This window comes from Triturus cristatus, chromosome 5_2 (assembly GCF_964204655.1).
Source record: "Triturus cristatus chromosome 5_2, aTriCri1.1, whole genome shotgun sequence".
NCBI classification, from domain to species: Eukaryota; Metazoa; Chordata; class Amphibia; order Caudata; family Salamandridae; genus Triturus; species Triturus cristatus.
In genome coordinates this window covers 799847766-800136123 of record NC_140588.1, presented here as the reverse complement: position 1 = coordinate 800136123, position 288358 = coordinate 799847766, and positions in this window count along the sequence as shown.

The window sequence follows — 288358 nt, the reverse complement described above, 5'->3', positions numbered from 1 at the left end:
TCCAATAGCATTCTTCCTGGTTTGTGTGCCTCTGTCCTATGTGGAAGGACTGGGTCAGGGATGATCCAAGATTCATCCAGATCCTTATTTTTGTGGACTTTTAATGAGGCGTTTGACATTTTTGCATTGCAATCACGAATTATTATATGAGAATTTTCTCCAGACTCAAGGTTGAACTCTATTAATTCAAGTATCTCATTTAACAGTGGATTATACTGCAGTCTAGAAGCAACATTAATATTAAATAATAATAAAATATCCGTGGAGTAGATTCTTGTTTTAGGTAGTTTTATCTTGATGAACTGAATATTATTACATGGAAGGTGTATTATTTCACAATCCCAATGGATCTCAACTGAGTGGAGGATAGAAAGGCCACCCCTGGTATGGCATTTCCTAACACTTAGAGCTGGAACATCGATTGCATAATAATCTCCCCAGTCAAATTTTGCTGTGGATCAAGTCTCTTTGAGACAAATAATTTTCAGGTTAAATCTCAGCAGTCTATTCAACTTATCTTTTTCCAGACCAGCCAAATTCCAGGAGATAATCTCCAAATTATCTTTAAAAAAGGGAGCGTGGAAATACTGTTACATTTATTTTCATTCAAATTCCTCAAAAGACAGGACTGGGAGATATCAACATTTTTATTATCCTCTGAGAAAAGGCTTTGGCTTCTTATTTGTCTTCCTCCTTGGTCAATATAGACTGTGAGTGTATCTTTAGAACCTCTATTATGCACATGGTCATTCAGATAAGATAGGGAAGACAAGGGAGAATCTACCCAATTTGGCACTTGTCTTAGATTCTGAGGTGAGAGAGGTTTATGGTGTATTCCTTCGACATCAAAACCATTTATGTGAAGCCTTTCACTGTCCTGTAGCACTATTGTGGAAATTAGGTTTGACCAAAATTCTACTTGCACTGTTGATGGGTCATGCTTATTAGGATACAAGACCACCTTTATTAGTGTGGAATAGGTCCATAATCTTGTGAACTCGAAATGTATTGTGAGTAAGCTCTACCTTTGTTAACTCGCTTGTGGAATTTACTGCTGAAACAACCTACTTTCCATAGAGAGTTTAGCTCTAGTGAATTCAGGAGAAAGCGCATAATGGAGCTTGAATTTCCTTTATAAATAATAGAGGGAAAATAGGAAATACGTGGCCATCCTGGGTAATTGTCTTTTTAAATGTTCTTCCGCTAACTCCATTCATTTCGGAATTAAAGTGGCCGCATATCTGTGTTCGAGACCTTCTTTTAGGGATTCTACGATTTAACTTTTTCCTTTTCCTCCTGTTACTCTTTTCCTTTACCTTAGTACTAATGGCTTTTCTTGATGTAACTTAATTTGTTGTTGGAGCGCCTTGAGATAAAATGGAGGAATTTCCTTGGTCATTGGAACTTTTGTGAATGTTAAAAATTGGATAGCAGGGAAGCAGAGCTGAGTCAGAACGCACCTCTTGATTTGAAGATGGTTCAGAAAATAACTTATGCAGGGAGTAAACTGTTCCTTTCTCATTCTCCCACTTTCTTTTAATTTTATCTTACCTGTTTGAGTTGCTCTTGACTTTTAATGAGAGTTCCCATCTGATTTCAATTCTGTGACAATAGTTTCCTTACTTATTTGGGTTCCAATTTCATTATTTAATCTTGCAACAGACATAAAAACATTTGAATTGGTTAAAGATATTCATATTACAGTTTGAATTTCTAATGTGTAATCAGAATTAGAAATTGCCTTTTCCAGTAGTGTTAAAATGGATTCAAGTATCCTTTGTAATACTTGCAAGGACTCATAAATGTGGACATCTTTTGTAGGATGTAATGATGATGAAAGGGAAAAATCAGGCGAGCAGTAAAAATGTACCACATTCTCAGAGACATTGCTCGGTGTAAGAATGAAGAGTTCTAATCAGCGGCGGCCATCAGAAACAAAGGGTGGTGGGGTGGGGGGGTTGCACGGGGGCGTCACACGGGAGGCACTACGCGGAGGAATACAATATGAAAAAAGCTTTTGCCACCAGCCGTCAGCCACTGCCAGCTTTGCGTCTCGTCGTGCCATCCCTCCTCTTCTTCCTGGGTCCCAGTAGCCCCTGTCCAATCTCTGTGCTGCAGCACGGGGTTTGGTCTGAGCAGGCAGGAAAGACACGGTGCTTAGACCAAGGAGTCTGTTGGGTTTCTCCAGCCCGGCTGCTCAATGCAGCTGGGCTGGAGAAAACCTAAGTGCGCATGTGTGTTGTGGTCGGCCTGAGACGGCCGGCCAAACACACATGAGCACTTAGAGAGTGGAGTGCACTAGCACTCCTCCTCCCAGCTCCAATGCCTTTGGCCTCCCCCTGTCAACACGGCTGGGTAAGAGGCGGCAAATATAAAATAAATCAACTAGAACATCGTTTTATTTTACATTTGGTTCCTCTGAGCCAGTCAGTGGGCCGATGCTCCTTCGACATTGCGGAGGGGCCGCCACTGGTGCTAATGTCTCTTTCAAATGTTTATTTCTTACATTATGGGGTAAGTGCCTCAAATCTATATCTGGTGAGGTATAATCCATTGGAGGTGCATAGATTAAAACAACCTCTGGAGTTATCTGCTGCATGATGTTTTTCAGTGGATAGACAAATGTGTATTTCTGGGTCTAAAGAATACTTTGCAACTGGATCATTCTTGTTTGTTGTTGAGGCGTCATTCTGATCAGTAACGATCATTGTGTTCCCATCTTTTGTGACATTTTCATTTAATACTGCATGCAGTCATTTTGGAAACAATATGGGCATAGATTTTAAACCTTGTAATGCACCGATGAGCGCAGATGTTTTCTTCCCTCTCTTTACTGTTTGCACTGTCCCTTGCTGCTTCATTGCAATAATACGAATTATATGGTTTTTTAACTGTCATAGTAGAAAGAAGGCCTTTTCTTCCCATATGATAATGATCGCTGCCTCCACCCACACACATGGAGTGTTCAAAACCTTTGATGTTAATACACACAGTCTTTCAGGAGCCTTGTTATTAAAGTTAGCTTTTCCTGTGGAATCTGTCCATTGGAAAATTGAATAAGGTTATAAACAGTGTAAAATGGGAAAAGTGCCCAGGGGCCAGCAGTAACCACAAAGTGCAAGGCGTCACACCTGGCTTCCCAAGTGTGGTGCACTGCTAGTCACACTAGACCCCCGGTCCTCACCTCACTTCCGGAATCAGTGTGGCAGCACTCCTCAATGTCCACAAGAGCAGCTTAGGTCCGCAGCAAGATGCAACTGTCTTCATTCACCACTGAAAAAACTGTGATACCCCCGGAGAATGTTCTCCTTCGCCGTCCTCAGCATCAAAGCAGGAGAGTAGAGGAGGCACTCCAACAACAAATTAAGTTACATCAAGAAAAGCCATTAGTACTAAGGTAAAGGAATAGAGTAACAGGAGGAAAAGGAAAAAGTTAAATCGTAGAATCCCTAAAAGAAGGTCTCGAACACAGATATGCGGCCACTTTAATGTCCTCAGCATCAAAGCAGGAGCGTAGATACAGGACACTGCTTGGTTCCTGTTCCCAGCACGCTCCATCCTCTGCCCTCGTCACTGTGGTGTCTACACAGCACCTGCACAGCATGTAGCATGCTCCCTGTCTCTCAGTGCAGAACAATCTCTTTCCCCGGGTGCACGTAGAGGGCCAGATAGATCCTTGATGGCTTATGGTGGTGTTGCCGGCTATTATGCTTGAACCTTTAACTTCTAACTGTCCATCAATTGGGTGCAGTACAACTTAATAGCACAGGAGGCAGGTGACAAGTTTTCCCTAATGCAGACAGTATTTGGAAGAAGAGAGTGGGATGAAAGGGTAAGGGAGGAGCATGCACCTTTCCCACAAGCTGCACTACCATCTATCGGGCCGCTTCCATGCGACTGGGTTCAACCCTGTGTGGTGCCACTAAGCGACCACCCTACCGCCCTACTGCCACTTACCACAGCTCCCAAGTTGATCCATGGCTCTCCTTTGTGCACTGAGCAGCATTCAGCAAGGAGCTATGGCCAGCTGAACAACCTATGAATCACTTCTTCGCAGCACTCTCTTGCCCCATAGGTGACAGACGGCAAGTCCAGTGGAGTGACCCCCCTCGCAACTCTACTTAGCCCATACAGCGACTAAGTGCAAGTGTCACCCAACCAAGCAGGGATCAGGGGCCAGGCATGGGCTAAAAGCCGCAAGCTGCAGGATGGGGGGAGGTGTGGGGGATCACAAAGGGTGTTAGCAGGATCAAAGAAAAGTGGGGTCGGGGACAGAGACGCGCTCACCAGTCACTGCACTTGTCGACCCACTCAGAACTTGCAGTGCATCACATGTAACACATAACAAATCACCATGCTATCAATGGATAGGCCTGTGCATCTAGCAAATCTTCTTCCACTCTGAACCTTGCACTTCCTGCAGAGAGTTCTCGACAATCTCAGTCACCTCACGTGGCCGCCATTGCGTTTGTCAACACCATTGCTGTATGGGTTCCGAGAGGAACGGGGGAAGTCTGACTTGCTGTGTTCTACCGGTGAGGAATGAAAGGATCTAGTCCAGGGTTTTGTCATGAATGCCGGTGTCATGGAGTCTCATGATTAGGATACGATGATAGACGGTGTCAAAGGCAGCTGAGAGGTCAAGGAGAATGAGGGCTGTTGTTTCTCCCCAGTCGAGAATGGAGTGCATATCGTTGGTGGCGGATGAGGAGGGCAGTCTGGGTGCAGTGGTTGCTTCAGAGTCCTGATTGAGATGAGTCCAGGGTGTGGTTGGCTTCGATGATCTCGGAGAGTTGAGCGTTGTTGGCCTTCTCAATGACCATGGCTGGGAAGGGCAGCAGGGAGATCGGTCTGAAGTTCTTGAGGTCTGTCAGTCGGCATACAGTTTCTTCAGCAGGGGGTTGATCTCAGTGTGTTTCCAGTCATCAGGGACGGTCTCAATGGAGCAGTTGATGGTGCGGCGTACTTCGGGAGTGATGATGGTGGCAGCTCTGTGGAAGATGTGGTGTGGGAAGGGTCCGAGGGGGCTCCGGAGTGAATGCTGTTCATGGTCTTGGGAGTGTTGTCTGTTGAGAGTGGTGTCCAGTTGAGCAGAGTCTGTTGAGGGACAGTGTTATCTGGAAAAGTGGTGGCGGGAATGATGGGCAGGTCTTGTGTGTCGAAGCTGTCATAGATCTACTTGATCTTGGGGTGAAAGTAGGTGCAAGGTTTGTTGCAGAGGTCTTGGGAGGGTGGAACTTCTGTGGTCTCGCTGTGGGGTTTGGTGAACTCCTTGAAGATGGCAAAGAGTTCTTTACTGTGGTGTGCTTTGGCATTGATTCTGACTTGTAGGGCCATTTTCTTCGCGGTTTTGAGGAGGGTGTGGTGTGCGAAGGCAGCGGCTTTGAAGGATGTGTGGGTTTCTGGAGTTGTTTTGTTTCTCCATCTCTTCTCAATCCATCTACAGGTGTGAATGGACTAGTGGAGGGCGGGAATGTTGTGTAGTTCCTACAAATCTATATAGGATCTGCGTGTTTAGGCAACATAAACTAAGGGATTGGTGTCCAGACTGCTTCCAAACACCCCCAAATGATATGTTAGTCTGTATACCAGCTTGCTCACACTGCCACTACAAGCCCCAAAACCTTACCAAGAAGCGAATCGTTTCAGGCAACTATCAAACATGATAACCCTGACCCCTCAGGAATTGTGGAAACAGTACAGTACTTTCCGCCTTACCTCCTAGAGGCATTAATTCATTCGGAAGTATTCTTGTTCGTATTGTTCGTATTGCAAAAATGCTTGTGTTTTTAATGTAGAATCAAATTTGTAGTCTACATCTGTTGCAGTGAGTGAATTAGCCCATTGTATCCATCGTGGATGCAGTGCTTTAGTGTTAGAAACGTTTGCATTAGTAGCAGCCTCTAAGGTTGGTACTGGAGTTACGACAATTATTTGTTTCCCCTGAGCCAATGCTTTTTTTCTCACTACAGCAGTCTCTACTGCTGTCACACTGTTTTCAGTGGATGCAAAACGCATTTCAGCGTTCATGTACAAATGTGATTTGTATGCAATGGGTACAGTTTCCCCTTTATTGAAGGTTAGTTAAGGGTATCCTGATCGACCCGCAACTACATGGATCACCAAATTTGTAGTATTTACACGTGTATGTAAATGTTTGGAAGTTATCGTGTCTGCTTGTAGGCAACAGAGAATCTCTGTGTGTTCCTGTGTCCAATGTTGAACAGAAAAATAAGGTCTTATTAAGTCATAAAAAGGTTTTACTTTTTCTGCGGAATCCAAAAGGCGTGCTCTGCCAAAATGTAGGAATCCTAAAATGGATTTGAGGTTTTTCAGAGTTTTAGGAGGTTGAAGCAGCGCACATTTTTCTAATGAATTAGCTGCTAGGCTTTTCCCTATACTTGAGAGCTCATATCCTAAGACTTGAACATTGAGGTGGGCAATTTTCGATTTTTTTAAGTTAAATTTGTAGCCTTCAGAGGTGAACCCCAAAATGATGTTGTTCACCCTGTTCAAATGATCCAATAGTTCATTGTCCGTCAGATAAATATCAGCTACATAGGATAATGCCTCCTCATCAAAATTTTGAAGTAATTCTGGTACTCTTGCAGGGAACAACCCCAGGCTATTCTTATACTCTTGGGGCAGTCTACAGAATTGACGCTGAGAGCCTAGTGCCGAAAACACTGTCAAATACTCTCAGGTGCTATATTCTGGCAAAAGATTCCATTTGAGATATCTAGTGTTGTTTTGTATTTTTTCCGCACAATGTTATTCATTAATGATGCCCTATGTGCACTCTGCACTGCAAATGTTTTTGTGCATGTGTTCAAATGCCTATAGTCTAAAACTAGATGGTATGGATTGTCAGGTTTCATTATGGGAAACAAATAATTATTCATGGAGGAGGTGTAATTCTCTATTACACCTTAGTATTCAAGTTGATCCAAGAGCTCCCTGACTTGCTTTTTCTCATCATGTTTTATTCGTTACTGTCTCTGTGGAGTTGGAGCCATTTTTACTGGGATTACATGATGAGGTTACTCAGCATTCCACCCTACATGTTTGTGGTATAATGTAGGAGCTAGTGCTAACACCCACTCATGTGCGTATGAATGTTTTAAGGATTCTGGAACAAGGTCAGAGAAGGCTGGTAAAATTACAGTTTCTCCCTTTGGGCAGTCCATTACAAACTCAGGAGGCCAATCTTTTTCAGCCAAAAGGATATCGTAGCGAAAAGTCAGGTTCTCCCAAAAGAGACCCTTCACCTTCCAGGGTATGTCCCCCTCCATATAGAGTGCAGTTTCATATAACCGGTGTGGGATATTTCTTAGAATTGAAATGTGTTGCAGTCACATCACTCATGCTTTACTTTGTATTATGTTAGCATTTTTGTAGCTATTTCATAATAATCTTTATTGCATAGATATGTAACCAATCCCTGCAAATACTGTGGATTAAGTTAGCATCTGTGCTGCCATTTTCTCTCATACAGCCTCCATTTCACCCTATGATTGAAACTAAGCTTTTGTCTCATGTTGCTTGCCTCAGCAGAATGCTGCTGGGATGCATTTGCATCTCCAAGGTTAGGCCTCACTGAAGCATGAGAAAGTTGCTTGTTGCTTGTTGACCCATACCTTTTCCTGAAATAGAGGGTCCTCCCACTATTCCAGCTGCAAGCACAGACTGTATGACCTTGCCAGAGAGATAGTGTGTGCCCGGTCTCAGACTCTTAGCTCATCCTTCAGTGCCTCCCTTTTGTTCAGTGTTTGCCCAAGCTGTATTTTTCCATCAGGGGCGGGACATGGGAGGTGTGGAGAAGTTTATTCTGTGTTACCAAGTGTTCTGAAGTCAGTCCCTCAACAGCCATTCCATAGGGATGGTCAGACTGGACTCCAATGTAGTGTATTTACTAATAAACTAGTTAGTTTGTGTTCTCTACTGCATCATCGACTCTTTATTTCTTGAAAGGCTAGAGGAGGTTGTGAGTGACACGGGTGACCCTAGTTGGGTCACTTCCTTCACACTTATCCCAGTATCAGGTGTTTCCACCATGATATGCTCATTCAATTTCCGCTGTCACCAGAAATTCCATCAGGTTCTGGTAAGCTATTGTTACTTCTGCTGCACTGTCTAGCATCGTCAGAGCCCATTCTCCATTCAGAAGTTGAGTCCTCAGTAGCCTAGGCTTTTCTTATTTTGAGGCCAGCTACTTTCTTCTTTTTAAATTGAGGTTTGGATCTTGGTTTATCATCTTTTTTGAAAATATAGTCTGAAGTGCGATGTGTATCTCTTGATTTTGCTCGCTCGTCTGATCTGTGTCTGACTGTCCCTCCCTCTCAGAGTGTTTTGATGAACCCTAAAAGGAACAAGAGAAACGTGTATCAATATTCTAAGGTTATACCTCCTGTCAGAGGGCTCCTGTTGAGGAAACCCACCCCGTGATTGTAATCTATTCTCTCTCTTCTTTTGTTGTTCATTATCCCATTTTTTTTTTTAGAAGAATAAGGTGCTTGCTTGGAGTTATCCTTTTGAGGACTACCCATTACTTGTGGTTTCGCAGGTCTAGCTCCCAAATTATCTCTACCTAATTAAGCATGGGTATCTTCAATAATTTTAGGTAATTCTCGCTCCTGTTGTGCAGGAGTGCATTCCCTGAGGCATTGGCATATCGCCACCACTGCTGCCTCCCCTTTTATGTTTGTCAACATAACCGTGGATACCTGGGAAAAATTGCCTATTGTTTTCATCCCTAAGTTCGGAGCAGGTTCTACCCTGCACTCATTTTATATTTGTCTTAATACCTCTGGTATCACTGCTATTGAAGGGGTTCCATGAGTCCTTGTATAAATGGCAACGAAAACTGTGCCCCGAGCGGTACAGTCCTCTATCTGGGAAGCTTTTCCCTTTGGTAAACAGATTGTTAATATTCTGTGTTTTTCTTGGGGGTCTGTGTGCAGAAACACTGCTTTTAGCTGTGATATTTTCTGTGCTCTTCAGAATGGCATTTACTCACATTTAGTGGGCATTCTTCCCATAACTGCGTTCAGTGTTTGTGGGGTAATTTTAGTTGCGTTCCCTGGCCTACTGGAGCAACCCTTGTAGGTGGAAGTGTGCGTGTTCTCATAACGAACTGTGTCAGATTTCTGTAAAGTTTTATTATATCTTTGTGTAGTGGATTTAAGTCTGCTATTGTCAATGTGTCAATTTATGGATGCGGTGTGTAAGCAGCTAGGACCGGCCAAGTCGCTCTGTTTCTGCTGAGCGGACCAAGTCTCACATTTTCTGTAGTGTGTGGGAGGGCACCTTTAAACTAATTTATATACTCTTGGCACGTGAGCGGAACTTCTATGTCCTCGTATGGGCGGTACTCTTCAGGTATTACATCCACAGTGTAAGAATAAAATGTATTTGTACGTGCATCTGCAGGTGGGAATTTAACCCATGAATAGAATAGCTCTGTCCTGAATGACTTGTGTGCCTCAATCACGAATGTTACGGGTTCCTCCTAATGCTGAGAGACCAAAATGTTCTCATTTTGCTCCAAGTGCCTTTCTGCAATTTTCTGAAATGTTTGTAGCATTTCCAGTTCAGCTTCCTCCCTATGAGCAGTACTAGCATTGACATCAGCCGCAGTGTTTGCTGTCGGAGACATTATTGGTAGAAGTTTTATAGAAAAGATAAGGGTTATGCACAATGTCGGGAACTTTAATCCTTCAAGCTTGAATAAACCTACAGCCAATATATAGGGTATACCTACTCAGATGCGGCAGATTTTTCCTTCCCACTCTAGACGTCTCTGGGTAGATGTCAGTAGGGGTCTCTGAGAAAGCATGACTGAACTACTCAGATTTGAATGTTAAATAAGAACAAAACCAACGTTGGCAGCACCATGCCGTGTACTTCCTACAAATCTATATAGGACGGTGTGTTTAGGTAACATAAACTAAGGGATTGGTGTCCAGACTGCTTCCAGACACCCCCAAATGATATGTTAGTCTGTAGACCAGCTAGCTCACACTGCCACTACAAGCCCCAAAACCTTACCAAGAAGCGAATCGTTTCAGGCAACTATCAAAAATGACAACCCTGACCCCTCAGGAATTGTGGAAACAGTACAGTACTTTCCGCCTTACCTCCTAGAGGCATTACTTCATTCAGAAGTATTCTTGTTCGTATTGTTCGTATTGCAAAAATGCTTGTGTTTTTAATGTAGAATCAAATTTGTAGTCTACATCTGTTGCAGTGAGTGAATTAGCCCATTGTATCCATCGTGGATGCAGTGCTTTAGTGTTAGTAACGCTTGCTTTAGTAGCAGCCTCTAAGGTTGGTACTGGAGTTACGACAATTATTTGTTTCCCCTGGGCCAATGCTTTTTATCTCACTACAGCAGTCTCTACTGCTGTCACAATGTTTTCAGTGGATGCAAAACGCATTTCAGCGTTCATGTACAAATGTGATTTGTATGCAATGGGTACAGTTTCCCCTTTATTGAAGGTTAGGTAAGGGTATCCTGATCGACCCGCAACTACATGGATCACCAAATTTGTAGTATTTACACGTGTATGTAAATGTTTGGATGTTATCGTGTCTGCTTGTAGGCAACAGAGAATCTCTGTGTGTTCCTGTGTCCAATGTTGAACAGAAAAATAAGGTCTTATTAAGTCATAAAAAGGTTTTACTTTTTCTGCGGAATCCAAAAGGCATGCTCTGCCAAAATTTAGGAATCCTAAATTGGATTTGAGGTTTTTCAGAGTTTTAGGAGGTTGAAGCAGCGCACATTTTTCTAATGAATTAGCTGCTAGGCTTTTCCCTTCACTTGAGAGCTCATATCCTAAGAATTGAACATTGAGGTGGGCAATTTTTGATTTTTTTAAGTTAAATTTGTAGCCTTCAGAGGTGAACCCCAAAATTATGTTGTTCACCCTGTTCAAATGATCCAATAGTTCATTGTCCGTCAGATAAATATCAGCTACATAGGATAATGCCTCCTCATCAAAATTTTGAAGTAATTCTGGTACTCTAGCTTGGGAACAACCCCAGGCTATTCTTATACTCTTGGGGCTGTCTACAGAATTGACGCTGAGAGCCTAGTGCCGTAAACAATGTCAAATATCTGCTCTCAGGTGCTATATTCTGGCAAAAGATTCAATTTGAGATATCTAGTGTTGTTTTGTATTTTTTCCGCACAATGTTATTCATTAATGATGACCTGTGTGCACTCTGCACTGCAAATGTTTTTGTGCATGTGTTCAAATGCCTATAGTCTAAAACTATATGGTATGAATTGTCAGGTTTCATTATGGGAAACAAATAATTATTCATGGAGGAGGTGTAATTTCCTATTATACCTTAGTATTCAACTTGATCCAAGAGCTCCCTGACTTGCTTATTCTCATCATGTTTTATTCGGTACTGTCTCTGTGGAGTTGGAGCCATTTTTACGAGGATTACATGAAGAGGTTACTCAGCATTCCACCCTACATGTTTGTGGTATAATGTAGGAGCTAGTGCTAACACCCACTCACGTGCGTATGAATGTTTTAAGGATTCTGGAACAAGGTCAGAGAAGGCTGGTAAAATTGCAATTTCTCCCTTTGGGCAGTCCATTACAAACTCAGGAGGCTAATCTTTTTCAGCCAAAAGGATATCATAGCGAAAAGTCAGGTTCTCCCAAAAGAGACCCTTCACCTTCCAGGGTATGTCCCCCTCCATATAGAGTGCAGTTTCATATAACCGGTGTGGGATACTTCTTAGAATTGAAATGTGTTGCAGTCACATCACTCATGCTTTACTTTGTATTATGTTAGCATTTCTGTAGCTATTTCATAATAATCTTTATTGCATAGATATGTAACCAATCCCTGCAAATACTGTGGGATTAAGGTAGCATCTGTGCTGCCATTTTCCCTCATACAGCCTCCATTTCACCCTATGATTGAAACTAAGCTTTTGTATCATGTTGCTTGCCTCAGCAGAAAGCTGCTGGGATGTATTTGCATCTCCAAGGTTAGGCCTCACTGAAGCATGAGAAAGTTGCTTGTTAACCCATACCTTTTCCTGAAATAGTGGGTGCTCCCACTATTCCAGCTGCAAGCACAGACTGTATGACCTTGCCAGAGAGATAGTGTGTGCCCAGTCTCAGACTCTTAGCTCATCCTTCAGTGCCTCCCTTTTGTTCAATGGTTGCCCAAGCTGTATTTTTCCATCAGGGGCGGGACATGGGAGGTGTGGAGAAGTTTATTCTGTGTTACCAAGTGTTCTGAAGTCAGTCCCTCAACAGCCATTCCATAGGGATGGTCAGACTGGACTCCAATGTAGTGTATTTACTAATAAACTAGTTAGTTTGTGTTCTCTACTGCATCATCGACTCTTTATTTCTTGAAAGGCTAGAGGAGGTTGTGAGTGACACGGGTGACCCTAGTTGGGTCACTTCCTTCACACTTATCCCAGTATCAGGTGTTTCCACCATGATATGCTCATTCAATTTCCGCTGTCACCAGAAATTCCATCAGGTTCTGGTAAGCTATTGTTACTTCTGCTGCACAGTCTAGCATCGTCAGAGCCCATTCTCCATTCAGAAGTTGAGTCCTCACTAGCCTAGGCTTTTCTCATTTTGAGGCCAGCTACTTTCTTCTTTTTAAATTGAGGTTTGGATCTTGGTTTATCATCTTTTTTGAAAATATAGTCTGAAGTGCGATGTGTATCTCTTGATTTTGCTCGCTCGTCTGATTTGTGTCTGACTGTCCCTCCCTCTCAGAGTGTTTTGATGAACCCTAAAAGGAACAAGAGAAACGTGTATCAATATTCTAAGGCTATACCTCCTGTCAGAGGGCTCCTGTTGAGGAGACCCACCCCGTGATTGTAATCTATTCTCTCTATTCTTTTGTTGCTCATTATCCCATTTCTTTTTTTAGAAGAATTAGGTGCTTGCTTGGAGTTATCCTTTTGAGGACTACCCATTACTTGTGGTTTCGCAGGTATAGCTCCCAAATTATCTCTACCTAATGAAGCATGGGTATCTTCAATAATTTTAGGTAATTCTCGCTCCTGTTGTGCATATCGCCACCACTGCTGCCTCCCCTTTTATGTTTGCCAACATAACCGTGGATACCTGGGAAAAATTGCCTATTATTTTCATCCCTATGTTCGGAGCAGGTTCTACCCTGCACTCATTTTATATTTGTCTTAATACCTCTGGTATCACTGCTATTGAAGGGGTTCCATGAGTCCTTGTATAAATGGCAATGAAAACTGTGCCCCAAGTGGTACAGTCCTCTATCTGGGAAGCTTTTCCCTTTGGTAAACAGATTGTTAATATTCTGTGTTTTTCTTGTGGGTCTGTGTGCAGAAACACTGCTTTTAGCTGTGATATTGTCTGTGCTCTTCAGAATGGCATTTACTCACATTTAGTGGGCATTCTTCCCATAACTGTGTTCAGTGTTTGTGGGGTAATTTTAGTTGCGGTCCTGAAGAACCAGAACCTTTTGGGTCTGGCGGCGCAGGGTACGCCTTCATCTCCTGGGTTCTCCTGCTTCAGCTAACAGAGACACGGGGACACTCTGTCAGCGTAAAAGAACAGATTTTATTAGCTGCAGCTAGTACAGTTGTCCTAGAAGTACACACGGTATGTTCTCAGGAGACTGCCACTTCACTCCGTGGCGTACAATTTTATATAGTGTATAGAAGACATATACATTAACCAGAAAACACACCCAGCGCACACATCGAGAACCAATGAGGGGAGTTTAAGATAGGATAGAGCCAATAGAGAAGGTTGAAAAACAAAGTATCGAGTAACCCGAAGAAGCCTCTCCTTCAACTGTGTTTGTCGCTCCTCCTTACGGGTTAATCTATTAACGTGTCCGTAGCTGACTCGCAGGTGGCGAGATAGTATGAGTGTTTTGGAGGACAGTTGTGAAACGAGACAATACGAGCAGACGACAGCGAAGGCCCGAAGATAAGATAAAGTCAGAAGAGAATAGTGTGAACCAACAGATAGTTGAGACAGGGAGTAGAAAAACCAGACAGGGATTAGTGTACTCGGCCAGTCTCTAACACCAGCTTTGTAAACAGAGGCAGAAGGCTATTTTGACACAATATTGCAGGAAAAGCAGAAAAGACTTCGTTCGCAGTGCTGCCTGAGTGAGGGCAACACAAAATGGCGGCGGTTTACAAAATGGCGGGTCAATACGATCGAGATCGAAAATCGAATTTCCTCAGTTCCTGGCCTACTGGAGCAACCCTTGTAGGTGGAAGTGTGCGTGTTCTCATAACGAACTGTGTCAGATTTCTGTAAAGTTTTATTATATCTTTGTGTAGTGGATTTAAGTCTGATATTGTCAATGTGTCAATTTATGGATGCGGTGTGTAAGCAGCTAGGACCGGCCAAGTCGCTGTTTCTGCTGAGCGGACCAAGTCTCAAAATTTTCTGTAGTGTGTGGGTGGGGACCTTTAAACTAATTTATATACTCTTGGCACATGAGCGGAACTTCTATGTCCTCGTATGGGCAGTACTCTTCAGGTATTTCATCCACAGTGTAAGAATAAAATGTATTTGTACGTGCATCTGCAGGTGGGAATTTAACCCATGAATAGAATAGCTCTGTCCTGAATGACTCGTGTGCCTCAATCACAAATGTTACGGGTTCCTCCTAATGCTGAGAGACCAAAATGTTCTAATTTTGCTCCAAGTGCCTTTCTGCAATTTTCTGAAATGTTTGTAGCATTTCCTGTTCAGCTTCCTCCCTATGAGTAGTACTAGCATTGACATCAGCCGTAGTGTTTGCTGTCTGAGACATTATTGGTAGAAGTTTTATAGAAAAGATAAGGGTTATGCACAATGTCGGGAACTTTAATCCTTCAAGCTTGAATAAACCTACAGCCAATATAAAGGGTATACCTACTCAGATGCGGCAGATTTTCCCTTCCCACTCTAGACGTCTCTGGGTAGATATCAGTAGGAGTCTCTGAGAAAGCATGACTGAACTACTCAGATTTGAATGTTAAATAAGAACGAAACCAACGTTGGCAGCACCATGCCGTGTACTTCCTACAAATCTATATAGGACGGTGTGTTTAGACAACATAAACTAAGTTATTGCTGTCCAGACTGATTCCAGACACCCCCAAAGGACTGTAGACCAGCTAGCACATGGTGCCACTACAAGCCCCACAACTTTTCTAAGGAGCAAATAGTTTCTGGCAACTATCGAACATGACAACCCTGACCCTTCAGGGATTGTGGAAACAGTACAGTACTTTTCGCTCAGTCACTCGTGCTCACTTTGTCTCACAGAATAAATGGTGGGGACGTTTTCAATAAGCATTTATTGAACCAGCGTCATTCTGGTATAAAATACGTGTGTTGCAACAACCATTAGACAGAAACAGATGTATATGGTTATAAGCATCAACAGAGTAAAGAAAAGGTAGAATTCTACCATGGTGCTAAAACAGTGAAAATATGCATGCATATAGATACATGAAAGTAATAATGCGTACTCCTACGATGCTTACCCAAACTAGATATACCTAAGTGTACCTAGCATGTATGTAGATGTATAGCCAAGAATCCCCCTAGGAAAGAGCCGAACCCCATTACCTAAGGTGAGAGAACCAAGGACCCCGTCTTGGTCTCGAGCTGGACACCCCGCGAGGGATGTCAGACCTCTGCGCACTGGAGTGTTTGCGTGCAGGGATCTCAGAGTCTCGTGTCAGCCTATCAGCATGGAAGCTTCTTCTCCTCTGATTTGCCCAGCGAAGATGTGGTACCTACATACCCCAAAGGTACCCTCAGGGGTTCTACCTAGATGTGTCATGGTACTGTGGGCATGTCGGCCAAGGATGACGATAGTGGTGACCCTGATACAGAGTTATTATGCAGAGTATGGTAATCCTGCTGTGATACTGAGAATCCTCATGCATAATTAATGAGGCTAGTTTTCGAAGAACACCACATGACATCTATGCAGCACCTAACTAATTAAAAGGTCAGCGCCAGAACCGTTATGTAGAACAATAGTAGGACAAATGTAGGTAAAAGGTCGTGCAACTACCTATGCCTATTGCGGGGTAAAGTGGCGTTCATAACAGGAGTGAACCAGTTGGCTATCTTGAACTGTTGCTTGCCGGGTGCTATCTTGAGGGGCACAAGCGTGTCGGAGCAGTTGGAGATCCATCGATGGAAGTTAAAAGCTGAGGTATTGACATCTGTGGATATCGGTGGTATGGTAGTGCTAAAGGAGGCGTGAGATGTTCTTCTGTGACCTTGCTCCAGTTGCGGCGTGGGGGCAGTGGCTGCATTGGTGTGCAGTGGGTTTGGTGAAGGCAAAGTGGATGAAGTGGTGGTTCGTCCAGAGCATTTCGGAGGTGTGGCTGTAGAGGATGTTTTTGCTGGCGAAGAAGACGGGTTTGAGCGTGTGTCCCGCTGCATAGGTCGGAGAGGAAGCTGGTTGAGTTCATTGTTGACGAGGTTCTCCAAAGGGATGCTGTGTTCTGGTTGTTGGGGTTGTCCAGGTGTAAGTTGAGGTCACTGAGTGATGGTGTCAGTGAAGGCCGTGCAGGGGCCAGGAGGTCTGTAGATGAGGATCCTGTGGAGGATGGTTTGGGGGTTGGTCTGGGCCTGGAAGGGGAGCTGTTCCATGGTTGCCGTGGGGTCCACAGAGTGGGTGGTCAGGCAGAGGGAGTAGTTGTAGACGATGGTAGGTCGGTGCGGTACTTGTGGTTGATCTTGTATCCTTCTGGAATACCGATGGCGATATCCGGGCCTGACCCTGGGATCATTCAGGTTTCCATGAGGATGGCAATGTCGGGGGAGACAGAGTCTAGGGGGCCCCAGATTTCTGTGGCATGTCGGTGAAGGGAGCGCATGTTGAGGAGGATGCAGCTGAACTGGTCAGGTGTGCTGTGGATCGGCCGGGCAACGGGTAGAGCTGGAGTGCGGAATTGGGTGAGAGTGCCGCAGCAGTTTTGGGAGGAGAGAAGTCCTTGGGTGTCCTTTGACAACGTGAGGTGGCAGGCGGCGTGGCGTTCGGTGTTTAGGGCGAGGAGGGTGTTGGCATCTATTAGTGGAAGGCCCGAGAATAAGGGTCCGTGTCGCTGGGCAAGGTCCAGGCACAGACGGGCTTGTCCCTTTGCGCAGCCGCGCACTAGCCACCATGAAGTAGTGAGAGGGGAGGGTTGGACAGCTAGGAGTCGGGAGTGGGAAGTGGGAAACATGGTGCTAGGAAGGGGGCAGGGCTGCAGGGGTCGAGCAGCGGCAGGGCCATGTCGTGAATATGTGTAAAGTGAAAAAAAGCAAAAAAGGGTGATGAGAGAAAGAAAAGCTGAAAAGAGTGCAAAGAGGCAGAAAGCAAAGGACTGAAGGCAGACCCGCAGCAGAGCAAAGATGCTCCCCATTAGACCACTAGGGATGAGGCACAGGCGAGAGCCTGCAGGTGGAGGAGGGCCCCAAACCATCGACCAGCAAGGGTCAGAGAGCCTGTAAGGGGTAGCAGCTACCAGGCAGAGGTGTGCAGGAAGAGATTAAGGAGCCAAAGTAGATGAACTATTTTTTTTAAAAAGCTCCATGCAGATTCATCGAACTGTGACAAAGTTATTAAGAAAACAAAAATCCCTTCCTATGACAAGTCTGACATACCCATAACTAGGAGGACTTGAGGAAGGACCTCAAAATTTGGATGTTACACCAATTAGACTACAGGCAGCATGAGCTTGGTCCCCCAGCGCCTCGAGACGCTCACGGGTGATGCAGCCGCGCCTTACAAATCTTGTTTGAAATCTTGATTCATTGAACTACTCGTGTACCAAAGTTATTAAGAAAACAAAAATTCCTTTCCTATGGAAAGTCTCACATACTTACAACTACTCCTGGCGCTATAGCCGCTCGAGTATATACTGGCAGTGATGATGCCAGAGTGGTCATAGGTATGTCAGACTTTCCATATTTTTGTGTTCTAATTAATGTTGGCGCAGTTTGACTAATCTGCATGAATCTTTAAAAAAATCAGCCACTTGGCTCTTTTATGGAAAGTTTCATATTGATCTGGCACACAAGGTCCAAGAAAAACGGAGGTACCTAAATGTGGATTCCCCACTATATAAATCAAATTCTTCATGCTAGTTTTTAAGCACACTCTATATTTGTGTTCACAAATGGTATAGGTCAATAGGTTAATGTGCCCTATATAGATATCTGTGTGCAACTTGCAAATCACAGCTTTGACTTCAGGGAGATCCACTCAGCTTTTCATCCTTCCAAGGTTGATAAGAGTTCCTTAGTGGAGTTCACCAAAGAGTTTGACAGGACTTGATTACCCGTTTCAGGTATGCTGTGGATGAGTTAGTTTAGTGCTTCTGTTTACGCCCCAGTCCCTGTTGTTGTTTAGAACAGAGATTTGGAAGAGACAGTGTTGGCCTTGTGGACCACCTGCAGCCCGACCCCACCTGCTGTTGTGGTGGACGGCGCCATCTAGCTGTTCCCTCGAGCTGGAGGTTGAGTTTGTCATTAGGATAGGAGGAACGTTTCTTTCCACCTTAATGGAAAACACATTTCAGGAGCATAGTGATTTCAATGATTCCAAACGCTCGACCCTATTTGTCCTATGATAAAGTCATTACTTCATATTAAATATCTGTAATAGGGCTTCTTTTGAGAGTACCTGACAATGATCAAACCCTCCTTTGTGCTTTTCTCACACTCGGTGCACTCAGCGCAAAAAAACCTAAGACCCTGCAATTGACACTGAATTTATTCTGTGGCTATTGTAATGATAAACGGAGCCTGGTATTCCAGAAATAACACAACGAAAAGAAAGAGTTTTAAAAGTCAGGACAACTGATGCAGATTTTTTATTTTATTTACTTTTTTCAGTTTTTATAAATAAATCTTTGAAATAGTTTTAAGAGTCGGGTATTTCAATCATATTTGCTTCGGACAGTAAAAACTGACTGTGGTCTAACACAAAATGACGATCTCACCCTCTTACATATCTCACAGATATACATTGGTCTTTCGATGAATGGGGGGGGTCCATAAAGCTGCCCCCCTCCCCCACCTCCGCGCCGCAGGGGCCTGTATTATGCCCCTGTAAACCGGAAAGTACTTTTATTTGTACACACCGCGTACTCTGGACATGATGTCACCCTTTTTCTTTAGGGCTAGGCTTGTGGTCTCTAATGGACAATAAAACTCAGTTAGCTTTCAGAGTAACAATTGCAATAATCCTTCACTGACACTTATAGGGGCAGATTTACGACTTCTGGCGCATCACTGCTAATCAGCAGAGATGCGCCAGAAGAGTTGCGACGCATCTGCCCACCCGTGCGCCACTACTGATGCGCCGCATTTACAATGCGGCGCACCGTGGCGCTCGGATGGGCAGATGCGTGACTCATCCCCGTGAGAAAGGCGGCGCATTGCTGGTTGCGCTCCAGCAAGGCTCGGGGGTGCCCTATCCCTAACATGCTGCGTCAATCCTTACGCCTGCTTCAAGCAGGCGCAGGGTTTTGACGCAGCATGGCCTTAAAAGTTCCTGAGTGAAATCTTGTAGATTTCACTCAGCCACTTTTAGGAGGCGTTCCTGCGCCGGAACACCACCCCCTGCGCTCGGAACGCCTACATGTGGCGCAGGGCTTTACAACGTGACGCATCTCCCAGATGCGTCACGTTGTAAATACCCCACAGCATGGCGCTGGCTTTATGCCGCCGCTGCATCACAAAAGTGACGCATCGGCGGCGTAAAAGAGGCGCAAGGGGCATGTAAATCTGCCCCATTATGTTTAAATGTTTCTCATACATAATTATTGTATAGCCTATAAAACTGAACTGAAATTAAGTATTCGGCAGCTCAAAAGAAGAAGGAAGCTTTTTGGGCAATTCCAAGCGGGCTAGAACCGTGGGTGAAAAGAATGCACCTGGTAATTATTGTTTTTGAACGGTGTGATAATGCGGTGATTAGCGAGTTTTCTTTCATTTCCTTTTCTATAACAGACATGTAATTGATCCATTCGTATGAGTGCAAACATGAAGCACCTTAAAATATGTCCTAAACAGACATTAAACAAACAGTTTTTTTAATCACAATGCAGTAAAATTGCCACGTGGTAAACCTGTTACCGCAATTTACCGGTTAATGTTTTTGCACATTGTGAGACGCTGGCCTAGTACATGATGTATACTTATGTAAGTGGACACCTTGTGTAGGAGAGTAGGATCTGCTTCACATGGGTACCCCCACTTTTTGCTGGTGTTTCACTGTTTTTCGACCTTAGTCTGGCTGTGGCCCTGCTAATCAGGCCCACAGCCTAGATGCTTCCTCTCTAAAATGGTTTGCATGTACATTAGGTACATATCTAATTGGATTCTGGAGTGCCTTATAAGCCCCTAGTACATGGTATACTATGTACCTAGGGCATAGGTACCTCAGAGGCCTACCAGGGGCTGAATCATGTATTATGCCACCCCTGGAAAGCACTCCAAAATGGCATCACAGGTCTGCTACTGCAGCCTGGGTAAGGGTGTGCTTGCACCCCTTATAGTGGTATAGGCTACCTATATCCACCTATCTATACAGACACATATAAACCTATAAGTCACTCCTATGGCAGGCCTTGACAATCCTGAAGGCAGAGTGCTTGGTTTTATGTGAGAGGGTGCTCAAGCATGAGCTGAGCCCCTCTGCAGCTTTCGGAAATACTTCCTTATGGCTGTTCTGTGATATAGCCATACCATATACTCTTAAGTGCATTATAACCTCGCGGTAAATGCTAACTTTGGAATGGCTGCATCAAAACATGTCGTGTTTGGTGTCAAACATCTTGGAATACTACCCCCTCGCCAGTTCTGGCAGCGGGGGTAGCATTCCACCCTTCTAGAGGGAAAGCCGTGACTTACCGTTGCCAAGGCTTGTTGGGTCCAATCTGGTCGCCGATACTGCAGCCCTCAACAGACTTCGTGGGACAGCTCGAATCCAGCTCATGGACTTGGTCGACACCCCCTGGACCTCGTGGCTGAAGAGTCAAGACACCCATCAACTCACCTGAAGCACCCAACATCTGTGGGCATTGGTCCATCCTGCCCTCGGTCACTGGCTAGTGACACAGACTCTGTCCCCTCTGCTTTCAGGTTCCTTCCATCCTAGATCCAGGCTTGGATCTCTTCGGGCACTTCTCCTCTTCACGGCAGCAGCAGTTCTTTACAGGCTTACATTGCAATCGACGACGCGATCCGACACCAAAAGACACCTATGCACCCGGCTTCCCTGGGTGAGGTAACTCGAGTATTCCGGTGCTCCCGTGGGTGCTAGCCCTAGAACTTCTTAAGTCCAAAAGGGTTTGGTCCTGACTCGATTCTAAGTGTCCCTAATCTTTCAATTTCCAACCGCGACATTGCCCAAGGAAGATAACGGGAACCCGCGGTTGTGTTCACACACTGCATACAGTCCCCATGGGTCCCTTGTGTCACTACCTTGGGTGGTTCCTTGGGGTCCCAGCGATTCTACAGTCTCTAGGCCTTGTGTCTAGTTCAGTCGTAGTTCTTATACAACTTATTTGGTATATGTTTGGTACGCCCCGAGGGCCCAAACGTGTATTTGTGCTTTTACTGTTGATTGCTAACTTGAGAATTAAGTACTTCGAACTCCAGTCTCATAAAGAGACTAGAGGGGTGTGTTTTATGCTAAATACATATTTTGAATATATACCTGGTGCGTTGTCCTTTCATTTGATCATTCAAGAGATTATAGACTGGTAAAACAAGCTGCTTTACATTCCTTTAAGACCTCTCCATAGCTACCACTAGGATAGCTTTCAATAAAGGTTGTCTTTAACCATTCAACATAAGGGGTTGTTTGGACTGATACCAGGTGCCCACTAGAACTAGTGGACAGCATATATCAGGCCACCTTCTCACACCTTGCACCAGTCCAGACAACCCTTATGGTGATTTGAGAGGTCTTGGACAACTTTAGAAAGTTCTCTAAGTGGTAGCTGTGGAGAGCAGTCTTCAGGCTTAGTCCAGAAGGAGAGTAAAGCAGCTTGTTTTACCAGAATGCAATATTATAGTATAGATTAAGTGAAAAAGAACCACACAAAGGGGCCGATTCCAATCCTGGAAAAAGGCCGTACGAATCGTCGTACGGAGCGTTTTCTCCGTACGACTTGTACCCCCTAAACTTTCCGTACAACCTAGGAAGTACGATTCGTACAGAAAGACTATTTCCGTACGTTTCGTACAAAAGACCGTACGGGTAAAAAAAACCTACGAATCTGATCCGGAACAGCCTGTACGCGACGTCCGTACGTATATAAGCAGCGATTCGTCCCTACGTCACTCCGTCCGGCTCTGTTTTAACGGGAGCCAACAACAGCCGTAAAAGCTGAGTCCCCAGGGGTACGAGTCGTACAGGCATACACCCCTGTGCGTGGTGTATGTATGCACCGTACCCCCAGCGCGTATGTACGCACCGTACCCCCAGCGCGTATGTACGCACCGTAGCCCCAGCGCAAAGGTACGGTGCGTACACCCAGCGCGGATGTATGGTGTGTAACCCCAGTGCGAATGTATGGTGCGTACCCCCAGTGCAAATGTATGGTGCATACCCCCAGTGCGAATGTACGGTGTGTACCCCCAGTGCGAATGTACGGTGCGTACATACGCAATGTTTTTGTAAGGTGCGTACATATGCATGGGGGGGCCTGTACGACTTTTCCCGGGATTCGAGTCGTACAAACTTTGCTTCGTAGCGGGTAAATTCATTCCCCGTGTACGGGACGTTTTCCGTACGAATCGCACATCGGAAAGCCGGTCCGGATCGTACTTGTACGCTCGGACTGTATTTTTACGATTCGTACGGAAAAGTGTCCGGGTCCGTCTCATACAACTTTTCCCGATCCGTATGTATTTTTCCCGTACGAATCGCACTTCACGGGTCGGACGTGACTTGTACGATTTGTACGGAAAAAAATACGGATACTAGTCGTACGGGAAAAAAAATACAGGATCAGAATCGACCCCAAAGTATTTATAGAAGTATGTATTTATTATATAATAATCTCTAACACATAGAAATATTCCCTACCCAGAGATATGCAGAATGCACACAATACTGTAGCAAAGAAACACAGTAAATAGCATAACATACACAGTGGACCCCAGGGAGGGACCAAACCACATACTAGGAAAGTGGTATAAGAACCACAACTTGGGTCAAGACAATGTCGAGAGGACGGAGAAGTTCTGGGGACCCAAGGAACCACCCAAGGTGAGTAGATAGAAACCCCATGGAGAGCATGTGCAGTGTGGGAACACAACTGCGTGCTCTGTACAACTCTATGTGTAAGTCGCTGTTGGATTTTTAAAGATTAAGGACCCTTCCCAGCGGACCCTGAAGAAACCCCATGGGAGACAGAAGGTTGGAGAGTCACCCCACCTGTGGACACCCTAGTTGCCATGTCACCTACACCAGGGAAGCCAGGTGCATAAGTGTGAAGTGGTGTCGGAAACTGCAGTCGAACCCAATGGAGGACTTCAGGAAAGTGCTGTTGCTGCTGAAGGATAAAGTGTACGGTGGAATCCTAAGGTGGATTCTAGGTGAGAGGTACCTGCAAGCAGAAGGGACAGAGTCTATGTCACTCAGGAGTGACCAGGAGACTTGGAAGACGAATGCCCTCGATGTCGGGTGTTGTGGGTTGGATGACGATTACATTGACTCTGCAGCTGTGAGGACTAGGCAACGCTGAGGAGGACCAGGAGCCCTGCACGAGCTGTCCCCCGAAGGATGTCGAGTACTGAGGGGTTGGTGTCCGGTGGGAGCACCAACAAGCCTTGGCAAATGCAACCAATGCAGGGATCGAAGAAGGAGCAATGTCGGGACCAGCAAGTTCCAGGGGACTCACCAAAAGCAGGGGAGCCAGGGCAGGCCCTGAGCAATCAGTGGAGACCAAAAGAAACAAGTGTGACCGTACAATTAAAGGATACAATAAACAAACATGAAGTTCCATGCACTATTCTCTTATTACTGCAGCGTGGCTGTGCAATGGCGCAGTGAGGAAGATCGCACTCAAATTTACCCTATAGCCGAGTGAACTAACTACTTAAAAGCTGTGAGATTACTGTATGCATTATCTCTAAAGATTCACAAAAGAATTTTGCCTTGGCTAAAATGGAGGCTTTCAATAGGAGGTCCCAAAATGGACAGCCCAATCGACCTGTTCTAAACTGTTTCTAAATAATTAATTATGAGCCAATCTCTAATGTTGTACATACACTTTACATTAGCACACCACTGTCGTTAGATGGGTGAAACAAAAGTGTTTAATATTAGCCTATTTGAAACTGGTGCAAATTCAAGCAAAATATATAACATTTATCATTCAACAAATAATAGAAAATGGCAAGGATCGGGACAAGGAATTGATACCAAACATCAGAACGGAGATAAGGCACCTCTTTCTGAAGCAGTAGTTGCTGAGAGTATCAGTTCCCTAACTCGATCCTTGCCATAGGGAAAAACTATACCATAAACTTTTTCAGTGGTTGGATGTCACAATATCAGGTGACAAACATCATCCTATTGAATTTATGAGAACTCAATATTAAGTTCCACAATATTGTAAAGGTACATATACAGAGATAAGAATATGTTAGAAATGGCGGTCTCTAGTTGGCAGAGGTATGCAACTTGTCCAAGTAGGGACCCTTGCTTATAGTCAGGATAAATGAGTTACACACTTTAGGTAAATCTGTTATATTCCACATAGGTACCCTATTTAGGCACAGGTAACATTGCAATATTTCACCTATGCTCTTCCCTACATTACATACGTTCTTAGGGACTGACCATTTACCTAGATACAACACTGCATTCAGCACGCAGGTTTTCCCTAGTTTGAATCTCATACATTATGCATGAGGCTTCATGGAAGGACAGCAGGTCTAACATCTCCTGTATAATATCTCTGTATAAAGTTCAGGCCCGACTTCATCCTTTAGGCCGACATAGTAACACAGCAAGGTAGGATGCCTGGGGATACCTATGGGTATATATACATCACGTCTTGCTTAGAAAGACAGAGGAGACCGAGACTTCCCAGCTGACACACTGACCAGAGTTACTGAGGTTCCTGCATCTAGACACTCTAGGTAGCAGTGGTCAAACATCCCTCATGGGGTGTCCAACTCGAGACCAGGACGGGGTCCCATAGACTCTCATTCTCAGGTAATGGGGTTGACTAGATCCTAGAGGCATTCTTGGCATAGCACCTACACAGATGCTAGGTACATTTAGGTACATCTAGTTAGGGAGGCATCGTAGGACCATGCACTTTTATCATGTGTTTTATATACTTGCATGTATTCATGATTATTTCAAGATGGTAGAGCTATACCATCCATTTACTTTCTTAGTGCTTCTAATCATATATCTCTGCTACTGTCTAACGGTTGTTGCAGCTCATATGTTCTACACTAAAATAACAACTGTTCAATAAATTCTTAATGAAAAATCCCAGGCTGTTTATTCTGTGTATCTCTCTGAGACAAACTAAGTGAGCACAAGTGACTAAACGAAAGGTAGTATATTGTTTCCACGATTATGAGGTGTTAGAACTGGGGTCACCAATTTCGACGTGGTAGCTTGGCGCAAGGTAGGAAGGCACCCGAAGGCAATGTGTAAAGCAGTTGTGCAGCACTCACTCTCACGGATTCAGCCTTGCGCACACAATGAAGGACACGACACCAAGTGGTTTGATGAAAACAAAATTCGTTATCTACTTCGAAGTGGGGAAAATCAATTAATTTCAGGAATAGGCGGGCAGATGCAAGGCAACCATAAATTCATTCCAGTCAATGGATCAATACTTGTCGAAGAAACAATCAATGTATTCAGGGATAATGCAGGTAATTCAAAGTAGCAGTCAATTAATTTAAGTAACTAAACCGATGTTTGCAGGGCCACAATTAATTCCTTCCTGCAACTAGAGCAATGCAATTCAGTCCAACAGTTAATTCATCCCGGTGGATAAAACAGTGCATTTCAATACAACATTTAATTCATTCCTGTGCATCAAGTAGGGCAATTCACTACAACAATTGATTCATTCCTGTGCATCAACTTCCTCCTGCAGGTAACCTGTGGAAAAGGCAATACATTCCTTGGTAACAACTGCTTCATTTCTGCAATAGACCAATGCATTTCAGGGCAGCATCTAAATCATTTCTACAATAGCACAATGCATTTCAGGGTAGCATCTAAATCACCTCTGCAATAGCACAATGCATTTCAGGGCAGCATCTAAATAACCTCTGCAATAGCACAATGCATTTCACGGCAGCTTCTAAATCACCTCTGCAATAGCACAATGCATTTCAGGGCAGCATCTAAATCAGCAGGCCACCTGTGCCAGGAAAGCAGTCTACTTGTTCCAGTCATCCGCTTGGGCAGCCTGATGGTTACTTTAGCCCAGCAGCGGGGGAATTCAGTGTACCTGGGGGGCCTCCAGGCCTGGTTGCGGTCCCGGGAAGATGAGGGGCGGTCGCAGGGCTGCCACGCGGCTTGCGCGATGCTCCTTAGCAGCCCTGCCGTCCCCTCCGAGTTCAGAGCCCTCCTGGGGGAGTTGCCGGTAGCTCCGCCTCCCCAAAGGGGTCTCACGGCTCTGTCTTGGCCTGGGGGTAGGTCAGGGCTCCCGTGGGCTTCGGACCCCCCGCGACGATGCCAGAGGCGGCCTCAGGGGTGTTCCCTCGGCCCAGGAACCAATCAGTCAGCAGCTTGGCGAGGGTGCGGTCCCCCCGGGCCAATGGGGCCACGTCTTCCGCGAAGAACCGCCGATGTCACTCCTCGGGCCCAGCGCAGCCTCCCTCGAGGATATGGCGGCCCTCCCGGGCTTTGGGGCCGCGGCGGCAGATCTTCTGTGCGGTAGCGCCAGGGGCAGGGGCGCTGGGGGCCACGATGGCGGACTCCTCAAGGTGAGCTCTCCCAGCGGCACGGCACCCGTGCGTGGGTCCAGGGTCGCGGCGTTGATTCGGGGCAGTTGGCGCTACACTCCCACAGCGCTAGGCTGACACCACACTTGAAGGCACAGCACTGGGTTGACACCGCGCTTGGGGGCACACAGCGCTTAAAGGCACAGCGCTGGGTTGACACAGCGCTTGGGGGCACACTGCGCTTCGGGATGGGGCAGAGAGGTAGCGCTGAAATGTGATACAGCGCGCAACAGCAGACAGCTTCTCTCTCAGGGGCCTAGTTCTGGCAGCACAGCGCTTGGGGGTCACTGAGCTTTACCTGCAGTTCTTGGAGGGCCCACAGTGACAGTCCAGGTCAGCACTTGTCTTAGGGGGAATAGAGATGGCTGGTCCCCCCGGTAGGCTTATTAGGGGAAGAAGGGGGTGGAGTTGGCAGGCATCAGAGGCAGGGTGAGTCCCTGCAGCACACTGGAGAAGGTCCCCTGGGTTGCCCCCTCACCAGGCAAGATCAGCAGACAGGCAGAGTCCCTCATCTAACTTGGGTACAGCAGGGCCTGACTCAGTCAGTCCCAGTAGTGTAGGTTTCTCCCCTAGGCCCAACTAACTAGTCAGGTTTCCCTCCTTTCCTCTTATACCCCCAGGTCAGGTGACCCTCTTGCAAAGGCGTCAAAGCATAATCCCTCCCAGAGCTGGAAGGTTCCAGGAGCTTCCACATAACAGTCTATGGGACAAAAAGGCGGGATAGAAAAAGATACTGTATCAGAATGTCCCAGCCTGCTCCGAACCACTAGTGTGTGTATGCAATGGCCACTCCGCAGTAGCAGGGGCCTGTGGCAGCCATGTTGTTAGGAGAGAGCACCTGCACCTCAGCACTGTTTAGCAGTGGTAAGGCGCCCAGAGACCTAGGGCCAACAAAAAGATGGCGGCAAAAAGGAGGCGACAAGGGCAAAAAAAAACGGGGTAAACCACCCTAGGGCTGACAGGTCTAAAATGAGGGATCAGGGTTGTCATGTTCGAAGGTTGCAAAGAACTATTCTCTCCCCGATAAGAGGAGATTCTAGTGGCACTGTGAGCTAGCTGATACAGAAAGCCAACATACCTGGTGGGGGTGTGCAGAGTTATTCTGACACCAATCCAGCAGTGTATGGTATGGTATTGAAACGCGCAGAACCTATATAGTTATTTAGGAACTACACGACATGGCACCGCCAACATTGGTTGGGTACTTATTTAACAGTAGAATCTGAGTAGTTCAGTCGTGCTATTCTCAGAGACACCTACTCACAATACTAGAGACACCTGGAGTTGGTGGGCACAAACTCCGGCACAGCTCAGTAAGTGAAAAATCCTATTTATTGGCTGTTGGTTAATCAAGCTTGAAGGACAATTGGTTCCTAAAATTGTGCAAAACACCTTATCTTGGTTCCCTTGAAAAGTTATTTGGGGCCTCATGTAGGAAGCCAAATACCGGTCGGTAACGGCCGATTTTCGGTAATTATACCGTTACCGACTTGTATTTTGGCTTTTGGTATGTAGGGGGACAATTTCTGTATTCGGAATTTACCGAATCGGTAAAATTACCGAATCGGTAATTTTACCGATTCTGTAAATTCCGAATACAGAAATGAGATGTAGGGGGAGTGTGTGGGTGATGTTTGGAGTCGGTATTTACCACCAACTAATAGTTGGTGGTAAATAAAGTATGGATGGTGAAATGCATTTCATAGCGCCTACAAGTGTGCAATGTGGCAGACATACATGCCCTTCGGGCATGTATGTGTGCCACATGTGCACACATGGCCGTTTCAGGGGTGCAACAGGGTGTCAATGTGACACCCTGCCACCCTTGCATGTGTTCCCCCCATTACCGAATCGGTATTTACCGATTCGGTAATGAGGCATACCTTCCCATCAATGGGAAGGTATGCCTCATTACCGAATCAGTAAATACCGATTCGGTAATTACCGAATTATTCCGAATCGGTAATATTTACCGACCAATTACCTACATATCATTTACCACTTCATAAATACCGAATCGGTAAAATTCGGTATTTATGAAGTGGTAAATGTGTCCCTACCTACATATGGCCCTTAGTGTTCTAAAAACAATGACTAACCAGGTCTTAGACCCACTGCAACAAACACTGCCCCTGTTGGAAGACGAGGAAGATGCAAACGCAATACACATTGCACCAAATATAAGAAATACAGTCACCCTGAAACTGCTAGAGCATGGTTTAACATCTAGGGGTGGCATAGTAGCTTTCGTGATCGAGACACACAAATCATACAGAACAGAGGTGTTTTATTCATGGATTACATTCCTAGCAGCTAATGCAAGAACAAAAACATTTCACTTCTAAACAACACAAAGAATTGATAAAAATTTACAGAAACTTGACACAATTCGTAAGGAGGACACTTACAGTCCAGCCTGCAATGGTTAGAACAAATGGAACTCAAGCTCAGAGTACAGCAACTAAAATAACACCACAAGCATTACAAGCAGTGATAGGTAAAATGTCCACAAAACATGAACAAATGTCATTCTTGGTAGCTCAGAAAAGAACACAGCTAGAGGCAGTATTCCCGAATACTACCTCATATGAAAAACACAGAATGCTAACAATCTGCTTGCCCCTGGGGATATGCCCATGAGGATTGTACCACTTGGGGTACAGCCTTTGCTGCCATGTACACCAGAACACATGGTATCCCGTCTTAGCTGTGATACCGGATGTATTAAGACAAATACAAAATGAGTACGGAGTAGAACCTGCTCTGAACTTAGGGATGAAGTTACTAGGTACCGATGCCCAGGTATAAGCCATGAAATTAGCTAATATTAAAGGGGAAACAAGATTCAGTGGCTATCTGCCAACGCCTAAGGGAGTTTTGTCCTTTAGAACAGGAACACAAACTACCGAAAATTATTGAAACTGCATATGCAGAATTAGGCAGAGACAGTTTTGGGGAAAAGCATTAAAACCACAACTGATGGGTATAACCTTAGCAATAGGGATAATATTAGGAAACCTGACAGGTATCAGAATACTGATACACGTTCCTCTCGTTCATTTCAGGGTTCATCGAAAAACTCAGAGAGGGAAGGATGGCCAGACAGACAAGAAAAGCGTACAAAGTCTAGAGACAAACAGCACGCTCAAGATTATACTTCCAAAAAAAGAAGATCAACCAAATCAAAAGCCACAGTTCAAAAAGAAGAAGGTTGCAGGTCTAAAGATCAGACATGCCCAGAATTCTGAGGACTCGACTACTGAACGGGGAATGGGCTCTGACGATGCTAGACAGTGCTGTGTGAACAACTCTGGGTGTGGCTCTAATCAGCAAGGCTGAGCCCAATAACAGAGAGAACAAAGAATTGCCAATGCTGATGAATAAATTCAAAAACCTTCTATTCAACATGGAAGAAAAAATCAAACAACCATGGAAGTACTACTTGATAGTATTTATTACGAAAAATTATTTTTCTGATTTGTATGAGAAGTTTTTTTTTTATACAAAATTTAGAAGCCGTCAAAACAACTTAAAGTACAAGACCATACAAACATTTAAAGCAAAAACATTTTGAAGAAGGACAGAATTATTGAAAGGGGGACTACACTACACTCATCTGTCGGGGAGACAGACTTAAAATTATAAACAACCATTCATACACCACTCCTCATACATCCAAACAAACAATCAAACCCTCTTTCCTTCGGTTGATAAATGTTATTCAAATTTACCAAAGGGCCAACCAAACCTGGTGAGATTTTAACGAAACTGTTTAGAGGTGCATATCCGTCATTGTTAATCTGATCATCCACAGTTAAGAAAAATTATTATGAATGCACCAAGTTTTTATATTGACACCAGTGTTTGTGAACACAGAAAACAAAAGGTCGACGCGTTTCGAACCCCTGATCCTTGGTTACAGGTGGGGGGTTCTCCTCAGGACCAAGATTCAGAGTGGCAGCGTGAATCAAGCCTCTTCAAACTTAGCCAAAGCTAAGGCGCAAGTGGTAACTTGGGAGGCTGATGAGTTTCTTTGTGAAATGGAGGCGAGTCACATAGTTGGAAATGGAGCAGGGCGGCTCTGGGATATCACTTTAACCCGAAGCACTGGAATCTTTACAAGTGAGGACGGCGCCGCCGAATCTTATTTTCGGCAGAAAGCGCTAATCTTGCGGCAGGATGCGGAACCTTTGCTAGACAGTGCGGCAGAAGTAACAATAGCTCGCCAGAACCTAATAACAATGGTGGAGGGTTTCGTTGGATTTGAGGAAGAATGGCGCTCAGGCGTGTGCGACGTGGGTGTCACTAGAATTGGGTGATTACGGTGCTAGCAGGTCAGGGGAAACAAACCCAAGGAAAAAACCCTTGCAAATGAGTGGGTCAAGACCCACATCAACAACTAGAAATGAGGTCCTGTGCACACGTGGAGCCCTCTAACAGGAAGTATAACCTTAGAATATTGATACACGTTTCTCTTGTTCCTTTTAGGGTTCATCAAAACACTCTGAGAGAGAGGGAGAGTCAGACACAGATCAGACAAGCGAGCAAAATCAAGATATACACATCGCACTTCAGACTATATTTTCAAAAAAGATGATAAACCAAGATCCAAACCTCAATTTAAAAAGAAGAAAGTATCTGGCCTCAAAATAAGAAATGCCTGTTGTAAATTAAGGCAGAATGTGATTAAGCATTTACTGAAAACATTAGTGTTTCCCTTTTATCGTGTTTTCCCCATTATGTTGGCCGAAGTCCGGACTCCATTTTGTATTGACATGCTGCCATGTGTTCACCACGAGGAGAGTCCGACTTCTGTGTTAGTTGCTCTTGTAATCTGCCTAGCAACAGGTTATAAATAGCCCTCCCTTGTCCGTCTGGCGCATGCCCAGACTTGACCACATCTGTTATAATTAGCTTTGCTTGACCATGTGTTTTCGCGGGCCCAAGGAGTGTGTTAGCTCCGCCCATGTATTGATTCGGTATCGAGAATGACCCTAAATGGTAATGTTCTTCAACTTAGTGGTATCCACCCACTCATGAGCCCCTTCGCTGTGTATAAAAGGGGACTGTGTATGCAAGTTCTTTGTGCTACTCCTTGCAATACTGAAGAGTGTTGTGTGGATTGTAGGACCACCCTTAAGGGTTAATAAACGTTGTTTTTGTACTTTGCAGTTTCCGTGCCAACTTCCTTATAGATTTCGTTACAGAAGAGCGAACCCTTGTCTCTTGCGGGCCTAGCTGGGGCTTGTATTCATCAATTGGTGCCCGTCACGTGGGGCTCATCGGCGACTCGGATGCTCGAAGGACTGGTCGCGACGAAGGTGAGGAGTTTGGCCAGGGACGTGATCACTGCCAGCGGCGTCTTAGCCTTGGCATCCCGAGGTTTTTCTTCCTTCCCTTCCGAGCTGACCATCTGGGTGGCGCCGGTCATCGACTGAGACCTCTTCTGTCGGTCCTGCCGTGAGAGCCGTTTGGGCGATTGTGGAGCTTGGCAGTTGGAACCTGGACTCTTGATTGGTAAGAACCGTTGTACGGTACTTGCTCCGAGTTTTGAAGCCTGGTCTGGCTATTTGAGTTTGATTGATGGTGACTAGTCATATTTTGAATTTGTCTTTGTGAAAATATATGCGTTGCAACACATATATGTGAGAAAGTGCCATCTTTCTTGCATGGTATGCCCCCACTTTTTGCTAAATTGCTGAATGTACTTCGAGTGAGTGTACCCTGGGTTCCTGCCAATCAGGTGCCCAGGGCCTATGTTCCTTCCTTAAACCACACAAACTCCAAATTGGCAAACCCTAGCCACATGTCAGCCCCTAGTAAATGGTACCCTAGGTACCCAGGGCCTTGTGACCAGGGAAGGCCTCTAAGGGCTGCAGCACTCATTGTGCCACCCTCAGAGGCCCTGTACCCTTACACACACACACTGCCCTTGCAGGCTGAGTGTCTGGGTGCAGGACAAAACAAAGAGTCGACATGGCACACATCACTGTGTACCATGCCCATCACCTACACTGCCAAGGCATATGCCAGCCACCCCTCTAGCTGGGTGCATTACGCCTATGGTGTGGGCACAGGAGCAGGAGCCCTGTGCCCCTACAGTACCCGGGTCCATTCCTGGGCACTGTAAGTGCAGTGCTGTCATTTAAGGATACATGGTGCTGAGAGCTTGTCAAACACGAGCTCCACAGCACCATACTGGCAACACTGAAGCCTGGGAAGTTTGGTATCAAACTTCTCAGCACATTGAACCCACACTGATGCCAGTGTGGGATTTAATGTACTAAGCACCCCAGAGGGCATCTTAGAAGATGCCCCCTTACAGCTAACTTGCAATCCACGTCTGCTCTGAGGCTGCCCAGGCTGCCACACAGCAGACACGTTGCTGGACCCCTGGGTGGGAGAGCCCCTGCTCTCCCGGGCCTGCAACAATGCACATCCTGGGTGAGGTGAGAAATCTCCTCCCCCAGGATGAGCAAAGGGAAGCTTCAAAGGCATGCCGCCAGTTGGAGTTTCCCCAGGCCACTGCAACCCCCCACTCTGGCGGGAAGCTTGGCCGGAAACCCCATACAAGGACAGGGGATGTGCCAGCCTGCCCACCCCACCCCTCAGGTGGGGGAGGCGAGGTGAAGCACATCTCCGGGCTCTCGCCATCTTGAAGATGGGAGGCCCTACCCTATCAGGATTAGGCTACTGCCCCCCTCCCACAGGAGAGAGGCAGGATAGGGGGTGTACCCACCCCAGGACAAGGACCCATTGGTCCCTGGCCTTCACCTACCTGTAACGCCCCTAAATCTAGTATTTAGGGGCCCCCTGAACCTTCCTTCCCCAGATTCCAGATAGAAAAACGACAAGAAGAGCAAGAAGAACAAAGACCTGCCCTGCAGCTGCTAAAAAGAGAAGAAGACACCAACTGCTTTGGCCCCAGCCCTACCGGCCTGTCGACTCTCGAACCTGCACCAGCGCGGCATCCCACGTGGCCAGCAACCTCACCAACCCCGGAGGACCTGGCTACCCTTTAGCTCTAAGCCCCTGGGACTCCCACGAGTAGAGGCTCTACTCAAGAAACCTACTTGCTATCCCTGGCACCAGCCCGGGACCGCGGACCCAACACACTCTGCACCAGCCAAGCCTGGCCAGTGCCGGAGTGGACAAAGACCCTGAGGACGACCCCACGGCGACTGTGACCCCGAGTCCGGCACCCAAGGACCCCCCTCGACATCCCAGAAGAAGCCTGCAGCCTCAGAACCAAGTGCCACCCCAACCGCGATCAACCAGAGGGTAAGATTCCCGACGTCAAAAGGCACCCCTGCACCCGGCGCCCTGCGACCCCCTGTGCCCAATCCCGGGGTACCCACCTAACCTACAACTACCCAACTTACCTCTCGAAGTGGTGGTGGCACCTGAAACATCCTCGTCCCCGAGCCTGCAGCCTCTTTCCAAACCGGAACATTCCCATTGATTTCCATTGAGCGCCCTAAGGCTCAAAAGCACCCTGCACCCAGCCGCCCGAGTGGCCCTGGCAGTGCCCTCTCTACTCTAACCTACTTCCCCACTTGCCCTGAGTAAGTGACCAGGAGCCCAGCTCCCACAGCCGCGTGGCTTGCCAGACAGCAGCCACCAACCAAGGCCCCCCTATCCCTCATAGGATAACATTGGGCCCAACTCTCTCTGCACCCGGCCGTCCTGAAACCGCTGAGGGTGAACCAACTGTGCTTACCTGACACTGGGGGACCCCTGAGTCCATGCCCGGAATTTCAACATTACCAGTCGAGTACTTACCCTTAAACCGCTAACTTCATTTTCCTCATAGGGTAACATTGACTGGCTTTTTCTTCAAAAATCTTCTAAGTGTGAACTTTTCAAAACTGCAAAAATTCACCAAAAATCAGCCAAGTGACAAAAACGAATTTACTCACCTGCTCCTAGGTGAGCTCCCAGTGCTGGATCTTGGTGCCCAGCCCTGACTCTGAAAAGTGTTCACAACTATACTTACTTCTAACTCATTTTTCTCCCATAGGAAACCATTGTCTGCTTTTCTGTGAAATTTCTTCTAAGTGTCTACTTTTGCAAATTTGAAATATTCTTTTAAAATCGTACCATTTCTGCAAACGAAATTACTTACCTGCTTTTGATAAGGACCCCAGTCCTGGGTCTAGGCACCCAGTCCTGGATTACTAAAGTAACGATAAAGTACTCTACCTGCAATTTGAATTTCTTGCCATAGAGATCCATTGAATGTTTTCTGTGAAATATTTTCTAAGTGCTAACTTTTGAAATAGCTAAATATTATCTAAAAATCCTTACAGTTATTAAGTCGACTTTCCTCACTTGATTCTGAATACTGACCCCAGGCTGGTTCTAGGATCCAGACCTGGAATTCCAAAAGTAATCTGAAAAGTAATTTATTACAAATAACCTGAATTTACCATTGAGCTCAATGCATTGTTATGTTTAGGAAATAGGATTGTTTATTGCAACCAACTGTGACTGTTTTACAAATTTATTGCTTGAAACAAAAGTATTTATATTCAACCTCTCATTCTGAGAAAGTATATTTTTATCCCCTTGTGGTTCTAAAAATAAAACAAGCATATATTTTATATATACAAATCATTGGCCTAGAGTTCAGTTATTGAGTGTGTGAAACCATTTGCTGACTGAGTGTGTACAATAAATGCTTTACACTGTCCTCTGGTACTGCCTTACTGCTCGACCAAGCTACCACTTTTGAGAGTAAGGTCATACCTAACTTTGACCTCTATCAGCCTCTGGGGGACTGTGGACTCTGTACACCCTGTACCTATTAGGGAACAGTATATACAGAGCCACTTTCTCACAATATAGGCAGGTAATGTGGAGAAATTTCTCCGGAGCTGTGTAAACTTTGAACGGCGCAACGATTAAGTGCCATTTTTCTTGATAATACTGCATATTTTGCATTATTCCTAGCATGCCTGCTTTTAGCGCACTTCGTAAGTGGTGCTGCTGTCTTAGGAATCGGTTGAACCTCGAGGAATCTGCTCCAGCTCCCCCAGAGGGGACTCCTAATAGGGATATGTACGTGAAGCATGGTCTTTCTTCCATAATGTACAGCACGTTATGAAGGAAATATACTAGGAAGGATCCTGAGTTGCGATGGCCTTTGTATGGATCGTTTGATATACGTAAGATTGAGTATGTGGAACAGTGTATGTGTAAGCGACGTGCTCGTCAGGATATGTTTGAGTGTGTGCGATTATGGGTGAAGGAAGTGCGTGAGCGAGAGAAACGTGAGAAAGCGCTGTTTGATAAGGAGCAGCGAAAGAATGATCATGTGCGAGCGCAGGAAGCGAAGCGTCGGGAGGATAAAGAGCAAACGGACAGACAAGAGAAAGAGCGTAGGCTACAAGTTTCGGGTCAATATGTTGTTCGTCAGCCGCTTTATCCTGTCCTTAATAATCCTGATGACGATTTTTATTTACTAGATCGCTCTCCGCCCCCTTATGTTGGCGCATCTGCTCCACGGCCGCAAGATTCTGGCCCGGCTCCGGGTAAGGTCGACACACGGTCCATGTTATCGGCCGAGCATATGGCTGAGCTCCGGAAACTTTCCCTTCGTGCACTTAAGGGCAAGATGTCTATGGATGAGTTGTTCCATGCTTGGGGGTCGTGGCAAGATAGAGAGAGGGTGTATTTTCTGTCTCATTTTTCAGAAGAAGTAATCGCAGCTTTCCGAAAATATTCTAGTGTCTTTGAGCCTGACGACGTGTCTTTGGATGCCGGAGCATTACGTAATGGTGTTTTTTCTCCCCCTAAGGCTTCTGAGGCGGCTCGGCGGCTGTTCGCTTTGCGGGACGAGGTACTGGCCCTTAGAGAGAAAGCACGTCAACAAACGGAGGAGGAGAAGCAGTCGGATTCGTCTGCAGCAGGGGGCCACCCATCCGCCTCCCAGTCAGATAAGGATGACATAGTGCATGCTAAACCAATGCGAGAGGCGGCGCCTTTGTATGTTCCTCCTAAAGGAGCGGGGACTAGCTCGGATGTTAACTCCGCCGATGCAAGGGGATATTTTGTATATAACTGGGTTTATACTCCATGGCATAGGGCCGATGTTATGGCATTAAAGAATGCGCTGCCTGACCCCCGCAAGAATCCAGCGGCCTTCTATGAAGAAGTCGAGGGGGCCTTGAATTCTTGCATTATGACCTTGGCGGATATAGACCTGTTCTTTGGCCTTATCCTACCGCCGGATACGTGGCGCTCTGTCCGGAAGGTAGATGATGCGGTTGCCTTCAAGGCCCGGTGGTCTGACCTTGAGGATGAGGATAGGGAACGGAAGCCCGCACAGAAACCACCCCAGAATATTTTAGATCTCCCTGCGGCTATTGTGGCTAAGTTGAAGACGATTATCCCCCCTAAAAAGATTGACTGGAATATGTTAGCAGCATGTAAACAGAAAGTTGACGAGTCAGTCGCGGACTTCTTTACGCGTTTTGAGGAAACGTTCCATGATTTTAGTGGCCAGTCGCTTACTGACGATACGGGCCGCCACCTTTTCGCGGACAAATATGTGGCTAATCTGCTGCCGGCAGTTGCGGCCCGGTTAAAAGCGAGTGAGAGTTCTTGGTCCTCCGCGACACCGACGGCCCTTCTGACCATTGCCCAGTATTATGAGCGTCAGGAGCACGAGGCGAAGGGCCAGGAGGAGAAGAAATCGAAAGATCTTAAAACCAAAGTGATGTTAGCACAAGTATATGGCCCGCCCCGCCGGGGTAATAATAATAGAGGAAGGGGCGGATCTTATGGTCCCCCTTCGGGCCGATCTGATTTGAATAGGAACCAGTGTGCGTATTGCAAGCAGTTGGGCCATTGGGCCAGGGATTGCCCAGCGTTGCGTGCTTCGCGTCAGGGGCACACTCCGGGTGGGCCGAGAGGTAGAGGGGGCTTCTCGAACTTTAGAGGGAATTCCAACGATAATGTCCGTTTCGATACTGCCGGACAGCACCGAGATAGCTCAAATGTTTTCGATCGCCAGCACCAGTATCATGTATCGGACAGCGATCGATTGGGATATCACGATTCTCAGCATGCATAGGAATGCGTAGGATGGGGGTCCGAATCAGTTGAGGTGCCGGTCGATCAGACGGGTCCTTATGTATCGGCTGAGGTTTTAGGTTCTACTGATCAGTTCCTAGTGGATACAGGAGCGACACGTAGTGCATTGTCTAGGTACTTGGTTCCGGGGGCTCCCCCATCCGGCTCAATAGTTACATCGGTAGGGTTTGACGGTACACTTTCCCGAAGCCCTCTTTCACAGCCCCTTGCATTTAAAGTTGATTGTTTTTCTGCGCCTTGTCCGTTTCTGCTTGCTCCGTACACACCGGATAACATTATGGGCCTTGATATGTTAAAGCATTTTAGGGCTACAATTCGCTGTTCCCCTGAGGGTGTGAGGGTGATTTTAAATGACAACTACCCCCGATCTGGGCGGATGTGTACGATCTCAGAGGATGCGTTGTTGGCTACCCTCCCCCAAACTTTATGGGCAACATCGGACACAGATGTCGGACAAATGGTGATTCCTCCGGTCCACATTAGTGTCCAGGAGGGGGCGGTACTACCGCGCCTCCCACAGTATCGTATTTCCCAGGAGGGCGAGGAGGCTCTCATACAGATTGTGCAAGACTTGATCGCAGTGGGGGTAGTGGAAGAAGTTCCCTATAATATCTGTAACAGTCCGATTCTCCCTATTCTGAAAAAGGACACGGATGCAAAGGTTTATCGGTTCATAATTGATTTGAGGGAGGTGAACAAGATCGTGATACCTCAGTATCCGGTGGTTTCCGATATCACGACGTTGCTTACCTTGGTCCCGCCTCCGGCGACCGTGTTCTCGGTGATTGATTTGAAAAATGCCTTCTTCTCTATTCCCATTCACCCTGATAGCCGATTTATTTTTGGGTTCACATTAAACAATAGATCTTATCGTTTTTGTAGAATTCCCCAGGGCTATACAGAAAGCCCTAGTATTTATAGTCAGGCTTTGAAGCGGCAGTTGGATTCCTTTGCCTTACTCGAGGGGGTCGCCCTCATTCAATATGTTGATGACATCCTGTTGGCGGCTGACACCCTGGAGTTGTGTGAGAAAAGTACGATAGCCTTACTTTCTTTTTTAGCGTCCCACAATCATAAGGTCTCTAGGAAGAAATTGCAATTCTGTAGACCAAAGGTGACTTATTTGGGTCACCTTTTGTCTAAGGAGGGGCGTGCACTCACACCAGATCGTATCCAAGTAATTTTGGACACACCAAGGCCATCCACGCAGAAGGATGTGCGTGCATTTTTGGGTCTTGTTTCTTTTTGTAGACAGTGGATATTGGGGTTTTCACACATAGCTAAGCCATTACTAGCGCTCTTGACAAAAGACACGCCCATCCCGATCCCCTGGTCAGATGAATGTGACGCTGCTTTTCAGCAATTACGACAGGCCCTTTGTTCAGCACCAGTGTTAGGGACCCCTGATTATGCAAAACCCTTTTCGTTGTATGTGCATGAGAAAGATGGATGTGCATTATCAGTCTTAGTGCAGATGCACGGCGATAAGCAGCGCCCTTGTGCATACTTTTCGGCTGTGCTTGATCCTGTCGCCCGAGCACTACCAGGGTGTTTTCGCTCGGTTGCGGCGACAGCTGTGTCAATACGCCAAAGTGAGGGAATTGTATTGTCCCATAAACTGTTGGTGTTAGTTCCCCACGCTGTTGATGCCCTGCTTAATCAAACAAAGACGCAGCATTTGACCAGTGCCCGTTTAACGGGATATGAGTTGACGCTTTTAGCTCCTCACATTACGTTAAAAAGGTGCGTGACATTAAACCCGGCCACATTGTTGCCATACCCCGAGACCCAGCCTGAGGCACAGAAAGCGCATGATTGTATTCTTGTGACTGAGGAACAAACAAAGGGTCGTATTGATCTCCAGGATACGCCCTTTTCAGATGTAGATGGAGAGTTGTGGGTAGATGGATCATGCCTGAAGCTACCAGATGGTACGACTTCAGCAGCATATGCAATTACTACGTTACAGACGATAGTGGAGACAGCACGCATACCACAGAAATCAGCTCAAGCAGCGGAACTGATAGCGTTAACACGAGCGTGTGAGCTCAGTACAGGATTGTGTGTGAATGTTTACACAGACAGCCGCTATGCCTTCGGAGTAGCGCACGATTTCGGCCTACTCTGGAAGGAGAGAGGGTTTCTAACGTCACATGGGGTACAGATAATGCATGGGGAGTTAGTTCACAACCTTTTAACTGCATTGACATACCCAAAGAAAATCGCCATTGTTAAGTGTAGCGCCCATAGGAAAGTGGTTGATAAGGTTGGAGAAGGGAATGCGTTAGCGGATCGAGTAGCGCGGGAGACTGCGATGCAGCCCGGCACTACTGCCATGTATGTAGTGAAGTCACAGGTGGAGAGATGGCATGATGCGAAGGAGCAAGTGCGAGAAATACAAAAGACCGCTTCTGACAAAGAGCGGGAACAATGGGTTAGCGAAGGAGAACTGGATGACGAGGGTTGCTGGAGAAATAAGCAGATGGATAGATGGAAGTTACCCACGGCTTTTGTACAACCTATGGTCCAGATGGCACATGGGCTAGCACATGTTGGAGCTTCCGCAATTGTGAAATTGCTTACCCAAGTCTGGGAGCATCCAGAGATTGCTAGCACAGCAAAGAGGGTGGTGCAGACCTGTATGATCTGTCTGAAGTATAACCCAGGGAAAGGTACGCGAACTCCAGCAGGAGGATTTGCGACACCCACTGCACCCTTTGAGGTTCTGCAGATGGATTACATCCAGCTTGAGCGCTGTAACAATTTGAAGTATGTTCTAGTAGTGGTTTGCGCCTTCAGTAAATGGGTTGAGGCGTACCCTGCGAAAGACAATACTGCAATGACTACAGCGAAGCTATTGCTGAAAGAGTTTTTCCCCCGATACGGCGTCTGTAGACTTCTGTGGAGTGATAATGGCCCTCACTTTGTAGCAGATGTTATAAAGTATGTCTTGAAGGGCCTAGGCATCACCCAGAAGTTCCACGCCGTGTTCCACCCTCAGTCTGCAGGACTAGTCGAGAAGTATAATGGTACACTGAAGCTTAAGATCGCCAAAATTCAAGCTTCAACATCTTTGACTTGGCCAGACGCCTTGCCACTGGCGTTATTGTCAATTAGGTCGGTGCCACACTCTCGAACCGGCCTTACACCCAATGAGATTGTATTTGGACGCCCAATGAATATTTGGGGTCCACCAAGGCCTAAGGCTGTGTATGATGTACCTTGTGTGATGATGGGTGATTATCTGGCACAGTTAACGGATAACTTGGTTTCTATTCATCAACAGGTCCGAGAGGCGCTCCCTGATCGGTCTACCGGTGAAGGACATGGTCTCCGGCCTGGGGATCATGTCATGCTGAAGGTCTTCGACAGAACGAACAGTTTGGAGCCGAGATGGGTCGGACCTGAGCAAGTCCTTCTTGCAACGAGGACGGCAGTGCGAGTCTCGAACAGGAAGAATTGGATCCATTCCTTGCACTGTCGAAAGGTACCGCCCGGATTGGTGGAGTCTGCCGTGCTGACCGATCAACGAGACATCCTAGCAGCAGAGACAGGCCGTGCTGCAGAGCCAAACGACACTGAGGAGCTTTTTCCGGACCATACGACTTCTGGAGGAAGGCGATATCATCTGCGACCAAGGAAGTGAGGTTTCCAGTACCGGGACATACTGTCAGAACGGCCCTTGGGTTAGTGAAACGGAGAGCCGATGAGGCAAGGGGGGGGGGATCAGCCCTGCATTAGTGTAGTGACACCCGTCTTGGCCCGCTGGTGAAGAAATCAACCGCTGCCCAAGGGGAAGAGTTCTGACAGACTTTTAGTTTCAGGAAGATATCAGGGTATTATTTCCTTTGACATGGAGAAGAAGAAAATTCTTTGTGCGTTGGGGTTCATGCTAACAGTAGCTATTGTTGGTATAACCACATGGTTTGTGGAGGAGGCAACTCCTGCTCGAAAGACGCTTGTGTTGACGACTCCAGTGCCTGCGGAGCACTATTTTTACACATTGCCATACCAAGAGTTGAAGCATCGGCAATCCTATTTGAATAACACTTTCATTCAGATGCTGCATCACACCCACGTTGCTACAAACGCTACGAACTGTTGGATATGTGGGATGATGCCAGCCCATCAGAAGAAAGGAGGTACGCCATTCATACCACTTCCTTTCTCTCACAATGGCTCCTGTAGAGCATGGTACACTCTGTTGTTTGCCACTCGAAAACCGACAGTGGGACGATTGCTTTTCAGACTTAATAAAGAATGCCATCAGGACAAGAATGGATATCCACAAGCGAATGGGACAATTTGGGAATGGGAAGAATACCGACCGGACAATGAATCCATTCCCTATATCTTCACGAACACCAGAGACACTATGGGAAGAGATAAATTTGTAATTCAAGTAGCACAAGCTCAAGCGGACTTGTGTGTCCAGAGTGTGGGTTTCATCCCTGTTGGTGTCAGTGATTGCCTTACTGTTCTAAACATTGATGGGTTGAACAACAGCACCTTCCTAGCGTCCCATAATACCTATTTTGTGTGCGGAAATAAAGGTTATTACCGTCTGCCGGCTGGGTGGTCTGGGGTATGCTATGTATCATTCCTATTACCTCCTGTATTCCTAGCACCTGCATCGTATCATAAAGACTTGAAATTGTTGAATAATGTGACTGTAAATAGGTATAAACGTACTTTATCGATCGATGATGTGGATCAAACTGATACCAGTTTGCAACAGTATATTGATTTTAATTTAGGACTGTTTTTCTTTGTCGGAGCCGCTTTGAATAGTAGGAAGATCCGAAGATTAACAAGAGTGGTAGAAGCTGTGACAAATCAGACTGCTGCTGCTCTTGGGAATCTTACGGAAGAGTTACAGATTACCAGAATTGTTGCATTGCAGAACCGTATGGTATTGGATGTAATGCTAGCTGATCGAGGAGGAGCCTGTAAAATTATTGGAAGTAGCTGCTGTGTGTTCATTCCTGATCATACGCCATCCGTTTATAACGCCATTAATAAGCTGCATAAAATAGCAGCTGAAATCCACACGGAAAACGGCACTTGGTCCTTTTCTGGATGGCTTTGGGCATTGGTTACTGCCTGGGGATGGAAGGTCTTAACTGGTCTCTGCATTATTATAGCAATTCTGTTCTTTCTCTGTATGTGTATTCAATGTGGACCATTGTGCTGTTCTGTATGCATTTCATTCTGCATTCCAGATAAGAAAGCTATTGCCGAAGTTGCCCGCCAGAAGGGTCTAGCTAAAGAGGTTAAAGGAATGATGATAATTGACATATACGATGATTATTCTTGGAGGCCAGATGTCTTCAGTAAATGCTGAAAGGGTCGTCTGTTGTAAATTAAGGCAGAATGTGATTAAGCATTTACTGAAAACATTAGTGTTTCCCTTTTATCGTGTTTTCCCCATTATGTTGGCCGAAGTCCGGACTCCATTTTGTATTGACATGCTGCCATGTGTTCACCACGAGGAGAGTCCGACTTCTGTGTTAGTTGCTCTTGTAATCTGCCTAGCAACAGGTTATAAATAGCCCTCCCTTGTCCGTCTGGCGCATGCCCAGACTTGACCACATCTGTTATAATTAGCTTTGCTTGACCATGTGTTTTCGCGGGCCCAAGGAGTGTGTTAGCTCCGCCCATGTATTGATTCGGTATCGAGAATGACCCTAAATGGTAATGTTCTTCAACTTAGTGGTATCCACCCACTCATGAGCCCCTTCGCTGTGTATAAAAGGGGACTGTGTATGCAAGTTCTTTGTGCTACTCCTTGCAATACTGAAGAGTGTTGTGTGGATTGTAGGACCACCCTTAAGGGTTAATAAACGTTGTTTTTGTACTTTGCAGTTTCCGTGCCAACTTCCTTATAGATTTCGTTACAGAAGAGCGAACCCTTGTCTCTTGCGGGCCTAGCTGGGGCTTGTATTCATCATGCCTAGGCTACTGAGGACTCAACTTCTGAATGGGGAATGGGCTCTGACGATGCTAGACAGTGCAGCAGAAGTAACACTAGCTCGCCAGAACCTAATGGAATTTCTGGTGATAGCAGACTTGAATGATTATATCATGGTAGAAACACCTGATACTAGTGTAAGTGTTCCACATAATTTATATGACATAACACTCAAAATGGAGGGGGACAAATTCAGGACAGTTAGAGGTCTCTTTTGGGAGAACCTGACGTTTGGCTATTACATTTTGTAATAGTAATTTTACCGGCATTCACAGACCATATTCCCAAGCACCTAAAACACACATATGCGCAGGAGTGGTTGGTAGCCCAATCCCCTGCACTATACAAAAACCATGTTGGATGGGATGAGGATTCAACCCACCACATAATTTCTTTAAAAAATACTCCAACTGCACAGAGGCAGTATCCAATAAAGCAAGAAGCTAAACAACAGGTCAGGTAGATCTTAGATCAACTTGAATACCAAGGGGTGATCGAAAATTGCAGCTCATCGATGAATAATCCTTTGTTTCCCACTATGAAACCCGATAATTCATACCGTATTGTTTTAGACTACAGACATTTAAACACTTGCACAAAGACATTTGCAGTCCAAAATGCACACAGTGCCGCATTAAGGAATAACATTGTTCGGAAAAAATATATATCTCAAATGGATTTTTTTGCCAAAATATAGCACCTGAAAGCAGGTATCTAACTGCATTCTCAGCGTTGGGGTCCAAGGTCAATTTTTTCAACTCCCCCAAGGGTATGAGAACAGCCTGAGGTTGTTTTCGGTTAGAGTAACTGTGTTACTTCAAAAATTGGATGAAGAGGCATTGTCCTATGTGGATGATATTTATCTAATGGACGATGACCTAGAGGAGCACTTGAACAGAGTGAATACCATCATTTTGGGATTTGCATCTGAGGGCTACAAATTCAACTTTAAAAAATCAAAAATTGCCCACCTCAGTGTCCTGATTTTGGTATATGAGCTCTCAAGTGAAGGGAAAAGTCTGGCAGCTAATTTTTTAGAAAAAGGCACGCTGCTCCAAACTCCGAAATCATTGAAAAATGTACAATCAATCCTGGGATTCCTAAATTTTGGTAGAACATACATTTTAGATTACGCAGAAAGAGTAAAACCTTTTTACGATTTAATAAAACCTAACTTTTCAGTTAGACAATGTGCACAGGAACACACAGATATCCTTCGTTCCCTACAAGCTGACATGATAGCTTCCAAACACTTACAGACATGCATAAACGTACGCAACCCGGTGATCCGTATAGTTGCGGGTCAGTCAGGGTACACTTACCTAACATATAATGAAGGTGAAACAGTACCAATTGCATACACATCACATTTGTACACAAATGCTGAGATGCGCTTTGCATCTACAGAAAAGATTCTGACAGCAGTACAGACTGCTGTAGTAAGAGAAAGAGCACTGGCTCAGGGGAAACGAATAATAGTATTGACTCCAGTTCCAGCCGTAGAGGCTGCAACAAAGGTGAGCGTTCCTAACGCTAAAGCCTTACAACCGAGATGGATACAATGGGCTAATTCTCTCACGGCAAAAGATGTAGAACACACGTACGACCCAAACTTAAAGACACAAGCATTTCTGCAACAAGAACAAGAATATCTTCTACCAAACAAAATAATGTTTCTAGATCAATATGAATACATAATTTACACTGATGGATCTGCTCAACCAGCGATAGGAAGTAAGCAACAATATAGCGGGGCAGGCACAATTATTAAAGGTCGCATGCAGGATGGAAAGTTACACCCAAGTTGCACAAAAACGCAATCTCTGAGAGACTGCACTGCACAGCTGGCAGAGTTAAAAGCGTTGATAATGGCACTGGTAAATGTGGATGGGGAATTCCCCACACTAATTGTGTGCGATTCCTTTTACTGTGTGCAGTCATATAATAAATATTTGCAGCTCTGGTTCAAAACGGGTTCGAGGATGCAAAAGGTGGCTCAATTAAGCACAAAATTCTATGGGAACAGGTAGTGGAGTTGAAAAACGAACTACCAAGAGCTCACATGATACATATACTGAGTCACCAGCGTGATGGCGTTTTGAAGGGAATTCATTGGCTGACGAAGCTACAAAGGGGGCTCTATGCACGGCTTCCATAGCTGCAATTACTCATTAAAAAAACGAGAATAGACGGTGAGATTATGGTGGTTGTCATTACTACACGCAAAAACAGCACATCAGTACCGAAAAGGTTTCCACTCAAGTATTCCTACAAGTTAGATGCCAATAACATTCCATTTGCTCAGATTCCTGGAGTGGGGAAGAGAGTAATTTCAAACATGGATCGTAGGTTAGGTTTAATTCTAGCAGCACACAAAGGTATAGGTTCTGCACATGCAGGAGTTACGGTGACTGTTTCTTTATTGAAACAACGCTATTGAAGGAAGCAGAATAAAGACAATGTCTTGAAATGCGACATCGGCTAGCAGATGAAAGGTTCCACAGTAACATGTCTAGCACAGACACCTTTGTTAATATGAGACAAACCACTATGATGTGTTAACTTGGACCACTGCAGCCCCTTACAAAGAGATGGGGCTTACAGGTATCTCATGGTTGCAGTGGATTCCTGCTCATGATTCCTATGGGTGTGGCCCCAATGCTCGGCTGATGCTCGAACTGTTATAAAAGATTTGAGAGTCTTTATAGGGACATATGCAGTTGGCACCTTACATTCTGACCATGGCCCTGCATTTAGCTCTTGGGCTTACAAGGAGGCCATGCGAGGGTTGGGTGTAGCATTGCAGTACTCCTCTCCATATCATCTCGAGGAAAATTTGGCCGTAGAGAGGAAAAACTGGGACTTAAAGCAATCTTTAACAGCTAGAGTATTAGGCACGGGTGAGAGTTGTGTAAAACATCTGTATAGAGTACAGCGAGCATTGAATAACATGCCAAGAAGTTCTCTAGGGGGTCACTCCATATGAGGTCCTATTTGGGACAAGAATGTGGGTACCTGATCTTGATTGTGAAGGCACAGTGGCAGATGCAAAGCCTTTTGACATCCATGATCGTCTGACCTGTCTGGATACCAAAAATCGGGGATCTGGTCAGAGAGAAAATAGCGAACAAGGAAGAAGTTGGGCTATCATACAGAAAGCCTGTACTGGTCCTAGCAGTTGAAGGAACAAGAACTGTACTTGTACCGCCTCTTGCCAGAAAAAAGGAGGAAAGATTTGTCTCAATTGACCTAATCAAATCACACTATGTGGCCAATACTGAGTAGTAGGCCACGTGGACACCAGAGTAGCAGATGTCCTCCTCTCCCTACAATTGAAGAAGTTCAAACAGAAAGACACATCATGTTCGAAAAGTCCCCTGCACGGAATGATGTTCCTCTTGAACCTGAGGTTTAAATTCAAAATCAAAATGAAAGACCCATTTCAATTCGACCAAATACAGATGTCTACGTCAACATGCCTTAAAAAGAGCAAACTATGATTTCTACAAATCCTGATGCAATACCAACAATTGATTGAACCGCTTCTGGCTACTTCATAAACTTTTATACGTTTTCTTTGGATCCAAGTGAACCTGAAACGACGCCAGCCGGAAAATCGCGCAAGCAGCAAGTTAAAGACTTTCTGAACTTTCTTAAAAAGACTTACCTGGTATCACCTTGGGTAGAAGTAGCGGTAATTACCTGGATACTTTTCTTTCTTTTCTGGTTAGGCTTAGTAATAGTTTTTAGCATGCTTGTTAATGGAAAATACCTTCGACAAAGCTCTGCAGCCCAAAAGGTGAATTTAATTTTGAAACCACACCAATCAGCTCATCCAGAACAAAGAGACTTGTTATTAGTAAACATTGCAGCAGTTCGTATACCTGATGGTATAGTTTGGGACAACGTCATTTCAAATGAATTTGGTCCGACCGAACTTTTAAGAATTTCTCGTTTTAAAAAAAATATCATTGAGTGATATCATTACCTCGAGTACATTTTCCAATGATTGGGATTTTGAAACTGTAAGTAATATGTTGACTGATTTAGCAAAATCTGCTGCATTTTCTGATAGTGAAGCATTGGAAAGCACATCAGATTTCGAAACAATGTATTGTTATCAACACTACGGTCCTTATTTTCTTCAAAAATCTGCTAATCCTAGAAACGTGTTCACTTATCACCAGTGGGAACATTGCCAACACCGCCGAAAAGCAGTTCAAAAACATTTGCACAAAAGTTTCCATATTTTTTTTCTTCTTTCTAAGCATTTTTTTATTGGTTTTCTTGAATTACAATATACATACAACTTAGGACACAATTACGTCATATCGAGGCATACCAGTACACATGGTTATTAATACTCAAAAACATGAATCAGGCATTTAAGGGACTCCGTTTGAACAATTACATTCATTAAAACAAATCGCTACCCACACAGTTTTTACTATTCTGATTTGCTGACCAGAGTCAAACGTGAGGTCCGAAGCTTATTCAGTGGCCCAGCTGATGAAACCCTGCCACAAACTGTGGACTCCATACTCATCTATGTTCCTACCTCCTGTGACATTGCCTCATTATCAGTGAGCTGTGGGTCTGAATTTGCACTAGAAGTTTTACTTAAGAGATATGTTTGGTAGAGTCCCCAGCAGCTCTTGGGACGGCTTCTTGGTAAGAGCAGTTTGTTATACACATCGACCTGTGTATTACTATACAGCATATCAGCATGCCATTCTTTAAGCAGTGGGCCGCCCATCCAGCGAATTGCTATACAGCGTTTGGCCAGGAGAAATCTGATGGCTAGCAACGGTCGCACTGTCTTGTCTATAGAAAGATCCCACCCTAACAGTGCGATCTTTGGGTCCAGCTCTAGATCTGCACTAATAATAGTTCCCAGCTCCTGAAACACTTTGCCCCAGAATAGCTGAATCCCAGGGCATTGCCAAGCTAGATGCCAGAATCCCGCTTCTTCCACACCACATCTTTGGCAGCGGGAGTTCTCTACCAACCCACACCAAAACTGGCGCTCAAGGGTGCAGTAAGCTCTATGTAAGAATTTAAAGTGGATAAGTCTGTGTCTCCCATTAAGAGAGACCAACCGGGTGCGGGAGCAGCAATACTGCCACTCTTTGTCACTTAGTGGGATGCCCAAATCACTCTGCCAATCCAGTCTAACTCTAAGAACTTCAGATCAACGAGTTTCCTGCAAACTGGTGTAAAATTTAGTGATCAGTTTAGGGCTTCCTTGACCGTAAGAAGGTGGTGAATGCCCCCATAGCCTGTGGTTCCAGCAAATCTTTGCCCAGGAGGGCGTGCCAAGTATGTCTGGCCCTAAAGAAATGGAACAATGCTGTGCCCACTGGCTGTATACCTGGCCAGTGCAAAGACTCCCAAGTAACTAGTGTACCCTCCTTTAAGAAGTTTCCCATTGTATTGATGCCTACAGTTTGCAGTGCCTGCCTTGTCCCCATGTCTTGACCCAGCGGGAACCACAAACACCAATGAAGAGGCATCTCTGGAGAGTACAGGAAAGCCCCTGCTTGCATGTGTAATAGTGTCTGCCAGGCTTGTGCAGTGACAGCTAGGGAATCAAATACGCTCAGTCGCCGGGAGGCCGAATGAGTAAGTGTCTGGGGTAGCGTGCACAGTTACGTTTCAATATAAAAAAGGTGTATTCTGTGGGCCATGTATCCAGTAATGGGCAAAAGTACTGTTTGCAGCTCTGTAGTACTTCTCTAAATCTGGGGCCCCCAACCCACCTAACTCGTAGGGCAAAGGGAGGGTATCCCACCATATTCAAGGCTGTTTACCAGCCCAGGCGAGCCATATCAACTGTGTACACCAACATTTGAATAGGTGTTTTGGCAGGAGAATAGGTATATTTTGGAACAAAAAGAGAAATCGAGGAATAATCACCATTTTCATAACAGCGATTCTCTCCATTAATGAGAGTGGGAGCCTGATCCATTTATCTACGTCGTCCATCAGCCGTTATGTGGCCCTAACGTAATTTTCCCGAATCACTAACGCTGGGTCGCAATGAAATTGGATGCCTAAGTACCGCACCGCCTCAGTAGTCCAGTGCAGCGGAAACTCCATGGTCGGTTCCACAGTGGCAGGAGTGAGGGGAAATATGATGGACTTTTCCCAATTTATTCGTAATCCAGAGTTACCACCAAACTGGACCACCTCTCGCAGTATGGGGGACAGGTTAACCTCTGAGTTATAAATGTATAGCAAAGTGTCATCTGCGTAGGCGGAAATATTCAGTGTATACTTGTGAAATCCTAGCCCTCTATGTGTGTGATATTCGTGGATGGCACAGGCCAATGGTTCAGCCACTATCGCGTACAATAGCGGGGACAAAGGGCAATGACTGGGAAACCTCATCCTCAACCCTCACTCTGGCAGTGGGCGATGTATATAACACTGACACTAAGCAAAGGAATACATTCCCAACCCCAAACCTGCGCAACACCGCAAACATGAAGCCCCACTCGACAGAGTCAGAAACTTTCTCGGCCGAGAAAGACTGTCGCGCTTTGACTTCTGGGGTCAATCTCTGCACCAATCCAAACAAGGTTCTCAGATTTTGAGACAAGTTGCGACTAGGATCAAACCCAGCCTGTTCTGGCCGGATAATACCGGGCAGTAATGGAGCCAGCCTATTGGCCAAGATTTTAGCGTAGACATTGGTATCCACATTAAGCAGAGACAAGGTTCTGTATGAGGAGCAATTACTAGGCGACTTTCCCGGCTTTAACAGCGTAACAATGACAGCTTCATGCATAGAGGGCGGCATAATTCCAGACTCCGCCATCTCTTCATAAAGCATTTTAAGTTAAGGAATCAGAAGACCAACGAGAATCCATCCGCCCCGGTGCTTTCCCAGCTGCCATCCCACGCAGCGCGTTGCATATCTCATTGGACTTCAGAAGTGCCATCAAGTGCTCCCTATGTTCAGTCACTAGCCACAGCATTTTAATATATGACAGGTACTCCTCCAGGGCATCGCTATCCGTAGAGATTTGGGAAGAGTACAACGTCTAATAAGAAGAGCGCAAATGAGCTGCAATTTCTTCAGTGGTGCGCAACAGACTCCCATTTTAGTCCATCATCCCTACCATTTTATCTAATTCCCTTTTGGGCCTCAGTATCCCTGCCAACATGGTGCCTGGTCTCTCCCACTCCCCATAACTGCATGCTGTGGCATATTTCTCCATATGCTTGAGGTCCTCATTAGCTGTGTCTAGGAACTCTGCAAATTTCTGCTTGAGGTTTGCAGTAGTTTGGGCAGCACCCGCCCCGTTCAGATCCCGTTCTATGTGTTTTATTTCCCATTCTAAAGTCTTCAACCTGTCCCGAATAGAGCGCAGTACTCCCGCATGTGTGGAAATCACCCCTCACCTAATATATACCTTAAATGTTTCCCAGACTGTGGCAAATGATTTGACCGAGCCTAGGTTATTTGTGAAGAAGTCTTCTATCGCCGTTGTTAGCCCCACTTTGAGCACAGTGTCTAATAATGAGTACGGTGGAAAACGCCTCATATATACAGGAATTTGTGGCGTGCTGAATCGTAATGCAAGCTCAACTAGGGAGTGGTCAGAATATGTTCGGGGAAGATGCGCACAGGTCATGACTCTGGCATCCAACCCCACGGATTTTAACCAAAAATCTATATGAGTGTGAGTGTCATAGACAAAAGAATAATGTGTGTAGCCCCTCTCCATGGGAGAGCTATGTCTCCAGATGTCTATGAGGCCTTCTGAGTGCATTATATCCTTTAATGCTACTGCAGCAGCCGCTAGGAACCCTGGGCGGGCCTTGGGATCTATCTACATTTGGGTCCATTATGCAATTAAAATCACCTCTTCACACCTGTGAGACACCTTTCCACTGCAGCAGTTTAGCTGCAAGTGAATTGTTAAAATTGGAGATCATCATAATTCGGGCCCTACACTCCCACCAAAAGAAATTTAAAATCACCCTTTTTGCAGGGGGCTACACAAACCTACCCTGTGAATCTCTGAGCAAACCTGTCATCTCCACTCCCGCCTTTTTATCTATCCATATCAGGACCCCTCTTGCATGGGAGGTGTAGTCTGCAGAGTAGCATTTCCCTTGTAATTTACGGTGTATCTCCCCACTGCGCTACGTGGTGAGATGCGTCTCCTGCAGGATCGCAATAGTCTCAGAGTGTCTTTAAGTAGGCACATACTCTTCGAACCTTCCTGTTATCATTTAGGCCATGAACATTCCAAGTCATAAGGCAAAGACCCTGTATTCTCTCACCCTCAGAGGCCATTTGCTGGGTATAGCCACTACAGTGAATGGACCCCTATGCCTGCGGTATGTGCTGTGTAGTAATGTTGCAGCAAATCTTCTACAGTATACTCAACCATACATACAAATCTAACCTTCCCTCCCACGCCACGAGAACCCACCACAGTCAAGGCTATGTGAATCCCCCCCCCTCCCTGTTCCCAAGACAAATACAGAAATCCCAAAGAAAACAATGCAAATAGTGTGATACACTTGTGGGAAGAGGTGGGAAGAGGTTGCCATCACTTCTGTCTCCCTGCGCCACCCTATCCACCCCCTCATTCGCCAACAACCAAAGCAAGAATCGCTGTGAGGGACATCATGATATATTCTTTGCACCTAGTGGTGTTGTACCTGTGTCGATCAATCAGCCGCTTAACCCGAGAAAGCTTTGCAGGCCCTCCCCAACCAATACTCTAGAAACACTACACAACAAATGAATGCCTACCTCCCCAGTGCCACATGGCGCGCTTTTTACCCTCATTCTCTCATTTTTCTCTTTGTTTCGTCCATCTCAGCACTGTCCACTCAGTCAATCTTCTTGTCCTGCTCTTCGTTAATGCCCGGGGAGTCCTCTGTGTGTGACCGAGAGGTACCAGGCAAACTCTGCTGTTTCAAGAACTGTTCTTTATCTTTAATAAAGCGCAGGACAGCTTAAGGGTCAGTGAAGAAATGCATTTTACCGTCCATTCTGACCCTTAATTTAGCAGGATAAAGCATGCTGTACTCCAGATTCAGGCCACAAAGTCTCTTTTTCACTGGGATAAAGAGCCATCGCGTTTCCTGCACCTGCATTGTGAAATCAGGGAATAGAGATATTTCTGCACCCTTGTGACGGAGAGTTCCCAGTTCATGGCATTTTGTAAGGCCGCGTCTCGATCCCTATAGTTCAACCACCTTGCTATTATAGGGCAACGGGCCGCCCCTGGAATCAGCCTAGGCGCCAAGGAGCGATGGGCTCGTTCTACGATGAGAATTTCCGAGAAATTGTTCTGGCCAAGTAGTTTGATGAGCAACTTCTCTACATACTGTTCCATGTTGCCGATATTTGACAACTCTGCCACCCCCAAAATACGAACATTGTTCCGCTTGGATCTCGCTTCAAGATCCTCCGCTTTTGCCTGCAGTGTTCGCAGAATCCTTTCTTTGTCGGTCTCTGCATGTGCTCATACAATATCTTCCATGTCAGATATGCACTGTTCCTCCATGTCAAACCTGTCCCTGTGCTTGTCCAGCCTTTCTCACATCCCGTCCATTTGGAACGATAATGCATCGATTTTACTGTCTATTTTTTAAAGTCTTTGCTGTATGGTGCGGAATGCTTGCTTCACATCTCTATCTGCTACTTCTTCCTGATCTAGGGGTTTTATGTAGATCGAAGTGTAATTTAGACTGGAACTTGTCCATTTTGCCCATGATGTAGCAGGGACCTATTCATCTGGGGCACGCCTTGCAGGATACCACACCATGCCTCGAATTAGTGCTTTCCGGGGGCCTAGTTTTGCCAATTTTCGAGGATTGTGTTGGCCCTCAGGGCCGCTCACCGTACTCGCCCTTCGACTCACACAGCTCGCCTTCCTTGCCCTTCAGTGGGAGAAGTAAAAGTCCCCTCAATGGTTTCTGGCAACGACACCACAGCATTATCTCACCCTCGAAAGCGCCATCGCGTATAGACCTGAGCAGAACTGTCCAGCTTTCACACCGCTATACTACTAGGCCGCTCTCTCCGGGTTCCCTGGGACTTGATGTGCATTCTACTTCAGCTCCCGTGCACTCAAGAGTCCTATCCGGTTATCCTAGGCAACTCATGCACCCCTGCATTAGCCAGTGCCGGCCCGGCTCTTGGCTCGATGCGTACCATGGAGCTGTCCCAGCCTTCATTCCTCTCAGTGCCGGGCCCTTGCTTCGGTGCTGGTGTGTCAGTGCATCCACCCCAGGGGGCACCACGACCCACGGGAACAGAGTTGCTGCTGAATGGAGGCTGCCCTCTGGTAAGCGCTCTCACTTACAGTTCAAGCGGATACCTCTGGTTTGGCCCCCAACCCATACTCTCAGCCACTTCCAGCGCCCTCTGGCTCTGGGCATGTCGATCGCCGCATTTCCTCGTTCACTGCTGTTGCGTCAGGCTTACCGCAAATGACTCTCTCGAGGCTCGCATTGCCTCACAGAGGGGACACTCTCCCAGCCTTCTCGCTTCAAGATAGGGTGTATACAAAACAGAGATTGAAGTGGATATGCTGAAACGATCTGCACATCATTATTTGTACATCTATAGAATACATTTCCAACAATATATTTTAAAGCAACAATATTGGGTGCTAAAACAGAGCCGAATACTCATCCACTTAAAGTATTAAATTCTTCTTTATGACTAAACCTAGTCCAAAGAATTAAATCCACTTGATAGGCAACGTAGCACACCACAAAGTCACAGTAATATCACAACTTTTCCACTTAACAGATCATATCCATCCAAACATATAGTTTACGTAAGATTATAGATCATTGTCCAGTTCTTCATTTTGATGCTGTATTCAATATTTATTTCCAATTTTATTTCCAATTTCAACACAGCAAGATAGGGTGTAATTACTGGATGCGTAGTCAGAGGGCCCATCGTTCCTCTGCGGCCGATGTGCGTCACTGGTGAAAACTCCTGTTTGACCACACCAATTTGAAAACCTCCGGGTGCATTGAGTAGCTCTTAACAGTGGCAAGTCAGTGGTCCCTCTCAGCAGGGTTGCACTCAGAATTTGTGCTAGGATTTTGACGGATTAATGGTGGTGATCAGGAGAGCTACCCTAACTCGTGGCCATTTTGGAGTCAGGTAAGCTCCACCCCCAAAAGTTTCCATATTTTTCAGAGTTTAAGATGTCAGACCCAGCCTTGTATTATTATAAGGTTGCACCAACATCAGCACAGAAAAATATGTGAACAAACACCAAACAGATTTACTCTGCTTCCTTTATTGCCAAGTTGTCTAAACAAGGTTTCGACTTATGGAAAGACACAATAGACTTAAAATAAGTCTGGGGTACTAGAGAATGGCAAGTTCAGGGAACGAAAGCTTTATTTAGAGCATGCCTCATCCCTCTGCAGATCATGTTTTTGAATGAGACAGTGCAACATACGTAATGACATACTACAATACAACAGATCAGACCCCGATTGGAAGAAATGGTTGTCAGGTGAGATTCATGGGTAAAACCAAAGGGTTTAGTATCCATAGGCCAGCTCTACATTATGTACCAAGAGAACATCCAGGGGTAGTGACATCCTACAGTGTTGGGAAGTTGTGCCATGATTGGCTAAAAACCTCAACACTCATAAAGGTGAAGCAACACTTATCCTTACTGTCACAGGATGTGGATCTCAGGGATTTTTTACTACGTCCCAGGAAGAGACGCCAGAAACGTTTTATTTATGCTTTCTACAATTAAATTTGGAAAATATCCCAACAAGAGGCCGCAGAGAGATTCCGTGAAATAGACTGTATAAATCTAGAAAAATCTCTAGCAGTGGAAGACAATGGGTTAACTACATTGACCTCCAGGATATATTCCTTAGGTAACATTGTATCTTCTGCGATGGACATGTTAGAACAAGATTTGGCCATATTACAACACGGGCAATCTCAATTGCGTTCTAGTTATGTTGTTAAGCTAGACGCTGCAATCATTTTGTGCAGGCTATGATCCTTGGCATCTCTGTTCTCTAAATACAATCTAACAGATAAACAGATAGAAATGACACAAAGGGGAGCAACGAGAGGTCAGCTACTAGCATGCTAATTGCATGGGAAGCCTTCTTATAGTGGCTATGGTACTCAACATTAGTTCGGTGTGGTGCCAGGAAATCGATAGCTGGAGTACTGACAACACCAGATAAAACACTGAGGGCCTCATGTAGGTAGCCAAATACCGGTCGGTAACGGCCGATTTTCGGTAATTATACCGTTACCGACCGGTATTTAGGCTTTTGGTATGTAGGGGGACAATTTCTGTATTCGGAATTTACCGAATCGGTAAAATTACTGATTCGGTAATTTTACCGATTCGGTAAATTCCGAATACAGAAATGAGATGTAGGGGGAGTGTGTGGGTGATGTTTGGAGTCGGTATTTACCACCAACTAATAGTTGGTGGTAAATGAAGAATGGATGTGGAAATGCATTTCAAAGCGCCTACAAGTGTGCAATGTGGCAGACATACATGCCCTTAGGGCATGTATGTGTGCCACATGTGCACACATGGCCGTTTCAGGGGTGCAACAGGGTGTCATTGTGACACCCTGCCACCCTTGCATGTGTTCCCCCCATTACCGAATCGGTATTTACCGATTCGGTAATGAGGCATACCTTCCCATCAATGGGAAGGTATGCCTCATTACCGAATCGGTAAATACCGATTCGGTAATTACCGAATTTTAACGAATCGGTAATAATTACCGACTCATTACCTACATAGCATTTACCACTTCATAAATACCGAATCGGTATGATTCGGTATTTATGAAGTGGTAAATGCAAGCCCACCTACATAAGGCCCTAGCCTTATATAGGTGGGCTTGCATTTACCACTTCATAAATACCGAATCATACCGATTCGGTATTTATGAAGTGGTAAATGCTATGTAGGTAATGAGTCGGTAATTATTACCGATTCGTTAAAATTCGGTAATTACCGAATCGGTATTTACCGATTCGGTAATGAGGCATACCTTCCCATTGATGGGAAGGTATGCCTCATTACCGAATCGGTAATTTTACCGATTCGGTAAATTCCGAATACAGAAATTGTCCCCCTACATACCAAAAGCCTAAATACCGGTCGGTAACGGTATAATTACCGAAAATCGGCCGTTACCGACCGGTATTTGGCTACCTACATGAGGCCCTCAGTGTTTAAAGATCAAGCTAAAGAAATGCACAGGCCCTGCCTTAACCCATGTACATTTTATATGTGTTTATGTTTTCAATGCACCTTAGGCATGATCGCCTCAAAACAAAAGAAATAGAAAAAGAACAGACGTTACATGATTCCAGAATACAGCAAGTAGCACCCACTTGTTCATTTTTCTTGCATATACATTACAGCTCATTGTCTTCTATATGTAGTTTAGATTTCTTTTCTTGTGACTGCCTTCATTGGCTAGATACATTATTTCATAAATTGCATTATTAGATTGTCATTTAACTGCATTATTTATCTTTAACTTTTTGACTCTTTGTCGAAATGTTAAAAGGGTTGGTGAAAATAAGTGTGCTTTTCAAATGATAACTGACATAATTTCCTTCTAGATCTTTGATTGTAATTACCTAGAAACAGTACATGTTAAAAACACCTTGTTTCTATACATCTGATGGCAGTCTTTGCTCAAGTTTCTCTGATTAACCCATCTGCTCCTTGCAATTCCCCATGGTGAATTTTCATGCCTGGGTGTTGTTCTGGGTATTTCTTTGATGCTGCCTGTTCACTTCATTCGAAGCATCACTGCCGTCATCCATCATTATTAGCCTACACTTTAAAGATAAGTAAAAAAAAAACTGTTGCCATAGTAACTGATGTTATGCGTACCAAAAGCTATGTTTAGTGATATGAAAAACATTTTTAAAGGATCAAAGAAGTCATCCCTGTAACAAGCAACTTCCTGAAGTCTGCATGGTATTTGCATACTTCTGAGGCTTCGAAAATCCAGGGAACTAGGATGCCCGGGGGCAAGCTTATTAAGACTTTGCCCAGTTGTAAAGTCACATAAGTCGCGCATACCTTGCTGATATTTACTTCCAGTGCAAAACTTGTTTTGTACTAGAAATGTGTCAAAAAGTAATGCGAATAGCTGTTCACACTACTTTCCGTTACTTTGCGTTAAGGGAGTATTCCATGGGTGGTACATTGCCGTTCCAATGCAACCAACCCATGTGTTTTTTTACGTGAAACCCTATCTACTAATCTACTAACGTTGGTAGACAAGGCTTTGCCTAAAAATAGCACCACCTCGAGGCAGGTGTTAAAAAGGAGAAATATTTTTATTTCTCCTAACTTTGCCGACATTGCATGTCCGTTTTGCTGCACAGCACATATCGAATGTGGGGAAATATTTTAAGTTTGTCTAAGCATAGGATTTTGCATTGGAATGATACCCTTCTAGTACAAAACCTTTGGTAGACATGACACTTTCACCCTTGCACTGCAGTGCATGAGTGGGTGTATGGCGACAGCAGGCTCAAAGAGCTCCATAGCTAGGGGCGAGAGAAACGGCACCATATCTTTGTAGATGTGGCGCTGTCTTGCTCTTTTGCTCAACATGGTGCATCAACTTTGATTGCCGCTCTGCTTTGCATGACCAGCACTTAATTAGAGCCAGTGGATGCCGGTGGGGGCCACCGGCACTCATTCTTGTGGACCGACACTTATTTGTTGCAGCAGAGTTTTAAAGAGAGCAAGAGAAGGAAAGCACAAAAAGAAGAGAGAAAGGTGAAAAACCGTTACATAAGCAGAATTGGGCTCACCACCATAAGCTTATTATGTTTACATTTTTTATTAACTACTTCAAGAGTAATTGTGCATTACAAACTGAATGTCCAAGGGAACACACTTGTCCTCAAAATACATCTACCTTTACTTCTGGCTAACTTTCACTTTCACAGCACCGTTTGAATCACACAATAGCTAATCATAACATCGCTCCTCCGAATGAGGGGGCAGAGGGGTGACACAAAACACTGGTGACACCCTCCTCAACAGAATCGATGTTGCAGTCTATCCTTGCTAAGTTTCCTTAGACAGCTGGAATGCTCAACGGAGACCCCCAAGCAGAGATCACAAGTGAAAGTTTGCGTTAATAATTGAATGGCACAGTCACCAGGCCCGTTTCCGCCATTAGGCAAGACTAGGCGGGCGCCTAGGGCGGCAAAAGGGGGAGGGCAGCAAAAACATGAATTTGGGAATCCCCTTGAATGGCCTTCGACCTCGAAAGTGCATTGGGTAGCACCTTCTACAATTCGGCGTGACGCGACGTCACTTTCGGCGCCATGGGCAGGGGCCGTCACGCCCTGTGCGCCGCTATAAATATGCGACATCAGATTTCGCTCTCGACCTGATCGGAGTCGGACCTCTGTGCTCGCTACCTGTGCTGACCCCAAGGTGCCTGCCCCCTTCAAGGAGCATCAGTTCTTCTGAGAGGTAACCTTCCTGCCTCACCGCCCCAGACTCTAAGCATCTACACCTCAGTTATAACTTCCACAGTCCTGTCCACCCTGCTTCCCTGGAACGGCAGCGCCCTCTTCAACATGTTCACCAGTCCGCAGGGCCAGCGCTTCCATAACACGAGGTAAGGCTTTAAGGCGCCAACTAAAGGCTCTGGCAATTTACAAAAAAGACACCTGGAAAAGGCCTTTTTATCACTGTATGGGGATCAGCCAAGCAGGCAAAATGCTGTTTTGCCTGCCATACAAATCCAGCCTGTGCGCCAGTCGATCCTGTCAGTGCTTGAGCGATCAGTCACTCTTTCTCTATGAAACTCCCTTTGAGCGTTCCATATGTACCAGCGACCCATCGAAGGGCTTTACTTACAGACCCCTCTTGTCTGGCCAAATAAAGCCCGTCCCCCATCCTTTGATCTCCGTAGCCTCATCTTTGACCGACTCATTTTTTGCTTCTCCTCTCACTGCCTGGTCACTCTCCATCACTCCCTCTAGTGTTTCCTCCCTACTGCTGACCATCATCACCTCCCCCCTGGACCTCCCCCTCCACTGGGCTCATCATCCACAACTCTGTGACCCTTAGGGTCACAGGGCCAGCCATGGACTGGTTCTCATCCTACCTCTCTATTGAACCCTCCCTCTAATCTGTCAATCATCTCTCTCCACTCTTTCTACTTCTCGTAAATTCAAATGTTCTCACTTTTCACTCACCCCTTTAAGACTCCCGGCCCTGAATGTCTTGTTGGGTGACTCATGCTGAGCAGTAGTGGGGCTCCCTACTAGGGACTATTCACCACTCTGCTCCGAGGGAAGGGGGTGAGAGGGGTCAGCAAATTAATGAGGAGAGGCAATGCAGTCTGTTTGAGAGTCAGAGCACAAGCTGAGCCATCCATCAGCCTGTCCAGTTTTCAGTGTATATTTTGTTGTGAATTTCAGTGGTGTTTTATCAGTGTTTTCCAATATTTTGAAATCTATGCTTATCAGTGTTTGTTGAGGTGCCAAACCCCTACAATAGACAACAACTATGTTTTCCAAAAAAACATGATCTTTTTGCAGTGATTGTTATAAAGCTCGTAATTAATTCAAAGGAGAAGTAATGCAGGGTATGTAGAGCCTAGACTGTTTCATAGCATAGACAGTCGGTGGCTTCTTAAATTTTTCGGTAATACTGTTCCAATTTTCTAATGCAAGGGGGGGAGAGTGATGGTCGTAAAAGGGAGGGGGAGGCATTTTTCAATTATCGCCTAGGGCGGCAAAACACATAGAAACGGCCCTGACAGTCACCCTTCCTTTCAAGTGAATATAGCTTTGCAGTACATTTCTCAAGGTTTCTTTTTTGCATAATCATCAACTCCGTGGGTCCAACGTCAAATTAATTTTATTCTCCTCAGAAAAATTCTCTTTTTCAAATTCCTCTTCGTTCAGGTTTTTACAAAGACAGCATGTCTACCCATATCTTAGCATCACAAGAAGAGACTTAACGGTCCCAGGACATTTCCTATGCCCACATGTGCTCTCCTATGGCCCCTCCTTTACCCATTATAACCTTAAAACCCCATCCCCTCCCCCTCTCCCACGCACACAAACTCAGTTGTTCACTTGGTTTGAAGTGTGAAAATACAACACTACACAGGTTCTGCCAGAATTCCTCTACAACACCTGGATGAGCCCAACTAGTCAAAGAGGTGTGGCACCTTCTTTACCCATTATAACCTTAAAACCCCATCACCTCCCCCACGCACACAAACTCAGTTGTTCACTTGGTTTGAAGTGTGAAAATACAACACTACACAGGTTCTGCCAGAACTCCTCTACAACACCTGGATAAGCCCAACTAGTCAAAGAGGTGTGGCAACTTCATCAATGGTGGACATATCACCCCTTAGTTTTCTTTCAAGATACAAAGAATCACTGCTGGGCAAATATTGAGGAATTCAGTTTTATTGCAATTGGCATGGGCAAAGGTTCTCACTATCACCCTCCTTTTCCACATTTTCAAATGTCACTGCTACAATGGCAGGACCTACTTCCTCTCTTGACATGAGATCGGCTAATCCTTTACATATTGTGGGCATCTTTCTGACAGTCTCACTTCCCTGGTATTAAGGTGACTCATCGTTGATGCACTGTGGGCATTCTCAATGACATTCTAGCTACTTCTGCAAAACAGTGTCCCATGTTTGACATATTGTGAGCATGCCTACTGACATTGTGGCTATCTCTTGAATAATAGTGACACATTCTTGACAGACATATTGTGGGCATTCCTGAAAACCATCTGGATGTAGCTGGAGTAAAGTTGGCCCAAACTCTATATATTGTGGGTCATCTTGGCATTATCTCAACTACCATGGAAGAATAGTGGCTCATCCATGATGTGCTTTGAAAATGCTTGGCAATATTCTATGAATGGGAAAAGATTATCCTTCCTTGATATATTATAGAAATTGTTTGAAAAATTATGGCTACTACTTGTCGCATCCACCCTAGCTCTGGAGCACGGAAATGGCCACGCCGCACACAGAGCTCTGAAATACACGTCTTTATTCTTTGGCATGCAACCGTTAACTGAACACACTATGTCATAAATGTTATTGACCACACCCAGACACAACCAGATACGGTGGCTGCCGGCATGGATCGGTGGTGGCGGGGCGGGGCAGGGAGGCGGGCCGGGGACAGACGGACGAGGTGTAAATAAAAAGAATAAAAAAATTAAATTCAACTTACCTCCTCGCCGCATCCTCCCTTGCCGCGTCTCTCTTCTGCTGGCTGCAACAAGGCACCAGAAGCACCCAGGCTGAAGCTTCCCTGAGCCAATCACAATGCTGCAGTGCAGCATTGTGATTGGTTTGAGCGCCAAACCACAGTGGTTAGACAGGGATAGGGAGCCTGGGTATGTTCTCCACCCAGGCTGTATTGCATGCTGGGTGGCGAACATGCTAAGTACGCATGAATGTTTGGCCAGCTCCAGAGGGCTGATTAAACATTTATGCGCAATTTAGGGAGTGCAAACCACTGCTCCCCTGCTCTGTCAGCAGAGCAGCCCTGCTCTGTCCCACTTAACAAAGATGCCATGCCTGCATTATGAAAAAATAAAATGATAATAACTTTAATTTATTATCATTTTATTCTTTCTTCCACTGCTGAAAACCAGTGGGCGATGCTCCTCTGGCTTAGCGGAGGAGCCGCCACTGCCCAGATACCTCCCAACTGATTACATGACTTTGTAAGGAGTACAGCAAGGACCACTTGAGTCCCACTGCACATGATCACATGACACTACATCTCCCCCATTTGTTAAATAAAAAGTATGGACAACATAAATACATCAGAGTTCCTCAATGAATTGTCGAGGTGCTCGCACCAATCTTCCAGATCAAGTCATGTGAGGTAAAGGAGTTACACTGTCATCTGGCATCTTAGCTATAGACGCAGATGCTTGAGTTGGACACTCAGGTGGACTTGTCTCACTCGTGATGTCTGGAGCTGACGAACTTCGAAGCCGATGCTTGAAACGTGACGAGTCTCTCGTAATGGACTTTTTGGGACATTGAGTGGTCACCATATATCCTTTAATTGTCATGACTCTCAATGGATTAGCATCAAACGATGCGTCAGTCTTGCGTTTCCAGTTTTGTTTGACTAGGACCTGGTCTCCTTCTTTTGAAACCGTGTCCCTAGCGCATCGGCGCGTATCTGCATAGGTCTTAATCTTGCTTTTGTGAGAAGTGTCCATGACATGAATCTCATCAGTGTCTATTACTCAGCTTGTGGTCCATTGTGGTAACTGTGCCCAGTGGATCTCCCAGTCAGCAAGGTGGCAGGGCTTTCACCTTTTGTAGAATGGGTAGTTGACAGATAGGCACTAAGGGCTGGACATGAGGCTGACCTGAGATTGATTCATTCAAGTGCAGAGTGCTGAGACACTTTCTTCAGGGTGCCCCTAAATAGTTCAACAACTCCATTTGCTTGTGGCCAGAGAGGTGTGCTTTTCTTGATGCTTGACATTTAAGCAGATAAGAAAGTCTTTAAACTCTCTGCTGTTGAAGGGTGGACCACTGTCAGATTTGAGAATGGAGGGAACACCCTAAGCTGTGAAAATATCATCCAGGCTCTCGATGACTTTGCTGTGGGTGGTCGATGATAAATGTTCCACTAAGGGAAAACATGAGTAGTCATCAATAACTACCATGTGATGATCACCACAGAGTTGAAAGAAATTAACTGCAATTTCTTCCCATGCTTGTTTAGGTAGGTCAGACAAATTTAGTGGATGCTGTGTTGTCTTGGGAGATAAGTAGTTAGACAGGTGAAATGCTTTCAGTTCCTAGTCAACTTGTTCATCAAGGTGAGGAGACCACACTCGGTCGCTGAGTGCTCTCTTGGTGGCTACAATGCCACTATGTCCTTTGTGTCAGTTCAATGCATTGGTGCCCTGAAGTTCTTAGATATGACAATTTTGAAACCTCTTAGTATAATACCTACTTGAGTGACAGGAAGTTCTTCCGGCATATTTTTGAATTTTTGATATTCAACGTCATAAGTGAAAGGTCGAGTATGTTTTCTTCATGGTTGTGTTGCAATGAAATCCTTGAGTGTGCCCATGTATCTGTCTGTGTTGGTAGCAGCAACGTTCTGCTTAACGGATAGAACTGCATGGGTGTTGGACTTTATTATGAAATTGATATACTCTTCAGCCTTTTTAGATGTTGCACTTTGATGATGTAACAGCACTCGTGAGACATAATCTGTGGGGTTTTGATCCTCTGCAGGTTTATGCTCAATAGTGTAGTCATACTCTTGCAATCACAACCCTCTCTTTTTGATGTGAGATGGTATCTTGGCTTTCAGATTTCTGGAAACAGTGAGCAATGCCTGATGGTTGCTGACATGGGTGAAGTGCTTTCCATACAGAAACACATGAACATTTTCACATGACCACACTACAGCCACGCTCTCTTTTGCTGGCTGATAATAGGGAATTTCTCTCTAGTATAGACTTCTGCAAGCATAAGCCACAATGTGTCTTTGAGCATTTGGATGTTCATTGTGTTGAGCAAGGATCGTGCCCAACCACACTGGGCTTGCGCCTACTATGATCTCAGTTTGTAACTTTGGGTCAAAATAAGTCATTTCAGTTGCATTCTCAGTTTTTTATAAAGCTCTAGTCATATTCAGAGGACCACTGAAAGGGAAGATTTTTATTTGTCAACTCTCCTAATGGGACACTAATTGTAGCAAAGTCACAAATGTATCTGAAAAGCTATGCCTAAGAAGGATTGCAGCATAGTTACATCTTACAGGAGACAAGCGAATGACAATGCTTGTAATTTTTCAGGGTCCTGAGTCAAAGAATTTGAGTTTGGTTTTGTGAAACTCACTCTTACCTACATCAGAGAGCAGATGGCTAACTTGTTTTAAGAGCTTTGTCTTGCTCCTTTCATGTGGCCCCAAACACTAGTATTTCATCACTGTAGTTAAAAGCATGTGTGACAGGTTGAATTACTTGGAGAATGATATCCCGAAAGATTTCTGCAGCTGATGACACACCAAAACTGAGTCTTTCCAGTTGCCATGTTTTCGTACTCATTCTGATCGCCGGAGCGAGAGAGGAGCAAGAGAGCGAGAGAGAAGGAGGTGCGGATGCTGTACTGCTGTGGGTAAGCTTTCAGTTTTTCGGCTCCCAACGCTTTCGGCTCTCCGTCTCCTCGCTGACCCCCCTTCTTCACATCTTCATTGGGGGGTCACCAGTGATCCAACGCCGCCCAGCCTGCATCCACCCACATCCAGCCGCATGCTACATCAGCACAAGCCTAGCAGCTGTAGGCGGTAGGATTAAAGCACCAGCAACAAAGCGAAAGGCAAAGGAAATGGGGAAAGCAGAGCAGAGACGCTGTGCGGGGGGCCAGCAGGCCCAATAACAAGCTGCTCGTGATAAGCAGCTTGTGACGAACGGAAACTGCTGAGGAAGGTGACAGTGGCGGTAAGCGGTGGTTGGGGGCAGTACTGCATTCACTCCCCAGCTATACCCCCCACCCGCAACCGAGCGAACCAACTAGCCTGCATACAACAACTCGCCAATAGAGGTGCGCTGTGGTGCACTGGGAGGCCACGGTACAAGGGAGAGGCAGCCCACCTCAACGAAAAGCACCCCAGCAAGATAAGGCAAGGTGGCAATAGCACAACGGGTGGCAAGTGCGAAAAGCGGGATAAGCGGAGCCAGGTGAGGCGAGCGTGGCCACCTCTAGGCACGGGCACGGAGTGTGAGCCCGGTGAGCCCACGGAGGCAGTCCAACAAAGTTGGGTGCAGCTTGCGGACCACCAGCGTGCCCTGCTCGCTCTCTTGTGCCCTGCTCACTCTCGTACCACCAGCGCACCCCCCCAACCGGCATATAGCCTGCAATTTGCCTGTAACAAACCGTACCTTACCTTCCTCAGCAAGCTCTCAAGCTTTTCAGCAATCATGATCATCCACCTGATTCTTCTATAACCTCGTCTTCAACTCACAGTCCCTCAACATTAAAGCTCACAAGTGACATAAAAGCACCCTACAGTAGCATTAAAACTCCTGTACAGTATCTAACCAGTCCGCCATTTGCCATCTGTCTGTCTCTAGGACCTGCGCGCAGCTGGCATATACTTTAAAAAGACGTTGCCTGTTCAACAAAACGCTGCAATCCACAGACGGCTCAGTAACACAACTTCTGACGTGAGCCTTTCCAACATTTGAAATTCGTGGACAGAGCTGGGGATCTCCTCCTTAACCCAGTCCCAAACTCCCCTTTCATTTACCTCCAATTCCATTACTTCTCAAACCACCAGAACCTTAACTGTACTTGGGATCTTATAGGTCTACAAGGATAAAGGGCAGTAAAACATCGGCGTGCAACTAAAGTGCAGGGAAGAGAGGTGCACAGAGAGCAAAGGAGACAGAGGAGCTAGCAATGCACAAGGAAGGACTAGGATCCTAAGAGGCAAGAGACAATCAATAGGGGAGCTCCGCCCGAGGGGAAATGAGATCAGGCAGGGTGAGAGGGTGCCAGCCCCAGACAAAAACAAAAAAACGCAAAAGAGGGTCCTTGTCGCCAAAGGGCTGCACGGCTGAACCCCATCCAAAAACTGGAGCAAACGACATCATTCCAGGTATGGGCCTGTTATGGGGGACAAACAACCTGAGACGAAAACCATCCAGAAACGCCCTTCACTGACACAGCCCAAGATCCACACAAACTTTCAGTTTCTAAAAAACGTGGGCGACGCTCTTCTATCAAGCACAATTGCAGCCCAAGGTCTAAGAACACCGCTTACACCTTTGAAGTCGCAAAACCGTGGAAACAGCAGCAGCCAGGCTTCCAACCAAAGCACAACACTTGACATAAAAACTGACCCTGGGCCTGTTGTCTCACTACCCTCCTTACCCTCCCTGCCTAATGCTATTGTTTTGATATCAGACTCACAAAGCAACGCCATACCCCTATCATGAGACCTTCAGTGCCTCGCTGAGCTACACATGACAAAAGCAAAACCACCTAACGAACAAGAAGCAATAACTAAGCTGACAAAGACTCCTAAACAACTGGGAAGAGGACTCTTAGAACTATGGAACGAGGGGGCCATAATGGGAAAACAAAGAACAACTGCACCGCAGTCAAGGATTTGTCTATAATAGAGTTAGGTGCATCGCTCAATCTCACCAATGAAGCAAAGCCCAACTGGACTCTAATGTTTGATTCTCGCATGCCACTAACATCAACGCCACCTAGGGCAGAACCTGCATCAGAACAGGAGAAAGGAGACTCTGAGCAGTTCTCTAATATCGATGCTGGGGAGTGGGAGGAATTACTGACAACTCACATACAACAATCATCAGCGAAGCTTAAGACGAACTCCCAAAATCTCTCCATACTGAAGCACTTGGAGCATCCGGAGTCAAACAGATTCCAAGGAACAGAGGCCCTGATATTGGGGTCTGATTTGAAAAACTCAACCAAGCACCAGTAAAAATTGGACTCTGAGAGCGCTTGGGCCAGTTTACTCAAAACAGTGCAACTCCTGGTGGCCCTCCAGTATCAATCGGATAAAATGGACACTTAGTTGACCTTATTAACTACATTGGCAGTGTTCGTGGTAGCGATTGATGGGAAACTCAGAGCTCTAAACACTCTTCTCCAGAACACAAGGGGCAAACCACAAGACAGGGAGCCAAGCTATGGGTGCGGTCCAGTAGTTGATAAATTAGCCTCCCTCCCCTCAATGCTGAGCAACTTGTGTGCACAAATAAGGACTCAACACGGAGCTCCACCGACCTTAAATTAAAGGGAGCTCCTCCCATTGAGGACCAAACCGGAACATGGGCACATGGCATGGCAAGTTAGTCTCACAGGCCCTTCATCCTCAATTCATCAATCAGAGGCAAAGCCAAAAACGACGGAAGTAATAAGACCAATGTACCAGCAACTGAACCCGTCAGGAGGCTTGAGTTGGAGTTGGCTGGCCAAGGAACAACATTAAATGACAACCTGAATGCAAAAGAACGACGTGCTCAAAGGAGGAAGGGTCAGAATCAAAAGACAACTTCCAAACAGGGAGACTTTGCCCGCCTCTTCAGATTGACATGACACGAAATGTCTGAAACATCTGAACTTCCAAACCAACCTTCTCCAGCGGAAAAGGGCGTATGCCGCAAACATTCCACGTCAGTCAACAAGGGGGCGGCCCCCAACTCTAACTCCAACTCTAATTTACAATCCACCACCACAGGGTCCTCATGGCAAGTAACGCAGGCTGAAGTGGAAGAAAAACCTATCCCCAATCATAACAACTTGGGAAGGGTGGCGGGTGCACACCAACAAATGCTAAGCAGAATGAGGCCTGAAGTAACAGCTCTGCATGGCTGCTCTTCCACTCTAACAACAGCTTTGCCTCCCGATAAAGGTGCTAAGAAATCGCAGAATGCCTTGGTCACCTCTAACAGTCAATCCAAATACCAAATGGAAAGAGATCTTCAACACCCGCCCAACTAAGTTTTAACTAACGCAGTGGATGAGCGACCAGTAAACTTTACTGCATCAAAATATGGCAGATAATCAACAACGGCAGCCCCGGCTGAAAATATGGAGCACCTGCCACACACTCGGCAAGCCGCAAACAAAACTCATATTGAAGAAGGACCATCACCAGTAGTCAAACCTGGCACCATTCACAATCAGTCCATTAACAATCACCAATCAGCCAATCAAGTGGAAAACCCTAATAAGGTTGGGACAATGGTTCTTACCAACCTACAGATCAAGAAGGGCACACGATACACTGAATCGAGGTAACATCCTACATTTACTGTCACATATACCAACAGAGATTACCATTACAGACTTAGATTCAGTGGAATTTACCAACCATGGTGTCTCCCAGGGGGGCGAGGTCACACTGACCACTTGGAAACAGGCAACCATTGTGCATAAAATATTGCTTGAAAACACGATCTTTAAAAACTAGGGCATAGAGATAAAACCAATCAATACACCTGGCTATCCTGCTCCGCTAGCCCAGCAGAATGCAGAAAGAACAATAGCCCGGAAAAACACCCCAAGGTTTGTATTGAGAGGGGCAAGAGAGTGTTCGCTGCTCACAATGAAGCAATCACTGGAAACATGGACAACCCTTTCAGACCCTAGACAGCGAGGAACTTGCTCTGACAACCCAAGATGGCCCACGAGGACAAATATCAATCAAAGAAGAAATAATTGACAAAACAGGAGGCAACATTCATCTGCAAGTGAAATTAACCTGCTGAGGATATGCTCATGGTACATCAATGGGCTGGCCAGCAAGTAGACTGAACTGGACTTCATTAACTACCAAAGGACATTCCACATTGTTGCATTGCAGGAGACTTGGTTGATCGACCCACCACATTTTCAAGGATATTTATGTTTTTTTTCACCAGCAGTCAAAGGGGCAAGATACGGGCACCTGCAGGGAGGCCTTGCAATATACGTGAACAACAGAAGCACAACTTCAGCTCATTCAGTTGGCCTGATAACATCGGATTCGATTGAAATAAAAATATCTACCTCGAGGTGATACCAGGTTAAGGGTGCAAGTACATTGTAATAATAAATACTTATATACACCTGAAAAGAAGAACCAAGGCAGTAAAACAACTGACAAATTTTGTAGAGCAATGTATAAGTGAGGTCAACACACCAGACATGATACTCACTGGGAACTTTAATTTACATTTAATCGGCTCATCAACAGTGGAAGAAGTATCAATACACAATCAATTATGAAGCATCCCAATTCAGGGTAAGAGCTCATCAGGGCTATGCAGAAAAATTGGCCATCGCATCATAGAGGATCTAAAGCACCTCAACCTTAGAGCACTGAATGGTAGAAGGAAGGGTGATACCCCCAGGCATTCACCCACTATGCAGCAACCAAAAGCACAACGCTAGACTATACCTTTTTGTCCCTAACCCTGTTTAACGAAATCACTTCATTCAGCATGGGCGACAAAGCGGATAGTAATCATCGGCCCCAGGAGCTCGCACTCCGCACAAACATGCCAAAGCTTCTGCAATGGTACGGCCAGCCAGGAACAACGGCTACAATCAACTATAAGAAAATAGAATTTAGCTAAGCAATGCAAGGGAATTTTCTACAAACTGCAAAAATGTTATTTGAAACACGGGAAGGGGGCAACGAAATAGAGAAATGGGTGGAATACACAAATACATTGGCAAAATTCTTCACTGTCCCAATTAAATCGAGAGTGCAGCTGAGCTATAGTGGCACAACCAACTTCAGTAAAATGCAAAAAAATATGATAAGATCAATAAAAAATACAATTAAACACACGCTGTGGCACCTGCGGCGGAATCCAACCGACATCATAAACAGTATTACGACAGCAGAAAAAACAGCTGAAGCAAGCACTATGGGCGGCCAAGAGAGACTCTGAGGATTCTCTATGGGCAAACTTGCATGCCGACATTAAGGAGAATGACAGCACAAGATTCTGGGAGCAATAAATCGACTAATTGGATCTACACATGAGGGATTGTCATCTAATATATCTGAGGAGGATTGGGCAACATACCTTGGACACCACTTCCATCAAGAAGGCACCACAGAGCCTACAGGCACTACGTCGGAGACAACTCCGAGAACTACCACTTTCGCGCATCGACCCAGCAAGGAAAATACAACAGCATCAGAGGGGGATGAAGGGCAACTGCTGGGAGCTACACCTCCCAAGAGATTACATCAAAGCAATCAAACGCAATATAAAGAAGGGACTCCGTGCCCCAACAGAATACTGCCAGTGCTCTACAAAGAAGACGCAGATTTTTGGGCAAAAGCCCTTAGTCCACTTTTCACCGAGATAAGGCAGACAGGCCTACTACCCCCGTCCTGGCGGACTTCGATAATCTCGCCAATTTTCAAGTCAGGTGACAAGACTCAGCACAAAAACTACCTGTTGGTCGCACTACTAGATAATGAGGCAAAATGTTTGCGGGCACACTTCTGGACGAAATACAAGTATGGGCCGAAGATAACACAATAATCCCTTTGAATCAGGCGGGCTTCTCTAAATCAGTCGGAACGGTAAAAACATAACAACTATGGCTCTGCTTAGCGATAAAGCCGAAAAAACAAAAATGCCACTACACCTATGCTTTATTGATTACAGGGCTACCTTTGATCATGTGAATCGCATCAAACTATGGACAAAAGTGGCCAACTGGGGTATATCCCAAGCCTCGCTCAATCTGCTAATCAATTTTCACACCGAAACCTGGATTCAAGTAAAACTGGGGGATGGGTCAACTCTTTCGAGACGGATACCAACAACAAAAGGTCTCAAGCAAGGATGCGTATTGACACCGACCCTTTTTAACCTGTTCCTAGCAGACCTTATCCCGCTTTCAAACACCATCAACTCTCATTCTCCAAGATTAGGGAACGTAGCGTTACCATGTCTACTCTACGCGGATGACTTAGTTCTAATTAGCCAAACGAAGGTGGGTTTACACAACCTTCTTAATACCACTTTCGAATACTCAGTGGCAAACAACTGGAACATCAACTTGGAGAACACCAAAACCAATTAACAAGAACTCGAAGAAAACACCGATCTGGTTTTGGGGTCATACCCGCATTGACTCCGCAACAGAATATAAAATATTTAGGGGTGGTCATCGATAAAGGAGGGCACTTTACAGCCCAAAGGGACTCAATCAGGAGTAGGGTAACAGCCCTGGCAGTCTTGCTAAGAAATCTTTATTCCAAGCTGAGCGGCACCTAACTTGCCCCACTAGCCGAAGTAATACGGGCAAAACCCCTACCCACAATAGCTTATGGGAGTGAGGCACAGAGGGGCAGGGATTCCAAGCTCCTAGATGACATGGTTGAAAAAGCGTACAGAATAATCTTTGGCTTACCCAAACGAGACTCTCAAGCACAGATCAGGCTTGAGTTAGGCGTTCAGAAACTGACCCTCGCAAGACAAGGTGCAATAGCCATTTTCCGGGACAAAGTACAGAAATCAAACCCAGGAACCCTCAACTGGTGCCTGTGGTCAGAACTACAATATAATACGTCATCGCTTGCTGCAAAATATCTACAAGCAAGTCTGACCACCCTGGGGCTCACCGAGCTCTGGGAAACACCTACTAGTCACTGTCTCTTCAAAAAAACAGTAAAAAAACTGTAAAGCGCCTATCCTGGGTTGAGGACACTGCAGAATTATCCAAGAGATCACATGGCTGGATGACCTTGCACACCTATTCCACCCCGCTGCTCAAAAATACTTAGCCCTGGGATTTGCCAGATCTATTAAAATTCAATTCTTAAAATACCAACCTGGCCTGCTACCATGCACAAAGCACTTTCCCCACTGGCTGAAAAACCATTTCGATTCCATCAGCCGCTTGTGTGGCAAAGCACAGGAAGACATACTGCACTTGCTTTGCATCTGTAAAGAAATGACACAAGAATGAAAAAAGCTTTTAAAACCACTTTTTAATTACAGAGGCATCCGCACACCGAGGCAAGCGGTGCTGGCGTGTTTTGCACCCGAGGACACACAGCTGAACTGCCGCCTGGTAAAGTTTCTGAGGCTATTAGAGAAGAAAATGCCATAATAGCCATAGGCATGCCTCAGCACTAAATCGGACAATGAAATTTTACTGCCTAAATGTTAAAAGGTTAAATGCCTCTAAGTTGTTGAACTAAACACAAAATCTTGCATTTCAAACATCACAGATGAACTGACATAACATTTTTTTTATTAAATCTCTCTTTTTATCTTTCTTAAAATTGTAATTTATAATTAAAATTTGTATAATACATTTTTTAGCAATGGTTTTAAGTAACTACGCTAAGAAAATAAAACTTGAAACTTGAAACTTGAGTCTTTTGTATCTGAACAAACTAATATGAGATGAAAAAGTAGTAATGTACTTACAGGTCTCTTCCAGCTTGAGTAGATGGTATCCTTTGTTCAAATCAAGACGGGAGAAGACTTTGGTGCCATTCAGCTGTGTAATTATGTCCGCTATGTGTGGACCTGGCTGTCTTTCTCTCTCGATTGCATTGTTGGCCTGGCGCATATCAACACAAATGAGCACTGCACCTCCAATGTCCTTTTTTGGCACTACCGCTATGGGTGAAACCCATGCCATCAGACCAGTAAAGTGCTCTGTGATCTCATGCTTTGTTAATGTTTCAAGTTATTTCAACGGACTCCTGTAAATGAAAAGCAACCTGACTGTGTAGCTGAGCAATAGGGCAAATGTCCTCATTAATGTGAAGTTGCACATTCATTGTCTAAAAGTTTCCCCGGCCCATGAAACAATGACAGGAATTAGCTTACTATTCCAGAATGTGCATTGAGGTTGTAGTTAATGAATATTAGTCCCATGTCAGCAGCAGTGCTGAAACTGAGTAAACATGCACTTGATGAAGTACCTTAGAGAACATGAATTGGCGCTTGTACTGTCATTTTCTTATGCCTCATGCTTGCTACAAATGAAGAAATTATATGGCAGCCATTCACCTTTAGCATGATTTTGGGGCACTAGCTAAATGATTTTGGTTGCTTCAGGTGGCTATTGGAAGGTGGGTAATTAGTAGGGGTAAGGGTGCACCTACCACTAGCAATAAGGCCACAAATGCAATATAAGACCCAGACAAGCTCTCTGTGTTGGCAAACAGTAGGCATGGAAGGAGAACATCCCATCTCATTCTGAGTTTGTCAGACAAAACATTGATCATGCCCTTCAGTGCCTTATTGAACCTTTCCACCAGACCATTAGTCTGGGGATGATCTGGGGGTGGTGAACTTGTAGGTAACACCACATTCTTCCCACATTGCCTGTAGATAGCTGGACATGAAATGCGTGCCCCTATCTGAAACTACCTCCTTGGGGGAACCTACTCTGGTGAACAAACCAAGTAGGGCCCTAGCCACTAATGGAGCTGTGACTTTTCTGAGGGGTATTGCTTAAGGTTATCTTTGGCATGGTCCACTACCACCAGGATAAACTTGTTCCCTGATGCCATTAGTGGTTCTATGAGACTCAAAATGTCCCCCCACCACCTCAAAGGGAGTCTCAACCACTGGCAGTGGTATCAAAGGAGCCTTTGGATTGCCCCCTGTCTTGCCACTGGTCTGACAGGTTGCACAAGAGCTGCAAAACTCCTTTACTTTGGCAGAAATGTTGGGTCAATAGAAATAGTTAACCAATTGGTTCCAAGTCTTAGTCTGACCCAAATGTCCTGCCAAGAGAATGTCATGACAAAGTCAGGAGGAAGTCTCTGTACTTCTGAGGGACCATCAACCTCATGGTTGCCCCTTCTTCGAGGTCTCTAGCCTCAGTGTAGAGAACTCCATCCTCCCAGTAGACTTTGTGGAAGCCACTGACATCACCCTTCTCTTGCCTGTAGGCAGTCCTTCTCAAGCTCTCAAGAGTATGACACTCTCTCAGTCCCTAACAAAACTCCTCTCTGGAGGGTCCACCAGCTCCTATCAAATCTGCCAAATCTGACAGACCTTCCAGGGATGGAATCCCTTCTTCAGAGGTCAGTTCCTTCCCCTCTGGGTCAGATTCCTGCTGCACCTCTGGAGTTCCTTAGGCTGGCTACCGAAACCCATTGCCCTTTCCCTTGCCGTTGGATGCTTGGCCCATTGTTTCAGGGTCCAAGTGTCCAGCATTTCCCTCCTGGATAGTCTGTGACCTGGTTACAGCACATACCCACTCAGGGAGATCCAGCATCCTTGCATGGACCATTCTCTCCACCCTGACCAGTCAGACGCTAAAAGATACTTTCCCAGTAGACAGTCTACTGGGAGTACAGGAATCACAGCTATCTGCTTGGGGCCTTTCACACCTCCCCATTCCAAACTCACCATTGCCTTGGGATGGAGTTTTGCTCTGCTGTTTGCATAGGTTACTTGGTGATACATATCACCAAGTTGGTCGCACACTGCTCCACCCACTAGCGTGTTACCCCAAAGAATTGTGGTCCCTGTAGTCAGCGTCGGCGGCTACGCCTATGCTCAGTGGTGCGTGCAAGTCAGAGTAGCGTTAGCCATCCCTGGACACGTGTTTCGCGGTAGTTGCCGCTCGTAAGCAGGTAGTAGGAAGAGTGCAGGGTTGCTTGTGTAGGCTGCTAAAATCATATCAGGTCTGTACCTCTCGTAGCGAACGCAGGTGCGTAACCATGAGCCCGTCGACTCCGGGGCTCAGAGAGCCACTAAATATGTATCACCAAGTTGGTCGCACACTGCTCCACCCACTAGCGTGTTACCCCAAAGAATTGTGGTCCCTGTAGTCAGCGTCGGCGGCTACGCCTATGCTCAGTGGTGCGTGCAAGTCAGAGTAGCGTTAGCCATCCCTGGACACGTGTTTCGCGGTAGTTGCCGCTCGTCAGCAGGGAGTAGGAAGAGTGCAGGGTTGCTTGTGTAGGCTGCTAAAATCATATCAGGTCTGTACCTCTCGTAGCGAACGCAGGTGCGTAACCATGAGCCCGTCGACTCCGGGGCTCAGAGAGCCACTAAATATGTATCACCAAGTTGGTCGCACACTGCTCCACCCACTAGCGTGTTACCCCAAAGAATTGTGGTCCCTGTAGTCAGCGTCGGCGGCTACGCCTATGCTCAGTGGTGCGTGCAAGTCAGAGTAGCGTTAGCCATCCCTGGACACGTGTTTCGCGGTAGTTGCCGCTCGTCAGCAGGGAGTAGGAAGAGTGCAGGGTTGCTTGTGTAGGCTGCTAAAATCATATCAGGTCTGTACCTCTCGTAGCGAACGCAGGTGCGTAACCATGAGCCCGTCGACTCCGGGGCTCAGAGAGCCACTAAATATGTATCACCAAGTTGGTCGCACACTGCTCCACCCACTAGCGTGTTACCCCAAAGAATTGTGGTCCCTGTAGTCAGCGTCGGCGGCTATGCCTATGCTCAGTGGTGCGTGCAAGTCAGAGTAGCGTTAGCCATCCCTGGACACGTGTTTCGCGGTAGTTGCCGCTCGTCAGCAGGGAGTAGGAAGAGTGCAGGGTTGCTTGTGTAGGCTGCTAAAATCATATCAGGTCTGTACCTCTCGTAGCGAACGCAGGTGCGTAACCATGAGCCCATCGACTCCGGGGCTCAGAGAGCCACTAAATATGTATCACCAAGTTGGTCGCACACTGCTCCACCCACTAGCGTGTTACCCCAAAGAATTGTGGTCCCTGTAGTCAGCGTCGGCGGCTACGCCTATGCTCAGTGGTGCGTGCAAGTCAGAGTAGCGTTAGCCATCCCTGGACACGTGTTTCGCGGTAGTTGCCGCTCGTCAGCAGGGAGTAGGAAGAGTGCAGGGTTGCTTGTGTAGGCTGCTAAAATCATATCAGGTCTGTACCTCTCGTAGCGAACGCAGGTGCGTAACCATGAGCCCGTTGACTCCGGGGCTCAGAGAGCCACTAAATATGTATCACCAAGTTGGTCGCACACTGCTCCACCCACTAGCGTGTTACCCCAAAGAATTGTTGCTACGAGAGGTACCAGACCTGATATGATTTTAGCAGCCTACACATGCAACCCCACACTCTTCCTACTCCCTGCTGACGAGCGGCAACTACCGCGAAACACGTGTCCAGGGATGGCTAACGCTACTCTGACTTGCACGCACCACTGAGCATAGGCGTACCCGCCGATGCTGACTACAGGGACCACAGTTCTTCGGGGTAACACGCTAGTGGGTGGAGCAGTGTGCGACCATTTTGTTTAGTTATTTAGTGGCTCCCTGAGCCCCGACAGCCGACGGGCTGTAGGTTACGCACCTGCGTTGCTACGAGAGGTACCAGACCTGATATGATTTTAGCAGCCTACACATGCAACCCCACACTCTTCCTACTCCCTGCTGACGAGCGGCAACTAGCGCGAAACACGTGTCCAGGGATGGCTAACGCTACTCTGACTTGCACGCACCACTGAGCATAGGCGTACCCGCCGACGCTGACTACAGGGACCACAGTTCTTCGGGGTAACACGCTAGTGGGTGGAGCAGTGTGCGACCATTTTGTTTAGTTATTTAGTGGCTCCCTGAGCCCCGACAGCCGACGGGCTGTAGGTTACACACCTGCGTTGCTACGAGAGGTACCAGACCTATTATGATTTTAGCAGCCTACACATGCAACCCCACACTCTTCCTACTCCCTGCTGACGAGCGGCAACTACCGCGAAACACGTGTCCAGGGATGGCTAACGCTACTCTGACTTGCACTCACCACTGAGCATAGGCGTACCCGCCGACGCTGACTACAGGGACCCCAGTTCTTCGGGGTAACACGCTAGTGGGTGGAGCAGTGTGCGACCATTTTGTTAAGTTATTTAGTGGCTCCCTGAGCCCCGACAGCCGACGGGCTGTAGGTTACGCACCTGCGTTGCTACGAGAGGTACCAGACCTGATATGATTTTAGCAGCCTACACATGCAACCCCACACTCTTCCTACTCCCTGCTGACGAGCGGCAACTACCGCGAAACACGTGTCCAGGGATGGCTAACGCTACTCTGACTTGCACGCACCACTGAGCATAGGCGTACCCGCCGACGCTGACTACAGGGACCACAGTTCTTCGGGGTAACACGCTAGTGGGTGGAGCAGTGTGCGATCATTTTGTTTAGTTATTTAGTGGCTCCCTGAGCCCCGACAGCCGACGGGCTGTAGGTTACGCACCTGCGTTGCTACGAGAGGTACCAGACCTATTATGATTTTAGCAGCCTACACATGCAACCCCACACTCTTCCTACTCCCTGCTGACGAGCGGCAACTACCGCGAAACACGTGTCCAGGGATGGCTAACGCTACTCTGACTTGCACGCACCACTGAGCATAGGCGTACCCGCCGACGCTGACTACAGGGACCACAGTTCTTCGGGGTAACACGCTAGTGGGTGGAGCAGTGTGCGACCATTTTGTTTAGTTATTTAGTGGCTCCCTGAGCCCCGACAGCCGACGGGCTGTAGGTTACGCACCTGCGTTGCTACGAGAGGTACCAGATCTGATATGATTTTAGCAGCCTACACATGCAACCCCACACTCTTCCTACTCCCTGCTGACGAGCGGCAACTACCGTGAAACACGTGTCCAGGGATGGCTAACGCTACTCTGACTTGCACGCACCACTGAGCATAGGCGTACCCGCCGACGCTGACTACAGGGACCACAGTTCTTCGGGGTAACACGCTAGTGGGTGGAGCAGTGTGCGACCATTTTGTTTAGTTATTTAGTGGCTTCCTGAGCCCCGACAGCCGACGGGCTGTAGGTTACGCACCTGCGTTGCTACGAGAGGTACCAGACCTGATATGATTTTAGCAGCCTACACATGCAACCCCACACTCTTCCTACTCCCTGCTGACGAGCGGCAACTACCGCGAAACACATGTCCAGGGATGGCTAACGCTACTCTGACTTGCACGCACCACTGAGCATAGGCGTACCCGCCGACGCTGACTACAGGGACCACAGTTCTTCGGGGTAACACGCTAGTGGGTGGAGCAGTGTGCGACCATTTTGTTTAGTTATTTAGTGGCTCCCTGAGCCCCGACAGCCGACGGGCTGTAGGTTACGCACCTGCATTGCTACGAGAGGTACCAGACCTGATATGATTTTAGCAGCCTACACATGCAACCCCACACTCTTCCTACTCCCTGCTGACGAGCGGCAACTACCGCGAAACACGTGTCCAGGGATGGCTAACGCTACTCTGACTTGCACGCACCACTGAGCATAGGCGTACCCACCGACGCTGACTACAGGGACCACAGTTCTTCGGGGTAACACGCTAGTGGGTGGAGCAGTGTGCGACCATTTTGTTTAGTAATTTAGTGGCTCCCTGAGCCCCGACAGCCGACGGGCTGTAGGTTACGCACCTGCGTTGCTACGAGAGGTACCAGACCTGATATGATTTTAGCAGCCTACACATGCAACCCCACACTCTTCCTACTCCCTGCTGACGAGCGGCAACTACCGCGAAACACGTGTCCAGGGATGGCTAACGCTACTCTGACTTGCACGCACCACTGAGCATAGGCGTACCCGCCGACGCTGACTACAGGGACCACAGTTCTTCGGGGTAACACGCTAGTGGGTGGAGCAGTGTGCGACCATTTTGTTTAGTTATTTAGTGGCTCCCTGAGCCCCGACAGCCGACGGGCTGTAGGTTACGCACCTGCGTTGCTACGAGAGGTACCAGACCTGATATGATTTTAGCAGCCTACACATGCAACCCCACACTCTTCCTACTCCCTGCTGACGAGCGGCAACTACCGCGAAACACGTGTCCAGGGATGGCTAACGCTACTCTGACTTGCACGCACCACTGAGCATAGGCGTACCCGCCGACGCTGACTACAGGGACCACAGTTCTTCGGGGTAACACGCTAGTGGGTGGAGCAGTGTGCGACCATTTTGTTTAGTTATTTAGTGGCTCCCTGAGCCCCGACAGCCGACGGGCTGTAGGTTACCTACCTGCGTTGCTACGAGAGGTACCAGACCTGATATGATTTTAGCAGCCTACACATGCAACCCCACACTCTTCCTACTCCCTGCTGACGAGCGGCAACTACCGCGAAACATGTGTCCAGGGATGGCTAACGCTACTCTGACTTGCACGCACCACTGAGCATAGGCGTACCCGCCGACGCTGACTACAGGGACCACAGTTCTTCGGGGTAACACGCTAGTGGGTGGAGCAGTGTGCGACCATTTTGTTAAGTTATTTAGTGGCTCCCTGAGCCCCGACAGCCGACGGGCTGTAGGTTACGCACCTGCGTTGCTACGAGAGGTACCAGACCTGATATGATTTTAGCAGCCTACACATGCAACCCCACACTCTTCCTACTCCCTGCTGACGAGCGGCAACTACCGCGAAACACGTGTCCAGGGATGGCTAACGCTACTCTGACTTGCACGCACCACTGAGCATAGGCGTACCCGCCGACGCTGACTACAGGGACCACAGTTCTTCGGGGTAACACGCTAGTGGGTGGAGCAGTGTGCGATCATTTTGTTTAGTTATTTAGTGGCTCCCTGAGCCCCGACAGCCGACGGGCTGTAGGTTACGCACCTGCGTTGCTACGAGAGGTACCAGACCTATTATGATTTTAGCAGCCTACACATGCAACCCCACACTCTTCCTACTCCCTGCTGACGAGCGGCAACTACCGCGAAACACGTGTCCAGGGATGGCTAACGCTACTCTGACTTGCACGCACCACTGAGCATAGGCGTACCCGCCGACGCTGACTACAGGGACCACAGTTCTTCGGGGTAACACGCTAGTGGGTGGAGCAGTGTGCGACCATTTTGTTTAGTTATTTAGTGGCTCCCTGAGCCCCGACAGCCGACGGGCTGTAGGTTACGCACCTGCGTTGCTACGAGAGGTACCAGACCTGATATGATTTTAGCAGCCTACACATGCAACCCCACACTCTTCCTACTCCCTGCTGACGAGCGGCAACTACCGCGAAACACGTGTCCAGGGATGGCTAACGCTACTCTGACTTGCACGCACCACTGAGCATAGGCGTACCCGCCGACGCTGACTACAGGGACCACAGTTCTTCGGGGTAACACGCTAGTGGGTGGAGCAGTGTGCGACCATTTTGTTTAGTTATTTAGTGGCTCCCTGAGCCCCGACAGCCGACGGGTTGTAGGTTACGCACCTGCGTTGCTACGAGAGGTACCAGACCTGATATGATTTTAGCAGCCTACACATGCAACCCCACACTCTTCCTACTCCCTGCTGACGAGCGGCAACTACCGCGAAACACGTGTCCAGGGATGGCTAACGCTACTCTGACTTGCACGCACCACTGAGCATAGGCGTACCCGCCGACGCTGACTACAGGGACCACAGTTCTTCGGGGTAACACGCTAGTGGGTGGAGCAGTGTGCGACCATTTTGTTTAGTTATTTAGTGGCTCCCTGAGCCCCGACAGCCGACGGGCTGTAGGTTACGCACCTGCGTTGCTACGAGAGGTACCAGACCTGATATGATTTTAGCAGCCTACACATGCAACCCCACACTCTTCCTACTCCCTGCTGACGAGCGGCAACTACCGCGAAACACGTGTCCAGGGATGGCTAACGCTACTCTGACTTGCACGCACCACTGAGCATAGGCGTACCCGCCGACGCTGACTACAGGGACCACAGTTCTTCGGGGTAACACGCTAGTGGGTGGAGCAGTGTGCGACCATTTTGTTTAGTTATTTAGTGGCTTCCTGAGCCCCGACAGCCGACGGGCTGTAGGTTACGCACCTGCGTTGCTACGAGAGGTACCAGACCTGATATGATTTTAGCAGCCTACACATGCAACCCCACACTCTTCCTACTCCCTGCTGACGAGCGGCAACTACCGCGAAACACATGTCCAGGGATGGCTAACGCTACTCTGACTTGCACGCACCACTGAGCATAGGCGTACCCGCCGACGCTGACTACAGGGACCACAGTTCTTCGGGGTAACACGCTAGTGGGTGGAGCAGTGTGCGACCATTTTGTTTAGTTATTTAGTGGCTCCCTGAGCCCCGACAGCCGACGGGCTGTAGGTTACGCACCTGCGGTGCTACGAGAGGTACCAGACCTGATATGATTTTAGCAGCCTACACATGCAACCCCACACTCTTCCTACTCCCTGCTGATGAGCGGCAACTACCGCGAAACACGTGTCCAGGGATGGCTAACGCTACTCTGACTTGCACGCACCACTGAGCATAGGCGTACCCGCCGACGCTGACTACAGGGACCACAGTTCTTCGGGGTAACACGCTAGTGGGTGGAGCAGTGTGCAACCATTTTGTTTAGTTATTTAGTGGCTCCCTGAGCCCCGACAGCCGACGGGCTGTAGGTTACGCACCTGCATTGCTACGAGAGGTACCAGACCTGATATGATTTTAGCAGCCTACACATGCAACCCCACACTCTTCCTACTCCCTGCTGACGAGCGGCAACTACCGCGAAACACGTGTCCAGGGATGGCTAACGCTACTCTGACTTGCACGCACCACTGAGCATAGGCGTACCCGCCGACGCTAACTACAGGGACCACAGTTCTTCGGGGTAACACGCTAGTGGGTGGAGCAGTGTGCGACCATTTTGTTTAGTAATTTAGTGGCTCCCTGAGCCCCGACAGCCGACGGGCTGTAGGTTACGCACCTGCGTTGCTACGAGAGGTACCAGACCTGATATGATTTTAGCAGCCTACACATGCAACCCCACACTCTTCCTACTCCCTGCTGACGAGCGGCAACTACCGCGAAACACGTGTCCCGGGATGGCTAACGCTACTCTGACTTGCACGCACCACTGAGCATAGGCGTACCCGCCGACGCTGACTACAGGGACCACAGTTCTTCGGGGTAACACGCTAGTGGGTGGAGCAGTGTGCGACCATTTTGTTTAGTTATTTAGTGGCTCCCTGAGCCCCGACAGCCGACGGGCTGTAGGTTACGCACCTGCGTTGCTACGAGAGGTACCAGACCTGATATGATTTTAGCAGCCTACACATGCAACCCCACACTCTTCCTACTCCCTGCTGACGAGCGGCAACTACCGCGAAACACGTGTCCAGGGATGGCTAACGCTACTCTGACTTGCACGCACCACTGAGCATAGGCGTACCCACCGACGCTGACTACAGGGACCACAGTTCTTCGGGGTAACACGCTAGTGGGTGGAGCAGTGTGCGACCATTTTGTTTAGTTATTTAGTGGCTCCCTGAGCCCCGACAGCCGACGGGCTGTAGGTTACCTACCTGCGTTGCTACAAGAGGTACCAGACCTGATATGATTTTAGCAGCCTACACATGCAACCCCACACTCTTCCTACTCCCTGCTGACGAGCGGCAACTACCGCGAAACATGTGTCCAGGGATGGCTAACGCTACTCTGACTTGCACGCACCACTGAGCATAGGCGTACCCGCCGACGCTGACTACAGGGACCACAGTTCTTCGGGGTAACACGCTAGTGGGTGGAGCAGTGTGCGACCATTTTATTTAGTTATTTAGTGGCTCCCTGAGCCCCGACAGCCGACGGGCTGTAGGTTACGCACCTGCGTTGCTACGAGAGGTACCAGACCTGATATGATTTTAGCAGCCTACACATGCAACCCCACACTCTTCCTACTCCCTGCTGACGAGCGGCAACTACCGAGAAACACGTGTCCAGGGATGGCTAACGCTACTCTGACTTGCACGCACCACTGAGCATAGGCATACCCGCCGACGCTGACTACAGGGACCACAGTTCTTCGGGGTAACACGCTAGTGGGTGGAGCAGTGTGCGACCATTTTGTTTAGTTATTTAGTGGCTCCCTGAGCCCCGACAGCCGACGGGCTGTAGGTTACGCACCTGCGTTGCTACGAGAGGTACCAGACCTGATATGATTTTAGCAGCCTACACATGCAACCCCACACTCTTCCTACTCCCTGCTGACGAGCGGCAACTACCGCGAAACACGTGTCCAGGGATGGCTAACGCTACTCTGACTTGCACGCACCACTGAGCATAGGCGTACCCGCCGACGCTGACTACAGGGACCACAGTTCTTCTGGGTAACACGCTAGTGGGTGGAGCAGTGTGCGACCATTTTGTTTAGTTATTTAGTGGCTCCCTGAGCCCCGACAGCCGACGGGCTGTAGGTTACGCACCTGCGTTGCTACGAGAGGTACCAGACCTGATATGATTTTAGTAGCCTACACATGCAACCCCACACTCTTCCTACTCCCTGCTGACGAGCGGCAACTACCGCGAAACACGTGTCCAGGGATGGCTAACGCTACTCTGACTTGCACGCACCACTGAGCATAGGCGTACCCGCCGACGCTGACTACAGGGACCACAGTTCTTCGGGGTAACACGCTAGTGGGTGGAGCAGTGTGCGACCATTTTGTTTAGTTATTTAGTGGCTCCCTGAGCCCCGACAGCTGACGGGCTGTAGGTTACGCACCTGCGTTGCTACGAGAGGTACCAGACCTGATATGATTTTAGCAGCCTACACATGCAACCCCACACTCTTCCTACTCCCTGCTGACGAGCGGCAACTACCGCGAAACACGTGTCCAGGGATGGCTAACGCTACTCTGACTTGCACGCACCACTGAGCATAGGCGTACCCGCCGACGCTGACTACAGGGACCACAGTTCTTCGGGGTAACACGCTAGTGGGTGGAGCAGTGTGCGACCATTTTGTTTAGTTATTTAGTGGCTCCCTGAGCCCCGACAGCCGACGGGCTGTAGGTTACGCACCTGCGTTGCTACGAGAGGTACCAGACCTGATATGATTTTAGCAGCCTACACATGCAACCCCACACTCTTCCTACTCCCTGCTGACAAGCGGCAACTACCGCGAAACACGTGTCCAGGGATGGCTAACGCTACTCTGACTTGCACGCACCACTGAGCATAGGCGTACCCGCCGACGCTGACTACAGGGACCACAGTTCTTCGGGGTAACACGCTAGTGGGTGGAGCAGTGTGCGACCATTTTGTTTAGTTATTTAGTGGCTCCCTGAGCCCCGACAGCCGACGGGCTGTAGGTTACGCACCTGCGTTGCTACAAGAGGTACCAGACCTGATATGATTTTAGCAGCCTACACATGCAACCCCACACTCTTCCTACTCCCTGCTGACGAGCGGCAACTACCGCGAAACACGTGTCCAGGGATGGCTAACGCTACTCTGACTTGCACGCACCACTGAGCATAGGCGTACCCGCCGACGCTGACTACAGGGACCACAGTTCTTCGGGGTAACACGCTAGTGGGTGGAGCAGTGTGCGACCATTTTGTTTAGTTATTTAGTGGCTCCCTGAGTCCCGACCGCCGACGGGCTGTAGGTTACGCACCTGCGTTGCTAAGAGAGGTACCAGACCTGATATGATTTTAGCAGCCTACACATGCAACCCCACACTCTTCCTACTCCCTGCTGACGAGCGGCAACTACCGCGAAACACGTGTCCAGGGATGGCTAACGCTACTCTGACTTGCACGCACCACTGAGCATAGGCGTACCCGCCGACGCTGACTACAGGGACCACAGTTCTTCGGGGTAACACGCTAGTGGGTGGAGCAGTGTGCGACCATTTTGTTTAGTTATTTAGTGGCTCCCTGAGCCCCGACAGCCGACGGGCTGTAGGTTACGCACCTGCGTTGCTACGAGAGGTACCAGACCTGATATGATTTTAGCAGCCTACACATGCAACCCCACACTCTTCCTACTCCCTGCTGACGAGCGGCAACTACCGCGAAACACGTGTCCAGGGATGGCTAACGCTACTCTGACTTGCACGCACCACTGAGCATAGGCGTACCCGCCGACGCTGACTACAGGGACCACAGTTCTTCGGGGTAACACGCTAGTGGGTGGAGCAGTGTGCGACCATTTTGTTTAGTTATTTAGTGGCTCCCTGAGCCCCGACAGCCGACGGGCTGTAGGTTACGCACCTGCGTTGCTACAAGAGGTAACAGACCTGATATGATTTTAGCAGCCTACACATGCAACCCCACACTCTTCCTACTCCCTGCTGACGAGCAGCAACTACCGCGAAACACGTGTCCAGGGACGGCTAACGCTACTCTGACTTGCACGCACCACTGAGCATAGGCGTACCCGCCGACGCTGACTACAGGGACCACAGTTCTTCGGGGTAACACGCTAGTGGGTGGAGCAGTGTGCGACCATTTTGTTTAGTTATTTAGTGGCTCCCTGAGCCCCGACAGCCGACGGGCTGTAGGTTATGCACCTGCGTTGCTACGAGAGGTACCAGACCTGATATGATTTTAGCAGCCTACACATGCAACCCCACACTCTTCCTACTCCCTGCTGACGAGCGGCAACTACCGCGAAACACGTGTCCAGGGATGGCTAACGCTACTCTGACTTGCACGCACCACTGAGCATAGGCGTACCCGCCGACGCTGACTACAGGGACCACAGTTCTTCGGGGTAACACGCTAGTGGGTGGAGCAGTGTGCGACCATTTTGTTTAGTTATTTAGTGGCTCCCTGAGCCCCGACAGCCGACGGGCTGTAGGTTACGCACCTGCGTTGCTACGAGAGGTACCAGACCTGATATGATTTTAGCAGCCTACACATGCAACCCCACACTCTTCCTACTCCCTGCTGACGAGCGGCAACTACCGCGAAACACGTGTCCAGGGATGGCTAACGCTACTCTGACTTGCACGCACCACTGAGCATAGGCATACCCGCCGACGCTGACTACAGGGACCACAGTTCTTCGGGGTAACACGCTAGTGGGTAGAGCAGTGTGCGACCATTTTGTTTAGTTATTTAGTGGCTCCCTGAGCCCTGACAGCCGACAGGCTGTAGGTTACGCACCTGCGTTGCTACGAGAGGTACCAGACCTGATATGATTTTAGCAGCCTACACATGCAACCCCACACTCTTCCTACTCCCTGCTGACGAGCGGCAACTACCGCGAAACACGTGTCCAGGGATGGCTAACGCTACTCTGACTTGCACGCACCACTGAGCATAGGCGTACCCGCCGACGCTGACTACAGGGACCACAGTTCTTCGGGGTAACACGCTAGTGGGTGGAGCAGTGTGCGACCATTTTGTTTAGTTATTTAGTGGCTCCCTGAGTCCCGACCGCCGACGGGCTGTAGGTTACGCACCTGCGTTGCTACGAGAGGTACCAGACCTGATATGATTTTAGCAGCCTACACATGCAACCCCACACTCTTCCTACTCCCTGCTGACGAGCGGCAACTACCGCGAAACACGTGTCCAGGGATGGCTAACGCTACTCTGACTTGCACGCACCACTGAGCATAGGCATACCCGCCGACGCTGTCTACAGGGACCACAGTTCTTCGGGGTAACACGCTAGTGGGTGGAGCAGTGTGCGACCATTTTGTTTAGTTATTTAGTGGCTCCCTGAGCCCCGACAGCCGACGGGCTGTAGGTTACGCACCTGCGTTGCTACGAGAGGTACCAGACCTGATATGATTTTAGCAGCCTACACATGCAACCCCACACTCTTCCTACTCCCTGCTGACGAGCGGCAACTACCGCGAAACACGTGTCCAGGGATGGCTAACGCTACTCTGACTTGCACGCACCACTGAGCATAGGCGTACCCGCCGACGCTGACTACAGGGACCACAGTTCTTCGGGGTAACACGCTAGTGGGTGGAGCAGTGTGCGACCATTTTGTTTAGTTATTTAGTGGCTCCCTGAGCCCCGACAGCCGACGGGCTGTAGGTTACGCACCTGCGTTGCTACGAGAGGTACCAGACCTGATATGATTTTAGCAGCCTACACATGCAACCCCACACTCTTCCTACTCCCTGCTGACGAGCGGCAACTACCGCAAAACACGTGTCCAGGGACGGCTAACGCTACTCTGACTTGCACGCACCACTGAGCATAGGCGTACCCGCCGACGCTGACTACAGGGACCACAGTTCTTCGGGGTAACACGCTAGTGGGTGGAGCAGTGTGCGACCATTTTGTTTAGTTATTTAGTGGCTCCCTGAGCCCCGACAGCCGACGGGCTGTAGGTTACGCACCTGCGTTGCTACGAGAGGTACCAGACCTGATATGATTTTAGCAGCCTACACATGCAACCCCACACTCTTCCTACTCCCTGCTGACGAGCGGCAACTACCGCGAAACACGTGTCAAGGGATGTCTAACGCTACTCTGACTTGCACACACCACTGAGCATAGGCGTACCCGCCGACGCTGACTACAGGGACCACAGTTCTTCGGGGTAACACGCTAGTGGGTGGAGCAGTGTGCGACCATTTTGTTTAGTTATTTAGTGGCTCCCTGAGCCCCGACAGCCGACGGGCTGTAGGTTACGCACCTGCGTTGCTACGAGAGGTACCAGACCTGATATGATTTTAGCAGCCTACACATGCAACCCCACACTCTTCCTACTCCCTGCTGACGAGCGGCAACTACCGCGAAACACGTGTCCAGGGATGGCTAACGCTACTCTGACTTGCACGCACCACTGAGCATAGGCGTACCCGCCGACGCTGACTACAGGGACCACAGTTCTTCGGGGTAACACGCTAGTGGGTGGAGCAGTGTGCGACCATTTTATTTAGTTATTTAGTGGCTCCCTGAGCCCCGACAGCCGACGGGCTGTAGGTTACGCACCTGCGTTGCTACGAGAGGTACCAGACCTGATATGATTTTAGCAGCCTACACATGCAACCCCACACTCTTCCTACTCCCTGCTGACGAGCGGCAACTACCGCGAAACACGTGTCCAGGGATGGCTAACGCTACTCTGACTTGCACGCACCACTGAGCATAGGCGTACCCGCCGACGCTGACTACAGGGACCACAGTTCTTCGGGGTAACACGCTAGTAGGTGGAGCAGTGTGCGACCATTTTGTTTAGTTATTTAGTGGCTCCCTGAGCCCCGACAGCCGACGGGCTGTAGGTTACGCACCTGCGTTGCTACGAGAGGTACCAGACCTGATATGATTTTAGCAGCCTACACATGCAACCCCACACTCTTCCTTCTCCCTGCTGACGAGCGGCAACTACCGCGAAACACGTGTCCAGGGATGGCTAACGCTACTCTGACTTGCACGCACCACTGAGCATAGGCGTACCCGCCGACGCTGACTACAGGGACCACAGTTCTTCGGGGTAACACGCTAGTGGGTGGAGCAGTGTGCGACCATTTTGTTTAGTTACTTGGTGATACACACCAGTCATGATCTGCCCTGGGAAAATCTGTTTCTCTGTGACCATAGTCACACTGGTTCCTGTATCTTTCAGAGCCTCAACCTCAGTTCCATTAATCTTCAACCTCTGCCTATACCTCTCCATGCTGGGAGGCAAGACAGCCAGGGTTGTAATTTCCACCCACCCAAGGACACTAATATTGCCTCTGTCAACCCTTTTCCCATCTCTGGGACAATATCCACCCCCACCCTTATACGAACAATCCCTTGGGACTACCCACCAGTGGCGGGGTTCTTTGTGCAGACAGCATCCCCTCTCTGGTGTCCTGTCTGTCTAAACACTGACCTGCCTTCATCAGGTCGCGGAACCTTCCAGCCTTTGCAGGGTCAAAAGTCTTCCCCTGATACCCCTTTTTCTTGAACGTGGCTTGGCACGGGGTCCCACCCCCCTGCACATGTTTTTGTGGATCTTGTGAGGACTCTTTTTGTTTTTGATCTGCTTTCCCCTGGGTGGGAACCTGTCCTCCCTTCTTCTGCTCACCCATGATGGGAAACCTGGGTACTCAACCATGCATCAAATAGCTCCCCCAGCTGTCTAGGGCTAGTCAGTTTAGAGTTTAGTAGGTACTGGCGTAACTTCTCTTGTCAATGATGAGTCAGGGTGTGCTCTTTCAACAATAAATTGTACAGCTCCTCATAAGTGCTCACTTGGTTACCACTAATTCAACCCTCTAGTGCCTTCACTGAGATGTCCGCAAAGTCTACCCAGGACTGTATGTTAACTTTCTGGGTGTCCCTGAGCTTCACCCTGCATTGCTCTGGGGTCAGAACACAATTTCGTGACTAAACATTGCCTCATGTTTGAGTAAGATTTTGCCTCATCCCCCTGTAGTGTCAGAAGCCTATCTCTCCCAGCTACTAGGATCAGTTCCCAATTCTTAGAGTGGACCTCTCTCGTCTCAAAGGCCCTTTCAAATGCGGTCAGTCATTTTGTCAATATCATCCCCCTCGGTGTACATGGGTACTATTCCCTTGGGAAGCAGGTGATTAAACCCATCTCCCCAGGGCATCTCAGTATCTACTTCATTGTCGCTGCCACTTCTTCTTTCCTCTTCCACCCTTGCCCACTTCTTCTCCTCTAGGGCCAGCTTCCTCTCTTCCAACACTATGAAAGCTAACTGAGCCTCAAGCTCTTGTCTTCTGAGAGCCAAGTCTGGGTCCTTTGTGGAGATTCCCCCATTAGCTGGAAGTCTGACCCTAGCACCAGAAATAGTAGATGAGGTTTCATCATACACCTCCTGGAGTTGATTGAAGGGGTCACCCTCCCCTTTCTTCTCTGGAGGTGTCTGTGCCCAGGCTTTAAGGGACCTAATCAACTCTGCCTTCCTGATCTTGTTGCTATTAGGTAGCTCCTTGGACCTACACTGAACCTTAAGCTCAGCCACTGTGAGTTTGTTCAGTTTAGCCAGATCCAGCTGCATGTTATCCCTAGTTTTGGGTCACACAAACTTTACAAATCAGCAATAGAGCAAATTTAGAAAAAACATAAAATATGGATTAGAAATCAGTTTTAGTCCAATTTTTTTTTTAATTCAAAAATTAAACGTTTTGTTCCCAGTCAATTAAGCAGATTTTTACAGCTCTCAACACCTTATTCTATGTTGCAATTGAAATAAAAGTCTGTATCCCACCGCTGCCATCAAAATGTTGGAAGGTGGATTATTAGTAGGGCTAAGTCTGCATCTACCACTAGCAAACAAGGCCACCAATGCAATACAAGGTCCAAACAAGGTCTCAATAAATGATTCCCTTGGTCAACCCTTGGCAGCTGGCAACAAGCAGGCAGGCTTAACTTAGGTAGGCTAAGCATTTAAAAACACCAATACATTAAATAGGTAAGACACAACTCACAGTAAAAATCCCACACCAAGTGCTAAAAATAGGAAATATACTTATTTTTAAAATGACACCAAAATAACAGAAATTGAATGTAGGGAACAGAAGATATGAATTTTTAAAGATTAAACACTTTATAGTGATTAAAAAAATATAGCACCAACTTGGGACATGTGGTCGCGCTTGCTCAGGATAAAGTCAAAGTTTGAGGCTGACCGCGATGGAGCCATGGTTGAATAAACTAAGCGGGAGGCCCCGGTCAAAATTATACCTTCACACTTGAAAACGTTTCTGAAAGATTTTTTCTCGACTGCGAGCAAGGCACTTCGTCAGGCCAGATTAGCGGCGGGTTCGCTGGCTTGATCAGCAGGAGCTCCCGGTCAACTCCTTGAAGTCTTGAGCTCTGGGGCTTTCAGCGAGATGAACCTGATATCTAGGCCGAGTCATGGTTGAAGGTAGTAGGCTTGACTGTCAGTGTCAGGTGGGTCCACTTATGGAGCTTTTTCCAAAAGGTGTTCCATACTTCTTCAAACTTCTGGAACTTCTTCCTGAGTTTCCTTGTGAGGGCCCAAAGTGTCCAAAACATAAATCCAAGGGTCTAGAAGCTCCGAGATGGTCCTTGGAAGTTTGGAACTGCAGTTCCCACAATGCACCTGGCCAAATCCTTAAAAGTCCACTGGACCCCCTCCAAGCTCGGGACTTCTTGTTCAGGGAAGCTCTGTTAACCTCTTGCATATTTCAATGTTAACCTACGGAGCTAATAATCTACAATGGTGGAAACAAAATTGGCAGTTTTTCCCTCACCAGGGCATATAAAATATTTTGAATAATGTCCCTGCTTATGGTTACAGGCGCTTAGGGGAGACCTTGCTGGAGAGTGATATGTACAAATAAGGTAGATTAACACTTTGGAAGTACCTTTAACTCCAAAGTCGAATTTGCATATAATTTGCTTTTAAAGACAGCCTGCTAAGCAGGGTTGGCTTTAAAAAGGACAACAGGCAACACAGTAGTGCACAATCCTGTGCAGGAAATCTACTGGGCCTCTAAACCCCCCTGCCCTATTATTTACTAGAGACTTATATGTTGTTTGAATCCCCCCTGCCCTGTTATATACTAGTGACTTCCAGGGGTCTGCAATTGCCAATTTTAATTATGCCTAATTACCACATACCTTTTTTTATCAAAGCACTAGTCCTGGGCCTGGTTAGCAGAGCTCAAGGCACAGTCAGAGTCATTTACCACCAGTATCAGTCAATAAATGGGGTGAACAAGGCAAAAAGGATAACTTTCCTCACAGTGGCGATCTCTCATTGACTTGTGTTCTTCTTTGCAAGCAGCCAATCCTACATGTTCACGTAGGTCTGCGGTCGACATTACCATTGCACATCCATCTTCTTCACTATCACTCAATGATGACGTTGAAAAGCCTCTGGAAGATTAGTTTGATGTCGATCGTCTCCTTTTAGTCTCTACTTGCTTCAATTGATGATGCCGTTTGGCCTTGTGGGAGTGGCTAGAATGCTTGTTGAACTTTCTGGAGCCCATTTTCTCTTCTCGTAACACACTTAGTTTGCTTTGCAAACCCTTATGAAATGGCTTTCCTTCCCACAGCCCTTGCATATCTGTCCAATGGTGGGACATTTACCTTTGTGTGGAAAGGAGAATCCACATCAGAAACACACTTTGTTTTTCTTCTGCGACATCGTCTCCTGGGCCTCCACTTTGTGTTTCTAATTACTTTTCATGATCTACGCTGATTTCTTCTGGGCAGTTCCAGATTTCATATCAGCAGCCTGTTGATCTGCATGCTCCTCAGCTCCTGCAGCCATGAGCACCTTTTCTAGACAGAGGGCCTGATTTAAATTTTGGCAGACGGGTTACTCCTTCACAACAGTGACAGATATCCCATCCACCGAAATATAAATCCTGTAGGAAGAGGTGTGGCGCTGCTGCCAGGGCGACTGACTCTGGAATCTGGTGATCACGGTTCAATCCCCGGCACCAGTGGCAGATTAGCCCAGCACCATGTGACTCTGGGCAATAGCTTGCTTAATCTTGCCGACGGCCCCCAGCGCCTAGAGACCCTTACGGGTGATTGTTTGTGCTTTACAAATGTGGATTATTATTATTATAATAGGATACAATGTAACCTATCGCCAAGATCTAAATCAGGCCCTGAGTGCCTCTCTCAGCATGCGTCGTCTGAATGAATCGGATAGGCAACCGTTGATGACTCTGAGACGCATGGCTTCTTTGTCATTGAATTCACTTAATTTGCAGTGCTTGATGAGGGTAGGACGTCTTTCGACAAATGCATCCATTGTTTCACCAGCTTCCTGTCTTGCCTGGTTGAAAATGTATCTTTCATAGTTGACATTCGCGATTGAATTGAACTTGACTTCCAAAGTTTCTTTGATTTGACGGTACAATACTTCATCAGCTAGTGATATTTTCTTCATCACTTCTTTCACTCCATCACTTGCATAGTTCTTAAATTATATGATGATCTTTTTGTCATCTACTTATTCTACAGCATCTATGAAGTCAACAGATGTTTTGATCCATGCAGTCCATCTGGCACCAATATTCTGCTTTTTAGTGGTGCCAAACGGCAGTGATAGTTTCAGAAACACAGCAGTGTCATGACTTGTGTGGAGACTTACTGACATTGAGTGTATATGCTGTCCCGATGACAGTTGTTGCTCACTCAGACCTGCACCTTCTGTAAACATCAGCCGAATGCTTACATCTGGATCGTCATGCCCAGGCTAATGTCATAAGCAGCCAACATATTTCTTGACGGGAAGAACGGTTTTGTGTCTTGCACATGTTCGGCACCACTCTTAACTTTGTGCATCATACTTGGTTGTCATTTCCTTTATTGTTTCTTTGCACCTGGTCGTCTCTGCATTCAGCACTTTCTTGCACCTGGCTGTCACTGCCTTTAGCGATTCAGCTTTGTGTGGACGATGGCTCCTTGTTATGCTGTGGCTCAGTATCTCTTCTTTCGGCCTTACCAGTAGACTTCTGGCGGGCTTTCTAACTGTGCTCCTCTATAGGGCCTTCACCTTCTTTGAAGGCCTTGTACAAGCTAGAGCGGCACTTGGACTCCACATATGCCAACCGTAGCCTTCTTCTTGGGGCACATGTGGCACGCACAAGCAGTTTGCTGTACCTCAGCAAACTCTCAGGAAGAGAAGTCTATTTTCTTCAGGGCCCGAATCCCCTACTGGTCGTCAGTTGTTGCGTCCACCCAAGCTCTGGAGCATGCAAATGACCATGCCACACACAGAGCTCTGTAATACACATCTACAATTTTAGGCATGCAACCATTAACTGACGCACCATGTCATAAACTTTCTTAACCACACCCAGATACCTCCGAACTGCTTATGATATTTGTAAGGAGCCCGGTAAGGCCTCCCTAGGGCAGTAGTGTGCTTTACATATCCCTTTTTCATTTAATTTCATTTCATTTCATTTCACAAGGTTCCCACTGCACATAATCACATGACACTACACCGGTGACATAAAAGTGGCCTATCCTTAATGTACTCTTGACAATCCTTGTGATAGTTTGCCTACTCCTGCCATAATAGTGGCTCATCCTTGACACATTGTGTGCATAAATGGTCTCATTCTGGCTATGCTCTGTGGAGTATTGACTAATTAATTATTGACATATCCTGGACAATGGATGTGACATTCGAGCATTGAGATCTGATACCAGCCCTGACAAAGATTCATTTCAAGTACTTGGGCGAAGGATCAAAACGTGTTGAGAGCACAGCGAAGGGTATTCATATGCAAAAGAAACCTGTAAATAGTAATACTGAAAAAATAAATACTTGTAAATTAATAGTAAATTATGGTAAACCTCTAGTAATATACATGCCCTCTAAGATCTACAGAAATGGCATTTCACTCATACCTGCTGCTCTTATGAAACCCATCATTTGCACTGGTTCCCTCTCGTGTCCGAAAGAAGTCTATTTATTTTGGTTGCAGGAGAAGACTTTAGCAATCTGCATGAATATCATGCAAGAAAATGTAGACACACGAAATATACGATCAACACTGTATATATTTGTGCAATTGGCATTGATTTTATGCGTATTTTGCACATTGGTTTCCCTTGTTCCTTTTGTTGAATTTCTTCGTTGGCAATATGAAGTTTTAGTCTTTTGTGTTTGAGAAAAAGGAAGATTGTTTCCAATGATTGATCTCATGCAATACAAGAATCAAGTGAGAAGCTAAATCTATATGGAACCAGCTGTGAATTGCATGATGGATGGATACAAAAATAATTGGGAAAAGAAACACTGATTCCAATTGGCAGTAGCACCCCTACGCCACCCACTTTTAAGTGGTACCCCTTAAATGTAAATAACCACATGGACCCATGTCTTTTCCTGCATGATTGTCCCAAATGCCGGGGACTTTTCTGCTCCCACTTTCTACCAGCAGTGAGCAGTTTCATCATAAATCAGACAGTCGTAGTGCCTGGGTGTCAGTCTATCATGCTCCAAAGGTTGATAGTGGGTTTTTAGTTTCCAATTGATTTTACAAGAGCGAATCTTGTTTTTACTATAACTTCTGATCCCTACATTGAATTGAATTTTCTTCGTATTTGTTTTATTTTGCTCATGAGTTTCATCTCCATTCAGCCATCTTGGCTTCATCTGTTTAAATTGTCTATTAACTGTATAGTTGTTTTTGTTACTTATGCCTGGCTGCTTGAAACAAGCCGCCAAAGATGAGCAAGTAGTCATTATTCCTTACAGGGTGCACATAAGGTCCCAACACGTCAGGACTGTGGTCTCTTTCCCTAATAGCTTAACAACCTTATTTCCTAGACGTCTCATAGTCTGGCCTAATACACGATTGAAAAATGCTTCATTGCACTGGGGGAGCCTTCCTTTCGCTGTAGGATTTTTAACTAAAATATTCTGCATCAGCAGTGCTTAATTTGTATTAAAAAAAAGATACTTTCCGGGGCCCAAAGTTTTGATTAGAAACTCACAGCTTCAATATTGAATGCCAGTGTGTGGATTAGTAAGGGTATGCACTCTTGATTCTAGCTCATGCGTTTTTAATCCACCCGCCCCCACACCCACACACTCCCTTTGCCTCTATCTCACTCTTGCAGGTTCTTTCTCAGGGACATCTTAAGGATTTTGGGGGCCCTGGGCCAAACATATTTTGGGGGCCCCTTTTCAGAACAGCTTGAATTTATAATCCAATTTGAGTCCCTGTTTCCCACGCAGTTTTCAGTCCCTCAGCTGCGGTAGCAATCCAGATTGCATCATAGGCATTGGCCTATATAGACCCACTGCAAACGGACGCACACAGCTGACAGTGGCAGGATTTCGTGTATCCTGCCCTGCTACTAGGTTTTTAATACTTTTTAAATTGTATATGTGTGGCTGAATTACTCTGTGCTTTTTAACAATTTCTCCTACCTACGCGCACTTGCACTTTACTTGATTCTGCTTGCCTACACCTCCTTAGCTGCTCCGTTTCGCATCTCGCTTTTCCTCCAGTCCTGGTCCGCCACGGATTATACGCAGATTGTGCAGATGGCTGGGGCTACTACCGGGCTCCTCACTTCCACCCACGCAGTTTCCGCTTCCTCAGCTGCGTTAGTGATCCAGTTTGCATCACAGGCATTAGCCTATATATTCCCGATGCAACAGACAAGCCCGTCTGCGCCCGTCAGCTTCGCGGAGGCGTCCGGATCCAGCCATGCTGCCCAGTTTCCCTCCGATGAGTTTCTTCCACTATATTACAATAGGGAAAACTGCTTAGCCTTAGGCAGCTACCATTATGTCAGTGTACAGCGGCTGATATGAGCTTGGAGGTAGACTTTTGATGCAATAAGTGCAACTGGTCTCTCCTCCAGCCCAGGAAACTCGCACCCAAGATCCTCCCACGAACAATAAGTGTAAAAACAATAAGAAAACAGAGGACTTAAAGGCCACCCTTGTTGCTCTATGCAAAAGCATGAACCACACATTTATGACCTACAGCCTGATCTTTTATTTCTCACTGAGACCTGCCTGTATGAAGCCTCCAACCCTACTATCACCTCGGCCATTCCTACGGGTTATAATATCCTTTGGAGGGACAGACTGAGTGGGAAGGGGGGCAGTGTCACCATAATTTACAATAAAAAACTAGACTGCTCTCCCATCCCAATGGAAAACATCGAGGGTGCAGAGTCCTTAGGCTTTCGCTGTACCTTATCCCCCCATTCATAGCATAACTGTTTTTCTGATTTACAGATCTCTCGGTGCAATTGGAAATTTTATTACTACACTTAATACAGCCACCACCTCCCTGGACTTAAAATACAACAACTGCCTTATTCTGGGAGATTTCAATATACATATGGACCATGGAAAAGACCCTCAAACAACCTAGAGATAGCCTACTGGTTAAATCTCTTAGATTTAAACAAAGAGAGTTACTTCTAGCAAGGAAAAAAGAATTGCAGGAAATAGCCTGGTCAAAACTGACTCAAGCGGCGGAGATAAGGGATAGTAAGTTATTTTTGGGACATTGTTAACTCGTCTCTTTTAAAGGATGATTCCCTTCCTGACTTCCTGGCATGTCACCTGCGAGGCATGGGTGGCGCAGTTCACTAGTATCTTTAATCCCCCTGTAGCAGGATCGGTGCCCACTCTAAAAAGGGGCCAGCTGATAAATCCATCGTTACCTCTGGATATTAAAGGTGAAGGTACCAGCATAATGGACATGATACTCAGGAACCTGGAAATGGTCCACGACCTAGCGAAATCTACCAAGCATAACACGGATCTTCCTTGTGGGACTCTTCAACTCTCTGTCTCCCTCCCTTTGTCCTCCCTGACCCTTGCCTTTAGTGGATCCTGTCTTTTTCTGGATCGCTAATTTATCCGGGTATTGTAGGTGTTATCTTTCTGTAATTAATGCGATTTTCTTTTGCCGTTTGTTCCCCCTCTGTTGACCTGCCAGTTCCGACCCTCCTCCTAGCCCCCTGTCCCTTGTTGCCCTTTGACTAAGCACTCCTTCTCCCCTTGTTGGAGAAAGATCTAATATTCTTACTCTGGAGTCTCAGTGAACCCTCTGAGAGAGTCCACAGCGTCAAGGGAACCACGCACAGCTGAGGCATGGTATGGCGCCCTTTACCAAAGCGCACTGATACTTCCGGGTCTAGCCAGCGCTATATAAAATCTTTCAAATAAATAAATAACTACCTTACAGGAAGTGGCTTGGGCACTGAATGAAAGCAAAGGGGGAAAGCACTGAGCCTGGATGGGGTACCAGCGGATGTTTTTAAGCAAAATGTTAGTTTATGGGCACCAATTTTAACTAGAGTTTTTAATATGGCTGCAGAATCAACTCCTCCTCTTACTTGGAGTGCATCTATCATAGCTCATATTCATAAGTAGGGCAATAAATCAGACCCCAAAAATTACAGACCAATTTCATTGTTAGACTCGTCTGTTAAAGGGATGAGCAAGGTATTACTGAAAAGATTAGAAAAATGGGCTTGGGACTGTTCAATTCTCTCACCTGCGCGGTTTGGTTTCCGGAAAGCCCTAGGGTCTATCGAGCAATGCGTGAATCTTGACCTGCTTATAGGCAAGTATACTCGTGCCAAAGGTGGAAGATTATATCTTTGTTTCGCTGACTTGAGCAGCGCTTTTGATCTAGTAGATCACCTCACTCTTTGGACTACCTTGCTTGGTATGGGTGCCACTAGACCAAATGTCTTCAGTCACGCACACACAATAAATGAAAAAACAAAGCAAATGAAACAAATGTTTTGAAAATATACTGTCTTACGTTATAAACCTCAGTTAGGTAAAGCAATAACTGCAGATTTCTGTCTTACCAGAGAGTCGCCGATTTGAATCCTGGTTTTTACAGTGGGAAATAGTAACTAGTGTATTTATAGAGCTACAACTTCCATGCCTGTGGTAAAAAGCACTCTGACTCCAACAGTTAGAGCATATATTAGCTCCTCAGCAGCTTTTGTGTGTGTTGCTTAACCAGTTGCATAGGGTCCAGCGTCATGAGGCCAATTAAAGCCAGGCTCACCGGAATTATGCGGCAGGGGAGGATCAAATTATGTGGTAGGGTTGACTAAATTATGTGATGTTATACAGCACATTTTGTCATACATTTATTTTGTTATTTTGTCATTTTTACATTTGGTAAAAACTATCTGGGCATAGGTTTCACCTCATTAATACCGGTTTAATACCCAAATATAGCAAAAAGCATACTAGTCAAGCTTTGAAAAGGACCTTTCATATAGAGATGAGAGCACCTTTGCTGCAAAAAGGTGGGGGCAACACGCTGGAGCTCTTTTATTCTGAAACGGAGGAGTTGTAGCCTAATGGCGAGAGCTGCCTACTTTGGAACCTAGTTCAGGTCCTCATATTCACGCAACTCAAATCACTTAATCGTCCATTGCCTAAAATAAAAAAATATATGATGAATGAATATGAAATAGTGTTTGTGTAATGTATATGGTGCTTTTGTAAAGTTTTCCAATGCCCTTGGGCCAGGTCCTCCCTCCAAAAACCAAAATAGGGATGGATAATTTGATTCAAGATTGGAGTGATGGCCATGGTCGGTAAGTTGTGAAAGAGGCAGAGAAGGGTAGACTTCTACTTAGGGCCTCAGCTATCATTAGTGCAGTAAGTGCAGTAGCATTGGAGCCCAGGAGTGTGAGGGGCTCACAATAACCAAATTATGGAGAGAACAGTTTTTAGTCAATTTCTGTTATTGTTTGATGATTTTCCCTATTATATGTTTCACATTTATTGTGGATCATGAGCCACAAAAAAAAAGTATCCATGATATGATCTCAAAAGCTCTGCCTCTGCGCTCAGCCCTGCATCTCCTGTTTTCCGATCCTTGCCATAAAGTTTTGCAGGGGGGCCCCGACTCCAAAACATTTTGCTTTGGGGGGCTCCGAGCAAAAAAGTTTGAAGACCACTGCTCTAGACCAATTGTGAGCTTCCGGGCCAGACTGTATGAGAATTTGGTAAGCAATTGTGGTTCTCAATTGGAGAACTGTGGGCCATCGCGTGCAGACATCCGTACTTTGAGAAGCAGAACGCACGAGTCGTGTAACAACTCTGAAACTCTAACAGAGTTAAGTGGGGGAAGAAAAAAATCGACTGAGGAATACAAATTGATGAAAGAAAACGTAGAAGGTCTTCTATGGTCTTGCCTATCAACAACTTTTGGAAAAAGCTTGGCTTCCTCGCGCATTGGGCCCCAGGACTCATACATATTGAAACTACGCATTTGCTAAGGAACTTGCCTTGGAAATATAGGGAGGATTCTTTCGCTTATTATAATGAGACCATACGAATAGCTGCCATAAATCCTTTGACCCTGTCCCCTGGTTGCTGTGATATTGATGTGGGTATCTGGAAAGGTCCTGATGAAGGTGGTCTAACTACTCTTCATATACCGCCGAAACGCGCGTCGACCTGATGTTGAGCCTTGTTCTCTGAACATAAAAATCTATTTGGTTGTGGAGGTTTTCTGCGTCACACATAACCTCTACCTTGTTCAGATGCTGGTTGTATGAAGTTTGTGAGAGTATGTATGTGTTCGAATGGCTGTGATATGGATGTATTTATTGAAGTTAGTCCAGGGGTTGTTTTTCTATTAAATGGATTTGTGCATGTGAAATGTTATGTAATTATTGTGATGATTTTGTTTTTTGTACGAATTTTCATAATCAGTTTTTTCTATTTGAATGAAAGAAAGATACACATAAAAAGAAAAAGAAAAGTGAAATGTTCTAAAATATATAAAGCAATTAAATAATAAAAGTAATGAAAATTTAAATGTCAAGTGTCCCTGTTGTGATTATATGCATGAGATAGCTCAAGAGAGAGCAAGTCCTTGATGTAAGGAATAGATAGGCTATGAGTTAGCATATTTAGTGGTCTCTGGTTCTTTTCCCTAGCCTTTAGAGGGGGTCCCCCATTGTGCAACGGTTCTCTGGGAGAATGCACTAATCATTTTGCAGTTAAACGTGGCATTCGATAAGTTTGTGTTTTAGCCCCTATTTCATTTTCTTTATTTATTAATGGGGTGGATCAGACTTTGCAAACTATCCATGCTGATGTCCCACAAGTGGATGGGTGCCTCATTTCGATACTACGGTACGCAGATGATGCAGTCCTGCCGGCCAGGACCCCTCTGGGGTTGCAACGTCTAAGGGATGCTTTGGGGGATTTTATTGGTGCACGGAAACTGGTCATTAACAAAAGTAAAACTTACACAATGGCATGTCGGTCCAAGGTTAAAAAACTGTAGATCGTTCCTTTTGAATAAAATACCAGTGGCTTCTGTTGATTAATTTTGTTACTTGGGCATCACCTTCTCTGGTAATGGCTCCTGGACTCGTGAACTCATTAATGTTAAGAGTAAAATGGACAGAAGTACACATGGCATTTTTAGATTTTCTGCCAAGTTGGGCTCCAGACCAGTTAAGGAGATGACTGAAATTTATAAGGCAAGGGTTTTATCCATTGCAACATATGGGGCTGGTGTATGGGGTTATTTTAATAGTAAAGTTTTGCAGACTAAGGAAAATGTTTTCCTAAAACGCTTACTTTGTCTGCCTACCTCGGCTTCATCTGAGATTATTCACAGAGAAGTCGGACTACAGTACCTCACAGATGTAGTTGCATCACGCCCCCTATTGCTTTGGCATTCTCTATGGTCCAAAGACAAAACCAGCTTTACCAAAGCAATTATCCAAGACAGTCTTAAATTGGACAACGCCATTATGATCCCTTGGCTAAGCTATATCAATTCTGGGTATAGCAAAATGTTTAATATGTCAATCCAGAATAACCCCCTTCAAGTTTTATCACTTAGTAAATTGTCCATCAGAGAAACTTAAATATGAATATTAGGAGGGAAACCCGGCTAGTTAGTGAGAATGAGAAACCATCAGTTATGTTTTATCTAACGCTTAACCAAGTACAGGGCTGCCAGGATTAGCTGACCTATATACACAATCCCATGCATCGCTTTGCCCTAGTTAGACTAAGATTGGGTATTGTCCATCATTTGGTTGCGTTTCCCATAAAAATCCTGTCCCTCAAACACGTTTCCGTGCCCATGCGATGGACAAAGTAAACAGAGCACAGTGCACTTTATGTTGTTTTGCTAATTTTATACTGGTTTCAGAATTTACTACCTCAAACCACTTTTGCTCGCATTTGGTGGTGGATCACATCTTGCTGCAGCAAAAAAAAAATCCGAGCTCAGCGATGCTAGGGTCTGTTTTAACATGGCGCTTTTTATTATAAATGCACTTAATATACGTAAAAGCATAATTATTCCCATGGAGCGCTGAATTCTTGATGATTTGATGTAATTGTACTATCTTTTTAATGACATTTTATGAGTTTTTATGTTATGAACTACTCGCGATGTACTGTATTTTCTGTATACCTTTATGGTTGTTTCTACACACCGAATAAAGTTTAATGAAATGAAATGACCCTCAAACAATTTCCTTATTGGAGATGCTGCAGGCCTGCAACATGTTTCCATCTATTTCTTCGCCCACCCATGAGAAAGGGCCATACCCTAGACCAAATCTTTCACAACTTTGACATATCATTAAGCCTACCTCTTCCCATTACCTGGTCTGACCACCTCTTATTAAAATTCGTCATTCCCAACTCTGCCACAGCCCCTCGGGCTAACGCAGGGCAGAGGGTTCCTAATTACAGGACGTTCCATAAAATATCCATCCCGATGTTAGCAGACTCCCTCGGTCGTTCCTCACCAGAGCTGTCTAGCCGCCCGACTCGGCCGCCCTCTCAATAGATTCATGGCTCTGAAACAACATTGGTGCAGCGGTACCGGTATTTTCCCGCTCCTCAAAGTGGTTGGTCCCACCAGCTCCATGGTTTAACGATTCCCTCAGATCTAGCAAAAGAAATTGTAGAAAAATAGAACAGAAATGGCGTAAATCCTATCTACCTGAGGCCAGGAAGGTGTATAAAGACACCTTAAAAGCTCATTACATTCTTGTGAAGGCAGCCAAGAAAAACTTCTTTAAAACCAAGATAGAAAATGCCCAAAATAAGAGTAAGGAAATCTTTAGCATAGTTAAATCCTTTACCGCACCAAAAGCCGGCACAAAGGAAGAGCCATGCATGGAAGTATGGTCTAAGCAAATAGCTCAATTCTTCCACAAAAAGATCTCCATGATCCAACAAGCCTTCACTAACATCTCATTGGATCCTCCATCTTACTAGCTTTCCCTGAGTTTCAGCTTGAAGAGTCACTGACCCTTCTCCAAAGCATTAACTCCAACTCTCCTACCGACCTATGTCCAGTGAATATCCTGAACCCATTAGCTCCCACCATAAACCCCATGGTAAACCAGCTCTTTAATGCTTCCCTCTCCTCAGGCAACGTTCCAAATTTATGGAAGAATGCTAAGATTCTCCCACTGATAAAAAAAGCTACTGCCAAACCGACGGACCCTGCCAACTACAGGCCAATCTCCCTTCTTCCGGACCTCTCCAAAGTATTAGAGAAGCATGTAAACAAGGCCCTCCAAAAACACATTGAAGATGGGAAGCTCCTTCCTGAGTCCCAATCCGGTTTTAGGGCAAACTACAGTACGGAGTCCGCTCTGATGGAAGTGACTGAATTTGTCAAAGGTAAGCTGGACCAGGGAGGCAAAGCTGTTCTGATACTGCTCGATCTGTCGGCAGCCTTCGATACGGTCCCACATGAGAAGCTCCTGGAGAAACTTGCTAACATCGGCCTGGGGAGGACCGCCTTAACATGGATGTCATCCTTTTTGGAAAACCGATCTCAGGACATCTGGCTCCCCCCTTTCCCAGCCCCGGTTCCGGCCATGACTGTAGGTGTCCCTCAGGGCTCCATTCTCAGCCCTACCCTTTTTAATATATATTTATCCCCCTTGAATTTCTGGTAGAGGAAGAGGGTGCCAAAATTGTTTCTTATGCTGATTTTTACATGTGAAAAAGGAACTGACATTGATAGGGCAATGATTAGGTCTTGCCTCACAAAGGTTTTTAATTGACTTAAGATCAATCAGCTGAAGTGCAATCCTGACAAAACTGAAGTTGTTTTCTTTGGTAATATTGTATTAACTCCCTCCTCACGGACCACCTGAATTCCAACAACAGGCTTGACCCTTCCCAAAATGGCTTTCGCCCTGGCCACAGCACAGAGTCGGCGCTCTTGGCAGTGACAGAACATCTGTGGACAGCTTTGGATGCTGGGCAGACATCGACACTGATCCTTCTGGATCTCAGTGCCGCGTTTGATTCAGTGTTCCACGCCATTCTGTTGCGATGCCTGGAGAAGGCTGGAATTGTTGGTTCAGCCCTGAAGTGGCTGGCCTCATTCCTTGCTGATAGGATGTTTCAGGTGATAGCTCCCCCGTATACCTCTGACATCTTTCCCATCAAGCAAGGGGTGCCACAGGGCTCTTCCCTGAGCCCTCTGCTTTTCAATCTATATGTACAACCTCTGGCCACAGTAGACAAGAGCAGAGGGCAGACCATGGTCTCCTATGCCGACGACACATAGTTGGTGGTGGCTCTCTCGAGCGACTCTAAGCAGGATGCTTTTAAATTTCAAGGCGATCTTGGGGTAGTCGCCGAGTGGATGACCACCAACTGTCTCCAACTTAATGCCAACAAGTCGGAGGTGTTGTTGATAGGAAAGGACCATGGTCTATGGAATGAGCTCTGGTGGCCCAAGAGCCTAGGCACTGCCCTTCTCCCAAGCAGGCAGTGAAGAACTTAGGGGTTTGGATGGATGCTTCCCTTAACTTCCAGACTCAAATGAAAAAGGTGGCGGGAACCTGCTTTGGGTTGTTGCGAGGACTCATGCCCATTCTGGGCTTCTTTGATGCTCCCACCAGGCAAATTATAATCCAGGCCTTGATTATGTCAAGACTTGATTGCCCTAGCTCACTGTATCTGGGAGCAAACAAGACAGAAATACATGGGCTACAGAGAGTTCAGAATGCGGCCGCAAGATCTCTCCTCGGTCTGCACAGAGCCTGCTGTGACAAACGCTATTCGCCGTCCCCACTGGCTGCCTGTGGCTAGGCGGATTGAGTTCAAGGCTCTCTGCAAAGCCTTTAAAGTTCTGAAATTTGCCTCTTCTAATATATTGACTGACTTCCTTCTACCTTATGTTCCGTCCTGCCAGCTCCGCTCCATGGGACAACACCTGGTGGTGGCCCCCCTGGTTAGGAGGGTTCATGCCGGAGGTAGTTCTTTTCGGAACAGAGCGGCCATCCTTTGGAACACGCTGCCGGCCCACATGTGGGGGCTCCATAATTACCTCGAATTTAGGAAAGCCATCAAAACCCTTCTCTTTCCCACTTCGTAGGCCTCCTTGGGCCCTCCCTGATCTTGGTCACCTCATTGCTGTCAGTGCCGGGACGCTTCTTTGCTGGTGCAGCTGTCACGCTTTATAAACCCACTAACATAACATAAAAGAATCCAGAAACGCCTGACTGGAGCTCTTGGTGGCCAAAAGATCTGCCTGCACCACATTATACCTGCGCCAGGTAAAATGTATGCAGGGTGGGTATTCCCCCGCAAAAAGCCTCATAGAAGTGGCACATTGAAATCTTTGAGAACTCAGTGCACCACTTCTAGGACCCCATTGCGTCAATATCTTACATCTGCCTCACAGCAGGCGTAAGACTGATGCAGGCCCTTTCACAAGGGGCTTGCCACATGTGAAAGGACACATTGCTGGACTTGCGTCAATTTTCAGACACACCCCAGCAATGCATCACTTTTGCGCCTACAGATATGTCAGGAATACTGATGTATCTGTAACTCCTTGCGACATGATGCGTCATACAGTAAATAGGATGCATCCATCATGTCGCAAGGAGGGCGCACTAAGAAGTGACGCATCCCTGTTTTCACACAGCGATGCATCACTTCTCATATATAAGGCCCTAAATGAGTTTAAATCTAATATTCAGGGATAGGTCTGTGTGTTTTCAATATTGTAACACAGCAGCAGCTCACCAATATTAGTGCAAATAATCTCTGTGACGCCCTCCCATTTTGTGTATGTTAGGCCTTGTTTTGATCTAAAATAAACTTTTTTTATGTATATTTCATGAAACAAACACAACATTTCTCTGCAAAATGGCTGTACTAGACTCACACATCAGGTACATACAAAATAAATTAAAGGAAAACAGTATTTAAAATAATCTGTTTAAGAAATATTCAAGGTCATTAGGGCAAAACTCTGGAGAACGGAGCTGACTCTGTCAAGGGGCCCCTTGAAAGGCTGGGGCCCTGGGCCAGAGCCCACTTTGCCCCTGCATTAAAACGTCTCTGTTCTTTCTCATCCCTGTTTACCTCCTTTGTCAAGGGTTTTCCATCGTTCTCTTCTGCCTTCGTTAGCACTTTCTCTGTGAAAAAGCGCCAGTCCTCAAAAGAGTGCGTTGGGCCCCACCGGCAACCAACAGCTCAAATGAAGCTCTTGGTATCCCCCTGTCTGTATAGGCACTCCCTACCTTGCAAGGTTGAGGCGTGCGTGGAATCAGGGGCTCGCGGTGACCACATGAAATTCAGCGGCTTCCATATACTTCGGATCTTGACATGAACGCTTTGACAATTAAGCTAAGAGAACTTATGCATGTTTGCCTGACTTCACCTGGAGGCAGTTTAGCGATGCTCTGAAGCTGAATTTCCTGCCCTCGATGGGTAAGACGTCAGACTACAGGGACTTGGCTGCTGAGCTGGACGCTCCTCGTTGCCACTGAGAGCTCCAAAGAGGCAGTGGCAGTCAAGAGTTGATGCTCAGCATCTGCATACACCCAATTCAATGCTGCTGGAAGTCATGCACAGGTATTCAGGGAGCAGGCAATGGTTGTGGCTGAGGAAAGACTGTATGCTGTTGTTTAGTGACAGGAGGGCACTGGTGTCTTGGCCCTGGCCTGAAGCCCCTTTGTTACTCTTTTATTCACTTTGCTAATTTACCATTTTCCAAAGGCATATTTGAAAAAATACACAAACTTATTAGTCCTTGGAAATTCACCCATTCCATTGCCATAAGTTAAAGGCAGACATAGGGATTTGCAAATGATTCCTGTGCAGGGCTTAATGTCAGCTTCCAGGATCTGCAGGAATGAGTCACCCTCATGGGCAGACAACAGAGACAGGGAAAAGAAATGTCCCCCTTCCCCATAGCTGAGGAAACATTATGGTGCCTGGGAGCTTGCATCGCAGCTAGCAGTCTGTGATGATCAAACAGGGCTGATCTGGAAAATGTTTTCCTCCATCTTGCAGAATTCTAGCTGTGTTACTTGGACATTTCTTATGGCCGCTGTAGGACCGGCCGGCTCTTGTGCATGGATGAGTTCATCTGACTCAATCTTTCCCATAAATTTCAATTGATTTCACAATAAGACATTGGAATTGTGGATCGATTCATAGCCTATGCCTTCGAAATGCACTAGTTAGGGATTAACCATTCCATTAGTCTAGGAACTGGGAAAGGGAGAGAAGGCAGGAAGGCGTGGTGTGGGAGCACCCCTATGAGTTCCCAGTTGGTTACTTCCAAGTCAAGTCTCTCACCTGACTCAAAGAGTGATGTAGTGATATTCTTTGGAGGTCAGGCAGGCAAATGAGAGAACAGTCAGTGTAAAGCAGTTTTCCATCATCAATCTGCAAGCTTTCCTGCGAAAAAAATATTACATCCGGCATATAAATCTAAGGCTCCAATTCGCACTGACTGCTGTAATTCCAGTGTATTTTAAAAATAACAAGGAAGCTGTGGCGTGTACCTGTTTTCTATGTTTTAGAATGTTCTCACTCTCTAAACGCTGTTCTATTTTACCACGGATAATTTGAATAATAATCATTACCTGAAAATAACATCATTTTCAGTAGTAAACATTGCTTTTCTTCAGGACATTTTAACACCTCACTGCAATGCTTAAGACTCGTATTTTTTCTATTTAGTACTGCAGGAAGTCGAGTAGCTGCCTTTTATTCTCTCCCCTCTCACTTATGTAATTTTCGCATAAGAGAGTGTTCTTTTTCCATTGCATCTTTGCTCAGGCTGTCATCCCACAGATGTGAAAATGGGCAATTTGCTTTGTGCTTGAACATTAACTCTCAGGCTTACACGATTCCTTTGGCACCTTCTACAATTCGCTACTCTTAGCTCTGACAGTTTGTCTTATAATAGTGCAATGACGTTGCTCGCATGGGTGAATTATGAACAAAGGCAAACCCAATAAAAATTGTTACGTATCCATGGTTATGCGCATAATACTTTTAAATGACTAAAACGCTGGCGATGATATAATTTGTACTGGTAGTGTAAATTCACGGTTTAATAAATGTTTATTAAATTAGAAAGCATTTCTTTTAAAACAGAATTGTTTTTGCTCAATTTCTGTCCTCTGCTTGGTAGGTATTCTTTAAACAACTACGCAGGTGGCACATAATAGTGCAGTCACTTCAGTGTCATTTATAGTCTCAGCTGGTGTGCTTATTTCCACAACATAAGCCTCTGCTTATCGCCCTCATGCCTGTCTTGTAGATTTAGTTATCAACACCACCATGTCATGGCAGCTGTCAATCACAGTGCAGCAGATTAAAACTCTTACAGATTCGGGAAGTAAATTGTACATTTGGATCGTCCAACTTGATTCAACAAGCACCTGAATGCAGTGTTCCATGCATGGGAGTGTGAGGGAGAAAAGTGAGTTCATCTGTTGCTGATGAAATGTGTGTGACATGCAGGCCACAGGCCCAGATCCGAGCCTGAATGACTCAGCCTTTCATTCTTTCAAGGTTAAACACTGAGTATTACTACACTGGGTAATAGTAACGCCTGCTCTTTGCAGCACTACAACAAGAACACAACTTCAGTGACCAAGGGCTGGAGAAAAAAATAGCTTCTTGAAACTTAAGCATTATTGCCCGCACTTTCAGGCACTAATCGGTGTTAATGACCCTCCCTGCAGTTATGGGTCCTAGCCTCAGGCGATGGTGCGTATCAAGATAACACTTAGAAAGGTATTAGCACCCCCTCCAAAATGGGGCATGTTGTTGGCGCAGGAGCTGACGATTACCTGAAAGACAGGTTGAAGCAATGTCTCCATTCTTCACAGGGCTCCCTCTGAAGCAGCTGGAGACATGTCTCTATATTTGTTCGGCTGGTTGGGCTTCCCTTACCGCAAATACAAAGAGAGGAGGCCAGGATAGCCTTGTGACATCCTGTTGCTGCAGAAGGGACTGAGGGAGCGCAGTGGTGGAATGGAGCGGTCTTCTTCTCTCCGTGTTTTAGTTGAGAGTTGTTTTCTGTTCTGCAGACAGGGACGGCTTTCGTTTTGGTGGCGCCCTATGCGATAATCTTTGTTGGCGCCCACCCCATGACCACCTTCTTCATGGATTCCCTCACTGTCACCCTCCAATGATGCCCCTCGCTCGCATTTATTTATGTTATAGTGCTACTCATCCCAGTGTAGGCTGTCTGAGCGCTTTAAATCACAAACTCGTTATGCAGAGTCAAAGAGTCATAAAGAGTGTAAATCAGTGAATAGGAAATGTCACTTAAGACAACGAGGATGACAGGGTATAGGCGTCACATGTCATCTATACTGGTAGGCATTATGCAATAGTAGTGCTTGGCCCTTTCAGCACAAACTTCTATGTTTTTACAAAGTTTAACACTTTACTGCTTTGTGAGGGTGCTCTACACTGAAAAGTTGGAATGGTTCCATTTCTCCAACTTTACGCCTGTTTTGAGGAGGCAATTTTTTAATGCCAATCCCTTTCTACCAAAGTTAGAAGATAATGATTAGTGTAAAAGTCTATGTGTAAGTGTATGGGAACGTCCGTGTACCATCCATGGTACGCCTCTTTGAGGTAAAGCAGAGTATAATGCTACTTTGTGCTACTTTAGGGCTACTGTCCAACATAATTCATAGTTCGTGCTAGAAAGTAAGTATCACAACAACGCTTTGCACCAGGTTTGCATCATGTTTGTAGTGCAAACCAGGCACAAAGAGTTAGTAAATCTGCCCTATAAGCTTAACGCAATTCGGGTGTCATATTAATAAAATTGTATTACTGCCCAAAGGAGCCCTTTTAGCAAACTTAGAATAACAAAAGATTGAGGGAAAAACAATAAGGTTGCAAATCGATGCATTTCAGTTTGCATGTAGAACCTTGTAGTCAGTTCTTAGATCAATGTTCTATATTTGAAGGATTATTATTTTGAACTCTAAGTAACGGAGGGTATCACTGTGACATAAACAATAACCCATTGAGCTATCTACACAAAATTAATCTTCGATCTGTTTATCACACCTTGTGTTATGCAGCAGGATCTTTAACCCTCTATGCTACTATAGCATGAGTCAAAACTGTCTAGAAATATTGCAAATCTCTCCCTCAAGTGCATAAACTACCTGATGCATTATGCCATTGTAATTTTCACTTGAAAACTGCTGCACACACAGAGATCTCTGCAGGCTGCTCTTCCCTTGGTTCAGTATGGCATGCAAAGGGCACAGCCTTCACTTTGGCACCCAGTGCGGCAGCACCAGTTGCACTGCCCTAAAGCCGGCACTGTGTGCAGCACTCCCTTTTAAGCTATCGATAAGGGTAGGCAGCCTACAGCACACTGGAGGTACAGTGAGAGTGGAAGCACAACATGCTCCCTTTAATAGCAGGTATAGCTCTCACAGGGAACATTTTGATTGACTGACCAGATGACAACATTCTATCCAGGACCCTAATGTTATTTATATTTGACCGGCAGTGTTGTGATCTTTAATGGATGGTATTATGGCTACACTCTTACCTTCAACCCATTTGCCCAACAACAATGGCTGGTGAGTGCAGATGAATGCCACCTGGAGAGGTAGGAACCATTCCATAGGGACCACAAGGAGCTGGTGCAAGTAGGATCCAGGGCATGAAGAGTCCTATTTTTAGTCACCTCAGTCTTTGAGAGGATCTAATGTTATCATTTGCAGTGATGCATATTGACATTTTTTTGTCACTTTGTTCTCAGCCCCTTCTCTTACCTGCCCGTCATAAGTATAGAGATACACAACTCACCGACAGATTCCTGAGGGTGTGCGGAATATGTCGATCCATGCTTTGCCTGCTTTCCCCAGGTCTGAGTTTTCTCTGAAGGAAAAAGAGTTCAGTCAAACAAATTAGCATTGAATGTTTGTGACCTCCCTGCCCACACACACATATACACATCTGGTGAGCCTATTTGTAGTTGACCCAAAAATATAAAGATCAGTGAATGTGGTATAAGAGAAATGTAATCTATTGAAAAACATCAGCAATTTTCTCAGTACTGCTGGTTTGATAAACCCACATGTCTAAACATTTTGTAATTATATGAATGTTTCAATATAAGGTTTTACTACCTTTGCCTGAGCTTTATGGCTGTTTTCCCAACACAGCAGAGCGATTGTGTTAGAGGAAGTCTGTGGTTATATGCAAGTCAAGGTTAGAACACTTATCTTCACAATTCACGTTTTGCATCCTATGCAAAAGAAATCCAAAGAAATACCCACCAGGGATTTCCTGTCCAACTAACATTTTCTCCTTCAGAGCTTCAGAACCATTTTTGCCTTGTGATATAGTAAACTGAATTCCATATAATTCCCAGTCCTTTTGGGGTATTCCATTTAAACTATACTTCTGAATGTCCCTGCTACAAAAAGTACTATACTAACGGGCCATTCTGGGTTATGCATCTTATATGTGATTTATGTTGTGTAATCCCTTTACTGATTTCTTGAGGGGTTTTCCTAATATAAGCCTTTTCACACGGACGGATAATAATATACGCCACATTTTTGTGTTTCCATTGATGAATTCCTGATGTATGATCTATATATAATTGTAGGTTATTTCTGTGCCTTCAGCAGTATTGCTACAAACTGCACAATTTCCACATTGGCTGTGCACTTTTGATTGTAGACCCAGCACCCATCCCAATGATATATCTTTGCTGGATGGACATATGCTTGACCTTACCAAGGCATATAATAGCTTCCTATTACTTTTAAGATCAAATAAAGATTATTTTAAGGTAGGTTCCTAGCAGGTCAAGATGTGCCAGTTGCAATGTACATTTGATTTAATGTTGTTTAATTTAGTGAGAAACACTAGTTGGTTAGTGGAAATGTTTGTCTTGGTTCCAATAAGCTTTCTCTAGGAGTGTATCAAGCCCTTGGAAGGCACCGTTTAAGGAGTTTCCCCTCTCACAATTTATTATGCAAATTATAGGCATTAGTCAAATAACATTCTTTTTTGTACAGTTTCTTCATGTGCACAGAAATCGACTGTAAAGTAGGCTGTTCTTGAGGTATCTCCAATTGAAGCTTGAATAATGGAGAAGAGAATTTGTGTAGGTATTTTTGTTGCACAATGTGATATGTATCATCCCTTCATCATACCTGATCATCGAATCCAGAACATTTATTTCAGTTTTACTGTACTTGGTGGTAAGTTTGATGTCCATGTTCTAGTGTTTAACCAGACACCAAAAATGGTGAGTTCTTCAGTACTCCCTTGCCATATCATTAATATGTCATAATCACAGTCAAATAAACTTTATTCAGCCAGAGGCCATAAAAGCATAACACAGAAATAAAAACATACTACAAGATTAAACATGCAGTCTACTATAAACAGCTAAAAGCAGAATATCATAAAAGCGCCATACACGTATCAAGGACGCATGAAGTGCATAAGTCAACTTCAGAGTAAATAATACATTATGTTCCATATAAATTCCGAAACTGAAAGGCTGTTGTTATATAGCTAAATAAGAAGTAACACAACTCCCGCAAGCCTTAGCCCTGCAAATACATAGGCCTTCTCTGTGAAGTATCAGATTTGATTAATACGTCACCTATATATCTTCTCCACACAGAGATATCGACTTTAATAGGGTTGTTGGCAGTGACTCATCTTTCCTTACACTTTTATATGTACATTATTGGCAGTTCCTGTGCAAAGGAGCATCCCATTGTAGTTCAATTCACTTGGATGAAAAACTGATTACATTTGAATACATTATCTGTAAAGCATAGCTTTTCCGTTTTCAAGATGAAGGTGGTTGGGACTGGATGGGGTTGTGGTCTGGATTCCAAATATCATTCTGGAACTGCCAGAGACTCATCATGTGGTATATTAGTATGTAAATGTTTGAGTTCCATCATGACCGGCATCTCCTCCTCATGATTGTATGCCTGTCATTCAAGATGATTGATTATGTCCATAGTACCTTTAACATATGAAGAAACTCTCTCAACGCTTTCAAGAAGATATATGCATATCTTGCTAAGGGTTCCATAAATGAATTCACCCCTGATATAATCAGTCTCTCAGGAGGGGGCGTATGATGTTTTGCGAATTTTAGGGATCATATGTTTCACTGGTAATCTTGCATTTTTATTTTTAGCACCTTACTGTGATTAAAATAAACTGGATAGTCATCAGCCCCTTTTTGCCTAAATTAGAATATGACAGATTTATTCTTCTATTTCCCTGGTAGAGTGGGATGGTATATTTGTGTAAAGTTCTACTTTCATTGGTTGGTGCATGCTTTCTTCTTAGTATTCTTGTCTTTTTTGAACCATGATTGCCCTGCCTATGTCTACTGGTTTCACAATATCATCAGCTCTTTTCAGGAAGCTTATACCCTTGGATTAGTCTGCATAGGTTGTGTTTGATATACTTTGTCTTGCCTTGTTTCTGTCTAATTCTTTAAGAACTGTTTTCTGAAATGTCAAAGTTTCCATTGTTGTCTTTTGGGAGCAAAATGTGAATGGCCTGGAAAGATCTAAATTGTTTTTTTCTGCTGTAAATTCAGTATTGCAAAAATAGGCTCTTAATCAGATTTTTCAAAATAGCTGCATGAGGTAAATTCTGACCCCAGTAACATCCGTTGCCACATAAATTAAGAACGATTGTATAGTGAATTTTCCTCATGGGAGCTCAGAACTGTAGTCGATACATTAATCACTGGTTTTTATGTCATGTGTCCTCCATCAATATGTTAGTCAGTAGGCACTGATCTCCTCCGATCCTTGGTTAAGACATCTCTTGACTCTGCTCCGCCTCTGTCTTCCTAAAAAAATGACCCATCCTTGATGCGGAAAAGTACTTATGGTTGGCTCATAATCAGCTTCTTTGCTGTTTTTGAGTAAATGCCCCATTGTTCTTTAATTTGTTGTAAAGTCTTTTTGAAGGTAGGGATAGATCTTCTTGAAGTTCGTTTAATTTCTGAGCCTCAGTTCTGGTCTTAAATTCAGCTATCTCTTCTTTTCCTATCTTTATTAGAAGCGATTTAGCATTAATAATGGATGTATTTTTTCTTGTTTTCTTTTCAAGTTCTTTGATGGATTCCAATTCTTTTTTTATTCAGCCTCTCTGTAGTTTTGCTGGACAAATAGGAGAACATTCAGATGAAATGCTACTAAACTCGGTGTTAGAAAGTCAACCTTTCGACCTGTTCACCTCCACTTTTTGTGTGCTGTTTGGCACTGATGGTAGCTGACTATGACTGTGCCCTGAGCCCTGCTAGTCAAGCCCAGGGCCAGTGCAATGTTAAACACATGCACATGCATTGAGGTACACTTATATTTGGCATGGCCTACCCTATAAATCCCTAGCAGATAATAGAGCAAGGGGATGAAAAACTACCTACAAGTCCCTCGTATATATTAGGGCCTAGCTGTTTAGAGGCCAGCATCCTTTTTTTGCCCTTCCATGTGATAGAGCTCGATTGTGCTCTTCAATTTGTAGGGGTGGATTATAATCACAAGTAGTTTGGAGATATTAAGGTTGTAATTGTGTTCTATATGATTACGTTTTTATGTTCAATTTTACATGTGACTAATGAGAAATTAATTTGCTAACGAGTAACACACTGATTTAAATATGCATAATATTGATGGTCATGTATACGTGTGATTAATTAAGTTTCTATTGTTTCTTATGTTAGCCGATGTTTTGTAGCCCTCATGTGTATTTTCCCTGGCTCTCGAAATTGAATTGTTCGTAATGTCTATGTGTATGCAAAATCTTTTCTTTCTCATGTTTCTGTTGCAGGTGGAGAATTTCATCTTTGTCAGTTAGAATAACGCTTTTGTTTAAGGAGTTAGGCTTAGGGAGGAGAGGATACATTTGAACAAGTGGTGCTGATAACGTGAGACAGTGTTCTTTCTCACTGGAGAAAGCCTGGGAATCAATGTCATTGAGCCAGAGGCTGAGAGTATCAAAGCCGCCTGGAAAGTTACCTACGAGGAGGTATCTAGCTGGATGGGAAGATCGCTGGATGCGATGAGGGGTGTGTTTTAGGACTTTGGTGTTGGGGTTAGGGACAGTGCCCTAGGGATGGAGTTAGAAGAGGAGAGCTGATGGAGAAAGAAGGAGCATCTTAGAACGAGCTCTGTAGCTTTAAGCTACTTGATCCGTTAACATGAGTGTACTTCTTAGGAAGTATTCACACTGACACCTTTTCCTGATCTTGCCTGGGGAAATGCTAAGTAGAGATGTCACGTTAGTGGTAGTGTAGGGACAGACTAATGCTTTTTACTTATGATCCTCAAATGAAGAATACTCTTGATGTGTACACAGTGATCATCTGCGTCCTGATTCTAGAACTGGTCATCCTCTGTATGCTTAATAGATTGAATTTTGCCCGTAGGTTTGGATTTGTATTAGTTCCGATGTATTCATACACCCTCATCTTGAGGTGCTTGTGTATCCAACTGTTTTGGCTTTGTAGTAAACTAACTAAATTCAGAACTTGGAGTCAGTGATTCTTCTCAGTCATGGTTTATTGGGTCTGTGAAATCTGATCAGACAAGATATTTCTCCACTCTACACTTTTAAGCAGGAACCAACGAACAGTCGACCAGGGGTCCCCGAGTAAATCTAGAACATGGAACCCGGCCCCATCACATGCGTGCACTGCTGAGAGCCTAAGGTAATTTTAAAAGCAGCCCTTAGTTGCAGTACAGCTTTTAAAAAGTACATTCACTACAAACTTGACTTTGGTGGCAGGGGCACTATAAAAGTGATAATCTACATTATTTTTACATATCAGGCACCCCCAAGGTCTCCCCAAGGGATTCCAGGGGTGGGGAGGGGATGAGGTAACTATATGCAGGGTCCCAATTAAAGATGATTTATAAATCCTGGTAAGGGAAAACTGGCCATTTTATTTTTCCCCAGTGTGGGAAATCCTCTGAAAAGTCAACTTTGGTGCTGTGGGCATTGTGAAGTATTAATCTACATAATTTGTACATGCCAGGCACCTCCCACTTGAGTTGAAAGTAATCCATTTTTGTTTGATACCATGATGCTATTGCTTACAAAAGGTTTGAAATCAACTATGAAAGTAAATATTACACATGTTTTGTGTTTATGATATGTTGTAGTAAATACATCATTGATTGCAAGCATCATTAGTGCAGGGCACGACTCCTAAGGAAAATAGTCGGAGGACTAAGTATCAGATTAAATTCTCAATGACGTTGCGAGGAGTGACTGGCTTAATTCCCTTTAATAATCCCCACTTAAAAGTCCAAGGGCCTATTCTACAAAAACTAGGGGCCCGATTCACAGAACAAACTTAAGACAAAATCCTAAACTTAGTACCATTTTGGTATTCACAGAATGCACTTACTACTTCTGGTATTCACAGAATGAACTTACTACTTTTGCGATTCACAGAATAAACTTACTACTTTTGCTATTCACAGAATGGATTTAAGACTACTAACTTTACGTCTGCACTCGGGCCGGAAATTCCGGCCCGGAGGCGGAGCATCCGGCCCGGAGGCGGGGCTTCCGGCCCAGAGGCGGAGCTTCCGGGCCGGAGGTGGGGATTCCAGCCAGTGGCGGAGATTTAAACTCTCCACCTCTGGGCCGGAAGCCCCGCCTCCGGGCCGGAAGCCCCGCCTCCGGGCCGGAAGCTCCGCCTCCGGGCTGGAATTTCCAGCCCGAGTGCGGACGTAAAGTTAGTAGTCTTAAATCCATTCTGTGAATAGCAAAAGTAGTAAGTTTATTCTGTGAATCGCAAAAGTAGTAAGTTCATTCTGTGAATACCAGAAGTAGTAAGTGCATTCTGTGAATACTAAAATGGTACTAAGTTTAGGATTTTGTCTTAAGTTTGTTCTGTGAATCGGGCCCAACAACTTTATGCAATCACAGAGAAAAGTAATATGCCTGTTTAAATTTTGCTTTGAACAAATCACATGCATTTTTTCAAAATCAAACTGTAACTGAGCTTGAAAGTGTCAGAAAGAGACAATATTTTTAAACCGGCATGTGGAAGTTGGTAATTACACTTGTAACCTTACTAAATAAATCAAATACAATGGGTGTATTTTTTGTTTAAATATTTAATTTGTTGCTTATGAACTTTTCTTTCCTATTTGGCTTCAAAGCACAAACATGCTTCACATTTACAGTTTGTGATAGAAGTGTTAATGGTGTGAAGCTTTCTGCTCACTAGATAGGAGATTGAAACATATTCACATCTGGCCCATTCCCACAAATAAAAGGTAATGCTGCCAATGGTTGGATGTTATGTGAATTTGTAGTTTGCAGCTCATCACCCATTAGGGTAACGGGGTGCTGAAAGGGCAGACCTGAGTGAGGAGAAGGAGTTCATGAATGTTTCGCCTGGAAGAGCCATGTTTTGAAGTTCCTTCAGAAGTCCATATGGGAGGAGGAAGTTCTGAGGTGTTTTGGGAGGCCATTCCAGGTCTTGGCTGTGAGGTATGAGAAGGAGTGTCCTCCACTTCTGGTCTTCTTGATGTGAGGGAGGTGTGCTCCTGCCTCGGACGCAGATCTAAGGTGTGTGGTGGGTTGGTAGGTGGTGTGTGAGGTAAGCTGGACCGGTGTTGTGGCGAGGTTTGTAGGTGTCAGTGAGTAGCATAAACTTACATCTTTCCTGGACTGGGAGCCAGTTGAGATTGTTGAGGTGTGGAGAGATGTGGCTTTTTCGGGGGATGTTCAGGATGAGTCTGGTGGCTGCTTTCTGGTTGGTTTGAAGTTGACGTAGGAAATGTGCTGGGATTCTGATGTAGAGGATGCTTCCGTAATCAAGTCTACTTGTGATAATCGCCTGGGTGACCATTCATCTGATGTTTAGTGGGATCCACTTGAAAATCTTGTGTAGCATTTGCAGGATGTTGAAGCATGATGAGAAGATGGCATTGATCTATCTGCTCCTGGAGAGGTTGGTGTTCATGATGATCCAGAAGTTCTTAACATGGTCCGCACGGGTGAGTGGGGGGGTCCACATTTGGAGTGCCATCAAAGGGGTCCCATGGGGAGTGGTTGTTGCTGAAGATTAGGACTTTGATTTTGTCTGTGTTGAGCTGGAGGCAGTTGTGTTTCATCCAAGCAGCGATGTTGCTCATGCAGTTGGCGACGTTTGCTTTGGCGGTTCTGTTTAAGTTGGTATGGGAGAGGATGAGCTCTGTGTTGTTGGTGTAGGATACTACATTGATGCCATGGACTCTGACGATGTCTTTGAAGGGCGTCTTGTATACATTGAAGAGTGTTATGCTGAGTGACAATCCTTGAGGGACTCCGCAGAGGAGTTTCTTGGGTTCTGAGGTGTAGGGGGAAATTCTAACTCGTTGAGATCTGTCTGTGAGGATGGAGGATGTTCACTTGAGGGTCAGTCTGCAGATACCCAAGTGCTGAATCTTTCTGATGAGTGGCTTGTGGGAGACCATATTGGAAGCTGCGGAGAGGGCAAGTAGGATGAGAGTGGCATTGTTTTCCTTGGCCAAAGATGCTTCTGATGTCATTGGTAGCCGCAATAAGGGTTGTCTCTGTGGTGTGGTTGGTGTTGAAAGCCTAATTGAGAACTGTCTAGGAGTTGATGACGTTCTAGGTGGTCTGTAAATTAGGTATTGATGGTTTTCTCCATGACTTTAGCTGAAAAAGGCAGGAGCGAGATGGTTCTATAGCTGCTGAGGGTGTTGGGGCCTGTTGTTGGTTTCTTCAATAGGGTATTGACTTCTGTATTTTTATAGCAAGACAGGAGGGTGGCAGTGGTTATGGAGGTGTTGATGACAGTGGTGAGCATAGGAGAGGTGATGGTTCTTCCAAGGTTTCATTGAAAGTGGGGGCATGGGTCTCCTGAATGGATAGTATAAGTCTGGATTTCTTTGTCCGAGAGGGACTTCAAGTGGCTTAGCTGCTGTTTGCCGATGAAGTCAGTGTTCAGCTGTTTATAGTAGTTCGTATTGGTATGCAGTGAGTCAACTGTGTTGTAGATCTTGGAAATCTTCTGTTCGACAAAGTTTGAGAGGTCACTGCAGAGTGCTTGTGATGGGATGATGTCGTTTTTGGCAACTGCGGGATGGCAACTGCGGGATTGGAGAACTATATGACGATGGTGAAGAGTTATTTCCTGTAGTTGGAGCTGGCTTCAAGTTTGAGAGTTAGGGCCGTTTTTTTTGCCCTCGTAGTAGTTGGTGTTGGAAGTGGAGAATGGCTTTGTATGAGGATCTTGCAGAGGTGTTTTTGTTGAGTCTCCATTTTCTTCCAAGTTGTTTGCAGTGGCACTTTGACTCCCTGAGGTCGTTTGTGTACCAGCTGGGTTTTTTGATTTTTCTGCAGGTCTTGTTTCTGTGCAGAGCGGTGCACTTGGTGCAGTACGTGAGTCATTAATTGAAGAACTTGGTATAGACATTGAGGTTCCCAGTGTGGTTGGGTGGGCATTCCTGTAGAGTCCTGGTACAGTTTGCCTTGGACCTTTTGCCCTAGTGTCTTGATGGTGATTTATTTTTTTCTGGTGGGGTGGCATCGAGCGTAAGTATATTAAAATATATGATGTAGTGGTCGGACCATGTGAGCGGGGTCTTGTTGATGGTGGTGATCCAATGTTGAAGGAGGAATTAGGGTCTGGGGTGTGGCCTGCTGTGTGGCTTGGTCCTTGGACGAACTGGGTGAGTTCGAGGTTGCTGAGGATGTCGTGGAGGGCCATGGAGTCAGAGTCTGTGGTGTCATCCAGGTAGAAATTAAGGTCCCTGGGGAGGATGTAAGTGGTTAACCTGATGGAGAGGGGAGCGATAAAGTCTGCGATGTAATTGCAGAATTTCACTTGGAGCCGGGGACAATAGGCGAGGGTTCCCTTAAGGGTGAAGTTGTAATCTGTTTGTATTTTGATGTGGAGGTGATCCATGAGGTTGGTGACTGAGTCTGTGAAGGTGTTGCAGTCAATCGTGTTTTGTAGATGATCACGAGTCCTTTGTGGGTTCGGTCCTGGTATAGGATTTTGCAGGCTGGTGGAATGGCTGGGGCAATGTCTAAGTTGACCCATGTTTCAGTCAGGAAGAGAAGGTCAGGTGTGCTGCTGTTGAGAAGGTCCCAGATTTCAGTGGAGTGTTTCCCGAGGGATCGGACATTGAGGAGCATGGTGGACAGTTGGTGTGGGGTGGTGGCGTCCGTCAGAAGTTTGGAGGTGGTGGTGTCGTGTCTGAGGTGTTGCATGTGAAATCATAATGGATGCAGGAAAAAGGTTCTACTGTGCTGCTGGGGAATGTGTGGCAGCAGCGTGTATGCTGGTGTGTGTTGTTGAGGTCGTGGGGGATGGTAGATAAGTAGTGGTGGTGTTCGTTCACTCCGGTGACAGCTACAGCTGTGGTTGTGGTGTTGCATTGGATGGTCATGTGGCAGGGTTTCTGGTGCTAGGCGCGGTCCAAGCACTGATGGGTGCAAACTGGCTGGCCTTTGGCATGTCTGCAGCATGCCTGCTGCACGCAACCACACTGGGGACTGCATTGAGTAGGTCCTTGGGTGGGCGGGGATTCTGTTGGCAGGAAAAACATTGAGCGGGAAAACCCAGGTGAGAAAATCCAGGCAGCGGCTGTGTCACTTGGTTAGAAGGCGGAAACTAGATCAGGCTGGAACAAGCAGGAACTGAAGGCCACTGTGAAGTGGTAAACTGGATGCCCAGGTGCCTTCTAATGCATTTGTGCTGCGGTTTTAAACATCCTGAGGCCAGGTTAAATGCATACGTGTTTGCAAACGCAAGCAGCTGCAGTGCTGAGGCCCAAAGTGATGCCTCCCAGCCTGGGCTAAGGAGAACAAAGTCCTCTTTCTAAAAATAGTAGGTGGGCTCTGTACACCTATGTCCACCTCCAACTTGTGCCTGAGATTCATGAGAGTCATATAGTCATATATGTGAGCTAATTGAAATTAGATTGCCCCTCAGGTTATGGTTTGGGCAAGACAGTCAAGAGTGGGGATTGGTCTCTTCCTTGAGTAAGAAAGAATCCTTTAAAAGGTCATGTATTAATGTGTTTTGAGGATAAAGCTTACAATACAAAGAATGAGGCTCTTCTGTTTTACGGGTGGTGACAAACGCCACACTCCTGGGAAAGAAGACACCTTCCGCAGTTTGTCTGCAGTGCAGGATTGGCCATTTATTCCATGGGGCATTTCCCAGAGACCTGGAGTTATTGGAGGCCACCACTGCCTCCAGCTCACCAGAACTTATGGGAGTACATACCAGAGGCAAACAGAGACAGAGGGATAGCGACAGAAAGAGAGGGAGGGACAGAGTGATAGAGAGAGAAAGAGATAGGCAATCGACGAATTGAAAGAGAGAGGAAAAAAGCAGGGATAGTTTAAAATGTTTTGCTAAGGCTGCTTTCACTTCCCAGGCAGAAGTTATCCGTGCACCTCTCCCATGGGAGCACAGATCGCACATGCTGCCAGTGCTTTTTCAACTGCACTGGTGCTCATTGTGAACTATCCTTTTCAGTCCGCAGGGACAATACTGCAAGTGATGCTGTACTGCTGGTGCACGTTCATGTGCTGAGCTGAAGCCTGCAAAGAGGGCTTGTACTGGAAGGTGACCACCCCCTTGCTAGGATAAAGATCTCCGGAAAAAGTGTTGCAATCCCCTAGTACTTTTCCCAGAGCCTCAATAGATATGCACAGATCTCTGCAAGAACCATGTGATCTACTTTTAAGTGGAGTTGTTAATATTGATGTAAATTTTTGCAACGATACATGTATATTAAAAAATGAGATCAAGTCACTGTTGTTGAAATCTCCTGAGTTTACCTATTCATCAACCCCGAGTAAGAAAAACATGGTCAGGCAGGCCCTGTGACCCAGGCCTGAGGCTACTGATTGACAGATCGCAGGTAGGATGGCACGTAACCAGGCGGACAAAAACGTGAACACGAAAAACCCAGATTAGTCCCACAGATAGGCAGCAACACCACAATGGTCCCAGGAGATTTTCCCCAATAAAGCAGATATGGTCAGAGAGGTGCCATGTTCCCAAAACTCTATAAAGTTAGATGCCACATAAAGTTAGAAACACTCAGCCAATCAGAGCACAGCACATACAGTACACGCAGCGATCACTCGTTCCACATACCGGACATCTGGACAATCGCCCACTGGCCCTCATTGTGTCCATGCAAGGTCGAGACCCACCTGCATTCGCCATCAGGTGGCCTGAGTTACAACCCCATGACTAGGCCTGCGTTACTTTCTCTAAAATAAGATCTAAATTATTTTTCAATGCTCCAAAGACTATATATAATGGTACTCAGAATGAATGTGTGTTGAGACAGTCCTCAGACCCGTTTCTGTGGTTGTTTCCCTACCGAAGAGTTTAATTAAACCAACTGTTCCTGTTTTGCCAAACGCCTTTGTCATTTGTTTTTTCAAGGTAAATTCATATTTCAACAACAGAGTCTGTTTGTGAGTAATACAATGTGGCCAGAATAGCAGTTTTGTTACCCTGGAATGGGGAGGGTCCCAAAATATTTTCTGGACTTGATAGTTATTAGCACAATGTTTGGTGAAAACAAATTTACCCCAAAGATGTGCACTACATATCCTGTTGCCAACTTCAGGGCTGAGAAGATCTGTGATGTGAAAGTTCTGGCTTTAACAGAAGTAATGTTTTGAAGGCACACGTGTTCCATAAAACAAACCTCGAGTTGTCATCAAGTTTTTCATAATCACTTATTGCTAGTGTGAGTTGAACTTGCACTGAACTTGTTTTAAGTTCTTGCCTCAAGTAATTGGTCTTGTTCTGCATTCCGGAGGAGGGTAGAGAACAAAACTTTTCGTAGGGCTGAATATTGGAGTGAGCTGGCCACAAATCAATTCAAAAGATTGTCTTGAATGCTGTGTGTGTGTGTGTGTCTTTGCGTGTGTGTATAAATATGTGAGAGTGATTATGTGCCTGTGAGAGACATTCTGGTCCTGTTACATTGGTCGTAGGTCTTTGCTTGTTGGTGGTACCCATGACATAGCTGTACCCACTCACTAGTTAAATGCGTATCTTGATAATTTGGTGGTAGTTCTTGGCAAATTAAGGACTTCCACAGCATTATCTGACAACATCTTGGTTCTGGCACGTTAGTAGTAATATTTGTTCTATTGGAAGCATCCATGACATGATGGTGCCCACCACTGGTATTGCTGGCTCTGGAATAATAGTGGTAGTGCTTGGCATGCAGGCCATTCACGGCAAGATTATTCTTACTTACGGCAAATGTTGGATCTGCAATGTCAGTGATAATTCCCGGTATATTGGAAGGCATCTATGGCAAGATGGTGCCCTGGCAAAAAACGAACCCTTCATTATTGGCACTTCTTGACATGTTAGAAGCATGATGATGCCCAAATTTGCCAAAACTCTGTCACTTGAAGGCTGTCAATTATTACCACATTGAGAGCATGATGTTTTCCAGACAGGCCAAAATGTTTGACCCAGCATATTGTTGGTAATTCATGTCTTATATGAGTGCATGCATGTGGTAAGTGCATGTCTGCATTTGCCTGAATATATATGTATGTATGTATGTGGTATTTCCATAGCACAAACCTAGCAAAAAGGCAGCTGAGTGCTCTACATGGTCAAAGTAAAGTATTCAATGACTAATAAGAGAGGGAGCTGGGTTATGAACGGTTAATGCATTGTGATGTAATATTCTTTCAACAGGTGAGTCTTCAACTCTTTACTAAATTGCAGCCAGTCGCAGCTCCTCGTGGGAGTGCTGCTGGGCGGTGGGCAGGGCGGGGGAGGGGTGGTAATCTCCGGCATAAGGCCGAACGGAGTTCAGTTAATAAATAAATAAATAAAACAAATGTCATTGCACGACGCATGGAGGGATGTTACACTTCTGCACAGAGCACTGACCTTAAAGGGAGGCAGTCACAGTATGGAATATTGCACAGGAAAAGGGACGTCAAATGTGGCGTTCTTGTTGTTATACCTGCAAGACACCATATCTATGAAAAGGTAGGCATGACTAGCCTTCTATATATCCCTTACCCTTTGTGGTGGCTTTTTCAATGAATTTTCCCTAATGTTCCCAATCCAAGATGGAACTAATCCTTGATGACATTTTCTTTTTAGTCCATATCTATGAATGCACTGATCAGAGATGGAAACCTTGCAACACATTTGTTCCTTTATTTTTAATGGCGTTCATTGCTTATTTTGCTACTATTTTTGTCCATGATTTTTGCTCTAGTGGGTAGCTGGATTCCTCCCTTGATTTCTAGTTTGTAACACAAAATTGGGTCCTTGGCTAATAAATAGGAAAAATGTAAAAGCCAGCATTTTATGTAGTTTTTCATAATTTTTCGTTCATTTCATGTAATTTCTGCAAAGGAATTATGCAAATTTCACCCTGGCCAAGTTTAAATCAAATTACGATCAAAGACCTATATCCGTTACCTCTTGTCAAAGACATTTTGGAATCTATACAATGAGCATTTACTAAACTTGATTTGAAAGGTACCCATTATCTGTTTACAAAATAAGGGCATCCAGTTAGACATGGCTTTTCTTACTGTTTGAATGGCATTTCGATTCTGAAGTGGTCCTGCTCTTTCTATCTGAAAGGCGGCCACAGAAGGACTACTTAGGCTGCTCTCAAATTGTTCAGCTAAGCACATGCTATAGCATGAGTGAGCAGTCCATCACAACTTTCCCTAGCTGTTAGAAATGGGGGTCCCTAGTTGGCAGAGGTAGGTACCTTTGTCCAAATAGGGATCCTTGCTTCTAGTCAGGTTAAGGGGGATACACACTTTAGATAACCCCTGCTCACCCCCTGGGTAGCTTGGCATGAGCAGACAGACTTATCCCAAAGGCAATGCGTAAAGTATTTGTACTCACAGTAATACAGTGATAACACCACAAATGGACACTACACCAGTTTAGGAAAAATAAAGTATCTTTCTCTAAACTCAACAAGACCAAAACGACAAAACTCCAACATACATGTAATAAGAATATGACTTTAGAAGGTTTCAAGCAACTAGGTGCATAGAAAACTATGGATGCGTGATTTCTCACAAAGTACCTGTAGATGTGTCTAAATTAACAAGGCCAAACAGCCGCAGAGATGGGAAGCGTTGAGAAACAAAGAGAGGCGTCAGTTCCTAAGACCATGGGGAAGCAATGCAACAGTTCTGCTGCACGCAGAAGTGATATGTCGAATTCGGTGTGTAGGGGGAAGTGATGTGTCGACTTCAAGACGATTCTGGTCTGTGGTTGATGCTTCGGGAAAACCAACAGCACTGGTACGATGCGTGGAAATCCGGGATGCGTCGGCAATCGATGCGTCGGCGTCGAGTGGCACTGCATCGGTTTCTTCAGCCGGTACCCCTCAATGCATCATTTCTTGCAGCATTGACAGGCACTGCGTCAGTTCTGCGGTGGCGCGGCGATGCGTGGAGATTCTTCACGCACAGTAGTGCTGTGGCGGAAAAACAGCCACAAGAAGAGCGATGTGTCGGTTTCTTCAGTTCTTTGGGTTTCTTCCAGCTCCCAACAGCAGGAACAACCTCCAGAGGCCCAGAATTGGAACAGGCACCTCCTGACAGGTCAGAACTCTCAGAGGCAGAGTTCAGGGGGTGAAGTCTTTGTGTCCCTGAGACTTCACAACAGGAGGCCAGCACACAGAGGCCCTTGGAGATCTTCTTCAAGCAGGTTCACAGCAAAGTTCCAGTGTTTGTACTTTTCTTTGCAGAAACAGCAACTGCAGGCCAACCCCACACAGCAAAGGGGCATTACTCCTTCTCACACCTCTTCATCTCTTCTCCTTGGCAAAGGTTTTTCTTGAGTCCAGAAGTGGTCTAAAGTTCTGAGGTGTTAGGTCTAATATTTATACCCCAAAATGTCTTCATTATTCTTTGTGCAAGGGTTTCTTAGCCCAACCCAAACAAGGTCTGTGAAGAATGACCACAGGGGGTGGAGACAGCATTGTGCAAGGGAGACAGCCCTATTCAGGTGCAAGGAAATTTCCTCCCACTACTCTAAATGCAGCCAAGCTCCATTCAGCTCAGCTCTCAGTCATCCAGGAAGGGCAAGACAAGAAAAAAACTACTTTCTAAAAGTGGCATTTTCAAACACACAATTTAATAACCATCTTTACTAAAAGATGTGTTATCAAATTCTGAGTTTAGAGAGCCTAAACTTTATTTCTCTATCTTGTCCCAATGGGAAGTTATACTTGTAAGATGTTACAGAGTATCTCCCATGTTATACTATGGGGCAGATAGCCTTTCAATAGTGAAAAACGAAATACACTGTATTTCACCATCAGGACATGTCACACACACCAGTACATGTGCCACCTTTCACACACACACTGCACTTGCCAGGTTGACATGGCAATTTAAAACTGTGCACAGACACTGCAGTGGCATGTCTGAGATACCTTTTCAGGGCTACTAATGTGGGTGGCACAATCCGTGCTACAGGTCCACTAGTAGCATTTGAGTTACAGACCCTGGCACACTCAGTGCACTTTATTAGGGACTTACCAGTAAATCAAATATGCCAATCAGGGAGAACCAATTGTGATAACAATTTACACAGGGAGCACTTGGACTTTGACACTGATCAGCAGTTGTCAAGTGCCCAAAGCATCTAAGCCAGCAAAAACGAAATCCAGCATCAGAAATACAGAAAGTACAGGAAAGAAAGTCAGGGGAAACCACACCAAAGATGGCAAGTCTAACAACTGCTATTTAAAAATGCATTTTAATTTTGTTGTGCTTGAGAATTCTTGTGCATGCATTTACTCAACATTCAGTCCCCCTAACGCCAGAGCTTGTGGCAAGGGAAGTTCTGCTTATTACAATGGTGACTCCGCAGTGCAGGAGCTCATACCCTGCTTTCAGAAGGGACTCTGCATGTCAGACCCAAAAAACGTCCTATGTATGAACTTTATTTGACTAGTCTGGCGAGTGCTAGTCCTTGATAAAAAGCAACGTTAGAACAGTTGGCGGTTTGAAATGTTGGCAAATGTACAGTGGAGTTTACACCATATATATATGTATATATTGTGACCAAGGCCATTGTAGATCGAAACGTGTTATACACACACAAACACACCCACACACCCACGCACAACCACACACACACACACACACACTATGATTATAGAATAATCTGGTCAGAAAATGTGAAGATATATATTTTTAAAAACATTTTAAACAACTGTTTTTGATCAGAAATCTAGCAGTGACAATATATTTTGGGGAACCTTGCATCTTCTTTTGCCGACTGACTCGTGTGTGTGGCTCTGAGGCTAGGAATAAAACCAGCAAAGCTTTTTCACAGCTTCCAGAGCTATTGCCCCCTCTTTGCAGTAGAGTGGACTGCTTGCTTGCCAATTTTGGAAAAATCTCTTTGATTAGCTGAAACCAAACAATGAATTTGGGTTTGCATACATTTACTGTAAATTTAAAAAAGCAGCGCTATTACCATTAGATATTTTCTAACACAGACGGTTTCCATACATTAATAATTACATATATTGCTCTATGAAATGTGAAGAATTTTCTGTTGAACTCTGCAGATTCCTAAATTGCTACAAAATGCTGAATATATTTGCATAAGCGCTTAAAAACATGCTTTGCCTTTGAATTCACAAATGTAGTTATAATAAAAAAAGCTCTTAGAAATGCAGGAGAATTTGGCAAATATTCAGCACTAGTTTACGTCTCCCAGCTAATTTGCAACTCGTGACCACACATGGATTGCTCTCTTGGTGTAAATGCTGTTTTTCTTTGTAAGATCTCTTTTTCTGATAATAGATGAACACTGCCAGCTATTCTTGAGGGGGAGATGGCGGGAAGCGTGTCTGTCGCTACACTTAAAGTTCGCTATTCTATGCTAATTGCTGTGTGGGAGTTCCTTCAGAACTGAGCTTCTTCAGTGAATAAAAGATTCTCTTTCATTTGCAGGCATGGAGTGGTTGAATTGCCTTCTAAATTCGTGACAATGATAAAGGTTTCAGTCGTTGATGGCTCGTAGAACCAGCAAGAATGTAAAAGAATACGAAATGATAAAGTTTAATGACTTTTATTCTGCAATGGCTGGATATTACCCATAGGCCGGCCTGGTTAAAATATGATGGTTCTTTCAACATCATCCAACGTTTTTTGACTTGGCTGTTAAACCTTTCGTTGACACTACCAGCTTTTATTAACAGAGCTGCTTTGCCTCTGTATTATCCATGCCAGTGGTGGATAGAGAACTTTAAAAGTAGTGGAGCTTAAATTTCTCCTTTCAGTTAGAGTGAGGGAGCGAGCAAAGACCTAAGGGTAAATGGATCACCATGACATATAAAACTTTGATTTTGGATAAATAAGTTCAGCTTCCCAAAAGAAGATTGCCATTTCTGTGCAAAGTCTGTATTTTTGATTTTTGTCAAGATTTTCATTTTTAGTGACAGCTTTTTGGCACCCAAAGATCAACCAAGGATTTTCATCATACACACACATATTATATTTTCACATCTGGATGGTTTCTTCCTTCAATGTTCATTTATGAACAACAGCTACCGAGGATTTTCATTATATGGCAAACATTGTCACCGCCATGATGCCTTGGACAGACAGAATTATGTCAAGTATGAAAGGCTATTCTCATGCCAGTGAGAGCCACGACGTTATTAAGAATTGCCTTAATATGGCAGAGATGGGACACTATTTTCCTAGGGATAGTTGCAATGTTTTCAAGAAACCCACTATATGGCAAGGACCCGACTATGTGATGCCAGGAATAGCTAGCACTCGTTGTAACTCATTGATCTCTATTATGAATGGTTAGTCAGTATGGCAATAAGCATGTGACTGTAGCTCCGGCATGTCAGGGTTAGCCAGCATGCCTCCAAGAATGCTGAGCCATCATATAATGCTAACCAGCAAGAGAACAAGAATACCCAGAAATGTCACTAATTGGCCATTATGTCAAGGCTAGTCAGTATGTCCCCAAGAATGCACACAGGATGGCTTTGACAGCCCCATTGGGTACAGGTGATCAGGCATCAGAGAACTGCACAACTGTTGGACAGCACAGAGGGCGCATCACCTGTGACAAACTGAACTGATTGGTCTAGGGTATAAAATAGGGGTATAAAAAGGTGCCACACACAGCATCTTGGGGTGTGTAACACTGAGACATCAGAGATCAGCAGATGCAAACAAAAACACAGGGGGCACACCAGAAGCATAAGAAAGCAGCACGTGACATGTATAGATGAGGCCAGGGTGTTACACTCAGACATCAAGGAGCTTCCTTTGTGATAGACTTGCTCTTTACTATGAAGGCTAGATATAGGACCTCTTTTTAAAAGGTTTCTGCATCAATTTACTTTATTTTGACCTTTAGCAGTCAGACAAGCTGTGAATCTGCTGACCAGCGGCACTGTGGAGGTTTGTGGGTCTTAAATGGTTCTTTAGATATTTTACCCAGTGGTAAAACAAGTGTGTCATGGGGCCTGTAAAAGGTGCCCCCATTTCCATGTTTGGGTAGCAAAAGATGACCAAATTGGTATGCAGGGTGCTCCTCACACTCTGGATCCTGATGCCACTGCACCTGCGGAACTGAAAACAGCTATGCCCCTGCTTGTGTCATTGAGTGGAATGACCCAAGGACATGCGGGTCTGGGCAATGCTATACAGCGTGCAGAGAAGTCCTGTGTAACATAGTGTATTTCTGTAACTTCCCTACATCATTTGGTTAGGACTATTGTAGTGTGTAAGTATTTGAAGTAGCTCCATGGTGATAGAACCTGGAGAAACTGGGACTACTGTTTGAAGTAGTCAGTTGCATCTGACCAACTTGCTTGATGGATGAGATCATCTTCTTCTTGGAATAAACTTCTTCATTTAACCCACAACTTCATCTTGAATACATTTATTTAAATTCTTCACTGCCGACGAGCGAAGGAGACCTACCCCGTTTATTCAACACTCTGGAAGAAATTAATTGGTCTCAACATCTCATTATTCAAAGGGAGAAAAGATTCAGCAATGTGAGTCTTTTATTCTTCACTTAGAGCATTTCGCCGCATGTCTCACCCTTTTGCTCTATAATTTGGATTGGGAGACTCCGTTGCGGGCTCTGTTTATTTACTATCTCATTGTGGGTTGGAGGCATTCGCCGCATTCATCCCCAGCTTGTTGGAAGTTCCGGTGTGGGCTCGCTCACATTAGGGATATTTCAGTTTTAATTTTGTGACGGTGTAGATATCTGAATACAGTGAAGTGGCATGAGAGCACTCATAACTACAGCCTTTATATGCACAATTTGAAGGATAAAGTCTGTGTGAACCTTTGAATACTAAACTGTGCTACAGATATCAATTGAATTACTGCGATATTATATTGTTTTGTGCAGTGAAGTGCTACGACAGTACTGGCAATGTGTACAACTGCGCTGATAATGTTGTCTCTAAACAACTCTACTGATATCATTTGAATCCCGTTTGCTAATGCGCCACGCTCCAAGTACTCTGCTGGGTGCATGCTCTTACCTTGGTTTGTTTGACATCAATCGAATTCCTTCTCCTTGGAGAGCATCTTTCTTTGCGCTTGTCTTTGGCTCACTTTGCCTTTGAGGCTGTCCTCATTACATCATGTCACGCTTGACGTTGCGTGCGTGGCGTGGGAGCCATTTTTTATTTCCTTATTCAACCAACTCTGTTACCGGTTCGGATTTCCAAAGGAGATCATTACGGTATCGGGATCGTCAAAGATTTCTTGGCATTTGAAGAGTTACCATCAGCGATAAAGGAATTAAACATCTGGTGAAGGAATATGGTATTTAAATCTGACTTTTGAAGAATATATCTGACATTTGAATCTGATTTCGACTTTCTGTTACAGCACCATACTATGCAACTTTAGTCCTTTCGCTCCACAATTATGACTAATTTTATTGCACTTTCTTGCTTAATGTCATATTTTAAAATCAATATCTTATGACAAATAATTTGATACTTTATCTATAATTTCCACATTTTAAGTTGTTTCAACAGTTCTTATGTTTGATCTGAATTTCTTTATAGCTCTGTTTAATACTGTTTGATATTTTTACATCTTATTTCACTTTGTAAGCAATTTTCTACTTTGGGTATCTTTCAGGCAGAATGTTACCACCCCACCTTTCTTTCTGTCCTCACCTGGGGATCCACCTATCAGTTGGCTACTATTGGAAAAAAGTATTTGAAAGGTACGCTAAAGTGTGTGGCACAAATCTTAGTGCGGAGAGGAGAACTGCCCTCCTCCTACATCGACTTGGCTCAGAGGGTCAGGAGGTTTTTGATCATTTACCTGATATTCTTGACACAAATTTAAATGAGTACGAAATTTGCATATTGAAACTAGACAGACATTATCTGCCTAAGTTTAGCACAAGTTTAGAACGATACCATTTTGGTCGTAGAAGTCAAAATGATGGTGAATCAGTTGAGAACTATATAACTGCTTTGAGGAAGTTAGGATCCTCTTGTAAGTTTGGAGCTTTATTAGAAGAGAGGATAGGAGACCAATTTATGTTGGGGTGCAATGTTCAAAATGTCAGGGATGATATTTGGCAAAAGGAGGATCCCTTGTGAGAAGAAGTGATAACTATTGCCAAACAAATAGAGCATTCTTTAAAGTGTGTGGAGGTCATCACCAAACATGAAACTAAGAATGAAACCATTCATGAAGTGAAAACTTCTTCCAAAGAAAAACATGTGAAAAAAGGTTATAATAGTAAACCTGATATCAAAATTTCTCACAATGTCCCAAAAAACAACTTTCAACCTTAATGCTACAGATGTGGAAATATGGGACATTTTGCAAATGACAAGTAATGTCCGGCTCTAAAAGCCATGTGTTCTGATTGCAAAAAAGTTGGCCATTTTACTGCTGTCTGAAAAGCTAAAAGAAATAAGGCGAAAGTCAATTTCATCTCACATGATGATCATACCGATAGTGACTCCGGTTCAGATTTTGACTGTGGTCAAATTGTTTCTCAAGTCACTGATAATAGCAGGAAGGGACCTATTGATGAAGTGCTCGTTGATGGGAAAAGTACTTGTGTGTTATTTGATTCAGGAGCAAAAATTACTATAGTTTCAAGACAATTTTATATGCACAATTTGAAGGATAAAGTAAATTTTTTTAAAGCTGACATTCAACCTAGTGCCTATGGTGGGGAACCCATAAAGCTTATAGGATATTTTCGCAGTCTTATTGAGTACAAAGGTAGGTATATTTCTGCTAAAGTCTATGTGTCTCACCAGGGTGATAGTATCCTAAGCTGGTTCCACCAAAGAGATCTGGGTGTTATGCTAGATCCCAATAGTAACCCCCCCATAATATTGAAGTAAAGTTTCCATGTAGATGAGATTACCATGAAAAACTGTAATGATCAGTATACTGCAACTTTGAAGAAGACATTTCCCAGTGTGTTTAGAAATGATTTAGGTTGTCTGCGAGACTATGTACACAAAATACGATTGGTGTCTGAAGCCATTCCTGTTGCAGGCAAAGTTCATGGAGTTACTCTGGCAGTGAGGGATGAGATGAAGTCATAATTAGAAAATCTCAAATCTGAAGGTATAATTGAGGATGTTGAAGGGACGCAATGGTTGGCACCAGTTGTTGCTGCCTGAAAATCGGACAGAAGTCTTCGCTTATGCATAGACTTAAGAGAACTCAATAAGCAGGTTGTGGTGGATAGACATCCACTTCGTAAAATTTCTGATATGTTGACGCTTCTGAAAGGTGCGAAGGTGTTCTCCACAGTAGATCTAAAATCTACCTCTCATCAAATAAGGTTAGATGAAGATTCCAAAGATTACACTGCATTTATACGCCATTTAGATCCTTCAGAGTTATAAGACTACCCTTTGGTTTGGTCTCGGTAGCTTCGGTTTTCCAAAGAGCATTGGAAAAGGTGTTAAAGGGACGGATGGGTGTTAAGATCTACCAAGATGATGTGCTAATTTATGGTAGGGATCAGGAAGAACATGATGTGAGACTCAAGCAGGTTTCAGGGAGATTTAATCTACATAATCTCACCGTCAGGTTGGACAAGTGTAAATTTAGCAAATCTTCAATTGAATATCTTGGTCACACCATATCTGGCCAAGGAGTAGAACCCAAAGCTGAGCTGGTGGAAACCATACAAAGTGTGGCCTCTTCTACCAACAATGAAGAACTAATTAAATTTATCGGCTTGGCTGAGTATTATAGAAAATTTGTGAAAGGCTTTGCTGAAAAGTGTCTCAATATGCAAAGACTCCTGTGTAAAGGTGTGGATTTTGACTGGTCCAAAGTGTGTGAAGCTGAATTCTTGGAGGTCAAAGAGCTGCTTAATAAAACTCCCAAATTGAGTAGTTTTGATCCCCCAATGAAGTCTATCCTCACTATAGATGCGAGCATGAAGGGGTTGGGGGCTGTCTTGCAACAAGAGAATAGTGAATCTGAGAATGTGATTCTGTTCCTCTCCAGAAGTCTTAGGGGGCAGAGTTACAGTATTCTGTCATAGAAAGGGAGGCACTTGCTGTACATTGGGCCACCAAAAGATTAAAAAAATTACTGTGGGAAACTAAGTTTGTTATACACACAGATCACAAACCCCTATGTGAAGTTTTTAAAAAGAAAGGTAGTGATGCCATTTCTGGTAGGATTTCCAAATGGGTGGTGGCTCTCCAAGGATAGGATTTTTGTGTTGAGTATTTACCTGGAGCACGGAACAGGATAGCTGATACCCTGTCGAGACTTGTGCCACATTGTGAGAAACCGTTGGATTGTGAATAACCCTGGTCGTAGTTCGCGTAGTAGCGCTAAGCGTAGCTACGCAAAATGCACTTCACGAGATACGCATAGCACTACGCGAACTGCGTAGTGCACTGTTCGCGATGATTGCACAGTGCCGTATGCTTGTCCGTTCTTTGCCATCATTGAAAACAGCATCTTGCACAGTGCGAGCTGTCGTTTTCTGCCGCTCGAGTAGATTTTTACTCGAGCGGCAGATTTCTCAACGTGGACTCGTAGTTTCTCATTGCAAGCGGTCGCGAGCATACGCGACCACTCGCAATGAGAAACCTGACCTCCCCGCGTTGAGAATCTCGCTGGGAGGTTTATTTTCCAAGCTCGCGATCGGCAACTTGATGTTGCTGATTGCGAACAAGGAAAAAGTCTCGCCAGGAGGTCATTTTGCTCGCTCGCGGTCGCCAATTTGACGTTGAGGACCGAGAGCAAGCAAATTATGCCAACTACGCTACGCTACGCGTTTTTGCACTGTGCTACGTGCAATTTGCGTAGCGCGAAGTAGCACAAACTACACGAACTACGCGAGCATAGCGAAGTTGTCCGACCAGGGTTAATTGTGTAGAACTAGAGTCTAATGAATGGTTCTGTAATGTTGAGAATGATGGTATGAAAGAAAGCAGGTGGCGTGAAGAATGTGTCTCTGATAAGGAGTTGTTAGAACTGGCCTCCTTACTTAAAAATGGTTGGAGTAAAAAATCAAAGGTGACTCAGAAAAATTTTGGAATGTCAGGGATGAATTAGCTGAATGTAAAGGGTTGATTTTTAGAGGGACAAGATTGGTTCCGCCTTGGTGCTTCGGGATGAACTCCTTGAGTTGGCTCATCAAGGACATCAAGGAATGTCAAAACCCAAGGAGAGACTCAGACTCAATTACTGGTGGCCTGGAATGGATCTCCAGGTTGAACGCCCTGTACGAGAGTGAATACCTTGCACATTAAGTGAAAGGTGTCTCAAACCTAGGGTACAACCCATGGTTATCAGAGAACGCCCGAAAAACCCTGGGAAGAAGTAGCCCTGGACATTTTAGGTCCTATTCAAGGTACAGATTTTGAGAGTTATGTTTTTGTTCTTATTGACATGTTTTCCAGGTGGCCTGAAATTAAGATCACTAAGAGCATTGATACAAAACATGTAATCTCTTTTCTCAAAGAGGTTTTTGCTCGTGAAGGTCTACCTGGTTTCTTACTGACCGATAATGGGGTTCAATTTGTATCCAATGAAATGGAAGCATTTTTACTAAAGTGTTCCATCAATCACAAACGGTGCTCACTATATCATCCCAAGATGAATGGTATGGTAGAACGCTTCAACCGTGTACTGAAAGAAACTATTGCCATATCCAAACAAAACGGTTTGGACTGGAAGGAAGAAGTTCACAGAAAGGTAGTGATTTACAGGATCTCTCTGCATGCAACCACTGGCTGTACTCCTTTTGAGTTATTCAGTGGAAGACATCCTAATACCTTGGTTGCACCCTTTTGGGTCAATGAAACAATATCAAAAAGGGGACAGACGTCTTCAGATCGGAAGTGGAAACTTAAAGAAAAAAAAAGATTGATGCTCAGAAACTAACGTATGATGCAAAAAAAGCTGTCAAAGTTATTCCTATAAAAGTTGGTGATTGGATGATGATCAAGGCTCTTTTTGGTAGAAAGGCGTCTGTCTGTTCCAAATGCCACATAGGGTTGTCAAACTGTTTACGAATGCCATAAAAACAGAAGACTCACATATTTGGAATCTTAATAGAGTTGTTGTTATCAAAAACAGTTCTTTACTGCGTAGTCTGTGTGCTGGTCAATCGTTTGATTTGAACGCTTCATGTCCTTCGACTTCAGGTCTGACAAAACAAAGGGAAAAAAGGGTGGTAAAACAACCCTCCAAATTCAAGGACTATGTCATGAAGCAAGTGCATGGATAAAGTTATTTTTGGTTATGTGTTTAACTTAGAGCTTTCTTCTTTGTTCCATTTACTGTTTAATGTTGTAATATATAGAGGGAAGGTGTGTAACATAGTGCATTTCTGTAACTTCCCTACAAGTATTTAAAGTAGCTCCATGGTGATAGAACCTGGAGAAACGGGGACTACTGTTTGAATGAGTCAATTGCATCTGACCACCTTGCTTGATTGATGAGATCATGTTCTTCTTGGAATAAACTTCTTCATTTTACCCACAACTTCATCTTGAATACATTTATTTAAATTCTTCACACTGTCCGGAGCCCCATGAGTGAAATGTTTCCTTGTCCCCCTTGGGCACTCCAAAAGTCCTATGAAAATAGGTTCTTCAGTTTGTAAATAAAAGAGAACAAGTTTGGTTTGTTGTGAACATCAATTCATGTATTTGATCATTCATACATGTTGTTTTGTTGTTTTCAAATCGCTTGAAATTCATAGTGTACAGACTATTAATCAATCCAATGCATTTCGCGTTTTCTTGAACCCTTCATCAGGGATTAGTCCTAGGATGAACGTAAAAATAACCATGAGGAGTGTTCTTTCTTTATGTCAGAAAAACTATTATTAAAGTGCGCTGTGTGTCATAGCTGTTAGTAATGTGCCTTCAGAATTAGCTTGAAAATTACTCGCGCTGTATTTACGTATGTTTGTTTAGTGGAATACGTGCTGGTTTATTTGTGAATAAAGTTTTTGAATGCCCACGAAAAAAACGGAGATGTTCAGACGTTCTGATTAAAAAACAGTGATAGCAAAGAAAATGTCAGCGTTTCTCGGATGAAAGGAAAACTTGATATTAGCTAATTGTAACCCCGTGTTTTTTTTAAAAAGAAAGAAAGGAAAGACGTTCGCGGTTGGTACAAAGTCTGATATGCCAAGTGCAGTAAATTCAAACCATTCGTAACAAAAGTTAGTAAGCAAATTGTGAAAGCGGGTATAAATGCGAGTGAAAAATGTCCGTGAGCGGTTCTTCAAGGATTCGATTAGATTGAACTAAAAACCAGTAAAGCAATATTCACGGTTAACTTAAAGAACTAATGGGTTGTTACTAACAGAATAGTTTTCATACCTCACTATGCGGTGGTCGTCATTCGTATGATTTAGTCAGTGCTATTCATGGATAACTTCATCAATTCTTAGCAGGACAGCTACTCCTTTAATTAACAGTATCAACTTTTTGCACAGGGCTACAATACATTTTTCTAGGGCTGTCATACCTTTAACGGGACAGAACCAAAATTTCTCAGCACTGCGGCCATGCCTAAATTGAATTGCAAAAATGCTTCCCGCCTGGCCTGTCATATCTTTAACTCTCCAGCCTGGACTAGTACTTATCATCATGCAGGCTATGATACTCATGGGCCACACCAACAATTCCCAGCAAGGTTACTTTCTTCTTATGGAGAGTAGCAATGCATTTCATTTCATGGAATAGCAGTGAAAGGCCTATTATGGTGTGTGAGACAAAGCCATAACAAATGTTGCTAACCTACACTGTCAATCGGTAATTAATGTTATGGTCTAAAATGTGTGCAGGCTTTCACCTAATTTATTGTCTGGCTCTGACATACAAACTGTCATTGCATATATGCAAGTGGAGAGCCTGCTGAGCTGTTCTTCATTCACATGCAGTGTGCATGTGACTGTGGGGATGGCAGGTTTACCAGCACTAAAAGCACTGACAGTGCATGCCATCCCCGATCCATGTCTTCTCAATCATTGGTTGATACTGCCATACAGTCAGTCAGGTTCAGCAGTTGAGGAAGGACCTTGGGGCATGGAGGCAAAGAGAAGATATCAATCAGCCAATGCCCTCCCAGCATGTGGTACTGTTCCTTGCCACTCTTTTTTTGTAGCCCTAGGTCCTGGAAACTCCTGGTCTCACTGCTTACCATGGGCCATGGAGCTGTGCCTACTTGGAAGTTCTAGTAGACAAAGAGCAGTAGTATTCTTTTTTAAACTTGAAGTAAACCAGTGTTAGGCCTGCACAAAGCCTTAAGAGGCAATGTGCCACTCTCTGCCTCCTTACCTTCTTTGCAGTCTTTGCACATCATGTCGCTACATGCCCAGCTGCCCCTGCAAGGAGAGCAGAGCAATGTAACTGAGGACAAGGCGGAATAAAAGCATATAAATGGTTTGCCTATTGGTGTTTTGGCTTCTTTTTTTATAACATCTTTTTATTGATTTTATACAGGCTAGATAAATAGACGTATACACAACTGAGCCTGCAGAACAGCAACTGCCCGGCCGACTGAGCTGGAATATTGGACGCGAAAATAAAGTCACCTACCCCAGATCCAACCCACACTTGACAATGTGCCCCTCATCCGTCAGTTCCCATACCACCATGGCCCTGTTCAAACCTTATCTGTATTAATCCAAATGTTATCATCCATGAAAAGGTGAGGATTTTCGACTCTTTGGAGGATGATACCTTGATATTGACACCATCCAGCAAATATTTTATGATATAGGTGGGCAACCCTTGACTTTGTAGATGGGAATTTCCAGTCTCATGCAGCAGTCTATCCTAGCCTTCTACCACTCCAAGGATGGAGGGTCACCGACCTTCCAGGCTTCATCAATGCCCTTTTTCGCTATCACTAAACCCAACCACAGCAGTGTGGTGCGATATCTGTCTGAATTTATCATCGCTGTGATATAGAGAATGACCAGCTTGGGATCCCGGCTCAGTGCCCTACCCAGAACTTGGTCTAGCATGACAACACCCCCTCCTAGAAAGGGGTCACTCTTTCACATGTCCAGATTGTGTGGAGTAGGTCCCCTTGTTGTGATGAGCAGCGGAGGCAGGCTGGTGAGGCGACAATCCCCCCATCTTCCATAGCCTCTCCCAAGTGTAGTAGACCCTGTGTAGCTATTTCCACTGTATAAGTTGAAACTGTTAGGCTTTTGATGTTTTGTAGGGGGAGGCCCAAGCATCCCTCCAGTAGTTGTCAGCGAGGGGTCCCAGGTCTCCATCCCACTCTTTCCTCAATCTATCAAAGGATCAGAAGTGTTGAACACCAATAAGCAGTATACCTGTGAAATCTTGTGGTTGGTCAAGTCACCAAGGAGTATTTTGGCACCCAGGGGGCAATGGTCTGGTAGGTGAACGAGCCACTTAACGTATTGGGTGAGAGCATGCCAGAATTGCAGGTGCCGTAAGAATTGTGAATGGTGTAAGTTGTATCTCGCCTGCAGCTCAAGAAGGGATTTAATTTTGATGCCCGACAGGAGGTTCCCCAGTGTTGAAATGCCTATGGTATTCCAGGATTTGAAGTCGTCCACGGCTGTAACTTTGTGGCGGCTGGGTTCTGTGCCACAGTGTGACTTCTTTTGTTAAGCTTCCTGCATACCTGAAGGCACTATGTGTGTCCCTCCAGTTATGAAGGGTTTTTGTCATAGCCGACGAGAGATCGTCCAGAGAGAACCCACCTACAACAAGTACAAGAGGGGTGTCTCTTGTATTGCCTATCTTTCGGTGGCATGTGCAAGGTCGGGTGTATTGTTGACCCTCCATTCATTTACAGCAATAAGGTGAGAGGCCCTGTAGTACAAGAGTATGTCTGGGGCTGCAATGCCTCCATGGTAAGAGGATTTATAGTATTTGATGAGGTATATTTATGAGGTGTGGTGGCTCCATTGCAAGTCCTGCAGTAAAGTGTCCAGTTTCTTGAAAAAAGGAGGGTGGGAGCGGGAAGGGGTCATTTTCCAGCTGATATAGTTGGTCTTAGGCCTGGCATCTTTGGCGTGTTTTTCCCCTGTCTTTTTTGCTTCTGACCTTCTGTTTTTGACTGTGAGCTGCACTTCGTTTTTGCTGGTTTTTGAGCTCTGGGCACTTTACCACTGCTGATCGGTGCTAAAGTTCAAGTGCTCCCTGTGTAAATTGTGATTATGATTAGTTATCCATGATTGGCATATTTGATTTACGGTAAGTCCCTAGTAAAGTGCTCTGTGTGTGCCCATGACCCATAAATCAAATGCTACTAGTGGGCCTGCAGCACTGATTGTGCCACCCACATGAGTATCCCTGCAAAAGTGTCTCAGACCTGCCACTGCAGTGTCTGTGAGTGCAGTGTTAAACTGCCGTGTCAACCTGCCTAACCTTCCCTAGCATTGAAGCTGCATTGTAACCTCTTACAAGTGTAACTTCCAATTGGTAAGAAATAGAGAGCTGGAGTTTGGGGTCCATGAACTCACAATTTAAAAATACATCTTTTAGTGAAGTTGGTTTTTAAATTGCATGTTTGAAAATGCCACTTTTAGAAAGTGGGCATTTTCTTGCTTTACCATTCTGTGTCTCTTTCTGCCTGTGGAATCCATGTCTGTTTAAGACAGTTGAGCTGTTTGTGCATTCACTCTAGACAGTCACACAAAGTTAGCTGAGGTGTGCCCTACATATCCTGATGGTCCATCATCAGGCTGATGGGTCTTCCTGAGCTAGAGTGGTGGGAGGAGTTGTCACAGACACCTGAATAGGGCTGTGGCTGTCCTCACACAATGCTGTCTCCACCTCCCTGTAGTGTGTCTGGAGCCAGGTCAGGAAAAGGCAGGGCCTTGTGAACTACAAAGACTTTCCTTTGAAGTTTGCCAACTTCAAAGGCAGCAACTGGTATAAGTACTTTAACTGTGACCCCACAATTCTAGAACACTTCTGGAGAAGCTGTAGGAGGTGAACTGCCACTCTGCTTGTTGCTGTGTTGTGCTGGCCTACTGCTTGCTGCTTCTGTCTTGGGCAGTGAAAGGGCTGGACTTTGCTTTCTGTATCCTGCTTCCAAGGTTCTCCAAGGGCTTGTGTGTGCTTGCCCCCTGTTAAGAAGTCTCAGGGCCATCAAAGACTTCACCTGTAGCCCCTGGACACCTCTGCTGGGAGTTCCGACCTGCCAAGTGGCACCAATTCCAGTTCTGGGCCTTTTGAGGTGGCTTTGCTGCAAAGAAGGAAAAAAAAACTACGCCACGACTTTCAGCTCCTGTTTTTCCAATGCAGCACCACCGTGCAGTTGATCAATCAATGCATCGCTGCAGTGTGGCCAAAGAATCGACACAGCACCTGTTGTGCGGCTGAAGGATCGCCGTAACCCGAGTCCGAAGCACTGTGTCTCCAATGTCCAAGACACCCAGTCCTACTCCGACACAGGCCCTGCTGTGCAGCTAAAAGAATCGATACATCACCTGCTTCGTGTGGAAAATCGACGCAGCGCCTGCTCAAACGCATCAACCCTGCGCATCTGGATTTTCCACGCATTCCACCTATGAGCCAAGTTCTTTATTGATGCAACCTGCAGTACAAATCCGAGGCCGCGTGTCCAGAAATAAATGCTTCACTTCCTTCCGCAGTTATTAATCGACACAGCACTTCTCCCGCTAAGCAGAAATAACTGACGCCTCCATTTCTCTTGGACTAAGGAGCTGATACATCGCTTTTGGTTTCTGGTGCGTCACCTCGGCTGCAGTAGTTTTCCATCTCTGATTTTGACGCATCACAGATACTTTGTGCTAAAATCAATGCATCCTTAGATTCCTATGGACTAAACTTGCTTACACTTTTAAAAGTGATATCTTTGCTTATGTATGTTGCATTTTGGTTGTTTTGGTCTTGTTTTACTTAGATAAAGATTGGTTATTTCTCTAAACTGGTGTGGTGTCCATTTGTAGTGTTTTCACTGTGTTACTGTGTGCGTTTGTATAAATACTTTACACATTGCCTCTGAGATAAGCTTGACTGCTCATGTCAAGCTACCATGGGGGTAAGCAGGGGTTAATCAGTGTGTAACTCCCTTACTCTGACTAGAATAAGGGTCCCTGCTTAGAAAGGGTGTAAACCACTGCCAACTAGAGACCTCCATTTTTAACAGTAGGTGAGGCCCGTTATCTGAGTGTGCATAGAGGTAGTGTTGTCCAGAACCCAAAACCTTGGGACATTCGCTCCCGGTGAGGCAGCATGTTATGTTCCCAGGCCCCATTCAGGGACCTTGGCCATATATACTTCCAGATATTGTAAGCCTTTCAGACGATCTGTATGCCATCCGCCGAACCGAGCACCAATGGGTTGCACGCTGTAGGGCAGACCGAGGATTTGGCTTGTTTAATTGTAAGCCCAGAAAGAACCCCAGGATTTGGAACACCCGGACGCTGGAGTCCTGAGGGTCATCAAGAAAAATGAGGATGTTATCAGCATCTAGTGCGATCCTGTCAGATCTTAGGAGCCAACTCCAGACCCCTAACCAGAGCATCCACCCTCAGCCACCACGTCAAGGGTTTGATGGCTATCGCAAATGGTTAAAGTTGACAAGGGACATCTGTACATTGTACCCCTGTGTAGCGGGAATTGAGTGGACAGGGAACTTTCCCCTCTCATCCTTGCTTGGAGGTTAGTAGACAACAGTTGTATCCAATTGTATCCAGTTGTATCCTCTGGGCCGGTCACCCCACGCACCGCGCACACTCCCCGTGAGTGAGCCCCGTTGCGGCCCCGCCCCCTTCCCTCGGTCGCCCTTCCCATTCGCCACCCCGCTCCCGCCTCCCAGCTGCTCCTCCCTCCCACTGGACCATAAATGGCAGAGTGCACGCGGTGGTGAGCAGTGACCTCTGACCCTCTGGGCCGGTCACCCCATGCACCGCGCACACTCCCCGTAAGTGAGCCCCGTTCCCGCCAAGTGCCGCCGCTGCTCGCAGCTGTGCTCCCGGCCCTCGTCCGCCGGTACCGCATCTGCCCTGTTTGTGTTAATTGTACATCTGCTAACTCTGCTGCATTTTGCCTCCGTGTAATCTTTGCTTTTGCTCTCTGTTATTCTCTCCTCCTCAGTCTTCCCCTCGTTGTTGTGCCCAGCCCCCGCCGCGTCATCTCCCTGTGTAAATTGTACTTCTGCTAACTTTGCTGCATTTTTCTCCGTGTTAACTTTGCCTTTGCTTCTGTTAATTCCTTCGTCCTCTGTTTGCCCCTTGTTGTTGTGCCCAGCCCCTGCCGCGTTTCCCGCCACCTCCCCGCTCCCCGCCGCTGCCCCCCTGCGGCCCCGCCCCCTTCCCTCGGTCGCCCTTCCCATTCGCCGCCCCGCTCCCGCCTCCCAGCTGCTCCTCCCTCGCTCCGCCCCCCCCACTCTCCACATATGGCCCTAAGCGCGCCGAAGGTGCGCCAAAGGTAAGCCCGTCTGCGCCCGTCCGTGCCTGGACCGCGCCCAGCGCCCGAACCCCTGGCCCCCGCAGACACCAGCCCACCCGCCGGACCTACGACGCCACCGAACTCAACGCACTCAACGCCGGCCGAATCCCGGGGTGCTACCGAGCCACCCCGAGACGCACCCACGGACCCTTCAGCTGCCACTCCTGCAAGTTCACCTGCATCCGGACCTGCACTACACCATCACCCACCAAGCCGAGCACCAGCAGCAACCACCTGAAGTGCATCCTGCTCAACACCCGCTCCGTCCACAGACACGCCATCGAACTCTGGAACCTCCTCGACACCACATCTCCAGACGTCGCCTTCCTCACGGAAACCTGGATGAACGCCTCCTCAGCACCCGACATCGCCATCCTGGACGGATACAAGATCACCCGGAGGGACCGCGGCAACCAGACGGGAGGAGGCATCGCCATCATCCACAGGAACACCATCCGCATCACAACCAACACCGACGACACCCTCACAACCGCCGAACACCTGCACTTCCAGATCCACACCGACCCCAAGACCACCCTCAGAGGCACCCTCATCTACAGACCCCCGGGACCACACACACAATTCAGCGAAGACATCGCCGACTTCATCAGCCCGCACGCCCTCCCCTCCGCTGACTACATCCTCCTCGGGGACCTTAACTTCCACCTGGAGAACAACAACGACCGCAACACCACCACCCTGCTGGACAACCTCGCCAACCTCGGTCTCAAGCAGCTAGTGACCACCCCCACCCACTACGCCGGACACACACTCGACCCCGTCTTCTCATCCAGCAAGGACATCGCCTTCAGCCACGCCACCGGACTCCACTGGACGGACCACAGCTGCGTCCACTTCAGCTTCAGAAGGACCACGATCCGCCACCACCAGCAACAGGTTGCACGCAGAAGCTGGAACAAGATCACAGCCGACCAGCTCGCCGCATCCCTGAGCCAGAACCCTCCCACCAGCTCAGCGAACCCCAGCCAGGCCGCCAACAACCTCACGAAGTGGATCAGCAACTGCACAGACGACCTCGCCCCTCTGAGGACCCCGCCTAGCAGACCCGGCAGCAAGAAAGCCCCATGGTTCACTGACGAACTCAAGAGCTCCAAGAAGAACTGCCGAGCCCTCGAGAAAGCCTGGCGCAGAGACCCAACACCAGACAACATGACCACCCTCAAGCTCGCCACCCGAAAACACCACCAACTGATCCACGCCACCAAGAAAACTGCATTCAAGGAACAACTGGACAACAACGCACACAACAGCAAGGAACTCTTCAACATCGTTAAAGAGCTCTCCAACCCCAACGCCGGAAACAACAACATCACCCCATCACAAGACCTCTGCAACTCCCTCGCCTCCTACTTCCACAACAAGATCGCAGACATACACAACAGCTTCAGCCCACAACCGACGCACCCCACGACCGCACCAACGCCCCCCACCACCACACTCCGCGCCTGGACCCCGATCAGCACCGAAGACACCAGCCGCACGATAAACTCCATCAACTCCGGATCTCCAACCGACCCCTGCCCTCACCACGTCTTCAACAAGGCCGACGCTGTCATCGCACCCCATCTGCGGGACATCATCAACACCTCCTTCGACACCGCTAGCTTCCCGGAGAGCTGGACGCACGCCGAACTCAGCGCTCTACTGAAGAAACCATCAGCGGACCCCACCGAACTCAAAAACTACCGCCCCATCTCGCTCCTCCCGTTTCCGGCCAAAGTCATCGAGAAGACCGTCAACAAGCAGCTGGCCGCCTTTCTCGAGACAAACGGATCCCTCGACCTCTCGCAGTCTGGCTTCCGGGCCAACCACAGCACCGAGACCGCCCTCATCGCAGCCACCGATGACATCCGAGCCCTGCTCGACAACGGAGAAACAGCGGCCCTCATCCTCCTGGACCTCTCCGCGGCATTCGACACTGTCTGCCACCGCACCCTAGTGCAGCGCCTCAGCAACGTCGGAATCCAGGAGAAGGCACTAGAATGGATCATCTCCTTCCTCGCCGGAAGGACACAGAGAGTCCGCCTCCCCCCGTTCAGATCAGAAGCCACCGAAGTCATCTGCGGCGTTCCTCAAGGCTCCTCGCTCAGCCCCACCCTCTTCAATGTCTACATGAGCCCCCTCGCGGCCATCGCACGCCAACACAACCTCAACATCATCTCCTTCGCCGATGACACCCAGCTGATCCTCTCCCTCACCAACGACCCCGCCACCGCCAGAGCCAACCTACACGAAGGGATGACAGACGTAGCCAAGTGGATGATGAACAGCCGCCTGAAACTGAACTCAGACAAGACGGAAGTTCTCATCCTGGGCTCCTCGCCCTCCACCTGGGATGACTCCTGGTGGCCCCCCGCCCTGGGCAGCGCACCCAAACCAACAGACCACGCACGCAACCTGGGCTTCATCCTGGACTCCTCCCTCTCCATGACCAGACAAATCAACGCCGTCTCCTCGTCGTCCTTCAACATCCTGCGCATGCTACGTAAGATCTTCCGTTGGATCCCCACCGAGACCAGGAAGACGGTCACCCAGGCCCTCGTCACCAGCCGACTGGACTACGGCAACTCCCTCTATGCCGGAACCACTGCCAAACTCCAGAAGAGACTCCAGCGGATCCAGAACTCCTCAGCAAGACTCATCCTCGACATCCCCCGACACAGCCACATCTCCGGACACCTGAGAGACCTGCACTGGCTCCCGGCCAACAAGAGAATCACCTTCCGTCTCCTCACCCACGCACACAAAGCCTTACACAACCAAGGCCCAAGATACCTCAACAGCCGCCTCAACTTCTACACTCCCACACGCCAGCTTCGATCGACCGGCCACGCCCTCGCCGCCGTCCCCCGCATCCGAAGAGCCACCACAGGAGGAAGGTCCTTCTCCTACCTGGCCGCCAAGACTTGGAACTCCCTCCCGACCCACCTCCGCCTGACCCAAGACCACCTCGCCTTCAGGAAGCAGCTCAAGACCTGGCTGTTCGAGCAGTAGCGGACCCCCCCTCCCCAAGCGCCTTGAGACCCTCCGGGTGAGTAGTGCGCTATATAAATGCCTTGATTGATTGATTGGTTGATTGAATTGAAAAACTTTGGTCCAAAATTCAGTGGGCGCAAAAGGCAGAACAAGTAGTCTGACCTAACCTTGTGGAAGCCCACCAGGAGGAACGTGTGTGTTCCTGGAAGTCTGCCAGCCAGTATCAGTGCATTGTGTAGGTGCCGGATTTTGTGCTGTGCGGGCCTCTCAAGCATAAAGCCAGATTGGTCCACATGAACCAGGTTGGATATTGCGGGCATGGTCTGTTAGCTAGAGCCTTAGCACATATTTTGACCTCTGAGTTTAAGAGGGAGATGGGGGTATGAGGAGCAGTCATCTGGTGGGTGTCCCATCTTGGGCAAAACTACCATTTCTGCCAGTCGAATGTTAGGGGAAAGCATATCTGATTCATGTGCCTGCTGGAACACCTTACAGAGAGGATCCATAAGTAGTCCCTAGATGAGCTTAAAAACGCCACTGGGAGGCTATTCAGGCCCTTACATGTGAAGTCCAGGTCCAGTGAGTTTCACGTGAGGTCCATCGGGGTTTGAGGGTAAATCGTTCATGAAATCTGGATCCACCTGCAGTGGTGAAGTGTATAGTGCTGCATAGTAAGTGGCAAAGCAGTGTGCGATGGCTGTGTTCCCCACACGCCTGACCTTACCCTCTCCCATATGTAGGCAATGGGTGCCCGGCCTGTTACATTGGTCTAGAGCCAATGGAGAGACTTGCTGGTTTTCCCCATTGAAATATGCGAGCACTGCCAAAGTCAATCAATCAATCAATGACACTTATAGAGCGCGCTACATACCCGTAGGGTCTCAAGGCGCTGGGGGGGGGGGGGGGGGGGGGGTGCCGCTACTGCTCGAACAGCCAGGTCTTCAGCTTCTTCCTGAAGGAGAGGTGGTCTTGGGTCAGGCGCAGGTCGGTCGTGAGGGAGTTCCAGGTCTTGGCGGCCAGGTAGGAGAAGGACCTTCCTCCTGTAGTCGCTCTTCGGATGCGGGGGACGGCGGCGAGGGCGTGGTTGGCTGATCGGAGGTGGCGTTTGGGAGCGTAGAAGTTGATCCGGCTGTTGAGGTAGCTCGGGCCTTGGTCGTGTAGGGTTTGTGTGCGTGGGTGAGGAGGCGGAAGGTGATTCTTTTGTTGACGGGGAGCCAGTGAAGGTCTCTCAGATGTCAGGAGATGTGGCTGGTTCGTGGGATGTCGAGGATGAGTCTGGCTGAGGCGTTCTGGATCCGCTGGAGTCTCTTCTGGAGCTTGGCGGTGGTACCGGCGTAGAGGGCGTTGCCGTAGTCCAGTCGGCTGGTGACGAGGGCCTGGGTGACGGTCTTCCTGGTCTCGGTGGGGATCCACCAGAAGATCTTCCGTAGCATGCGTAGGATGTTGAAGCACGCCGAGGAGACGTTGTTGACTTGCCTGGTCATGGAGAGGGAGGAGTCCAGGATGAAGCCCAGGTTGCGTGCGTGGTCCGTTGGTTTGGGTGCGGTGCCCAGGGCGGGAGGCCACCAGGAGTCGTCCCAGGCGGAGGGTGAAGAGCCCAGGATGAGGACCTCCGTCTTGTCAGAGTTCAGTTTCAGGCGGCTGGTCGTCATCCACTCGGCTACCTCTTTCATCCCTTCGTGCAGGTTGGCTCTGGCGGAGGCGGGGTCGTTGGTCAGGGAGAGGATCAGCTGGGTGTCGTCGGCGTAGGAGATTATGCTGAGGTTGTGTTTGCGTGCGATGGCCGCGAGGGGGCTCATGTAGACGTTGAAGAGGGTGGGGCTCAGAGATGATCCTTGAGGGACGCCGCAGATGACTTCGGAGGCCTCTGACTTGTACGGTGGTAGGCGGACTCTCTGTGTTCTTCCGTCGAGGAAGGAGGTGATCCATTCCAGCGCCTTGTCCTGGATTCCGATGTTGCTGAGGCGCTGTACTAGGGTGCGGTGGCAGACAGTGTCGAATGCCGCGGAGAGGTCTAGGAGGATGAGGGCCGCTGTTTCTCCGTTGTCCATCAGGGCTCGGATGTCATCGGTGGCGGCGATGAGGGCGGTCTCGGTGCTGTGATTGGCTCGGAAGCCGGACTGTGAGGGGTCGAGGGATCCATTCGTCTCGAGGAAGGCGGCCATCTGCTTGTTGACGGTCTTCTCGATGACTTTGGCTGGAAACGGGAGGAGCGAGATGGGGCGGTAGTTCTTGAGTTCGGTGGGGTCCGCTGTTGGTTTCTTGAGTAGAGCGCTGAGTTCGGCGTGCTTCCAGCTCTCAGGGAAGGTGGCCGTGTCGAAGGATGTGTTGATGATGTCTCGCAGGTGGGGTGCGATGACAGCGTCGGCCTTGTTGAAGACGTGGTGAGGGCAGGGGTCGGTCGGTGATCCGGAGTGGATGGAGTTCATCGTGCGGATGGTGTCTTCGGTGCTGATCGGGGTCCAGGCGTGGAGGGTGGTGGTGGGGGGTGGTTGTCCGGTCATGGTGTGCGTTGGTTGGTTGTTGAAGCTGTTGTGTATGTCCGCGATCTTGTTGTGGAAGTATGAAGCGAGGGAGTTGCAGAGGTCTTGCGATGGGGTGATGTCGTTGTTTCCTGCGCTGGGGTTGGAAAGCTCTTTCACGATGTTGAAGAGTTCCTTGCAGTTGTGTGCGTTGTTGTCCAACCGGTCCTTGAATGCTGTTTTCTTGGCGGCGCGGATCAGCTGGTGGTGCTTCCGGGTGGCAAGCTTGAAGGAGGTCCTGTTGTCTGGTGTAGGTTCCCTTCTCCAGACTTTCTCGAGGGCTCGTAACTCCTGTTGGTGGAGTGTGTCTTTCAGTGCGGTAAAGGAGCTGGACATCACATGATATGAGCTGCCTCCAGTTCTTGGATGCAAATTTCTGGGTCAGTCATTTTCTGACTGTGCTTCTTGCACCTGCCATTATTGTGGCAAATGATATCCCCACTGATGGTGGTCTTTGATGACTCCCTGAGAATCACTAGGGACTCAACTGTGCCGTCATTTGTATATAAGTACCCTTTAATGGCAGCATGTGCATGAGTCAGGGTCTCGGCATCCTGAAGTCACCACGTGTTTCAGCGCCATCCCAGCCGTGTGCTCCGCAGGCCTAGTTGTAGGCTTATTTCTAGAGAGGAGTGGTCAGAGAGGCCAAAAGCATATATGTGGGCATCTTTAACCTAGTAGTCTGAAGTGGGTGTTTGGACTTCTGCATCTATATGATTGTGTGTATGCATTTGGAAGTGTGCCTGTGTCTGTGTGTTTGTGCTTGTATGCCTATGTATAAGTATGTGATGGGTCTATGGTGAAGAGCTGGGATGGGACTTTTCATAGGCTTTGACGTGCTTTTGAGGGGTTCCTGAGGGGCATCATGACAAGATCTGGATTATACCTGGAGGTCATCATGATATTGCAATGGATATGGATATGGTTTAATACCATAGGCATTGCCTCACATATGGGGAAACCAAGAGCACATCATGGCACTGACTTGTAGACAGAACATAACTGGAGAACATCATAGGTTTCACTGGCATATGCGTAACAGTGGTCTAGAGTTGTTTTTGTTCCCATTATAGGGGGCCTGGCAGTTCAGGCTGGTCTGTTCCTATTGGAGCAGGGGTAATTCTGATTTTAATTTTGCTCATATCTGTCTGAAGTGACATAGTGGGTATAACAATATGCCTTGAGTAGTGCATGGGGGATTGCTAGTGCCTATGGTTGTTTTGCAAGCATTGCACTCATCACCTTTGTGTTTTATTCAGGGTAACTTCACTGGTATGCCCAGACATGGGGATCTTGCTTCACAGTGCCACAGAATCAAGTTACAACTCACTGATGAGTCCTAAGTAGGCAAAGAACAGTCTGCGTTCGCTTGTATTCCCATTCAGAGGGAGCCTGGCCATTTAGAGCAGGCCATGTCTGATTTAAACATGGATGATCTCTGTCTTAAATTCTATAGTGGGTGATGCTCTAGAATGCGTTCCCAAGCAATTGCCAGTGGTTGGAACTTTTTGCAACTATTCCACTTACTATCATTGTGTTTCCCTCAGCAGCTAGTACCTGGCGCTCCTCAAGTCATTAATCAGGCTAAAGATTATATTATGGAACATAATGTAATTGCTGACATGTAGGGATTATCTGTGGCATTACATAGTGTCTGTTGACTAGCTCCTGGTGATGCCTGCAATACATAATGGCATTCACTGGCACATTGGTGATACTTGGAGCACAACATAGCATTTACAGTAATTGGAGATACTTGCTGCACAGCATTGGATGGACGGGCAAAAGACGCACATTATGGGCATTGACAGATATATGGGGATTCTCTCTGGCAGTCCACAGCATTGACTTCCATATGGGCAATTGTTGCAGTTGATTGGCGAATGGGAGATGCTATGATCACATTATGACTTTGACTGTCTTGTATTAATTTATTTTGTGGAGTCCGACACGTACTGGCATATGCTGTGCACCTGGAGCACATCATGCACTCATAGGCATATAAAGTATCAGGGAACATCATGATATTTATTTCCCTATGAAAATACCTAAGACGTATACTCGCATTGACTGGCACACGGTGGGTACCTGGAACTCATCATGATGTTGATTCCCAATGGTAATTAAAAAGGCAGGAGAATTTGGGCAAATTTCTGGATATGACATCAATCTCAGTAAAACAGAGATTATGTGCTGGAACGTTCCAAATATACAGTCTACAGTTGTACCATCAATGAGATACCTGGGAATACGTATTAAAAACCAAAGGAAATGATGGACGGAGTGTTGAACATTGCAAACACTCACCCCCAGTCAACTGATCTGGGTTTAATCCATCACTGTTCTTTAGCCCACTCTGCCACCCCAGTTCAGAAATGGCCATATGCAAATCAGTCTGACCCTGTTCCTCATGGGAACAGTCCAGCCCGAACTGCCAAGCCATGTCTTCCCTGGACCGGAAACAAGCTTCCTAGGACGTATTACCCAGGATATAGAAAGCTTGGCACAGACTAATTTAGATCGGGTAGCTACGGACTGTAGGAAACTTCTGAGATTGTGGACGTTTTTGCCACTCTCGATTTTTGGGAGAATAAATTTAGTTAAAATGTCCATATTACCAAAATTTACTTTTATTTTTAACTCAATTCCCCTGTCCTTCGAACGGAAAAAAGTGGAGAAAAGCCAGCGAGAAATAAATTCTTTCATCTGGAATTTCAGAACTGCAAGGTTGACCTGGAAGAAGTTGAGAAGGAGGAGGGAAAAGGGGGGGGTTGGCTTTGCCAGATCTGTTATATTACGCGTGGGCATTTCAGCTAACCTATTCTAGGATGCTTTTGAAAATCCCCGCAATTTCATCTCTGGGGGTTATGTTCAGGGCCATGCTAAGGGGAGTAGACATCCCACCGGATGGTTTTCTATTTAAGTTTGGAGACATGAAATACTTTAAGAAAGTTAGACTAAAGATTCTGCAGTCAGCCATATTAAATTGGGTTCAGATCAGAAAAAATGTCAGGCTACATTATTACTCTAATTTTGCTCCGGTCTGGCACTCTCCCGGGCTTCCACTCTGTATGCAGGACAGTTTAGTAATTCCGTTAAAAGACGCTGGGATTCAAAGATGGGGAGAAATATTGGCGGATGGCAGGGTACAAGATTGGGAGGTATTGTGGGACAAGGTGGGTATGGCTTTTTCTAGGTTTAAATATTTACAGTTGGATAGTTGGGCACGTGCAGAAAATAGGAAGGGTCTTCAAGTGGGGAAAGATAGCCATTTTGAAAAACAACTGGTAGAAAAGCAAGAAGGGGATAAAGAAGTGGCAATCTGGTACTGGTCTATGGTAGAGGAGGCGGATGGAGATTTTGTTTTGCCAGATAAGTTATGGGGAAATGAGTTTGTCCTTCAGTGTGAGGATTTATGGATCAGATCTTTTTATTTTCTTTATAAAATTGTGAAACCAGCCTGGCTAAGACGTAACCACTTGTTTACCCTGCACCGGGCCTATTTTTCACCCCTAAGGCTCTCCAAGTTTCTTCCAGAGAAGAAATGTAATAAGTGTAATTTGGTGGCTGCCTCAGATACACATATGTTTTTGGAATGCCCGGCTATTAGGTTATTCTGGGAAGAAGTAATAGCTACTCTGAACTCTGTTTTAAGTACATCACTGAAAGTTACTCTCCCGTTAATAATTTTGGACTTGAGGAAAACATAAATGGTCAGGCAAAGTCTTTTCTTTTCTACTCTATTATTCTTGCTAGACGACAAATATGTAAATTTTGGATAGGGGCCAAAGCCCCATCACACATAGCCTGGTTGACATCATTGTATGAAACTTCTAAGACTGACTTGGCTAGGTCATGCTCCAAAAAGTATTTGTCTTTCTGGGATTTGCTAATAAACTGGAGCTAGGATACCGGGTTTTTATTTTTTTATTTTTCCTTTTCCCCGGGTCCGGTGATTATGTCAACTAGGCTCCGGAAGACCCTGGGAAGTGGTCTCCCCTGTACGTAAGCTCTGGGTCTGTCATTATTGACTGGTGCTTCTCCTTTTTTCTGTCCAACGAGATAGTCTCCCGCCTTATAAACAAATTTTGCCCGGAATGTGACACGGCGGATAGATCGACAAAAATATTCCAAGGCAGACGCGTGGTGGTTGGCTTTCTTTGGTGGATGGAGGTAATGGCAAATGAGGAAAAAAAAAAAAAAAAAAAAAAATGATGTTAATTCTCTCATACCGAGTGCACCGTTGGGTGGCATTTCATTACATGGGGGCATATCAACAACAACCGGCGATAATAATCGCTAAGCGCACTTAGCGCTAGGATAATTATCGCCGGCTAGCGTGGATTTTTATCGCTGTGATAGCGTGCTATTATCAACGCTTATCTCCTCAGCGATAAAAATCCACACGCTAACTGCCTAACGTGAGATTATCGCTGGAAACCCAGCGATAATCTCACGTTAGCTGGTTGATAGGGACTCACAAACTTAGCCATGATATCCACCTTCCATAGGATATCATGGCTAAATCAGTCCTAAAGCAGGCGTAAGGAAAGTAGCGATAACAGGGGTTATCGCTACTTTTCCTGCCGCTATGCTTCATGGGTTTGATGATAGGAGAAATGTCGCTTAGCGACATTTCTCCTGTCATGTTAGGTCAGGAACGCCCACTTTGCATCTCATTGGAGATGCAAAGCTGGGCGTTAGGAATCCCCACGCTAAAGCAAGGTTTCACGCTAACGCGTGACCTTGCTAATTAGGCGATAAAATTATAGCCGCTTTCGGCCGAAAACGACCGCTAAAGCGGCGATAATTTATTATCGCCTCCTTGTAAATATGCCCCATGGATTGTTCTAGGAGAGATACTCGGGCGCACGTCTTGGCTGATGTTTGGATACCTGAGATACGGAATGGCAATGATTGCCAAATGATGGAATACCTAATATCTGAAAACAAAAAGGTATATTTTCTAAAGATGGGTATATGATATTTTGGGGCATAGGTAGCATATTTTGTGAAAAGACAAGTTGATGTTTGGCAATAAAATTAGATAATTGCTAAAAAGTAAATATGGTATTTGGGGGCAGTGAGTGTATTTTCAGAAAATTAACATCTGAAATATTGCAACAAAATGGAAGGATTCATGAATTATTTCCATCTGAGATTTGAGTTGTTTACAGTAATTTAATAGCAGTTGTTCGTGCTGCCATGGCATATATATTCCTGATGCAATCTGCACATTACTGCTGTGGTAGTTATTTTACAGTTCATGTGCAGGTATTCTACACATCTAACATTTTATGAATTGATTAATCTGTGTATACTTGTTACCTGGAGCTTTAAACTGTTAAGTCAGTCTGCTGTTCTTGCCTGTAAAATATGTCTGACCTGAGGGATAGCTTTAGTATCTGAAGCCTATGATGGTGGGAGGTGGAATTAATTCATTTTTATTATCCTATCCTTCCAAATAGATTTTCTATCACACTACTCATAGATAATCTATTTAGAGTTGGCAGGATATGTGAATGAATGGAAGTGGAAGGTAGCGGGGAAAAGAGATGCTTTAATATGCCTTATAAAATACAAGGAAAGAGTGTCACACTGAATTCCATCATTATATGAGATTTGACTTTTGAGCATAAATCTCTGGAATAGTGTGCTGTAAAATACATAAATTGGCCTAATTTAATTTGAAATGTAAGTAATGGGAGAACACGCTCTCAAGGAACCTTGTTGAGGACGGAGCGTCAAGCCTGCTGTCAACCCTTGCTTGCATCATTCAATTTAGGTAAGATATTTGCACCCCACCTTTTTATAAGTACACCAGCCCCCACTTTCAAAGTCAAAATCAACCACTTGAAACCAAAGCATCAGAGCATCTTACATAGAAGCAGTATTTGCATTTCTGATCACTCAAAAGAACATTAGAGTGTAAAACCAAGAAGCCCACTGTCCCCACACCAACCACCTTGTACTCCCAGTGCACTACAGAGATTTGCTGCCATCTTTTAAACTGCAAGGCTACTTTTGTCTGCGTTCCAAGAATCAGTAGAAATTGAGCCTACTGTTGGTCATACTAAACCACATCCTGCTGATAATAGCTTAAATTTGTGGGGGATTAAGAAACTGTACACAGATCTATCATGGGGAGATTATGTTTCAAATGCTTATTTTAAATTACTGTATGAATATATTGACACTATGAATGCAAGAGAATGCTATGCATGCACTCAGTTTCCTTTATCTGTTGGAGAGGGTATAATGTATCATCAAATCCCTTTGATATATGGAATTTCCTGTAGCCTTCTATTGAGCTTATTTTATAGACAGGGTTGATTTCAATATTATTTGTCAATCTATGATTTATTTATTTCAGAAGTTCCTATGTTCAAACATTTGAATAAGAATCCTTATTTCAAAGGTGCTGAGATTTCAGGAAAGTATTTTGCATCTCTTAAGTCACTGGGCAACGCATATGCAGATAGAAATAATTTGACCTGTTCCGTTTCAGACTTGGAGAAGAAATTCTTGAATTTGGTGGAGGACAAAAGGAGAGATCTAGTTTATTTATCATGCATAGTTCGTTAAAATCCATTACATGTATAATGAAAATATGTTTAAAAAACTGCAATGATGATTCAATATGTCCATTAAAACACCTTAAACCTGTGAGTATAGTTAAGTTAGGCGTTTGAACCAACAAATCAAACAAGATTGCAGCTCAGTCAAGGTTTTACACTCCAAATGTTAAAAATCATCTGCAGCCTGCTTCAAATAGGGATCGCCTAAGACTTTGTCTCCTAAGTGACTTGAGACCTTCGTCAAGTAAAAGTGCTAAGCATGCTGTGCAAACCTCTTGCTTTAAGGTGCTTTTGTGCTGCTATTGTATTGTAATTAGTAAGGAGCTGTTTACTTGATGGAAAAATCTAGGGAAATGAGGGACATAATGTTTGTGGTTTGTAATGCAGTCACCCCCCAGTGTAAACGGGTGAAATTAAGGACAAGTGCCGGAGTGTAAAGTGCTGTGTGCCTTCTACATCCTAAGGATAACCATTGTTCAGCTCTCAGCCCTGAATGGAGAATCAGGTCTTGGATTTTTCCAGCTCCTTGGCACAATGCTCAAGAATCTCATGGTCTTACATGGCAGTTGCACAGGTGCCCCTCCGCACAGTAATATGATTACAGCTGGTCAGCATGTTCTGATTTGCAAGAGTCTTAAGGGTGGTCAATAGACATTTTGTCTCTGTCTTAACAAGGCTGGGCAAAAGCACAGTGGGTGAAGCAGCATTTTGTTGATTTATCCACAGTGCCGGCACTCTGTGGTATATCAGAGCTGCTGCCAGGAGTGTGTGAGGTCTTTTAATGAGAACGCACTGAGATGTGTTAGCATTAGATCGTGTTTCATGGCCTCAGAGAAGTGAGAAGACAAATATGGTGGGGACCCCAAGCTGCATATGAAGGCATGACGAACCCACGTGTGCCGTTTGCTAGCTAAGTGGTGTTGTCTATGACAATTGATGAAAGCTTGGCTGCTTTGTTAGTGAGTCATTTAAAAAAGGTGTATTCCATAGGGGTGTGGCTGGAGTCTTCTAATTGCAGGACTGCAATTGAGTGCTGCAGTGCTGGGAGCACAAAACTATTATAGTGGGCCTACCTTTCTATTTCAAGCCAGCACTGATGCACCAGTGAATGCGCTTCAGCTGGCCTTGTTCTCCAGCAGAATTGCACTAGGGCCCCCAGCCTGGATGGGCCCTGGTGGTGCAGGCCAAATTGAAGCCCGATTTGGGCTTGTGAGACGTACTGCGATATCTCAAAGAGTTTTTTAAAGAGGCTAGATTATAAGGTTTTTAAGTTTGCAGCGTCTTTTCCTTTAAGCAACTCTGAGCCATAGGATGTTGAAATCGATGAGCAAAATTGAAAGCATAGATCTTGGCTTCTACATCTATTAAGGTGAATAATCTATAGTTGGTCAGGTTAGAACGCCCAATTTGTATATTGGCTGGAAAATGCTGCCTTGCAAGGATTCTGGGATGGTGCTTGTTGCCATGACATGACATGTTGGTCGCCTGAAAAATGAACTGCCAATCCGCCAGGAAAGAGCCAAAAGCATTGCTGAGGGGCGATCTAGAGGAGAGCCTTGGGTCCAAATCTGAAACTGATAAAGATCTTAAGACACATCATAGGTGGAATAGTGAAGAAATTGAGCATCAGGTGAAGGGATGACCTCCTGCCTTGACCTTATATTGTCAACATAAGGGAAAGCTGTGTATACATTTTGCTCAAAGTTATATAGACCCGTTATTTTTTAGGACAGAGTGATTGTGAACATGTTTTTGAAGCGAGAGGGAAGAATGGCCTTTTCTTAGAGGGACAGGATCCTGTGATTACTGGAGTGTATTTTATTGTGGAGAGTATGCATATTTTAAATTACCCCATGGATGCCATGGTACATGTTATCTTGGTATAGTTTATCTGAAAATGTATAATGTGGAACATTTCAATGATCCTATATGGGAAATTAAATCTATAACTAGGTGAGATGTTAGTGCAGCGGAAGTGATAGGACATTTTTATGGCGCTATAATCCCATCTGTAGGAGTGATTCTGAATGATCTAAAATTAGAAAGCTGTCTACAATAGTGGATAAACTGGCTACTAGAACTACACATTTTTTATTGCTTGTAAATACTGAGATGGTTGCAATAAGGTCTATGGTTTTACAAAACCACCTTGCTTTAGACCTTTTACTTGCAAAGGAGGGCGGAGTCTGCAGGATGCTTAAAGTTCAGCAATGCTGTACTTATGTCCCAGATGAAAGTCAGGATCTGGGGAAGTATATTCAGAATATATCTGAGTTGACATAAGATTCAAAAGCGTTATAAGCGACAGAAGTTTGGGAAGCCATTGAGAATGGATTGTCTGCTATAGGTAATTGGTTTGGAAACCGGGGAAGTGGAATCTTGGGTGCCACCTTGAAACCCCTTTTGATAATTGCTTTTTGTGTAATATTCCTATTCATGATCCTTAAGGGATACAAGTATGCACAGGTCAGAGGGGGAATGAAGAGGAAGAGAACAAATGTGGAGTTAGAGGAGAGTGAGAGTGAATACTGCGACAACATGAAACGTCTGGAGGATTCTAGGTGAACAATTCTAAACACTAACGGTTTTAGATGGTCTGTTTGATAATATCAGATTGTAATTTGTGATGGCTTCATTCACCATAAGAGGGGGTACTGAAGCAGCGTAATTTTGGGTCCACCCTTTCATGTTTCATATGGCCACATATATGTCTATGCATGGCCTTATATACTCATGTGATGTAACCTTTTTAATGTAATGTGGTGTACTTGGACAGTTACAGAAAGTGCATCTACTGTGTAAGCTCAACATTTATATTAGTGTGTTATATAAATGGTTTCTTTACAGTAACAACGAGTTACAGTTCCGACAGATATCTACATCTGTGTGGTTTGAATAACATTGTATTTCTTTTATATTCACATATTTCTTTAAATAATTGTTTCCATTTATTTTATAACTGAAAATGTACCCATTCTAACAGTGCTCTAAACATATATTGCAACTGTAGATGTATCTGTACTCATGCATTTAAAATGTGTACTGAAATGCTTGCCATACTAAAGTTGACCAAAGGTCTTAAGCTTTTAGATTTCGCAATGTTTAATTTTTGATGTGAATGCTTGCTTTAGATGCAATGTTTTTCTTTCCTTTGCAGATGCAGTTGCATTAAATCATGGATAAAGAAAGGCACATTGTGTGAAAGAATAGTAAGGCTCGAAAGGAGTATCTCTTGGCAAGGATAAAACGATTTAACAAAGGAAGGGAGGACAACTGTCCAAGCAGAATAAGGAGATGGGAGGAATTCAAGGACGTTTTAATGTGCAGACAAAAGGAACAGAATCTTGAGAGTAGTGGCCACATTTGTTGTTTGAAGATGAGAAATAATTGGACATGTGACCTGGAATTCTCAAAGGTTATTTTCATGGGTATAATTGGGCATTGCACTTTACCTTTGTGATGATTCCCTTTCGACTCTAGGAGGTGCAGACCTCTTTGCACTATCTCTGTTGTGTGGCTTCATGTTATACAAAAAACCTTACTTTTGAGAACTTCTACAGAAGTTCTGCTATACTGAGACATTTCTCTTCTTCCCCAATATAATAGGGTTTCTCTGATTCCCAGTTAGAATAGGGTTTAGTAGGTGTCCCTGGACAACCTCCTGTATAGGCAAGAGGATTGAAACGTTCAATCTACTCACCAGACTTTATTTCCTATACTTTTGTATACCAGCTATTGAATTCCTCATTTGCTTTCTATTACTGAGAATCAATTTTCTACGTCGCCTCGGATATCCTTTAGTGATTCTGTATTTTTATACTATGTTTCTGCACTTGATTTATATCAGCTTGGCTTTGAATTTGTAATAAATCTATACTTTATCCCATCAATCGACTCATGATTTTTACTGTATGACCAAATGGGCTACTCTGTAATTTGTAAATTGTAGTTAATTCTAATTCCTTTTATTCCTCAGGCACCTAGAACCTCCAATTGCAGGGGGCCAGAAAGAAGAAGTCCACATTTGATGAGTTATCACAGGTAAGTAAAGATATATAAATATTTTTCAATAAAAAGATTTGAAACGCCATACCTGGACTTCACAAACTGAAAATATGTCCCAAACCTCCTGTGCCCCACAGCAGAATTCATAAATGATTCTTTACAGGAAGCATGCCCCTCACACAGCTACAGAAAAGAAAAGAGACTACAATAAAAAATAACGCGGGCCAATGCCGCTGCACTTAATCTCCTAAAAGCAGCTAAATCACCTTTCAGAAGGAGTTGGTCTGCCATTAGCCACTCTCAAATTTCTGCAGTTTCTTCACCCCAGGCCAACAACCTCCATGTCAGCCTGGTAGTCATCATAAAAGAAAAAACAGAGATCCAGAGCATGATTTGGGGATCCTACCAGCTGCCTCTTCAAAAATAAAGGAGATAAAGGAGAGACAAAGAACGTGCGCTCCTCATAGAAATGAATCTGAGTCGAGCCACTCTTAAATAAATAGAAGGAGAGTGCGAACCCTTCACACTTTTTCTGAATAAAAGAGGACAAAACAAAACTCATAGCCCACGCTTCTATGTAAACAAACTAGCAAACATACACAAAGCAAATGGAAGAAATGAAATGGGCTAATGAGTCTACAGAGCACAAGAGCATCAGCGGGCATAGAGAGCCCCCACACCAAGTAGCGCTGTACAGACTTGCATCACAACCAGTTAAAAATGCAATGTCACAAAGCTTTTTACTTTTCAGTTTATTAGCACTATAACAATCCTTGATGAACTCCCAACGGGTGAATGCGTTGGGATCCACAATAAGACTACACAGGAAGATCAGCCCACATTCTGAAAACATGGGCAGAAACACAATAAAAAGATAGTGTGCTACATACACAAAAGAGAAAGCCTACAAGTAATAGGGGCATGCGCCACGGGAGGGATTGGGACACAAAAAAGAGGGACATATAACAAACATTGACCACAGAGAAGCAAGCCTTTGCGAAGGACATGCAAAGCAACAAATAAAAAGTGATGGGTGGGCTATAAGCCCACAGAGTAGATACAGCATGTCTCAAAGAGATAGCACATGCGCTGCCTAGGAGAGGCCTAAACACACTCAGAGTACAGGCTGGCAAACTGAGTACCAGTTGGGCTTCAGTGTTTTGGACAGTCTAGAGTCTTTTGGTGAGGTAGGCAGGAATGCCAACAATGAGTGCCTTGGCATAATCAAAACAGCTGGTAACTAAGGCTTGGAACACTGATTTTTGAAGGTCAATAGTCAACCATGGAAGGGTTCTGTGAAGCATCTTAAGGATGCCAAAGCAGGAAGTGACAACCGCAGTGACTTGATTGGTCATAAACAGATTGGAGCCCAGGACAATGGCAACGTTTTTTGTATGAGTGGTAGGGCGTGGGTTATCACCCAGTTCCCGGGGGCCACCAACACTCATTCTAACCGGAAGTTTGTCGATGTTGAGCTTCAGATAGTGGTTGTTAATCCATTCTGCTATATGTAGCAATGAGGAATAAAAATCCTGACAAGTGTCTGAAATATTGCCGGAAATTGAAATAATGATTTGAGTGTCTTCAGTGTAGGAGGCAATTTCAAAAATATATAACCTGGAATTGTCTGCTAGGGGAATCATATAGATAGTAAAAAGGGTGGGGCTGACAGAGGATCCCGAACGGACATGATATATGGTATAAATATAAGCATATCAGAGATTTAGGGATATAGAATTAGGGGTTAAGGGTTTGGTGTATACATTAATATTTTGGGGTGTGTGGTTAAGGGTGTATATGAGTTACATATTGGGGGTTATGGATTTGGGATTAGTAGCATTTGCTTAAGGGTTAGGTGTTAAGGTTTAGCTGTATAATGTTTAGGGTTAAAAGTATATGGTTATGAGAATAGTGTTAAGAGTTTGTATTGTAGGATTACGGGCTAGGGTTATAAAGGTAAAGGGTAGGGATTTTGGATTTAGGTTACAGTTTAGGATATAAAATCAAAGGTTTGGGGTTTAGGAGTTAACAGGTTAGAGGTAAAAGTTATGTGGTATAGGATATAAGGGTGTGGAACATAGGTGTTAGGGTACAGTGGTTAAGAATAGACAGTATAGAATTGAAGAGCATGGAGCATAGAGTGCAAGGGAATTGGGTTAGGGTTTAGAGCACAACGTACAGAGTTATGAGTATATGGTTAAGTGTATAGGCCTAAGGGTTAGGGATATAGGGTTAATGGTTTAGTTTCAAGTTTAAAGAATCTCCTTTGATTATGATTGTTTAATGGCACCAGTGGAAATGATTTAAGTTGTGCTCATGATTTACATTCATTTTAGCCTATCTGTACAAAAAGTGTTGTTTTTCCTAACAACACTGCACTTTCAATGGAACACACTTACATTTCTTAGTGATCCAATCAGCAATGAATAAAAAAAACGACATCTATTTCTCAGAATTCTCAAAAAAGTCAAAGTAAAAGACATAACCCTGCATGCGCTGTGAATACTACTCATCAGTATGTTTATAAAAATTTGATAAAACACTGATTTGTTATCATCTATTTTTTCTGGCAAAATCCCTTTCCTACCTCCTATAGCCCCTTTGAAAATGGAAGTGATCAGAGCTCTTTCTAATACCTTGAACCACAGGCATACCTGTATAATTTAGGTGTAATGCATACGTGATGATAAGTGTGGGCAATTAATTCTAAAAGTATTGCTTTTTACTACGAAGCTATGTCTGCATGTTTGCAATATTTGCATTGGATTTCCCCACCAAGTCCTTCTGTTTGCTTCTTAGAATGCCCATTCGTGTCTCCCAAGTTAAAGCTGGGAGAGCACAGTCAATGCATCAATAGGTAAACTAAGTACTTGTGTGTGACGTTTACTGTTCATGCATTGTGAAGTCATTGTAAATAACACAATAGATCATCTCGGCCTGTGAACTGGCCCTTTATGTACGTGAGGAAATCAGCTCTAGTTCAGTGCAAGAAATCCACTGTCGGTAAATGAGCTCAAGAAAATATCTAAATCATCTCTTCCTGTCTGTATAAGAATGTGGCACTATGTATGCAGGGGCTCAGCTGTATCTCTCTTGCAGCTCATTTCTACAAGAAGATGGGACCTGTTTGTGACAATGTCCCACTCTTTCCAAATGTGCAGCAACTAATGTTATCAGCACAGAAACTTATTTAGGTCTACCAGATGTTCATCCCTAAGTCAAGATGATTAATCAACTTCAGTTTTAGGTTCCTCTACTTAATGAAACAGGCACTGAGATGTGCTTCTCAATCCAAAGCAGTCCTAAACCTTCCATTGGTACGTGCTTCTCAATCCCAAGCACTCCTAAACCTTCCATTGGTACGTTGTGCAGCAACACACTAGAGGTGATGCTTTCCATTACAGTTGAACCTATAATTACCTTGTCTCCTAACCCACTCTCTACTTCACACCTCTCTTCCTCCCCCATCTTCCTCCCATCTACAATTTGTTGTGAATGCTGTTTTGACAGTTATTGCTTTTAGATCAATTTGATATTCTTTTTGGTCTACATTTGTAGTGCGGAAATTTAGAATGAACAGGGAAGTACAGGCAAGGAGATAATGGTAAATAAAAAAGACAAAAGTGAAATTTAAGAAGTGGGAAGCGAAAACTGGAGAAAAAATGAAAAGGGAGGATGACAGGGAGCAGGAGAGGAGCCAGCGACATGAGGAGAGTGACTTCAGTGATCGAGGGCAGGATGAACAGTGCTAAGGCCCAGGTGATGGCCTATGGATGATGCAATAGTAGTCGAAATGCACTGCAGCACATGGGAACGAAAAAACGGGCTTGTGCAGAAAAGCAAAAGGCAACTATTAAAGTTTGAGCTTTAAACTCCACTCTTCATGCAGACATTAATAAAGGCAAGGTACCTCGGCTGTGTTACAGCAGCAAGTGTGTTAACCCACAGGAAAACACTTGCTGGTTCAAAATTGGCATTGAATTATAGGAGGTGATGCATGCACCAGCTGACTGCAAAAATGGATCAGTTTGAGGAACAGCGGCAAGGCCCAGCAACTACAGAGCCAATATACATTTCAGGTGAGCCTTTCAAATGAATGTGTGTCTTAGATCTAGAGCATGACATCCTCCTTCTCTCTTTATCTCAAGTGTTTTCAAGCACCAGCTGTCACTTGCAGAGATGGGAAAGATGACCAAGAGGTAGACACCATGATTTCCCAAGCTGTCTGGGGCCTACAATGCTACTGCAGCAGAAAACTTCAGTAAGCGCAGTGCAAGGTCCTCCTGTGCTTGCACAGTGCCAAGCTGATCCACTTCTTCGGTCTAATATGTGTCCGATCTACCAAAATCACAGGGGAACAGGCACGCAAAGGCCTTCTGTGAAGTTGACTATGAGAGGTTAGCTCCAACTAATTTTCAATAAGACATAAGGGTATATTGCACCTCATGTGTGCCCCTCCTGTAGGCTGGATGTCCTGCTCTAGCCAAACTTAGCCCAAGAGCATATGTGCGACAGAAGAGCACAGTGATGGACTTCTCTGCACACCTGCCTGTGTATTGACTGTCAGACTAACCGTGTGACATGACATTATTGTCAAACCATCACCCTGAAGTCAATACTGCATGAGAATCTCACAAACAACATCAAAGCTTGGGCCTTAGCTGGCCTAGCTTCTGAGACAGAACAAAAAGCCACGGATATTTTACTCAGAGAATCTGGACTTCTTTTTACAAGACCCTGTCCCCACCAATAAATAGTACCACTGGAATATGCAATTTGGCGGCCCCAGACTTTGTTTTTGCATAATTATGGATATGCATTTGCCACATACTGCAGATTTTAGCAGTAAAATGCGTCTCCATCTCAAACTGATCAAAAGTTACTGACAATGCAGTGATACGTGTTGCTGCACAGTAGAAGGCTTTATGCAAATGTTGACTGCCATCATTAGTTACTTTGTCCTGTATCTGGGTGGCAAGCTAGTACTAATGAAGTCAAACCTTAGCTCATACACGTACACAATTATGAACTAATGAAGTAATACTATCCCAAAATATGTCACATTACACCGCATAGTATCCCTATTTTTTGCCACATAATTTAGTTAATCCTGACACATACATGTGGTCATTTCTTGTCGCATACTTCCAGTGGCCCTGTTAATAAGTGCCTTTCACAAGCAACCACAGAAACATAGTACTGCCCATTACCCTTTTTGCAAACACCAGTTTGCAGGTTCTTATAGTTTTAGTTACTACTTGGATTTTTATTTTTATAAGAAAAACCACAATACCCCTCCGCCCCAACAGAATTCTAGATGCGAGGATATAGATAGAAAAGTCTTGACTGTCTGGTGGACACTGAACCACTGCAAACCCTTTTAAAAAGAACATTTTTTATCCCTTTAATTGCATTTATATAGTGCTTGCTATTGCGCCTCATGGGTAATATGCCCTATACATAATTGCAATTTCACACAATACAATTTGTCATTTTCTGCCTTGTTTTCTTAAAAGCATTCTAAGGGTGTCAGTCAAGTTAAGGAGGGGGCAGAGATCACCTTTGAAGTGCGGGTGGTTTCTCTCATCCCAGTGCTAATAGGCAATCCTTAGCTCTCCTTTAAACAATAGTGATGGCTCAAACACACTGTCCTGAACAGCAAGATCCCTCACCATGATGTCTGCACCCTAGGATATTGTGAATCACCAGTAACCTCCACCCCTTCCTGACAAAACATTTCATAGCAGGTGGAGACGCTCAACCTCTCTTTATTAAGAAAATTAAATGTCTTTTCCGACATCACTTTCCTATCTGAGCCCGAGCAGAGCCCTGTACGGCCGGGCTTTCATTGAGACAAGTACCCTCAAAGATGCAGCCAAGGCTACATTGGACGAGGGGGGGCGTGGTGCACACACTACTGAGGGCCATAGGACTGTGGGATAGATGGGTGACGAGCCCCAGGAGCGTGGAAGTGCTGGTTGGAGTCTGAGGCCACAAGAGACTTGACAAGGGGCCATACAGGAGCCTGGTTGCTGTGACTCTATAGCTTGGAGGAAGTGTGGGCCACTGCTGCTGACTAGATTCTGACTCCGATCACACTTGTGCATCTGCTCTGTGGTACAAGGATAAACAAGCTACACTGCACTTCCAGGGGAAAATAAACTATTGTATGAAAATGGCTCTCTCCCCTAGCTGGGCTCGGCAGTATGTGGACCAAGGGCAGGCCGGGGTTGACTCTTCTGATACCATGGCCTCCATATTGCTGCCCAGACAGGCATCAAGGCAGTCACTGGTGGGCAAGATAGAGAATTGAGTCAGGACCTTTCTCAACAGGGTCTGTGAAACACAGTTGACAAGGTCACAAAAATTAAAAAACTGGATCTTTGAGGGTGAAAGCACCCTCTGTATGTTCTAAACCAACATTGCTGATCTCCATAAAGTTTTTCGCCAGCTTGAGGCCTGGGTAGAAGATGCGGAGCGGCACTCCAGGAGGAACAATATGAGGATCATAGGGATCCCGGAAGGGTCGGAGGGACTGGCCCCAATGCACTTTATTACAACATGTGAGGAAATATGAATTTTTATGGTCAATTGTGTCCCCTATCTTAGACCCCAACGGCTCCATGTACATGCTACAAGTACATGTATGTTCCCTCCAGTTCCAGCTATGAAGACGCAAATACATGTGCGTCCAACGTTAACATGTCCTCTTTCATATCTGCCATGAATGTGCCGGATATTCCATTCCTAAGTATGATTGGCCACCGACTTTATATGGTCCACTTTTCACGTTTTACAGTTCAGGCGAGTAGGCCCTGAATTCTGCCATCAAGCCTTTTCCTTTTTCTGCCTCTGAAATGCTCCAGCCTGGACCTGCATCCGTATCCATGAACTTTGTCCTACTCCCTGCGCGGCTAACGGTGCCTGACGCGGCCTGTTGCCTGCCAAAAACTGTATTCAGCCTTCAAGTTATCTGCTCCGCTCCTCATTCAATGCATTCCTGTCTAGAAGTTTTAGGTAAACATCCCTCCAGCTACCGAGCAAAGGGCCCGGCCTCGCTGTCTTTATGCAAGTAATTCATAGCCCCTGTCACCATGGAAGATTCCTGCCCCCTCGCATCTCATGTAGACACATAGACGCTTGTACACGCACTAACAGTCAGTATAGAATAGGATCTGTCCGAGAAGACCTTTCCTTCCAGATAATATAGTTCCTTAAACACAAGATATTAGATATGATTTAGGACTAGGTTGTCCTGACACCCCAGACTTCTGTCTCCACATGTAGAGCTAAATGTCAATTCCCCCTTCACCCTCTAGTTGCACGTCAATCACACGTCATGCGGCTGCGCGCGCATCTCTGCCAAATATTTCTGCTGACACTGCAGGATTCTCTTATGGATCCACCCACTTGTGACATCATTTTAAATGACGTTTCTAGTATACGCCTATTATTACGCCCATTTTCATTACGTATGTGTATTCTTATCTGTATTATCAGCTGTTACGCCTCCAGCATCTGTCTTAATGTAATGCTTTTCATATATATATGATTACTTGTCAATAATGCATTGCCTATCACTTCCTGAACCTTCGTGGTGATGGAATATGATTGCCTGGTTCGAACCATAATTCCTTTGTAAGGAATAAAGTCCTTTTCAGAACCTCTAATACCGCGGATTCTGCCTCTTATTTTGACTGAGTTATTCTTACTAGACTTTACCGCATAAAAAATAGTACAGGTAATTTAAATATTTACCACATAAATTGGCGCCCGAACAGGGACACTTTCTCATCTCACGCGCCGGAGGTGCGTTGCAGGCCCGGTCCCCTGCCACAGCTGAACGGACAAAAACGCGTACCCGCAGGATTTCCTGTATCTCCCTCCGGCCAAGCGGGGGTGATTGAGGCTGCGATCAACACCCAGACGAGGCGGTGAGAAGTGCGAAGTATCCCGACCAGAGCCTAGCTGAGAGAGCAAGATCCGAGGTATACAGAGGCCCACCAGGTTCCGAAGTTCCGAGTCGAGTCGAGTCCAGTTCGGTCCAGTTCAGTTCAGTTCCGAGGCCTTCCGTTCCGTGCTACCCGGTGAGTACCGTTGCCGGGGAGGCATTTAGACGTGCACATTAATTTGTGCCGGTCATGACGGGTTTGGGTACACAAATCCGGTCTGCACTGTTTTAGCAGTGTATCTGTACTGTTTAGCAGTATATCTAGTATGTTCATGTATATAATTCAGTATTATCTAGTATTAGTATTATGTCGGTGACTAGTTTTCTTCTAATTATCATTGTCCGTTAAATGTTAAAAGTTAAATGTTAAATGTTTTAGTAGGTTTAAAAAATTGTGGTATGAATGAGTGTTCCTTATTGTGTTTATTGTATTAATTGTGTTCAAGTCCAGTTCAAGTAAGAATCAAGTAGCAAGGTTTAAAGATGCCGTTCTTTTCAAAATTAAGACAAATCAAAACTAGAAAAGGAGTACTCGAAGAAGCTGTTCCCATTCCACCTAGGGACACTCCAGGGTACTTTATGTATCATAAACATGGCCTAGATGCCATATTATATCTTGACTTATGGGTGGACTACACCAAGGATCTAGCAGAAAGTCAGAGGTGGCCCGCAGCTGGGACATGGGATGCAGATTGCATCATGAGAGTAGAAGAAGAATTATGGAAAAAGAAAGCCAGACAGTCACAGAAAGATGCCATTGAACTATGGCGTAAAGAATCGCATAGACGCACAGAGAAAGCGCTCAGACAGGAAGAGAAAAGTAGGGAGAACTCTAATAAAGCCCGAGAAAACGTATTAGTTGAGGAAGGTATCCGAGTAAAAACAGAACAAGTAGACAGACAACGGAACACTCTTATGAATGGTATGTATCCTCTTTTGGCCGAAGGTTTACCTAAGGCCACCCCGGAAATACCGAAAGATTTGACACCCCCATTACTCCCGATTAAAGCACATCCCAAGACCGCAAAAGATATTTTCCTTTCCTCCTATTTAGACGATGTAGCTCCCGAATATGTTAATGTTCCACCACACACGCCACCTGTCGATGGTGCTCAACCCCGAGATCATCCGCCCCCACCTCCGCAACAACAAACTCCTCCGCACAATCCAACAGGTCCATCTGTTTCCACCGCTTTTCCTACATCCACAGTTTCTACCTTACATCCCACAAATCCTTTCGTGCCTAGCACCTCAGAAGGTGCGACAGGAGGTGCGACAGCAATTTTTGCCACGCCACCATCACGAAGTAAATCGTCTCTTAGAGATTTAGCAAACCAACGTACACCACAACAACAACAACAACAACAACAACAGCCACAGCCTATTGCTGCAACACAAAACACGACACAACAGATGTACCAGTATGCACAAAATGACTATCCAGAGTATCAGCGATATACATGAAATAGCCTAGAGAGGGAAGTTGGCTTACCCCTTACTGAGGTCCCTGTAGATCAAGAGGGTCCTTATGTACAGAGTCAAGTATTAGGGAAAGACAGAAAGTTCCTACTCGACACAGGGGCAAGCAGAACAACTATAAGTCACGACGAAGTCCCAGGGGCACCCCTCTCAGGCTCCCAAAATATTTCCCTTGGTTTTTCAGGAAAGCCTACTATTAACGAAGTATCACAACCACTTGCATCTACAGTTGGTCCATTGACACGGACTACAGATCTATTGCTTACGAAATCATGTCCAGAAAACTTGTTAGGTATAAAAACATTGAAAGCTCTAGGAGCTATAATATGCTGTTCTCCGGACGGAGTACGACTATTTTTGCGTGGCTTTAAAGGTCACTACGTGTCTAGAGACATGGATCACCGGTTACAGAATCTACCTGCACATTTATGGGCACAAGGCCCCACTGATGTAGGTTGTATGCACATTACACCATATCGAGTCACACTCAAAACAGGAGTGGTACTACCACGAATGCGACAATACAAGTTACCTCCAGATGCTGTAGTGGCTTTACTGCAAATCATTGACGAGCTCATCTCACAAGGAGTGGTTGTAGAAACCGACTCCAATGTATGTAATTCTCCGATTATTCCGATTCTTAAACGAACTGATCCAAAAGCACCCCCAGTATATCGATTAGTTATTGATCTGCGAGAATTAAACAAATGCATTGTACCACAATACCCCGTGGTCCCGGATATCTCTTCATTACTGACAGCTATTGATTCAGAGGCAACGTTCTTTACTGTAATTGACCTCAAGAACGCCTTCTTCAGCGTCCCAATCGATCCGGAAAGCCAATATTTGTTCGGATTCAGTTTAAATGGACGAAGTTTTAAATTCGCACGCGCACCTCAAGGATTTACAGAAAGTCCTAGCATCTACAGCCAAGCACTGAAAAGACAACTTGACAGTATCCACATGCCTGTTAACACTACACTGCTTCAGTATGTCGATGATCTGCTGATCACCGCCCGAAGCGAACCCGAATGTGAAAAAGCATCACTGACGGTTTTACATTTCTTAGCCGACAAGGGGCACAAGGTGTCCCCTTCAAAGCTGCAATTTTGTGCCCAGCAAGTTGTGTACCTAGGGCACTTGCTGTCCAAATGGGGGAGACAGCTCACACCTGATCGCATCCAGTTAATTGTTAACATGCCACCACCCAAGACACAAAAGGAGGTGCGGGCATTCATAGGCCTCACTTCGTACTGCAGGCAGTGGATCCCACAATATGCATTTTTAGCTAAACCACTCATTCAGTTGACAAGACAGGAGGCAGCGACATCGACTGTCCTCCCTTGGACTCCAGAACATACAAAAGCTTTTGAAGACTTAAAGAAAGCTTTATGCCAAGCACCTGTCTTAGCGACACCATGTTACAGTAAGCCTTTTACACTCTTTGTTACAGAACGTGAAGGTACTGCCTTGTCAGTACTCACTCAGGAACAAGCAGGATCACACAAGCCGTGTGCTTACTTTTCTAGCACATTAGATCCCGTAGCTCAGGCTCTTCCTGCGTGTCTGAAATCAGTCGCAGCAACAGCTTTAGCAATTAGACAAAGCGATTCCATAGTATTAGGACATCAATTGACAGTACAGGTACCACACGCAGTAGAGGTTCTCTTGAACCGGACCCAAACACAACACTTGACTATAGCAAGACTGACTGGTTACGAATTGACATTGTTTCAACCCCACATAGAAATCAGACGTTGTAGTACATTAAATCCTGCCACACTTTTGCCATTAAATGGAACAGACCCATTGGCACATGATTGTATTGAAGTTATTACTATTACGACGAAACCCAGACAAGACTTGACAGATATTCCATTATCAGATCCGGACCTAACATTGTATGTAGATGGTTCATGCATGAGAACAAATACAGGAGAGTTAGTGGCCGCTTATGCAGTCACAACAGACACTGAAGTTATTGAAACAAATTGTATCGATACCTTGTCAGCTCAAGCAGCAGAGCTCATCGCTCTGACACACGCCTGTATTCAAGCCAAAAATAAGAAAGTCAACATATACACAGATTCACGTTATGCATTCGGAGTCGTCCATGACTTCGGAGTCCGTTGGCGAGAGAGAGGTTATTTAACTTCTCACGGTGCCCACATCCAGCACGGTCCCCTCATTCAAGCTCTATTAGATGCAATACATCTACCTACTTCAATATCTATCATGAAGTGCAAAGCCCATACGAAAGTGACTGACATTATTTCTCAGGGTAACGACCTAGCTGACAGAACAGCTAAACAAACTGCTCAGAATCAGACTCATATAACTGACACGACAAAGACAATAGTTCCGACGCTGACATACTGCATGACAGTTAAGGATCCCGCCCTTGATGTAATTGACATACAGACACATGCCACACCAGAAGAAATAAAGAAATGGACCGAATTAGGAGGGATCCAGACAGATCAGGGATGGATGACGAAGGGAAAATCTATATGGTTTCTCCCCGACTCAATGGTTCAAGTTATCATTAACACAATACATAGTCCAGCACATCTAGGAGAAAAAGCCATGTTAGACAGTATTCAACACATTAGGTTCAACAAACACTTACGAGCTGCAGCCAAACAGAAAGTCCGAACCTGTATGATTTGTTGTCAGTTCAACCCAGGTAAAGGTGTACCTGTAGAGCAGGGTGGATTTCAACCTCCCGATCACCCTTTTGAAGTCATCCAGATGGATTATATCCAGATGGAACGATGTCGAGGATTCAAATATGTCCTCGTAGTTGTATGCGCTCTTTCCCGTTGGACAGAGGCGTATCCCGTCTCAGATTACACTGCCCCGACTACTGCCAAACAATTAGTTCGTGAATTCTTCCCACGGTATGGTTTGCCCCGTATCGTGTACTCAGATAATGGCCAGCCGTTCTCATCCGAGCTAATGAAACACGTTTCACTCTTGTTAGGCTATCAATGGAAATTCCACTGTGTCCGACATCCCGAGGCAGCAGGTCTCGTGGAACGCCATAATCAAACTCTGAAAATAAGACTGTCCAAAATCTGTAGAGAAAAAGGTGTCGACTGGATAGTAGCCTTACCGGTTGCACTATTTTACATGAGAATGGTAGCACATTCTCGAACAGGGCTATCCCCGTATGAGGTGATCTTCGGTAGGCCACCAAATATGTGGGGGACGCCTATACCTCGTAAGATCACTGATGTTGATTGTAATATGCTGACAGATTACCTGGCTTCCTTGATGTCTGCACTACAATCTTGTCGTTCACAGGTAGCTGCAGCTTTTCCCGATAACACTGAGGTGAAGCCCCATGACGTGGTTCCGGGAGACCTTGTACTTGTAAGGAACTTCGACAGAAGGAACACGCTGGAGCCTCGCTGGCAGTCGCCTAAGCTCGTCTTATTGACCACAAGGACAGCTGTGAAGATTGAGGGACGTAAAGGGTGGTTGCACTCGAGTCATATCAAGAAATTTCATGGACTACCATCGGATTTAAACGTCCAGCCCTGCATTCCCTCACCGACTGACTCAAAACTCCCCCTGGTTGACAAGCCAGAAAAAGAAAACTATAAACTGAAACTAAGGTCTAGCAAGTCAGACAATTTGATTGTTTAAGTCCTCTCCAAGGTGAATCGGTTGAATTTGTCTCTGACATGTATCTTCTAGACCGAAATAGAGAGAGAAATAGACAGAAACAGCTCAAGAAACATGCGTACTGTAAATCACTTCGTAGTCACTGCATAGTGACGTTGTTAATTATGTTTTTTCTAAGTCTTCTGATTATTATTACCAGTATATTATTACACATGTATTACCCTATTTCCAAGCGTGCTTTTAATGCTACTGCCGAACATTCTTTTAGCGAATTACCTCCGCATGAGTTGTCCTATAGATTTGCGCTGCGCAACAACACATTCATTAGTATGTTACATCATTCCCATCAAACCAGCAATGCTACAAATTGTTGGATATGTGGCCGACTCCCTCCCTATCAGAAATACAAAGGAGTTCTGCCTCTCTTTCCATATCCGTTCACACACAATGGCTCCTGTGGAGCATGGTTTAGTTTGATTAATTCCCTAGATTCAAATTCAGCAGTTTATCAAGACAACTGGGTATGGGGAAACCTGAACCTAGTTTTACTTAAAGTCTGCTACCCTAACAAGGAGGGACTTCCCAAAAGAACAGGAACTGATCTAGAAAATGAAGTATATGGATTAGGTAACTTAACACTTAACCTCATGATCCTGAATGTCGAATCCGAAGCTACACCAATCTTGCCCGCTATGTCAGTATTCCCAGTAAGAGGCGAATTATGTGTAAGAAAGAATGGTTCAATACACATGGGCCATAGTAAATGTACCACTGTAATAGAATTCAGTGATAAAGGCAAGTCTACGTTTAGAGCTTCTCGTCACTCCTACTTCATCTGTGGTCACACCGCATACATACGCCTACCCCTAGATTGGGATGGTACCTGTTACATTGCATTCCTTCTGCCACCTGTTTTCCTAGCACCTCCTGATTATCATAGAAATACCAATCTAGTACACCATAGACCCCAGAGAGATATTCCGATTGTTGACTACACCGAAACAGCATGGGAACAGTATATAGACTTCAATAAAGGTCTCTTTCCCTACATAGGTACAGTCACTAATAGTAAGCTGATACGTAGATTAACTAGAACCCTTGAAGCAGTAGTGAATGAAACTACTTCCGCCTTAGGCAACTTAACAGAGGAGCAGTCTGCGATGCGGATTGTTGTTCTTCAAAATCGTCTTGTCCTTGACGTCATTCTGGCCGATAGGGGTGGAGCTTGTAGGGTCATCGGATCAAGTTGCTGTGTTTTCATACCAGAAAACGCGCCGTCAGTATATAAAGCCATAACTCGACTTCATAAGATCGTAAGCCAGATACACCAGAATCCAGGCACCTGGACTTGGTCCGGTTGGTTCTGGAGCGTGTTGTCAGCCTGGGGATGGAGGATCCTATCCTTCCTAGGTATTGGCTTTCTCATACTATTCAGTTGCTGCTTGTGTCTACAATGTGGGCCAGCGATTTGTGGTCTGTGTGCCACATCGTGTATCCCGCCTTCAAATTTTCATTCAAGATCCCGGAGGAAGAAAGAAGAACAAATGATGCTATATGAACAGATTGATGGATTGATGAAGATGGATATTTCATGAGGGTCCGTAGGGGACAAGGAGGGAATGAGGAAATATGAATTTTTATGGTCAATTGTGTCCCCTATCTTAGACCCCAACGGCTCCATGTACATGCTACAAGTACATGTATGTTCCCTCCAGTTCCAGCTATGAAGACGCAAATACATGTGCGTCCAACGTTAACATGTCCTCTTTCATATCTGCCATGAATGTGCCGGATATTCCATTCCTAAGTATGATTGGCCACCGACTTTATATGGTCCACTTTTCACGTTTTACAGTTCAGGCGAGTAGGCCCTGAATTCTGCCATCAAGCCTTTTCCTTTTTCTGCCTCTGAAATGCTCCAGCCTGGACCTGCATCCGTATCCATGAACTTTGTCCTACTCCCTGCGCGGCTAACGGTGCCTGACGCGGCCTGTTGCCTGCCAAAAACTGTATTCAGCCTTCAAGTTATCTGCTCCGCTCCTCATTCAATGCATTCCTGTCTAGAAGTTTTAGGTAAACATCCCTCCAGCTACCGAGCAAAGGGCCCGGCCTCGCTGTCTTTATGCAAGTAATTCATAGCCCCTGTCACCATGGAAGATTCCTGCCCCCTCGCATCTCATGTAGACACATAGACGCTTGTACACGCACTAACAGTCAGTATAGAATAGGATCTGTCCGAGAAGACCTTTCCTTCCAGATAATATAGTTCCTTAAACACAAGATATTAGATATGATTTAGGACTAGGTTGTCCTGACACCCCAGACTTCTGTCTCCACATGTAGAGCTAAATGTCAATTCCCCCTTCACCCTCTAGTTGCACGTCAATCACACGTCATGCGGCTGCGCGCGCATCTCTGCCAAATATTTCTGCTGACACTGCAGGATTCTCTTATGGATCCACCCACTTGTGACATCATTTTAAATGACGTTTCTAGTATACGCCTATTATTACGCCCATTTTCATTACGTATGTGTATTCTTATCTGTATTATCAGCTGTTACGCCTCCTGCATCTGTCTTAATGTAATGCTTTTCATATATATATGATTACTTGTCAATAATGCATTGCCTATCCCTTCCTGAACCTTCGTGGTGATGGAATATGATTGCCTGGTTCGAACCATAATTCCTTTGTAAGGAATAAAGTCCTTTTCAGAACCTCTAATACCGTGGATTCTGCCTCTTATTTTAACTGAGTTATTCTTACTAGACTTTACCGCATAAAAAATAGTACAGGTAATTTAAATATTTACCACACATGACTGCTGTCTTAGGGTCCAAAAGAAGGGGCTTTGCAGTGCTTGATTGTGCAGACAGCTCACAGATTGTTATCCCCGCATCCGACTCTTGGGGGGGGGGCATCACTGAGACCCATGCTTGCCTGAATCTTCAACTATGCAGGCAGAGATGCACCCCTAAAGGTAGCTTGTAAGAAGGGTAAGCTTCTGTGTTTTACATCCCCAGTCCAGATCTTCTCAGACTACACTTGTAAGGTACAGCAGCAAAGGCGCTCCTTCCTGCTTCGCGCAATGCAGATCCAGTACATGCTCCTATTCCCTGCAAGTAAATTTACAAGAAAAAGACTCTGCTTCGATAGCCCAGAAAGTGCATGTGTCAAGGTGGAAGTGCAATCCAACCTACAACAGAACCAGACCCCACCCAAGGTGTTCCCCAGGAGGGAAACAGAGGAGAGGGGAGGCTGGCAACACCTGCAGCAGTGTAACTGATGAAACAGAAGCCACCACTGATCAGAGGGGGTGGAGGCATCAGGCCCTAAATTCCTGAGGCCTATGTCAGAGGGTGACACATCTGGCGATGAAGTAAATGAGAATTGATGACTGTCACTCACTTGATTCTCTCCTGCTGTTGGGGCGCTGCCTCATCCACGCCCTCTCTGAACGAAGCACTTATACACGGATCATCATACATGCTACAACCTTGTCCCACTGTTTATTCTCATTTTATTTCTCGCTTTGAAGTCTTTTTCAAAGGAGAGGGAGGTATGGTCCACTGTGTTAGTTCACAATGGGTCAACACGTGCTTCTAAAGGAGAAGGATAGGGTGGAGGGAGTTTGGAAGGAGATTAGCACTGAGTTATTAAGGCTAGCAAGCTTTCCACAAACACACATTGGAAGATTAGTACAACCTCATCACATTGGATGGCGGGAAACTGGGGTGGGGTAGCCTAGATGGGTACAATGATCTCTCATGGGATGTAAACGGTTTGAACAACCGTATCAAAAGAGGAGTGGTTATGTATTTTGAAAAGTGACATTTGACACAGGTCCTGCTGCTATAAGAGACTGCTAGGGATGAACTGTGCCTTTTTGTACAGGCACAGATTTAATAGGGTATTTCACTCGGGCTACACCTCTGGGTCTGGAGTGGTGGCTATTGTCCTACACAAATCATTTGCCTTGGTGAACCCTCAGGTGGAGATGGATGGCCTTGGCAGGTATATACTGCTTCGGGGATATTGCAGGGCCAAGACTGGTTCATACTCTCTATATATGTCCCCACAACTATGCACGTAGGGACTTTGAATGAACTGACAACTCTCCTGGCACATAGTGACTGGGAAACTTGTAATAAGAGGGGATTTTACTGTAGTTATGTGCACCCACGCACCCCCACCATGTAGACAACACACGGGCTTGTCGATTGGGTGATGTCAATAGCACTTGAGGATGTGCAGTGATGATGGCATGGGGTGGAATGGGATTCTCCTTCTTTTCAGAAGCATGGAGTTCCATTTGCCGTATTGGTTATTAATTCCTTCCCACGGTGGATGTCACTGGCTGTTGTGGGGTGTACCTACTGATGCACTGTATCTCTGACCACTCTCCCATCCTCCTTTGGTTCTGTGGTAACGGGGATTGTGCAAGGGACGTGTCGCTTGAATGACTGGTGGCTGACCGACCACGACCTTGTGGTTTCTTTGAAGAATTCTTTACATTAAACACACATCTAGTGAACTTAGCCGTATGGCTCTGGGGTGCCTTCACAGCCGTGAACATGGGCAATGTCAAGACAAGAAAGCCATGTAGAGAAGTGGACGTTGCCACATTAGAAACCAAAATACTTTCCCTTGACTACAAGATCCACAACTTAAGGCAAGTTGATCTAAAAGGATGAAGCTAAACTGGCCAGGTCTAAAATGCATAGCATCACCATGGAAACAGGAAAAAGCATGTGGGTTGCCTTGTGGGGTAAGCTATACGGGGCTGTGGATACAGCAGTCACAGAAGCTGACCCCACTGATTATTCCTGCCATCCAGGGGCATCGGATAAAAGAGGCATCAGAGATTGCGAACGCCTTTGCGGCATACTACCTGCGCCTTTACAAGCACAGAGCCCCACCCCCCTAGGGATCAATCAGGAGAGACCCTTGAGCACCGAGCTGTCCATGAAGCGGCTGCAATGTGCAGACTGGGAAACGCAGGATCAGGTGGTCACCAGAGAGGATGTCACATTTGTCATTGGAGGACTACACTAAACATGTTCAGATAGGTGTCCTATTTAGAGGACTTCTGCAAGACCTAAGTGAAGCCATCATTATGATTACCCACAAATATGATGCTCCACAGATCTGCTGCTCTGCGTTAAGACCCATCTTGCTCCTTACCATAGGGGTCAATATTCTTGCAATGGTCTTGGTCAACAGACAGGTAAAAGCGATCGGGACTTTGGTGAGTGAGGGCCAAAACGGGTTCATGTCCGGGTGTGGTACGAGGCACTGCATCAGGCGCCTGCATCTGGCATTGGCCAAGCTGCATCAGCTGGAGGGCGTCTTAGCCCTGGTCCTCATTGACTTTGAAAAGGTCTTCAACTCGGTGCATTGGGATTTTTTATTTCAGATCATGCATAAGATGAATTTGGGCCCGGTTTCTTAATCTGACCCGGATCCTTTACACATCGCAACAGGCATGGGTGAAGGTGAATGATGGGGTGTCAGGTCCCTTCCTCATTGAGAGGAATAACAGCCAGGGATGTCCACTCTCCCCCTTACTATTTGTCCTGAAAATAGAGATGCTGGCTGAGTGGGTACACAGAGATGCCCAGATCAGGGGTTTGGATGGAGGGAGGGGTTGGAAGACCACCTTTTCATATATGCAAATGACACCTTGCTCTTCCTTAGTGATCCAACAAATACTGAAGACTGGGTGATGAAAGTATTGGAGTTTTATGGAATGACTGCGGGTCTAGTGGAGAATTGGGCTACAACAATGGTAGTGCAGCTCAGGGGATTGCTGCAGCATTGAGACGTGTTATTGCAGTTACAATCCTAAACAGACAGGTTTACATACCTGAGAATGCAGATATCCCTAGACAAGTCTATCTGTTAGGAGCCTAACATAACTTGATTCATGACCAGAGCAGACCGAGACCCTTAGGGGTGGACCTCACTCTTCCTATCTATTTGAGGCAGAACTGCTCTATATAAAATGATAGCACTTTCACACTAGCTCTTTATACTCCAAACCTTCCTCTGTGAAATCTCCCTTTCAGTCTTCAAGCAGATTCAGTCTTCTTACAGGTCTCATACCTATAATGGAGCACTGGGCACCAGAAAGCTTTTGCTTTACAATTGAGTGGCACACTTGTTTGTTATCAACAACTTCCTTTTTACGATCTACTTGACCTCGCCTACCAACTGGAAATTGAGGAATTTAGGGAAAGGGCATGCACCATTACTTATACAATATGTGGGCCTTAACACCCCTGTTGGGATGATGAGAGTGACACTAAAAGCATGGCAAGATGCTCTGCATCATTGTTTGCTGGTCCAGAGATCTAAAGCAGGAGACACCGTTATGGGTGAAGGACTGGCTGAGGACTCCAAGTAGGGCATGCGATTTTATAAAGTGGGACGCTATAGGGATTTAAAAATTGGACAATGACTAGTCAGGATTGCACATGAGGCCTTTGAGGGTCTTTAAGAGCAATATGATTACATAACACATAGTTCTATAGATTCTGACAACTGAGGAATGTGTTGGATCCCTTGAAGAGATCACCTAGGCCCCTCCTGGGTACAGCCCGCTTGAGGCCTTATTGACAATGGAACTCATAGGAGTTCATAGAACATTAGGTCTGTACTGCTTTCTGGACGTTAATGCGCCAGCTTTGATGGCAGACTCGCAAGTAAAGTGACAAGAGGATTTGTGGTGGTAGGTGCTGATGGCGCCCCGGGTCCTTGCGATCTCTGCTTGTCTCCTACTTATCCAACTAAATTATCTATGCAGGATCTATTATACCCTTGAATGTATTTGGAAAATGGGTGACAGGTCTGGCCCAGGCTGCCCTTGTGCTCTGAGAGAAGAGAGACATTCCAAAACATGACATGTGACTGTCCTAGGGTCAAGAAGTACTGGGAGAAGTTTGAATGGGAAATTAAGAAACTAATGGGAAGTGACACACTAAAGTATGCAAAAAAGTGACGGATAGAATGATTGAATTAATCCCAGCCACTGGTATTTACTCAAGGCCCCATCCTAGTCCATCGTTATTTTGCACACCATGGCACCTCAGTTTGTACCCAGCCAAATGAATCATGCTCACCTGCCAGGTATGGGTCTAAGATTGTTCCAGTTCAGGAAGGAACTAGCTTGGCAGTTCGGGAGGTGGCATACCAGGCACCTCTGACTGGTCCCCTGCTGGATAGGGAAGTGCCTCGTGGAGGCCCCTTTTACTCTCACTGATGTCCTAGAGGAGCTGTACTGCCACAAGATCCAATTGGTGATTCTGTCACGGAAGCCAAAGTGCTTCATAGTTTGAATCAAATAAGGCAAATGTGCTCTGTCAAATGCTTTTTCGGCATTGATTGCTAGTAGCAGCGCTTCATTACGGGACTGTTGGACCTTGTCATTTATATGAAGCACCCACTTGGTATTATTATTACCACATTTCCGATTAGGAACAAAACTAGTCTGGTCTGGATATGGCATATAAGGATTCAGTTTGGCTACCAAAATGCTTGCAAGGAGTTTGGCATCGATGTTGCTTAAGGATATTATTCTGTAGGAACTTCACTGTTGTTTGTTTTTACCAGGTTTAGGAATAACAGCTATCGATGTCTATAATGTGAATGACATCAATATGCCTGAGTCTGCAAATGAGCTGTAAAGTTTAATCTTTTTCGTGACCAGTGCATGGCAGATGCTTTTATAAATACAGAGTGTGTAACCACCTGGACCTGGAGATTTTAGAGGTTTCAACCTAGCAATAGCATCTCTTAAATCGCAATCAGTTTCTCTAGCATAGAAAGGATTGCTTTCTGCTTTATTGGGCTGTTAAAGCCATGACCATTAAAGCGAATTACCTTGACATCAAAAGTTTATGTAAATCCAGAGCTGTGCTCTTGCAAGGCGGTCTGAGAAGAGGATGCAGGAGTGTGCATGGTGAATGGGCCAAAAGCCTATCCACTAAGGCCACAGGAACCCCACTGAGGGGAGGGCAGAGTAGGCCTTGAATTCTCTCCATGAAACAAACCAAACCCATGTAAGAACATCATAACAGTAAAATAGTCTGTGCAATATAGGGAATAGAAGAATCTGTTCACCAGGTGAAGTCTAGGCTGGGTCAAGGTAGTCCATTATTTGGCAGAGACAAGTATCAGTAGATCCCTTCTCTACCCATGCAAACAAAGCCAAATCCAACAGGTGAAAATTCTTGACTCTGGAATCAGCATCAAGTCTCTTGTGCAGTATCAAATTATCCCTTGTTTTGGCAGATGGTTTCCTCTGATACTCTATCCAACACCACCTGCCTCTTCTGTGCAATTATGCCCGGGTCAGGATGGGCTCCTCCTGGTGATCTAGGGTCGGATTTATAATTCTTTAACACAGCGCAATGCAGAAAGCCAACTTGCTGCGCTGCATGAAAGGGAAAGGGCAGGAATGCAGCACACTTAGAAAGAGGAAACAACTCAATACAATAATAAAGATATTTTCCTCGTCGCGCCTCTGGTAGGGCAGCGCACAATTTTGAAGCATTCCCAGGTCTACCAATGTTGGTAACTCTGAGAATGTATCGAAATCCATGGGTGGAGGCGTGGGAACACCGCCCTGCTGAAGATTAACGCAAGGCAGCAAATTGTGCTGGCTTGCGTTAATCTAGATTGATAAAGCCACTCAGGGCCATGCAAGGAACCTTGATAAATATGCCCCCTAGTGACTTGCTGCCATGTATGAGGATGTTGTGATGGCACTCGTTCCCGGTACTGTGAGACAGACTGTGTCTCCTCCACCGGTTCTACAACCTGCCAGGCATTGGAGATTTAACAAATCTGGTGGAGCTTGCCTTGCCACTGGGAGATTAGACAGAATGGATTGCTGCAGCCATAGGTGGCATCCTTGCTTCTGAAATAATTTGTGATTGGCTTGAAGTCTTTGTATTTCTGGAACCTTACAGCGAGAGGTTCTAAAACACCACCAAAACTTGGCCCCGGAACTGCAAGGAGTGAACGTCTCAAGCTTTCCTGAGTATTTCCTCTTTCATTTTGTAATTATGGATGCATGACGAGGATCTATTGGAACAGGGCATGAGTGTAGCTTCCTATCTCCGTCCACACTGCTCCAATCAGCACCCCCCAATTCTGAAATTTTTCAGAGGGGAACATTTTTCTAAATCTTCTGTATGCGCTCAGAAAGTCAAGCTGCAGCTCCTGAACATGCACTACTTCCTGTTGTAGGAGTTCAAGTTCTTCACCTTGTGCTATCTCCACATCCTCTAATGCTGATAGCCTGTCACCAACAGCATTGAGTTTGTGTTTCACATCCCACAGTTCTTGCGTCAAGTTCTGCCTCACCATCCGCAAGTCAGCTCTCAGCAAGTCAATCAGGGATTCCAAAAATGCTCTCATCAGCGGTGCTCCCTCGTCTCTGCCCGTGGTGAGTTTTTGGCTGGGCTACAAGGAGGACCTTTCTCTACACGGGTTAGTAGCATAATGTGTTAGCATATCTCCAAAGCTGTGGTCCTTCTTGCTTTTGTTAGAAGCCATGTCACTGTTTGACAGTAAGATAGAGTGGTTCTATATGCCTTCCGCAGGCTGCTGCACAGTCCTGGGCTCGTGCTATATGATAAAAACAAGGATCAACAGACCAGAAGCAAGATTCACTACTCTGGACACCCATACCTGGGCACTTCACACCACTGGGCTGCGCAGAGATAAGGGCGATGCAGTTCCAGCACCCGTGATCTTTACAGCATGGGGTGGGTGGGTGATGTGGTCCTGTAGAACAATATGATATAAGCAGCCACTCCGGAAGAAGGCAGGATAAGTCCCAAAAGTAAGAGGTCCCTGTGTCATCTGAGGTGTAGTACAGAAACTAGGGTGTGAGAATCACAGTTGCAGAGAGCTTTGAGTGACTCCACTCTACAAATCCGCTGAGCGATAGCACAGATGATATGTTTGTCAGGGGGCTTCCAAAGGACAAGAGCACCCCCATCGCCACATAAAACTGCAAGACAGTGGCTGGCCCCCAGTTTAGTACTGCATCCAGAGTCTGCTACCCTAGGCCATCCATCCAGGGGGCGTGCCCCTCCCAGTCACTGCCGTTGAGATCACATCACACCGGTAGGTCGCTATGGTACGAGGCCTCCTAGCCCAACAACCTCCCAGGATGCCTGCTCATTGGTTTCCGTGCACCACGCAGGAAGTAGGGGAGTCCGTGGATCCTCAGCATCTTCTCAAAATCACTCCTTAAGGAGCAGCTCCCGCGACTGGGGGTCGCAGTGTTCGTCTGTTCCATCTGTGCACACCAGGAACCAAGGATAGCCTCACCACAACACTGCCGTCAGGCTGCAACAGAACTGGCAGCCCAAGCCATGCATGCCAAAGAAATAGGGGGTGGGAGAGGCTCACAAAGGGAGAATCACCCAAGGCTCGAGCAGCGATTAGAGTTTGCATCATCAGGATCCTTGTTATCTGCAGAGCAGCAGCGCCCATAGCAACTCCTCTCTTAGAATATCGGCTGTCATGTTGAAGGCGCGCAGCTCCCAGCGGCGTCAAAACAGTCCTCAGTTACGGTCCCTGGAGACCCTCGGGTAGGGTCTAAGCGATTCCTCAGCTTCAGGGGATCTGTAGAGCCTCTTCAGGGATTCATGCAGTGGAGTGGAGGGCATCAAGTGGGTGGAGGAGCAAAGGACACGCCCTAAGCAGCCGTCCCCCAATGTTCTGATTTTTAAACATGAATTTGTCAATCTGTAATATCAACTATAGTTTATATGGTTTAACACCTAAAATTGCCTTATATAAGAAAAACAAAAGTTATTTTCAAAACATTATGAAGGAGAGTGATAGGTGCAGATCGAGTGTAGTTGAGTTCCAAATCCTGTGGTGCTCCATGAGAAGGACTGGTACAAAAACAACTAATTCCTGAATCTTAGGCTTATCAGGCAGAGCACGTTGTTGCTGTATTGTTCTTCTCTGCCTTGGATACACAGTTGACCAGCGAGATACCTTGGGACCTTGAGGGCAATGACCTTTTGTATAAGGCAGGCTATCTTGAAACTACTTTGGGCTTCCACCAATGACAACAGATAAGAACCAGATTGTTAGACCTGGCACCTTGGCGTGAGTTTCCCTTCCACTTTTTGATGGTGTGCCTCGATTGTTTTGCTGGTGTTGTCCGCTCAGGGCACTGCGCCACGGCTAATCCGTGCCGCAGTGCAAGTGCTCCCTAGGTAAAGTGTACCTGTAATTGATGTTCATGATTGGTTTATTGGATTCACTGTCAGTCCCCAGTAAAGTGCACCAGGGGTGCCAGGGCTTGTGAATGCCAATGCTGCTGGTGGGCTTGCAGCGCTGGTTGCGCCACCCACGGAAGCGGCCTTGTAAAATGTGTCTAGGGTCTGCCACCGCAGACCCTGTGCGCGGTCCGGGACCGTCGCGCTGACTGCGCAAGTGCCCCCACTTGCCAGTCCCTAAACCTTCCCTTACCTACATATTAGCCACCCCTCTGGTAGGCCCAAGGGCAGGGTGCATTGTAGGCATAAGGTAGGACATGCCCTGATGTGTGTGGCATGTCTTAGTAGTGAATTACAGCCCTTTTCGTTTTTCACTATTGAAGGCTACCTGCTCTCCATAGGCCAGAATGGGCTGCTGGAGTCGCTACACGCTGTGACCCCAGTGGACTCATAGAGCATGGTAGGGTGTCGAGTTTAGTATGCCTGAACTCAGAATAATAAAATACTTCTTGTAGTCAAGTTTATTTTAATATCCTGGGTTTGTAAATACTACTTTTAGAAAGTTAGTATTTACTGACCTGACCATCTCAGTCCGCCTCTGCTGTGTGTGTGTTCTGCCCAGCAACGAGTAAGGAGCAGGGTTGGGGAATCCCCAGAGACAGGTTGGCTGCCAGGTGGTGGGTAGAGAGGTGACACCTGGATGGGTGGGAGGAGTACACCTTGACTCTTGAATAGACCTGTTCTCTGCCACCACAAAGCCGGCGCCGCCCCCTGTGGAGCGGCTGATGTCTCTGCCCTGCTGCTGAAAGGAAAGAGCAGAGTCACCATAACAAAGTGCTCCAGAACTGGACTGAGCCAGGCCTAGGCCCCCTGGCGCTAAAGAACAAAAGAATCATGGTATAAAAGTAGGAGCCTGGCTCCTAAGAAATCAGAATCCTGTTTACCACAAAGAACCTCTGCCCGACTAGAAGGAGAAGAAGACGCTGGAGGAGCTGGCCTGCTGCTTGCCTTGCTGAGGAAGGGGAGGAAGAGACTTACTGAAAAGACTTTGCTACTTTGTGCTTGAACATTCTCCAAGGGCTTGATCTGAGCTTGCCCCCTGAACTGAACCCCAGGACCAGTGGGTTCTCTGTGCTTTTGCTCGTCCTCCAAGTCAAGCCGTGTGTGCATCCCGCTGGAAAAGAGACTGCGCCCCTCATCGCCCCTCCTAGGGCCGTGACACTCAGGAGCTCGCCTGCCGCAACCCCGTGAGAGCCCCGCTCCGTCCGGAGCCGCTCTCTGTCCCCGGGATAGGCCGCCTGCACCCCTGTCACCGCCTGCCACTGGAGCGCGCTGAACGCGCTATCACCCCTCCCGCCGGAAGCCGTCCGACGACTGTGATCTACGCCGGGTCATCCAGCTGCACTGACCGTGCCCTGCGACCCCGCTTCGCTATCCCCGGACATCTCAGGCCGCGCCGCCCCCGCTGTGGAGACCCTCCTGCACCGCCGTGCTAAAGGGTCGCTGGCCGCGCCTGCCTACTTGCCCACACCTGCTGATTGAGGACCCAAGAACACTTCCCAAGCTGAGAGTCGCACCGACCTGTGCCGATTCTCCACATCACGAAAGGAGTTCCAGTATCGGGCTTGGGGCCCGCAACGCCTTATTTCCCCGTTCGCAGGAGCCGATCTCTGTGAGTACTGGAACCACAAGTAACATTTGCAAGAGACTACAAGGTCTCCATTTGAAGCTACGAACAAAGAACATTTGCCTGCTTTACAACCTGGTGGCATAGCGAAAACGTTATTGGTCTTGTGATAAGTCTGCTGAGATATATCTACCTATTTTTACATAAAGAAGCGTATTTTTATATATATCCAAGTCTGGTGTCCGTTTCTGGGGGGATTGATGTGTTTACTGTGTGTATGATTGTAAGTGCTTAACCAACAACGCCTGAGGAATCGCCTTGGCTGCTCACGCCACGCACCTAGAGGGTGAGCAAGGGTCATTCGCGAGGGGTTATCCTGCGCCCTGACGTGGAGGAGAGGGTTCCTGCTTGACACAAGGGCAACCTTGCGCCAACCAGAGATCCCCGACTCTAACATTGGTGGCAGCGGTGGGATTTCGGATTTGCACTTGTAATTTACGTACAATGAATTATTAATCACCAGATAGTGAGAGCAGACCAAATAACGCAGCCACAGGTTTTCATTTGTTGAACTTTGTTGAGACATCTGCCGTTACTGCAACCATGCCTAGCTCACTCTCCGCTGGGAGAGCACTCTCTGTGATTTCTGGAATAGATGAGGTGGATTGGGAGAGACTGGAAGGCTACACGATGGAGCAATTGAAAGGCTACAGTGAAAAATTCAGAGTCCCCCATGCTGGATTCAAGAGGAAGCCCCAGTACACCAAGGCGTTGAGAGCCTGGAAGGAGTCACGAGACCCACGGAATGCGGGAGACATCGTTCCACCCGACAACCTTGAGGAGCCCAGCAGAGTCCGGTCGCCAGAGGAGCTGGCAGACAGGGCAGCAGACAGGGCGCATGCAATGGAGATGGCAAAGTTGGCAGGACAAATGGAAATGGAAAAACAGAAGTTGGCCCTGGAGGCACAACAACGCCAAATGGATCATGATATAAGATTGAAGGAGTTGGAGCTGAAGGCGAAAAGTTTGGATACCGCTCCTTCTGGTGGCAGCACTCCACCGGTGCAGGTAGAGTCCAAGGTGTACATCCCCAAAGACGTAGTGAAGGAGTATTTTAGAAAGGATGACATAGGGCAGTGGTTTAGAGCCTACGAGGTGGCCATGTCTTCACACCGGGTCCCTGAGAAAGACTGGGGAGCGGGGTTGTGGGGAAGGTTCCTTGCTGAAGGGCGGGACACACTGTTAGATTTGCCCTTAGAAGTCCAGACCTCATACCCCCATATGAAGGAAGCTTTAATGACCAGGTATGGGTTAACTCCTGAGCTATATAGACAGAGGTTCAGGGAGACTAAGAAGATCCCTGAGAGTACGTATGTGGAGTATGTAACCTTTTTCTGCAGAGCACTGGATGGTTGGGTGAAGGGTAGCAAAGTGAATGATTATCAAGGGCTGCTTGATTTAATTGCATGGGAGCACTTGTCCAGTCAATGTTTTCCTGAGCTACGCCAGCACCTGATTGATAGCAAGCTGTCCAACCCGAGGAAGCTTGCTGAGGAGGCGGACCGCTGGCTCAGCACCAGGGTCCACAAGGGTCCAGTGGGAGACTCCGCCAAAGGTGGGCAGGGTCCCCAGCAGAAGAGTGGGGGGGACAAGGGTAAACAGAAGGGGTTCCAAAAAGGCCCCCAAAGTAATTCCCAAGGGAACCAGCAGAAGGGTTCTCAGCCTCCCCACCCCGCAGCAGAACGGGGCCCCGACAGGTAGACCTGTTCCAAAGGGGCCCTTCAATTGTTATAGGTGTGGTGACCCGGGTCACATTGCCTCTGATCCTAAGTGTCGCCTGTTTGGTAAGACCGCACCCACTGGTGCTCCACCCCGGCAAGTAGCTAGTATTAACTTTGGGGAGGAGGTAGCAGTCCAGGAGGGTGGGGGTCCCGGGCAGATGACCCTAGTCTCGCTAGGAGACAGTGAGATGGTCCCTGTAACCTACCTGCCCTCTAACACTAAGAAATATGGGCAAGTAGTGACCATCAATGGAAAGAAGGTTGAGGCTCTTAGAGATACAGGAGCCAGCGTGACCTCGGTGAGGCAACACCTGGTGTCTCAAGAGCAGATTGTACCCAATGCCTACTGTAGGGTTGTCAATGCTGACAACATAGAGAGTCGTTGTCCAATGGCTCAAGTTCCCTTTGAGTGGGGGGAGGTCTCTGGTACTCTACAAGTCGCTGTGAGAACTGACATGCCTGTAGACTGTCTGCTAGGGAACGACCTGGAGAGCTCCCCTTGGGAAAAGGTGGAGAAGACCACGCATCTGAGGATGGTGGGTCTACCCGACTGGGCGTGCGTGACCACCCGGTCCATGGCAGCCAGTAGGGGTGTTGAGAGGGTCCTGGAGCCTGAGGGAGAGGTCCAGGAACCGGCCTTAGGGAGAAGGCGCAGGAGGCGCGGGAAACCGGCCCCCAAAGTTCCCACGGCCCAGGAGGAAGTAGACCCGGAGGGGGATGCTCTGGAGCCTACCGGGGAACAGATTGCCGAACTGGGAGACCTGCCTGAGCTGACCCATTGGCAGCAAGAAGGAGGTCCCTCCAGGGAGGAATTCTGCAGGGAGCAGAAAGAATGCCCTTCTCTCGTGGGTATGCGGCAACAGGCTGCAGACCAGGCCAATGGTGTTCAGGCCAAAACACACTACGTGTACTGGGAGAGTGACCTCCTGTATTCCGAGCCTAAGGCTGCTGAACCTGGGTCAGCCCGTGTGCTGGTGGTACCCCAGAAGTTCAGAACCTTCCTACTGGGGCTGGCTCACGATGTGCCTTTAGCAGGACATTTGGGGATGGAAAAGACCTATGACAGGCTTGTCACCCACTTTTACTGGCCCCAAATGCACAAGAATTCAGATTCCTACTGCCGAACCTGTCAGACTTGCCAGGCAAGTGGTAAGAGCGGAGGGAAGCACAAGGCTCCTCTGCAACCTTTCCCTGTGGTCGGTACGCCATTCCAACGAGTGGGTATTGATATTGTGGGGCCTCTGGACCCCAAGACAGCCCTGGGCAACAGGTTCATCTTGGTCTTGGTGGACCATGCCACCCGGTACCCTGAAGCCATCCCTCTGAGGACAGTGACGGCCCCCGTGGTGGGACGGGCACTGATGGGAATTTTCTCCCGAGTGGGATTCCCTCTAGAGGTGGTGAGCGACAGGGGGACCAATTTCATATCCACGTATATGAAATCCCTGTGGAAGGAGTGTGGGGTAACTTACAAGTTCACCACTCCTTACCACCCCCAAGGAAATGGGTTGGTTGAGAGATTCAACCGAACCCTCAAAGGCATGATCATGGGCCTGGACGGTCCAATGAGGCGTAAGTGGGACGTCCTCTTGCCATGCCTGCTCTTCGCTTACCGAGAGGTGCCACAGAAGTCTCTAGGATTCAGCCCCTTTGAGCTTCTGTATGGTCACCCGGTAAGAGGACCTCTGAGTTTGGTAAAGGAAGGCTGGGAGCAATCTCCCAGGAAACCTCCCCAGAATGTATACAGTTACATGCTGGCCTTCCGAAACCAGACTCGGCGTTTCAGGCAACTTGCTGAGGCAAATCTGGAAGCCAGCCGGGAGGAGATGAAGCGGTGGTACGACCGGAATGCCACTCTGGTAGAGCTTCAACCTGGACAAAAGGTGTGGGTCTTGGCCCCAATGGAGCCTTGTGCACTTCAGGATAAGTGGACAGGTCCATTTGAGGTTGTGGAGCGCAAAAGTCCTATCACCTACTTGGTGGACATGCGGTCTCCCAGGAACCCTTTGAGGGTCCTACATGTTAACCGCCTTAAGCCCCACTTAGAGAGGACCGAAGTGGGCATGCTGCTGGCCACTGATGATGGAATGGAAGAGGAGACCGAGCCTCTTCCTGACCTCTTAGTGGCCTCTGAGAAAGATGGGTCAGTGGATGGAGTTAACCTCTCACCCACCCTGACGCCCGAACAACAGGAAGATTGCCGCCACTTGCTGGGGCAGTTCTCCGATAGATTCTCCCTGGTTCCTGGTGTCACAGATTGGTGCGTCCATGATGTGGACACAGGAGACAGCTTACCTGTGAAGCACAAGGCTTACAGGGTAACTGACAGGGTCAGAGCTTGCATCAAGGAGGAGGTCTCCAAAATGCTTGCGCTAGGGGTGGTTGAGTCCTCCAGCAGTCCTTGGTCCAGCCCCGTGGTCTTGGTCCCCAAAGCTGCTGCGCCGGGAGCCACACCTGAACTCCGGTTCTGTGTGGACTACAGAGGACTCAATTCAGTCACGAAGACTGACGCGCACCCCATCCCCAGAGCTGATGAGCTCATTGATTGGCTGAGGGCTGCCCGGTTCCTCAGCACGTTTGATTTAACGTCTGGGTACTGGCAGATCGCCTTGACCGATGGGGTCAAAGAGAGGTCAGCATTCTCTACACCAGATGGGCACTTCCAGTTCCGAGTCATGCCATTTGGAATGAAGAATGCCCCTGCCACCTTTCAGAGGTTGGTCAACCAGGTACTGGTTGGGCTGGATGCGCTCAGTGCCGCCTACCTGGATGACATCGCAGTGTTCAGTGCCACCTGGCCCGAACACCTGCGCCACCTCTGGGAAGTGTTGATGGCTCTGCGCCGAGCAGGCCTCACGATCAAGGCAAGCAAGTGCCAGATCGGGCAGGGTTCCGTGGTGTACTTGGGACACCAAGTGGGGAGTGGCAAGGTGGCACCCTTGCAACCCAAAATTGAGACCATCCTGGCTTGGGAACCCCCCAAGACGCAGACCGCAGTGAGGGCCTTCCTGGGGCTCACTGGGTACTACAGGAGGTTTGTCAAGGGCTATGGAACGATCGTTGCCCCCTTGACAGAGCTGACTTCCAAGAAGCAGCCCAGGAACGTGATTTGGACTGACACCTGTCAGAAAGCTTTCGATACCCTGAAGACTGCCATGTGCACGGCGCCCGTGCTCTTGGCCCCTGACTTCTCCAAGGAATTCCTAGTGCAGACAGACGCTTCAGAGCATGGTGTAGGGGCTGTTCTCTCACAGATGACTGAGGAGGGCTGGGACCAACCCGTAGCCTTCATCAGTAGGAGGTTACTTCCACGGGAAAGTAGGTGGAGTGCAATTGAGCGAGAAGCATTTGCTGTGGTCTGGGCGCTGAAGAAGCTAAGACCCTACTTGTTTGGGTCTCACTTCCGGGTTCAGACGGACCACAGGCCCCTCAGATGGTTGATGCAGATGAGGGGTGAGAACCCGAAGCTGTTGAGGTGGTCCATCTCCCTACAGGGTATGGACTTTACGGTGGAACACCGTCCTGGTACAGATCACGCCAACGCTGACGGTCTGTCCAGGTATTTCCGCCTTAGTGACGAGGAACCCCCTGGGCAAGGGTAGTTCTCCCCACATTTCAGCTGGAGGGGACACGTGTTAGACCTGGCACCTTGGCGTGAGTTTCCCTTCCACTTTTTGATGGTGTGCCTCGATTGTTTTGCTGGTGTTGTCCGCTCAGGGCACTGCGCCACGGCTAATCCGTGCCGCAGTGCAAGTGCTCCCTAGGTAAAGTGTACCTGTAACTGATGTTCATGATTGGTTTATTGGATTCACTGTCAGTCCCCAGTAAAGTGCACCAGGGGTGCCAGGGCTTGTGAATGCCAATGCTGCTGGTGGGCTTGCAGCGCTGGTTGCGCCACCCACGGATGCGGCCTTGTAAAATGTGTCTAGGGTCTGCCACCGCAGACCCTGTGCGCGGTCCGGGACCGTCGCGCTGACTGCGCAAGTGCCCCCACTTGCCAGTCCCTAAACCTTCCCTTACCTACATATTAGCCACCCCTCTGGTAGGCCCAAGGGCAGGGTGCATTGTAGGCATAAGGTAGGACATGCCCTGATGTGTGTGGCATGTCTTAGTAGTGAATTACAGCCCTTTTCGTTTTTCACTATTGAAGGCTACCTGCTCTCCATAGGCCAGAATGGGCTGCTGGAGTCGCTACACGCTGTGACCCCAGTGGACTCATAGAGCATGGTAGGGTGTCGAGTTTAGTATGCCTGAACTCAGAATAATAAAATACTTCTTGTAGTCAAGTTTATTTTAATATCCTGGGTTTGTAAATACTACTTTTAGAAAGTTAGTATTTACTGACCTGACCATCTCAGTCCGCCTCTGCTGTGTGTGTGTTCTGCCCAGCAACGAGTAAGGAGCAGGGTTGGGGAATCCCCAGAGACAGGTTGGCTGCCAGGTGGTGGGTAGAGAGGTGACACCTGGATGGGTGGGAGGAGTACACCTTGACTCTTGAATAGACCTGTTCTCTGCCACCACAAAGCCGGCGCCGCCCCCTGTGGAGCGGCTGATGTCTCTGCCCTGCTGCTGAAAGGAAAGAGCAGAGTCACCATAACAAAGTGCTCCAGAACTGGACTGAGCCAGGCCTAGGCCCCCTGGCGCTAAAGAACAAAAGAATCATGGTATAAAAGTAGGAGCCTGGCTCCTAAGAAATCAGAATCCTGTTTACCACAAAGAACCTCTGCCCGACTAGAAGGAGAAGAAGACGCTGGAGGAGCTGGCCTGCTGCTTGCCTTGCTGAGGAAGGGGAGGAAGAGACTTACTGAAAAGACTTTGCTACTTTGTGCTTGAACATTCTCCAAGGGCTTGATCTGAGCTTGCCCCCTGAACTGAACCCCAGGACCAGTGGGTTCTCTGTGCTTTTGCTCGTCCTCCAAGTCAAGCCGTGTGTGCATCCCGCTGGAAAAGAGACTGCGCCCCTCATCGCCCCTCCTAGGGCCGTGACACTCAGGAGCTCGCCTGCCGCAACCCCGTGAGAGCCCCGCTCCGTCCGGAGCCGCTCTCTGTCCCCGGGATAGGCCGCCTGCACCCCTGTCACCGCCTGCCACTGGAGCGCGCTGAACGCGCTATCACCCCTCCCGCCGGAAGCCGTCCGACGACTGTGATCTACGCCGGGTCATCCAGCTGCACTGACCGTGCCCTGCGACCCCGCTTCGCTATCCCCGGACATCTCAGGCCGCGCCGCCCCCGCTGTGGAGACCCTCCTGCACCGCCGTGCTAAAGGGTCGCTGGCCGCGCCTGCCTACTTGCCCACACCTGCTGATTGAGGACCCAAGAACACTTCCCAAGCTGAGAGTCGCACCGACCTGTGCCGATTCTCCACATCACGAAAGAAGTTCCAGTATCGGGCTCGGGGCCCGCAACGCCTTATTTCCCCGTTCGCAGGAGCCGATCTCTGTGAGTACTGGAACCACAAGTAACATTTGCAAGAGACTACAAGGTCTCCATTTGAAGCTACGAACAAAGAACATTTGCCTGCTTTACAACCTGGTGGCATAGCGAAAACGTTATTGGTCTTGTGATAAGTCTGCTGAGATATATATACCTATTTTTACATAAAGAAGCGTATTTTTATATATATCCAAGTCTGGTGTCCGTTTCTGGGGGGATTGATGTGTTTACTGTGTGTATGATTGTAAGTGCTTAACCAACAACGCCTGAGGAATCGCCTTGGCTGCTCACGCCACGCACCTAGAGGGTGAGCAAGGGTCATTCGCGGGGGGTTATCCTGCACCCTGACGTGGAGGAGAGGGTTCCTGCTTGACACAAGGGCAACCTTGCGCCAACCAGAGATCCCCGACTCTAACACAGATGATGCAGATACAACTGCTAGTACCTGAGATCAGGTGTATGCTAGCATGTTCAATTGCACAGGACAAGATTGCTGTTGGTTAGCTCCCTCATTGGGGCTTGACAGTAGTTTAGTGTTTTAATATTTCTTTATATAGTGCTTTATGCTACCCCAAGATTACCTTTAAGTATTGAGAGGGACAGGTGGGACAGAAAATAGAGATCAAGAGTGGGGAAAGTGTTATAATCTGCTGTTGGTTGTAATGCATTCTGTTAGAACTGGGGGTCTCTAGTTGGCAGAGGTAGGTACCTTTGACCAAATATGGACCCTTGCTTCTAAGTGAGGGAAAGGGGATTACATTACTGGATAACCCCTTGGTAGATTGGCACGAGCAGACAGGCTTATCTCAGAGGCAGTGTGTTAAGCATTTGTGAACACATACAGTGATATAGTGAAAACACTACAGATGGACACCACACAGGTTTTTATAAAAATAAGTATTCTTTATATAGACTTAACACAAGACGACAAACGACAAAAATCCACAATACTGTACTTTAAATTGGTTTCAAGATGGTAGAATTAGCTTAGTTCAAGTTGTTGGTAAATGCGACACAGTTCTCACAAAAGTACCTGGATGCGTAACGCAAAATAAACAAAAGGCTGGCAGCGTTGAAGAGGCGTCGGCTCCTTGCTTCGGGGGAGATGATGCGTCGTGCCTCAATGTTTGCGCAAAGTAGGGGATGCGTCTTGATCCTTACCGGAGAGGAGGTGATGCATAGATTCTCGTGCTGCAGCCCGGTTGCGATGCGGCAAGATGGCGCCTTGATGCGATACGACAATCCGGTGCGATGAGATAAGATGGCGCCCTTCATGCGACGGCGTTGAGACGATACGACACGCCCTGGCAGCCTTGCGGCGACTTTGGAGCCGCGACAGGCCCTGCGACACGCTTGTCTGATGATGAGACGGCGATCCTCATGGTTGCGACGCGCTTCTCTGGTGATGTGACTGCAGACAGCTGCGACGAAGGCACGCTTCTGGGAGATGCGGCGGTGGCACGCTTCTCCGGCGATGCGATGACTACAGCTGCGGCGGCGACAGGCGACACGCTTCTTCTCTGTGCGTCGCACTTCCAGCTCCCAGCACCACGCAGGCTTCTGCAGATAGAACTCCCAGCAAGGAAATTCAGAGGGGAGCTGGTGGTGAAGTCTGTTGTCCCTGATACTTCAGCAGGAGGCAAGCACAAGTTCAAGCCTTTGGAGAAATATTCTGCAAGATGATGAAAGTTCTGTCAAAAGTTCCTTCTCCTCTCCTTGGCAATGAAAACACCACTGCAGGCCAACCCACCAACACATCACACTGGCAAGGGGGCAGTCCAACTCCTACAGCTTCCTTAGGTTCTTCTCCTTGGGTGAGGTTTCTTGTTGTTGTTCCAGAAGTGATCTAAAGTATTGGGGTCTGGCTCCCCATATTTATACTACTTTTATCTTTGTTCTCTGTAGGCAGATATGCCTTTGCCTAGTCCAAACCAGTTCTGGTCAGTCTTGGAGCACTTTGTTGACAAGACTCCTTCTTTCTTTTCATAGTGCAGGGCAGAGACATCAGACGCACCACAGGAGGTGGAGCCAGCATTGTGGAGGGAAGGCACAGCCCTATTCAGGTCCCAGGTGCAGCTCCTCCCACCCATCTACATGCAGATCTCTCTATTCAGCCCTGTGCTGACTCACCCTCTCACCTGGAATCCCCCAGCCCCTGTCACTCACAAAACCAGACACACAATACACAACCTAGCAGAGGCAGGCTTGGACAGTTAGGCAAGAAAATACCTACTTTCTGAAAGTGGTATTTTCAAACACAGAATGTTAAAACCAACTTCACTAAAAGGTGCATTTTATCATTCTGTGTTCAGGCATACTAAACTCGAATTTCTACCATGTTCCCTGGGTCAGTTAGGATTATAAGAAGTAATAATCAAACTGGAAACAGTAAACACCTAGGCCATTAACTGCTCTAACAATACCATAAAACACGTCATTGATATATGAAATGACTCAGTGTCCTAGAAATTTAGATTAAAATATACATTTTATTCTTTATAAATTCATGATAAAAATAAAATAATTCAAAAATGTTGTGACATAATACATATAACAACATATTCACAAATGTATACTACATACAAAACAATAAGTACAATACATAAATTTCAAACATATAACATACAAACATATAAAAGTGAATTCATTGTTGCTTGTTGGAAAAAAGGGTGGCTAAATCTTTGAACAAGTTCTTAATAATTTGTCTACGTGCGTTTCGGCGCAAGAAAGCCTTCTTCAGGACGGCCACTGCAACCTGAACAAACATAAATGGACATTGTATATATCATCAATACAATAAGATTATGTACACTGGGTCAAAAGTGCCTAAAATAAAACAGCAATAGATATGCACAAAAACTTACAATGATAACAAATATTGTTTGTGTAAATAGGGCATGCAACAGGACGTGCCAAAACAAAGGGAATACAAAAAAATGAAAAGACAGAAACAAATCTCAAAAAAGATGAGACCCATAAGCACACCGAAAAAAAGAGAGCGGGTGAATAACAAGCTCCATTGATATAAATTACCAGTGATGGGAAGAAAGTAATAAAAAACAATAAAAACTGATAATGACTAAGAACGGATAGCTGAAAAATGATATAGAATAGAACAACTGAATATAGCACCAGCTTACCTAAAATAGGTATATAATTGGAACCAAAGACAATGATTGGGACCAAGGTAACTCAATTACCTATAATGTGAAAACAAAAGAAGGGATGGACCTTTGAAATCAACCAGAATAAAGGAAGATATGCAATGGTACTGTATGACATCAATGCACTTACTTAGAAAATATATGGAAAACTTTGGGGTTATGAACTGTCAAGCACTCATACGAAGAAAATAATAATGCTGTGAACAAACAGACCGAGAATAGTTTGTGTATTATAAAAATTACATTCTGACGTTATTATATACTCAAAAGGTAAATGGAAATGGATATAGAAAAGAGGAAAAAGAGAAGAAAAAATATTCTTCCCCTAAAACCAAGTCAGGACTTCTCCTGTACAATGAATGAAATGTGATACTTGTCACCCAAGTGACCCAACCAGGTTCTCCACAATGGTTTCTAAATCCGAAATAGAAGAATTCTGCGAAAGAAATATGTTCCAGATTACACTAATGATATGATGAAAAAATATTGAATGGATGCACATATATAAAGTTTTACCTTTCTAGAATCAAGAAGGCAAAAACTTCCAAAGTAGCTGATCAGGTCAAAGATGAAACAATGATTTTAGTAAGGGTAATAAACTTTCTGAAACAAGAAGAAGGAAAGAAGTATTTATTTAGGAATTTTTGAAACATCTTCAGGCAATAGATAATTCTAGGCACATCTAAAATACAAATTCTCGCCTGAAATGGTGATAAGAAGAATACAGCCCAAATGAAACAAATATATAATGAATAAATAAATAAAAGAGTCAGGGCCTCATGGGCTACGTGTTCTGGGAGACACGGTTTGGGAACCTAATTCGAAGAGTGGAATAACAGACGCCCAACTGGACATTAAGGCATGGCGAATATCCAAAGCACCATGAAAAAGATGTATATATATGGAACAAAAAGGAAATAAGAACCGCCACAAACATTAAATAGGTAAAGACGGCGTGAAATAATGAGCCCCATGTTAACTAGTACACAGGACCCCAGGGCATAACTTACAGAATTACTGGGAGTATGACATGTCCCAGCTCTGAGAATATAACTAGCCCACTCTAAGCAAGGCGTGAGTCCAAATACAAGATTGCAAAAAATGTTTCCATGAAATTCGCGAAGCAGTCACATAGTGCCTCCCAAGCTTACCTTATTTAAAAAGCGAATCATGAATCATGCTGGATTCCCTGGTTTATGAGGTCGGCGGGCAAACGCATCGGCTTTTATGTTTAGAACTGATAACGGATTTCCTGAAACTAACGTGACGAAATGACGTAGTACGTGGAAGGCGTGCCTCGCACTAAAAACTGAAAACAGACAATCATTACGTCTTTGCAGACGAGGAAGCCTAGATGATTAAAGGATTAAGTAGATCGAAATTCAAACCTGTCTGGACTAAAAAATGTTCCAAAACTAAAGGTGCAACAAAAGCGGGGTAAAGTTAGAAGAAAAACAGGACTGGGCTTAGTAATTATGAAAGATACATGGGCAACAACACAACATTATGTTGAAATTGACCTATAATGTGTATACAATAGACATTTAACTAGGCTTTAAGAGTTAACCAGACCGAAAATAATAGGCCAATGCAAATAGAATTAAAGATAGACAATATTAAACCTGACAATTAAAAAGAATTCAGAAAATAATACTTGACATCTCAACTGTATAATACAGCAGATTTGACAGGCTAAGGTATGTATAGTTACTACTATATATGCATAGTTGTGCATCCATTAAAATAAGGCTAGTACTGTGAAGCCAAATGATCTAACTGTATAAAACAGAGAGGAACATAGCTCTTTCTCAGGTGGGTGTTCAGTAATTTTAATTGTAGCAAATGGCGTTCTCCCACAGTAATTCATTATTTAATCCTCGTTTCCAAGTGTCTAGGACAAAAATCCAGAACACTTCACATTTTTTTACATATGGAATCGCTCCTATCACCTTGGGGAATATCAATTTTTTCCAGATTAAACCATAGCACCTCATTAGCAGTATGTTTATACTGTAAAAAATGGTTGACTAATGGAGCATTGGTTTTTACTGTATGTATGGCTGAGCGATGTTCCGTATGTCGAACACTGAATGGTCGTGAGGTCGCACCCACATAGCCTAATCCACAGGGGCACAACAAAAGATAAACCACATTTTTGGTTTTGCAATTTGCCATTTTTTTGGCTGAGATTTGATAGCCATTATGTGTAAGGGTATCACCCTCAATCGCATTGTCATAAGACTTACATTTGGAACATTTGAAATTGCCTTTAATAGGAAATTGTCCATCAATAGTCTTTTGGATAAATGTGGTACCTTCTGTGTATCTAGATCTGGTGACTATGTATTTTATGTTTTTATTGCGACGATGCTCAAACATAGGCCGGGGAAGTTTATGTTGCTCTTCAGGATCACTATTTAGAATGTGCCAACTGGAGTTGACAATTTGTCTAACCCTCTCATTTAATGTAGAATGTTTAGTGACACAAACCAATTGGTTAGATATAGAAGGAGTCTTACCTTTTAATAGTGAATCTCTATAAAAAAAAAACGAGCCTGTTTAAAGAATTCACGAATAAGCCTGTGGGGATAACCTCTTGCGGCAAACTTCGCTTTCAAAATGGAAGTTTGTTTGTCAAAGTCAGTCAAGTTTGAACAGTTGCGACGCAACCGAAGAAACTGCCCAAAAGGTATGCTTTCTTTTTGAGGGTGTGGATGGTAACTGTTGAATTCTAACAGTGTATTCCGCGCAGTTGGCTTAACAAATAGATCTACTTCAAGTAGTCCTTCATTGTGACGTATGATGATATCTAAAAATTCAACTTGGTGAGAACTGTGATGAGAGGTGAACCTTAAATTATGGTTGCATAAGTTCAGCCATGCTAAGAATTCATTAAGGTTTTCTTCAGTATCTGTCCAGATGAAAAAAATATCATCAATGTATCTTGACCAGTGCATGACTGATTCAAAGAAAGGTGCCATTTCATTATGGATGTTTTTCATATATCAATGAAGTGTTTTATGGTATTGTTAGATCAGTTAATGGCCTAGGTGTTTACTGTTTCCAGTTATAATTGCCCTGCCTCAGGATTTATCGTACCTTGCAGGGGGTCCCTCTTTGTCTCAGGTAAAAATCAAACTGCCCATTCTGGCCTATGGGGAACAGTTAGCCTTGCAATAGTGAAAAACGAAAATGGCTGTAATTCACTATTAGGACATGCCACACACACCATAGCATGTCCTACCTTATACTTACAATGCACCCTGCCCTTGGGTCTACCTTAGGGGTGTCTGATATGAAGATAAGGGAAGGTTTAGGAACTGGCAAGTGGGTGCACTGGCCAAGTCGACATGGCAGTCAGAGACTGCACACAGGCTCTGCAATGGCAGGCCTGAGCCAAACTTTACAAGCTGCTTCTGTGGGTGGCACTACCAGTGCTGCAATCCCACCAGCAGCATTTGATTTACAAGCCCTGGGCACACATGGTGCACTGTACCAGGGTCTGACAAGTAAATCAAATAACCCAGTCATGGAGTCACTTATCAATACATCAATTTAACATAGAGAGCATATGCACTTTAGCACTGATCAGCAGTGGTAAAGTGCCCAGAGTCATAAAACCAACTAAAACAGGTCAGAGAAAATACAGGAGGAAGGCAAAAAGTTCAGGGATGACCCTGCAAAAAGGGCCAAGTCCAACACGTTCTCTCAATAGATTTTCTGTTCCCTGCTGCTCAGCCAGTATTTGATGTCATGGGTGAGTGCCTGAAGGAGTGGACAGTTAGAGAGAGTGGGCTGAGCAGGGAGGATGCTGCTCCTGGTGGGGAACTTCACCATGTAACTTGCAATCTCTTCAATGAATTTACAAACTGTTATACTACATGAACTGGCTCCCTGACTCCTGCTTACCAAGAAATAATCATTTAATTACGACACTAGGGAAGACCGGAAAATGAACGTTCATGTGAGAGACACTTATGAAAGCAAAGAAGAGAAGGTAGTTTGAAAAGAAAGTGAACCTACCTGTGAGACAAACTGATGGAAAACAATGAAAAAGAGATTGAAGACATAAGAAGAGAAAAACGGATTGAAGACATAAAAAGAGGAAAATAAACTCCTGTACCCCACCAGTGTCTTTTCCAACACACAGACTGCAGATATCGAACCCACAGACTGACAGCTGAAGTGCATTTGACCTGCTGAACCCCAAATGTACACAGACTGAGCATGACTGATGGCCATGTAACTTGTGCCAACAGTGTGAGAGTTGGTGTATAAAGCATTTTGTCATTTTGGGAAGACATACCGGTGGGGAGTGGACCGGCAGCAAGTAAAGACACACCGGTGGTGAGTGTACTGGCAGTGAATGAGTTAGGACATTCGAAGGGTCGAGATATAGATGGTTGGTTGTATGCCTGCTGCCACTGCGATTAACATTAAATGCCCGAATTGATCCCCCACCTCATGCTAAATGGGTGCAAGCATTCGGATGCACAAGACTGTACTGCTGTTATCAAGAAAAGCCTGATTCATCGGCATTGGCATGTGAAGTGCATTGTCAAAGAAGGCGCATGCATGTTATTAACATGTTATGGAGATAAGCGTTGCTAAGAGCTGAGCTGTGTCTGCTGCCAAGGTTTCCAAGTGCAAGGATCATGGCAGCATTCTGGAAGACTGTGAGCATGCACTGTGCAGTACTGACAAACCACGTGACTGAAGGTCTCGAATACGATTGGCAGTTCCTTTGAAGCTGTTTGGAGAATGCTCACACAACACATCAGCAGATTTGTTAGAACACTGCTTTTTGAGACACCAGGAATTGGTTATGGCATATGGGGGGAAAAGAATGGAAGGCGAGTTGTGTTCTTTAGTGCGGTCACAACAGGGCATTAGAGCGGCGAATTATGGGATATTGGGGCTGCGTTGTGAGATGCAAGGTTGCTGCTGAGTAACACGGAGTGACTATGTATCTAACTGGATTTAAGAGCATTTTTGAGCAACCTTCAGCATTCTAGATCGCCCACGAAGTATTCGTGGTAATGTGCAGTTAAGGTGCAGATTGATGTGGGGAAAAGTAAACAGAGCTGTTTGATGTGAGGACATGTTTGGAGCCCTTATGTAGACTTGAGCAGCGCATCCAGGGACTTTTGGGGTTTCTCTTAGAGTGGATGCGATTCCTGATTGAAGAAGATTGGGACTTGGCAGTGCCAGAGACGAGTTAAACAAACAGTGAGGTAGTGGTGAATTACCACACTGGATTCATGCTGATACTCTGTGATTTCGTGTCTACAGGCAGCGTGCTACGTGGATGTTTGGGTGAGATGTCACTCACTTGGAGGGGAGGATTGCTGCCGGAGAACCTGTGAAGTGTGCTGAGTTCTTTACATGTAATTTCAGTTGTTTTGTGCATTTTTGCTCATGTATGAAGATTGTTGGCAGGTAACATGTGAAGTGTGCTGAGTTCTTTACATGTAATTTCAGTTGCTTTGTGCATTTTTGCTCATGTATGAAGATTGCTGCCAGGAAACGTGAAGTGTGCTAAGTGTCATGGAGCAGGTAAAGCAAAATTTTGTATACCTCCTCTATTTGCATGAAAATACTAACTATATAACTTACTTATATTATAATTTGACTAACGGTATGATGTGTTATACTAATCAACCTTTTGCAAATTTTGTAAACACCAATTACACGTGGGACTTATTGCTATTTGCATGGCAAAATAACTCTAATAACTAAAATATGCTTATTAATAGTAGTACATGTGGTAATAGGATATCGCATGATTTATATTTATGTTGCTTATGTGACATTTGCATTCCCATTTTGGATCGTAAAGGTGAGTATTATTGCTTTAAATGTCGCTAAAAGATAGGAAAATATTAATACATAAAGGGATTAGTGAGGGTTTAACATTAGAATCTTCATTACTTTGTATTAATTATTCTTTTGTGTTTGTTTCGCTTAAGTTGGCATTTGGGCCTACCAAAATATGGCGTCCGAAATTGAGTTCAGAAGTGGCCACCGTCTCGTGAGCGCGATGCATACTGCGCAGACTTGGATGGCTCCGTAGACCTCCAGGAGACCCCAAGTCACTGTGTTCCTGGTCAAGGATAGGAACATGGAGGACTGCCAAACTTCCGTCAGTAAAATCTGGTCTAAATGAACAATTGGGACATACAAGCAAATCTTCTACAATGTTGTATAAGGGAAACATGGACAGAAGAAATGAACCAGCAAAATCCATGAGAACCTCATAGTGCAAAAAAATCGGACGTTACCAACCAGCCACTCACCTGTCTTCTTAGCCTAAGAATGTTTCATGTTATCCCGAAATTTATTATAAAAGAGCAGTAGAATAGGGAGGAGTTTGTAATGGAGATCGATTGATGCAGATGCTGCTTTCCTACTCGATGACCGCAAACCTCTATTGACTCCACAGGCGATGACAGATGCTTGCACGATTTCTGGTCCTTTTAAGATCTTTGGGACTGTAACGTGCTGAGCAAAGAATTTTTGGACTTTGAGATTTGGCCTGCTTTATTTGGACTATTAACGGCTAAATTCGGTTATGCAGAGCCAAATGAATTAGAGAAAAATCCAGATAGCAAGAATAGGTAAATATAATGTCATGCGATTTGTGTTAATTGAACAAAATTCTAAACTTTGATCGACCAAAAATGCTAATATTATTGCAAACAATATTTAGATAAACAAATATTTAATTAACAGATATTACGAATTTGTTTTTTTTTAATGAAGAGAGTAGAGGATTCTGAGTCTTAAATGTGTTTTAGCTGGTTCTAAATCACCATCAACCAATCCAACTAATTGGTCCGTCAACCAAGTGGTGGAGTGCCTTGACGTTTAGGATTAGGAATCTATAGGTGGTGAATGCTAATGTATATTCTGTAAAATAACTTTTCTTCCCTATAGGTAATAAGGTACTCCCCACATGTCCTGCGCGAAATCATCATCCCTCCTGTGTGCAGACTCATGAGTAGAGACGTGCGAGTGTTGGTGTTATGAGCCCCACCAATGAATGCGTGTGTGAATGAGCAAGTGTGACGTCGGGTCTGCGACGCATGGAGGATAAGTTGTAAAATTTTAAAACTATTTTTTTTTTCTAGGGTATTCTTGGGTAGGCCAACCTATTGTAATTTTACATTCTGCCCATAGGTCTGCTGGTACAATAACGTCAAATAAACTATTCAAATCAATCCATAGTACTTTTGATAATTTTACAAACCTGTCTACCTGCCTGTACCACTCAACCGGCTTCTCGCGCAATTATATGCCATTTTGAAAGTACACATACAATTTCTAAATTAATGTGCATTCTGCAGTGAGATTACATATTGATTAATCACATATAAACATGGCTGTTCAACTAATTGAGCATGTTTTCACATGAAAGCACATCCAAACTGAAGCATTCTGATCAGACCTATGTTTTCATCTTGCTTGCGCCACAATCTGCGTGCCATTTTAGAAATCATGTTTGCAGCTTTTTGTCATATATTAATGTATACATTTTATAGGTGAAATCTAAGCTCCATCAATTCACCCTTTTGATAAATATCAAATCATTGTACCTCAAATGATTTCAAAATTTATCACACTTGCTTAATTTCACATGTTACAGTTGTTTAAATAAAACACATCATTAGTTGAGTCAAATATATGTTTTTCTCTACCTAAAATATTACCTAAAATATTACTACTTATCTTTTAGTGTTCATTAGCACACTTAATTCACACAGGTATCCAAAAGAAAACCCTACTAAATTAGTATGTTCTTTATTATTGGTTATTACAAAAGCTGAGCATATAACAATGTTACCTTTCTAAGGCCACACCAATTTGGTCTGTAAGCAGATCATATATAGCCAAGCTCAAATGTTGTAGTGCAGTTTTCTGTAAGTAGCTTCTTGGAACAGTTTGACAGTTCTCATTTATTGTTTCAGAAAATTCTGGCTCCTTCTCACCTGCTTGCCTTCAGGGTGGCTCAAACAGTGGTGCATCCTGTACTTTTTCCATGCATTTTGACCACTCAGGTGCTGAAAAACTCTGACAGAGCACCATCAATTCCTTGCACTTTTCCAATCCAAGCCTTTCACTTTTATTTTCACTTTGATCAGATTCAGATGTTTCAGCTATGGGTGCAACTGATTCTTCAAGGGACCACTGCAAACTTTGTGGTTTCCCTTTCAGCCAGCTTTTTCCTACCTCCACTCGTAGGCCCACAGCACTTATTTCTTTTTCAGAGGCTGCATCTGACTCTTTCACCCTTTGGACACCGCTTTCATCTGAGTCAGTTTCCACTTTTTGCTTTTCCAGTGCCATCTCAGTTTTCTCTAGTGCTGCTTCAAACTCTGTGTGTTCCCTTACAGGTTGACTGACCCTCTTCTGTGGACTTTTGACCACTGCTGGCATTTTTTCTTGAAGAGGAGTTGTTTTATCAGGGGGACACAGGACCATACGTGTGTGAGAGGCATGCACCCAATTTGGAAGGCCACTACATTTCACAACAGTCTTTGCCAGGATCATTTGGAACAGGCCTTTCCATTTCACAGCATCTCTCAGATCAAAGTTTTGGCACCACTCATTATGTAGATCTTGTGTAGCAGCTGCAATCTGGCGAGAAATTGCACCCTCCACATCAGTCAGACCTTCACAGCAATGGCTAGTCTTTTCATCTATGTTTTTCACAAGTGCATTTGCATGTAAATACTCAAGCAACTTTGGTGATGTTGAAACACAGTCTTTTGCAAAGTGTAACTCTGTGCTGCCTTTGTCTTGCTTTATTATGCTTGAAACTTCAGGTAGATAGCTACAATCCACTCCTTGTCCAGTCTGTGGTTCTGCACTCATCATCTTTGAGACCTCATTATGATCTGATTTCAGAGAAACTGGCAATCTATACCTGGGCATCAGCTTTTGCAATAACACATTTGAGACCAACGGGATACAATACTGTGCAACTGAATTAGCATTTCTCTTTCCCAGGACAACAGTGACTCTCAATTGAGAAATTATATTGCATGTTATGGTAAGGGCAATCGATCTCGAATTTTGGGCTGAGGTAACTGCTGACAGCCATGAAACTTTGACAATATAATGTATAGGAAGCACAGCATGTGCTGCTCTTAATATGTCATTGTTCCCTTTCAAATATGGGCCATCTACAAAATGGTTGGGCTGAATTAGACGTTCATCATTAAAGTCTAATTTTGGTTTCAGGCAGAAATTCATGACATTTAAACATTTAGGTTCAGTTTGATCACAAACAATTTCATTTTCTGGCAGTAAGCTAAATACATTTGAATTTAGACATCTCTTGGTCACAGTATTTTCCCAAAACAACTCCACAAAGGAAGCAACCATTACAATAATTGGAATTGCCATTATTATAAACTTACTCTTTTTTATGACTGACATCTACCACAGCTACTAAATTAAGGCATCTGGGCATTTCTGTGACGTTGGGGTCAAGAGACATTGGGAAATACGTTACAGACCTTTGAACAAATTCAAATTTTTGAACAGGTACTGAGAGAGCGCAGCCCTCCCTCTCTCTGCACATCGGTGTATTTTCTTTTAAATAATCTTGCAATCCTAGTGCCGGGGCGCAACACCTTTTCTCTTTCAACTCTAGGAATGTTTTTATGCAATTGTTGTCCAATGGAAGCGGATCAGACACATCCTTGTGTGTCAGCCTCAGTAAAGGCTTAGCCACTAGGAAAAGGTTTAGTAACCACTCTCTACAGCAGCTAACCATTCCCAAAAACTTCCTGACTTCTTTCTGAATTTGAGGTGGATTCATCTGGTAAATTATTTCCACTCTCTCTGGTGACACCTTTCTAGCTCCCTTTCCAATTATGTGTCCCTGACATTAATTTTCTGACAGTACTTCCCACTAGCTTCGTGCAATGGCACTGTGACATGATCTTGGCAAAAATCAATAACAGTAAGTCATTCTTCAGCACATGAAATGTGAAAAAATATATTGGCTGGATTTGGTACCATAGGACAACATTGAAAAATTATGCTATTAATCTCCTGCTCTAATCTGTTCTTTTCATTTAGTTTCTGCGAACCTGTGATCAGAAAGTTACATAAACTTCCAATCAATTATTTTATTGGCAAACTTCCTGCAACTGATGCTGTTCTTGAATACATGTCTTCTAATTTTAATTTGAATAAAACATGCTCTGCACATTTTATTAATCTGACATCTTTCTCTGTGAACTCCCTTACTTCTGTGTTTATTATTTCTTTCAAATCAGAAGGTAATTTTTCAACTGTCTTTTCTGAAAACAATGCTACAGCTGTCTCTTGTTGGGCCATTTTAAAATGTATATCCTCATCAGGAATCTGAAAATTACCATTATCTGGTGTACAGTAATCTGTGCTGTTTAATTTGCAAAACAATTGTTTTTCTGTCAGGCCTGAGTCACAAACAATAAATTGGTAACTTTCCTCAAATGGGCCTATTTGTGGTGCAAATTCTTCTAAAATTGGGTTTGTAATTTCTTTGTTTAAAACTCCAACTAAATCTCGACCTTCCACTGCTTTCACAATGGACTTGGTAAATTCAGCATTGCTAGGGTTAAAACTCTCATCTTCAAATATAGTAACCTGTTGAACTGGGTTCTGATTTTGTTTCTGGAAATAATTTACATTTGCTCTGGACAACTTATTTAAATTAATTTTAACATTTTCCATATTTTGTGGGACAATTTGGGCTTGAAAAATTCCTGCCATTGGTACCTGTTTCTGAACTGACATTTGCATTTGCTTAGCTGGCACCTCTTGCACCTGCATTTCTCTCTGTTTTTGCACATTTCCTACTGCTGCATCATGTTTAAATGTACATTTCTTCTTCCAGTGCTCAAATCTGTCACAAAGATGGCAAAAGGACACTTTTTCCAGCAGTACAACATCCATACCTAAATATGCACAAATCAAACCACCTTTATTTCCATCCTGTGGAACACCAAATCTTCCTTGAGCACTTTTACCTCTGCTTGTGAAACATCACCCTGTACCACAATTTTATTTTCTGCAAACAGCTTATTCTGAAAACGTTTCTGTTCAAACCTTCTCTGTACCATCATAGGTTTTTCTTCAAACTCTTTTGGCTTCATTCTCTGTCCAGCACAATAGTAACATTCATCCTTCAGGTGCCATTCTATCAGCTTTTGCTGTATGTGCACACTGATCTGATCAGAAAATATTAAACCAATAACCAACTGAGTCGCAAAGAATCTTATGCTAATGACATCATGACATTCTCTACCACTGTGTTGCTGAAACATTAAACACACACTTTCACAAAACTCATGAACCAATTTTAGCTTCTGTTTTGTTCTTTTAATCTGTACCCAATTAACATATTTTGCTGGCACTCTGCCCTTCAGAAAAGTAATCGCTGCTTCATTTTTCTCAACAACAAGAGAAACTGATGGTGCATTCATGCAAACATTTTTCACTGTCTCCTCACCTGGCCTTTGCACCACAACTTTAGATTCAAACCATAATTCAGTTTTCATGGCAGTGTCAAAAATCATTTCCAAATTAATACACAACTCCTTTAAAATTTTGATAAATCCATCAACTTGTGGGTACCACAGCATAAGTTTGTCGCTCAATTTCGGGAATGTGATCAGAAATTTTGCAAGTTCACTTTTGTTACGTGGCACATGAACATGCACTTCTCCCACCATTTTTCTCAATGAGCAAGCAAAAGCTTCTCCGTCATTCTGCTTATTATTTTCCTCAACTAAATCTGGTGGTTTCTTTTTCTTATCTATCTTCCTTGCTAGGTCTGGTGGTTTCTTTTTCTTATCCAGTTTCCTTGCTAGATCTGGTGGTTTCTTTTTCTGCTCATGTTTTCTTGTGCACTTGTCTCCTAATTTCTCAAACCCATTGCATTTAAAAATATATTTCGTTTCTGCAATGTGCAATTGCATTCCTGATGAACACATTGTCTCATTTGCCTCTTCATTCATGTGTACCCTGAAGCTTTTCTGAAATGGAAAACTTCCTGAAACATTAATTTCATATTTTTGAGCCAAATCGGTCAGTCTCCCATGTGTAGTTACTGCACATGTATTTGTTTCCTTACTAAGGGAAATTAATTCTTTTTCCTGACACTGGTTCATATTTTCATGATTTAAATAGCAAGGACTGTTAACTTCTTCCTGCTCAAGAGTTGAATTTAATTTTTTTCGGGGTCTGGGTTAATTTGTTCCCCCATGCTTTCTATCTTTTTAATTACTGCTGCTTCCTCAAAGTAGGTTTGAAAAATCCCATCTTCAAATATATTCATTTTATCCTGGACTGTGGGTGCTGTAAACACCATTTGATCCCCATCTTAATGCTTGGACTGTCTGGGGTAATTTCTGTTCAATAATCTGTGCATTCTGAGTTTCTGAAATAAACCCTGACATATTTACTCCTTCTACAACTCTTTGAACCTTTTGAGTAGGGCCCATATTAATTTGAACCGTCATAATTTGTCTAGGCACTGTCTGTGCATCTGCAGCTTGTAGTTTTTTCACTGAATCAGTCACATTTAAAGCAGTAACACCTGGAGGTATCACTATCAGTGCTGAATCAACAGGTAGTGCGTCAATCTGAAATGTCTGCACATTTCTCTCACTCTGTATTTCTCTCTGTTCAACAGAAGCAGTAGCCACTGTAGTACTTACTGGTACACTATTTTCAGTATTTTTAATGGGAACCACATAAAGTGGCGGACAATCAGTTAACAATGCATCCATTATTTCATCCTCTGAATCATTATTTATTTGAAGCTTTTTATCATCATTAATTCCCTTCTCCTGCATCTGGTGCTTTACCTTTTTATCCTCACTTGCTTTGTCTCTTGCTGCTTTTTCCCACCTGCTTAAGGCCTCAAATTGTGCAGCTCTAGATGGTGTCTTTCTTTCACATAACACTTCCCTTAATTTGTCAATAACTTGCAATTCAAAAGTACCATCTTTTGGAAACTTCAAAGGATCCTCTTTTTCAGTAATCTTGCACCATTGGACACCCACATTCATGCATTTTATCCCAAATTGGTAGACATAAAATGCACAGGTGTTCCTTCAGGAGCATCACCAATAAAAAACGAATTTTTCACTTTACCTTCACACAGCTTCTTTAAACTTTTAAACAATTCCATTTCTGCAATATCTTAATGCAATTTATTTTCTCCAATCCTGCCACAATTGACAGTTTCAGTCCGTTTAACTCCTGTTACTGACCCCTTCTTTACAAACAGGGCTCACTACACACCCACTGTCTCGTCCAGTGCCAGCGCAGCCCTTTGGACGTCAGTTTTCCTCCTGTTACTATCGCTCCCTTTACAAAATCTTACGGCAATCCTTTTCATACGTTCTCTTTTACTCAAAATCTGTTAGTAACGACATATAGTCTTGACCTTTTTCACAAGCGTCTTTCCCGAGAGCAGCGCTTACCTCTGCCCTACTACGGAATCATTACACTCGCCGATAAAGTAGCACTTCCCTCTACCTTACCCTTCTAGCAAGCATTAACTAACCGTTTCTCTAAATAAGACACCTGTTGGAGACGCACTGCTCCTGAGAAATAAAACCAGAGTTTCACAATTAAGTCGAATGCTATTTCATTTACACACATGCATACCGAAAATGTAGTTCATTCACACAGAATCCTGTCTTTCCCGAGAGCAGCGCTTACCTCTGCCCTACTACAGAATTATTATACTCGTTAATAAAGTAGCATCTACTTTACCCTTCTATCAAGCTTAGGGAACACCTATTACCTTTCCAGTGATAAGCGTAATCAGAATTCACGTGGACTCCTGTTATTTAAGACCAAAATTTCACAGGTGGCCTTTGCTACCCATACACCACTTTCACACAGAAATGTCCCTAATGGTAACACACGGCGATGTTACCAAATCGAACCCAGACAATGCGTCGTGCAACTCCAATCGTCACACGTTTTACCCATGTACCTACAGCGCGACAAACAATTCGCAATGTGACTTCACTTGCCACAGGCCATCCGACTTCCTACATCTCAGAAGTCTTCAAAAACAACATAGAACGCTACACGACTCAACATAGAATGTTAGCACATACACAATAATCAATAAATCTGTCCTATGAAATTACCAATTCAATCAATAAAAAAAAAAAACATCAAGTCGAAAATTAGCAAAATTTCATCCACAGTCAAAACCCTTACTATTTTTCAACACCACAAAAACATACCTGCAAGCACATTAACAGCATTTCACAACCCTATTAATACTCACACCACTCCAGCAATCTCCTTCTTGTATCACCTTTCCAGTACTGCTTTGCCAGTCTTCAGGTTCTGAGCACAGGAATCAGGAATCAGGACTTTATCTAACTTGGGCAATTATTTTCTAGCTCTAGGCATTAAACTAACTATGCTCCTTTTGGTGATGGCACTAACCTTAACTCTGCTACCAAAAACTGATCCAGCGGTAATTACCTGGTAATTTCCCTATTACCTATTGTTTACCGCTGTAAAGGTTGAAAGGATGGACCTTTTGATGACCGTGTTTCACCAAACAGGAAACTTTACATAAATATGAAAATTAAATGCAAACAATATTTAAGGCAATATTGAGAGTGGTGAGTTACTTTAAAGGGTTTTATTTTAAGTCAAAAGTTAAGGTTCTCTGACTCTTTATTCATTAGTCAAATATCAATCAGGTTACAGAATTGAAAAATAGGAAAAATAGCATTAATACAGAACATATTACAGTCTGCATATAAGCATCACATATAGGAAGGGAAATGTGGTGCAAATTGTCAGTCAAAACTCTTAAAGAGTTTCTAAAAAAAAGAGTAAGTCTTACAAGGTTAATCAATAATTAATAATGGCAAAAATCTCCCATAAAGAGAAATAAATGCAGTTTAGCAACTAAAATCTAAATCTGTTCTGATCCTTTCAACTCTTTCTCTCTGCCTCTGCTTCGCTGTGCTAGTCTGTGTCTCTGTCTCAAGCTGCACAATAGCCCCCACAGAATGCAGCCACACCCAGTCTCTGTGTCCAGCACAGAAACTGGGCCTGGCCCTCAGAAAAAAATGAAAAAAAGAGGCACTCCTCCCACTTGTAAGCCATATTTCAAGCAAAAGTTCACGTGCTCGGTCCTCATAGCTGATCCAATCAGAACTTCAAGACACATCATCTCCCCATGGGCTGACTGGATACTAATCAGGCGTGTTCTTGTTCAAATTTCAGTCTTGTGATTTATGAAAAAAAAAGTGTGCTCTTCTCTCCACGTTTAAACAGGCTACAAAAATATGCAACATAGTGAAGGTCGAACGGAAACCGGAGGGCGTGATTTATTAACAAAGCCCTTTCATTGAAAGTTGGTAGGGAAGAGGAGCACATTCCATTCCAATGTTCAAGGGCAAAAACTGCAGTTAGCTGAGTCCACTAAAGCAAACTGAAATCACGTGGTTTTCTACACTGTGAAACACAATTTAGCACATTTCTACTCTTGCAAAAATACATGTTAATTCAGTGCAATTATATGCCATTTTGAAAGTACAAATACAATTTCTAAATTAATGTTACATATTGATAATCACATATAAACATGGCTGTTCAACTAATTGAGCATGTTTTCACATGAAAGCACCTCCAAACTGAAGCATTCTGATCAGGCCTTATGTTTTCATCTTGTTTGCGCCACAATCTGCGTGCCTTTTAGAACTCATGTCTGCAGCCTTTTGTCATATAATAATGCATACATTTTATAGGTGAAATCTAAGCTCCATCAAGTGCTTTACATGTATTTTCAGTTGTTTTGTGCATTTTTGCTCATGTATTCTGATTTGGATTTGTAGTCAGGTAAAATGCTTTTACATGTGTTTGCGTGCAATGCACTGTTTCATTTATGTCCCTGCGGGGTATGCAGTAGAGGGTGTGTGTCATGAAAGTCCCTGGACCTGCGAGAGTATGCAGTAGACCTGAGAGGGTAAGTGTATGAAATGTTATGAAATGTGACCTTTGTCCTGCGAGGGTGTGCAGTAGATGTCCCGTTATGATGTCATTTTCCCTGGTCCTGCAAGTGTATGCAGTAGAGGGTGAGTGTGTAGAATGTACCTTAGTCCCCCGAGGGTGCGCAGTAGAAGTCCCGTTATGATGTGATTTTCTGTGGTCCTGCAAGTGTATGCAGCAGAGGGTGAGTGTGTAGAATGTACCTTAGTCCCCCGAGGGTGCACAGTAGAAGGTATGTTATAGTGTGATTATCCCTGGTCCTGCAAGTGTATATAGTAGAGGGTGAGTGTGTAAAATGATCCTTAGTCCTGCGAGGGTGCACAGTAGAAGTTATGTATAGTGTGATTATCCTTGGTCCTGCAAGTGCATGCGGTAGAGGGTGAGTGTGTAAAATGTTCCTTAGTCCTGTGAGGGCGCGCAGTAGAAGGTATGTATAGTGTGATTATCCCTGGTCCTTCAAGTGTATGCAGCAGAGGGTGAGTGTGTAGAATGTTCCTTAGTCTCCCGAGGGTGTGCAGTAGAATGTATGTTATAGTGTGACTATCCCTGGTCCTGCAAGTGTATGCAGCAGAGGGTGAGTGTGTAGAATGTTCCTTAGTCCTGCGAGGGTGAGCAGTAGAAGGTATGTATTGTGTGATTATCCCTGGTCCTGCAAGTGTATGCAGTAGAGGGTGAGTGTGTAAAATGATCCTTGGTCCTGCGAGGGTGCGCAGTAGAAGGTATGTTATAGTGTGATTATCCCTGGTCCTGCAAGTGTATGCGGTAGAGGGTGAGTGTGTAGAATGTTCCTTAGTCCTATGAGTGTGCGCAGTAGAAGGTACGTTATAGTGTGATTATCCCTGGTCCTTCAAGGGTGTGCAGTAGAGAGTGAGTGTGTAGTGTTCCTGGTCCTGCAAAGGATATGCAGAAGAGGGTGTAAGTGTAGTTTTTGTCCCCAGTCCTGCGAGAGTATGCAGAAGTGGGTGAATGTATAGCATTCGTCCCTTGTCCTGCAACGGTATGCAGTTGAGGGTGAGTGTGTAGAATGTTCCTTAGTCCTGCGAGGGTGCGCAGTAGAAGGTATGTTATAGTGTGATTATACCTGGCACTACAAGGGTGTGCAGTAGAGAGTGAATGTGTAGTGTCCCTGGTCCTGCAAAGGATATGCAGAGGAGGGTGGATATGTAGTGTTTGTCCCCAATCCTGCAAGAGTATGCAGAAGTGGGTGAATGTATAGCATTTGTCCCTGGTCCTGCAACGGTATGTAGTAGAGGGTGGACACGTAGTATTTGTCCCTGGTCCTGTTAGAGTATGTAGCAGAGGGTTAATGTAGGGGGTGTATGGAGTAGATGTGTGTACCTTATTAGTCATGTGACTGACTGGCTGGAGCTAGAGGTAGGTGTGCCTGGTCCTGCAAGTGAGTGCTATAGTAGGTATGTGGATTACATGTGTGTCACTGGGGGTGAAAATATTGTTCCCCTGGAGTGGCACATGCTAGTGGTTCATTTGGATGGGTTGTGTGACCTGTATGTGGGTGTGCTTTTGGTTTTGTATCGATGGGGTCATATGTGACCATTGTGTGAATAATTTTTAGGTCTTATCTAAGCCAAAGTCTTTTACAGCTCTGTTTGTATTTTCATTAGTTGAGTAGTATTTTGGTATTATTGTCTACGAGAAGGGGATGTGTTATAATCTGCTGTTGGTTGTAATGCATTCTCTCCATAGATTATTTGTTCCCTTCTGCTCAGCCAGCGTGTGATGTCATGGAATGTTGGTTAGTGCCTAAAAGAGTGGCCAGTTAGAGAGAGTGGGCTGAGCAGAGAGGATGCTGCTCCTGGAGGGGTACTTTACTATGTAACCTGCAACCTCTTCAATAGGCCTACAGCCTGTTATTCAATATGAGCTGGCTACCTGACTTCTGCTTACCAAGAGGAAATCTTTTAAGTACAACAGAAAGGGGCAATGTAAATACAATGAGGAAGAAGCATTCTGGATGAAGTGACCTTTTCCAGATGGAGAAATGGTGCATTGTGGGTAGCTTACCTTTGGCATCTGGCATGATGGTAGGTGGAGGGTGGGGGACAGCACGACGTAAGGGTGGCTAGGAGGAGAAAAGAATGGCATAGAAACATGGGGAGAGCTACGGCTGATTCTAGACGAATCAGGACCTGACATGGTCAGAAATATTGGGTCACTGAGTATAGGCAAACAGAAACTCCTGGAAGGTAGGAGATGTTCTCTTGCTTCTGCTCCAAGATGTCAGTCCTCTAATACAAACCCCTTCCTCACATATAGGGACATTTAGAGAAGGGTCAAATAGAGGGTCACCACCTCCAAGAAGCCTTATCACTTAGGGAAGATAGAAGCATTAGGGTTCAGAACAGAGCCCTCCACAGAATACCAGGGGGCTTGCCTAGCCGAGAGAGGTCTAGATAGGGTTAGCACTCAAACCCTCACCGTCAGTAACATACCTGGCTACTTCTGAGACCCTAATGTAGGTAAGCTGTGCTTGTGTAGTGTGTGGGGCAAGGAAAATGAGATGAACAACTAGGGTCTTCTATGGAGCTCACTCTCCTCCTTATCCTCACGGCAATCTATGGCCGGTGACGTCCCTACCACACTGCAAACATCTGGAAATGCATCACTAGTGCATGCTGCTCACCTTAAGTGAATCACACCTTCTAGAACTGCTGAACCTCTCAGCTCTGCGTTAATATTCCAAGCCTTCTGTATTCATGTTTTCCTCCATTGAAATGCTCTCCCATTGGCTGCGAGACCACGGGCCACCCTCCAAACGTTTATGAAACCCCCTCGTGACACACAAACCCCCTAAATAATTGTTTAATCCCCAAGTCCCACGAGCTTCTGAAGGTGCTTCTCTCTCATTGATACCCAAGGAACCTAAGGTAAAGACTACATGATTTTTACTTGATAAAAAGACACTTGCAGGTTTGCGACGACGAGCTGTTGCTGGGAATAATGTGAACATATGTGAGTGGGAATTGCTGGCATTTGCAGACAATGAATAAGACACTGGGGAAAGGTATATGCAAGTATGAGATACCTATTGTGTATAGTGATGCAAGTGTAAAGGATTATTCTAATTGAAATGTTTCGTTTATGAATACAATATGTTTTAACTGCAGTCTTTTGTTTACACCTGCTGGGTAAATTGAATTGATTACTATATTTTCATCATGGCTCGATCTGGTCTAATTTACATGTTTTTACTCACGCTGTGCCTTTTGGTAAAGATTTATACGTGGGCATATTAGTAGACAAAACATTGTAATTAGCAATTTGCAAAAACGGTGTGTTGCACAAACTCTTTTGAGTACAAGGGTTTAAATCACAATTGCACAGTAAGACATGACCAACGCAACAACAGCAACAAATCCGGATTGAAAAACCGCGTCCCCGTTATATAATTATATTATTTACTTTACAAAGAGTACAAACTGGTTAGTTTGATGTACAGCTGGCTCCAAACAAACAGCAAGAATGACGAAAGAAGCTCCATATGGAAAAGACAAACTAGAACCCATGTGAGCGCTTTCCTTCAGTGTTCAGTGATGGCTAGTTGAGCATCGGTGACAAGACTAGAGCCTCAGAGGAAATGACATCAGAAGCCCTTTGACTACCTGATGGCGGCAGTGACATACTGTTTGCGGTCTCGTTACAGACAGCTCGAGCTGTTTGTCATGGACAATGCTGTACGTGTCTGCAATGTTCCTTGTCACTCCCATTTGACTTCTTCTCATTGGCGGCTTTCGTCACATTCTGTGTTGGTTGCTCCCCTGGACTATAACTCTTTTACTCTTGCTATAGATGGTTATCTAAGGTGTAGCCTTTGACTGTTGACTCAAGGAACTACTTTTTTTGTGCTTGTTTATACTTGTTTAGCGCTCTGAGGGAGTGCATGTCTTTGATTTTTATTGCGCTCTTTAGTGTTTGTGAGGCCCTGAATGCCCCCTTCACCCCTCTCCTCGATGCTCCATGAGCTTCTATAAAAGTCAGGAAGCCATGAGCGTATGCTTCCAGTGTGGCCGCGTGCTCTGTCATACTATGCCTAGCATGCTCCATTTATGGCCCCTGCACTGTGCTTACACTCCAGCGAGGATGCTGCAGGTATGTCATCAACATGTCTGAGTGAGTGAGAGGCAGTAACTTGTACTGGACCAACCAGCTGCAGCCAAACACCAGAGAGCCCTTATTAGCTGTGGCCCTGCTTGCTTATTTGCAGTCATGTTAATATTGTCCTCATTTTTCTCACTTAAAATGTTCAGTGGCAATGGAAGGCAGAGAAAGAAGACATGTGGAACATATTCTTCCTCTGCCTTCCATTGCCACTGAACATTTTAAGTGAGAAAAATGAAAACAACATTTTGTTCCATTTTTTACCAAGTTTCCTGCTCCGAATACACTAATCGCCCGCTAAAACACCCTGTACCGTATGTTAGGGGCACCCAGTGTCCCTGTACATTAGAAAATAAAACCTGTTGTCTGGGACATCGTAAGAATTTTTGGGGACCTGGGCCAAACATATTTGTGAGGGCCCTGGAACATCTTTGAATTTATTATCCATTTTCAGCTCTTTCATACCTTCTTGCGGACCCATGTTTCGAAAATTTAGACTCAGTAAGTGGGACAAATTACACATCCGTGATGCAATTCCCCTTATTAATTCCCAGCTAAGGAATAAGGATTACGATTTACACAAATATATTTTAGGAACTGCAACCGGAGTTTGGCAAACATACAAGACAGTTTTGAACATCAGTAAACTTAAAAAGATTTTTTTAAATGTAATTTGTTTACGAAAAATGTGGGATGTATTGCAGATTTTTCAGGATGCTTTTATGCTAACCGCAAGCACTTTAAAAAAATGTAAATGCTCTACAACTTGCTAGGTAGAGTTATTTGGCATCAGCACAGAAGTCTCAGTACCTGACTTTAGAAAATTGAGTTGTGTTCCTTTAACACAAATCACACGTGCTTTCAATAGAAAAAAACTGTGTTATGTTGCCTTTATCTTAAAATAGGCTCAGACATCACACAGGATAGATGTCACCCCAAGGTGGTAAATGCTTTACAGGCTCAGACAACAACTCCACGAGTTGCAGAGATCTTAATGCTTTACGCTTCCCTCTTATTATTATTTATTAACTGTTCAATTAATTAAAATCATTACAGTAAAAAAGCATAAAACTGGTAAATGAAAGATTGATCACATTAAAACTATGAAGGATGCCGGTTAAAAAGTTTTTTTGTTCAAATAATTTATATGCCCTCTCCGCTGCACGCACTCGGGCTGCCAGCACCGGGTCTTTATCACGAGTCCATGCACAGAGTTTCTTAAACAGCTGCGTAGGCCTTAGAGGTTTTCTGCTACAGCAGTCTGTAGATCGTTCTCCTTGGCCCTTCCATTTGGAGCCGTTGATGTAGTGCGGTCCCTGTAGGAGGGTGAGTAGGATCAGGGCTCTTCACTCATTTGAGGGGAGGCTACATTATCCCCCTTGTTATACCTCGCTGATGGCCCTGGTTTGCTTGTGTTCGTTTGCTGCCTTTAAAGCCCTTGGTGATACAGACTGGGCGAAGAAGTTGACGGCTTTCGTTCCTGAGGGCGGGGCAGCAGCATAAAAGGTGAAGCCAGGATTCCCTTGTGTAGGGGCACAATCTGCAACTTGTGATTTCCCACTTGCGAGCCCATGCAGGGTTAAATTCGGTGATTCCTAGAGTGCATAGTCTCATGGAGAGGATTTTGGTTCTGGCTTGTGGTGCCAGGGCCTCATTTAGGTAGGGTTGTGCCTTGCCTACCATGTAGGAGCCGTTCAGCGGGTCTAGGTGGGGGCTATAGCGAAGGGATATAAGATTCAGGTCAAATGAGGTTTTGCGGACTTGTCTGTTCATGGCTTTTTTCCATGCATTTCGTGGGATTTCTGGCAGTGGTATGCTCTTTTCCTCGATCTTCGCTCTTATTACACAGTTTGTTCAAGTACGGACCTTAGACAGGACTTACACACAGATTACACATTTCACAGACTGCAGTTTTAGAAAATAATTCTATCACTCAGAGATCTGATTGCAAATCCGTCCCTCTGATTTCACAGATCTTAGAAATTCCGGGGCATATTTACAAGCCCCTATCGCCACCACATAATCACTTCTCAGGACATTGTAGTGGCGGTAGGGGCGTTGCCTTATTTACAAGGCAGCATTAAGCCATTTATCGTGGCTTAAAGCTGGCTTGTAAATAAGGAACCTTTCACGTTACACTTAGCGTGAAAGAGGTGGGCAATGGGTGTTTCGGTGGGTGTTCCACGGCAACACCCATTGATTTTGATGCTGCCCCCTATTTACAAAGGAGGCGTACATTTGGAGGCAGCGCCAAAATTAAGATGAGGGAAAACATGGTCTTAACCTGAGGAAACGAGGATACATTTTTAATTTATCCTCAGTTTTGCTGTTGATAGAGCGCCATGTGATTCTGAAATTTGTAGGGGTGCATCATATTCACCGTTAGTCGGCACCCGCATATAATCGATGTATGTTTAAGAAGCGTCATAGAAATGTATTTGCTATAACCATTTAACATAGAAGTGTTAGACATGTAATAACGTTTTGCGAAGTTTAACGTTGCAAGTTATCGGGAATGTATTTAGAATAATGTAGATGATTAGGTTTCACAACCAATGTAATGGATTAAATGTGTGCCACGTTAGAATTAAAAAAGTAGGTTGCTTATTTACGAGATGAATATGTTGAATTAATGCTTAGAATGTGGTTTCATAATGCGTTTAAATTTGTAAGGCCTAACTGCATATGTAGAAGAGAAGGCCTGTTCATTTCTTATTTTAGCTATATTTTACAGGTTGATAGGGATTTCTTGGTTAAGGCTTGAGTTGCCGTAAAATGTAAAACTTCAAGATGAGAAGAGCTTTCCTTTTCGTTCCCCTGTTTCTGTTGCAGGTGCAAGGACATTTAGCTTGTTAGTGAGAATAAGTCTTTGTTTTAGGAGTTGAGATACGGCGAGGAGCCTACAGGGGAGGGCATTGGAATGTGCAACTGTAACTCTTAGTATGGAAGGTGCCTGGGACCCAAGGTCAAGCTAACGGACGATGGAAGATGGACAGCTCTGGATGGAAATTTACCGGAGGAAGACCTGGCTGAGGATGTGTGCCGAAGGGCGTGTTCTGCGATTTTGGAGTTTTGTATTAAGGACAGTCTCCCGTGGGTTGAGCAGATGAGGTTTAGGTGGGAAGCTAGAAGGAGCCTCAAAGATCGAGCTCTCACTAAGTGAAGACTTCTTAGGAAGTGTCACTTTTGACACCTTTCACATGATTCACTGGTTAGGGAGGGAATGCTAAGTAGGGATGCCACTTTAGAATAGAGTAGGGACAGAGATGTTTTGACTAATGATTCCGAAAATTGATATCAGTATAACGATTCTTTATTTGATGCTTTTAGAATCTGTAATTCTTTTTATCTTTAGTCGAATGCGAATCCTTCATAGGTTAGCTTTTGTGTTAGTGCCCATTGATCTTTTGTGCCTTGTATTGAGGTGCCTTTATGTCCAGATGTTCTTGCTCATAATAAAATCTCGAAAACTCTAAATTCGGAGTCCTCTATCCTTTAATGATGTCAAATTGTGGTAGTTATATTCTGATAATTGTGTTTACTCCCTCTACGCTATTTGGCAAGTAAAAAGATCCTGGCGACCTGAGAGGGTTCTTGTAGATAATTGGTTAGACAAGAATTGGGCCTTATCAGATGGTAGCAGAGACGGATGGTTATTTCCGATAGCGAGGGAAGATTTAGATTAGGATAAGTGATCCTGGAGGCCCATAGACGCTAAGTGATGGTGAATCATCAGATGGTGAGCAGCAGACGGCGGCGGCTGATGGACATCGACGGAGAGTTGCAGTGCGGCAGAAAGCAGCAGTTCGAGGAGTGAGTTGAATAGGGTGAGATGTTGTAGATTGCGGTGTTGATTTGTTGTGTGATGTCTTGCGGAGTTGGTGTGAATGTTGAGTGATTGTGAGATCAGGCTGTGAGCGCGCGCAGCCCGGGAAAGTCTTAGGCTCGACTAGTAGCTTAAGCGATTGGGTGTAGAAGACACCCGCGGTAGATTTTGTTGACCACCCGAAGGAGATCGTGAGGCGCCATCGATCACCTGGACTGAGATAGGGGGAGCGAATGTGTGAGTGTATGGCAAACCGACTCTGGTCGTGGGTTGTTGCATGTGAATTTGAGTATTTGTAACCTATCAGAGGCGATCTGTCTGGCCGGACGGGGACGGACAGTTGCCAACCGAGGTCGACAACTTCGAGAGACTGTGGACGTACAGTCAGAGAAGGAACTTGTTTGGGACAAACGGTTATTTCAGCGTATGAATGGGACTAATGCAAGGGTGAGACGTGAGTTGTGAAGGAGGGGAATTGCTGCGAGTGGAGGAAAAGTGAAGTCAGAGGATGTCGTGCTGCGATAGGTCGGTTGGTGTGAGTCGCTTTGTCATTGGTGGATTGATATCAGGAAGTAAACGGGAGAATTGTGAGCGTTCAGAATTTGGTCATTATGAAAAGCCTTAAAGTTTTCCGAGAATTGTGTAGAGGTGACAAACATGTGGTTACTCGTGGGGGAGAAGAAGCCCCTCCCGAGGATACTCCGGCACATTACATGGCAAGGAAACGTGGGATTGCATACTGGAATTTGGCTTGAAAATCGGCATAAGATGACCCAAGGCGCAGGAGAATTAGCTTTCCCGAGATATGGTTCATTCAGGTTGGAAGTGTACCAGCTGAAGTCTGTGATGGCGGCTTTACGACCTTTGCCACGGCCAACACAATTTGAAACATTGCATGCATGGATTAGAGCAGCGCATGGTAGGAAAAGAGATAGAAACCTGGAAAGGATGAAAAAGTCGATTAAGGCGTTCCAGGATGCCAGATGGGATGCAGAAGAGAAAAGATGGAGAGTACAGGCAATAGAAGGACACAGGTTGTATCCCTTACTAGTAAAGACTGATAATTCAAAGGAAAAGGGAGCGGATGATGAGGATGACAGTGATACGGATGATAGCCTATTAGAGAGGTTATTATCTGAGAGACCACCTCCATACAAACCAGATGCCCCGGAAGGGAGGTCAGCCCAGATGGGAGGGACTGGGGGAGTACCAACCCAGTCAGATGTGAGGGTAGAAGGAAAGATCTCGACAGGAGTTGAGGGTACGAGGAATCAGTCTGTAGCTGGCGCAGAGGTTGGGAGAGGTGCGAGGCTACCGGATGCTCTAAAGGTACCGGTCACTATTGGACCTATTGTTTCTGTTTACGACCCAGATCAAGAGAAGGTTGGAAGCTCAGGTGTAGGAGTGAGGAGTGTGTCCGAGGGAAGTGGGTCAGTGAGTGGAATGGAGCAGACTCTGAAGCCTATAGAATGGAGTACGCCATTGCCAGCCACAGCAGACTCCTCTAGGGGACAGGGAGAGCCGAGACCAGTGAGACCGAGGTCTTTGGCCGAGTCAAGATCAGATTTGCGAAAGTGGACACCACCAGTGAGAAACCAGAACCAGAGACGGATGGTTATTTCCGATAGCGAGGGAAGATTTAGATTAGGATAAGTGATCCTGGAGGCCCATAGACGCTAAGTGATGGTGAATCATCAGATGGTGAGCAGCAGACGGCGGCGGCTGATGGACATCGACGGAGAGTTGCAGTGCGGCAGAAAGCAGCAGTTCGAGGAGTGAGTTGAATAGGGTGAGATGTTGTAGATTGCGGTGTTGATTTGTTGTGTGATGTCTTGCGGAGTTGGTGTGAATGTTGAGTGATTGTGAGATCAGGCTGTGAGCGCGCGCAGCCCGGGAAAGTCTTAGGCTCGACTAGTAGCTTAAGCGATTGGGTGTAGAAGACACCCGCGGTAGATTTTGTTGACCACCCGAAGGAGATCGTGAGGCGCCATCGATCACCTGGACTGAGATAGGGGGAGCGAATGTGTGAGTGTATGGCAAACCGACACTGGTCGTGGGTTGTTGCATGTGAATTTGAGTATTTGTAACCTATCAGAGGCGATCTGTCTGGCCGGACGGGGACGGACAGTTGCCAACCGAGGTCGACAACTTCGAGAGACTGTGGACGTACAGTCAGAGAAGGAACTTGTTTGGGACAAACGGTTATTTCAGCGTATGAATGGGACTAATGCAAGGGTGAGACGTGAGTTGTGAAGGAGGGGAATTGCTGCGAGTGGAGGAAAAGTGAAGTCAGAGGATGTCGTGCTGCGATAGGTCGGTTGGTGTGAGTCGCTTTGTCATTGGTGGATTGATATCAGGAAGTAAACGGGAGAATTGTGAGCGTTCAGAATTTGGTCATTATGAAAAGCCTTAAAGTTTTCCGAGAATTGTGTAGAGGTGACAAACATGTGGTTACTCGTGGGGGAGAAGAAGCCCCTCCCGAGGATACTCCGGCACATTACATGGCAAGGAAACGTGGGATTGCATACTGGAATTTGGCTTGAAAATCGGCATAAGATGACCCAAGGCGCAGGAGAATTAGCTTTCCCGAGATATGGTTCATTCAGGTTGGAAGTGTACCAGCTGAAGTCTGTGATGGCGGCTTTACGACCTTTGCCACGGCCAACACAATTTGAAACATTGCATGCATGGATTAGAGCAGCGCATGGTAGGAAAAGAGATAGAAACCAGGAAAGGATGAAAAAGTCGATTAAGGCGTTCCAGGATGCCAGATGGGATGCAGAAGAGAAAAGATGGAGAGTACAGGCAATAGAAGGACACAGGTTGTATCCCTTACTAGTAAAGACTGATAATTCAAAGGAAAAGGGAGCGGATGATGAGGATGACAGTGATACGGATGATAGCCTATTAGAGAGGTTATTATCTGAGAGACCACCTCCATACAAACCAGATGCCCCGGAAGGGAGGTCAGCCCAGATGGGAGGGACTGGGGGAGTACCAACCCAGTCAGATGTGAGGGTAGAAGGAAAGATCTCGACAGGAGTTGAGGGTACGAGGAATCAGTCTGTAGCTGGCGCAGAGGTTGGGAGAGGTGCGAGGCTACCGGATGCTCTAAAGGTACCGGTCACTATTGGACCTATTGTTTCTGTTTACGACCCAGATCAAGAGAAGGTTGGAAGCTCAGGTGTAGGAGTGAGGAGTGTGTCCGAGGGAAGTGGGTCAGTGAGTGGAATGGAGCAGACTCTGAAGCCTATAGAATGGAGTACGCCATTGCCAGCCACAGCAGACTCCTCTAGGGGACAGGGAGAGCCGAGACCAGTGAGACCGAGGTCTTTGGCCGAGTCAAGATCAGATTTGCGAAAGTGGACACCACCAGTGAGAAACCAGAACCAGAGTGTGTTAACAGCAGAAAGCGAACGAGGCACAATAGTGAATCGTTCTGTTCCTATGAGTATGTCAGAAGACAGTAGGTCACAGGAATGAGAATGTGAGTACAATGAAAGGGATGGTGTAGGTTGTAGAGAAGTACTGAAGGGAGCCCTGAAAGGGAGAATGCTAGATGTTGTAAGATTGAAGGCAGAGGTGGATGAGATAATAAGTGGAAATTTACCTCTTGAGAGAATCTTAATGTACGAACAAGATGAATTACTCTTTGTAGCGAAGGATGTGTCTCGCAAAGCACGAACCGCTCATGAGAAATTGTCGGAATTGGCCAAGCGGTATGATGTGGATTTGTCTAAAACTAAATCATTGCAAGGAAGTCATAGGTTACAGTACAGTGATCAGGAACTAGAAGAGAAAAGAGTCATGGGATTGAGAACCCATATCAAAGATTTAATCATAGCAATGCGTGCATGGATCATGCTTGACAAGTTGGAAGAAAGATGGTCCAAGAAGAAAAGCTCTAAGAAAACAATAGGGGAGACACCACCTCCGGGTGGAGGGATGAAGGAGATAGGGAATTACCCTTTACGAGAAGTGCAGAATGGAGGATATGTACATGTACCTTGGAGTAGGGGTGATTTGGCTGCTTTCACAAATGATTTTCCCCGTCTTAGAGAGAAACCTGTGGAGTAGTATAAGCAAGTTGATCGCTTTGTCAAAATCTCAAAGGTATTGTGGATTGATTTGAACACCTTATTTGACATTGTGGTTCCGAGTGATTTGTGGTCGGCATGTAAAATTGCTGTTGAGTGGCCGACTTCGGAGCCTGACAGGGACCCGATTTCGAATGGTCCGTCGTCTATAGTGATGAAAAAGTTCGAACAAGTGATTACTTGGTTGAAGTCGAAAATCACACCTCAGGACATCGATTGGGTGAAGATAGATAGGACAGTGCAAGAGCCTAAGGAGACTGTGCATGAGTTTTATGAGAGACTTTTGCAGGCTTTTAAACAGTAAAGTGGTTTAGATGTGTTGGATACGAAGGACATGGGACAGTTTGTTTCTAAGTTTGTGTTGGGATTGAGGCCAGAGGTTAGTCTCATGATACAGCAGCATTTGATTTGTTGGCAGAACAAGCCTGTAGATGAGAATTTACGGTATGCTAGATACTGTAGTGATGAGATAGAATCCAAGCACAGGAAGTTGAAAGATAAACTGATGCTTTTGCAGATGCAAACAGCCCAGGGACAGCCTAATGGGGAAAATTGGGAAGGAAACAGGGAAACAATCAAGGAGGAATTCAGAATGCTCAGGGTCAGGGAAGGCCAAAGTCAATAGACCCTAAGACAGGAATGGATGTGGCGACATTGAAAAAGACTACAGCATGTCATCTTTGTCACCAGATTGGACACTGGAGACGCGAGTGGCCTTTGAATCCGTTGAACCAGATACAGCAAGAAGGAGAGATAGTCCAGGTTCCTGTGGTGGACATGGTCCCCACAGTGACTCGACCTAAGATGGTCAAAGGGGGGACGGGTGTTCCGCAGATGCAGGTTCCCCAACCACCCAAGATACAGAATATACAACAGGGAGCTCGGACATATTTGCAGATGCCCATGTTTGAAGGGAATGAGGAAAACGATCTAGACCTGCTGGCACGACCATGCTCGAGAGGAGACGAGCATTGTGCACTTGGAGCTGTCTTAGAGGTAGATCAGAGGGGACCCTTTGTGGAAGCAGATATTGACGGTCACCCTATGACCTTTTTGGTTGATACGGGCGCTACTCGATCGACTGTAAGATCTGCAGTGGTCCCAGACCTACCCCTTTCGGGACAATTAATCCAAGTCGTTGGCGTGGCAAATAAGAAACTGACTAGTCCACTGACTAGTCCATTGACGGAGCCAATCCCAGTCAAGATAGGGAATTTCAGCGATCAACACCAGTTTGTGGTGTGTGATTCTAGTCCAGTTTGCCTGTTAGGTAGAGATCTATTGTGCAAGCTTAACTGCACTATCTATTGTACCCCGAAGGGAGTGGAAGTACAGACAAGGGATGACGATGCGACCTTTAAGGTTGCGAATCAGCATGTGTGTGTGGAAATGTACCAAGCATTGACGGTGGAGGAACTTCCACTTGATCTGAGGGACTCAGTGTCAATTGACGTATGGGACCTCAGTGGAGAGGTGATCGGATTAGTCAAGGGAGTAGACCCAGTGAAAATCCAGATTAAGCCAAATGTAGAGTTCCCGAGGACGCCCCAGTATAAGTTGTCACCTGAAACTATTGCAGGGATTAAACCTGTCATTGAGACCATGATCAAGCAGGGAATTCTGAGGGAGATCATGGGTAGCCCATGCAATTCGACTATTATGGGACTGCAGAAGCCGAGTGGCAAATTCAGGATTGTACAAGATTTGCGAAAAATAAATGAGATAGTCGTTCCATGTTGTTCAGTGGTACCAAATCCGTCTGTGATCCTGTTTCAGATCCCATGTGAAACTGAATGGTTCAAAGTGATTGACTTATGTCAAGCATTTTTCTCGAGTCCTCTGCATGAGGAGAGCCAATTTCTTTTTGCTTTTCGGCTGGAAAATCGTATGTTAACGTGGTGTCGTATCCCACAGGGGTATACAGAGAGCCCGTCTATCTTTAATCAGATCTTGAAGAAAAATCTCGAAGGTCTTGTGTTGCCACAGAACTCTGTTCTAGTGCAGTACATTGATGATCTGCTTGTTGCGTCAGAAACTGAAGACGCTTGCAGGATCGATACCGTTGCTCTGTTGAATTATTTGGCGGAGAATGGGTATAAGGTGTCTCCGAACAAATTGCAGTACTGTTTGAGTGAAGTACAGTATTTGGGTCACAGAATTGAGAAAGGCAAGAGAAAGGTGTCACCAGATCGCATTGAGGCAATTCTGAAAATGCCTGTTCCCACAACTCAGAGAAAAGTCAGAATGTTCTTGGGAATGGTTGGTTATTGTCGCCAATGGATCCCAAACTTTTCCTTTGAAGCGAAGCCCTTACAGCGGCTGAAGCGTAAGGATGTGAGTGATCCGGTACCATGGGACGAAGACTGTTTAAGGTCATTTTTGAGGCTGAGAGAAGCTTTGTGTTACGCTCCAGCTTTGGGAATGCCTGATTACAACATGGCATTTGCCGTATTCTGCTGCGAAAGGGAAGGTTGTGCATTGGCAGTTCTAACTCAGACTCATGGAAAAGTCCGTAGACCAGTTGCCTACTTTTCAGCTACTTTAGATCCAGTAGCTTCTGCGTTGCCCGGATGTCTCAAATCCGTTGCCGCAACGGGTGTCAGTATCGAAAGATGTGAGAGCATTGTCATGGGTCATCCACTGTTTATGTACCACATTCTGTTGAACTGTTGATGACTAGGACTAAAACACAGCACCTACCGAATAATAGGGTGACGTGTTATGAACAAGTCATCCTCGCTGCAGATAACGTGACGCTGAAGAGGTGTTCTGTTTTAAATCCTGCCACACTGTTGCCTATTCCTAATGTAGACGATGAAGACTGTGAGGACCATGATTGTCTTGATGTGACTGAATTGTGCACCAAACCGAGACCTGACATTGTCGATGAGCCGCTTCCAGAGTCGGATGAAATTTTCTTTGTGGACGGTTCATGCTTAAGAGACAGTGCTGGTCGACTGAAAGCAGCGTTTGCTGTATGTACCCTCACTGGAGTGGTTGAAGCCGCTTATTTAGAAGGAGTATACTCTGCACAAGTGGCTGAACTTATTGCTTTGACCCATGCCTGTTTGGCTGCTGACAAGATTCTTATAACGATTTATACCTATAGTCAGTATGGGTTTGGTGTCATTCATGATTTCGGACAGCTATGGTCACAGAGAGCGTTTATGAAATCTTCTGGTTCACCCATTAGAAATGGGGACTATGTGACGCAATTGTTGGAAGCATTGCAAAGCCCAGAGGAAATCGCAGTTGTTAAGTGTTCTGCACACTCCAAGGGGAATGACTTTGTGTCATTAGGTAATAACTATGCAGATGAAGTTGCTTGATTTTGTGCAGAACAGGGATGCACATTCACTGAAAGGCATGTTGAGGGAAGCCAGGAAAGAACCGATTTCAACGTGATGTTAGCCATGGCTGATACATGGGAAGAACTGAAACGGTTGCAGGATGAAGTTTCCGATCAAGAACGGGATTGTTGGGTGCAAGCTGGATGTGAGAAGGGAGATGTGGATGTATGGATTTCGAATGATGGAAGAGCTGTGTTACCGGAATGTCTGTTGGATCCTATGGCAAGATTGATACATGGTGCTGTACATCTTGGCAGAGATGCGATGGTGCGAGTGTTTCGTCAAACGTGGTACAATCCAAAGTTTCGTGCAGTAGCTGAAGCTGTGTGTCAGAGATGTGTTACATGTCAATAAATGAATGTAGGGAAAAGGACGGCTGTGACGCAGAGTCATATTGGGAGGTCAGGTGGGCCTTTCAAAAGAATGCAGTTGGATTTCATTGAGATGCCAAGGTGCAATGGGTTGAGGTACATATTAGTTGTAGTATGTGTCTTTTCTAGATGGGTGGAGGCTTACCCAACACGTAGGAGAGAGCTTATCCCGAGGTTCGGTTTCCCGACCTCTTTTGAGTCAGACAGAGGAACGCATTTTCATAGTGAGATCATGAAATTGCTTTGTGCTGCCCTGAATGTAGACCAAAGGTTGCATTGCAGTTATGGACCAGAGGCTTCTGGGATTGTGGAACAAGTTAATGGGACTTTGAAAGCCCGGATGGCAAAAGTGTGTTCTTCGACATCTTTGAAATGGCCAGACGCATTACCCTTAGTTCTCATGAGTCTCCGTAGTGTGCCTGATAGGAGGACTGGATTGTCGCCTCATGAGATCCTTATGGGGAGAGCGATGCGTTTGCCAGCAATACCTGCCACTGCTTTGAATAACATCACTGATGATTTGATTCTCAACTACTGTAAAGGCCTGACTGACGTAGTCCGTTCTGTGTCTCAGCAGTTGCAAGCAGCAGCTGTTCCAGCCGCAAGTGACCTGTGCCACGACTTGTGCCCAGGGGATTGGGTACTCGTGCGTAAACACATGAGGAAGAGTTGCCTGGATGCTCGTTGGCGTGGGCCGTACCAGATAATTCTGGCTACGAATAGAGCAGTGAAGTGTGGAGGATTGCGAACTGGGTGCATGCCTCCCATACCCATAGAGTTCCAGCACCCTTGGAAGATACAGCCCCTCTCGTGAATGAAAATCCAGCTGAGGTGGCAGGGCCATCTGAGAGGGCAAGTCAAGCTGTGAGGGTTGCTGACGCAGTTGGTGGTGCACTAGACCAAGCTGAAAGGGGATGTGCAAGTCGAAGTCCCGAATTTGACGAAGAAAATGTTGCTGTGGGTGTAATAGAGTCAAATTCTGCTGAAGAAGGAAGTGGTGCACAGGGTACTCAAAGGGAGAGCAGAAGTGCCACAGAAGCAGAAAGAGTTTGGCCCGTGAGTCAGAGACGGGTAAACTTGCGAGTGGCACAGGGAAGAGATCTTGCCCCAGTTTCCGAAATGTCCGAATTGGAGCAGAGCGATGAAGAGCAAGCTCAAGGTGGTCTGAGAAAGTCGAGGAGCGCAAGAGTGCCGTGTCGAAGGTACGCCTCACCAGAGTGGACATACGCTGTGACTGATGCCAGGCATACCGAGCACGGGGAGGCTGAGATCCTTGACTCTGGTCAGCAGTTCTCCGAATCTGAAGATAGAAGTGTTGCTGAAAATTCCAGGATTGGAGATCGATGGGATATTGACCCTCAATATTCCGAGTCCACCACTTCTGAGTAAAGTTCGTGAACTGATTTTGGAAACATTAGCCTTTCCGACTTTTGTTGTTATACCAGCACCTCAGGAGTTGATGACACTTTGAATTGAAATCTTGCAGGGGGTCCTAGAGCTGTTGGGACCGAATATTGTTCTGGACTGATGGTGAACTTTTGTTGTATATAAGTCTGAAAGAAGATAACCTAGGCCCAAGTGGAAGAAGAATACATTTAGGGATTTTCCGTTGGAGAAAACGAAAGAGGGCATTTTCTGGACTGTGTAAATAAGAAACTGACAATTGTTAGGGGTTTTCCAGCTTCAAAGTGGTGACTGAACTGAGTTGACAAGAAATTTTGAATGAGAAATAGACTTTTACCTGTTGTTGTTGAACTGAACTCTGAGAACTATACGAAGATGGCAGAAGCTGGAAATACTCACCGTAGGGCTAAACTAGTGATAGGTACACTTTTAGGGGTAGTGATAGCTGCTATAGTTGCGATAGTTGTAGCCTCATATATAGTGTCACACGAGCAGGAGGGGGAGGTACAGGGGTCACCTACACCTATCACTTCCAGCCAAAAAGGGGTTACTATGGGAGCTCAAAGAGCTTTGACACTTGAAGAGAGTCGTAGACTTCATGTAGACCTGTCTAGAGGTGATTTCAAGCTTAATGCTTATGCGAAGCTGTTGTATGAGTATGTTGACGCGATGGATGCGAAGGATTGCTATGTGTGTATGCAGTTGCCTTCTTCTGTAGACGAGGGTATTAGATACCATCACCTTCCACTAACATATGGGATTTCTTGCAGCTTATTGCTTAGCCTGTTCTATGAGAGGAAACAGTTCGAGTATTTCTTTTCTAACTATGATGCAGTACTTCCTGAAGTTCCGGCATATAAGCACTTGAATAAGTATGATTATTATAAGTCAGAAGATAGACTTCGGACTTATTTCATACCGGCTATGAGTTTAGATACGGCTAATGCTCATTGACATAATTTGACGTGTTTATTGTCGGAAACTGAAAAGAAGTTCATTGGTCAAATTGAGGATAGATATAGAAAACTAACCCAGACACGAAACACAGGAGGGAGTCCAGTAGATTGGACTAAGGAGGAGAGATTACACAGATCCAAGGGAAGCTATGGACCTATAGCATTAGATCAAGTACAGAAGGGGAATTTGTGCGTAGGACGTCCTCAGACCTATTATGACAAAGTTCCAGTGGGACATAGTACGTGTGACCATACCTTTACTATGGAAGATTCTGCCAAGAACTTTTTGCAGGGTCCGGTGCAAGTGATTCCAACGGTGTATTTTTTATGTGGAAAGAATGCTTACGTGAGATTGCCTGTGAATTGGTATGGTACATGCTACTTGGCTATCATTTTTCCGAAGATTTACCATACCGAAGATTTAAATTTGTTAGAGACAGGACATCATTCTAAAGTGCGAAGAGCTGCGAGTGCAGGAGCAGTGATTGGTGATATCTTTGGAGCAATGATACCCGGTTTGGGCGTGGTCTTGAATGATGTGAAAATAAGAAAGCTGGCTACTGTGGTTGATGAATTGTCAATGAACACGGCGAGGTCATTGCTGTTGGTTGATGGAGAGATGTTATCGATAAGAACAATGGTTTTGCAAAATCGTCTGGCTTTAGACGTGTTATTGGCAAAAGAGGGCGGAGTCTGTAAATTGTTGAAGGTCCAGGAACGCTGTATATATATACCAGACAATAACAAGAATCTGGAGAAATATATAGACAACATTACCACGATTCACCGGGAGATTGCGGAGTTGACTGAAGAGAATGTGTGGGAAAAGATTGGTAAAGGATTTGGTCGTATTGGATGTTGGTTTGCAAACTTGGGAAAAGGGTTCCTCGGATTTGTGCTGAAGCCACTGGTTATTGTTGTGGTTTGTGTGATCTGTTTGTGAGGACTTATTAGAGCCTGTAAGTGGTACAGGGGAAATAAGGTTGAGAGAACTCTCAGAGCGAATGAGAGAAGAATGGCGAGACTGCAGGACAGTCAATATCAGAACATTAAAAGGATGGAGGGGTTCCGACAGAGTAGAATGGCAACAAGCACTGTTTAGGTCGGTTCTTTCTCCAAAGGGAATGAAGTTGTGATGGTGTGATGACAATTGTCATCAAAGGGGGGAACTGATAGAGCGCCATGTGATTCTGAAATTTGTAAGGGCGCATCATATTCACCGTTAGTCGGCACCCGCATATAATCGATGTATGTTTAAGAAGCATCATAGAAATGTATTTGCTATAACCATTTAACATAGAAGTGTAAGACATGTAATAACGTTTTGCGAAGTTTAACATTGCAAGTTATCGGGAATGTATTTAGAATAATGTAGATGATTAGGTTTTACAATCAATGTCATGGATTAAATGTGTGCCACATTAGAATTAAAAAAGTAGGTTGCTTATTTACGAGATGATTATGTTTAATTAATGCTTAGAATGTGGTTTCATAATGCGTTTAAATTTGTAAGGCCTAACTGCATATGTAGAAGAGAAGGCCTGTTCATTTCTTATTTTAGCTATATTTTACAGGTTGACAGGGATTTCTTGGTTAAGGCTTGAGTTGCAGTAAAATGTAAAACTTCAAGATGAGAAGAGCTTTCCTTTTCGTTCCCCTGTTTCTGTTGCAGGTGCAAGGACATTTAGCTCGTTAGTGAGAATAAGTCTTTGTTTTAGGAGTTGATATACGGCGAGGAGCCTACAGGGGAGTACATTGCAATGTGCAAGTGTAACTCTTAGTATGGAAGGTGCCTGGGACCCAAGGTCAAGCTAACGGACGATGGAAGATGGACAGCTCTGGATGGAAATTTACCGGAAGAAGACCTGGCTGAGGAGGTGGGCCGAAGTGCGTGTTCTGCGATTTTGGAGTTTTGTATTAGGGACAGTCTCCCGTGGGTTGAGCAGATGAGGTTTAGGTGGGAAGCTAGAAGGAGCCTCAAAGATCGAGCTCTCACTAAGTGAAGACTTCTTAGGAAGTATCACTTCTGACACCTTTCCCATGATTCTCTGGTTTTGGAGGAAATGCTAAGTAGGGATGCCACTTTAGAATAGAGTAGGGACAGAGATGTTTTGACTAATGATTCCGAAAATTGATATCAGTATAACGATTCTTTATTTGATGCTTTTAGAATCTGTAATTCTTTTTATTTTTAGTCGAATGCGAATCCTTTGTAGGTTAGCTTTTGTGTTAGTGCCCATTTATCTTTTGTGCCTTGTATTGAGGTGCCTTCATGTCCAGATGTTCTTGCTCATAATAAAATCTTGAAAACTCTAAATTCTGAGTCCTCTATCCTTTAATGATGTAAAATTGCGGTAGTTATATTCTGATAATTGTGTTTACTCCCTCTTCGCTATTTGGCAAGTAAAAAGATCCTGGCGACCTGAGAGGGTTCTTGTAGATAATTGGTTAGACAAGAATTGGGCCCTATCACTGTTTCCATGTGTGCTGCGTTGTGCAGCACACATAAAAACCGCAAAATGCCATTGATTGTTGTTTATGTGAAGGATGAGAGACCATCCTGTACATAAACAATCTTCCTCTCAACGCAGACACCCTTGCACTATGGTGCAAAGCTGCCTGCGTTGGCGCTAGGCAGCTAAATTTAGCTGCAGCGCAGGGGGAAATGCAGGGCTGCACCAAATTGTTGTAAATATGGTGCAGCTCTATGTTTCAGAAGTGGAGGAGGAGGCGTTAAGCCAGGAAGGCTAGCACCGCACTCCGTCACTTCTTAGTTAATATGCCCCCCAGTCCTCTAACAGCTTGTCTCCTCTCAGGTTACATGTTCAAGCTTCTGAAAGCAAAGCTCTCCCTCAGGTTACACATAATGTACAGGCCTCTGACAGAAAAGCTACCCCCCTCCCCCCCCGATGTGAAAGAAATCTTACTGGCTCAGACATCAGGCACAATACCTGTAAATAAGATTACATTAAACATACCAGCTAAAGCATCAAATAGATGGAAACTCTTGCTTCCATAGCTCTCAGACTCAGGGGGAGATTTACTAAGTTTTTGCACTGTGTTGTGACTCAAAACAGCACAAATACTTTTTTCTTAATTTACTTTCCTGCGCTAAACTAGTTTAACACTGGAAATAACGTAAAAGTAGTGCGAAGCAGTACTTAGTGCTGCTTCGCATTACTTTGAGCCATGGGGGCTTGCCAAGGGTGGTGCACGGGCGTTCCCATGCAACCACCCAAGGTTTCTCACGCTAAATCCAATTTACTAAACACAGTAGATTGGGTTTAGCGTGAGAAAACTGCGCCCTTTTAAACTAGGCACAAGGAAGGAGAAATGTTTTCAATTCTTCTCCCTTTTCCGACTGTGTTTGCATGCTGCACTTTGCAGTACGCATACAAAGTGGGAAAACCTTTCCCTCGTGTCTAGGCATAGTATAAACCTATGCTGGACTTACACACACACACACCCTAGCGCTACGGAGCGCACAGCAGCTGTAATCAGCGCCGGAGAAAGGGAAAGGGGAGGAAAGAGCCCTATCTTTGAAAATATTGTGCTCTCCTGCTCCCTCCCTATTGTGCGATGCAGCGCAGCCTCGCGGGGAGCTGCACTGCATTGCATAGAGATTTAGTATATCTCCCCCTTAGCCTTCTTACAGCAAGGTCTACGTCAGGGTCCAAATGCCTGACGGGTTAAGGTCTCGAAGTGTTAGAGAACTATCCTGCACAGATATTGCATGCTCAGGCCTCAGACAGGACATCTAAACATCCATAAAGCTATCCTTTCAGTACTAATATCGGAAATATCTACCCAGTGGGTAGATGAATGCCTTCACTTGTATGCCAGTGCTCCAAAGACTTGATTTTGGCAAATTATAATGGATGCCAAACTTCAAAGCTAACACACAATTTTTACAATGTAACTACATGTCTGACACGTTTAATCTATGGTGGAATGCTGAACACAAAAAGATTATGAATTTGACAACCTAAGGCAGCAGTAGTGCACCCTTCCACAGAAACGTCACAGCAGAGACAACAGTAGAGCTAAAATCCATAGGACAGCCCAAAAAGACCTTCACAAAAAGAACAGGCAGCAACTAGTGTGAACTTCCTTCAGGTACAAACAGGTATCACCAACGGAAGCTTATCTCAGAAACAGAATTGACCAAGCAAAGGAAGGATCAAGTTTGCTCACTAATGTTATTGAAAATAATCCGTGTGATCCCTTCACATTTCTCATATGTGAGCTACAGTTTTTATCTAAACAAAACATTTTCTTGTATATTCCATGGTTCAAAACCTCTGTACTGACCCCCATACCTCACTCGTACTAAAATATATTTAAGGAACAGTGCCCACTTTGCCCATGCTTTAAAATGTCTCTGCTGCTTTTACCATGACATTGGCACTTCCGGGTTTCCTGCAGAGCTGCATTTGCGTAGGACCTGACACATTTGCATATCCAACACTGAACTGCTACCTCCTGCTCTGAGACTGGACATTTTGTGAGGTAGCGGCTCGTGGAGGAAGGTTGGTGGGCAGTGAGGCGGGGCGGGGAAATGTAAACACCGGAATATGGATGAACGGAGGTAAGTACACATTTAAATTAATAAAACGAATTTCGTTGCGCGCGCTGAATTCGTTTTATTAATTTAAATGTGTACTTACCTCCGTTCATCCATATTCCGGTGTTTACATTTCCCCGCCCCGCCTCACTGCCCCACCGACCTCCCTCCACGAGCTGCTACTGATTTTGTGCCTCATGATTCAAACATAGTTGTCACCACCCTTTCTGGGTGTGCATTGGCCCTGAATCCCCAGCAGCCGTGGCCAGTCTGGGAACAGCAACCAGCCCTGGCAGATTGCTGCTCGGCCAGCCCTAGGTGCGGGGGTTGGGTAGGCTAGCAAGGAGCACTGCTCCCGCTTTTATTACAGGGAGCCGATACTGTAGCACTGCTGCAAAACTGGCCCTCATTGACAAAACCGGCCCCCACTGGCAAAAAACCGCCCCACCCCTCCGGCCCATCAGGGAAATGCCTGGTGCACGCTACGGCCAGTCCGACCCTGACAGCAGCTCAATTGTGCTGTGCCCCCACACCCTGGTGTTATGAACATCTCGAAAAAGAAGAAAGAAGCAGAGCTGCTGGCCAGGCTGAAGAGACGGGTGACAAAAGAGGGAGACCCATCCCACTTAGGGTGAAAAGTGCTGTGGCAACAAATGATGGACAAAATGCAGAATGAATCAAACATTCAGCACCAGTCAAAAGATCTGGGTTAAATCTATCATTCTTTTGTCACTACGACACCCCAGACTTGAGTCCCTTGCTCACGGAATTCAAGCTAGCCTGGCTGATGAGTGGTGTTACTCCGAAACCCATCCCAGAATACTTGTTCCTGGTCCAGGAAGGACCTGGCTTGGCAGTTCAGGCTGGACCCATGAGGAGCAGGGTCAAGACTGTTTTGCATATGGCTGGGTCCAAACAAGAGTGACATAGTGAGCAAAAGAACGATAGATTTAGCCCAGATCTCTTGAGTGGTGGTGAATGTTCGATTCATTCAGCATTCTGTCCATCATTTGTTGCGGCAGCAGGTTTCTAAAAGTTGCATTTTCAGAATTGCAGTTTAAAATCTGTTTTCACCAAAAGTTAGGATTTAAAATTGTGATTCCAGAGACTCCAAACAATGACTTCCCATTTGGAAATTACACTTACAAAATGTAATACAATAACTCCAATGTTATCCTGCGGGAGAGATAGGCCTTGCAGTAGGGAAAAAGAAATGTAAGGATTTTTCACTACCAGGACATGTAAAACTCCAAAATACAATATCTTTCGGGGCGATCTAACATGAAAATACACGCATAATGAACTTACCTGACTACAGCAGAGAGGTGCAGAAACAGAGACACACCTTTGACTCGGTAAAGGCAAAACTGCGAGAGCATAAGATCCAATACATGCTACTCTTCCCTGCAAAGCTGAAAGTGATGTTCCTAGGCAGATCTCATTTCTTCCAGACACCGGAAGAGGCATGACAGTGACTGGAGGAATGACCCACGCTGGAACGGCTGGAGATACCACCGCAACGCAATCATTCATTAGCGGGAGATGCCAGGCGGTCACCGGGCCCAAAAAGATCATTGAGACCCTGACAAGCTGGCAAAGACCGACTTCAGGAGGCAACCCCCTATGCGCCAAGAGACACTGGCAAACCTCGAAGGCTCAGCGGCAGCTCATTAGACTCTCACCTCTCGGCGGGCTCCCGTGCTCTGCATCTTTCCGATCATCCTGACCCAGACACAGAGGCTGAAACCAGAGACACTGCCTCCGGAGAGAAGGGGGACGAGGGACCCTCTCTGCACCCATTGGTGGCCGATATAGTGGCAATGGAGCAAGACGCAGCAAAGGACGCTCTGTCTTCACAGGGGGAACCACCGGACTCGCATTCATGAGCAGGGGCTTGCGAGGTTCACCTTGGAAACAGACTGAAACTCCAGAGTATGCATGTCGGACACTCACCCCCCCTTCCTTGCCGCTCCACCTGCTGAATCCTACGGAGTGTTAGAAGCCCTTCACTGTACCGCAGGCGAGAGGCCTGGAGTAGCTACAGACTTGGGATTCCTGTAGCCCTTCTTTCCTATTTTCTTCTAATTTTTCTGGCCTTTTTCTTTTTCTTTATCTGTCCAGTCTTCCTCTTTCTTGATTCAGAGATTTCTTTTCTTTAGTCCACCACTGTTAGGGGAGGCCTCTTCTCATAAAACTTTGGGAACGCTATTAGAGTTGGAACTTGTGGCGTAAGTTGGGTTTGGGAGGGCGATAGACCTCCACCACCCTAAGGCTCATCCTCGAGCGACTGGCGGGGGATGCGACATCGAGGAGGAGGGAGGTGGGGTGGGGGGTTGAGATTGGGGGTTTTCAACAGTTCTTATTGTTTGTTTTGTTTTATTTTGTTATGTTTTATTGCACAGCAGTCACACACTTACAACAGCGTGCGCAATCACCTACTTCCCCCACGCGGGGCATAACATAACCATCCATGCTCATGGGTCCAGTGATTGACCATAGGCGCCCCGGGAATGAGTTGGAGATTGGCCCCTGCGCTGTATTCACCTGGAACGTGAACGGCCTGGGGGATAGAATTAAGAGAGTGTTGGTGTCCTCATACATAAAGCGGGTTCACCCAGACGTGGTCCTACTACAGGAGACCCACCTTAGGGGCACAAAATGTGGGTTCCTGGCGAGGGGACCCTAAACAGTCCTAGTGCATGCAGGATACACCTCTGGTTCTCGGGGTGTAGCCATTCTGATTAAAAAGTCCCCCCCTACAAGGTAACACATTCGTGGACGGACCCCCAGGGAACATACGTGGGAGTGACAGGCACATGGGGAGACGGAAGGTCACTATTGTGTCGGTTTATGCCCATCCAAAGCTACAGGCAAGGACTCTCCATTGGGTGACTGTTATCTTACTGAAGACACCGGGTATGTTGCATATCATTGGAGGTGATTTTAACAATGTAATGTCCATTCCTAAGGACCGTTCCGGGGACCACGCTGACCCACCCCGACTACACAGCTGGCTCGACTGATAGACACCCTTGGTTTGGTGGATGTATGGCGACAATTACATCCAGACACAAGACAGTACTCGTACTATTCTGGGGCACACAGGGTTCACTGTCTTTTTCCCAAGAGGTATTTTTGGGAACAACTACGAGGCAGAGTATCTGGCCCGTGGAATCTCAGACCACTCACCCCTGGAGGAGGGTGGCCCCGGGTGGGACAAGGGAATCGGACGCTATCGGCCTGGGATCTGCAGAACAAAGAGGTGTTATAGGAAATACGGGCCGACACGAAAGTTTATTTTGCTGAAAATCTGGGTACGGTACTTCGCGATAGCGCCCAAAATCGAATAGCTTGGAAAATGCGGAAGGCCCAAGAGGAGATAGCCACTCTGGAAACTCAAATTCTGGCTCTAGAACAGCGCTACCTCACAGGCAAAGACCCATCAGGGAAATGCCTGGTGCACGCTAAGGCCAGTCCGGCCCTGACAGCAGCTCAATTGTGCTGTGCCCCCACACCCTGGTGTTATGACTATCTCGAAAAAGAAGAAAGAAGCAGAGCTGCTGGCCAGGCTGAAGAGACGGATGACAAAAGAGGGAGACCCATCCCACTTAGGGTGAAAAGTGCTGTGGCAACAAATGATGGACAAAATGAAGAATGAATCAAACATTCAGCACCAGTCAAAAGATCTGGGTTAAATCTATCATTCTTTTGTCACTACGCCACCCCAGACTTGAGTCCCTTGCTCACTGGGCCGCGGGATTCAAGCTAGCCTGGCTGATGAGTGGTGTTACTCCGAAACCCATCCCAGAATACTTGTTCCTGGTCCAGGAAGGACCTGGCTTGGCAGTTCAGGCTGGACTGTTCCCATGAGGAGCAGGGTCAAGACTGTTTTGCATATGGCTGGGTCCAAACAAGAGTGACATAGTGAGCAAAAGGACGATAGATTTAGCCCAGATCTCTTGAGTGGTGGTGAATGTTCGATTCATTCAGCATTCTGTCCATCATTTGTTGCCGCAGCAGGTTTCTAAAAGTTGCATTTTCAGAATTGCAGTTTAAAATCTGTTTTCACCAAAAGTTAGGATTTAAAATTGTGATTCCAGAGACTCCAAACAATGACTTCCCATTTGGAAATTACACTTAAAAAATGTAATACGGTAACTCCAATGTTATTCTGCGGGAGAGATAGGCCTTGCAGTAGGGAAAAAGAAATGTAAGGATTTTTCACTACCAGGACATGTAAAACTCCAAAATACAATATCTTTCGGGGCGATCTGACATGAAAATACACGCATAATGAACTTACCTGACTACAGCAGAGAGGTGCAGAAACAGAGACCAACCTTTGACTCAGTAAAGGCAAAACTGCAAGAGCATAAGATCCAATACATGCTACTCTTCCCTGCAAAGCTGAAAGTGATGTTCCTAGGCAGATCTCATTTCTTCCAGACACCGGAAGAGGGATGACAGTGACTGGAGGAATGACCCACGCTGGAACAGCTGGAGATACCACCGCAACGCAATCAGTCATCAGCGGGAGATGCCAGGCGGTCACCGGGCCCAAAAAGATCATTGAGACCCCGACAAGCTTGCAAAGACCGATTTCAGGAGGCAACCCCCTATGCGCCAAGAGACACTGGCAAACCTCGAAGGCACAGCGGCAGCTCATTAGACTCTCACCTCTCGGCGGGCTCCCGCGCTCTGCATCTTTCCGATCATCCTCACCCAGACACAGAGGCTGAAACCAGAGACACTACCTCCGGAGAGAAGGGGGACGAGGGACCCTCTCTGCACCCATTGGTGGCCGAAATAGCGGCAATGGAGCAAGACGCAGCAAAGGACGCTCTTTCTTCACAGGGTGAACCACCAGACTCGCATTCATGAGCAGGGGCTTGCGAGGTTGACCTTGGAAACAGACTGAAACTCCAGTGTATGCATGTCGGACACTCACACCCCCTTCCTTGCCGCTTCAACTGCTGAAACCTGCGGAGTGTTAAGAGCCCTTCACTGTACCGCAGGTCGAGAGGCCTGGAGTAGCTACAGACTTGGGATTCCTGTAGCCCTTCTTTCCTATTTTCTTCTAATTTTTCTGGCCTTTTTCTTTATCTGTCCAGTCTTCTTCTGTCTTGATTCAGAGATTTCTTTTCTTTAGTCCACCACTGTTAGGGGAGGCCTCTTCTCATAAAACTTTGGGAATGCTATTAGAGTTGGAACTTGTGGCGTAAGTTGGGTTTGGGAGGGCGATAGACCTCCACCACCCTAAGGCTCATCCTCGAGCGACTGGCGGGGGATGCGACATTGAGGAGGAGGGAGGTGGGGTGGGGGGTTGAGATTGGGGGTTTTCAACAGTTCTTATTGTTTGTTTGGTTGTATTTTGTTATGTTTTATTGCACAGCAGTCACACACTTACAACAGCGTGCGCAATCACCTACTTCCCCCACGCGGGGCATAACATAACCATCCATGCTCATGGGTCCAGTGATTGACCATAGGCGCCCCGGGAATGAGTTGGAGATTGGCCCCTGCGCTGTATTCACCTGGAACGTGAACGGCCTGGGGGATAGAATTAAGAGAGGGTTGGTGTCCTCATACATAAAGCGGGTTCACCCAGACGTGGTCCTACTACAGGAGACCCACCTTAGGGGCACAAAATGCGGGTTCCTGGCGAGGGGACCCTACACAGTCCTAGTGCATGCAGGATACACCTCTGGTTCTCGGGGTGTAGTCATTCTGATTAAAAAGTCCCCCCCTACAAGGTAACACATCCGTGGACGGACCCCCAGGGAACATACGTGGGAGTGACAGGCACATGGGGAGACGGAAGGTCACTATTGTGTCGGTTTATGCCCATCCAAAGCTACAGGCAAGGACTCTCCATTGGGTGACTGTTATCTTACTGGAGACACCGGGTATGTTGCATATCATTGGAGGTGATTTTAACGATGTAATGTCCATTCCTAAGGACCGTCCCGGGGACCACGCTGACCCACCCCCGACTACACAGCAGGCTCGACTGATAGACACCCTTGGTTTGGTGGATGTATGGCGACAATTACATCCAGACACAAGACAGTACTCGTACTATTCTGGGGCACACAGGGTTCACTGTCTTTTTCCCAAGAGGTGTTTTTGGGAACAACTACGAGGCAGAGTATCTGGCCCGTGGAATCTCAGACCAGTCACCTCTGGAGGAGGGTGGCCCCGGGTGGGACAAGGGAATCGGATGCTATCGGTCTGGGATCTGCAGAACAAAGAGGTGTTATAGGAACTACGGGCCGACACGAAAGTTTATTTTGCTGAAAATCTGGGTACGGTACTTCGCGATGGGCCCAAAATCGAATAGCTTGGAAAAAGCGGAAGGCACAAGAGGAGATAGCCACTCTGGAAACTCAAATTCTGGCGCTAGAACAGCGCTACCTCACAGGCAAAGACCCACAGGTCCTCCGACAACTGACAGACACGCAACAGAACTACAGGGCCCTGGCTACAGGGGAGGCTAAAACACAGGCACAGGCGACCCTTGATAGGCTATACGATGTGGGGGATAAGTCTGGCAAGCTATTGGCTTGGCTTAGCCATAAGGAAGTGGAAGCCCGGTGGGCGGAAAAAGTAGTAGATAACCAGGGGGAGATGCAGACGGGAGAGACGTTCGCCTCCTATTTCCAGAATTTTTATAAGGCCCGGGAGCTGGGTACCCCGTCGGAGATTTTAGCATACCTGGACACTATCCAGACCCCGAGCCTGGATGGCGATGAGAGGGAAGGGATGGAATCGGACATAACGGTAGACGAACTTCAAGACGCAATATCTAAATTGCGTCCTGGGAAGTCCCCAGGCCCGAACGGACTCCCTGCAGAATTTTATAAGACAGGAGCAGATCTTTTGGCTGTGCACCTCTTGGCACTGTTCCGAGACGCGGCTCAGGATGGTGTCCTAACTTTAGGCCTCAGAATGGCCATGATTATCCCCATCTATGAACCGGGGAAACCCCCTGAATATTGCGCTTCCTCTCGCCCAATCTCCCTCCTCAACATAGAGGTCAAACTCCTGGCGACTATACTGGCTCTCCGTCTCCGCCAAGTCATCACGGCCCTAGTGCATCGAGACCAGACGTGTTTCCAACCAGGTCGGGCGACCAGACAAAACTTGAGAAGGACCCACAATTGGCTCATAAAGGTGCAGGATCGTGAAGATCCCCACATGTTCCTCTCCTTAGACGCTAAAAAAGCATTTGACGCTGTGCATTGGCCTTTTTTAGAGGCTACTCTACTTAAGTTTGGTATTGGCCCCAAGTTCCGACAACGGATCGGCCTCCTCTACGCGGACCCTCGAGCTCGGGTTAAGGTGAATGGACTATTGTCTGATGACTTTCCCATCAGACGGGGAACCCGGCAGGGATGCCTGCTGTCCCCCCCTACTTTTCACCCTCACAATAGAAATAGTGGCGTGCGAGATTCAGCAGAAAACTGAGATACAAGGGTTCCAAATTACACTGACTGACATGGGGGAAGAAAAGATTTCACTCTATGCAGACGATATATTGTTATATGTTACCCGACCGGATGACACAATCCCCACCATGTTTGAGCTCATGGGCAGATACGGATCATTTTCAGGATATGCAATAAATTGGCATAAATTGGTTTGGTCCACTCTTCCTGGGTAGCAAAGACGGGATTACCACAGACAGAAAACTCTCATATCAAAACAATATTCAGCGGGTCATGATGAACTTTGCAGCTGAGGCGCTGAGGTGGAAAGCACTCCCCCTCACGATCCTTGGTCGGGCTGCGATGTTCAAAATGATCACCGTACCCCGTTTCCTATATGCCCTCCAAAATGAGTCTTTCCCCCTCTCCAGGCAGAGACGCGGAATTGCGCTCCCTGCTGTGGCTCGGGAAGCAAGTGAGGATTGCCCAAAGCACGCTACAGCCGAACCAATATAATGGAGGGATATCCTTGCCAGACATCGAGGCCTATTACTGGGCGGAAAACTTGACACCGGTGAATGAATGGATCCACACTTCGGCTGATCACTCCACCTATCGGCTAGAGAGAGACACCATGGCACAACGTTCATGCTTATAGTTCCTTTACGGGGGGCGAGGTAGGGGTCGCTTACTCCCGTCCAAGCAAGTAACATTGGAAGTCTGGGACAGAGCGACTAAGGTAATTTGCTGGGCACGCAAACCAACAAAAGCAGACACCGATCTGGCACTGCACCTGGTTTAAGGAGCTCCACAAACTTAGGGGTTTTGGGGGTTGGGATGTCATCGGCATCTCCAATATAGGCGATGTAGTGGCCAAGGGAGAACTAAAAAATTTTAGGACACTAGCGACAGAGTTTGGTTTACACACTACCCACATTTTTAAATATGCGCAGCTGAGACATGCCTGGAAAGCCGAAATCACGCTCTCCTCTTCTCTGCCAGAGTATGCTCCGTTGGAAGGGCGCCTATTGCAGGAACAGATATCCCACAAGGCAGTCTCCCTAACATACAGGACCCTGAATAATAACATGCCAGACAGACTGGGGAAGCTGAGGGAAACATGGGAACAGAACCTGGGTGCGCTAGAAACAGTTTACTGGGAGGCGGCCCTGATGCACCACAGAGAAGTGGCTATTACATTTCGACTTATCCAATATAAGATATTGCACAGAGTGTACTACGATAGGGCCCGACTCCATCGTATGGGCCGAGCCAGTGAACCGCATTGCCTGAGGTGCAGACAGCCACAGGGGGACTTTTACCATACTATCTGGGACTGCCCCGTCATCCACACATACTGGGTACCCGTACCGGGAGAACAGAGTAAAGTATTGGGCGAAACATTGCCCCTAGATCCCAAATTTATATTATGAGGCATACCCGGAGATGTTGATCTGGGCCACCCGCAGCTTATCTTTGCACTGCTGGCACTGGTGGTAGCGAAACGAGACGTGGCCCGCACCTGGGGGGCGACGCTGACTCCCCAGCTAGGGGAGTGGAAGAGGGGGATGGACATGTATATGTCGGCAGAAAGAGTCACATACAAAGCGAGATGGTGCCCGTGGAAGTTCCGTAAGGTGCGGGGAAATTGAGAAAATATTATGGAATGGATGGAGGGCTGGGAGCTGACTAGCCAACCACATCTTTGGGGCCAGACCGTGTTTCTGGTGGGGGGGCCACTGGGCCTGTTTCTCAGACTCTTGGGGAAGACGAGGGATGTGGGGAAGGCCTTGCTAGAATTGATACTTGCTAGGGGACCGCAGATCTCCCCAGCCCGGAGAAGGGAGGAGGTGACATGTCTTATGATGTTGATCGTATATAATTGTCTTTGCACAACTGTAATCAAATATGACATGCTTATTGTTTTGTATTGGTTTAAAATGCAAATAAAAATATTTTTTTAAAATACAATATCCAACTTTTGCAAATGCACTTTACCCTGCCATTGGGGCTGTCCAGGGCCTACCCTAGGAGTGAAAGAATCTCATGGATCCACAAAGCATGTGCATAATGTGCTGAAAGGATATGGTTACTATGTACAGAAGAAGCCCAAGAGACACCGTCCCAATGTGATAACTACATTGCAAGTGACCAGTCAGTACATGTAGTAGAAGTGATCCATCTGACTAGTTGGTTGATGCATGCTGAAGTTAAAATTCCAGGATCTAGTGCATGTGTTCTACTTAATATGTGCTCAATGCACTGAAAAGGATCTTGCTAGTGTGTGCAAAATGCTTTGGAAGGGCAAAGCAGAACAGAACCCACCAGTAGCAGCAATGTGCAGGGAAAGGGGTTTAAGCAGTTTGGGGAGATTTTGGCAGTGTGGATGTTCAGACTGCATGAACGGGAACTGCTTAATATTTGAAGAACAGGGTTAAATGACCTAGTTAATATACAAGCAAGGCATTGCAAGTGGCCAGTCAGAAGCTGCAGAATACTGTGCAAGTGATCCAGGCCATGCAGGGCATCTATTGCACCCATGTTAAATTCTAGCCAAAAGGTACAATCACTAGGTCTAGAATACGGCACACATGATTTGATGAGTCTATACAGAATAAAACAAAAGGCATCTAATCAATATGGGTGCAATCACATGGAGGTGCCTATTTAATGGAAGCAGAGTAAATGAGTTGCAAGTGAGCCATTTATTTGTTTGTTGAATTTATAAAGTGCATGAATCATCCCCAGAGGGATATCTCCGCGCTATAGGTAGCATAGCCGACAGTACAAACCAAGAGACCTATACTCAGAAGAGTTCTGTTTTAAGAAGTTTCCTAAGAGAAAATAATCAGAACATTTTCGAAGATGATCTGGTAGCTAATTCCAGTGCTGGGAGGCAAAATAGAAGAAGGCTTTACCACCTGTACGGGCTTTCCTAAAATGAGGAATGACAAGCAGGGATTTTTCTCCTAAGAGAAGGGCAGCAGGTGTTTGTACCACCTGGAATCTATTTAAATAAGAATCATTTGCTGCAGTCAAAAGGGCTTTGCAATAGTCCAGACGGCTCGCCACAAGTGCTTGAATGAGTGTTTTATGTACAAAGAGGGGAAGAAGAGGGAAAACTGCATGGGTGGCTGAGCATATTGAAACAAGAGCCGACTGTAGCCATCACCTGATCCTTCATGGTGAGTTTCTGGTCAAGACGGACACCCAAGTTCTTAACTACAGTCTTAGGGGTGGGGGCTGTGCCCCTCTGAGAGGGCCTCCATTCGGGGGTCCAGAGTGAAAGGGCATCCCCGAAGAGCATGATCTCTGTTTTCCCAGCATTCAGCTGAAGCATTAGTTGCAGAACTAAATAGGTGTAAATTGCTGTGACTTTGCTATCACTTCTGAATTAAAATGTGCTTCCCTTGGCTTTTCTAGCAATGCAATAAAAATTAGACAGGCAAATCCATTGCCAAAGGCAATAGCATTACCCCGACAGCATCAGGAAAGTGAGACAATTGGGGTTTTGGAGTGCCTGTTCACCAAAGGCAGCAGCTCGTTATTAATTTGAATTTGTGAAAAGACGCCAGAGTAGTTTGTGAATTTTGGTAAACATAAACCTTTCTTAGTATGCACAAACTGGTGGGCAATTGTTAGCACAGACCATGAACACCCGGGCCTTGACCTCTGTGAGTCGATTTACTCACATGAAAATCCTGGTGTAAGAAAACCCATTTACGAATGCAAAACCAAATGTTGTGAAATTGGAAAGTGGTTTTGTACTCTTAAAAAAAGTTATGAATCTGGCGAGGTCAAATTTGTACACATACAGGCTTTGGGCATGTGAGTAAGTGTGTGAGTGTCGCAATGGTTGTGTGAGTAGGTGTGTTTGTGCTTGTGTGGGAGTGGCTGCATAAGTTTTTTAATCGCTGCGTGGGTGGGTGTGTGACTGTCAAAACTGAATGTGTGTGTGGGTGCGTAAGTGTCAAAGTGGGTGCCTGAGTGGGTGCATGAGTGCTTAAGTGGTTCTGTGGTCCTCTGAGTGATGTGAGAGTGTCTGGGTGAGTTTGCTAGTGCCTCTATCTTTGTGTGAGTGAAGCCGTGAGTGACTACATGTGTCTAAGTAGGTCTGTGAGTGGGTGTGTAGAATATTACAGTAAATGTTTTTCCTTTGCATTTGTAAAGTTGAAAAAGTTTAGAATCATTTTGTTGGAAAGGGTAAATACAATGTCAATGAATACCATGATATGTGCAGGCTCTACAACAGCAATACCAATAAATGCAATGTCAACGTGTGCCGTAACCTGCACCTGCATAACCATGTCAATGCCCATAAATGCAATGTCAATGTATGCTATAATCTATGCCTGCACATGGAGGTGCCTATTTAATGGAAGCAGAGTAAATGAGTTGCAAGTGAGCCATTTATTTGTTTGTTGAATTTATAAAGCGCATGAATCATCCCCAGAGGGATATCTCCGCGCTATAGGTAGCATAGCCGACAGTACAAACCAAGAGACCTATGCTCAGAAGAGTTCTGTTTTAAGAAGTTTCCTAAGAGAAAATAATCAGAACATTTTCGAAGATGATCTGGTAGCTAATTCCAGTGCTGGGAGGCAAAATAGAAGAAGGCTTTACCACCTGTACGGGCTTTCCTAAAATGAGGAATGACAAGCAGGGATTTTTCTCCTAAGAGAAGGGCAGCAGGTGTTTGTACCACCTGGAATCTATTTAAATAAGAATCATTTGCTGCAGTCAAAAGGGCTTTGCAATAGTCCAGACGGCTCGCCACAAGTGCTTGAATGAGTGTTTTATGTACAAAGAGGGGAAGAAGAGGGAAAACTGCATGGGTGGCTGAGCATATTGAAACAAGAGCCGACTGTAGCCATCACCTGATCCTTCATGGTGAGTTTCTGGTCAAGACGGACACCCAAGTTCTTAACTACAGTCTTAGGGGTGGGGGCTGTGCCCCTCTGAGAGGGCCTCCATTCGGGGGTCCAGAGTGAAAGGGCATCCCCGAAGAGCATGATCTCTGTTTTCCCAGCATTCAGCTGAAGCATTAGTTGCAGAACTAAATAGGTGTAAATTGCTGTGACTTTGCTATCACTTCTGAATTAAAATGTGCTTCCCTTGGCTTTTCTAGCAATGCAATAAAAATTAGACAGGCAAATCCATTGCCAAAGGCAATAGCATTACCCCGACAGCATCAGGAAAGTGAGACAATTGGGGTTTTGGAGTGCCTGTTCACCAAAGGCAGCAGCTCGTTATTAATTTGAATTTGTGAAAAGACGCCAGAGTAGTTTGTGAATTTTGGTAAACATAAACCTTTCTTAGTATGCACAAACTGGTGGGCAATTGTTAGCACAGACCATGAACACCCGGGCCTTGACCTCTGTGAGTCGATTTACTCACATGAAAATCCTGGTGTAAGAAAACCCATTTACGAATGCAAAACCAAATGTTGTGAAATTGGAAAGTGGTTTTGTACTCTTAAAAAAAGTTATGAATCTGGCGAGGTCAAATTTGTACACATACAGGCTTTGGGCATGTGAGTAAGTGTGTGAGTGTCGCAATGGTTGTGTGAGTAGGTGTGTTTGTGCTTGTGTGGGAGTGGCTGCATAAGTTTTTTAATCGCTGCGTGGGTGGGTGTGTGACTGTCAAAACTGAATGTGTGTGTGGGTGCGTAAGTGTCAAAGTGGGTGCCTGAGTGGGTGCATGAGTGCTTAAGTGGTTCTGTGGTCCTCTGAGTGATGTGAGAGTGTCTGGGTGAGTTTGCTAGTGCCTCTATCTTTGTGTGAGTGAAGCCGTGAGTGACTACATGTGTCTAAGTAGGTCTGTGAGTGGGTGTGTAGAATATTACAGTAAATGTTTTTCCTTTGCATTTGTAAAGTTGAAAAAGTTTAGAATCATTTTGTTGGAAAGGGTAAATACAATGTCAATGAATACCATGATATGTGCAGGCTCTACAACAGCAATACCAATAAATGCAATGTCAACGTGTGCCGTAACCTGCACCTGCATAACCATGTCAATGCCCATAAATGCAATGTCAATGTATGCTATAATCTATGCCTGCACAACAGTGATGATACCGGCCAAAGCAATGTCAATGTATGCCATAATCCATGCACGAATGACAATGTTGTTAACAGTAAAAGCAATGTCAATGTACGCCATAATTTAGAAATGCATAACTATGTGTAAAGATGAGTAGGACACTAATTTTCTTCTTTAAATTTCTTTTATTTGTCACATCCCCAGCGTGAGACAATGGTCTCACTTCAACCACAAATCTCTTCGCTACTCATCAACATTCCAAGGTGATGTCATTCACACATGAATAACATTCCAACCATGAGAGCTCTAAATCATCTTCCCCCTTATATTAACATTAATATTAAATGGAATAACTCAACACTATATGAAACAAAGTATAAACTTGCTTAGACATAACATAAAATAAGCCCTTAAGCTCCATCTATATAATACAGAAATTGGACAAAACAATCTCACAAAAAGATGTGGTCACTTTACTAGTCACGTTCACCACCTTTGTTGACTTTACATATACTTTCATAATTACGCATCTCTTGCTTCACCCTGTGAGGATCAGAATATTTGCTCTCATCCTTTCGTACAATTCCTCCTCTTCCCACAACTGCGGAATCTCCTTTCTTCAACCACAAATCTTTTACATTTTGTTTTGTATTATAGTATTCCTTTACCTTGTTTTGAAGAACTTTAACCCTTTCTTTGATTTCCCCGTGATCAACCCATACATCTCTCATCCTGTTCAACCACACAGGACACTCCTTTCTCCCTGGCTCTCGCCCTTTCAGAGACAATAATGGAGACACACAAGTTACAGAATGCGGGGTTGTTCTATGTGCCCTCACCATTTTCCTCAACTCCTTCTTTCACGGAAGATGGTTAGTCCACGAGAGCTATGTTTTGCATCACCAGCCGATTCACCCTTTCCACTAATCCATTTGCCTGCAGTCTAAACAAAGCCACTTTCTCATGAACAATACACATACACTGGGAATAAGCTGAACACCATTGTCAAATACAAGTGTTTTGAGAGTTCCTTGCTCCATAAAAACCTTTTCAAAGAACTCAATGACAGCAGGAGTGTAAACCCATTCCAAAGTCTCCACCACAAACCACTTGGTATGGTAATCAACCAATACAAAAAGTACTTACATCTTTGACCCAAACAATTAACTGGTCCAATAAAATCAGCAGCCATTTTTTCCCATGGTCTCAAAGGAAACTTTACAAACTCTAAAAAGGGTTGTTTCACTACTTAAGGTTGTTTCTATTGGCACATGCATGACACATTTTTACAACTTCCTCGATATCACCATCCATACCAGGCCACCAGTAAGACTGTTGTATTCTTCTTTTTGTCATGTTACGACCAGGATGACCTTTAAGGGCAATAGCAATTATGTGAGCACGAACATCAGCAGGATGTACAATTTGATTCCTCCACCACACAAGTTCAGCTCATCCTTCACCTTGTAAAACTCTCTTAACTCCTTAATCAAAATATCCTGCTCACTCCATCCCTGTACAACTCTATCCTTGAGTTGACACAACACCAAATCTCTTACACTTGCTACATCCCATTCAACACCACCTAGTGCTGTCTCATGTTTTCCGCCACCCTCTATTCACTCACACCTTTCTTCTTCTCTTCCGCACAAAGAGAGCCCAGATAGACAGTCTGCTATGGCGTTCCTACAACCCCTCACATATTCAGCTACAAAGTTAAAATCCAATGGAGACAACATCAACCTTGATATGGGCGGAGTAACATTACCTTCCAATACTCTTCCCCCCTTCAACAAATAATTAATGTTTTATGCTCAGTTTTGAGTTTGATAGGCACACCCCACAGATAAAACCTAAAATGTTTTATTCCCCAACAGCAAGCTAGGGCTTCTCTGTCAATCACCGAATAAGAAACCTCTGCACCTCTTAACCTATTAGAAGCAAAGTCAATCACTCTTCCTTCTCCATTCACCACCTGCTTCAATGCTGCTCCCAATCCAGCTCCACTAGCATCAGTTGCAATGTATGTTTTCCAGTCACCTCAAAATGGCCTAAGCATGGTGCCTGCACAATGTTTCATTAAACCTCATCAAACAACTTCTTACACTCACCATCCCACTCAAATAATACATTCTTCTTCATGATTGATCTTAACGGCTCTACAATTTCTGCAAAGTTTCTTACATATTTGCAGCAGTATTCCGCTAACCATAGAAATGATTTACGTTCATCTTTATTAGATGGCTCTGGAGTTTCCTCAATCGTTTCGACAATACTTTCCTTTGGCTTAATCCCTCTGGCACCTATAACATGCCCTAAATATTTTACTTATTTCCTTTTCAATTTACATTTCACTCTCTTTATCATACGTCCATGTTTCTCCAACCTGCTCATTACTTCCTCAAAAATGCAATCATGTTCCTTCTCATCCTTACCTAAAATATGAGTTTCTTCTTGAAAACATAAGACCCGCTCCATGTCTCCAAACTCATTCTTCATTACTCTTTGGAAAACAGCTGAAGCTGATGCAAGTCGGAATGGCATTCTTGTGTATCAAAAAGCACCTAAAGCTGTTACAAAGGATGATAAATGTCTTGATTCGTCTTTAGATTCACCTGATGATATGCAGCTGACATGTCCAATACGCTAATTACTGAACTACCACCACGACCGGTCTCAATGATGATATACCATGGGCCGCGCTGACAGGGAGGTAAATATACACCTTCCACCTGCCTTACATGTAACATAACCCCTTATCCAATATGAATAGCAAGTCCAACAATGACCGTCTGCTACACACCCCACTGCTTGTAAGTAGAGCACCCAGATCAGACACCTTGGACACATTGATTCCCCATCACACTGCAAGTGTGGCCGGGTACACTAGCTGACTAGATACCATTTTCGAGGTGGGATCTTTTATAAACTAGAAATGGCTAACCTCAAATTCTACTAATGTATTGAGCAGCCTGCACACGAACAACTCCCGTTGTTCAATCCCCACAATAGACAGTGACACGGAGGGGCTGAAGCCACTACACCTCACTAGACCACACTGACCACACACCCGCACAGTGGTCCACAGCATATGGGACTGGGTCCCGCAACATAGGGGTCAGTGGGGAGGGGACACTAGGGATGTATGATGCCTATACAGGACGTGCAGCCATAACTGGTCCCACACACCAACCATGAATACACGTCTACATAGAATGGTGGATACAACCCGCAACTGGGGTTTGGATGACAACGGGCAATTTTGATGCTTAATACCCAGGAAACACGCCCCATTACAATATTGATGTTGTTCTTTGTAATAGACTTCCTATGACAACTTTCTACACTCTAATATGGCCGCCCTGTTCTGGCAGCGGACCCAACGCAGTCAGTCCAGGCGCTCAATGCCCCGCATGATGCGAAGTAGGGGGATGCCGGCCCAGCCGCGCACCGTGCCGCGGGATTATCACTGGACTACAAAACATTGCCCGAGCGGCAGCCCTGGGATCATCCGGCTGTTTGGCTCGCGACGGGGTAGGTCTCCTGAGGACGTCCACATTTGGACCAGTGAGTGCCTCATAGATTGCAAAAGGCCATTCCTAGATGGCACCGGCCCTTTGAACGAGTGGGTCCTCCTCTGGTTGGCGGATTGACAGCCACCAGTATACACAGCTCCCGGGCCAGGTTACTTGTATGGTTCTCGTGTGGGGCTCTTAGTGGATACACCAGTGGATGGTGGGGGACCCGGATGGGCTGCCATTGCCTCTGGGCATGGGTTCACCCCACTGGAGGCACCACGGTCTGCTTCTGTCCCACGGGGGGCACTGTGACCCCCATCACTTCCGAGCCTGGGAGGCTTGTGTCTAGGGGGTTTACCGACTCCCTACCGCAATTGGACACACATCCTGGCATGGCCCCTAGGACTTCTGAATAGTTTATGAGGGCGTTACTTTGTTTATTTTACCCCCCACACTGCAAGACACCACAACTTTGGTGTCTGGAGCTGACAAGACCGTTGGAGAGAGTTTCTCCCCATAGTTAGGTGAGTAGGATTGTTGACTACGGCTCCCCAACTGGGGTGCTTTCATATAAACATGACTAATTACTCTCTATCCCATAACTGGCCGCTATTTTAATTCAGTCATCTTGTCTCTCTTTTAGATTGTATATATTTTATTTGTATTTCCATAGTAGGAATGCATGCCATGACCCCTGTGCACTCACTGAAGGATATTTTGTTATGAGGCTTGCGGGATGACATTACCTGTCTAGTGGATACCCTGATCTGATAACTATACACTGCCTTCTATGTCACCCCATCTTTCCAGGTTACTACTAGGATCGGCGGGACACCGTGCCTGCACCTATGAAGAGTGGTAGGTAGGATCCACTCCATCCACCACCAATGTGTAGATATTTTTTCACTTAGATCCTGATGAAATGCTATGGATCTGTATTGGCCGTAAAGCGTGAAACATGTTGACCACACCACAAGAGTTGAGCGTCGCTCCACTGGACCATTATGCCAGAGAGCAGCCACTCCATTTCCTTTTTAACAAGGTGGATAACCACACCATTAAAAAATACATTTGGATTATCCAAGCTTTTTTAATACCACTCACTTCTTCACTTCTTCACATCTACACTCCCCTCTAGGGCCCTCACACCCACAGCACCATACGGCAAGGAACAAAAAATCTCCACCAAAGAGCCCCTTTATGGGTGCCCGTCGGGTATTGCAGCGCCGACCCGACCCGACGAGGAGCAAGTCCATATGATGAAGCATTACACCTAGCTTGCTGGGTGTGTGAAGACTCTAGTTCCGAAAAGGAGGATTTCCCTCCTATTGCCAGTATATTTTGCCCTTCGTTTACTTGGGGAACTGCATACTCTTCTTGTTAGGTAGATCTTTCTGATGTCACAAACCGAGAAGGTTTGACACAAATTTAGTTACATAAACCTGTTTTCGAACTCCTACAGATTTAAATCTAATGGTGATCAACCTCATTCTCAAAATCTCAATTATTTTTCCTGCATAACCCGTAGCATCAGGTCTTTCCAATGGACCATATCTATCAGACCACAACTCTTCATATGTTTTCCTGGATACTAGAGTATAAAGGCCCCCCAATTCTACCAGCACCTTTAATGGATTATCATCAAAAGTAACCAGACAATGTGGTTTCTCCAACCTGTTCTTACTTTCAGTTTTAAACATGTGTTCCCCTTGCTCTAGATTTTGCTCCATTCCTCTCAACATTTAAATCACACTGCCCCTCAAAAGTTAAGACTATGGACTATGGGGCCAATTAAGATTCAGTCCGGAAAGGCCGCATCTCGGTTTTATTTCTTACCACTGCAGTACAATGCTGGCGGCTGGTCTTCCGGCTGGCTTCCGACAGGCTGAAGGAGCCCGTTGGCCAGTCGGAGCCGGCACGTAATCCCAAATGGCGGGCCTTTCTGCCCTTGGGATCACGATGCCCGGTCAGTCCAGTTTACGATATGGTGTAGGGCAGAAGCAATTACGCCTGACACCGTAATTGGCCCCTATATCTTGTATATTTTCACATATATCATCAATATCTTTGTTAACTTCTTGTACTTTTTGTCCTCATGATTTTGTTCTGCACACTACAGCAAATAACCCCTCCTTCCACAATTCCTGCAAAGCAAGTTTCTCGAAGCACACCTAGACCTAGAAGCTATGTGTCCTGGTACTCCACCAGGGCCGGACTGGGAACCAAAACCGGCCCTGACAAAGTGCTCGGCCGGCCCCCCTGGGGGTTGTGGGTGCGCCCGAGATGTTTGCCAGGGCTGGTTTCGGACGATTTTGTTACAGGGGCCGATATTGCAGCTATGCTGCCAAAACAGCCCTGTAAAAAGAAGGGGCTCCAGGGGCCCAAATCTGGCCCCCACCGTGGCTGCCCACTGGGGAAATGCCTGGTGCCCACTACAGCCAGTCCGGCCCTGTGCTCCATAACTAAAACACATTATTTCTCTGCTGTCACATTTTTTATGCTATCTGTAAAGGTGTTGTAATTTTGCATGCTCCATCTGAAAAATCTGTTTTACACTATGTCAATATCAGTAAAGAAAATATCGATGTACACTATGACAACTGTGCACACAATGTTGAGAATGTCGATAAAAATGATACCAGTGACTGCCATATTATTTTCCAATGAACTCGTGCCATTGCTGTCGGATTTACCCAAGGTGACCTTCCCATCAACACCGAGTCAGAGATATATGTCAGGCAGGTCCTGCGACCCACACCCATGCCTACTGAATAGCAGGTCACAGGCGGGGTCTCTCTTAAACCAAAGAAAAGCGCACACCCAGGGAAAACCCTGATTGATATCACAGATAGATAGTTGCACCACAAACTGGTCTGAGGAAATTGGCCCCAATAAAACATGTTTGGTCAAAGGATCATGTTCCAAAAAATACCACTGACCTAGATACCACATGTAGATAGAAACACTCAGCCAAGCCGGTCTTGACATGCACACCACACATGGCGAGCACGTGCTCCTTATGCGGGGCATACATACTAGCCTACACTAGCTCTCCCCGAGGTCGAGAGCCATCAGTGTCCTTATCTGATGCCCGAGCTTGTTAATTTATGACTGAGGTTCTTTTCAGGAATGCAGAATTTACTTTATTGTACCTCACAAGATATATATAATACCAGCCAAAAATGTATACAATGAGAGACTTCCCTCAGACACATTCTGTTGAGGCTCTCCCAGCTGCTGTGTTTAATTAAACTAACTCGTTCCTGTTTTGCCAAACGTCTCTTGTCTTTTCATTTCTTTAAGGTAAATTCATATCCAAGCAACACTTTTACGAGCCAGCCAGGAGAGATTGGATTATCAAGCCTGACTGTTGCCGAAGGACAAGGATCCCTGTCCAAATGGATTACTCTGATCAAATAAGATCGGTGAGCAGATGCCATAATTGATTAGAAGTTCTGCTGAATCCATGGGGTGGAGGTCCGCCCGGAGGCTAGCGTCACAAGGGTAACAGACTACATCAGATTCTTAGCCTCAGCATGTGGCGTATGGCAAACTAGGACAAGCACATAGATAATTTTTCCCTAGTCAGCATGCTAGAGAAAGGTGAAGGCAGCTACAGTTTATTTTAGCTTCAACAGTTGGGCTTGACACAACAGTACACCCCTAATCCCTGATGTGTTATATAGGATCACCACCTCGATCTTATTTTTTAGTCAAATTGGTTTCCTTAGAGACTTCCAGGGTTTCTTAACACTGGGGAGATTGAAAAGAAGTGAAAAGGTGGATTATTGCACTTTGGCCTGGGACGTCAGGCAGTCAGTATGCACTACCTCAGGTTGTGACATAGAGTATAATTAGAAACATTAGGGAGAAGTCAGAATTAGGTGAAATAAGGAGTTGCTAGCCATAGAGGGCCGATAGTTGTCAGGGTATTCATTTTTCAGATCAAAGCGCGGCTACTTTCGTCCGCCGAGCCGATAGTGAAGGACTACCTGGCTCAATTATCTCTGTGTAATACATGGAACTTATCAGCTCCTTGGGCTGTAGGAGTTAGGAGGGGCTTAGGATTTTTGGACAAAGCTATAATGTTTTCTGCCAACCTCTTTCTCTCTTAGTCCCTTTTCAATTTTTTCTATTTCATGCATTTATTGATGTTCTGATGCTGTCATATTTTGCAATGTACAGCATGTTTAAATGTCATGCTTTATGTAATAATAACTAATTATTTTTCAGATACGACTTTAACATTTGCTAATTTATTGCTACAAATCAACTCATACTGCTCTGAACTAACAATTGCATTCTGTTTAGGTTGTTACTATTTCATTGCAATCGTCTTTTGTTTAGTGCTACATGTTGTTTTTCTAATGCATTGATTTTTCATAGAGCTTGTAACTAGTAGATTGTTTTTGGTACCACTCTGTGCACGCTCTTCCCCAAATTTAGACTAGGATTTGTAATTATTTATAGACAATCCAAATTTGCAAAATCCTTAAAACAGGTTCCCCAATCCATTATAGAGACTTCACTAAGCCACATGCAAGCGGGATTCCAGTAAACTAGATAAACACTGCCGCGAGTAGAACGTCCATATTAAAGCCCATGCATTTCCCTAGCCGAGGGGGGAACGTGTGACACAAATACCTTAGAAAATACAAAGACTCACATACGGACCAGGTATGCAGGACATAAGAAGGCTAAGCTGGAGGCCCTACTAGAACTGTGGGCCATCTTTGAGGTGACCCCAGCCTCTATACCCGAACCCAGAAGTAAGGCATCTGAACCTCCCCCCGTGGTACACCAGGAGGGATGTGCTCTCACTGATGCTGTCCATTCCAGTTTCCGCCGCATTGGGTTACACCAATCCACTGATCTAGGCGGCAGCTGGCCCTCTCCTGGGGCAGCAAGTTGCCGTGCGGGTAAGAGGATCACAGGTCCCACCAACCAGGGCGCAGTCAGCCCCGGATCAGTACGGTGCCAAGCCTCTTCGGGGTTTGACCCCTCACTCATTGGCTATGACCTATCAGGTCTGAGCAGAACATGAAACACATACTCATGAATGCCCCACCGGGCACCGTAAGTCAGAGGGAGGTTTGTGGCCCTACTGGAAGGTGATTCAACCAGTAAAGGGGAAGAAAGGAGCACCAGTCCCACAAAGTCCAGCTCCAAAGGGGGAGCCACGGGCTTTCCTCCACCCAGGCATGCCTATGCCACAGAGGAATCATCAGGGAGTGAGGTTGAGGCCAGGACATTGCCTAGAAGGACATCACATAGCACTGAGAAAAGGAGGCAACCCAACCCAGGTGGGAGTTATAAGAAAGGCAAGAGTTCAGGATGGAGAGTGAGAGAGCTCTATCTTGGGAAGCCCATAAGGGAGGGCAAACAACTCCCCCTTTCCTGGAGGGGTCAGGAGCTTGGCCTCGGGCCCCACACAGAGATGTCTGTCTGCCCAGAGAAAGACCCCTCCTCGAGTCATGCACTTCACCTGGCCATCAGCGTAGGAGAGTGGCTGCCCCGGAAATAAGTAGTCAGGAAAGCCTGACAGGGGCACAATTGAGAAACAGAAGGAGCAGCATGGCACCTTAGGCGTGCACAAGGAGAGCGATGATAAGCAAGTCCGCCACTCCCCCAGAAAGTGCTGGTGAGACCAACCCCTGGAGAAATATTATCCAGAAAGAAGAGCAAGACCTTTGCATGACCTTTTTGTCATCTACTGGCCTGCTGGACCAAAAGGAAGGGCCTCCAGTATGATCGTCCTTTGTCAGAGGATGGATTCTTTGAATCCAAAGACATGGCTGTTGCAGAGGACTGCATTCGGCATGGAAGGAGATCAGAAATGGGATTACCCCTACAAGCAGGAGTGCCTGAGACGATAGGAGCACTATGTCAGGGAGAAGCTGCCCTGAACCAGGATTTGTCCGCTACTGCAGAAAGGTGCAGCAGGAGCCATCCACGTGCCATGTGCACATATGGACAAAGAACTGCCTCCATTGATGGACAGGGCAAGAGAATGGATCTCATGCTGTGGAAACACCACAGGCAGGAACCTAGCTTTAGGTGGCATCAAAAGTCTGCTCAGCAGCCTCATTGAGGAGCACACCAACATGGTGTTCTCCCAAGCCCGCATCCTCGCAGGCACACTCATCAACACCAAGCATGACGGGCCTGCTTTTAACTCATACAGACACCATGTTTGGATGGCCCTAAGGGAAATATTCCCTGACTGCCCAGACATAGGAGAACTGATGGCAGAGAGCATGAAGCCTGAGGAGAACATGACTGAGTTCCTTGACAGGATGTCAGAACAATGGGGGCAAGAGACAGGACAGTCCTAGACCAACACGGGTCCCCAGGCTGCATTCTTCTACAACATCCTCAAGAGCGGACTACCCACTGAGATCCAGGCCAGATTAGATGGTGTATTTGGGCTATACACCAAAGCTTGGCTAGACATACAGGCCCACATTCTACACTATTCTCAGAGAAATAGGAGAAAGACAGGGAGAAGCAAGAGCAGGCCCAAAGGGACACCACCAAACTGGTCCATCATAAGCTGAGAAGACCACCTTTGGAGGGCCTGTGTAAGCTGCAAATGTCTAAATGGCAAACATCTCAAAGGGAGCTCCCCTTATGGACCTGAGAGGGTATCTGTCCTGTCCTAGTGGCCAAGGTCAGGGAGCTTGGGCCAAACCTGCTTTGTAGAGTGCCACTATTGTTACAGAATGGGTCACATGGCTAACCAATGAAGTCTAAAAATGTATCACCATTAGAATGGGGTCATCCCAGGGCAGCCCACACAGAATACCCATCCACAAAATCAAGCCCTGAGCAGCGTTGTTGCAGCTTCCAATCATCCCCAGGTAAATCAGGCAACTGGTGCCCTGCCACAGGGGTAACTGTCTGGGGAGGCAACACTTTTCCGCAATCGTAACCTATGAACACACAGTAACAAGATCATCCCCCAACAGGATGTATACCCCTCACACCACCGTGAAGACATATTTCCTTACCTACATCCGCAACATTTGCGTAGGCCGTAGAATACTATGGCGACCAGGAATCCACGCTAGATTTAGCCACCCGGATGCTCCGACTGTTGTTGGTCCCCCAGGGCAAGGTTGGCAGACTATGCACCGGGGAGAGGACAGTCTGATGAGGAATCAGAATGGGCACCCCAGCTGGTGCATTAAAATAGGCACCCAGGACTGCTCACACAGATCCAACTTTGGGCATGCTTGATAATTCTCAACCGCCACAGGGTTTACCGCCAAATGGAGGCCCTCCTTTAGTTTCAGTGGGTTAAGAAGTATATAGTTGTTTTTCAGTTTTTTTTTATCCTCATTGATTCATTGCGAATTTGTTGCAAATTGTTGCGATACATATTTTCAGGTTCGGCAGAAAAGTTGCGAAGACTGCGTGTTTTGAAAAAAGTTTAATACACATATATACAGCTATTGTAAGTATTTACAATACTCTAGAAGGAGCGTTGAATATATACAAAAATTCTACAATTAAATATTGGAGTCCAAACAGAGAAGATCCTTAAGATGTCTGCTTCATATTCTGTTCTTTATTTTGCATCAAATCATATCATCAATATCATCCAACTTGAAAACAGTTAGTGCTTTACACAGCCAATGCGTTTCGTCCCCTTCTGGGACATCATCAGGGCTGTAAAGTAAAAATACAAAATCAAAACCCAAAATTTAAAATTAAACACAGAATTACAAAGTAAAGATGAATATTTTACAAAAGTGAGGATGGTGCCATCTGAACAATTTATCTATCACTCTGCCTATTTCACAATCTAAGTACAAATAATTACAAATAATTACAGCAGTTAGCACGCAGTAGCTTGAATTTTAATTATTTTAAAATAGGAAAGCATACAATGCCTTTTAAAGGGATAGCAGATCTACAATATTACATACTTATGACAAAAACCCCAGATCTGATTTTATTATTCATCTACATATGCCCTCATTATTATATACAATACACCCTCCTCATATAATGAGAACATACCAATGCCCTCAGGGTGGTCTTACTAATAATACTCATGACTCAAATTAGTCCATGGAAAGAATGGGGTATCTCACAGAGGGATCGTTTTCACAACCCACCCCCCTTGATGCCTCAAACCGCTGATTAAATGCGTTATTCTTCAAATTATCTAACTGAAAACTAGAGATTGAAACTCTCATCTTCAATCTGAAAGAATCCATTATATCCTTATCCTATCCATCAGCGAGCATCCTATGTTATATTCCTGCCATATTGTCAAGATCTGCCAGGAAGATCAATATATCAGAAATGAGCTCTCTAGAGAGGTTCAAACTTATTAATCTAATCACATAAAATCATGTTATCAAAGTCACACTGTGCTCACCTCTTTTCTAAATCTTTCTCTCCAAAAAATCTCGATTCTCCAAAAGGTTATTCAACGTTTAAGCAAAATCCTCAGTCCTCTAGCATATCTAAATCAAATATAAAGAACATTCATTTAATTACCAAACACCACTACTAACTACTGCATATTTCCTCCTCAACTTCTGAAATAATGCTATGCTGCCAGAGAATGCCCCTTTCCATACCTTGCATCGATTCAAAATATCTCTGCCCACGTATCAAAAGGCGTCCTCAGTCCGGCCCGATAAATCCGGAATGAATGCAAGAACCCGCCAAACTCCAATTTAAAGTACAGATTGCCCAATCAAATACACGCTTTAGAAGTAACTTATGAAAAAAAAAACAAGACAAAGCCCACCAATCGCGGAGCATCACATACTTAACCTCCTGGTGATCCCTCTCAAGTCTGCCGATGACGTATCTAGCCCACAAGTCAAAACTACTCCCCAAGTCAAATACTCACGCGAGAAACATTATTTTTCCTATCCACCAATCACTGAACAGCACATTATTAAATTCCGGGCGTTCTCTCTCAAGTCCGCCGATGACGTACCTAGCCATAAACTCAAAGCATCTCTCCAAGCCCAATTGTCATGCGAGCAACACTATTTCTTTTCTCCCTTCCCTATCCTCCATTCCCACGAAATCTAACCAAATCTGTCTTCCAATCAGGACGCCGTTAACTTAGAATCGCTCCGCTGCTGCTTCATTAGCGTGGCCCTGACCTAACCACTATCCTGTTTACTGCTATTCCGATACCGTGTAGCCGGAAATGCAGTGAACCAGTTCCTAATCCAATCAACAGTAGTTTAACAACAACCATATCCAATCCGTGAAAAGATATCAAATTATTACGTATATTTTCATTGTCACCCTTCCTGCTACTAAAAATGAACTCCTGTGATCCGCTAAAACATCGTCCTATTTCCAGAAAAAAATATTAAGTTTTAAGTACTCATATTCCTCCGCTAGTAATCATTGATGTGCCAAAGTTCAAGTACCACAAAAATAATCAAAACCTCACTTTCTCTACTGCACAATTATGCCAATCGCTTTGGATCATTAATGTGCCAAAGTTCAAGTACCTAAAAAATAATCGAATCTTGTTTTCTCTACTGCCCAAATATACCAATCGCTCAAGATTATTAGAATTGTCCTCTCTGCCTAGCGGCTTAAATACCCACACTCAGTAAAATCCCTAATTAGTTCGCCTCTGGGCTGAATTTAAACAACGTAGTTATTTTACTTTTACATCCTGAACCAATCCACTGGTATACTCAAATCCTGAAGGGTGACCTTGAGCTAACAAGTCCTGATGGCAACTCCTAGCTATTCTACACAATTTTCAAAATCACTGTAACCGTTTCAACATCGCACATATAATTACATATAAAAAAACACCAAGTCCCTCAACTTATCAGGAATTCAGCTGCAAAAACACCACAGTAAAGAGTTACTTTCATTCCAGTCTAACTCCAGAAACCACAATTCTCAACAAAGTGCAACTGCACTCAATATCTCCCAATGATTTTTAATCAGCGCCAAAAACTAAATATACACAAAACTAGATCATCAGTTTAAGAAATAATGAAGTCCAGTATCAGTGTTCAACCCTCGGGAAACCGATCTACACTTACTGATCCATCTGGCTTCTGGTTGTCTGATCCTCAATTCCCAATCTCCTCCTCTAATACTAGGATTCACCTTCTGTATACCATGAAACCTGAACTCTTGCTGCGTGTTATGTTGTTCCTTAATATGTGAATACAGTGGTGATCTAATATCCTGATTGATACTTCAGTGTCTGTGCTGCTGAATCCTAGTTTTCAAATTCCTTTTAGTACTACTAATGTAAATTCTGTTACAAGTACAAATGATTGCATAAATTACACCTGTACTATTGCAATTGATAAATTCTTTGATAGAAAACGTTTTTGGGTATTATACATGAAATCTTTTACTTTATTCATGCCCAGAACACAAACATTACAGGATCCACAGACATAGAACCCTTTTGGTGGCGGTGGCAACCAATTAGAATTGACTGTTCTTAATGGTTGAACATAATTCCTAGTTACCATTTCCTTAATAGTGGAACTTTTTTTATAAGTTACCACTGGTCTAGCTCCTACCAGATCTAACAAGCCTGATACTCCCTTTAGTAAATTCCAGTTCTACCCTAGAGCTTTGATGATTCTGTCTTTCTGTGAACAGTAAGTCGTGACAAAAGTCATTAGTTCTTTAGACTCTACTTTCTCCTTCTGAACCAAAGTAGACTCCCTTTGGATTTTCATCACTCTTTCTCTAGGCTTTTCCAAATCCCTTTTCTTGTACCCCCTATTCGTTAATCTCTTCTGAAGATTATTCAATTTAGTTCTAAAATCCCTCTCCAAGCTGCAGTTTCTTCGTACTCGAATCATTTCCCCATACGGGATTCCTGTTGTTACTGATGTAGGATGGAAACTATCTGCTCGCAATATGGAATCGGTAGCTGTACTTTTTCTGAACAACTTACTGCTAATTGAATCACCATCTACAAATAATTCCAGATCAAGGAATTCTATTTTGTTAATATTATGATTCATGGTGAAACTAACATTAAAGTCATTCTGGTTTAAGTAACTGAAATATTCCATTAACTCGGTTTGAGTACCTCTCCATATCATCAAAATATCGTCGATGAACCGGGCCCAAAATAGGACAAAATCAGACCATCTTGAGGCCCCCCTGCTCCAGGCATGCTCCCTCTCAAACTAGCCCACAAAAAGGTTGGCGTAAGAGGGAGCAAACCTAGAACCCATCGCCGTTCATCTCACTTGATGGTACCATTCATCCACAAAGAGAAAGTAATTGTTATTCAGAATCAATGCACTCATTTCTACCAACATTCTGGAATGATCCCATAAAATTGCACTACGACTACTCAGAAAGTGGTTAGGAGCCTGTTCTCCTCAGTCATTATTGATACAAGTGTAGAGTCCAACTACATCCAATGTAACAAGTGTAATTCCTTCCTCCCATTTAAAATCTTGCAATTTATTTAAAACGTCCATAGTGTCCCGTATATAAGATGGTAAATTAATCACCAGAGGTTTCAAAAAAACATCAACAAATTCAGATAGGTGTTCCGTGGCACTTCCAATACTGGACACAATCGGTCTACCCGGAGGATCAGATTTCGACTTGTGTACCTTGGGTAGAGTGTAAATGAAAGGGGAGGTGGGATGAGTTACATTTAGATATTTGTATTCTGCCTCATCGATTAATCCTTCCTCCATCCATGAGTATAATCTCTCTGAAATACGTCTAGTCATTTCCGTAACTGGATTACCCAATATTTTAACATACCAATTTGAATCGCTAAGCTGCCTCTGAATTTCTTGGATGTAATTGGATCTATTCATAACAACGATGTTCCCACCCTTATCAGCCTCACGAATTACTATGGTGCTGTCACATTTCAAATCATTTAAAGCTACTCTTTCCTGTCAAGATAAATTGTCCTTAGTCTTAGAACTACTCCATCCACTGTCCTCTAGTCGATGAAATTCTTCCAGAGTCTTTTTAAAGAAATTTGTCAATAGCTGCGAACTCGGTTCCCTGATGTGTAAATTTGGATTTCGTTCTTAATCCACTTGTGCAGGTAAAGTCTGTTGTCACATCCAACATAGCCGCTACATCATCAATCCCAAACCTCTCTCCTTCTGTTAAAGATATTAGTAAATGGAAAATCTGCAAGTCAGAAATAGTCATATCTGAACTTTTAACAGCTGGTTTCATATACATCGATTTATCCATTGTAGCAAAGAAACTTTTCAACTTAAAATTTCTGGGAAATTTAAACAAATCGATTTCCAAATCAGTATAATTACATATATTGGTTGAGCAAAATGATAAACCTTTCTTCAAGACAGATAATCCGTGCTCATTCAAGTCTCTATTTGAAAGGTTAATAACCTCAAGTTCCCTTTCACCCCCTAAGTCGTTATCTAGTTCCTGATCTTGTTCTGACTCCTGGTTCCAATTCTGATATTTCTGGTGTTTCCGCCCCCTTCTGGTTCTATAGAAACCTTTTTCCGACCTCTTGTGATTCTCAAAATTTCCTCAGAAAAAGATGAGCTTTTACTGGTGCACCTCCCACTGCTCCCAGTGTAGATGGCTCATCTAAGGATGAAATGCTAGAGCTACTGTAGTTTACTGAACTCAGCTCCCCCTGAGTTAAATGACCCACTGTTTGTTTTGGTTTGGGAACATCATCGAAGCCCTTTGCGAAGGTAAAAACCCTTCCCTGGTTGTAATCCCTTTCATCTCTTCTAAGTTTGCTCAGTTTTATGTCCTTAACCTGCAGCTGATGCCTGTTAATGACATCTTTCAAGATACTATAGGTTTTTTCAGTCAATTCAGTTATGTTTGTCAGGATTCATTCCCGGTTGCGCGCTGGCTGTACCGCTAGCGCGAACCAGGAAGTAAAGGACTAAAACACTACAACTCCCGGCACGCTCCACGAGTCACGACCCACATGACCACGAGGCAACGTCGGAAGTAGCATAAAGGCGGTGGTCCGGGAAGAGGACGCTGCCGATGATTCAGGTTGTTTGCGGACATCAGACTTCGCCAGAGGACTACCCGACAAGGCGGTAAGAGTGCTGTATAGCACGTTCCAGGTACTGCTTTACTCGAGAGCTTGAACCCACGAGAGTTGGGGGCTTCACTTCTTTGTTAGACCCTCCTCCTCTGTTGGAAGAGTCCTGGGCTGGGCTCGTGCAGAGGAGGCTTTAGACACCCTCAAAAAGGGACCTTGCCTATGGTTGTTGTGTTTGGGGAACGAGACCAGTATGCGACGGTCCCTTGGATGTGAAACATTGCTCATGGTCATTTGATGAACTATTGCGATACTATCCTACGTCTTTTCTGTCGGCAGCAACCAGACATGTTTGGCAGTGCCCGGACAGTCGAGTCGTTTACTGTACTTCATTGCAAGAGTTGCGGGGCAGGACGCCTGATTGGTGACCCCCTTCTCTGACACTCAAGCCGCTGTTTTGTGCATCACAGGGGTTGTATTGGTGCCAAGTCTTTTAAAGTGCATGTTCTTCTGCCACAGGGCATTGAGGAGTATCAATGTTCTGGGCTGCTTTCTTATCCTATAGACTGTGAATGCACTCCTACCCTTCAGGATACTCAGCAACTTGGTTGTCCTGTATCTTGTTCCTTTTTCTTTATCCAGAAGAGAGAGAGAGCATAGGGCGAAGCCCGCAGTGTACGCCTGAAGCCATACCAACCTATCACTGTGGTACGTGTTACAGGGGTTTCTGTGAAGTAGACGTTCCACTGAGGGGTTTGGCGAACAGGGTGTTACTCAACGTACTTGTTCTTCTTTGTCATCCCTAGTGCCAGTCAGAGGAATACACAAACGCCCTACTCTCTTCTGGTGTTCATGGTTCTGGTTATTTTCTTTTACAGGTAGGGGAGGCGGACTGCTCTCGAGCCAATTTACAATCGCATCCGTTTTGAATCTGGGCAGGGAGGCTGTGATACGCATACTGATCTTATTTTCCTGTGTCATATCCAGGTCTCCCTCCCTGCTGTACCTACCCTTTCCTTCCCCCGCTTGATAGCTCCAACAGTCTGTGAGTATTACATTCCAGACTTGGTGTTATCGGGAGGTGGGCCCCCATAGAGCATCTACACCACTCCGAGGATTTGGGAAGGAGGTGCCTGACAAAGTTCATGTCTTTAATTTCTTTCTCCAGATCCGCTATCTGACCCCTCAGTTTCTCTACCTTCCTGTCCGCATTCTTAATGAGTATATTCAATATAGGGAAAGATGAAGCATACAGATTTTCTTCCCATTCCTTGAGATAATCCTCCTCTAAATCATCAAAAGTTGGGATTAACCTTTCAAATAGAGACTTGAATGAGAACGAATTATCTGTCTTGAAGAAAGGTTTATCATTTTGCCCAACCAATTTATGTAATTATACTGATTTGGAAATCGATTTGTTTAAATTTTCCAGAAATTTAAAGGTGGAAAGTTTCTTTGCTACAATGGATAAATCGATGTATATGAAACCAGCTATTAAAAGTTCAGATATGACTATATCTGACTTGCAGAATGTCCATTTACTAATGTCTTTAAAAGAAGGAGAGAGGTTTGGGATTGATGATGTAGCGGCTATGTTGGATGTGACAACAGACTTTACCTGCACAAGTGGATTAAGAACGAAATCCAAATTTACACATCAGGGAACCGAGTTCGCAGCTATTGACAAATTTCTTTAAAAAGACTCTGGAAGAATTTCATCGACTAGAGGACAGGGGATGGAGTAGTTCTAAGACTAAGGACAATTTATCTTGACAGGAAAGAGTAGCTTTAAATGATTTGAAATGTGACAGCACCATAGTAATTCGTGAGGCTGATAAGGGTGGGAACATCGTTGTTATGAATAGATCCAATTACATCCAAGAAATTCAGAGGCAGCTTAGCGATTCAAATTGGTATGTTAAAATATTGGGTAATCCAGTTACGGAAATGACTAGACGTATTTCAGAGAGATTATACTCATGGATGGAGGAAGGATTAATCGATGAGGCAGAATACAAATATCTAAATGTAACTCATCCCACCTCCCCTTTCATTTACACTCTACCCAAGGTACACAAGTCGAAATCTGATCCTCCGGGTAGACCGATTGTGTCCAGTATTGGAAGTGCCACGGAACACCTATCTGAATTTGTTGATGTTTTTTTGAAACCTCTGGTGATTAATTTACCATCTTATATACGGGACACTATGGACGTTTTAAATAAATTGCAAGATTTTAAATGGGAGGAAGGAATTACACTTGTTACATTGGATGTAGTTGGACTCTACACTTGTATCAATAATGACTGAGGAGAACAGGCTCCTAACCACTTTCTGAGTAGTCGTAGTGCAATTTTATGGGATCATTCCAGAATGTTGGTAGAAATGAGTGCATTGATTCTGAATAACAATTACTTTCTCTTTGAGGATGAATGGTACCCTCAAGTGAGAGGAACGGCGATGGGTTCCAGGTTTGCTCCCTCTTATGCCAACCTTTTCATAGGCTGGTTTGAGAGGGAGCATGCCTGGAGCAGGGGGGCCTCAAGATGGACTGATTTTGTCCTATTTTGGGCCCGGTTCATCAATGATATTTTAATGATATGACGAGGTACTCAAACTTATTGGAATATTTCATTTACTTAAACCAGAATGACTTTAATGTTAGTTTCACCATGAATCATAATTTTAACAAAATAGAATTCCTTGATGTGGAATTATTTGTGGATGGTGATTCAATTAGCAGTAAGTTGTTCAGAAAAAGTACAGCTACCAATTCCATGTTACGAGCAGATAGTTTCCATCCTACATCAGTAACAACAGGAATCCCGTATGGGGAATTGATTCGAGTACGAAGAAACTGCAGCTTGGAGAGGGATTTTAGAACTGAATTGGATAATCTTCAGAAGAGATTAAGGAATGGGGGTACAAGAAAAGGGATTTGGAAAAGGCTAGAGAAAGAGTGATGAAAAATAATAAGGGAGTCTACTTTGGTTCAGAAGGAGAAATTAGAGTCTAAATAACGAATGACTTTTGTCACGACTTACTGTTCCCAGAAAGACAGAATCATCAAAGCTCTAGGGTAGAACTGGAATTTACTAAAGGGAGTATCAGGCTTGTTAGATCTGGTAGGAGCTAGACCAGTGGTAACTTATAAAAAAAGTTCCACTATTAAGGAAATGGTAACTAGGAATTATGTTCAACCATTAAGAACAGTCAATTCTAATTGGTTGCCACCGCCACCAAAAGGGTTCTATGTCTGTGGATCCTGTAATGTTTGTGTTCTGGGCATGAATAAAGTAAAAGATTTTATGTAAAATACCCAAAAACTTAATTCTATCAAAGAATTTATCAATTGCAATAGTAGAGGTGTAATTTATGCAATCATTTGTGCTTGTAACAGAATTTACATTGCTAGTACTAAAAGGAATTTGAAAACTAGGATTCAGAAGCAGAGACGCTCAATTAACAATCAGGATATTAGATCACCACTGTATTCACATATTAAGGAACAACATAACACGCAGCAACAGTTCAGGTTTCATGGTATACAGAAGGTGATTCCTAGTATTTGAGGAGGAGATTGGGAATTGAGAATCACACAATCAGAAGCCTGATGGATCAGTAAGTGTAAATCGGTTTCCCGAGGGTTGAACACTGATACTGAACTTCATTATTTCTTAAACTGATGATCTAGTTGTGTGTATATATAGTTTTTGGCGCTGATTGAAAATGATTGGGAGATATTGAGTGCAGTTGCACTTTGTTGAGAATTGTGGTTTCTGGAGTTAGACTGGAATGAAAGTGACTCTTTAGTGTGGGTTTTTTGCAGCTGAATGCCTGATAATTCGAGGGACTTGGTGGTTTTTTGTATGTAATTATATATGCGATGTTGAAACGGTTACAGTGATTTCGAAAATTGTGTAGAATAGCTAGGAGTTGCCATCAGTACTTGTTAGCTCAAGGACACCCTTTAGGATTGGAGCATACCAGTGGATTGGTTCAGGGTGTAAAAGTAAAATAACTACGTTGTTTCAATTCAGCCCAGAAGTGGACTAATGAGGGATTTTACTGAGTGTGGGTATTTAAGCCGTTAGGCAGAGAGGACAATTCTAATGATCTTGAGCGATTGATATAATTGGGTAGTAGAGAAAACGAGGTTTCGATTATTTTTGTGGTACTTGAACTTTGGCACATCAATGATTACTAGCTGACGAATATGAGTACTTAAAACTTTATATTTTCGTCTGGAAATAGGACGATGTTTTAGCGGATCGCAGAAGTTCATTTTTAGTAGCAGGAAGGGTGACGATGAACATATACGTAATGGTTTGATATCTTTTCACGGATTGGAAATGGTTGTTGTTAAACTTCTGTGGATTGGATAAGGAACTGGTTCACTGCATTTCCGGTTACACAGTATCGGAATAGCAGTAAACAGGATAGTGGTTAGGTCAGCTGCAGCGGAGCAATTCTAAGTTACCGGCGTCCTGATTGGAAGACAGATTTGGTTGGATTTCATGGGAATGGAGGATAGTGAAGGGTGAAAAGAAAATAGTGTTGCTCGCATGACAATTGGGCTTGGAGAGTTGCTTTGAGTTTATGACTAGATACGTCATTGGCGGACTTGAGAGAGAACGCCCGGAATTTAAGAATGTGCTGTTCAGTGATTGGTGGATAGGAAAAATAATGCTGCTCAAGTGAGTATTTGACTTGGGGAGTAGTTTTGACTTGTGGGCTAGATACGTCATCGGCGGACTTGAGAGGGAACACCAGGAGGTTAAGAATGTGATGCTGGGCGATGGGTGAGCTTTCTATTGTTTTTTTTTTCCATAAGTTACTTCTAAAGCGTGTATTTGATTGGGCAATATGTACTTTAAATTGGAGTTTGGCGGGTTCTTGCATTCATTTCGGATTTATCGGGCCGGACTTAGGACGCCTTTTGATACGTGGGCAGAGATCTTTTGAATCGATGCAAGGTATGGACAGGGGCATTCTCTGGCAGCATAGCATTATTTCAGAAGTTGGGGAGGAAATATGCAGCAGTTTGTAGTGGTTTTTGGTAATTAAATGTATATTCTTTATCTTTGATTTAGATATGCTAGAGGACTGAGGATTTTGCTTAAACGTAGAATAACCTTTTGGAGAATCGAGATTTTTTGGAGAGAAAGATTTAGAAAAGAGGTGAGCACAGTGTGACTTTGATAACATGATTTTATGTGATTGGATTAATAAGTTTGAACCTCTCTAGAGAGCTCATTGCTCATATATTGATCTTCCTGATGGATCTTGACTATATGGCAGGAATATATCATAGGATGCTCGCTGATGGACAGGATAAGGATATAGTGGATTCTTACTGATTGAAGTTGAGAGTTTCAATTTCTAGTTTTCAGTTAGATAATTTGAAGAATAACGCATTTAATCAGCGGTTTGAGGCATCAAGGGGGGGTGGGTTGTGAAAACGATCCCTCTGTGACATACCCCATTTTTTCCACGGACTAATTTAAGTCATGAGTATTATTAGTAAGACCACCCTGAGGGCATTGGTATGTTCTCATTATTTGAGGAGGGTGTATTTTATATAATAATGAAAGCATATGTAGATGAATAATAAAATCAGATCAGGGTTTTTTGTCATTAGTATGTAATATTGTGGAGAAGTGTGGCTCAAGGATTAGAGCGGCAGACCCTGATGCAGAGGTCTAGCCCGGGACCAGGGTTCAATTCCCTGCCTCGGCGGGTCTTGGGCTCAAAAATTCCACAGACCTGATAATTCTCGCCTCGGTGCCATTCCAATCATGGAGTCCCACTCTGCAACTCTGGGCAATAGCTTGCTTAATCTCCACAACGGCCCCCACAACGCTAAGGATGCCTGGCCTACACCTTGGGGGTGCCCAGGAGTGGACGCCTCACAGGGAAAGCCAGGATGGGTTCCACAGCGGTATTCGTACAAGCGCCTTGAGACCCTTGCGGGTGAGTAGTGCGCTATACAAGTATCAATTTACAATTTACATTAATATTCTAGATCTGCTATCCCTTTAAAAAGCATTGTTATGCTTTCGTATTTTATAATAATTAAAATTCAAGCTACTGTGAGCCAACTGCTGTAATTATTTGTACTTAGATTGTGAAATAGGCAGAGTGAGAGATTAATTGTTCGGATGGCACCATCCTCACTTTTGTAAAATATTCATCTTTACTTTGTAATTGTGTTTTTAATTTTAAATTTGGATTTTGATTTTGTATTTTTACTTTACAGCCCTGATGATGTCCCAGAAGGGAACGAAACGCGTTGTCTGTGTAAAGCACTAACTGTTTTGAAGTTGGATGATATTGACGATATGATTTGATGCAAAATAAAGAACAGAATATGAAGCACACATCTTAAGGATCTTCTCTGTTTGGACTCCAATATTTAATTGCAGAATATTTGTATATATTCAACGCTCCCTCTAAATTTTCAAAACGAATGGGGCGCTCCGCTCAGCTCCTACCCTGAAAGTCTCGGGGGGATTCGTCAAGCAGGGGCCGAGAAAAAAGGGGGGTCCCAAAATGCGTTTTCCCCATGCATTTTCCCATAGGACCTTTAGTCGAAGGTACAGCCCGAACGGCTGAACAGAATTACTTGAAATTTGGCAAAGAGGTAGTCCTCAGGTCAGGGATGTGCCTTTTGCATATATGGAGTCAATCTGTTCAGTAGTTCCTGAGAAAATTGCAGTTAAAATACATAAATATCTATAGCCGCTAACCGTGCGCGCACGGTGCGCGCACCCTAACGTGCGCGAGCGTAATTCTGATTGGTGGTTACATGTCAGTCAACGTTCGAATCGGTCTAAATCAAGAAGTGTCGGCCGCCATTTTGTTTGTTTTGAGCACGACAGTGAAAAAGGAAGGTGGCGACCGTGAAAAGGGGGCAGGGTAGAGAGTTCCTGACCCCCTAGCCTTTGTCAGGGGGTCCCCGAAGGACCCCGAAGGCAAAAAAAACCTTTTTTTTTTTTTTTTTAAATCGCGGGGTGCGCGCACCGTGCGCGCACGGTGAAAAACCATTTAAAAAAAAAATGTTTAATACGTAGTTTATTGTAAAATAAATATATAAAAAATATAATAATAAATACATAACTTAGCATTTAAAAAACCGTACAAATTCACTGAAAAAACCATAGGTTTCACACACGTTATAGTTAGGAATTAGCATTTAAAAAACTTTGCAAATTCACTTAAAAAACCATAGGTTTCACACATGTTATAGTTAGGTGGACATTTCACTCGTAAAAAACCAATGAAATTAACCGTTATAGTTAGTTCAGATAACTATAACTCGCGCGACCGCCCCTCTATCAAAAGGATGATGTCATCAGTGATGTCATGAGTGATGCCACTGACCATGTCATGAGTGATGTAATATGTGACGTCATGAGCAGTGGATTGCGGGCGCGCGAGTTATAGTTATCTGAACTAACTATAACGGGGGAATTTCATTGGTTTTTTACGAGTGAAATGTCCACCTAACTATAACATGTGTGAAACCTATGGTTTTTTAAGTGAATTTATATACATATATACATATATAAATGTATATATATATATACATATATATATATATATATATATATATATATATATATATATACATATATATATATATATATATTCACTGAAAAAAACATAGGTTTCAGGAGCGTTATTGTTTGGAAGTGGCATTTAAAAAACCTTAGAAATTCACTGAAAAAACCATAGGTTTCAGGGGCGTTATAGTTAGCTGGACATTTCCCTCGTACAAAACCCTAGAATTCCCCCGTTACAGTTAGTTCAGCTAACTATAACTCGAGCCCCCGCAATGCACTGCTGATGACGTCACATATTACATCACTCATGACATGGTCAGTGACATCACTCATGACATCACTGATGACATCTGAAATGACATCACTGATGACATCACTGATGACGTCATCCATGTGATAAATTAGTGCATCTTCTCACACCCTTTGATATACTCAATCAAAATTTCAGACATCCATTCTCAAAACCATAGATACTCCAATACCAATAACTACATACCCACTCATTGACTCTTAGATCTTCACACACATCCACTCACTCACCTGTACAGTCAATCATACTTACAGTCACTCATTACAGGACTATCATATGCATTTATACACCTACATAGACACTCACACACCACCAATCATCTATAGAGGTACTCTCACACCTAGTCAGTCATGCAAATAAGTAATCACACTCCCATTTACTCACCTATGCAGGTATACACACACAAGAACACTTACTCATAAAAATAGTACCACATTCTTACGCTCTTATACAATCACTGATACAAGCACACACTCATCCATACAGCCACTCTAACAATCACACACTCTCACAAATACCCACTTATATACTCTTACACACATATATACTGCCTTTCACATATGTAGTTACTCACACATGTACCACTGAGATATACATGGAATCACTAACACACCCATCCATACACTCACCCAACCATACACTCCATCACAGATGCACTCTTAAAACCATGCACCCATAGAATCATCCACTCACACATGTATGCACAGAGTCACACACACCCCACCCACACAAACACTCAGGCACCCAAACAGATACTCAGACAACCAATCAATAACCCATAGAAACTCTCATATAGCTATTCACAAAACCATGCAGCCGCTTATACACCAACAGACAGACAGATACAGACATTCTCACAGTTTAGTCACTAGTCTGGAGTAAGATGCGTTTAATGACTCACTTATAGAGTCAGTCACGCACCTACTAAATCATTCATTCACACACTTATACACTGACTCATTCTTCCATAGGTTTTTCCTTATATAAATATTAAACATATTTAAAATTTACAGAAACACAAACTCACTGGATGTCATCAGTGATGTCATCAGGGATTTCATTTCAGATGTCATCAGTGATGTCACTGACCATGTCATCAGTGATGTAATATGTGACATCATCAGCAGTGCATTGCGGGGGCGCGAGTTATAGTTAGCTGAACTAACTATAACGGGGGAATTTCTAGGGTTTTGTACGAGGGAAATGTCCAGCTAACTATAACGCCCCTGAAACCTATGGTTTGTCAGTGAATTTCTAAGGTTTTTTAAATGCCAATTCCTAACTATAACACCCCTGAAACCTATGGTTTTTTCAGTGAATTTCAAAGGTTTTTTAAATGCTAATTCCTAACTATATCCGGCCTGAAACCTATGGTTTTTTCAGTGAATTTCAAAGGTTTTGTAAATGACAATTTTGAATGTATTAATTGTTATACTGATTTTTTTGATACTTATTTACTATATTTTTGAACTATTTATTTTTAGATATATTTTTTTAATTACATTATAATTACATTATACATTACATTACTAAATATACTTTCTCAGAATTAATTACTTTAGTTTAAATACTTGGCAAATAGGCAACAGACTTTTAAGTACAGTAGTTACAGTTGTTGCAATGGGCAACACAATTTCAAACACAAAGCAACATTGAGCTCAATGTGAATTTCTAGTCAGTGAAATGCAATTCGTTACTTTATGGATTACTTTTCTAACCACAGGACTGGATCCTAGATTCAGTCCTTGGACATCTCCTGTAAACAGTTGCGTAAAAGCACTTTGGTTAATGTAGTTATTTTTAAGGAATATTATTGTATTTTAAAAGTTGACACTTAGAAATTTTTTCACATAGAATCACCAATGTTATCCTACGGCAGAAAATTCACTTAGCGGGTAAGTAGTGTTATCATTACTTTTTCTTACTCAGTGGTGGATTCTGGATCCAGCACTGGCCAACCTCCTGTAAACAGTTGAAAGAATGTGTTTAAGTCATACAGATGATTTTTTAGGAATATTTTTAGTTTGTGAAAATAGACACTGAAACTTTTCTGGTGAAAACCACACAATGGATTCCTATGGAAGGAAATACAAGTTACTGGTAAGTACGCTTAGAATTACTCATCCGGGTCAGTGCTGGGCTAAAAGATGCAGCCCTGGGTTCTCTCCTGATAACAGGTGAGTAAATCGTAATTCGTAGTTCGGCTGATTTTAGAGGAATATTTGTACGTTTCAAAAATGGACGCAACATTTTCTGGTGAAAACCACACAATGGATTCCTATGGAAGGAAATACAAGTTACTGGTAAGTAAGCTTAGAATTACTCTTCAGGGTCAGTGCTGGGCTAAAAGATGCAGCCCTGGGTTCTCTCCTGATAACAGGTGAGTAGATCGGAATTCGCAGTTCGGCTGATTTTAGAGGAATATTTGTACGTTTCAAAATTGACACTTAGAAAATTTTCTGCTGAAAACCACACAATGGATTCCTATGGAAGGAAATACAAGTTACTGGTAAGTACGCTTAGAATTACTTTTCAGGGTCAGTGCTGGGCTAAAAGATGCAGCACTGGGTTCTCTCCTGATTACTGGTGAGTAAATCGGAATTCGTAGTTCGGCTGATTTTAGAGGAATATTTGTACATTTCAAAAATGGACACTTCGAAAATTTTCTGGTGAAAACCACACAATGGATTCCTATGGAAGGAAATACATGTTACTGGTAAGTACGCTTAGAATTGCTTTTCAGGGTCAGTGCTGGGCTAAAAGATGCAGCACTGGGTCCTCTCCTGATTACAGGTGAGTAAATCTGAATTCGTCATTCGGCTGATTTTAGAGGAATATTTGTACAATGGTAAAGGAAGGGGTGGGGCCTGAGGTGACGTGTGCAAACATGCCCTGTGGCGCGTTTTAAGTTGGGGAATTAATTCCTCTTCAATCCTGCGGTCCCCTGGGGCCCAACTAGTCCACCAAGTACCTCCAGTATGCGTCAGGGAGCTGCACTGCAGAGAGGTGTTCAGAGGCCACGCCCCTTTTTACAACACTCTGCAACGCAGCTCCGTGGCGCTTACTGGAGGTACCTGGTGGGCTAGTTGGCCCCTAGGGGACCTCTGGATTGAATTAATTCCCTAAATTAAAACGCGCCACAAGGCGTGTTTGCACACATATCACCTCAGGCCCCCGCCCCCTACCTTCACCACTGTGCAAACGTGCCCTGTGGCGTGTTTTCAGTTGGGGGATTAAGTCCCCTTGAATCCTGAGGTACCCTGGCAGCCAACTTGTCCACCAGGTACCTCCAGTATGCTCCAGGGAGCTGCATTGCAGAGAGGTGTTCAGAGGCCACACCCCTTTTTACAACACTCTGCAATGCAGCTCCGTGGCGCTTACTGGAGGTACCTGGTGGGCTAGTTGACCCCTAGGGGACCTCTCGATTGAAGAGGAATGAATTCCCCAACTTAAAACGCGCCACAGGGCGTGTTTGCACAGTATCACCTCAGGCCCCGCCCCCTACCTTCAACACTGTGCTAAAGCGCCCCGTGGCACGTTTTAAGTTGGGGGGGTAAGTCCCCTTAAATCCTGAGGTCCCCTAGCGGCCAACTAGGCCACCAGGAACCTCCAGTAAGCACCACGGAGCTGCGTTGCAGAGAGGTGTAAAAAGGGGTGTGGCCTCATTACACCTCTCTGCAACGCAGCCCCCTGGTGCATACTGGAGGTTCCTGGTGGGCTAGTTGGCCCCCAGGGACCCCCATTATTCAAGGGGAATTAGTTCCCCCTCTGCAAACTCGCCAGGGGGCGCGTTTGCAGAGTGGTGTAAGGAGGGGGCGTGGCCTCCGGCCCGATCCCAATCTTTTCTGCCGGCATTGCTTTTCGACATGGGGAGCAGCTAACATGCTGCTCCCCATGTGGAAAAGCAATCAGCTTTGCTTCATTGAAGCGAGAGCAGGTTTCCCTGCTCTCGCTTCAATGAAGCAAAGCAGTTTGCAATGACAGGGTGGGAGCCGCGAGGCTCCCGCCCTGTCATTGCAAACAGCAGTGTCCTGGGGTGGGTAAGCCGGGACACTGCAGGAGCCGGCCCTGGGGGGTGGCGGTCCCCAGGGCCATCATTGGCTCCAGGAGGGGGGCCGCGTGGCACCCCTCCCACACGGACAAGTTGCCCCGGGGGGTGATGGTTCCCGGGGCTGGGTGCGCCTGAGAGCCCCCCATCGCAAATACTTTCAAGCCCCTGGGGGTGACGGTCCCCGGGGCTGGGGGGGCCATGAGCCCCCCCATATAGTATCTCTGAGCCCCGGGGGTGGCGGTCCCCGGGGCAGTGTGGGGGGGATTGGGACCCCCCCACTTTTTTATTTCTGCCCCCGGGATTTGGCCCCCCCGGGGGCCAATTACCAAAGAAGCGCGGGAGACCCGCGCTTCTTTCTTTAAAATTTTCGGCCGAAATTCGCGCTGGGTGCACGAATCGCGCCGATTTTGAAATAAAGTAAATACTTTTTTTGGCCCTGAGCAGGCCTAGGGGGTCAGGGTGTTTCTACCCTGCCCCCTTGTCGTGTTTTGCGCCTATGTTTTTGTGCTTTCTTGTGCCTTGGTTCTACCGAGGCACAAGATGGCTGCCAACACTTCCTGATTCAGAGTGTTGGCAGCCAATTAGCATTCAGCTCGTGCTCGGGAGGGTTCGGGGAGGGTGCGGGGAGGATCCGCGGATCTTCCCCGGCCATAGATATCACTAACTTTTAACTCTAATTTTCTCAGGAACTACTGAACGGATTTACACCATTTAAGCAAAAGGCACGAGTCTGAACTGAGGACAACCTCCTTGCCAAATTTGGTGTAATTCCGTTCAGCAGTTCGGGCTGTAGCTGCGACAACAGGTCCTATGGGAAATTGCATGGGGAAAACGCGTTTTGGGACTCCCCTTTTTTCTCGGCCCCCGCTTGACGAATCACCACGAAACTTTCAGGGTAGGAGCGGAGCTGACCAAAAGTTTGGAAAATTTCGCGAAGATTCATCAACCGGCGCCAAAGATATTCCCAATAGAATGTTGCGGATTTCCTATGGAAAATAGGTCCTAACTATAACTATCTGCTGGTGACCGCCAGTAGATTATATATATATGTATATATATATATATATATATATATATTATCTACTGGCGGTCGCCAGTAGATAGTTATAGTTAGGACCGTGTTTCCATAGGAAATCTGAAAATTCTATTTTGAATAACTTTGGCGCCGGTTGACGAATCCTCGCGAAATTTTCAAAACTAATGGGGCGCTACGCTCCGCTCCTACCCTGAAAGTCTCGGGGTGATTCGTCAAGCGGGGGCTGAGAAAAAAGGGGGGTCCCAAAACGCGTTTTCCCCATGCATTTTTCCATAGGACCTTTAGTCCGAGCTACAGCCCAAACGGCTGAACAGAATTATGTGAAATTTGGCAGAGAGGTAGCCCTCAGGTCAGGGATGTGCCTTTTGCAGGTCTTGTGTAAATCTGTTCAGTATTTCCTGAGAAAATAGCATTTAAATCAATATATATATCTGTAAGCGCGCTCCGTGCGCTTACCGTGCGCTTACGGTAAGCTTACCGTACGCGTACGGTGCCGTGCGCGAGCGCGATTCTGATTGGTTGTTAGATCAAAGTAAACATTCGAATCGGTCGAAACCAGGAAGTATCGTCCGCCATTTTCTGTCTCTCGCACTGAAAAAAAAAGGTTGATAACATGAAAAGGGGGCAACGAAGAGAGTTGCAGACCCCCTAGCGTTCGTCAGGGGGTTCACGAAGGACCAAAAAATATGAAAAATAAATTTAATAATTTTAAAAAAAAATCGCGGGGTGCGCGTACGGTAAGCTTACCGTACGCGTACGGTAAAAAATAATAAAAAAAAAAAAAGAATTAACAATCACATTTAATATATAAATCTAAGGACCCCCAAGAGAGAAAAAAAACAATTGATATTTTGTAAAAAATGGCGAGGCGTGCACGGTACAAAATGCGCAACGTGGGCGCCCGGTGCGCGAAGCGCACCGAGTGCCCACAGCGCGCGCGAAGCGCACCTTGCGCGCAAAAATTAAAAATAAATACATAACTTAGCAATTAAAAAACCGTACAAATTCACTGAAAAAACCATAGGTTTCACACACGTTATAGTTAGGAATTAGCATTTAAAAAACCTTGCAAATTCACTGAAAAAACCATAGGTTTCACACATGTTATAGTTAGCTGTACATTTCACTCGTAAAAAACCAATAAAATTCCACGTTATAGTTAGATCAGGTAACTATAACTTGCGCGACCGCAATCCACAATGTGTCATTTCAGATGTCATCATTGATGTGAAGAGTGATGTCACTGACCATGTCATGAGTGATGTAATATGTGACGTCATCAGCAGTTTATTGTGGGCGCGCAAGTTATAGTTACCTGATCTAACTATAACGTGGAATTTCATTGGTTTTTTACGAGTGAAATGTACAGCTAACTATAACATGTGTGAAACCTATGGTTTTTTCAGTGAATATATATATATCCAGGAACTCCGCTACTGTCGCTTCTTGACAACGGATACGGACCACAGTTTGGTGCAGCAAATTTATTTATTTCAAAATCACCTTGCCGCCATGACGCGTTTCAGCCCGACCATGGGCCTTGATCACATGACACGGTAACGTAACATATCATTGGTTTATATAATACGAGTAACAAGCAAGCTGATTGGCATGTGTTGAGACAAATGACATGAATAACAGACTACAAACAGTTAGTTCCTTAATGTTTTCGGGTTAAAACTACGAGTAAAATACAAGTACATTTAAAACCTTAAACCCACTTAAAATGTATTTAAAAAAAGTTTTGGTTCAAATAACATAATTTAGGTTTCTGAAAACAAGTTGTTAATATGAATGGAACTGATGCTTGCAAATTTGTTTCATTACGCTTGACTGTATCTGTAAACCTAAGATAGAAATACTAAAGTGCATAGTGCCTGGGGGGATACACAGTATGATAGTATATAACAACCCTTTAACATTGTGAACGGTGTTAGTGTTAAAGGGACCCTTGTTCTGTGTATATGAGAGTCATTTCGTCGTTCCCCAATTACCCTGATTGGTGCACAATTTCTCAATAAAAAGTATATAACTACGATAAACAGCATGAATGCCTATATATAGAATACATTGAGAAATAGCACATCGAAAGGAGCCTAAATAAGTGTATAAATATATATATGTGTGAAAAAAAACCTTCACTGGAGCCCCAGTGATACCGTTTATGCATGACATGTTATCATGTCTGCTATAAACAAAACGTTGTTGCATTTTTTTGTAAATCATTTTTTCGGTTTTTTGGTCAACTCCTATTAATAGGCTAGGTGGCAGTGCAGGCCTACAGAAGGTATTGTGGTCCCATCTACTCTCATTTGTGCAAATACGCTAGTCAATGTTGATAAATGTGAAACGGCCTAATGGTGCATTCCAATGATAGTATTTCGGTTGAGAGATCTCAATATCACGTCATATGAGGTTGAATGTTTTAGGCTTAATGTAAGATAAAAACATACTTTTTAAATGTATATAGAAAAATGCATACCTAAGTTTGCAAATTTACCGATGGGATTATATACAGGTAGGAATAAGTATTTTGAGGTTTCCATAAATATAGAAAGTGATAATAAAATTTAATTTTTAATAAAAACCCTTTATGGTTTTGAATTGGGTCCATATTCATCTGAGTGAATAAATAGATAAATAAATAAATAAATACCATTTTACATGTTATAAAATTATATAAGCGTCTAAATATAATCTAAAATAGATATTATTCAGCTTTCATATTATGTTATATGGTAAATAAATAGATACATCTAAAAGTAAATACATATAAAAGACCCTATACACTTCTATAAATAGTCGAATAAATACATCTAAAATCCCCTTTAAAAAGTTTTTTTTAAACCTAAAAAAGTATATTTTCCTTCCATTTTACATGTTATATAGATAATTGAAGTGTGACCACAATTATCTATAGGTTTGCACCTTTCAAAAAGTTCTTATAGGCATGTATAGAGATCCTCCGTTGTGTTTAGGCCTGATGGATGTTTAGTATTCAGTTCAAGGATATATCTTGTTTCTAGCTGGCGCAATCTATGCTCCCGGTCACCCCCTCTTCTACTGGCTGGGATTGAATCTATAACAAAATATCTTAAGTCACTGCTTCGAGAGCCATGCTTGGATTTGAAGTGGCGGGCTACAGGATATGTCTCATCATGATTTGAAATTGCCCTTAAGTGCTGTAGTATGCGTTTATGCACTTGAAGTTTGGTGCTTCCTACATAATGTAGGTTGCATGGGCATGAGAGTACATATATTGCAAATTCTGTTTTGCATGTTAGGAGCTTAGATATTTTGTGTTTTTTCTCACTGAAAGGGTTAATATACCATAGTTTGTTTTCACCCTGTGAGCATGCTTTGCATGTTTTGCATTTAAAAAAGCCAGTGTGAGTTTGGAGTCAGCTCGTGGATTCTATGACCTCTGGACTTGTTTTGACTAAGTCATCTCTCATAGAGCGGCTTCTACTGTAAGTGATTGGGGGTCTTCTCGGGAGCTTAGATCCTATCACTGGGTCACTGAGAACCATAGACCAATTGCGGTTTATGATGGATTCAATCTTGCAATGCTGTTGACTGTGTTGTAATATGATTCTAAAGTCCCCCATAGTATCATTATTTAATGCTGTTTCTTGTGTACATAACTTAGTCACCTGTTTCTCCATGAGTAGCGTTTCCCTGCTTTTTAGCATAGATTTGTTAACCGCAGTTTGTATAACCTTTTCTGAGTAGCCCCTTTCTTTGAATCTTTTTTTACTCTCATTTTGAGCTAATATGAGGTCACTTTCTAGGCTATGAATTCGCCTAAGGCGAAGCATTTCACCGTAGGGGATACTGGTTATCAGATGTTTTACATGTGAGCTACTTGCGTGCAGTGTGGAGTTTGGTAACTATTTGATTTCCCTTTATGTACACCTGTGTGTCTAGAAATGTTACTGAAGAATTGCTAATGTCAGCTGTGAAACTTAAATTTAAATCATTGACATTGATGGCTTGTACAAACTTTTGTGCTTCATCCTTACTACCATCCCATACTTCGAACAAATCATCGATGAATCGCAGCCATAACTTCACATGAGAATTAACTTTGTCAAGGTGCTCTGTTCTGAGGACCAACTCCTCCCACCAACCCATGTGTAAACACGTGTAGCTGGGGGAGAAGCTGGCCCCCATCGCTACGCCTCTTGTCTGTCTGTAGAGCATGTTATTGAACATAAATACATTGTTTTCCAAGCAGAATGTGATCATCTTCATCAACATAGCCTTGTGTTCTTTACTCGTGTCTAAGGCTTTATCTAAGAAAAAGTCTAGGGCTTGTAGTCCATCTTCGTGTTGTATACTTGTGTATAGGGATACGACGTCAAGAGCTATGAAGTGGTAGTTGTTTTCCCATTTCAGATTCAATATTTTTCTTAGAAAGTCACTGGTGTCACTCACATATGACGGTAAAGCTTTAACCAAATCCTGCAAGAAAAAATCTATGTATTGTGATGTATGTTCAAGGTAGCAGTTCATGGCTGATATTATTGGTCTGCCAGGTGGATTCACAGGGTCCTTATGTAGTTTGGGAATGAAATAAATGGTAGGTACAACTGGATGGTTGTTTTTCAAAAATTTGTATTCGTTTCCTGTGAGAATACCATTAGATTTCCATATTGAAAGACTTTTGTTGTACGATGCATACATGATTTTCAATTCTGCACCACTGAATTTGGCATAACATGCTCTATCGTTAAGCTGACTATAGGCTTCCTTACAGTATTTTTCTCTGGACATCAGCACAATGTTCCCGCCTTTGTCTGAAGCATGGACAATCACATTGTTATTTTCTTTGAGTTTTACAATCAAGTTTCTGTAGTCCTCATCTTTTTTGTTGTATTTCATTTTGCCTCTGTAAATTTTGCTGTTAAGGGCCTTTAATTCCTTAGTTACCTGATCATGGAATAGATCTATAGAATCCCGTAACATCACTGGAATAAATTTGGACTTAGGTTTGAAGTTTGTTTTAGTTCTTGGGCCTTGAGTATTTGTATTATGTTCGTTAGATTCTTCTTGTTGACTGGAAGTAGAAGTCAATGATTGATTTTCTGAATGGTTTGTGTTTCCAGAACAGTCCCATAATTCTTGCATTGTGTCAAGGAAGGATGTTTCTGATTGGGTTGGCATAGGAGTTGTTTGACCTTCATCGCCTGATGGGACGTGTTTTTTATTCAGTATAAAATACTTTTTAAGTTTTAGTTTGCGAGTGCTCTTGAATATATCCAATCTTGACTTGGCGTAATTGAAGTTGTTGGGTGAACAGTATGTGAGGCCAAGATTAAGTATTTTCTTTTCTTTGTCGCTTAGTGTTATTTCAGATAGGTTGACAATAGTTTTGTGAATGTCTCCTTAATTTTTTGTTTCATTTATTTGCCTCTTCTCCATGTCATGCGTCTTTTCTGATTTGTTCCTTGCCCTGTTTGCCTTTCGCCGTTGCTTGCGCCTGTAGTTCTTTGTGGGCCGGAGTTGTTTTTCTCTATGCGTGGGCGAAGGGTTTGTCGCCTGTCCACACATATATATGGCATTATTAACAAATCAGATAAAGGAGGTAATGTGGTCTTATGGGAAAAAAGGAATATAAAGAGGAAGCCTACCACCATTTAAATAACTTGGAATGTTACCGCAGGATTCCTAGAACACTGATTGCCGACACACACAAGCAATACAAAGATGAGCTACAGGCTTGGCACAGAGAGGGCTTGCTTACTAAAGAGGAGGTGAAATTTTTGCATAAAGAACATCCGGTCCTACCTAGCATTTATTTTATCCCTAAAGTGCATAAAGGGGTCATGCCTATTCCAGGACGCCCTATAGTGTCAGCAATCAATGGCATGTTTGAGAATACCTCTAAATATATTGACTTTTTTCTTCAAGAGTTGGTGGTGAGATTGCCTAGTTACATACGAGACACTATGGACTTCCTACACAAACTCAATAACCTCACTCTACCACCCGATGCCATTCTAATAACTATGGACATCACCGCGCTATATACTAGTATAGCCCATGATGACGGACTGAGGGCTGTGGAATACTTTTTGGGTGAAAGAAATATGGAATTTTACAAACACAATATTATGCTAGTCAATATGATCCGTATTTGTTTAAGTAATAACGTTCCAATTCAACAATGAGACATTTCAACAACTGAGAGGCGTGGCTATGGGGGCATGCTTCTCTCCCAACTACGCATGTTTACATGTAGGCTGGTGGGAGAGGCATGTCCTAATGGTCCGTCATGCGGAACAATGGTCCACCAAAGTCATATCATGGTGGCGCTATATAGACGACATCTTCGTCATTTGGAAGGGGACCGAACATGAGGCGTTGAGTTTTGAGAATGATATTAATGACAATAATTTGAACTTGGAATTTTCTGCTGATGTTAGCACCAATGTTGTTAATTTCCTAGATGTAACAGTCAATTTTAAAGATGGTAAATTGGAGACTAGTTTATATCGCAAAAGCACATCAGGGAACACGGTGTTACATGCAGAAAGTTTCCATCCGCAACACACAATCAACAGTATCCCTTATGGGGAATTTCTGCGTATCCACAGAGCATGTAGTACCATAGCAGCGCGCGACAAGCATCAGTTGGATGCCAAGAATAGGCTACTAGCGCGAGGATACGATGAAAAAAGCTTAATTAGAGCTATGACGAAAGCTAACCTGAGGAATAGGAATGACCTATTGATATCTAAAAACACAACGAATCAGGAAACCTTAACACTTACCGATAATATCCCTGACAATGAGTCCAATGGAAGTGAAATGAGACTTATCACTACCTACAGTAGACAGGCTAAGACTATTAAGAACATTATTTGTAAGGAATGGTCCATAGTGTTCACAGATCCTACTCTAAAGGCAGTGCTTCCCAAAACCCCCACTATTACATACAGGCGAGCATTTTCTATGCGGGACGAACTGGTATCCAGTAGTCCGGAAACATCTGTCAGTGGTACATGGTTAGCCCCTGTGAAAGGATTTTTTAAATGATCTTCCTGTAGAGCGTGCAAATTTGGTATGAATACTAACCAGTACACCACACCTTTCAGTGACAGTCCCAGATATCTTAAGGGACACTACACATGTCGCACTGATCATGTGGTATATGTATTGCAATGCACATGCGAACTCAAGTACGTGGGCAGTACAAAACTGCAAGCATATAATAGAATCTTACAGCACTTACGGGCCATAGTTAACTTGGATCCAACTTACCCGGTAGCGAGGCACTTTAAAACTTGCCATAATAACAATCTGAGCTGCTTGAGCTATTTTATTATAGACTCAGTACCGAAATTGATGAGAGGAGGTAACCGGGAAAAAGCTCTGAGGCAATTGGAATGCAAGTATATAGTGGAGTTGGACACACGTATTCCAAGAGGTTTGAACAATGGGGAAGATTTACACCACTTCTTATGAACGCCTGTGGCAGCAAATATATTATGCATTGTGGATATTTATGAAGGTTAGGTCCCACTTCCATCATATAAGAGCTTAGGAACTCATGTACATTACTGAACATCCTCGTTTTTCAGGAATTATAAGATATTTTTAAGGAAGTCTCTTATATATTTTTTTACATTTCACATTTTTACATATATACAAGGGTGATTTAGTCACTTAGCTTCCTCTGGGCTAATACCTACAAGAATTTGATTGTTGTACTTTGTCTTTTTTAGCATTTGTGTCACTTATGTATGATACCCAGTGCGTTTTTTAGACATAAAGTGGCTGTGTATATATTATTTACATTTATCCAGAAATGTTCCAAATGGAATTCCGGTCCACTGTTTTAAGATGTCGAAAAGGTCTCAATTTAATGTTTTGCAAGTTTTGCACATTATTTTGTAGGTTTGCACACTTCGCTGTATTTGCACAGATATCTAAAAACTTGCTAGATTTGCACATAATTTTGTAGATTTGCACAGTTTTCTGTATTTGCACAGATAATTGAATTTTGCTATATTTGCACATGATAGGCGTTATTTGCACACAATGGGTGAGGAGAGTTCTCCCATGATTAACTTCTACCCATTGCATTTGCTGTAATTTAATGCAGTGCAGGCATTTTATCTACATCTTAGATCAATTATAGCACGATACGAAAGATAATTTGGATTTGAGAAATGTCAATGAAATGTTCAATCTGGGCTGGATTAAGCTGATAAGTAAATGTATGCTTTGAATTTATTATATTTCTATGCATATTGGATTTATATGTTGATGGAATTGATCCCTGTGATTTTACAAAATTGACAAGCACAGCCGAGTGAGAGTATGTTGTTTATGTCTACACACAACTGGGGGCAAGGCACCTTTAAAAAAGTCACGTTCAGTTTATGCTAATCATGTGATCAAGACCGCTGTGTCGGTCGAAACGCGTCTGAACCAAACTTTGTTTATGAAGTAATAAACCGAGCACGAAGATTTGTACCAGCATTTGTGTGTCCGTGTCTTTTGGCAGTACCGGCTGGTACTACGGAAGGAGGATTCGATATATATATAAAGAGGATTGGTTGTATAAGTTTGTGACTGAGTATGTTAGTGGATGAGTTAGTGCCTCTGTGAGTGGCTGTTTTTTTGAGTGAGTGGCCATATGAGAGAGTGAGTGGTTTTGTGAGTGGCTGTCTGGCTATGTTTATGGTTGTGTGAGTGGTGCATGGGTGAGCGATTAACTGTGTATGTGGCTGGATGGGTGAGTGACTAGCTGTGTGAGTGGGCATATGGAAGAGTGAGCGGTTGTGGGAGTGGCTGTATAGGTGAGTGAATAGTTGCGCTAGGGAGTGTATGGGTGAGTGAATAGTTGATTAGGTGGCTATATGGGTAAGTAAGTGGTTGTGTAAGTGACTGTATGAGTGAGTCAGTGTTAATGTGAGTGACTATGTGAGTGGCTGAATGGGAGAATGAGTGGCATGGGAGTGGCTGCATGGGAGAGTGACTGGTTGTGCTAGTGGCTGTATGGGTGAGTAAATGGTTATCAGTAGCTGTATGGGTGAGTGACTGTATGTGTAAGTGACTGTATGAGTGATTGAGTAGCTGTTTGAGAAAATGTTTCATCAACTGATTGGTTGTGTGAGGAGAGTGAGTTTCTATGTGGCAGCTGTATGGGCAAGTGGATACACATGTGAGTGCTTGCATGAGTGTGTGAGTGGGTGTTTAAGTGGTTATATGGTTGAGGGAGTGGATCTTTTGAGAGGCTGTGGGTAAGTGACTGTTTCTGTGAGTGGTTGTATGGGTGAATAAGTTGAGTGTGTAAATATTTTTATGAGTGAGTGAGTGGCTTTGTGTGTGAATGTATGGGTGAGTGAGTGGCTGTATTAGTAGGTGTATGTGAAGTGACTGGCTCTGTGAGTGTGGTGTAGGTGAGTGTGTGTGTGCAAGTGCCTCTATGAGCGAGTGAGTGGGTTTATAACTAGCTCTATGGATGAGTGAACAGTTGCGTCAGTGGTACTCTGAATGACTGAGGTTGATGAGTTTGACTATGGGCGAGTGAGTGGGTGTTTAACTGGCTGTGTAGGTGAGTGGGTGGCTTTGAGAGTGGCTGAAAGTGTGAATAAGTGTCTGTTTCAGTAGTTAAATTAGTGAGTGACTGCTAGTACTATTGACTCTATGAGTGAGTGAATTACTGTGTGAGTGGCTGTATAAGTGAGTGAGTGGGTGTGTTTATAAGTGGCTGTATGGATAAGTATATGCTAGTATTAGTGGGAATGTGGATCAGTAAGGGCCTGTTTGAGTGGCCATATGGGTGATTGGCCACTACTGTGAGTGACTGTATGAGTCAGTGAATGCTTGTGTGGGTATTAGTTAGTGTTAGGGTGTGTGAGTACCTATATGGATAACTGAGTGTTAGTGTTAGTAGTGTATGGGTGACCGAATGGGTGTGTGAGTAGAGTGGCTGTATAAGTAAATAAATGAGTAGTTGAATGGGTGAGTGAGTAGCTGTGAGAGTGACTGTATGGGTGAATGAGTGGTTGTGACAGTATGTTTTTTTAATAAAATAGGGAAAACAAACTAAAATTTAAAAACACTTTTGTTTGATAGTGATGTATAGAAAAAATGTCTGTGGTAGGAAAAATGTATTGAAATATCTAATGACATTCAACAGCACCTGATATGGAACAATAATAAAGAACATAAAGATTAGTTAGTATTATTTCTTTATTATTACAGGATCATACCAACATACATTATTTATACTGTAAAATATATTGCAACGTAGGTAAAATATAATTTTCCCTTTTTTGCTGTTCTCAGCTTTCATTCTTCTTCACCGTAAACAGTAGTCTGTATGATGCATCATCTTCGAACAGCTGGAAAAAACAATAAATGGACTGAAAAAAAAACCTATACATGCAGAAAAAACACTATAATTAAGTGAAGCTGTGCATTGCCCTCAGTACAATTCTTTCATTAATTGCTATTTCTACTGTTACATAAATGATATAAACAAACTAAGTTTAAAATATTTTTAAATTATTATATCTTGTGTAATATTACAAATAAATTCAAAGCAGAGTTCCATGTTAGAGATCCTTGTGAAAACATCACACCTGCTAGACCAAATGATGTTTAAGTAATGGTGATCCATGTAGACAACATCCCATAGTATATTTCGAATTCCACAAATAGTACGTAGACGTTTGGTTGATGAAACAAAAGGGGTGATTTTTTAGTTAGAAAGACAGTTTTTACTTACAACTTGAAGCTGCTGTAATTGGAATGTGTCCATTCATTTTCTGACTTCAATTACACAGTGTAGTATTCAGATTATGGTATTAACTCCTTTGTGGAAGATAAGACAACTGTTGAATTTTGAAGAAGACTATAAAGACATTGCCCCCAATAGGCCGAATAATGTCTAAAAGACTGACGGACCACACAAAAGTAACACTAAACACCACTTTTTTTATTCACAATTCCTGCATAGAACTTTGGTTCAAAAAGGAAAGATAAGAGTTTGGTAATTTGGAAGGAAGTCTTGGTTTAAATCTTAGGTTGATGCCATTACATTCCGTCCATACAGTTTCACTCTTTAAATAAGCAGTGTTGTGCTCAGAGCTTGGATTAATTCCTTCATGAAAGATGATAGGTGAAGTAGTAAAAGTTCTTTCTGAAACTGATATTTGTAAAGCTTTGAAGTTTGTAATTTGAGCTTCTAATTTGGAACCATCTGCTCTGCATCGATGTAGCATTACTATAAGGTATTTTCCAGTTT